The 230,599-nt window shown below is 41.5% G+C and overlaps 8 protein-coding genes, 1 long non-coding RNA gene and 1 other non-coding gene across 30 annotated transcripts in view; 4 read left to right on the top strand and 6 right to left on the bottom strand.

The window, feature by feature from the left end:
• Nucleotides 1–10,952: 10,952 nt before the first annotated feature.
• On the bottom strand, nucleotides 10,953–27,548 carry kpnb3 (karyopherin (importin) beta 3). The gene is made up of 26 exons (XM_076982485.1): nucleotides 27,386–27,548; nucleotides 23,462–23,542; nucleotides 22,752–22,944; nucleotides 22,485–22,587; nucleotides 22,241–22,337; nucleotides 21,527–21,631; nucleotides 21,207–21,329; nucleotides 20,278–20,398; nucleotides 18,366–18,453; nucleotides 17,995–18,101; nucleotides 17,743–17,867; nucleotides 17,464–17,553; nucleotides 16,730–16,903; nucleotides 16,406–16,624; nucleotides 15,864–15,947; nucleotides 15,255–15,387; nucleotides 15,051–15,172; nucleotides 14,591–14,687; nucleotides 14,264–14,436; nucleotides 13,829–13,940; nucleotides 13,662–13,717; nucleotides 13,424–13,546; nucleotides 12,626–12,845; nucleotides 12,105–12,333; nucleotides 11,867–12,008; nucleotides 10,953–11,735 (listed from the first exon to the last, which is right to left on the bottom strand). Exons 1-26 carry the CDS (start codon nucleotides 27,464–27,466, stop codon nucleotides 11,649–11,651), a joined length of 3,285 nt encoding a protein of 1,094 aa, XP_076838600.1. The 5' UTR covers nucleotides 27,467–27,548; the 3' UTR covers nucleotides 10,953–11,648.
• On the bottom strand, nucleotides 20,641–20,779 carry LOC143484698 (small nucleolar RNA SNORA84). Its single transcript, XR_013122694.1, has one exon. It is a non-coding gene; the product is annotated as a small nucleolar RNA SNORA84 (small nucleolar RNA).
• Nucleotides 27,549–34,296: 6,748 nt separating the features above from the next.
• On the top strand, nucleotides 34,297–44,080 carry brat1 (BRCA1-associated ATM activator 1). The gene is made up of 14 exons (XM_076982926.1): nucleotides 34,297–34,646; nucleotides 35,259–35,415; nucleotides 36,132–36,286; nucleotides 36,508–36,655; nucleotides 37,140–37,533; nucleotides 38,616–38,735; nucleotides 38,846–38,934; nucleotides 39,926–40,032; nucleotides 40,145–40,325; nucleotides 40,467–40,540; nucleotides 40,649–40,733; nucleotides 42,169–42,267; nucleotides 42,382–42,539; nucleotides 42,720–44,080. The coding sequence occupies exons 2-14, from the start codon at nucleotides 35,289–35,291 to the stop codon at nucleotides 43,461–43,463; spliced, it is 2,481 nt and encodes an 826-aa protein (XP_076839041.1). The 5' UTR covers nucleotides 34,297–34,646; nucleotides 35,259–35,288; the 3' UTR covers nucleotides 43,464–44,080.
• A 2,920-nt stretch (nucleotides 44,081–47,000) lies between these two features.
• Nucleotides 47,001–165,584, bottom strand: dmd (dystrophin). Of its 15 annotated transcripts, none has more exons than XM_076982634.1 (80): nucleotides 165,323–165,584; nucleotides 158,143–158,204; nucleotides 153,641–153,733; nucleotides 151,663–151,740; nucleotides 151,249–151,341; nucleotides 149,667–149,839; nucleotides 148,216–148,334; nucleotides 147,397–147,575; nucleotides 146,944–147,078; nucleotides 144,613–144,804; nucleotides 143,239–143,420; nucleotides 142,575–142,725; nucleotides 142,305–142,424; nucleotides 142,113–142,214; nucleotides 141,756–141,863; nucleotides 141,400–141,579; nucleotides 141,030–141,196; nucleotides 139,653–139,776; nucleotides 139,440–139,527; nucleotides 135,563–135,804; nucleotides 133,768–133,948; nucleotides 130,985–131,130; nucleotides 125,105–125,317; nucleotides 124,806–124,919; nucleotides 124,100–124,255; nucleotides 123,761–123,931; nucleotides 122,459–122,641; nucleotides 122,167–122,301; nucleotides 119,073–119,225; nucleotides 118,303–118,464; nucleotides 117,997–118,107; nucleotides 116,980–117,153; nucleotides 116,308–116,463; nucleotides 115,795–115,965; nucleotides 115,130–115,309; nucleotides 114,672–114,794; nucleotides 114,172–114,342; nucleotides 113,963–114,079; nucleotides 113,447–113,578; nucleotides 113,137–113,289; nucleotides 112,350–112,520; nucleotides 112,125–112,232; nucleotides 111,265–111,407; nucleotides 109,889–110,012; nucleotides 109,579–109,754; nucleotides 106,413–106,560; nucleotides 105,996–106,127; nucleotides 105,577–105,726; nucleotides 105,163–105,243; nucleotides 104,960–105,041; nucleotides 104,643–104,812; nucleotides 103,754–103,871; nucleotides 102,859–103,049; nucleotides 102,587–102,741; nucleotides 100,610–100,799; nucleotides 97,632–97,804; nucleotides 96,752–96,908; nucleotides 96,078–96,195; nucleotides 95,177–95,445; nucleotides 91,756–91,902; nucleotides 91,123–91,201; nucleotides 89,454–89,514; nucleotides 73,340–73,401; nucleotides 70,088–70,162; nucleotides 69,795–69,996; nucleotides 69,439–69,524; nucleotides 68,930–69,087; nucleotides 66,967–67,133; nucleotides 65,839–65,950; nucleotides 65,582–65,718; nucleotides 63,553–63,591; nucleotides 62,870–62,935; nucleotides 62,288–62,353; nucleotides 61,775–61,933; nucleotides 61,356–61,599; nucleotides 57,607–57,724; nucleotides 52,927–53,019; nucleotides 48,811–48,838; nucleotides 48,221–48,246; nucleotides 47,001–47,483 (listed from the first exon to the last, which is right to left on the bottom strand). In XM_076982634.1, the coding sequence occupies exons 1-78, from the start codon at nucleotides 165,405–165,407 to the stop codon at nucleotides 48,816–48,818; spliced, it is 10,725 nt and encodes a 3,574-aa protein (XP_076838749.1). In that variant the 5' UTR covers nucleotides 165,408–165,584; the 3' UTR covers nucleotides 47,001–47,483; nucleotides 48,221–48,246; nucleotides 48,811–48,815. The 15 variants fall into 15 exon arrangements, 11 of the variants coding, with proteins under 11 accessions (XP_076838749.1, XP_076838751.1, XP_076838750.1 ...); XM_076982636.1 differs by having other exon boundaries at nucleotides 48,221–48,243; XM_076982635.1 differs by lacking the exon at nucleotides 48,811–48,838.
• A 1,653-nt stretch (nucleotides 165,585–167,237) lies between these two features.
• On the bottom strand, nucleotides 167,238–185,642 carry knl1 (kinetochore scaffold 1). Of its 3 annotated transcripts, none has more exons than XM_076982646.1 (23): nucleotides 185,279–185,642; nucleotides 184,996–185,049; nucleotides 184,541–184,580; nucleotides 183,784–183,843; nucleotides 183,592–183,674; nucleotides 183,451–183,506; nucleotides 182,848–182,897; nucleotides 178,077–180,968; nucleotides 177,837–177,960; nucleotides 177,660–177,727; nucleotides 177,199–177,297; nucleotides 177,006–177,121; nucleotides 176,747–176,837; nucleotides 176,238–176,354; nucleotides 173,799–173,886; nucleotides 173,160–173,280; nucleotides 172,838–172,942; nucleotides 171,323–171,423; nucleotides 171,134–171,199; nucleotides 169,338–169,447; nucleotides 169,096–169,217; nucleotides 168,642–168,767; nucleotides 167,238–167,610 (listed from the first exon to the last, which is right to left on the bottom strand). In XM_076982646.1, the coding sequence occupies exons 2-23, from the start codon at nucleotides 185,022–185,024 to the stop codon at nucleotides 167,514–167,516; spliced, it is 4,761 nt and encodes a 1,586-aa protein (XP_076838761.1). In that variant the 5' UTR covers nucleotides 185,025–185,049; nucleotides 185,279–185,642; the 3' UTR covers nucleotides 167,238–167,513. The 3 variants fall into 3 exon arrangements, with proteins under 3 accessions (XP_076838761.1, XP_076838760.1, XP_076838762.1); XM_076982645.1 differs by having other exon boundaries at nucleotides 185,300–185,642; XM_076982647.1 differs by having other exon boundaries at nucleotides 183,592–183,671; nucleotides 185,300–185,642.
• A 119-nt stretch (nucleotides 185,643–185,761) lies between these two features.
• knstrn (kinetochore localized astrin (SPAG5) binding protein) lies at nucleotides 185,762–190,714 on the top strand. The gene is made up of 7 exons (XM_076982670.1): nucleotides 185,762–186,040; nucleotides 186,135–186,161; nucleotides 186,272–186,371; nucleotides 187,527–187,641; nucleotides 188,641–188,699; nucleotides 190,208–190,282; nucleotides 190,373–190,714. The coding sequence occupies exons 1-7, from the start codon at nucleotides 185,937–185,939 to the stop codon at nucleotides 190,502–190,504; spliced, it is 612 nt and encodes a 203-aa protein (XP_076838785.1). The 5' UTR covers nucleotides 185,762–185,936; the 3' UTR covers nucleotides 190,505–190,714.
• Nucleotides 190,715–191,471: 757 nt separating this feature from the next.
• Nucleotides 191,472–207,541, top strand: cfap221 (cilia and flagella associated protein 221). Of its 5 annotated transcripts, XM_076982650.1 has the most exons (24): nucleotides 191,506–191,586; nucleotides 191,931–192,105; nucleotides 192,237–192,337; nucleotides 192,575–192,661; nucleotides 192,786–192,881; nucleotides 193,163–193,263; nucleotides 195,069–195,172; nucleotides 195,571–195,730; nucleotides 196,582–196,693; nucleotides 196,808–196,937; nucleotides 197,433–197,541; nucleotides 197,630–197,717; nucleotides 197,889–197,978; nucleotides 198,074–198,169; nucleotides 198,357–198,450; nucleotides 198,535–198,632; nucleotides 199,821–199,901; nucleotides 200,485–200,592; nucleotides 200,709–200,867; nucleotides 201,072–201,230; nucleotides 201,431–201,531; nucleotides 202,110–202,205; nucleotides 203,308–203,418; nucleotides 203,620–207,541. In XM_076982650.1, the coding sequence occupies exons 2-24, from the start codon at nucleotides 191,967–191,969 to the stop codon at nucleotides 203,750–203,752; spliced, it is 2,553 nt and encodes an 850-aa protein (XP_076838765.1). In that variant the 5' UTR covers nucleotides 191,506–191,586; nucleotides 191,931–191,966; the 3' UTR covers nucleotides 203,753–207,541. The 5 variants fall into 5 exon arrangements, with proteins under 5 accessions (XP_076838767.1, XP_076838766.1, XP_076838764.1 ...); XM_076982652.1 differs by having other exon boundaries at nucleotides 191,472–192,093; XM_076982651.1 differs by having other exon boundaries at nucleotides 191,472–192,105; nucleotides 198,538–198,632.
• On the bottom strand, nucleotides 205,537–210,797 carry LOC143484117 (cyclic nucleotide-gated channel alpha-3). Its single transcript, XM_076982656.1, has 7 exons — nucleotides 210,458–210,797; nucleotides 209,721–209,867; nucleotides 208,822–208,890; nucleotides 208,573–208,713; nucleotides 208,373–208,474; nucleotides 207,020–207,126; nucleotides 205,537–206,924 (listed from the first exon to the last, which is right to left on the bottom strand). The coding sequence occupies exons 1-7, from the start codon at nucleotides 210,547–210,549 to the stop codon at nucleotides 205,537–205,539; spliced, it is 2,046 nt and encodes a 681-aa protein (XP_076838771.1). The 5' UTR covers nucleotides 210,550–210,797.
• Nucleotides 209,706–214,606, top strand: LOC143484130 (uncharacterized). The gene is made up of 4 exons (XR_013122553.1): nucleotides 209,706–209,926; nucleotides 210,503–210,595; nucleotides 213,473–213,529; nucleotides 213,896–214,606. It is a non-coding gene; the product is annotated as an uncharacterized LOC143484130 (long non-coding RNA).
• An 11,298-nt stretch (nucleotides 214,607–225,904) lies between these two features.
• The window catches only part of atp1b1b (ATPase Na+/K+ transporting subunit beta 1b), a 7,126-nt gene continuing 2,431 nt past the window's right edge, over nucleotides 225,905–230,599 (bottom strand). Inside the window, exons 3-6 of the mRNA XM_076982661.1 lie at nucleotides 228,918–229,073; nucleotides 228,232–228,416; nucleotides 227,639–227,722; nucleotides 225,905–227,456 (exon numbers count right to left, since the gene is read on the bottom strand). Coding sequence (XP_076838776.1) covers nucleotides 227,196–227,456; nucleotides 227,639–227,722; nucleotides 228,232–228,416; nucleotides 228,918–229,073 — 686 coding nt within the window. The 3' untranslated portion in view covers nucleotides 225,905–227,195. The remainder of the gene's footprint in view (nucleotides 227,457–227,638; nucleotides 227,723–228,231; nucleotides 228,417–228,917; nucleotides 229,074–230,599) is intronic.

The following is a 230,599-nucleotide window of genomic DNA, read 5'->3' as shown; positions in this document are numbered from 1 at the left end:
TTTAGTTTGCCCATGTGTACCAAGAGTGGCGGCTGGTGCTAAAAGTTTTGAGGGGGGCTCCAACCTGAAAAACCCCAACACATACAAAGGTACAAAAAGGCACGAGTTCAAAAGAACACGTCCATTGAACACGCTCATTTTTTCGTGAACGTTGAACTGAACGCAACACGTTTTTATATAACTTCAACGTGAATTAGTTCACATTTATGTGTCATGAACGGCAGACATCACTGTAAATGAACGTTGGAATTTGTTTTCCATTGAAAACTGGGTGACATTTGTTTTCTCTTTTGAAACGCAACGAGAGAAAGTTCCTCCATCCTGTAGGCCTATTCTCGCTGGTGCCGCTTAAATCATGTATCACCAGACAGAAATGGTTTTGACGTTGTATGCGCAATGCATTGTGGGCAACGTAGTGTCCGGCTGAGAATAGTCAACATACTGGCTAGTTAATTACATAAAGGAAGGGGGGGGCGAGCCCAAGACGAAAGTGAGAGAAAGCGCTACAATAAAAAAAAATTATTTTAATATCTTCAAATAATAATAAAATTAACTAAACTTTGAACTAGTTCAGAATTAAAATTGTGAACTTTGAACGTGAACTGTTCACTTTGAACATGTATGAACTGAACTTGAACTAGTTCAGAAAAGCAGTGAACTGGCACAACACTGTCCCAGCCATATATTCCAGAGAGATTGTGCCATGTTTGGTAATAGTGGAAGAATAAGTGAATTACATAAGCTTGTTGGCGTATTAATATATACTTAAAATATATGCTAGTTTGATTCGGATTTGCTACGGTAGCTAGCTTAGCTACCAAGCTAGAAAATATTTCATTTAATGGTAGTTTATTATCAAAACCCACAATGTCAATGTCTTCACGTGCTCTCAAGTTTCCTGCTGGAATATCAAGAGGTGGTATATATATTTGTAACTTATATACACTGAAATAACACATCCTAGACCTCAATGAATAAAATATTCCAGTTGAAAATCTTTTTTACATAGTGGAATGCATTGAAAAAAATATCAATGTAAATCAAAAGTTGGTCTGGATTTGGAATCATACTCAAAATCAAAAAGTAGAAAATCAACTGACAGGCTTATTTAACTTCAGTGGAAATTCCTCAAGACAAGTAAAAATAAGGGTCAGTCGTGTCTGTGGCCTCCACGTGCCTGTAAATGTGCATATTTTGTCAATTGTGATTTTTTTACACCGGAATCAAAATTTGTCCTCCGCTTTTAACCCATCTGTGCAGTTAATACACACACACCAGTGATTACTAGGGGGTTGTGGATCACACATGCTGAGCGGTGGGCAGCCCTAGCCCGGCGCCCGGGGAGCAGTTGGGGTTAGGTGTCTTGTTCAAGGGCACCTCAGTCATGGCCTCAGGTCTGGGAATCCAACCCACGACCCTCCGGTCACAAGACCAGTTCCCTACCACCACGCCATGACTGCCCCATGACTGTATGACCTCCCTACAACACCTGGGTATGCTCCTGATGAGGCAGCGGATGTTCTCCTGAGGAATCTCCTCCCAGACCTGGATAAAGCATCAGTCAACTAATGGACAGTATGTGGTGCAACATGGCATTGGTGGATGGAACGAGACATGATGTCCCAGGTGTGCTCGATTGGTTTCAGGTCTGGGGAACGGGTGGGCCAGTCCATAGCATCAATGCATCAATTCTTCATCATGCAGGAACTGCTGACACACTTCAGCCACATGAGGCCTAACATTGTCATGCATCAGAAGGAACCCAGCGACCACTGCACCAGCATATGGTCTCACAGTGGGTCTGAGGATCTCATCTCGGTACCTAATGGCAGTCAGGGTACCTCTGGCTAGCACATGGAGGTCTATGTGTCCCTCCAAAGAAATACCTCCCCACACCATTACTGACCCACTGCCAAACCGGTCATGCTGGAGGATGTTGCAGGCAGCAGAACGTTCTCCACAGTGTCTCGAGACTTTGTCACGTTTGTTACATGTGCTCAGTGTGAACCTGCTCTTATTCGTGAAGAGCACAGGGCACTGTGGGGAATTGTATTTTATTTGTATTTTATTTGCATTACCTTATTAAACAACAGATATATTATGGTGGGCATAGAGAAGCAAGGAGATAAAACTTGCAGCATAGGATGTAAAGAGATATGACAGGATGTCTAAAATAAGCAAAGGTGTGAAAATGGTCAGTGCAGAATGACGGGCAGGCAGTTATTTAGAGAAATAAGCAGACAGTTTTTCAGACATAGGGAGATTTCATTGCAGAGCACGAAGGATGTGGGCCATACTCAGGGCAACTGAAGAAGACATTAAAGCAGTCCGTTTTTCAGACCTACACGCAAAGCGACACAAATACCACAGATAGAAGTAATTTAGGCTTTTGCTGTGCACTTTCCAGAAATCTCTGTATTTTAACTTGCTTTAATAAAAGGTCAAAAGTTTGTTTGCATCAACGACCACGCTGCAGGGGAAGACTAGAGCACAACAGCGCCAATGTTCTCTGGCAAATGCCAATTGCCCTGACTGGTGTTGGGCTGTAAGCACAAGCCCTACTTGTGGACGTTGGGCCCTCATACCACCCTCATGGCGAATGTTTCTGACAGTTTGAGCAGGAACATGGATATTAGTGGCCTGCTGGAGGTCATTGTGCAGGGCTCTGGAACTGTACCTCATGTTCCTCCTTGCACAAAGGATGAGTTAGTGGTCCTGCTGCTGGGTTGTTGCCCTCCTACGGCCCCCTCCATGTCTGCTGGTGTAGTGTCCTGTCTCCTGGTATCTGCTCCATGTTCTGGACACTGTGCTGACAGACACAGCAAACCTTCTTGCCACAGCTCGCATTGATGTGCCATCCTGGATGAGCTGCACTACCTGAGCAACTTCTGTGGGTTGTAGACACTGCATCATTGCACCTCTATGGTGAGAGAACTGACAAAATATCAAAGTGATCAAAACATCAGCCAGAAAGTATGAGAACAGAAAAAAGGTATGTGTACCTGCAGAACCACTCCTTTATAGGGGGCGTCTTGCTAATTGCCTCTCATTTCTACCTGTTGTCCGTTTCATTTGCACAACAGCAGGTGAAACTGATTCACGATCAGTGTTGCTTCCCAACTGAACAGGTTGGTTTCACAGAAGTGTGCTTGACTTGGAGCCATACCTGTCAAGTTTTGTATTTAAAAATACGGGACATTTCCCGTATATGACGTCATCGCCTAATTTGCATAATCGGTTATTTGCATATAGCCGCAATCGAGGCTGTAGGAGAGACGAAAACATCTTTGGAGTGACAAAAAGTGAAGAAAAAACACCCCAAATGTGTTTTGAACTACAAATGAATAAAAAAATTTAAATTTTTCTAGTGGTATTTCTAGCTACAAATGGGGACATCTCCTGGACATATTTGTGCCTTTAGCCCACGTTTGTGCTTGGTATATTGTTCGTGCTGACGGACATCGTTCCTTCCCCCATGAGAGACACTAAAATCACAGCTACATATTTTACAGAATGAGTAGCTGTGCCCCTTCATGCTGCTCTTTAGGAAAGTAAACGAAAAGCATACGGTTAGCTTTTTAGGCAGGACTGCCTTCTCTCGTTAAATCCATCTCTGATTTGTTGTTCCAGGTTTGCTCCCACTGTCGACACTAAACCCGCGAGTTTTCAATGTTTATTTTTTTAAAGCATTCATGTGCCGCGCCAAACAGTATTCTGTCACTAGCCTCGCGAGTTCTCGCAAGGCTAGTGACAGAATTCTGTTTAGAGCGGCACATGAATGCTTTAAAAAAATAAACATTGAAAACTGAAAATACGGGAAAATAAAAATACGGGATGACGCTGGGACAGAGCAGTAAAATACGGGACTGTCCCGGCCAAAACAGGACACTTGACAGGTATGCTTGGAGCTGTTGTTTAAGTGTTCCCTTTGGGTCTGTGTCTTCAACCGAACGTCTGGTGAAGGGGTTTGTTTGTAAGAATAAAACTAAATTTTCCTTTGTTTGGAAGAAATGATGTGCCAACTTGAAATGTTAAACAACGAGTTAAATCTTTCTGGTCCTCTTGGTCAGAATGCTGAAATCATCGAGGATAATCCAATCACATAAGAGGAAAAATTAAATCCAGTATATTTATAAAAAAGGATACTGGTATACTGCATACTGTAAGGTGGTGGGTTAAAACCACAGTGAGGTTTTAAACGATGAGCGAACCCAGAAAAACAAAGAACCGAAACCTCCTCCGAAATAAAATACTGCTGTAAACAAAGTAAAAATAACCAAACTAAAGATAAACAAATGAACTAAAGACGCCAGGGGAAGTAGCTGGTTGTCTGACCGTAATGGTGAGTAACAAAAAACCCTTCCCAAAACAACCAAAAACCCAATAGAGAAAAACAGCAATGGCCAGAGAAAGGCGCAGGAGTGAGAACACTCGAGATAGGGGGGACGCAACGCCTTCAAACGGAGAAATAAAAAAATGGGAGACAATCGTGATGATGAGACACTAGAGGCAACACCTGTTTGAAGCAAATGTTATAAAGCCACTCCCGACACAGAGAGAAACTGGCTGTACGCTCTGGGCTACAAACACCTCAGCAGTGGCGCCCTCCAGTGGCGGCAGGTGGAACGATCACAGATACAAGTCCTGATCACCAGCCCTGACAGATACGAGTAGGTGTGTCTGGTGTCCAGAGAGCTGCCCCACAACCACCACATCTGAAGAGCAAATGTGAAGTTTCAGTTCAGTATTTCGAGGCTTTTAGTCTACATCATAACTGCAGCATGTGCGAACACAAAAGCGTGATTAATCTTCACTGTGGCAGACACTAACCACTCTGAACCAGCTGACAGCAAATATACTACCCACATCTGAAGATCAAGATAACCCTAATAGTGGGGTTTTGAATTCTGTATTTTGAGGCTTTCAATCAACATCATACCCACAGACCTGTAAGATGACATGTAAAGGTGAACATATGGGGCAGTTTCAACAAAACTGGCAGAGTTGTTACTAAAGCTTGGAATTCTGAAGCAAGAAAATTTGATAGAATTTGATAGTTTGGCTAGTAAATGGTCAGTTTGCTGTCGTTGCATAATGTTTGCTCTGTATAGACCCATGGAAATGATTATGATCCATTTTAATACATACATATACATACATATACATACATACATACATATGTGCCAAATAATAATGATAAAGCCTCCAAGATAAAGCTGAGTTAACATAACCCCTGAAATATAAACATAGTTACCTAAAGTTTTAAATCAACACTGTTCAAGCATATTAGTGGCCTCTGGTGGTCAAAAATATTTACAGCAGCCAAACCCCTAATTTATAAAAGCACATTAATATTAATCACTGTTGGAGTAGCAGCAGTTCTGACAGTGTTGTGAAGAAATGATTTTATCTAAACAGACCTATTATCTATTGGGTTAATAGATATCAATTTGATTTGTATATCTGTGTATAGATTCTCACTTCGTCAAGAATTCATTCTGGGGCAAAGCTACCAAGACCATATCAGCAGTAACAGAGGAACCCACCAGTCCATGTAAACATGGCCCACAACATTTCTATTGTTCCAGTGCAAGTATTTTCATTTTCAAAGTATTTTATAACAAATCCCCCCTTTGTTGATCTAGACAGACAATCTCTCCCTCAACCTGAAGCAGAAATGGTTGTGGGTAAATCACATATGGGGTAGATCATAATCTTGGACGCCCCATACCAGAACCCAAAGTACACAGCCTAGCAGCCCCCCACACACAGTAAACAGCATCACACCATCCTTTTATAACATTAACAGAGATTAGAGAAAAATTGAAATAACAATAACTCCATCACATGGGTATCATTCACATCAAACACTCACCTTACTCTGGGCACTGTTGTAACATCCAGTACTACAGCAGAGTCAAATACCTCAACTAATGTTCTCTCCTTCCTCCTTGTAAAATCATTCATGATTGAAATTTGGCTGCCTGGCACAATACAAGCTGAGTTGCGTTTAGCGCATGCTCAGCTCTCTCTCAACCATGTTGTTGCTAATCTCTGCTAAATTGCTAATTTCATTAGCCTCCCTGCTACTGGTAGCCCTCTCAAAAGTGTACTTATATTTTCAATATGTCCCTTTATTGTCCCTATAATAGTACTGCCTCGGACACCTTCGTTGTCCTGTTTTGTCAAGACGTGGGCGGATCTCATGGAACTGCTGCTTGCTTGATTCTTCCATCCTACCTGCTCCAGCCCAGAGACCAGCCCCACACTGCCATCTTCAAGAAGACCAGCCCCACACTGCCATCTTCAAGAAGACCAGCCCCACACTGCCATCTTCAAGAAGACCAGCCCCACACTGCCATCTTCAAGAAGACCAGCCCCACACTGCCATCTTCAAGAAGACCAGCCCCACACTGCCATCTTCAAGAAGACCAGCCCCACACTGCCATCTTCAAGAAGACCAGCCCCACACTGCCATCTTCAAGAAGACCAGCCCCACACTGCCATCTTCAAGAAGACCAGCCCCACACTGCCATCTTCAAGAAGACCAGCCCCACACTGCCATCTTCAAGAAGACCAGCCCCACACTGCCATCTTCAAGAAGACCAGCCCCACACTGCCATCTTCAAGAAGACCAGCCCCACACTGCCATCTTCAAGAAGACCAGCCCCACACTGCCATCTTCAAGAAGACCAGCCCCACACTGCCATCTTCAAGAAGACCAGCCCCACACTGCCATCTTCAAGAAGACCAGCCCCACACTGCCATCTTCAAGAAGACCAGCCCCACACTGCCATCTTCAAGAAGACCAGCCCCACACTGCCATCTTCAAGAAGACCAGCCCCACACTGCCATCTTCAAGAAGACCAGTCCCACACTGCCATCTTCAAGACCACATCAGTTTTCCAAATGTGCTCAGAGGAACCAAGAACAGAAGCGAGAAGAGGCTTTCGAGGTGAGGAAACACGGGCGTGGCCCCTGTAGAAGAATTTATTTCATCGCCTTGCCAACTGTGGCTCCAGCCAAATTTACTTCAGTTTAAAAGCCGTTATGACAGACATCTCTCTACAAAATGCATTTAACTTAATCAAATTCCATTTCATTTTGTTCCGGATTTCATATGAATCTTAGATTTCCCTCATTTAGGTTATGTTCAAAACATTGTTCACACTGTATAGTTTCCTCTGCTGACCTACGAGAGCAAGAACCATTAGAAGTTCCCCAATAACCACGATGGGTCTGATCAGCAAGAATGAGGAATCAGCAAACAGGAAGGGAAGAGCAAAGTCTAACGGACTGGCGCAAATTCAAAAACCTGCGTTTGTATGTAGGGGAAAAACAAAAGAGATGGCAGGTGACATCAGAAAGGTACATGACGATCACGTGATGACACCTGTTGAAATCTTCACAAGCACAACATTCGTTGGTGGGCAACTAGCACAGAACCTCACCTGGGCCCTTGATACCAGCTCCATAGCCAAGATTGTTCAGAAGTGACACTGCTTCCCAAGGCAGATCATGAAGAAAGCTCATGAATACCCCTTCACCATGTTCTAAGGAGGATCAATATAACGAGCATCACCTTAGCATTTGCATCACTGTCTGGTTTGGGAATTGGTCAGAGCGCTAGGAATAGTGAGGACAGCCAAAAAATATTTCTCTCCCTATATATATAAATATTGTTTGTCATTCCTTCCAACTGAAGGAAACTGTTGTGAAAGATGGCAGCATGATACATGATGAAATTAAGAGATATGTTGGATATCCATTTTGGAGACAGGTCTGCCCATCATTGCCAACACCACAACTGAAGCACATTCCACCTTGGGGGACAAACACCAGAAACAGCATGTGGTGAGGTGTTCGGGAGATTGGCACCTCACCTGCCAAAGGCCTGTGATGACGCTACACCACTCAGAAAGTGTGATCACACTAAGATCAGAAAAAGTCAGTAATCCCCTTGATTCATTCTACGGCAGTGGATGTGCTGATAAGCTTGCAGATGTCCTAAAGAACATCTTCAACATTGTAATAAACCACTGGAACATGGATGTCACTCTTCTGCAGAGTGGACTCTTGCTAGCAGTTTATACGTTGCAGTTGGAAGCAAACTTGTACGACATGCATTTACATCCATATTAATGACACTACAACATTCCCAGCACCATAATTTGAAAAGCCTGTTTGGTATGGCAGTCTGTGTAAGAAACATAATTAAGATTTCACTGGGGGAGGATCTTGATTCCAGCTTATGTGTAGGACGGCAGCTTTAGAGAAGCAATCTTGGTCATCTTGATGTTGGTAACTATGGTTCGTTTAAGTCCATGTAGGCCCTTATTAGGTGTGAAGCTTGAATGTTCAGTCAGTGACCTTCAATTACCATTTTTCACATTCCAGCCACCAATTAAAAAAAAGGCATTAGCAGAAGTCCTTATTCAGCATAAAACACCTTGCTTCCCATTATAAAGTCTTCAAAGTTTAGACAGCAGTTAAGAATCACATTGTTAGTAACATGCTGTACTGGAACAAAGAAAACAGTTCTTTTAAGATGTTAAACAGAGCACTGACTACATGTGGCATTTTAGTGGCCGAAGTCAACCATCACCAGAATATTCATTGCCTATAGTCAAGCCAATCTAGTAATCACAGGCAACGATTACATTTCCTTGAAAAAGGCAGTCGTTTCAGAGAGGTCCAAAACAAATGTGTCAGAGATGGTGTACAGTGTACCTGGGACCCTCGATATCTTCTGTCCAGTCAAGAAACTCCAGTAGCACCTTCATGTCCCGCTGCAGAAGGTAAGAACACGTATGCCTCCGGTTAACGAAAATGCATGTGGGGTAGAAGGTAGATATAGGTATGCTTTCCAAATATACACGGGACAGACATCGGCGTCTCCTCTTCAAAAGCAGAGGAAAAACTATAAATTCATTAAAGACGATAAAGCCACTCTTACAGGCCCCACAGTTGATGCGAACACTGATAGCTGACCGACGTCATGATGTTGAGCCACAGTTTCACTTGAGAAGCCATCACATCAGCATTGAGAGAGCCCAAAACCCGAGGGCATGGCGGTACGTCACCAGGATGAGACTTGGACTCTTCTCGGTTTAGAAAATGTGGAAATTAACATAATGCATTTGGTGACATAATGAAATTAACATAATGCATAGTGGTTTTGGAATGAGGTACAATGGAAGATGGACTACATGAACATGCAACAAACCTGCAACAACAGTCATGCAAGATCAATAAGGACCAAAATCTCACGAGGATTGTTCAACACCTGGTGGAATTCATGAAAGAATTGAGGCTATTCTCAGAGCATCTCTACACTGCCAGAGTTAAACTGGATTTATTTCCCCTTTTAGTACATACAGTATTTCATTGATTAATGAGCATTGTGAAGTCTGCATTTCAAAACACGTCTAATCTCACTTAACATTTTACCTATTAAACTACTCCATGTCTTACAACCTTCATATAATCATGCCAAACAAGAGTTGTCTCTGCTCTCTGTAATACAAAGCTGCTTTATTTGTAATAATCATGTTACATTTTCTGATGTCAAGTCAATTACTCTCAACCGGTTTTGCCGAGATGAAACTCGATTAACAGAGAAAATTGACAGCTTTCCTTCTGATGGTCAACTTTATTTGTTCAGCCAACGTGGTAATATCTCTTGGTCATCCCCAATGTTCGTCATCATCCTGTCTAGACTTTCCCATCATTCGTCCATGTATCCAATGTGTATAGCTGCAGCTATAATTACAGTTTAAAGTCAGCCATAGAACACTTTGGTGAAGTGTTAACATTAGGGCTGGACAATAATCATTTTTCAAAATCTGTTAGCACTTTCCAAATATCATGGTAGAGATTATTTTGAACAAGAAGCTATTTCACATTAGAAACCCCCAAAGACATGAATGACTGCAGGATTGCAATGGCCGTTTAAGGCCCAACTACAAGCAACAACTTAAATGAACCAATAAATCAACATTCATGATTGTGTTCACTCTTGTGCAGTGGTGAACACAATCATGGACAGCAGGACACCGAAATGTCCATCAAAACATGGAGCTGGTTTTAGATGAGAAAGAGCAGGACGGTCATTCACCTTATTAAGCACAAGCAAATGTCTACCAACAGTCATGATGCAAATTATGAGCAAAGAAAAGGAAAAAAAATATATATCACCACATTCTCAAACCTTCCACATCTATAAAAACCACCAGGTCAATTGCTTTCTAAGGAAGATCGTGTAAAACGTTCTAACAGTATACCAAACTAGGTTTCAATGAATGAGTCATAACATTTACATTTATGGCATTTGGCAGACGCCCTTATCCAGAGCGACTTACATTTTTATCTCATTTTTTATACAAGTGAGCAGTTGAGGGTTAAGGGCCTTGCTCAGGGGCACCTCAGTCATGGCCTCAGGTCTGGGAATCAAACCCACGACCCTCCGGTTACAAGATCAGTTCCCTAACCACTAGGCCATGACTGCCCTCATAACCATCAGATCCGCTGCAGATGACGGTGCATAAGTTTGTTACTTTATTATTAGGTTGTTTTGACTAGACAAAGGCCAAGTGCCTTAAAGCTATGATGTACTCTACCCAACAAACAGGAGCGAGGCAAAGCAACATTCTGTTGGGAGTGTGTTGTACGTCTGTCTGTTCTCCCCACCTCTTAAATTTAAACATTAGATAAGAGGTACTCAAAATCACAGTGCCGATAGCCCAGAACCTACTGTCGTTTCATCCTGCCTTTACCTTTAGAAGTGAGATGTGGCTGTCCAATTACATGTCATTTAATCTGCTACAAGGGATTACAAAACGTTGGAACGGAGATTGGAATACCACAACTTTAGATGAAAGCCTCCTGAAGATGATCACCGAATCAGGCGTGTTGGGTATGGCAATGCTAGAGCCGAAAAATCAGCACAGTCATACCTTACCTGTAATATTTTTATTTTTGTATCATGGAGTGAACAGCCAATGACAGGACACACCGTTAGCCATCATGAGGCCAACAGATTTCTTCGCCTCCCCCTCCCACCAATTCACTGATATTTATTTGAAAACTGAAAAACTAAATCTTTAAATGCACTAGAGACAAAACAAAATAAAAATAAAAATAAACCAACCACACCCACCACACACAAAAAAGCAATGTCAGTGGTGTTGTCTGTTGCCCAAACACTTTTCAGATCACGCGGGCTCAACAAGTTTTTGCAAGGTTTTGTTATTTTTTTTTTTGCCACCCCAGTGACGGGGGGCTTAAACAGGTCAGACCCAAATGATCGCCTCAGTTTGTGATTTTAAGACATCAAGACGTGACAATACAACTGAGGTAACCCCAAAAGAGGAGAAAGCATGGTTCCTGCACTGGAAATACCTCAACATCTAATATGACAATGGCTGTTTTGACCTCCCCACCATCACTCAGACGAGCAAACAAGGTCTCTTCTACAAACAGGGAAGTCTTATATGGGGGAGTTGAGTGGAAGACCCACTAGGCCCTACAATCAAGTCATGCTACAGTTCATCACACGGGGGTGTGGGGGTGGATTCTATAGAGGACGTTCAGATGAGTAGTCCTCTCACGATGGCCAAGTGGACATTTTCAGATGAACAGAGCGTCACTCATGCTGTATTGAGGAGATCCTGAATGGCCTTTTGGTGAGTTTCATTAAGGGTTGATACACACTGTGTCCATAGTCCTCCAGAAACCTGAGGGTTTGACATACAAACATTATTCAATCACACAATGGGATCGAGGCATCAATTACTGGTACCATATCTCGTTAACTCAAGATACAAGAGTTATAGTAACGAACGACGGATTGACTGAGGACACTAACTTGTACTTGACGGATGACGTTCGCCAGTCTCTTGCTGCAATCGTCTTCACATTTGATGGATTCGTTAGCAACACCCTCAGCAATGATGAGGAAAATCTTGGGAAGATTTGCATTGTCGGGTCCAAGCACAATAGGATTGTTGCTTTTGTGAGGAGATAAAACATTGACCAATTGATCAATGACGAAGCATAATGACCGTAACAATTGTCCAAATACAGAACCACAAAACAGGACTCACCTTTCAATAAGGTCACAAAGATAATTAAACGTGTGTACGGCCTCCTCCTTGTCTTCATTGAGTGGCAGCCAGGAAACCCAATGTGGAAGGATCTCGTTGACATTGACACATTCTGGTCGATACCTCATGACTTTGCCAACAGCCGAGATGCAGTTCTCCGTTGCGTTGACGTTCTCCTTGGCTTTAGACTCTGCAGCTTGGATCACTCCAATCAAGAGAGGAATGGCTTCTGAAAAACGGATAAGTGGATTTTATTACCAGACAAGCAAAGGACAAAAGGAAAGACAACTTACCCTAGGAGCTCTGAAAAGGCTTTTAGTCTAAATTAAATGAGTGAATTGCCTTGCGCTGAATCTAAAAGGAAAAGCCCAGTGTAGTCCAGTCAAAGGCTGGCAAATTAACAATTCCTACTAAAACAAAGCGTCACAAGGACTTGAAAGATTCGCTTTAGAAGCATGAGCAAAAAACGCCTTTAAAAACCACCTGGTTTGAAAGGACTAAAGCCACAAAAGGTGTTTCACCTGTGCAGAAGGGCCTATAGCTCTCTCCCCCAAACTGCGCCATGACTCCGATGCCGTAGGCGGCGGCTTGCCGGACCTCGGGGGCCGTGTCGCAGAGAGATTGCATCATGGGCCGCAAGAAGTACTCTGCGTACTTGAACGAAGACGGACTGCAGTGCTCGATCACATCGTCAAAGATGCACAGGCCCCACTGTCTGTCCGCCCAGGGTCTGTGTGGACACTAGGAGAAGGGAGGTAGTATGTATTAAATCACGTTTAGTACTGGAGTGGTGAACTCAAACGTAGTATTTTTGTGTGTCAGACTGGAATAAACAAGGTCTTCTAAAGTGGTGGTGGAGAATCAAAATCATTCTACCTAGCTAAAGTAGTGCCAATCCATTAAGAAAAGGCTCAAAATGGACTCATCCATTCATTTTGACATTCAGAAACTACACTACCAGAGTGTGATTGGACAGTTTGGGCCAATCACACCAAGTGCCACTGTGCAGCAAGAATGAAGCGAAAGATCACTAAAGCAACCAAGGACTTAATGAGGATGGCAGTGTTGGCTTCCAGCTGTCCATCTCCTGTGCCATGATTGCAAGGTTAAAGAAGAGTACTTTGATTGGACCTAAACAAATACATGTGCCCCCTGCCCCACTAAAAACCATAAACAGGTGATGTTCTACACCAAACACCCAAAGAATTTGGGCCAGAAACAATTCTTATGAAGGTCACTATAATTTAATAGATTCAAATGAATAAGTATTTACTGGCGAGATGAATTACTTCAAGAACACGAGTAAACCCCATACTTACTATAAGATTAACTATAAGTTGTAGCAGCTGCTCGAACCAAGGAAGAACGTTTTCCTTGTGGCTGCTGAAGACTGCATGCAAAATGTCCGACACCTTGGTAAGAATGTACACATCGTTCTCATCCTGGAAGAGACAGATTAGTTATTGCCAAGCGCAAATTAGCCAGCACCTTGGAAATGCATGGCGTACACTTACGCAAATTGGAACACTGTGTGAAAATCAGGAAAACCAAACTTGCCTCATCTTGTAACGTTTCTTCAACCTGCTCGTCGTAGTCCTCATCCTGCCTTTTAGCTGAGCAGAACACCCAAGAGAACCGATTAGTGAGGATGTGGGGGCGCAGACAACTGGCTTAGAGATGGTCAGATTGGCTTAGAGATGGTCTGATTGGCTAGTGGGCCGTACCTTGCCTGAGTTCCTGGTTCTTAAAGTGCTCCTCCAATTTACTCTTCAAGATGGCACCCAGCTCCTCAAAGTGTTCATTATTCAGACAGCCGTCTCCCATCAACTCAATACACTGAGCATACGGAGAAGGAAGATATCACACACACGGTAATGACACACTCCTGTGAGGAAGCCCTGCAGCATCAGGGACAGGAAACAAGTGTGCAAAATATGCAATGTGTGGAAAGTGCTTGATAGAAACGCATCAAACTCCACATTTTTCACGCAAGTGAAATCCAGCTACCAATGAATTCATCAATACACCACCATGGACGATGGCCGCATTTAAGCGAGAACCAAAATCATGCTCTGTGGAGCACGGTGTAAACAAAGAAAAACATCCTCCACGACGTAGGAGATATAGCGGCAGGACTGTGACTGCGACTGGAGCGGTACCTTGGCGAAAGAGTGCATGATCTCCGACAGCACGTCCGAGTCGGGCTCGGTGCCGATGGCTTTGATGAGCGCGTCACACATGAAGTGCCACATCTGCGTGAGGTACTCGGGTCCCCGCACACGCGCGCACTCCAGCAGCAGGGGCATGGACTCGGCAGCAGCTACTCGCACACGTGAGGGGCGGGGTTAAGGAACAAACACGCCTCCTAAAATTAATTAATTCTGTGATTGATCAGTTAATTGAGGTGGGGTGCAGGGCAGAGTCAAACACAGCCAGTGAGAGACGGCCATGTTCTGGGTAGGAGAGCTGGGGTGTGTAAAGGATATCATCATGGAAGTAAAACTTCAACAATGGGACCATTAGCTTCACTACTTGCTCCGTGTACTCCACAAAACCTTCCTTCAGCTCCTTAGCGTAACACACCTGAGATGACAAATTCAGCAGATTTACTAATGCTTCACAGAAAATCAAAAGGAATTGTTAGAACATTTCCTGCTCGTATAAAAATATTAATTTCACCAAATCCATGTGACTAACTTGGAGAATTTGAACAGGTGAGAATGTACAATGTGTGTGGTATACTTTTTAGCAGTATATCTGAACTTTTAATAAAATGTGTCCCATAATTCCATGCTAAGGACATTTATAGACTTGATCTGCACAGCTCAATTATCTATGAAAACAACGAAACATTGATCCCCACATTCATATTTAATCTAATTAAATTTAATTTAAAAAATACCTCATGGAGGTGGCGTGAAAGATATGGACCCAGTAGATACCCACCAGCATCTGACAAGCTGTAGCCTTCTCTTCTAATCCAGCAGTCTTGATTCCAAAGCTCTGCTGGTCTCCCAGATTGACAAACTCCCATCCGTCGTCTTCAGACATGTTCTCCATGTCCTGGGCTGAGGGTGAAGAGAACAGCCTGCTCAAACCCACCTGCATTCAGGCGTGAGGTGGCCGGGCGAAACTCAGAGTACGACTTACTGTCCAAGAGAGCCACCTCGGGCTTGATGGAAGCCGTCTTCATGAGGGGGCCCATAACCACGGGCAGATACTGCTGGAAGTCCTTCCCCAGGATTTTACACATGCGGGCCCACGCGGAGATCATGTAGGAAATCTGGAGATGGATCAACACTTATGACTGGTGGTGTAAAAAGGCACTGATGCCCCCGGCTTCATCCATCTGAAAGTACTGATTCAAATATCAGTTTTGGGGTTTTTGGTTAAATTCTAATCAATTTCAACTTTATATATTGCTTGTCCTCAGTGAAAAGCTTGGGGTCTTTAATGTAAATTTTACTTGTGTAAATTGTTCCTACGGTCACATTTTATGCACCAATATTAAACAATAAATATGAATAAAAAATAAATAAATGTAGAACTGCAAATGGTGATTAACTAACCGAGGTCAGGCATTTAAAAACCTTAATTATTTAATTCATTAACTCATAATAGCCTCACTAGCGGTCATGTTTATGTTCTGTAATGGCATTGCGAGCATTGTTGGGTCTTATGGCTATATTCAAAACTTCCACTCTGAATTCCGACCTCTGATTTTAGAGGAAGTTCTACCGAAGAGCTTGGACCACTGACCTGTGGATCATCGTCCTCCAGGTCATTGAAGTCCGTCTGCGTCTTCAGGAGTAACTGCATCACAGCTGAAGCATCAGGCATAAACTGTAACAGAAGAAAACGAGAATGGGAGACAGATGACGTAGAGCCAAAATTAAAAAAAGACATTACACACAATGACAAATTCTAGGATTTTTCTTCAGTCCTCTTTGAGACGTAGAACGAACTAGAAACATTGACCATTATTATTCATTCTACAGCAAACATTTAATCAGACCCCCTGTTTACTGGGTTGTTAAAATCTTGCCCCGACTGCATTATGTTCTTGTCTGCTCCTGCTTGTTCAGATCAATAACACTCTAGTCTTACTTCCTGGTTGGAGATCTAGAACAGACCTGTGCCTCCCTCTCTTATGTCCATATTTAGCAAATGTACTGCTAATTATAACAATATCAGACTGTGGCAGTGTTTCATGTGAAAACTGGCAGGTTGCCAACAAAATGTTTCAAGGTCAAAAGGGGTCAACTCCACCATTAAATAGCACAAGAGTACAAGACACTCACCTTCTCTTTGCCCACGGCCAGACCTATCAGACTGATGCACTCTATGGTCTTGCCCCTGAGCAAACGAAGCTCCTTCTGAACGGCGTTCTCCACGATGTGTTTAAGGGAGGGCATGAAGAGGTCGTAATATGGCACGAACTTCTCCTCCGCCGTGTCGGCCACGGACGCGATGGAGGTCACCACCTGCTCCAGGACCAGCTTGGTGCCTTTCTGGATCAGCTAGGGACAGCAGAACCAGCAAGTAGAACCAGCAACACCGGAGCGACACCGCAAACCGCATTCCCACCAAGACCTCGTTACAAAGGGCCCAGAGAAAGGACTGACCTCCTGGAGCTTGGCGACCATGATGACGTGAAGGTGCTGGACCAGGCTGTCCAGGTAGGGGATGAGGAGAGCTTTGGGGCAGTCCTCCGTGAAGTTGATCAGGGCCGCGGCCGCGTGGGCCTGGACTCGAGGGTTTGACTGGTCCTCCATGGTCTGCAGCAGTGTGGAGATGACCTGCAAGGGGAGCGCGTGACGATGCTCAGTACAGAGTTGACCCGAACGCACAGCTGTCGGCCGGCTAGTTGGGCCAGTCGTGAGCAATCTGAATACAATTAGATACCGGTTAATAGCATAGTTATGTGGAAACCAAACCTTAACGTGGTATAAAATTTTGTTTTGCAAAAGGTTACAAATACTCATTGGAGGATTTCAAGTTTTAACTTCTTACTACACTGTTGTGACTTCCACAGTTTCAAGCCTGGATCTATAAAGTTAATAACCCAGTATGGACACATCACATCTAATACAGACACATTAAGTGCCAGTACTGACACACCATTGATACCAGTGCATCCCCTGGTCTCAAATCACAGTAAGAGATCATTCTCAAAATGTGTTATAATTCACAAACAATTGTCAGCTGGTGCAATCCTTTTATCAGTCTATGCAACTGAATGTGTTTACATCTGAAATAAGCTTCCTAGACAAATCTCTAGGCTTGCATTGACAGTAATGCAAGTGTAATAGCATCTCAGGGTTAGTCTTTTCTTTGGAAGTGGAAGCCATGGTGGTACCTTGTCGTGGAATTTCTTCTGGAAGGTAGGAGCAAAATCTGTGGCCATTTGACCAATAGCGTTGCAAGCAGCATATCGAACTCTGGGATGCTGAAAAAGAGGAAGGGGGAGGAAGACGAGGACCAGAGACGATGAAGATGCGTTCCTTAACAGACGACACACCAGACTAAAGGTGTCCAGTCGGCCTGTTCACAGTAAAACCAGACATGACCGTTTTGTGCGATTACTAGTCTATACTGCAGGTGCCACAGGCTAGTGAAACATGTATGAAGGACTCACTGGATCCTGACAGAAGAGGAGAACAAAGCTGACAATCTCGTTCAAAATCGACATCATCTGCTGATGGCAGCCCTCACCAATGGCAGAGAGCGCCATTAGCCCGGCGTGTCTGTACCTCCAATCAGCTGTTGGGGGAGGGAGGGGTGGAAAGAACCAGCATCGTTATAGGACAAGCTCTTTTGAAGTTGGTCAAATTGAGCGATTTGTGATGCGGCGCTTTAAGGAGAGAACGAACGAGCTTTAAACACTCACAGTTCTGTAGCATCTGCATGATGTGTTGTTTGATCATGGGGAGCACCATCTTCCCTCCAAGGCCACACGCGATCCTGTCCAGGGCGCTTTCGCCGGCCACGGCGTTACTGTGGACACGAGCACATGTGGTCGGTGGCGGTCACTGGTAATGCAGAAGCTTTCAGGCTAATGGTTAGCTTCCTGTCACGTGACCCCCAGCACCATGACCCCCGGCTCCTCTGCTGTAGCAGCTTTACTCTACCAGGACGTTACATTTGCAGGGACGTTCATGCGTGAGCTTGCCGATCATCAAACGCACGGCACAGATTCCACCGTCAATCTGCAAAGCGCGCGCGGATGGAAAAGTGAGAGACGTTGACGAGCGGTCGTACCTGTCAAAGTCGTCATCTTCCAGCTCATCTGCCATCGCCCACTCTTCATCCTCTTCCAGGTCCACCATCATGGACAACATCTGGGGAACTAGACAGAGAGAGAAAATTATCAAAACAATTTTGCAGGGCTTGCTTTTTTTATGACTGGGTAAAAAAAAAAAAAAAAAAAAAAAAAAAAAAAAAAAACCTTCAGCATAAACAGATTCAGAAGCACAGCCTAATTCATGCTTAGCTTTAAGACTGGTCCCTTATTTGATGTCTTTATAGGGGAGGGTCTTACAGACCTCTTAGTCTTGCTTTAAGAGCCATGGTTGTGGAGAGGGAGGGAACAAATGACCTTGGGGCTCCGCCCACCTTAATGATTTGGCAAATGAGAAGACGAGCCACAGTGCTGTATGCAGTCTGGGCTCCAGAGATTCACACTGATGCTACACTCTGGCTCGCCTTCAGAAACATCTGGTTTCAAGCCTGTGGTGTTTTTTTTTTTTTTTTTGCAAATGTTATGTTGCTTATGTTTGGAGTTGTTTCTCGTTTTGACTTCCCCTTTTATTTCAGACAGATCCGTCTAGTTAGCTGGTGGAGAAACGTTCATGATCATATTTCAAAGGCGTGGCACGTCTGCTTTTGTGAGGACGGAGGTAAAAAAAAAAGGGAGGTTTGTTCAGTTTTGTCAAGTGAAGAAAGTACCGTCAGACCTATTCTGGGCCAATTTGGAAGAACTTCTGGGGTTGTGTGGTCTTTTTAAGATAAAAATTATGCTGCACACACAGTGGAACACAAGACCACAACTCAATTTGCTGTGTGATTCTGTAGCATAGAACTTGCTGTTAAGAACATGTTTATTATGGAAAAACAAATTTAAAATTTCAAATGGCAAAAATGAGGAAAAAAGTAATTAAAAAAGGTACAGTATTACAGTTGACTGGTTTTTGTTGACTGTCTGGGGTATATTGTCGTATACTATAATCACAAGAATACAGCCACATTCACCTAGAGCTGGGTGAAAAAAAATCTTATCACGATAACTTATCAGCCAATATCGATATATATCATGATATAAATAAAACCACCATTTTCTTTATACTTTAAGTGAGAAATGAACACCACAACTATAACAACTCTTGTGAATAACAATATGCAGGTTGAGCTGTTACACAGTGTAAAGGTTTTGATATCGTCTTCAGACTAGGGGTGTGTTTACAAAAAAAAATCGATTTTTCGATTCAAATCGATATTCATTTGAATGATTCGATATCGATTCATTAAACCAGAGACCGATCTTTAGAATTGGCAAATTTTCCCCGCATATGCGTACTGTTTTAACGTCTCGCGTTTTATATCGCGTGACGTGCTTTAATTCCACCTTGTTTAGGTGTATGAACCCTGCAACATAATGAGAAACTGTATAACAATAGTTGTTTATGGCAAAAAACCTACATAGTGCCTGCGTAAAAGCATTCGTCCAGAAAAACGTCCGTTGTGTTGTGGCTGGATTTGCAGCATTTCTGAATTTGTAGCGTTTCAGAAATGTAGTGCAAGTGTCCTTACTTTGATGAACTCACTTTGCGTATTTATTTATTAGCATGTGCGCTAAGCTACCGCCACTCCTAGACTCAGTGCTGTGCTTCAACTAACCCTGAAATGGCTGGAACTGTAGTTCATCCGCTTGATTGGTCTGGGTGGCCCTATTGTCATTGGCTATTCATGTTGTTGGTCAAAACTATGGCGGGAATTTCATATTATCGATTTCTATCGAATGCGTCTTCTATTTCTATCGACACATCTATATAATTATCGCTATATCTATATAATTATCGCTATTGTTCTATCGCCCAGGCCTACATTCACCGCATATTTTGTTCATACGCCAAGGTCCCATAAAATGGCGGCACCCTCAGAGCCCAGCCCTTACCGCTCTGAGCCACAGTGGCGGTGTGTTTCCTCAGCATGGCAGCAGCGGTTTCCGACAGTGTAACAATAACCTCCAGGGCCAACTGTCTCTGCATGTTGGTCAGGTTGGTGTCCCCACACAGCTAAAAACAACAAAAACCTGTTACATAGGAGTTTCAAACTGTTAATTACTTAATTACCTATTTAATCAGCATAAAAGGGAGGCTTCCGACACCTAAACACTTCCCAAAATGGTGGCATTTGATAAAGGAACAAGATTGTTGTTCTCCATAACATTCTTCTGTTTTACATACGTCGCTGCCACTTTATCGCTACAAGCTTGATGGAAGTACCAAAGGCCAGACGAACGCCATCAAAGCGTCGGAAATGTTTCTGCGACCGGGCTGTGAAAGCCGCAGGAAAAGAGGCGACTCTCAAGCATAACATCACAGAAGTCAATGTCTGCCCGTGAATTACAGCCTCGAGGAACAGCACGGGAGAGCTGCCTCAAGGAACCACCAGGCACCACGAACGAAAATTGTTGACGTTCTTGAGGCCGTATACTCCAGCGCTAGGAATCTAGCACTAGGACCCTGGAGCGGTTATTTTCTGCATGGTCCTAGCGCCAGATTCGGCAAAGTTCACATCGCGCCAGAACAACTGAACAACACACACTTATAATAATTTAATGCCTCCCCTCATAAAATTCCAGACATTTTAACACATTTTTAGGCCTTGAATATGGAAAACTAAATTTAAGACATTTTAAGACTTTTTAAGGACCCGCGGGTACCCTGGTTTGAATACAGCTTCAATACCCCCCCCCCCCATTACTGGCACACGCAACAGCAATTCAAGCATACGATTGCTGCAAAGTTAAGATTCAGAACCTGCATGTACATGGCTGTATGACGACACACGCGAGTGCAGTGTTTGTGGAGATGCTCAGACCTTGAGACAGAGTTGGAGCGTGGCCTCCAGGTTTGGTCTCAGGTATTTAGGGGCAGTGTCCGCAATTTCCACCAGAGACTTCAGCACAGAGTCGTCGCCTTGGTAACAGGACTCATTGACCGCCTGTATCAGGGTGAACAATTAAGAGAGAAGGGAACATTTAAATGGTATTTGGCCATCAGCCAAATATTACATATACTTAGATTAGTTCACACTTATTTTTATTAGATATACTTTCAATGCCCTTCACTTGTGTGTGTGTGCGCGCATGTACACTGAACCAAGGCGTGCCTTAGGCGGGCGTGTTGACACTTCCTCACCTGCAGTATGCCAGGCAGCAGGTCCGAGAAGTGTTTAAGGAGCGCCGTGTTGCTCTCGTTGGACAGAACGAAGGAGGCGGTGGCCCGTGCAGACAGCGTCTGAATCTGCAGGGGGTTTCAAACAGCTGCGTCATGGGAGGGACAGGAACCTCTCCCACTAAAACCGAGATGCCATATACATGTGCAGCTACACAGCTGCAGAATCATGAGCACGAACATAACTGACACTTCAGGATCCATTCTGCACACGCAAGCCGCTCGGTTATAAACTCGCATTCAAGTTAGCTGTGCTGTGGAAACCAACTCTACGGCACACAGCAGATATGACATGACTGCATTAACACTGGTGTTCTGCAGGGCTGGAGGTGCTAAATACAGGTGTGTTTGCAGCATGGGCTTCTCTGAACAAACGTGATCACTGACTGAAGGACGCTTTCCAGAGGAAGTCCTCACCAGGATTTTGTTCAGGCTTCCTGGATTGTGTTGATTGCACTAATTTTACCTGGATTGCTAATTAGAAAATCTAGCAAGCTTGAGCAAAATCCTGGTGAGGACTTTTAATCGTGGCACCTGGAATTGACAGCACTACTAAAAAGAAACTAACAAAACTCCACACTGAACTTATGAAGATGCACAGAGTCAGCGCCACAAGCACTATTCACTCATGGCAGAAGATCTGAACATCACAAACTTCTGAGGGACCATGAAACCGACCTGTGGGTTCTCCTGGTCCTGCATGCACTGAACCAACATGCGCTTGATGACGTCCATATAGTGCTGCTGCTGGTTACCGAAGATCCCAGGGAAATTCCTGCACGCACACAAACACAAGAGTCCGGTGAGCCCGAAAGAAGAGGGACCAGAAAAAGACCAGAGGTTTTCGGGTCGAGCACGTTTCAGAATGAAGTTCTGAAAATTTTGCTGGCGGCAAAGCGACGACTCCAGATGATCCGCTCACCAGAAAATATGTAGCGCAGCTTCCCGTAGGGCCACGTTCTGCGAGTTCACCGATTCAAACAGGAACTTGAGGATTTCTGGCCACTGGTTGTTTCCATCATCATCTTAATAAAGGCAATGAAAGAAAGAAATAAGAAAAGAATAGATACAGCTACTGAAATTTGAAAAGCACTTTTGTGGGCCAAAAAAGTTAAGATGCCATGCAGAGAAAGCCATGCGCTGAACGGTTCGACCCGTTGAAGAGGGGCGGGAGAGACGTCCCACTAACCGAGAAGGTTCCTTGCCAGCTCGGCGGCCACGTCGCAGACCTTCTTGCGGATGCTGGACGAGCCGTCCAGTTGGATGGCGGCGAGCAGCTCCGTCCTGATGGCGGTCTGAACGTCCGGCGTGAGGCCCGGGTAGACCTCTTCAAAAGACGAGGACAGCAACCGTCGCAGCAGGACGGCCGCCATCTGCCTGACCTGCGGGAAGCGAGGAAAGCAGGAAGTGTGTGTGAGTGAGTGAGCACCCGGCGTTGACCGCTTGAGTTACATAACTTAAGAGTATATACCAAGAGGTTTTTTTTTTTTGTTTAATAAATTCTCCAGATATCTAATCCAGCATTTTTGCTGCTGACATTTGACCCGATACTGAAGAATGGTGTCAGATTGGTGCCCGTAGTTGATTCCTGTAGTTTAGTAGTATTCTGGTTCAAGGGTATCTTGGATTCTGACCTACCTACTGTACTGTCTAGGATGTAGTGTGTGAGCAGATGGCAAATCACTTTGAAAGTCACTCTGAATAAGAGCGTCTGCTAAATGCAAAATGTGCCATCTCTACGTCTGAAGTGAATTAAGTGTCTCGGCATCACTAAAATCAACCAGTGAGCAATCACCCCTTTAAAGCGTGCACTGCCATCTGTGACTATGTTCACATCGTTTGGGCCCTGCACAAAACCAGGAAGCCTGTGGCTATAGGGGCCGAGCAGAGACCACATACCTCCTCCGCAGCGGATACATCGCGAATGGCCTGCAGCAGGAACGTGACCTTTGTAGCTCCAGGGATGGTGTCATACGTTTCCTATATACACGAGACAGAAAACAAACCCCCACAAGAGTGTTAAAAAGCGCAAGGCTTGTAAACAGAGGATGGCATTGAACACTTCTCATCACATGGCTTCATCAATATGCTAAGCAACAAGATGCTGCAAACAGCACAAAGACATCACACACAAATCCCGCCTGTTTTGAACTGTTTATTATTACAGTCGACTATGGTGGCCGGTTGTTTCCAAGAAACTAGCCTTTATTAATTACAAGTTTTCAAACATTGAGACAATACATAAGGAATATAGAGGTGACAATGTTTCATTAACACAATTACACATCTTTAAAGTCAATTTCCATCATACTTCGCCTGCTCACGTACAATGAACCAACTTATTCTTAAGCAGCCAAATCTGGAAGGAGTTTTCAATAACCAGCGAAAGAGACAACCTGTCCAAGTGGCCCTGAACAGCTCAGCGTGTTAAAAACGTGACAAAACCAGCTTCTTCACGTTTATCCCACGTGTAACTGCAGCTAGGAGACATGTGGCACGTTTTCTTCTCTAGGGACAACAGGGAAGCGGTGACGTGGTATTTCACATCAACTCATCGATGCATGTAGACAGTCTGCTCTTCACCCTGGACTTCATGCTTATTGCCAGGAGTTAGACCCTGTCTGCATCTCCAGCTGTAAACACTACAAACCCATCAAATAAGGACATTTTGAAAGCTCCTAGAATGTAAGAGTCACGCAACAATGTATGCTTCTTGAAAGTTATCCTTCACTGCATATTCATCAACCTTGATATAAATGTTCTGTTGCTGATACAAATCAGATGCCTGCACTTCGCAATGGCAGTTAACAGTAATGGCTTTAATGTTACAGTGGACTTTGGGCAAGACTACTCAAGTTTGTTTACAAATTTGACTTTCTAGTTATTTGGAGTTATGTTGACATTTGAGTTAAATAAGAGTTGTTTCTTTAGGAATACATGCACGCATGTGTGTACCTACAAACAAACTAAAAATAAAAAGTTCACTTTTCCATCTCTCATTCAGTACAGGGCTGTAGGTTCAGTGTAATACAACACTAGGACATCACTATGAACTTGACTTAGGGAGTAAACAAGCAAATGTCAACCAAATGCTGGTGACAGCAAAGTCTCAATCGTCTTTGCAACGCTATTAACCATCAATTATGCATCACGTTGGTGCATAAAGCTTTACAGATCAAACCTTGACTATCAGAACCAGATTTAAATTGGGCACTTCTGTCCTGAGCTATGGCCACAGTACAAGGAGCCATACTCCCTCTTGTGGTTGTACAGGACAAGCCAACCCACAACCCCACCAGGGGATGGAGCAGACCCACAACCCCACCAGGGGACGGAGCAGACCCACAACCCCACCAGGGGACGGAGCAGACCCACAACCCCACCAGGGGACGAATGTGAGCATCTCCCGGTCCCCTTTACATCTGCAGCTTGCTTCTTAAAATTAAAGGAAAGCGAAAAGCCAAAGGCAATTGGATATGGCTGAATAAAATGGAATGGAAAAACTGCAAGCGGAAATAGGGAGCTCAAAAAAAATAATTAAGTAAAGTCAATTTTATTTAAAGGGAACAAACAAAATGTAAAAATGGCAAACGTGATGAGGAATATAAAAATAAATAGAACAGCGAAAAGGTTATGTGAACCATGGTAATGAAACTCCTATAATGACATGACAACATGATTAGTGCTGGCACTTCAAAATAACTTGGCAAATATTCTTGCATAATTGTATGGAAGCTAACTAACCCCTGATATAGATTAGCTGCTAGCCATCTTAAAATTGGCCAACGATGGGTCTTATTCTTGATTCAAACTACTGTTGTTTGGCTACTCAGTCACAAGTTTATTAATCAAAAAACTTCACCTTCTCCAAATAAGCAAAAAGTTTTAACCCATGATACCCTGCGTCAGCCGACCTAGGATTTTAAACGACAAATGATTTTAAATGTGGTGTCAACCATGCATTATCTACAATAAAGGAAAATGCTGACCACTCAAACGTAAAAGCTCCCCCGAACGGGCTGGATGAGGGGCTGGTCCACATGAATAGGACTGCACGGTTGGAGTGGGGATACGTGCTTGAACAAAGGAACAGCCTGGCGGCATTGAGAAGAAAGTTTACATCCACCAGTAGAGGATCACACCTATCCGGATGTGATTAGAAATAAACCCACTCCTTAAGACTGCTAAGCCACGGATGTATTGATGGCGCTGCACTAAACGTAGCCAGGATTGCTTGCCAGTATCCTGGAGCCACAAGTTAACTTGTGTGCATGAGTAAACCATGATGGCCTGCTCACAAGTTGTGTGAACTCACCACCACCATGGCCTGCTCACAAGTTGTGTGAACTCACCACCACCATGGCCTGCTCACAAGTTGTGTGAACTCACCACCACCATGGCCTGCTCACAAGTTGTGTGAACTCACCACCATCATGGCCTGCTCACAAGTTGTGTGAACTCACCACCATCATGGCCTGCTCACAAGTTGTGTGAACTCACCACCATCATGGCCTGCTCACAAGTTGTGTGAACTCACCACCATCATGGCCTGCTCACAAGTTGTGTGAACTCACCACCATCATGGCCTGCTCACAAGTTGTGTGAACTCACCACCATCATGGCCTGCTCACAAGTTGTGTGAACTCACCACCATCATGGCCTGCTCACAAGTTGTGTGAACTCACCACCATCATGGCCTGCTCACAAGTTGTGTGAACTCACCACCATCATGGCCTGCTCACAAGTTGTGTGAACTCACCACCATCATGGCCTGCTCACAAGTTGTGTGAACTCACCACCATCATGGCCTGCTCACAAGTTGTGTGAACTCACCACCATCATGGCCTGCTCACAAGTTGTGTGAACTCACCACCATCATGGCCTGCTCACAAGTTGTGTGAACTCACCACCATCATGGCCTGCTCACAAGTTGTGTGAACTCACCACCATCATGGCCTGCTCACAAGTTGTGTGAACTCACCACCATCATGGCCTGCTCACAAGTTATGTGAACTCACCACCATCATGGCCTGCTCACAAGTTATGTGAACTCACCACCATCATGGCCTGCTCACAAGTTATGTGAACTCACCACCATCATGGCCTGCTCACAAGTTATGTGAACTCACCACCATCATGGCCTGCTCACAAGTTGGTTATCCAGCCAACTATCAAACCACGAGCTGTGTGATTTTGGCGAATCACGCCCCACGTCGCCTAGTTTACAACAACAGAAACTCGAGCTGGATTGAGAAGCTCCGTCAGGACTGAAACGTTATCCAGACAGATATTTAGCTTCATAAGCTAAGCAGCCAGCAACTTCGCCCCACGCCCGTGTACTGGCCCGCGTCCATGTAACTTTAGTCCGTCTGAACGCTAGAAGTCGCCGCCAACACGGCCGGCGCCACCGCGTGTGCGGCCCGGTGGGTCCACAACACGGCCCGGGCGGTTCGGGGCCTAAAACGCGGTGTTGTCACGAGACCTTTAGCTTAGCCCGCTAGCCTCACACAAACACCAGCACACGTCCACAAACACAATAAAAAACAAAAACCCGCGCAGCTAAAGTCGGGCCGGCGCGACCGGACCGACGCGTCTGTCCGCCGCGGCGCGACGAGCGAACCGAACCGGGCCGCCGCCCTCAGAACTCCGCGCGAGCCTAAGCGCGTGTAGCAAGAGCGGGGCTCGCGCCTTCACACGTGCGCCGGGCCGTTCCGCCCTGGTTGTCCGGCACGCGACCAAAAAAAAAAAACCGCGCGCGCGGGCCGTAAAAACCCCGCGCTCGAGAGGCCGCACGCGCCGCTCCGAGCGCGGGAAGACTCGTACCTCCGAGCGTTTCCGCACGTCGTTGTCGGGGTTCATGAGGTTCCCCAGTAACGCGTAGAACTGCTGCCGCTGCTCCGCCATTGCAGTAGGATCCAGAAAGAGAGCAGCGCGCGACGGAGGGAGGGGCGCGAGCTTGAAGCCGGTCGGCGCGAGGAAGCTCTTTACATTTGCTTAGGGGGAGGGGCGGGCGGGCGGGGGTGGGGCCGTGGAGGGGGAGGAGTACGGTACGAGGCCCCGCCCCCTTGAGGAAGTGGCGCGCGGGAGCCAGTACGGAGACACCGCAGGACCAATTACGGTCACGCAAAAAAAAAAAAGAGAAGAGCGTGAGGAGCGCGCGGGTGTGTTTTCTGAGTTTTTTTGTGGTGACCAAACTCTACAACGTTTTCTCGCAGATCCGTCATAGATTATAGATTAAGTGGTTTTCTAGTATGCATATCAGAAGTTTTTTTTAGTATAAATTAATGTCACCCAATCATTGACAAACTGACCCAAAATAAATATTCAGGCTCCATTTAACGCTTTGGACGCTTTGATAACCATAGTTTGTATGATTATTGATCTGTAACAAAATCTACTCGGTATTAAGTAAATAAGTTTTTGTTTCTTCTCTTTATTTAGTATCTTTTTTCTAAATGTACAAAGGAGTTGTTCTATGGTTGTAACAGTGGTGTTAATGTCCCAGATTCATGCAGAATGCAAGTCTGAACAAAGCGTCTTCACCGAAATGTACGCTGACTAACAGCAACTGACTTTGGTCATATCCTCTATCTGCTATTACAGCTAAATATTTCATTTCCACATTCATACACACCTTCTTCACGTTTCCTTTAATATGCAAAAAACATATTAAATGTTTTAATTTTATCATTTTGATAATAATATACGCCACAAAAGATTAAAATACAAATTTTATACTTAAAACTTAATAGTGTATCAGTTATGGGCAGAATCACCAGTGGAAGTCACTGGATCTGTACAAAGCAGCCCTGTTTGTAAGCACGAGTGATGGTGGCTGGAATAGTCCATGTAGCAGAAGGAGAATGGGTCAGTATATGAGGTGTGCTTCCTCTGTCAGAATCCCCAGCTGATGATGACCGTGGTCCTCCCAAGTGAGTGTTTCTGATGGCTTATCAGGTGGCAGGAATGCTGAAGGGCTTGAATATGCCACACTGGCAGCGCCAGGATTTAGCAGTGACTGTGAAGACCAGTGATGGGAGTCATGTGACGTCAGTGCCTAAGCTCATTGAATCCATGAGCAGGGAGTCTTAGCTGAGACTTATACAGTGATTTGCATAAATCTTTAAATACATATGGTTAGAAACCACAATAGCGTTGTGGCTGTGAGAAGTATTTAACTGATTAAGAATAATATTTACTAAGGCATGTTACTACCTATCCGTGTTTACTGCAGTCCCCAGACAGCATTTTAAGGTATTCCTACCTTCATGAACTTATATCTTGCGTATTTAGTTTCACAGATTTATTTCAAGGTGATGGAGTGGGGTAATAATTATATTGTATTATTTTACATATGTAGGGATGGATTACTGACTGGACTAGTTGGACCAGTTCCCAGGGGCCTTGGACTGCCGGGGCCACAGTGGCCCTCAGCCCACAACACATGGCTCAGCTAAAAGCTAGCAAAGTCATCGCAGCAATTATACCAATTAAATCTCTAGATTATGTACAAATCAATCAATCAATCAGTAAAAAATCCCCATATGTCCAAATAGCAGCCCTTCCCACAAGTAACTACACACACAAACACATATGCCCCTTGAATGGGACCTATGACGAATAAACTTCTTAAATTTTAAGCGCTAATGCATTTGGATAACTGGAATGTCTAGAAATCCACAAACTGCAAAATAAAACAATGCAGTGTGTGTGTGTGTGTGTGTGTGTGTGTGTGTGTGTGTGTGTGTGCTGAGGCTTCTGTCTCAGGGTCGGACTCTGGTCCAAACCAAAGGGCATCAATAGGGGTGTCCCTTTGGGATTTAAGCCCCAAATGTTGCATTGCCAGCCCGGAATGACATTTTTCAACTTTTATTAAAACAGGGCCCTTTAGCACTACAGTAAAGTTGTAGTGCTCCAACCCTATGAAGCACTGAGGGCTTCTTCCCGATTGATTATGCTGGTAAAAAATGAGAAAGATTGGAGTATTGAAAGCTCATGCCATAACCGACACCTGGAGGTTTGCAAAAATGACAGCAGGCAGAAGTTCAAAACAGTGCAAACTCCAGAATACTCCACCATTTCCATATCTCATAAAAAAGGATCAGTACTGACCAGTAATGATGTGTAGTCATTAACTTTTGCAGTAGTTTGTTTAAAATAATTATTCCCCTTTTTATTTGAAAATGTAATTCAAAGAAATGTTGCAAGCTACACTGGGAGGCAAAACGTTGACATATTCTGCAACTTTGAACCTTTCTTCACCATTTTCAGTTCTATATTTCGATTCCACATTTCCCAAATTTCCAATTTTGAAAGACATCTGGTGATTTTTCACTGTCGTATAGCTTGCAAGTTATGGGTCAGTGCTAAACCTCAGAAACAGGCACCCCCATTGGGTGTTTCCGTGATGTTTGAAGTGCCGGACACCATTAGTTACGAGGTGAAACCAATTCTGATACAAGGTTCATATCAGTGTTCTTTGCAGTCGTAATATGAGCTTCAATGCCACTTCAATGATTGGTTAATATCTTCATAGAGGGAACTCTTATTTGTCGTGCCCAGATCGATCAGAATTTGTTCTGGACATTCAAATAACTGGAAGACACTGGACAACAATGTAGACGCTGCACAACTGTAGATGCTGCCATCTAGTGTGTCTGTTGGGAACTGCACGCAAAATACGAAACGAGATCAACCGCATCCAGCACACAGTAGTGATCCCACACAGCAAACCCAATCGTCTTTCAATAATAACCACACTTCAGTATTCAGAAGTCCCCTAGCTGCATAGTTGGGGGGCCTTATAAGAAAAGGCTCTTCCCCCTGCTGTTACCTTATTAATTGTTGGAACTAATAAGAGGCCAGCACCCTGTGATCTTAGAGGACGTGGGGAAGCAAGCCCATGCAGTGCTTTATAGGTCAATAGAAGAAGTTTAAAATCGATAAGGAATTTAACTGCGAGCCAGTGCCGGCCTGATAGGACTGGTCTGATATGATCAAATTTTCTAGTTCTAGTCTGAACTCTGGCTGCGGCATTTTGAACTACTTGGAGTTTATTTAGATTCTTATTTGAACATCCTGACAGCAATGAGTTACATTACTCTAATCTGGAGCTAACAAAGGTGTGTACAATTTTTTTCTGCTGAGATAAAGCATTTCTTAGCTTGGCAATGTTACGCAGATGTAGAAATGCTATCCTAGTAGTACTATCTGTATTTGTCAAATGATAGGTCAGAGTCGAGTATGGGTCATCTTTAGCGATTATCTCCAATTTTGGTTGTGGGAGTGGATGAAAAGTTTCTTTTAATGCAAAATTGTGTTCAATATCAACCAAATCAGATGACAGACCAGTTGGATTACATATGAAAGTATTTCTATTCAGTCTAATATTCTCTATTTTATGATAAAACAATCAATAAAGACATTATTAGTTACATTTCTTAGAATCTGAGGTCCTGCTTGATTTTTTTGTACGTTTAGAAATAGTATTATAGAAATCTAGGATTGTGTTTATTATTCTCAATCAGAGAGGCTAAGTGTGCTGAGCGTGCTTTAGTGATGGCCCGTTTGTACTCAGTAAGTCTTCCAGGCACAGTGCATGGGCGTAATTTTGATTTCATAAGTGGGGGGGACACAACCGGGGGTGGCGAACGAAAATTGTTGGGGGGGGGGGGGTGTTACCGGAGCAGAGCGGTCGTTTTCTGCATGGTCTGCTAAATTCGTCGCTATTTAGATATTTGTTTTTTAACCGTTAAAAAGTGGGGGGACATGACTTCGTCGCTATTTAAATATTTGGTTTTAACTGTAAAAACTGGGGGGGGGGGGGACCAAAACCGGCTTTTGAAAAAGTGCAAAAAAGCCCCCCCCAAACTACGTCCGTGGCACAGTGCAACACTTCCAGTGTCCTTCAGTCTATCACTCGGGTCCAGACACGTGGTCCACAGCGCCGTGAGTCTGCATGAACTGAACCAGCAAGACGAGGTCTGAGAGAAGTGGCGATTCCAGGAGAACGTTCTTCAACGTCCGTCATGGCCACTCACCTCCGGACACGGACGAATTTCGTCCGTCCGTACCAAACGTAGCCTCCGTAGCGGGCCACACCTCTTTCCGGTTCCAACGTTGTTATGATTTTTTAAAAATACATCCTCTAGAGGGCAGTATAGTCAAATTTCCGGCACCGGCGCACCAGCAATCCCCTCCCAGCTGTTTTTGCATCGCTGTTTATCGCGATGACCTGGCACCGTAGCAGAATGTAGCCTCTAACCAACTCGCAAAGTTTCTCTTCTAACTCGAGCGTCATTTTTTAAAGTCCAGTACTCTTCTTCATTGATTTTCCCGAATTGGTGTACGTCCGATGCTTCTGACTCTCTACTGCCCCCTGATTTCCCGTTTATATTGCTCCGTTGCTACGGATTCGTAAGCGCTCTGGCAACGGACCCACTGACGGATGAAACGACCTCCGGAACCGGACGAAAGGGTCCGTATCCGTAATTACCGTAGGGTGTGAATGGGCCTGCACCATGGTGTAAATCCTTGTGTGACATGTTGATACTGTAGGGGGCAGCAGAGAGGACTGCGTGTCCGTTGTTGTCTTTGTGCAAAGTCCTCTTGTATCCTTTCTAGCGGCTTTTTTTCACTTATCTTGCTCGATCGAAAATCAGCCCTGTTGCAGCAGCTCCTGTAAATTACACTGTAACATCCCATTCAACAACTGAACTACCCCCACTGCCCCTTCATGTCAACCATTATTACCGTTGTTAACCCACAATCTCTCCCACTTTGGGAGTTGGGTATATCCAGTCCTGCACCAGAGGTTGTGGGAAGGTGAGTCTCCATCTATCCCCACTGTCTGGCAGGTCATGGCATCCTGCTACATGAGATGGTGTATTTACAGAGGCCCTTTTGCTACCATAAACCCTGCCAGCACTAACAGAACACATTTATGCCCCAAATCCTAAATGACAGTTGATGGGGTTGATGGGGTTGAGTTTCACTGCCATTACCTCATACAAAAAAAAAAAAAATTCAAAAAGGTATCACAACATAACAAATGCTTTCATGGCACAATCTGAGAGGCAGTGTTAAGGACACGAGAGTCAATGGTTTTTTCCTATTGAAGAAAAAAGTGGGATATGTCATAACATAAAAGAGCCATATGTGTCTAACAAATGGTCGATATCTTATATTTCCCACAGGAAAAAAAACAATAAAATATCTGGCAGCAGCTCAGGAGAAGCTCAATCTGCTGAAGCAAAAATTGCTAAACAATTACCCACCACGTGGCGACTGACCACATGTTTTCCAGAACATTCTCTCTGACTTATGATGCTTGTTTTAAATATGCTGTATGTTCAGTACATTTTGCTCTTCAAGTTTAACAAATGAGCCTCAATGAATGTTAAGACAGATAAGCATGCTGAATCAAAGGCTGTTCGGGTGTAATCAGTGTGATCAATGTGAAATCACAAACACTTAATAGCTACATATTTAAAACAATAAATATAGGTATACATACATATAAATTACAAAATGCGTTTCCTTGTGTATGTTATATGGGGTGTAATGTCTAGTCTGATAAAATAAGTTTAATGGTACAGTTGACACATTTATAATTATCCAGTAGCTTAATCTTGATGTGCACAATTGTTATATATGTGTAACATTTTGCAACTTTATTGCACACCACAAAAGAATGACGTGAAAATAGCTGGGAAAGGTTAAAACAACAGTCCTGTCCACTACATCAGTCCTGTCCACTACAACAGTCCTGTCCACTACAACAGTTCTGTCCGCTACAACAGTTCTGTCCGCTACAATGGCCCTGTCCACTACAACAGTCCTGTCCACTACAACAGTTCTGTCCACTACAATGGCCTTGTCCACTACATCAGTCCTGTCCACTACATCAGTTCTGTCCACTACAACAGTTCTGTCCACTCCATCAGTCCTGTCCACTACAACAGTTCTGTCCACTACAATGGCCCTGTCCACTACAACAGTCTTGTCCACTACAACAGTTTTGTCCACTACAATGGCCTTGTCCACTACATCAGTCCTGTCCACTACATCCGTTCTGTCCACTACAACAGTTCTGTCCACTACAACAGTTCTGTCCACTACAACAGTTCTGTCCACTACATCAGTCCTGTCCACTACAACAGTCCTGTCCACTACAACAGTTCTGTCCACTACATCAGTCCTGTCCACTACAACAGTTCTCTCCACTACAATAGTTCTGTCCACTACAATGGCCCTGTCCACTACAACAGTTCTGTCCACTACAACAGTCCTGTCCACTACAATGATCCTCTAGGAGCTGAAGGGGGGAGCCAGTAAGTATTAAACTGCACCAAAACGCAGATGTCAAGCCTTGTTCAATTACAATACCTTGTATCACAAAACAGCAGGTTATTGATCCTTAACTAACTTTTAGCTCAGGGGACAACACTGTGACATTGACACATTAGACAGGCTAAATAAACTGTAGGCCATGCATTTAAACAGTACAATAAGAAAGGATACATTCTCCCCACCTGGAGTTACAATTAAGCTATATTACAGATTTGCGAATCGCCTACCAAGCAGTCCTCTGTTGATTTACTTACCAGTTATTACAAAATACAGAAAGCAAAACTGTATTCGAAGTAACGGACGTCTGGTGTAAAGACAAACTCCCCGTTCATACCGTCGTGATGTCGCTAGGTGGCAGCATACACTTTAACAACCTTCAAGAACAACAGGAAGAAGAAGTGTGTTTGTGTTGATGGGAAAGGTGGTTAATTTGGCTCAACTTTTCTGTTGGAAAAAAATGTAATATAGAAAAAAGAAAAGAGAGAAGTAACCCCAAACACAATACCCAGGGGACGTCAATAAATCAGTGTTGCACATGCAGGAGAGAAGAACGCGGTTATTGTACTAGTTTGTTAAATCTCTTGGCGTTTTTGCTACCGTTAGCTAGCCAACTACACGCATGCTGGTCTAAAGGATTGAGACGTTTTTACTGCATATTGAATGAAAAATGAGTGTTGCTCACTGAAGCCTCTTTATCCTGAAGACACAGACGTGCAACTGTTGTTTTAATACGGTAGGTGTTTGCCGCCAAAGTTTATCCTTGAGCTTGTGCCCAAGACTCGGCATGGATGAGACCGGTTAATAATAAGTTATTGAATAACTTGAATATTGAATATGAGGCATGGGTCATTGTGTCATGTGTTTTATCTAGACCTACATTAAATCACGACGAGGTAGTTACCACGAATTAATGTATCCAAATATGGCCAGAAGATAGTTTTATGACTATACTGAGTAACCCTAGCACCAAGTAAGTCCAAATGTAAGGCGAAATGCGTTCCAGTAGCTATAGACCTTTGACGCACCCATTAGGTCTATAATTTAATACTGTTTTAGTTTATATATATATATTTTTTTAAGCACAACAAAATACAGACGATCCCTAAGCCTCGTTCTGGGACTGCATTCGTTTATTCACGTGCCCGCGAGCGCGTGGACGAGACAGAGCTCGTTAAAGTAGTTGTAGATCTTACAGAGCTTTCCAGTTTCTAGCTAGCGATACACACCCCAGTTTCATGAATAATAAACACATTGGATGTGTGATGGGGAACAAAATGACGTGTGTAAATAAAGCAGCACGCGGAAAGTTTCTACATTTTTGTTTTTTGTCCACGGTTCCCTGCAGAGCTGCGTTTGCTGGTACGGACTCAGTACCATGGACAGCGCATGCGTGTCGCTGCTGCCGTCCGTCTGTGAAGCCCTGGCGGACCCCAAACTCGTGCCGCCCGACGACACCTCGCTGGAGAAGCTTCTGGATTGGTTCAACCATCTTACGAGCCAAGGTGGGCGGTGCTGTAGTCAGTCCGCTATAGTACATCTACACATAATGATGATGAGATGGATCAGGAGTGGTGATGGAGGCACCTGAAAACAAAGCAGACAGGACATGTGACCTCCAGGACCTGAGTTTACACCCCCATCCCACCCCATGTATTATTAACCATTATAAAACTAGCAGTATATTTCAAAATGATGTTTGATAAGTAATATTTTATCATTTTATAATGATTTAAGTTGTTTAATGCTTTAGAATATTTATTATTCACTTTGACTTTTCTGTCAAAGTTTTAATTCAGTAAAATTGCTTTTATTTGGGCAGCTGAATTTTGCCATCGCTGGAATGCAAATAAAATATTCAGCTATATATGGGATAGCTACTGTATATATGGTATAGTACTATACTAATATAGTAATATCTACTGTATATATGGTATACTACTATACTAATATAGTAATAGCTACTGTATATATGGTATAGTACTATACTAATATAGTAATAGTTACTGTATATATGGTATACTACTAGACTAATATAGTAATAGCTACTGTATATATGGTATAGTACTATACTAATATAGTAATAGCTACTGTATATATGGTGTAGTACTGTACTAATATAGTAATAGCTACTGTATATATGGTATAGTACTATACTAATATAGTACAGCATCTTCTAAAATGAGCAGTGTTTGGACACGAGCGTTTCTTTCTCCTCCAGCTGACGGACAGTCTCTTCTCCAACATCAGCCATGTCTCCTGCGGTTCTTGTACAGCGTGATGGAGTCCGACGCGATGGACCCCACCATCTTCTCCTTCTCCCTGAAACTAGCCGGCCTTCTGGCTGCCGGAGAGCAAGACTTCTGTCTGCTGCAGGTGAGCCTGCTGAGAGCTCCGCCCACAAACACTGACACGGCTGTCGATGATTGGACGCTTGTGTGCGGCGGGGCTACACGGTCATGATTTGGTAATAGCAGCATTGACATGCTGTTAATCTTTTCGGTCACTCCTGGAACGTGTGCAGGTGGGAGCTTGGATATCATGTAATATTTTTGCGTAGCGGGTTTGGGGTCCGATGTCACTTTTCTGGTGCCCAGGAGGAAGACGTGCTGGTGCGCGTGTTTGTCCCCGACGGCTGGCACACGCCGGGCCTGTGGAGCGAGGCCTCGGTGCGGTGCGGCTGGATCCAGGGACTGCGGAGTATGATCCAGAACCCACAAGCTATGGACTTCTTCTGCAGGAATGGTAAACCTAAACTTCTCAGACCTTCATAAGACCTTCATAAGCCTCTGCCCTTGATATAGGCTCCCATTTGTGTGTTCGCTGCAGAAAGACGAGCAGAGAAGAAGAGTGTTATCATGCCACTAATGAACTGGGTTGAAGAATGAAACTGGTTGTTGGGATTTTTAAGATTGTACAATATATCGTATGCAGTAATATCAACTGAAAAATCTTTTATTGAGCTAGTTTAATTTTAGACAATCAGATCTCACAAAGAGCTCTGAAAATCTAAATGTCTGAGCTCTCTCGCCAGATACGTACATACTCCAAAAAAAACACACTGATGGTTAGATTAAAACCTGCAGTGTTTCTATTAACCTATTTTAAGATTTTAGTTGGCATTCTCTATATACTAGGATAATGGTTTTTAAAATGGGCTCTGTGGTATTGCCTGCATGTATGTGTTATTTCGTAACAGAAACAGCAACTTCCTGTCCTTTTCCCACAGGGATAATTACTCTGGTCCTCCAGCTACAAAACGATGAAAGCCTTTTCATTGCCTCTTTAACCAATCAGATTTTAGCAGACATTTTAAACTCCAGCATGTCTCCAGTGTTGAGCAGTGGCACTGACGGCACGGCAGAAGGCGGGTCACCTGTTCGCCCCGACTGGGCCTCGGTTACCACACAGGTAATGAGGCACATGTCCAGGTCACTAGCTTCAGAGGACCAGACCGTCATTCTCCCAGGTTTAAGGCTGCTGACCGTAGCTCTCACGCGGTGTAGCGACCCACTCAAGGGGACGCTGTGGAATCATGTCCAGGAACATTTGGAGACTCTAGCCAATGGGAAGCGTGACTCTTTAACCCAGCCAATCATGGCGGTCCTTCAGGCTGCTGCAAGGTGAGTGTCATGAGACTTGTTCGCTCAAATATGACATTACAAAGTACGACATTACATCCTTTTTTTGGGGGGGGGACACTGAACATTCTCATACTTGTCACCTTTTAAAGACAGTTACGTACAGGGATCAGTGATGAACTATTATGAAAAAAACTGTGTTAACATGGTTTCAGTATATTGGTAGTTAAATACAGATTAAAAGCTACTCAATAGTATTTGGACACGTGACTGTACCATTTCTTTTATCCCCCAATTGACTTGTGTTTATTTGTCTGCTTATTTACTGTTGGAATTGAGTCATCTTTGACACTAACCATTTTTCAGATAGAGCAAACCACGTAGCAAAACATTCATAATTCATGCTTGCTAGCCTTCCTCCGATTATTCACTCCGTCTTGCTTTACACTGTCTTTGTAACATTAATTATGGTTTGCCATGAACAAGCTTGACAGATTAATAACTTAAAAAAACCCAAGATTGAATATCTTGGCATGGAATACACAGGTTCAGCATTTTATGATTTATGATTATGTAAAAACAAAGTTCATAGAAATATAATCAGGTCTGCAATGAAAAGAAAAAATAACTAGAATCGTTTTTTTTCATTCGTAGCTGTATTTTTTCATCCTAGTTTTGGCCCAGACTTTACAGCTGTCCCTTACTTACCCTCCTCGACGGTTGAGAGGACTCACCATATGACCCCCTCACGCTCAGATAGATGATTGACACATGTCAGCTCTGTCCTCTCCATCTGAAACAGACAGCGTCACCATTCAGATGTTTAGAACTGAACTCAGAAGTTTCAGCTAGCTGCTGTTGTAGAAACTCTACAACCAGTTCAGTGGACAAACCTCTACAGTTGCATCATGCGGTCTATTAAATGAATATGTATATATGCAAGTAGTTTAAATAGTTTAGTTTAAAGAGATTTTTGTATGTTTATAGATTGTCTTTCTTTTCTGTAAAACAGTGAAGGCACATATTTTATAGCAGTTTTTATATCCAAGACATTTAATACACGAAAATGTGATTTTTAAATGTAATAATGTGCACACGGTTCTGGTGTGTCTTCTGTGTGACAGGACGCCCCTTCTCCTCCAGCCTGAACGTGGAGTGGAGGCTCTGATGAACGTCATGTTGTGTTCGAGAAACACTGATGATTCTGTGCGGTGTGCCGTCTCAGTCCTGCAGCTGGAGCACTGGTGAGGGAAGACAAGTCATGTTTCAATTACTTACCTTTCAAAACACATCCATAACTCTTACCAGCATTGATATCACCTCTCTCTCTCTATTCTCTCTCTCTCTTGTTTAGCCCAGAGGTTTTAAAGAACAGAGCGACAGATATAGTCCTCCTTCCTCTGCTCTACATCACCGGGACTCGACAGTGGCTTCCTGAAACTGGTGGGGAAACACCTTCTCCATTGATTACAATGGTGCCCCACATGGGGGTGTGTGAAGGTGCTGGTGTAGGTGTAGATGTTTATATATGGATTCATGATCATTATGCATGTAATCAGTTCGTACATTTAAACAGCCAATAATTCACTGACCTCTCTGACCGAAATAATTTAAGTGATTATAATCACTGTAAAAAAACTTTGTTATTCAGTCACTCAGGGTCAAGGGAACATGTGTTAATGAAGCTTCAGTGTTAATTAAGTCAACAGTAAAAGGCCACAGTGTGCTGTAGAAAGGCCAACATGGGCACCTCAGCTCATCACACTGAGTTTGCTGAGCATCACTGGAGATATCTGGGAAAAAATACAATCATGTATATTAGACAGCATTTCAGTATAAGGAACCTAAAAGGATGCTGATTAATTATTTCTGAGTATTTTAATTACATTAAAGAGGGAGAGAGAGTGCAGTGTACAAATACAACAAATTTGTTGACGCAGACAAACGCAGTCAAAGCCCGACAATGGAGAGCAAAACACAAGGGTTTAAATACTCCAACATTAACAGGGGTAACTGGCAACAGGTGAAACAGATTAACAAGGCAGGTAAACAAAGAGGTGTGGCATCACGACAACAAACAACAACAGCCACAATAACAGACACGCAATAACAGACACGCACAGCGGACCCTACCAATGAGCCTATACAGTGTGTGTGTGTGTCGTACCATTACAAATATTTGCTTCTACATGTTTGCTCTACAGCTTTATTTAAACAAAAAAATATAAAAGAATTTTGGCTGTCAATACATATCTAAATTGACATGATCTGTTTAATTTCCATCGTGTATGTTTTATGGTCTTATCACCTTGTATGCTTGTGACATGGTGAATCCTAATGAAAATATGGGCAGTGCCCCAGTGTACTCCAGTGTACTCCAGTGTAAACCAGTGTACTCCAGTGTAAACCAGCGTTTGTCCTCTCATGGTTGTAGATGAGACAAGTGGCCATCATTTACTCATGGACCAGCTGTCCCACAGAGCGTCCTGCGTGTCTTTGCTCTCTCAGAGTCTGTCCAGCATCGGGGAGCTAATTTGCAAGGTGCGCCGTCCACAGAGTCGTGTGTGTCTGATGATCAGAAGCATTTAGCTTAAAGTTAGTTTAGTTGGGGAGGGTCATCTGTTTAAAAAAATACTGGTTTGTCCTTCACAAGAACTCCCTGAGCAGTGCTTCCATTGGACCGGTCAGTTCTTCAGTGGTCTCACTCCTGAACATGTGCATTGGCCATCACCCCTCCACTGTCCTGCAAGTTGGGACCTTCCCTCACCTTATTGGCTGCTGCAAGGTTCAGAGGTGTGGCCTGGAGGTACTGGGGAGCCTCACTGTTTACAAAGGTAAAGATTCCACTGCTGGCTTTTCGTTGCCCTCTAAATAAATGATTAATTAGGGGCGAGACCAGAGTGGTACCAGGCGGGGTCAGGTCCACCCCTTGAATATGATTGGTTAAGTAAGTGTGCGTTATCTTCGTCTCTTAGAGAGCGTGGGTGTGATGGACGAGGCCTTCACCATTCTCCTGCGGTATCTGCAGAGTCCTGACTCACACGCCACGGTGTGTACACGCTCAGCTACGACGGCATTCTGCCGTTCTGTTTCAAACACAGCCGTCATGTTTATTGGTAGAGCTCCAATGGTGTGTTTTTTCCTGTCTGTTTCCAAGGTGTTGAAGAAAACACACCAGGCTGCCCTTAAATGGTTTAGCGCTTGCTCTCCTTCACCTGATGTATGGAGGATTGTCAGTAATGGTACGTACCTCCACGTTTAGTAGGACTGCACCACTGAGGAACCAGAGACAGCAGAGCACATGTGCACTCTTATGTCATTATGAGCAACGACGTTAAAAGAGAAACCAAACAAACCCGGCAGCCATCATCATCACCAGCAAACCCATGACCACAAGATGGAAGATACAAAATCAGGAACGAAACAAAAGTAGTTACGGAACATGAGCAGGAATGAAACAAACGTAGTTACGGAACAAACGTAGTTACGGAACAAACGTAGTTACGGAACAAACGTAGTTACGGAACAAAAGTAGTTACGAAACAAAAGTAGTTACGGAACATGAGCAGGAATGAAACAAACGTAGTTACGGAACAAACGTAGTTACGGAACAAACGTAGTTACGGAACAAACGTAGTTACGGAACAAAAGTAGTTACGAAACAAAAGTAGTTACGGAACACGAGCAGGAATCAAACAAAAGTAGTTGCGAAACAAAAGTAGTTATGGAACACAAGCAGGGATGAAACAAAAGTAGTTATGAAAAAAAAGCAGGACTGCACAGATAGCAGCTCACATGGCTTAATTCTTCAAACTTAATAAAGTGATACAGGTGAAGGTGATGAACACATGCTAGGCAGGGATAAAGATAACTGACATGCCTTTCAAAGACATGCTTTGCAAAGTCCTACAAAGTCTTGTATAAATATTAATCACATAAGTATGAATAATGAATGATAGTCATTATATATATGAAAGACACTCACAAAGAACTAAAGATTTTAAAATGTCTTCACTATCTTAAAAGGGGCCAGTCAATCAAATGACTGGTGAATCTTTTGGTCAAGTTCACTGAGAAAATGTTAATAAAAAAGTAGTTTTTGAACATGTATGTGCCAAACCCAGACTGACAGTCGGAGCTGGACTGCTAGGTAGACCCATTCTGGTACTTTATTCTTGAGACTTCAGTCTGTCCCCTTCTTGAGACTTCAGTCTGTCCCCTTCTTGAGACACAATGCCATAATTGTTCCATTTTTACCCAGCCTTTTCTTCCAAAATGGCTTATATTTAATGTGCAAAAAGGGTGTTAAGCAGAAGGGATATATGGGATTTGTAGTCTGCAGTTGCACGGAGACTTTGATACATGATGATGATGATGATGATGATAGGGGCCTTTGCAGTTGTCAGCTGCAATGCAGAGCATGTGGCTATACTATCTGTGGGAGACTTTGGTCTTTAAATCTTTTGGTAATTATATCTGGATTGCTTGTATCACTCACTGTGGACTCACTGAGAAGAAGCCTAATGTTCTCACTCAGAGGATCCAGGGCCTTTTGGCACGAGCATATATGTTGGCCTCTTTCTTTGTGTTTTTTAAAATTATTCAGTTTCAACAGCAGTGATTAGTGTTTCCATTTTGGTGTGTGTGTGTGTGTGTGTGTGTGTGTGTGTGTGTCAGACCTGTTTTCCGTGCTGAAGAAGCACGTATGCGATGGCCGGTGGGCAGTGAGGGATTCCACTCTAGAGTTCATCGCTCAGCTCACGGCTGCACTCAAAGGTGAGCGAGCGGATTCGTGCCCCCAGATCTGCAGCAGGGGCTTTATGCTCCAACGCCATAACGTTGCAGTCGAGAGCTGCCGCTTGTCCAATCACACGGCTACTCTCCTCTCAGGTTACCGCGAGTACGCTGAAGCTCTGCATGCTCATGGCATCATCTCCGTGCTCTTCACCGCGCTGTCGGACGTAGAGGCTTACGTCCAAGCAAGTGCAGTGTTTGCTCTGGGCGAGGCATTGACTACAGCCCACCTGCCCCTCTGTGCCAGTCTGCAGGTGACGCAATCTGGGTTTTACGATTTTGATTACCAAATCCTAAACTCGTACTGTAACTACGAAGTAACGGAACCGATTTCTGCATGTACACAACCCACTTTTGAGCATGCGTTTCACTCGTTTGCTGAGCAGACCTGGTTTTTCGTGATCTCATGATCTGTTTTCCCCAAACGTGTTTAGGAGGAGGTCGTCGCACGCCTGCTGACCGTCCTCGACCATGACGCAGAGAGCTTCCCTCGTCGTGCTGCTCTGAAGGTCTTCACTTCATGGCTGAAGATACCACAGTCCCTTTCTGTCCTGGACCAGTCTCTGAGCTCAGTCTTCTCATTGGGCGGCAACGACTGTGACTGGGAGGTGAAGGTTCACACACTGGAGTTAGCAGATGTGTTGTTGGAGAAATTGCTAAGTCGCTGTCCATATGCCGTCTGTGGCTACGACCCTTCGCAAAGGTGCGCGGAACAAACGCTGACCAAGCTGATGAACTTGGGACTGTTGGAGCTGCTGTTCAAATGCTTGTTTGACTGTGATAGACCTGTTGCTCAGAAAGCTTGTGCACAGTTGCTCAAGCTCAGGACGTTTTTGAGCGAGACGTCCGGCACCGACACCAATGATCTCGCCCTTGAAATACACAGGTGCAGTTGGGGTGAGGAAATAGTTCACAGGTACCGCGTCAAATACTCCGAACAGTCAGACTGTGTAAATAATAATGAAGCGTCTCAGGAGCAAGCAGACGTTGTGGAATGTGATCGTAGCTGTCCAAAAGAATTGGGTCTCTTCGAGATACTAGATCTATTAGATCTGGACGAAATGCAGCAGACTTTATCACTGAGCAGTGATCATGTGATCAATTCACCCCAATCTCTCATGGAAGACATCCTGTTTGTGGCGCAACAGAGTGAAGATAATGTTGTGGACTGCTATTGATAATGTGCCTTTGATGGCAGCAGGCTGCCTTCCAGTGGCAAGCTTGAGATCTTGAGGTGCTGAGGTCAGTATGCTGCCATCATGAAGCTCCATGAGCTCTGAGCTTCATAGGGAGCTTAATTCATTTACACGTACCTTTGTGGTCAGCTCCCTTTTTCTGTAAATATTTAGAATCAGACTAAATACCTATTTTAACTGATAAAACTGGGTGGGTATATTCACATTTCTAGCGAAGGGAAGTGTGTCTTGAGTTGGCAGTGCTACTGAAATGCTGTTTATATGTCCAGCATGTCAAACTGAACTGTAAAACCTGGACCATAGTTAAGTAAGCATATTAAATATTATAATTATTTGCATAAACTCGATTATTTGGCTTGTGTATCATAACCAGGCGCTTGTTTTCATTCAGATTTACTGGCATTTAACTCCACAAGTTAATTCTTCCTTCTTCCTCAACATCTAAGATCCTGTGTCTATGAATTAGAATTTTATCTAATCACTAAAATATTTAGTGCATCTATAAAAATAGTGTCCTTACCTTTAATACATACGGTGTATAAAATTCTACAGAATATTTATATTTTCAAAATAAAAGGATTTGATTGGTTTGATGGAATTCCCTTTACAGACATACAATAGTTAATGATCCTGATTAATCAATGGCCCCATACGCACAAATGCATGTCTAAATTATGCGTTTGATCTTTTGCCACGGGTGGGCTCGATTAAAACAAAAGTTTACTTGGGAGTATGTTTTATGCACTGTTTTGACAAGCCATACAACAGCACCTAGTGGCAGAATAAGAAAATGCATTTGAATTCACCACTGCAAATGGCAAATTGCAGGTTTTTATATGCTGTCATAAAGTATGATTGCACTCTTAATAAACTATGCTTGAACAGGCCAGTAGATTAGAAATGAACACCTCACAGTACAATAACCATGTCTGATATATTTTACCATTATGGTGTCATATGGAGCCTTAAGGAGTTGTTCATTTTGTACAACATTAAGCAACACAGTTCATCACTCATGTCCGTTAGCGACGTTTATTTCTTTTTAACGTTTCACTGCCCTTTAAATGCCGAATTTACTATATGGGCCAGCTGCTCTGATGCCCTGGTTTTATTTTCATTGGTTCCTTGGATCTGGTGTGTTCATTGTGCGTACCGTGTTATAGTAGTACATCAAAAACTGCTTTCCAGTGGAACATTTGTGTCTGCCGCTGTCCCGCTACGTTAGAAAAGAAGTGTGATGCTCTTTGTGACTCTATGTGATGCTTAATCAATGGCTCAACTAGTGAAGCTCCCATTATGCAGTTTCATGAGCAGTGCCAAGCTCTTCATTCAGATGGCTTCACACATGAATTCCTCAAGAAACATTTGGGTGACCTCACACTTCTGATGTCGACCATGCATAATACGTGAATTTTTAGAATGTTGATGGAAGCCTTGGTCTCTTAAACCTTAACAAAGGGAAGTGCCCTAAATGTCCTCCCACTTTCTACTTGAATTAAGGAAAAAGGCGTTTAAAATGTATGCTCTCTCGTGAGAGTGGGTGCTCGCTAAAATCTTTTCTTCTGACCAGACTTGTATAGTACACTTCAAGATTAATTTCAAGAGACTTTATAACCAGACTGCATAAAAAGGAATTTATTTAATTTCAGAACACTTTATAACAATCTTTATCACCTCTATTGGCCCAAATACTTTGACCAGGTTAATCATTCAGTTAGTATTGCTTGACACTGCTATTCTCACTTTTTTTTTTTAATGTTCTCTTCTAACCAGTCTTTGGATACATTTTCTAAGGGTGAATTGCCTCATTGCCTCATCAAACGACTTACCAAAATGTACGTCTTTATGTCAGAGCATCTTTATGTTCACTTTTTATCAATAAGCTTAAACACAGTGCTATCGTCATTTTCATAGTATTACGAACCAGTTCAGATTCAGAAACGCTTTCTCAATTCCAAATCCATTCCATACTTCCATGTCTATTACTGGACTTTGTCCACTAAACTCTGCCTCATCATCTCACCACCACCGTCCACTGAGGTTGTAGTTTGGACACACTTAAGATGGCCCCATGTCTGCCACCCCCCCTCCCCCCTCCCTCCCCTGTATAATTTCTTTCTACCATTTCTAAGCCTCAGGAATAAGAGTTCAGTTCTCTATAGGCTACTGTGTCAGACTTCTCTTGACCGTCAAGCAGATATGTGAAATGTTTGCGATGCCCAAGAACATTTTTTCTTGCACACTTTGACCTGCATGTAAAACATCTGACTTATGAACCCGGCCACCACATTGATTTATATATTATTATCATTATATTACCTTATTATACATTATTATATTGTAAATCCACTTCAAACAATTTCTGAACTGGCACTCACCTTTACACAGATTTTCTGAATGGTAAAATCACAGCCCACAGTAATTCCCATTAACATGCAGGTAAATATCAGTAGCACAATCGTGTTGGAAGAGGAAGGGGCCAGCTCCAAACTGTTGGGAGCATGGAATTGTTCAAAATGTCTTGGTATGCTGAAGCATTCAGAGCTCCTTTCACTGGAACAACCCCACACTATAGTCCCCCCTCCACCAAACTTTACACTTGGCACAATGCAGTCAGACAACTACCGTTCTCCTGGCAACCTCCATACCCAGACTCATCCATCAGATTACCAGATGTAGAAGCGTGAATTATCACTCCTGAGAACGTGTCTCCACTGCTCTAGAGTCCAGTGGCGTTGTGCTTTACACCACTGCATCTCATGCTTTGCATTGTACTTGGTGATGTATGGCTTGGATGCAGCTACTCGACCATGTAAACCCATTCCATGAAGCTCTCTGTGCACTGTTCTTGAATTAATCTGAAGGCCACATGAAGTTTAGATGTCTGTAGTGATCGACTCTGTAGAAAGTTGGCGACCTCTTCACACTATGCACTTCAGCATCCGCTGACCCCGCTCTGTCAGTTTACGTTGATGTCATTCCCAAACACTTCCAATTTCTTATAATTCAGTTGACTGTGGAATATTTAGGAGCGAGGAAATTTCACGACTGGATTTGTTGCACAGGTGGCATCCTATCACAGTTCCATGCAGAAATTCACTGAGCTCCTGAGAGTGACCCATTCTTTCAAATGTTTGTAAAAACAGTCTGCATGCCTAGGTGCTTAATTTTATACACCTGTGGCCATGGAAGTGATTCGAACACCTGATTCCAATAATTTGGATGGGTGAGCGAATACTTTTGGCAGTATAGTATATAATTTCATCAGCAAGTACAATCAATTTTATTTTAAATTATTTGATGTAAGCCATTTCCTAAAGCTCTTTTCTGCTACACTGTTTTGAAGGTTAAAGGTCAAGATTTTCAGTATACAAACAATACATTTCTGTATTAAAATGAACTGCTGCATTAGCAAACATCAGCATCAATATCCAGTTTTCATAGGGATGGTTTAAGATGAAACCATCAGATAGAAGTTTCAGATAGAAACAGACCCACACACATTCACACACTCAAACACACAGATGATAAACTTTTAATATGCATTTGTTATGTGTTACAAACAAAATTAGTTCATAAAGCACCCTTTATAATCAATCTGCCATTAGGATAAAACACTTTTAAAATGCGCTCAACACTGTACAAAGAAATGGCACGCAGTGGTACAGGGTATCACACGTTTTTTTCTTTTTTTTTTTTTTTTTTTTTTACAATTGCATAGAAGATTAAAAACTGCTTTTTTTTCTTAAAATAACAAAACAGTTCTAGACTTGATGTACGAAACTACTGAAATCTACATTTTGGAACCATGATCCTTCAGAAAAATAGATTTTATTGATTTGCCATTGTAAACATATCCTGTCCAGCTGTTTACACTACAAAAGCATGCAGTGAGAAGGCTCCTTTATGGTCGGGCCTCGTCCTGTGTCATCGTACTGACCAGTGACTCCATCGCATACCCAATGTTATCAACCATGTGGAAGAGACTTCCCATCTTCACTTCTGTAATAATAGTGAGAACAGAGTTGGGAGAATATGAGAAACACAGAAACTACCATAGACCTACGGTCATGTGTGTGGGTAACCACACCTACCATAGACCTACGTTCATGTGTGTGGGTAACCACACCTACCATAGACCTACGTTCATGTGTGTGGGCAACCACACCTACCATAGACCTACGACCATGTGTGTGGGCCACCACACCTACCATAGACCTACGTTAATGTGTGTGGGTAACCACACCTACCATAGACCTACATTCATGTGTGGGTAACCACACCTACCATAGACCTACGTTCATGTGTGTATATCTTAGCTGACATCATGTACATCAGCCATACTGTGTGTGTGTGTGTGTGTTTGTACCATTTTTGTTACTAATTAAAGCCAAGATAAAAGTCCCCTTAGCAAAAACTCACATGATCTATGCTCTTGTTCAAACAGAATTTTATATAAATACACACACAGAATTATATATATAACATATATATATATATATAAAATTCTATGTATATATATATATATATATATATATATATATATATATATATATATATATAATGTTACACTGGCATACAGATAGATACATTGTATTTATTTACATTCTAAATACAGATAACCTGCTAATAGTTATTGATAAACAAGTCCTTCATAAGCCGAGCAACAGCGAGAGAATGTAGGAAAGACCAACATGAGCAGAAGGTTGAGCGCAGGAGCATTAGTGGAGCATACTAACCTCTCATGGACTGAGCTGTCCAGCTCCTTGGACAAAGAGAAGGGAAAGAAAGAAAAAGGAAAGAGAAAACTTTACTGTACTTTACTTAAGTCTTGACCAGACCGCTTGGCCAACACAAAACCCTCAACATGCACTTTCCTTTGAAACAAAAAAAAAAAAAAAAGTTTGATAACATTTTCTGATTTTTATCTTTCTCATGTCCAGAATTATTCTATGAATGGTAAAACACAATCAATACAAAGTTGTCTGTAAGCAACCATTACAATCTTTAGAATTATAAATTATAAATCAAGGAATTCTGAATACATGCAAAATGATATCTAAAAAGATGGTGGGCATGGATGGTAAATTAAAAACAACTAGTGGTCTGATGGAAACTACAGGGTACTGATAAACCCAGGCCATGGGTGTCAATGGCAGTGACTGTGAACAGGGGCTTTAAATTTGCCATTCATGCATTCTGCGTAACACTCAACAAAACATAAAGTGACAGGTTGGTCAAATAAGTATTAGTATTTACAGATGCTGGGTTTCAGTTGTATTCAAGGAACCAAAAAAACTGATAGAAGAAAAAATATATAGCTGTTTACCCTTTCTAGTTTCCCCATGCAGATTGAACTGGGGGGAGAAAAAAGCAGTGAAAAATTGACAAAACATGATATTAATCCAGTTGTTTCTCACTTAACTTTGGAATTCAAACTTAACACTAAACCTAAAGGGGTTGTTTACCTACTTACACTAGAATTTGATATGCAGCATTTTCTTAATGACTTTCCAGTATATTTGAGTACGTTTGAGTAATTTCTCAAAGTCACCTGTATGAGATTAACATTTACATTTACAGATTAAATAGCTATGTGCTATATAGCATCAGTTATAATCTTAGCAGAAGGAGCAGGAATAAGTGTCTCAACCTCCATATTGTCCGTTTGTCTAGCAATAACCTTTAACCTCTTGTATGGTTCATCTTCCCATATTAAAGGCTCAGTTATTTAAAAAAAGGCACTAGAGGTAGATAAAAAAATATATTGTATGTTTTAGTAACATGTTTAAAGGTTAGAAACACCTTCCATGCGTTTAGTCATGGTGTTCAAAAATATGTGGATTGAATATGCAAATTATGACATGTAATCTGTAACAGTGTAATCCAAGTGCCTGTAAGTTTCCCCAAGATTCTCATCTGCGGTTGTCTGACAGTGCACTTCTATATGGTTATAAGCATTCGCATTGAAATGCTGCTCTAGCTCAAACTGCTTAAACAGTATAAAAGTTGCAGATAATGTGAATGCTGAATAATGAATCTGTATAGATATCTCTAGAACCTTCCACTCCACTCCCTTCACCAAGTTAGATTATCTGGATCTCTTTCTACATTTAAATCTAGCCTCACATATCTTCTTTTTTCTGTTGCCCACAATGCACCTCACCTAATCGGCTCCTTTCATTTCTGCAGCTCTCTCTCCGTGTTCAGTTTATTTCCTTTTTTCTTGTTTTTTTTATCCCAGTGTTCTTGGTATAAATATGAATTTGTATTCTTTGCTAAATGTTTTGCTGGTTGTGTTTATTTACTTTGGGGTTTATTTGTCAAACTTTATAATAATAATAATAATAATAATCTTTATTTGTATAGCACCTTTCATACATACATGCAACTCAAAGTGCTTTACAGTATAAATAAAAGAAACATAAAAAGGAGAAGACAAAAGGAAAATGTTAGAAGAAATTAAAGTAAAATAACATAAAATGTAAAAAAGTAAAGTAAGTAAAAAATAATCACATTTGAGTTATTGAAAATGACTATATAAATCTAATGTGTTATCACTGTTATTGCACATGGCCACAAAAGTATTTGCCCCGTCTGAATTCCTAAATTTGTGCACATTTCTCATATTATTTTTAGTCTGTTTTAATAATGGATTGTAGTGCTATATAGAAGTCCGGCAGGAAAATTGATACAGAAGTTTTTTTTTCATGTGTAATCTTCTGGGGTTTTCCCCTCGAGACTGAAGCATTAATCAGACTCAGTGATCACTAACCAGTGATTCTTAAAGTCTAGTAGTTAGGGAACCGGTCTTGTGACCGGAGGGTCGTGGGTTCAACTCCCAGGTCTGAGGCCATGACTGAGGTGCCCTTGAGCAAGGCACCTAACCCCAAATGCTCCCCGGGTGCCGTGCTAGGGCTGCCCACCGCTCTGGGCACGTGTGATCCACAGCCCCCTAGTAATCACTAGTGTGTGTTCTAACTGCACAGATGGGTAAAAATCATAATTGACAAATATGGCACATTTAGACCTCAGAAAAAAGGCTGTGAACGCCCATCAATCTGGAAAAGGTAAAATATACTGAGTTCATATAAGTGCATAAAATGATGGCTGACAAAAAGCTGTTTAACACAAGTACACGGACAGATGAATATATAGATCATCTTAACACAAGTACACGGACAGATGAATGTATAGATCATCTTTCTGACCAACCTTGGCTGCTGCTACGTCTGGAGAACACACTGCTTTTCATAGATAAGAGCCTCATGCCAACTGTCAAGTATGGTGTTGGTAGAGTGATGGTTTGGAGATGCTTTGTGCTTTGTAGCATCAGGTCCAGTATGCCTTGCTATCACAGAGGGAACTACAAATTCTGCTCTGTTTGAGAGAATTCTTCAAGAGAATTCAGGTCATCTGTCTGGACACCGAAGCACAGCCATGCAATAAGACAATGATTCAAAACACACAAGCAAGTCTGCCTCCCAATGGTTGCAAGAGAAGAGAAACTGATATGGATGTTGAATGTCTTTCCTTAATAATAAATACGTAAACATGTCTGTCACACTGTTGTTTTTGTTTGCTCAGGGCCCCTTTTATCCATCATTAGGTCCTGGTTTAAAATATAATGTCCTTCAGTGTTTGAAATATGCACAAATACAAAACTTCGGACAGGAATTCGGACTGGGGCAAACACTGACATTATTAGAAACACCTTCAGTGAGTCAGCAGCCCATTTCTGGCTATGCACAGCTTGTGCTGGTCATCTCCGAGCCTTGGTCAAGTGTCAGTTTAACAAAACAGGTGGCCCCTCTCCTCAGCCCAGCAGTAAAGCTAATGTGTAAAAAAACCCAGTAACACTGTGATACCTGGTAAACTTATATCAGCTCCACACTTACAGCTCAGCCACTGCCCTGTCAGGGGTCATGGAGCACAGTGTGGGAACAGGACGTGTTTAAGTGAGATCATTCTTTATTTTTATTTTAACCACAAGTCAGTCTATAAAATGAAAGTAAATACATAATTTCTTTTCTAAATTAATTACAAAAATAATGAATATTACTTAATAATTCATTTGTCTTGGCCTAACTGCTCAAACCTGATGGGGAATGTCTGTAAACAAACATTTTAAGCATTTCTACAGATGCTCAGTTTTGAGCACATTTTAGGTTTCAGGCCACTGCGGTATGTATGTGTGTGTGCTACAGATGTTTGTCTTGTTTGTCCCACTGAGGAGGTCTTGCAGATTACAGCAGGCTTTCCTACGGGATGCTGCCTCTGTAATGTTTTACTGTGTTAATGTTTTTAACTGCAATGGTTTAATGTTTGCTATTTTATGGTGAACTAGAATCTACTAATTATGTTATTTGAAAGAGAAAATCAGTAAATCTAGATGTGTTAAAGCAACAAGGTATTTAATTATACACCCAATTGTTTTGATTAAAATTCTAAGTAATTTTGGAAAATGTGCACATTGTTGTAATTTAAATGAACCATATGCACATGTTGAGAGAGAAAAAAAATCACACAAAGCTCAAACACATGTACACAGGCAAACATATTACACTACCATTAAAAAGTTTGGAATTACCATTATCATTTTACTCAAAACTCTATTTTTCATCAATGACTTACGCAGTGTAGAACTAAACTGTCCCGATACAACCTGGTGTAGGTGTAGTTTTCGTGGCTATGTCCATATGTGTATTCCCTTTGGTTTGGTTCTATGTGCGTGTTCATCCGTCTCACCTGGGGCCTGTCTCGTCATCACTTGTGTCTTGTTTAGTTTACCTGTATAATGTGCGTTTACAGTGTCCTGTGCTCGTATTTGTCAGAGTCTGCACCTTTGTGTGTTTCGTGTGCTTTATGCGCTGTCTACGATACCACAACTCATTAAACGTTCTAAGTATTCCATGATTCTCATCTCTGTATCCTGCCTGCCTTGCAGGTTACAAAAACAATGAAAATCAAAAGGTATTTTATATTTAGTTTCACTTAGTATTTCAAGTATATTTAAAAACCTAAACAGGAAACACATGTTATTTAATGGTAAATAATATAATGAAATTCTATGCAACAATTTTTCTAGAAGCCTCAAGATTTGATTACCACTTTCCGAATTCATAGTATTCAGGATATTCGTTTCACAATTATATCCAATGCTACAGAGCTCTGGAGTGAATGCAAAAAACTTTGAGAGGTTTATATATACAGAAATAAAATATTATAAATACAATTATTCCAGGTGTAATCTCTCTCGCTCTCTTTCTCTCTATTGCATTATCTCTTTATTATTATATTATATTATATTATATTATACTGTATTATATTATATGTATATCTGCAACAAATTGATTCCACAAATTCCTGCAGTGAACAATGATTCCAAACTTCTGAACAGTACAAAGAGAGAACGATTGTGTGAAAGAGAGGAATATCTTCTTACCTTGGCTGTGGGGAAAAGAATGATTCAACTGTTGAATCACTTCTTCTAGTCCAGTGTTTGCATCCTGGGAGGGGCTGGACAACTCATCATCACCTGACATGCACAGAACATCACAGGACATATTACCATTCAAAATGGCACTAACCCTTACACAGAAGTTTCTGTAACCCCTGTGTGCGTACAAATGTATATATGCTTTCCGATACCAAGCACAGGCGCCACTTTAATCTAGGACCTTGTTTCATTTCAGGTAATCTAAAATGCATTTTAATGGACCAGTTTTGCCAGACCACCAGAGAATCAGACAGGAGCTCCCTGGTTTATTGCTGAGAAAATCGTCTTGGTCATTACAGGTCCGCTAGCTTGCACGCTATTCTTCAATAAATGAAATTAACAATATAATAATTATTATTACTACAGGGTAGCCAACTCTCACGCAATGAGCGTGAGACACACGCATTTGACAGTCTTCACACGCTTACAGGCCTACATCCGATTTCTCACGCTGAAAAAAATCTAGTTTATTTATTTCTGATCTACATCTATGATTCAACGAGATACTTAATGTGTCCATTTTACACCCCCCCCCCCCCCCCCCAACAATATTTACACTCAATGCCACACCCGTGTCACTAAAATGTTTATCCAACAAAACTCCTCAGTAACATTTATTCTTGGATGGAACCAATGTTAACTAATAATAGAAGATGAATTGCATCATTTTAGGATGTAATTCATCTAAATAACTACTTACCTATAATATAAAAAGCGATAAATGTGAGAAGTCATCACTCTTTATATGCTAGAAGGCATTAATCACTAACGTCAACCTTATTGTGTGGGATATTAACTTGCATGGCTAGCTACTGTATGGATGTCCTTAAGCTCCCATAATCATCTTCTAACAAAGGGGTCAGTCAATCATTTTCATAAGTAGGTTATGTGAAACATCATTGTGTTAAACTTTTTAATATTATCATTAAATAAAAAAAGTATTCAGAAAAAAATAACATGACTGAGGAAACACTAATCCCCCCCCCCCAAAAAAAATGTTGCTTAAAGATCTTACTGACATCTTTACTCATTAATGGAGTTTCCCATTTTCCAAGTTTTTTCAACATAATCCTAGCTAGATATCTCAACCAAAGAGGTCTATTCACTTATTTGAAAATACCTGTTTTGTGTTTTGTTTGTAACACTAGTTCTGGCTTTCTGTGTAAATAAAGCAGCAAGCAAAGTACATGGCACAGCTTAATATTCTGGTTATATCTCAATATCATCTTTTGCCCAGGTCAGCATGTGTAGCACGTAGACGCTCTCCAAAAAGACAATTTAGGAAGTCTTCATCAAACATCAATGAAAGAAGACAGATTGAAACGGACAATAAAGAACACATTCTTCCATATAAGCACTTGGTTACTAGAGCAAAGAAAACCTATTGCACCTACATGCACCTATTGAGTGAATGACATCAGTATGAATGTTTATGAATTATTTTGGTGAACCCCAAAAGACATCAGTTTTTACATTTCTCATCAATAATGTACTGTATTTATGTAGAGATTTCTTGGACATTTCAAAGGATCAAGGAATCTGTCTTAAGAGCTTGTCGTCTTCTGTAAAGTCTTGGTTCTCTTGCTAGATTTAGTTGAAACATCAGATATAGCCCATAAAATGTCCAGAGACATTAAATTATGCTCAAGTAAATGTGCTGCTTGATTTAAAGTACTAGAGATGGGGAAAATACACTGGAAAATTTATCTGTACATAAGGCCAACCCGCAAATGTTGAATGGTAATGGAACCAAGTAATAACACATTCATAATACAAAATAAAGTTATGTCTATTAACTCCAATACATTATGATAATGGTATTCAGAATTGTTAGCCAATTGTTGACCTCAACATTAAAGGGCAAAGGAGAGGTTTATGAAGTGGGGGAGTAGATGATGGCTTTTAAGGTCTTAACTTTTAAGGTCTTAGCTTCTAAGGTTTTAGCTTTTAAGGTCTTAGCTTCTAAGTTCTTAGGTTTTAAGATTATACAACTATGCATGGTGAGTTATTCCATGCAATTTGGGCTTATGGTTTAATTCTCTAAATGTCATAATGGGATAATGACTTTTCATGAAGCCAGATGAACTGAGTCATCACTGGGCAGCTCAGGTTACCATGATCAACACTGCACATCACAGGTCTACATGATCAATGCTGCACAGGACAGGTCTACATGATTAACGCTGCACATCACAGGTCTACATGATCAATGCTGCACAGGACAGGTCTACATGATTAACGCTGCACAGCTCAGGTCTACATGATCAACGCTCCATAGGACAGGTCTATATGATCAACACTGCACAGCTAGTATGAATTCGAGACAGCAGGAAACACTCCTTTGGTGTTTGAGTGGTTTATATACTTGATTATAATCTTGAAAACGAACAGTATGAATGTTTACTGTTCTCAACATGAGTCCTGTGGTGTTTTCTGGCCTTTAAGGAGTTAAAAAGTAACTGTAAAACTGTAAATGGAGTTTTCAGCTTAATGAATTACTTGAATGAATTACCGCTTGTTATATATAGCCATCTTAGCCATCCTGGCCATCTGAATTAGCCATCCTGGAAAGGATGATGGTTATTATTTGGAGCAAATGTAATTTCTAAAAGACAGGGTATGAGTTTATGTACATGTTAAAATATAAATGCTGAATGGATGTGACGGTTCTTGAGTCTTGAATGCTTCTTGAATAGATAATGAGGTTTTTAAGTGTTCATTTATTACTTGATGTTTTCATTTTCTGGCTTTTTACCAGAAGTTTTATTTGTTTGCTGCCTCTTTGTTTTGAGGGACCTTATGATGAACACTCAATGTACATGCTACACATGATATTATGTTTAAGTGAACATTTTGATAGAAGATGCTAGCTGATTCCAACTCTTCTTCCTAAATTCTAAAATAAAAAATTCCAAATTCTAAAACTCCTCCATTAACTGCAATGAAATCTGCTATGGAGAATGAAATCTGGAGCACTGCAGAATGTTGGGTGCTGGACAGGTGTCAATCTTACACCAGGTGTCAATCTTACAACACACCACTGTCAAGGAATATTTCTGAAGAAATTTCCTTCTGTAAAATTCCTTTATATATATATATATATATATATATATATATATATATATATATATATATATATATATATATATATATATATATATAAATGTAGGTTTGGAATGAGGTGTCTTTCTTTAGGGTTGGACTTGTGACCTGTGGTTTTTATATCAGTGCCCAATTAAATGGATGGTATTTAAATTTTAATCAATCAATCTGAATTTTCAAAAATACATCATGATTTACATTTGGGTTCTGTGGGGGGAGGGGGGGCACACAGTAGGTAAGGTATTTTACTCAATCTGTAAAACTATGTGCCAAGGAGGTCAGAAAAAGAGGTTTCACGTATTTGCCTATGTCACCAGGCATCAAAAGGCAAATCTACAGTAAAATTATGCCCCGATGTTTATTAAAAACAAGTTTATCATGTTATGTAGCAGCCAAGAACCTCCTGTATTATGATATCATATGAGGTCATGTTGTTGACTGTAAGAGTTCATGTGTGTCTGATGTCAAGCACACACAAAGAGAAACGGAGGTAAAAGCAATCAAGCAATTTAAATTTCTAATGGTATTTAATGGTGCAATTATGAGTCTGATATCAAAGTTACCAGTATCAATGTCCACATCATCCCATTGTAACAAAAGGTTACAATCATACATTTAAACAGTATGTCAATGAATGGTACAATGGTAATGAAATTGCATGAAAGATTATAGCACCAAAATTGTAAAACAAGTGGCAAACATGTACCTGTCTGCATGCAGTATCGCATAAAACAACAAAAATACAATATTGCCGGGGTTTCTGCCAAAAAGGAGACATCACAAGATGTTCACATCATATCACACAACTTTTTGCAGGCTGCTTCCAAGCTGATTTTAGGAAGTCCTGTATTGTGTTTTCTAAGTGGACAATAATTGAACATTTACTGTAGATTTCACTTATATATGGAAAAAAAAGACAAATCAATTGCAGATCATCATAAAACATTCTTTTTGTGTCAAAATACTCAATAAACTTCCTTTTTGGCAGAAAAAATTATCTAAGCATTAATAATTCACAAAACTTTGCATGGAAATTCTTTCTTGAGACCAGCCTGGGTTGGCCATGTTAACAACAGCCATGTTATTAATTCAACAGCCATGTTATTAATTCAAACCTTTCCAAAAACAGTTGTATAAAAGGGCTTGAATCATTTAGCTTTTACTTGGCACTGATAGAGATATATTAAGAAAATATATTTCTATAATATATATATATATATATATATATATATATAAATAATTTATTTCAGATTCAAACTTGCTTTAAAATATAGAAAATAGAACTTACTTCACTATCAAAGAAGACATGCACTGAATACTGAATAGGGAAGTCCAAGATCTCCTGATCAAGTATAAATTATAAAGGTTTCTTACTATTTTCTTTATGATTTAATACTTAACATGCGTTAATGGTCTAAAACGTTGTGGAACTTGTGAAATTTGATTTTCGTTACTTCAGTTAAATCTTAATGAATAATCCCAGCATTACTTAAACGTTGTAGTTAAATGGTTAGTGAGATTTACCCATAGTGTCTGTGGTCTGGCTTGCAGCCACACGCAAAGAGGCCAGGCTGGTGTCAGATCTCTGGGAGGCAGTAGGAGAGGACAGGGCAGTGCCATTCACCTTGGACTCAGTCTGTGGCTAGGACATAGGTAAAAAGGAACCACACAAATTAGGCAAGGGGACATATGCTGTGTTTAGCATATGTTTAGCATGCTGTGTTTAGCATATGTTTAGCATGCGGTGTTTAGCATATTTAGGGACACACACACACACACACACACACACACACACACACACACACACACACACACACACTCATGTAAACACATGATTATAGTGAAAGTAAATAAAATGAATGAGAAAATATAGAAATTTGGAGTTAAGCAAGGGCTCTGATTACTGTTTTTATCGTGCCCTCATCATTTCACCTTGGGGAAATCCCTGATGTTTTATCAGCTTAAGTGAACTTGATTAGATCACAATAACCCTTTAGAAACGCATGAGAAGTTATAACTAGACCTTTGGAGCACAACCGACCCAGAAGGCACTGCAATCACACTGCAAATAAAAGCTGAAGGAGTGGTGAAGCAATATTTTACCACATATACCAATGTGCTTAGATCAATATGATTGTGCTATTTGTTTTTTTTTTTTTTTTGTCTTGTTGGATCATTACAAGTATACTAAGGAAAATGAACATGCAAATTTCCAACGAAATAGTTTTAGCGCGTCACACTTGGGTAAGTCATGAGGGAAAGTTGACAAGGGCATGTTGAAAACTAATGAAATGGGAATACGTTCGTGGTAATAAAAATGGTTTTATTACTGCGTGTATATCTACAACTGAGTATTTTATTGAGTGACATGTAAAGTCTAGACAGGATGACTTTTGCTTCCTCAAGAATGAAGCAGCCACATCCTGCTAAGATAACTATCTAAAACCTCATGTTACTTTGTAACAGTAATACCAGCCTTTGATAAATATACTCCTCAGAATTTATAAAAATAGTATCATAATAATCATAGTTCAATAATTACATCTAAAAATTTACTTCAGCACTACATCAATTACTGTAAAATAGCAATAAATGATAAAAGGAGCTGTAAGTCAAAAGTAATGTATGCACTGATAATCCTGATCATAAAGGTACATTAAAAGTCCAAAGAAACAGATCGGTTTTATTACGGCCATAGTTGGAAGTGATGTCTAATATCTCTCAAATTTAAGCCCTGAAAGCTTTATTCATAAAAGATCAGCATTTATAAAATACGTTTGAACCCGCAAGTACATGTACCATTACAAGTAGATTTTCTAGTCATCTGTTTAAAAGAAATAGCTTATTTTTCACTTGAAGCATATGAACAGAATAAATACAGCCATTCAAATCTCACAATCTCACGTATCAGAGTTTTCGCAGACAATTTTTTCCAAAAAGAGCCAAAATACTTGAAAGATACAAGCAACTAGCAAAATGCCACACTGGGGAGAGGAGATCCTTGGACCACTGGGGAGAGAAGAACCTTGGACCACTGGGGGGAGGAGAACCTTGGACCACTAGGGAGAGGAGAACCTTGGACCACTGGGGAGAGGAGAACCTTGGACCACTGGGGGGAGGAGAACCTTGGACCACTGGGGGGAGGAGAACCTTGGACCACTGGGGAGAGGAGAACCTTGGACCACTGGGGAGAGGAGAACCTTGGACCACTGCTACAGCACCATCATCAGGCCATGGGTTTACTTGGATGGCTGACCAAGGTGTTTGGGTTCTTCTGTTTCAGCTTATTGTGATTTAGCTTCAGGATCTAGTTGATCTGGTTCCAGTACAAGTAACAAACCCATTTCAAACATCTCAGATAGATAGTGGGTCAGATAGAGGTTTCTATATAAGTTACGAGTGATGAAATTGATTTGCAGTATCTGAGGATAATAGTTTGTGTGCATTATTGAATACTCTGAGTTCAGGCAGGTGCATGAACCCATTCGGGACTCAGAGTCAAAGGTGTTGTTGCTAAAGCGTTACATCAAGGTTCAAATCAATCAAAGTCAGGAGGAAGCCATGTGCATCACTGGAAAATGTAAAGGGAAATGAATCAGGAACTAATTATGAGGAAGCAGGCATCCACAAAGCCATAGAGATGTTATGAAACTGCAGGAACATGAACGTGTAGGAAGACAAGGCAACTGCTGCACATCCCAGGAACAGGAGTGAGCAGGAACAGGAGTGAGCAGGAACACTGCCCAAGCAGATGCTCTCAACACAAAATAATAGTTCACACAGTGAGTGACTAATGTGTGATGAAAAGCTCCAGATCCTGACACATATTGCCACAAAGCTCAAACATATCTTGGTAAAAACATCCACCATCTGTTTCACATACTCTATATATGGATGCGGTCTCCACCGTGCAGCTTCTGAGACACCCTTGTCCTTAGGAAGGACACACCAACCACAAGTCTGATACGTCTGACCACAAGTCTGACGTGTTGCTTTTGTCACTGATCACAAGAACACAACCTGAATGTTTGCTTTAGAAATGGTGAAGCATTCCTCCCGTTCAACAGTCCTCGGAGAACAACCACGACTTCTATCACCACATATTTAGTGGTACAAAGTGGAGCTGAACGAACAGAATGCTTCCTTATCTCAGGATTGACCGCCGATATGTGAATTTCTATTTGTTGTGTTGACCAAGAACTCTCTCGTGGCCTATTGTGGATTATTATATATGTTGGGGAAAGGTAATTTCATTCACATTCAAAATTGCTAAGCAAAGCAAAATATTTTATTAAATTCAATAAAAATTAAATGAAAGACAATACATGCATTTGGTTTTCTTTATGGGTTTGTTTATAAAGTTGGCAAATTTGAAAGTGAATTTAAAGTACTCAGTGTCTGTATTATTTTAAATAACTTACTCTCATGGGCAAAATTATGTGCATGTTGTGTTTTAAAGTAATATATTTACAAAGCTGAGAACTATAATTGCACTTTGTTTCTGCGCACAATGTCAGCCAGTGCCAAAACACAGAACATCGGCAACAAAGGGTTAAAGGGCATTCACTGGTCACCTGTTTTAGGCACCCAGTCTACCAACTACAGTTCTTGCTGACTCTTTCCAAATCAGCAAGTTTCTAGGGAACTGTAGAGGTTAGGGTTTTAGGGTTGTATTCAAACCTTGTAAAGTGCTTACATGCCAAGTCATGATATAGGTGTATTTGTTCATAAAAATGGCTTGACACAATGATTTTAAACCATATGTTTTTTCCAGTTTCTAAGTATGCTATTCTACCACAAAGTCCCACTTGTAATGTCATATACCCAAAATACTATTTTAAGTTTTAAATGACCAAAATAACAAAACAGTTTTTTCAAATGATTACTAAAATGTAAGTTGTTTTACTGGCTTATGACATGATGACCATAAACCTAAAAATCTAAAATCACTGTCAACATATTCAACCAATGTTTTCAAAGTAGTATAACTGGCATCATATCCAGCTCAACACGAATGCGTAGCTACCACACCAGAGCTTATGTTGCTCTGTTTCGGACCACAACTGAACTGATACTTAAGATAGTGGCCTGCCAATGTAGGCACAAGGTAGGTGTTTCTAATAAAAGGTACATATAGGCAAGACGTTGTACGTTACATAAACTACGTACATTGTACGTTGTACGTTTCGGTGTTGATAAATGCAAAATTACTTGAATTACATGTAGTAAGTAAGAAAAATAAGATGGGGATCCTGAAGCAGTACGCTACCCACCTGCTCCAGTAGCTGTCGGAGACGCTTAAGCTGAGACTCCAGCTGTTTGTTATGGTCTTCCAGAATCTGCATCCTGGCCTCCAGACGGCCCTTGTGCTGTCTCAACAGTTTAGCCTCGGCGATGAGCTCGGCGTCGCGGGGATTCTGGGGCGACACCGGGAGCATCTGCGGGGGGGAGGGGAGGGGCGAAAGGCCCTTGTGGTTGTGGGCCTTCTTGAGCCGATCATACTCGGCCTGCAGCTTCCTGAAACGCGGAGAAGGACAGAGACCTGGTTTATGTACCCGTGGGACTGTAAGCGTGGCTCAAAACATATCGGGAAAGAGAAAGGGGGGAGAAGTGGTGGTGGTGGTGAGGGGGGGGGCACTGAAGGTAGACAAAGAGGACACAGAACTTCTGGCATCATCTGAAGGTGTCCGACCTGTTCTCCTGCTCTAGATCGTTGAGAACTCTCTCAAGCTCTCCTTTCTCGTCGCTCTCCATGGTGATGAGGATCTGGGCGGGACTCTGGGGCTGGCTCAAGGGCGAGCCCTGGTTAAGGCTCTGGCAGTAGTGTTGGATCAGCAGGTGCTCATCATCCCTGCAACAATCAAAGCCACGGCAAGAATACAAACACTGAAACAACCTACAACGCACATATAAACTAAATCTAAATCTAAACGTTCATACCAGTTTTACATTCATAGTAGTACCAGGCAATACATGCTGATGATAGTTTAAATGGTAGAAATGAAACAGGCCATGAGACCATAGAATTAAGTAATTAACCAAGGTTGATACTTTCAAAGATCTACGGCCAGGTATTCAACGTATCCTAACTTGGTTTATTGAGAAATAAATACGTTAAAAATAAACGAATTCTTTATATTATTACACACATTCTTTATATGTCTCAGCATTAACAAATGAGAAGTAGTAAGACTGTTGATCTCACATGCTCTCATTAGGTGAGATATTCTCATTCCCATATGAGCCGTTCCGGTTTTCCATTTCAGCGAGCCTGTGAGAGGGAGAACACCGTTGGCTTTTGTCTCCATTAACAACTCAAACGCTCTCATACAATAAGACACAAATAAGCACATTTAAACAGTAAACACTGTGGAACTTTCTCTTTTACTGTACTGTGGAAAGCATTTTACATAAACCAGGTCTCTGAAATACAAGATTTATGCTTTCGCAAAAAGCACAGATGCCATTATCTAGAATTGCTACTAATAATATAAATGTATTCTGTACTACTCCCCATCCATTCGGTGACAGGGAAGCAACATTTTTGTAATTGTTATAATCACAACTTAATGACAACTTTCATTAGAAGAAAATATCCCAGCTTTAATAGTTGCCAGTGAACTACAAGAGTAAAAAGCAGCAAAAAACCAAAATCAGTAATCCAGGTAAAATGTTCAATTAATCATGATTAATCAATGATTTGAGTTCATATGGTCCAGCACTAGGCTATATGCAAATGGAGTAAAAAAAAAACATTCTTGGCTTGTTTCTAATCTGCCAATCTTACCTGCTGGCGTAATGTTCGATGCGGGAGTGTGTGTCATCGTGAGAAAGCTGCGGTGATGACGTGGGCCTGTCGATAACAGAACAGAGTGAAATGGGTCAGCCAATCAAAATGCTAACAAGCATTCCGTGAACCCTAAGAGGCATCTGGGTAGCAGGGGTCACATCCTGGGACTTATTATGAAGAGCTGCCTGTGTTTTGTCATTTACCGTTTAACACGTCATGTAACACCCGTGCAAACTCAAAAAAATTTCAAATAAATCTCATTTGTGATTATGATTTCAATTAATCATGGGTTGAAAACTGTGAAGCACCTTTTACAAAGAAAAAAGCCAACAATTTGAAAGGTTACTCTGATGAAACAGCCTGATGTAATCTGATGTAAAACCATGTAATAACCACACCCTTGAGTTATTAATATTTCGGCAGCATCCAGACCTATGATAGGACGTGAAAACTGCAGAGCCAGTTTAAACATGTCTACCCCTGTAGTCATTGTCCCAGTGTTGCAAAAATAGTCCTTGAGCTAGAAGCTTGCACCAAGAAGGAATAATCAACTCGGGTTTAATTATAACAGTCCTTCCATCACCCTTAAGCCAATCAAGCATCGTGCCTTCATGAATACAACACAGCAGGTAAACGACATAAATGTGATGGTGTGATGTGGAAGTAATAACTGAACTCACGGATGGTCAACAGGCCAGAAATTGATCAGTGTAACAGGCCTGCAAGAGAACAGAAAATCAATCAATCACTCTGGTGGTCAACAAGGGCTCCCTCCCTCCCTCCCTCCCTCCCTCACTCCCTCACTCACTCCCTCACTCACTCACTCACTCCCTCACTCACTCACTCACTCACTCACTCACTCACTCACTCACTCACTCACTCACTCACTCACTCACTCACTCACTCACTCACTCTCCATTACAAATATCAGCCTCACTAAAAAAAAATCAACATGAGATTGCTACATGGCAATATTCCCAAAGCATTCTAAACAAAACAATAATTCTTAGTTAGCCGTATAGTTTTTAATTTATTTGATATCTTATTGTGTATTGTGGCAACCAAAAGTCATATGAATGAAACCACTGTCATGTTGTCCTGCCCTCACAAACACACAAAATGAATGAAAGAAGCTTCGTAAAACTCATCACTGATTAATGTCATTAATGAACTGAGCTGGGCTTTGATATTAGCATGTCTTGTGTTTCATTTACATGTACAGTGGGGAAAATAAGTATTTAGTCAGTCACCAATTGTGCAAGTTCTCCCACTTAAAAAGATGAGAGAGGCCTGTAATTGACATCATAGGTAGACCTCAACTATGAGAGACAAAATGTGAAAAAAAATTGAGAAAATCATTTTGTCTGACTTTTAAAGAATTTATTTGCAAATAATGGTGGAAAATAAGTATTTGGTCACCTACAAACAAGCAAGATTTCTGGCTGTCACAGACCTGTAACTTCTTTTTTAAGAGGCTCCTCTTTCCCCCACTCATTACCTGTATTAATGGCACCAGTTTGAAGTCGTTAACAGTATAAAAGATACCTGCCCACAACCTCCAACAGTCACACTCCAAACTCCACTATGGTGAAGACGAAAGAGCTGTTGGAGGACACCAGAAACCGAATTGTAGGCTGGGAAGACTGAATCTGCAATAGGCAAGCAGCTTGGTGTGAAGAAATCTACTGTGGGAGCAATAATCAGAAAATGGAAGACCTACAAGACCACTACTAATCTCCCTCGATCTGGGGCTCCACAATCTCAGCCCGTGGGGTCAAAATGATCACAAGAACGGTGAGGAAAAATCCCAGAACCACAAGGGGGGATCTAGTGAATGACCTGCAGAAAGCTGGGACCAACGTTACAAAGGCTACCATCAGCAACACACTACGACGCCAGGGACTCAGATCTTGCAGTGCCAGACGTGTCCCCCTGCTTAAGCCAGGCACGTCTGAAGTTTGCTAGAGAGCATTTGGATGTTCCAGAAGAGTATTGGGAGAATGTCATATGGTCAGATGAAACCAAAGTAGAACTATTTGGTAAAAACACAACTCGTCGTGTTTGGAGGACAGTGAATGCTGAGTTGCATCCAAAGAACACCATACCAACTGTCAAGCATGGGGGTGGCAACATCATGCTTTGGGGCTGTTTCTCTGCAAAGGGACCAGGACGACTGGTCCGTGTACATGAAAGAATGAATGGGGCCATGTATTGTGAGATTTTGGGTGCAAACCTCCTTCCATCAGCAAGGGCAATGAAGATGAAACGTGAGGAGATCTGCATGGAGGAATGGGCCAACATACCAGCAACAGTGTGTGCCAACCTTGTGAAGACTTACAGAAAACGTTTGACCTCTGTCATTGCCAACAGAGGATATACAACAAAGTATTGAGATGAACTTTTGTTATTGACCAAATACATATTTTCCACCATTATTTGTAAATAAATTCTTTAAAAGTCAGACAAAATGATTTTCTCATTTTTTTTTCACATTTTGTCTTTCATAGTTGAGGTCTACCTATGATGTCAATTACAGGCCTCTCTCATCTTTTTAAGTGGGAGAACTTGCACAATTGGTGACTGACTAAATACTTATTTTCCCCACTGTATTAATATTTCCTTTAAAAGGACCAAATGCACAAGTAACATTGTGTGTGTAGCTGACGGCTACTGTGATCAGAGAGAAAAGCAGCTGGGGGTGTTTCTCACGTCTCCATGTTGTCTCCCTCCAGGATGGTCTGCACGGGGAGGTACCCCATGCGGGGGTGCTTGGCAAAATAGCGTTTCGTCCTGAATTTATTCTTCAGGACCTTGGCAAAATCTCTCACGTCTTCTCCAGATGTCGTCTAATAAGAAGAGGACACATTGACATGAATGCATCTGGTAAGCAGTCAGGCCACGTGGACGTTTCCAAAACGATGGCGCATGCACACATGTGGACAGGAGGTTGTCGGAAGGAAGCTTACCGGAGTGCAGTATTCCACCATGGGGTACTGCATCTTGTGACCCTTGGCAACTCTGCCTGAGAAGAAGCAGCTTTGGCAGATGTCGTAGTTAAAGTGCTTTAAGCTTCTGTACCTGCAGAAAAGGAGAGGTTTGCAGCCACAGGAGGAGATGTGTGAATCATCTGTGTAATACTGCACAGGAGAACTGCCAGAATGAAGGGTCAGTGAAAGAGCTACATGATAGAAACCTGCACAGTTCAGGATGAACAGGATGTTCCAGAGCGATAACAGCTCCAAGAGGTGACCAAGAATGAGTGGATATTCATTCATCCATTTAATATGTAAATGATGTGAATAATTAAAAATACTGCACAAATTTCCATGGGACTTTCACAACTGGCAGTATAACTTATGAGCTGAAGGTTTAGAGAACAAACTGGCCAAAAGAGGGCATGTCTTGAATTCTAGATCATCTAGATCAAGTATTACAGTATGTGCACCTGTCAGGCCAGCGCCGGTGAAGCCAGTGCTTAATATTAACGGATCACACCTGTAATCACAATCACACCTGTAAGGTGACATGCTAAAAAAAATCAGATTTCAGGGAGAAATCTTATTTAAGACACAGGTAGTAAAAACTAGTGCTCCTGTTTCCTGGAGACCCTGTGTGCTGCAATTTTATATTTATATAGAACACTGCAGCACAGTTTTATATATAACTGCACAGTGTTATATATAAAATCCTATAAATGATTTATATAAAACCATGTGCTAAATATAAAAATGCTTCAGAATATATATAGAGAGACAGAGAGAGGTTTTTTTTTAAATTACAGAGTTGTACCCAAGGTCTCGGAGAAACTTTTCAGATAGATGTTCATCACTTTGGTTTCACAGATAACGAAGGACCTCTGTCCAAAACCCCCTATTTCTCTGGAGGTACGAGGCGTGCGTGTGAAATCATGGAGAGATATGTTTTGTGTGTGTGAAATAATTCTCATAATTCCATTCCCGCACTGAAATTCACGTTTATCAAACTCAAGCCTGCACATTGCCTCTACGGGTCTGAACGAACTCACAACCCGACAACCTGAGGTTATCACGATGGCCGTAATGGCGCCAGGTCTCTGTCGTCTGCGGCGTGGTTACCTGAACCCGATGATGGGACACTCCTTGCAGATGTTGCATTTGGCCTGGTGCTTGGCCGTCTCGGCGGCCGCCACGCGGTGGAGGACAGGAAGCCAGACCATAGACTGGGGCTCCAGACGCATCCAGTCCAGGAAGACCGAGGCCTCCAGCTCTGGTTTGTTATTTGCCTTAAAACACGAACAAACACAACCGATGTAGAAATTAACAAAACGGGACGTTTCGTGATTCTGTTGCATCTTTGACTCTGGTGAGTCCTCGCCTCTGTCTCTGTCTGTGTCTTCCCTGTCTAATGCTTTTTCATAAATGTGCGTAAAACAGATTTCTCAGGTTGAAACCTTGACATGCGAGAGCACTTTATGGGGAAAAAAAAAACCACATGTGTTCTTGCCATCCACAGATTTTCTTTTGAAGTAAACTTTTATTGATGTAAGCCTCGTATCGCTACTGGTCAGCTTCGTCTGAATCGAACTGCTTGTCCCAGCCAAGCGCACTACTGATTCATCAGTACGCTGAAATGGCTCCAGAAAAAAAACCGAAGAACATCTCTGGGGTCCTGAGGCCAAGTTCAAGGGTCCCACTGGAAATATTCACTCACATTAATTGCAAGCTTCTTTTTTGCAAGGTAACAAAATATGTGCAAGGGTGCACAAAAAAGTTTTTTTTTGTGTGTTTTTCCCCCAACGTCTGACCACGTGGAGATGGAAGAGTCATCAGTTTGATTGGAAATGACACCTTTGTTAACTGAGGACACCCATTTTGTATTTAACACAACTCTGTAACAATATCCAGCTGGTTTCAAACCCAGGCTTCTTGCTGGACCAGCAAGCATCTGGAAAACACTGGCAGCAAACCATACTGACACCAAACCATGCTTAGTGAAAATGCAGAGGGCTGTGTGGTGGGAAACACCATACCACAGGAAGCCATGTGATGCCCTATGGGCTGTCGAAGCACTACTGCTTTGAAGTGACGTTCTGTGATTCAGAACTGAAGGCCTCAAATGGCTAAATGGGGAGAAGAGCTGACCAGTCTTGTCAAAGCCCATTTCTCACAGACACTGGAAACGCTCAACTCAATTAGCATGTTCAAGTCTCATTGTGGACCGAAAAATGTAATTCTCACAAAATGATTAGCACGGGCAGAATTAGTTCAATAAATATTACTGCTGTGAAATCGCAATTGCAAGTTGCATCATGTCAGAACTGACCAACAGTCACTGAACATGCTGCACTGTGTGAAAGTGTTATAGCCAAACTAAAGAAACAGATATAAAACCACATCACTACCAATATAAATGCATATAAACAAATGGATAAAATACTTTCTAACTTAACCATACTCTAATACACACAACACTTTTCTCTAATGTGAAACATCAAAAATTGGTGATAAGCAACAGAAGGAATCAGAACCCTTTGAAAATGCTGGAACACACTACAACATCAAGAAAAGGTTCTTTATAGATCGATAGTTGATTTTACAGGTTTTACTCCGTGGAAAGTTTTATACAACTTTAAATTAATCTGTTTTAGTTTCATGCAATAAAGCCAATACTGCACTACCCTATGGGTGGAGGGCGAGGCTTACGGACTTCTAATACTGCACTACCCTATGGGTAGAGGGCGGGGCTTATGGACTTCTAATACTGCACTACCCTATGGGTAGAGGGCGGGGCTTATGGACTTCCAATACTGCACTACCCTATGGGTGGAGGGAGGGGCTTACGGACTTCCAATACTGCACTACCCTATGGGTGGAGGGCGGGGCTTACGAACTTCCAATACTGCACCACCCTATGGGTGGAGGGCGAGGCTTATGGACTTCCAATACTGCACTACCCTATGGGTGGAGGGAGGGGCTTACGGACTTCCAATACTGCACTACCCTATGGGTGGAGGGCGGGGCTTACGAACTTCCAATACTGCACCACCCTATGGGTGGAGGGCGGGGCTTATGGACTTACGAACTGGAAGCAGCTGCGCACGCTGGGCTCGATGTTGCTGCCCCCGAACGACGCTACCTCGCCCAGCTGCCTGGGGATCTGGATGGAGTCGTGCAGCAGGAGACCCAGACGCCGCTGGTCGCAGAAACCCGTGGCACTGGCCACCTGCCTGAACAAGTCTGGCGGGAGAAAAGGGCGTGATAAACGTGGGCCGACCGCGGAGGGAACAGGCCAGAGCCACCCCCGTTTACGCAGGGGTGGAACAGGCCAAGGCCAAGCCCGTTTACGCAGGGGTGGAACAGGCCAGAGCCACCCCCGTTTACGCAGGGGTGGAACAGGCCAGAGCCACCCCCGTTTACGCAGGGGTGGAACAGGCCAAGGCCACCCCCGTTTATGCAGGAATGGAACAGGCCAAGTCCACCCCCGTTTACGCAGGGGTGGAACAGGCCAAGGGCATCCCCGCGGAAACGGGGGTGTTCCATCTCCATTCCCTGCAATCCAATCTGCTTGCTTCCGTTGTATTTACTTACATCTGTATTTATCCTCAAGGTGAGCTTTGCAGAGGGAGATTATTCCGGTTTTGAAAGATAAAATTCGGATCTTCCCAGTTCTGCCTCTGTGAAAACAAAATAACAAGGAATATGTTTATAAATGTTTAAAAGTGTAAACAAAAATACTAAATAATAAAAAAATCAGATCAGCAGGTTATCAGATACTAAGAGTGTGCGCGTTTAAGAACCTTTGTTAAAACGGTGGTCAAAGAGATCAAGACAGCGTGAAAAGCCCTGCACATAGTCCAGACTGAGGGCTACGATTCCTGAAATAACCTTGATGGTGTGAGGTACATGTATGTGTATATGTATGTATATAAGGAAACGTGACTCACGTGTCGTACACGTTCAGCAGCCAGTTGAGACACATGTCCACACACAGGGGCACGTTGACCAGGCCGCGGTGCTGCTGCTCCAGACGGTCGTACACGCTGGTCAGGCAGTTGATCACGTGCATGATGTCCAGGAACTGCTCGTTCTGCTTCAGGCCGTGCTGCTCGAACGCCTCGCAGGCCGCCGACATGCCCAGTAGATCCACTGCGAGACAACAGAAGCCCGGCAGGGTTCAGCGCCAACGCGGGCCCGCGACTCGACACGACACGGAGATTAACGCTAGATCTGAACTCACAGCACAGAGCTTTCTGCAGGCGCCGTAACTTCATCGCAGTTCTGTATGCTGAGAATCGGACATTGTTGAGATCCGCTATATAGAAAGAGACACGATTATTATTATAAAAATAAAAGTATAAATATGTATAAATTCTAATAGATAATGAGGAATAAAATGCAAGAGTTATGTGAAGTGCTGAAATAACACGATTCGTTAATTGTAGGCTAATTTAAAACTAACTGGAACTGATTAAGTTCCGCCTCCTGAATATGCCTATTAAAATATCACACAACCATTGGAGCCTGAACTGTGACAATCAGCAAGCACACATTTCATTGGTCAAGAGGATGTGATTAATCAGGGCCCGGGTGGGGCAATGGGGGCTGGTTTGTTATGTTGTTTTGGCTCTTGACTCTGTGCTATGACCACAGTAGAACGGAAATTAGGCAGTAACTGTGAGGTCAAAGGTCAGCTCCAGAACTGCACACACCACCATTGTAGTATGAAGTTAGATGACCATTTACCAGAGTACTTTATTCAGTGTTACTGGGTCAGCCTTTAATGATATCTATCTTGAGTGACTTAACTTTGACCAAAGAACAGATGAAAGCTCTTTTTAATATGAAATTAACAAATATTAAAAAATTTTTTTTTTAAATATTTTATAGATGTGTTATAGGTACGGCATAACCTGATATATTATGATGTGCACACATACAAAAAATAACTAGACATTACCTTTAAAAAACTACAACCCAAGACAACAAAAACTAACAAAAACTAACAAACTAACGTGACCCAACTGTGCAGGAAACCAGACAAGTAGCTATCATTAACTTTAATATCATTAACTATTAACTTCTTAAGAACTGAGTGATAAAGTGTTGCTCACGAAACTCAGCATACAGGCCTCACAGCCCCTGCTGTACTTATGAAGGCCCCTTCCATATTTCCCCAGCCGTGTGAAGGAAAGATGTGGTACGTTTGCTGGTCAACATTAAGGAGCAGAAGGCACTGGCACCGTTAAGCTGAGCAACAGCAACAGAGCGCTGCAGCGGCGCAGAAAAGCTGTTGAACAGGCAAAGTCGACGGCTCTGTTGCGTTTCTGTTCACTAGAGCGTTTAACGGGATCTTGGTGCAGTATGTCATGGGGCTTTCAGTCCTCCGGGGTTCCAGTCAACCTAAGAACACCGGCACATGAAGGCACCTCTCTAATATCTACATTTAAACCAGTGCTGACCTGAGGAGACAAGTGTCTTTGAGTCACAATCCTGGTTTGTGTTTAAGGATTCTACTTTTGGATGCACTTGCACTGATGAGAGCTTGTAGTCGGGAAATTTCAGGTTTTACAAAGAGTTTAACAAAGTTATTTAGTAAAACCTGACATGGTATTGGTGAGAATTAAAAAGTGCCTCTCTCAGGGCAGGTTAGCACAACCAGGCTGGTAAGTGAATAACTATAGAGCTGCTCTAGCAGGGAATTATTTGTGATGTTTAAGCAGACAAATCCTAGTGTTTAGGGTATGCTACTGCTAGTTTATACCGGTACCTGTTGTAAGACAACACATATATATTTCACAGTACAATGGTGTAAGGGTTATGCTGACTGGGAACTGAAGAAGACACGCGACAAGATGCTTCTCTGTCCTGGCTCCCAGATGGTGGAACGAACTTCCACTGGCTATCCGAACAGCGAACTCTCTCGCAGTTTTCAAACGCAGACTGAAGACCCGTCTCTTTGTAAAGCACTTATAAGCACTAATCTACTGAAGCATTGGTATAAATCGTAATTGCACTTTATCTCTAGGAACACTTGCTAATTATTGCACTAATACTGCATGTAGTCTTGTAGGTATTTCAGTCTTGCTAGGTATTGCTCTGTGTCTAATCTTATATTTTGTTGTCTTCTTTCTAGGTATCAGCACTGGCAACTGTTTATGGCAGTGCTTGAGCACGAGTAGTTTGGACTTAACCCTGTTTATACTAGATAGAGATGCATATTCTGACTAAACACTTAGCACTTTTGTAAGTCGCTCTGGATAAGAGCGTCTGTTAAATGCCGTAAAAGTAAATGAACTGAACCGGTGACCTTGGTATTGCTAGCACTGAGACCTACGTTATGTGCCAGGTAAGCCAAAGAAGAATGTCATAATGGCTGCACAGGTCAAACTGACATCTATTTTGGCATTTATTAAGAGGAGAAATTATGGGAGTTTATGTCCACCCCTGCTCTGGTATTATATGTAGTTTTGGCTAGCAGAGGCATATAGAAATTGTGGCTCGATATTGATCATAAACACCCTGTATGGCTGATCCTGACAGCAGATAACAGAATTTGTTACTTTTCACCACCACTGTATTTCACATTCCCAATATCACACTTCCTAGTTTTGTCTTAACTACAAATACAAATACAAACAGCATTCAATACTATAATTCACCATGTGGCCATAACACTCTACTGCTGTTGTAATGTACCTGCTACAGATGACAAAAACTATTTTAAAAAAAGGTTCATCAATGACCCACACGGAAGAAAACAAGTCCAACACATGACCACAAAGATCATGATGTAAATGGCTCCAGGTTAACCAAATCAACAGCGGACACACTGGTGGTCCACACAGCAGCGTAGCGCACACACGTCCTGCCTTATCGAAAACGAGCCAACGCGACATCACGTCTTCATTTTAACCAATCACAGCTTCTACAACGGACAAACGGTTAAACACGGAGACCAGCTGATTAACAAGAGGAACCAGACAAGCTCCTGCTTGATTGGACGGGTCAAACCTGCAGGCTCAAGGGCCCTTTGTGGCCTCTCTCATGTAGCATGCTAGCTAACATACACTGAGTGACCTCTGTAATTACCCACATAGCAGCATTAGCTCTGAGTGCAGACGCTGCTTTCACCTTTGTCACTCTAACTCCACCAATGTCTGGGAGCTCCGTTTTGTTCTTACCAATCCCCATAACTGACCCCACAGTTACCTGATTTATGTCAATAAACTGAGACACTGGTTACAGAAGTATATTGGATTTCATAAACGTAAGTATGGCTTTCTAAAGTACATTTGTAATGTGACATGGCGCACTAAGCTTTTTAAAACAATAATTCTAATTTAAGTTATTTCTCAATTATAATACTACTTTGGACTGACCACCTTGCTTTTGGCCAATTTATTTTAAAGGTATGTACATATATTAACAACACATATATCAATGCTAACTTCAGCATACTTGGAAAACAACTCTGATCAAGAGCGCCTACCTAAAGACTGGTAGAGTTCAGCCATCTTTGGATGATCCCAACATGTTGTCTGTGTCTGGTGGCTGTGGGAAAAATCAGAGGGTAGAAAAGGTGTTAGTCATCGTCACTTACAGCTCACATACCGCGAAATGGTACACCTGTAAAAACGGTTTTTGTAATGTCAGAGGGAAAACACCTTAGCATTAAGAAATATTATTGGTTTTCGACGCTCCACACCTAGTTTTATTTCGTCTCTAAATTGGCCACCCAGTGATGTACGTAATGGAACTTAAACTTGTTTAGAATTTTGAACAGATATACAGCTACCAAACCTGCACATTTACTTTGGAAGTATACCAAATGAGTACACTTGTACCAAAATGGAAATGAAAATGTAATACACAAAATGGCAATATAACCCTAAGTTTGAATTTAAATATTCTACTCATGCATGCATGTTTGAGCTCAAAATCAAATTTCAATATTTCCATTTACATTTGTGACTTCTACTGATAATTCATTTACACAGACATTTAGAAGCTTTATGAATATCTTTAAATGAAAATGCATTTCTCAATTTGAATTTTACATGTTTAATGTGATCATGCTACAACTGTCAAATTGATAATTGCAATGCTATTCACCTAATATGTATTTGTACTCTGTGACAATGAAATGTAATTTACAACCTCACCATCATGCAGGAAAAAATGCAATTCCAATTTCAAGTGGCTCTCCTCTTTGCAATAACATTACTACTGTGTGAAAATGCTTGTGATAATGCAAAACAAGCCAACTGCATTTCCATTTCCACAGTCTTACACCTCAGTCAGCCAATGGGATTCCTCAACTTTCTCCTTCAATCAGTCAATCAGGATGGGTCAGCAGTATGCTAATTAGAACAGGTGAAACTCATTAGAATCTGCAGAGTTGCACACGGTCATGGCAACTTCACGTTGACACTTGATTGGTGTGAAACGTCCAATGAGCACGTTGCAGAACTCTCCGCCTTAACAGATGCTGACATGAGCGTTGGATTGAGGTGCACTGTACGCATTCAATTATTTACGTTGTCCAGTCCACACTGTGTTTCTTCAACTGTGGTTACGCCAGATTAACTACGTGTCTAACGTCAATGTGTCTCAGCGAAAGGCAGCTAGCTTAACCACAGATTTAAAATCACGGTGTTGACAATGCAAACGCATTCGTGTATACAGCGTACCTCAATCTGTTCACCAGCATGTGACAAACAATAGTGCTCTGGCTCACTTTCTAATGCAATTGGCTTTAAATTACAAGCTGAAAAGTGTTTTCAGTGAATTTTGTATGGCAGGTCTCCCTCCCTCTTTAGGTTCAGGCACAGAGTTGTTTTGCCACGGCTCCCTGATTGGCAATAACAACGCTCGTGTCAGTGCCTTCATACCGACACGCTTCCATAGTTAACCATCGTGCCTGTCCATTTAACATAACTTTTGTAAAGCTGGAAAATTGTTGACTTTTTGACAGAACAATCATGCAAATTATAGCAAGAGAAATTCTGGCATATAATATTGTTTGGGATTCTGGATTCCAACATTATAGAAAAGCCTACATATAAGGACATTTTGATAGGGATAAGGACATTTTGCCATAGCGTGGTACTGTGGCAGATAAAGTCCTGGCAGCCTTTCCTCCATTGTAGACAGGCTGTGCAGAAACCCAGCACGAGCCTAAAAGATCATTATACTCACAAAAACAGTGGAAGAGGATCCAGGTGGTGGTGAATGTGTGAAAGCCGTGTCTGAGGTTTTAGACAGAAGGCCATGACAGAAGATTATCGCCATGGCCATGTTGCAAAAATGGAACGTGACATTGAGTTGCTGGCCCATGTGTAAAGGTGTGAGCTGTGCTGCTTCTGCAGCTGGTGATCAGAGGCAGGACCGAATCCCCGAAATAAAACCGACGACGTCTTCAACACAAGCCTGTCGATTTGAGAAGAGTGCTGCACATTTTCTACCACTGGCTGATTGCCTCATTAGCACTTTGTAATACTGCAGAGGTGAGCTTTTTATTTTCCCTCAGTCACTCAGGCTGCTGTCACAAAATAGACTTCCAACCTGTACCCGATGCCGAGAACGGACCATAAGAGGGATGAGCCTCCGACGGCCATTACACCTGTAAAAACGTCTAGTAGGTGACACATCATCTCAAATCTAGCAGATATGCGTTGGCCATTTGAGGAAATCAGTGTCGAAGTTGGTGAGGCAGATTCATCCTCGTCGTACCCCCTTCCCACAGTGGGAGTGCTGAAACACCTGCTTCAGTCAGCTTGGCCACACACCAGGAGGACCCAGAAAAGGAAAAGCAATGTAGGCATGACCTGACCAAAGAAAGGTCCCAAACTTCCTCACCTTCCTCACTAACTGAGAATCCATCTTCTTACTTCCAGTTAGCTTCTCTCCCCCAAACTTGCTCCTCATACCTCTAGAAGTCCTGCTTTCCTCCATCAGTGAGCAGTCCTCAGTGTCAGCAGGCCCTCCAGAAGACACATGGTGAGGAAGATGACAAGCCTGTCTAAATCTCGCAATCCAACCTAAAACACTACAGGGATCAACTAGCACCTTCCTTTAGAGACATTTGTTATCTCACCCCTACTCCCCACAGTGACTGCAAGCTGGTTGACCCTGCCGCTGTAGGCATGAAGGTCTTTGAATATCTTATTCTAGCCTACAAAAAATGCATCACAGATGCTTTGGATAGACTCAGTCCGGGCACCTTTGCAAGAGTTGGACTCTATGCTTTCTCAGCTGTGGACAGCTCAGCTTTCTACACCATTCCCAGAATTTCTCCACTTCAAACTCGCCCATCTGTTTGTGCAAGATCCCATCTGTCATTGGATCACAGATTTTGCGACAGGCATAATACAGCAGGTGTAGCTGAGAACACACATGAATCACACCCCCAGCCCCTTCGCACTAGTGCACCTCGAGGGTGTGTGGTCTCGCTCTCCTCTGTTGTTTTTATGATCCTTTTGTCTTTAAATAACTGCAATTCAAAGAACCGTCTGCAAAGATCCTAACCATGCAGATGACACCATGGTGGTCAGCCTCATAAACAGTGGTAACGAGTTTGCCCGTGGGAAGAACCTCAAGCAGATGGTGTCCCGGTACAGTTCCAGACACCTGATGCAGGTCCAAGCACATGTAGAGATAGTTGTAGACGAAGTGCACCATCTCGTTCCTCCTCAACATACCCATAACACAACCTCACTCAAGTTCCTAGACACCATTACGTCCAGGGGCCCGAGGTTAGTGGGGAACATTCTCCACATTGCTAAGAAAGCACAGCAAGGGACGTAGTTTTATGTTTTAAATGCAAATGAAACGGAACCTGCCGTGGGGTCTGGTGATCTAGTGATTCACTATAATCACCGAGCCACACCTCACCAGCTCCACATCTACTACATCACTGGGACGAGCCACAACTCCAGCACATGATCAAGACAGCAGAGAGGACGGTCAAATGTCATTTTAGGACATACACAACAGCAGAGATATGAAACGTACTGGCAAAATCATAGTCCTCATCCCCTGGCACCAGACACTGCCTCCACTCAGGGTCCGTTACATGTGCGTTCAACATTCGCCCTCAGGATTCTGAGCCCCGGGACCACCAAATGCTTTAAACCACAAAAGAATATCATAGCCATCATCGCCACACACATTTACTCATGTATAAACATCAATGCGTCAACACCAGAATCATCTCTGCAGTAGGACCAGGTAATAAAAGACAAAAATGATGTAAACAGATTGGATCAGACAACCAAAGGCAAAAATGCAAATAACTGACACCAGTAGCCAATAAGTCAGCTGTGGCAAACACGTAGTTTTCACACAATGTTTTTCAGCTTGCAAATACTGACTTCAGTAATTCCGTTTTCTCACCCCACAGCTATACATTTCAGCATTTCTCATTCTTTGCAAGAAAATGAGCGTCATATAAACCAACGACTGTCTCCACGAGATCTTATTTCTCAGCACTGTTTAAATCACAGTGTAATACGACCAGACCACACAGACACTTGCAGGTGCGATTTAGCAGATCGGGTTTACTGAGAACAAGAAAGCTCCAACACAAACATAACACAAGCTTGGGACAAAACCAATATAGAGCAAACAGTACTATACAGGTGAACCCCAAGAGGAAACTGGCACAGACAATGGAGAACACCAGATAGGCAAAACAAGGTAAAGGTACACTGTGGTCATCTGAAAAGACAATGTCTGAAATACAGGCAGGGTTAGGGGAATAAATAAGGTGTTCAAAAGAAAAGCGCTAAGCATGCTGTATATCCTAAATATAGGCAGTAGATGGAATGAGAACATAATGAAAAAGCTTAAATACACCGATTTATTAGGAATTACTACGATGCTGTGTGTTCCTGGTGCATTGTGGGAAGTTGAGTCCTGTGTGGTTAGGCCTACAGGGTCGCATGATACATAATCATTGGTGTTAGATCTCAGTTTGGCTTTATGCAGGTCCATCAAATCCATATGGCCAGTTTCAAGCACAAAATACGTTTAAAATGATTAGATGTGTGTCGCTTTCCCCATCACCCAGCCCACAGGTGTCAATCATCCCAGCTCCTCCCCCTCCCACATCTACTGTCTCACTGCTTCATACCCCCAGACATTCCTCCAAGATGTGTGTGTCGTGGGGTTCTGGAGATGAACCACTCCTGAAGGATCACTATGAAAGATACGTTTATTAAAGCTGGTGATCAGAAGAAAAAGAAAAGCTTTCTTGTGCACAGGACTGTCTCACTCACAGAGCATCTGAGAGGAAAGGAGTCACAAGGTCACACACACGCACACACACGTTATACCCCTCACACACACACACACACACACACACACACACGTTATACCCCTCACACACACACACACACACACACACACACACACACACACAAACTTTATACCCTCTCTCTCTCTCACACACACACACACACACACACGTTATACCCCTCACACACACACACACAAACTTTATACCCTCTCTCTCTCTCACACACACACACACACACACACACACTTAATATACCTCACACGCACACACACGTTATACCCCTCACACACACACACACACTTTATACCCCTCTCTCTCTCTCTCTCTCTCACACACACACACACACACAAACTTTATACCCATCTCTCTCTCTCTCACACACACACACACACACACACACTTAATATACCTCACACACACGTTATACCCCTCACACACACACACACACACACACACACACACACACACACACACACACACTTTATACCCTCTCTCTCTCTCACACACACACACACACACACACACTTAATATACCTCACACACACACACACGTTATACCCCTCACACACACACACACACACACACACACACACACACACACACACACACTTTATACCCCTCTCTCTCTCACACACACACACACACACACACACTTAATATACCTCACACACACACACACACACACACACACACTTTATACCCCTCACACACACACACACAGTTTATACCCCTCACACTCACACACACTTTATACCCCTCACACTCACACTTTATACCCCTCACACTCACACACACTCACACACTTTATACCCCTCACACACACACTTTATACCCCTCACACTCACACACACACACACACACACACACACACTTTATACCCCTCACACTCACACACACACACACACACACACACACACACACACGCACACGCACACTTTATACCCCTCCCTCACTGTCACACACACTTTATACCCTCCGTTGTTATGCCATGTGCCAAGTATGGCAAGCACAACTCTTGTCTGTTTACCTTGGGTATCTGTCCACTTAGGTCTGAGAGATACTAAACTAGACCTTATTATATAGAGACATTCAATCATCAGCTAGGACATCCCTCACTGAATAAACATTTCCATCACAGTGTCAAGCTCCTCCACCATCTGTAGCATCTCAAACAGTTTAGTTCTCCATCCCATCGTCAGCAGGAGCTCCACACGCCTCCATCCGCTGTAATGGAGGACGACGTCCCAGTTTGAGACAGGGCCCTACACCGACATCCTTTAGGCCCCTGCTGCTGTAGTGCTGGTGTCAGCACTGCATGTTTTCAACAGAAGCTCGGACCTCTCGCGCCTGTAACCTGTTCCAGCGAGAACACGTCTGTGAGATCATGGAAATCCATCCAACCTGCAGCGTCTAGTCTGTGGGCCACAGCGTCTGGTGTGAAGCGCACGGCTTTACCAAATCGGCTCTTCTCAATATTGGATCACTCACAAACAGGTCTCGTTAAATTGGTGGCTTTATTGCCGGGCCCTGGGCTTTTAAGCACTTCACTGAAACATGGCTAAATGAATGCGGAGCCACGACTACGCTGAGACGGCACCACCAACCTTTAGCTTTACAAACGTCTCTCACGCCAGCCAGAAAGACGGAGGCACGGCTCACGGCTGCTCGATTTAACGGCTCCTTTTCCGATCCAAGCGGTTATTATTATTCGGTCACTTTGCATCCTTTGAGCATTTGTGTACAGACCCGAAAGCAGTGGAGCTCTTCACATTTTATACTTGTTGGTGATTTTAAATGCATATTGACAATCCCTGGGACGTTTATGACAAGGCCTTCTGTGTCATACTGGACTCTTCTGGGTATGTGGCTGGCAGCACGCACCATCATGGTCACACTCCGATTTGGTAATCTCAGAAGGTTTTAACATAATCAGCTTCTGTTAAGGAAGTAGTTTTGTCAGATCACGTCTGTGTGTTCTCACTAATACTCAAGGTCAGATGCATTAGTTATATCTATAAAAAAGAGGTTTATAAATAACTACAGCATAGCTACAGCTTCATTAGCTAAATGTACACAGCACCATGCAAACCGTATGAGTGTGTTGCTGCTCTGGGAGTGTCGTGGATGAGACTGCTCCAGGTGAAGATAAAACCATCATGACCAGACAATGCAGCCTGGAGAAATGTTCACATTCACAAGAGAGAAAGCAGGAAAGCTGAACACAGGTGGAAAAAAACATCTGATTCACAGATCTTCAAAGATGGGGAGCGATTACGATACCACATGCAAAGCTAAGCCAGCTTCTCCGGCATTCTCAACAATAGCAAAATACTCTTTGCCATGGTTAATAAGTTCAAGAACACGAACGGCTCCTGAATTAGTATCAGCTAAATGTTGGAATGAGTTTGTATTCATTTTAGCACTAAAATTGCATGTCCACATTCACCCACATTAACCAAAGAGCATGCAGGCTGTTCATCACCACAGTTTAGCCTAACACACAATAGTTTAGTGCTGTTAACAATGACGTTCTGATCAACTCAGTGAGTTAGCCTAGCCCAAATCATCTACTTGCAGCCTTAGTTCCTTACCAACAAGCTTCTTAAAAAATGGGTTTCATTCAATTGGTCGATATACTTCAGATAGTAAACTTTTCTCTTATCAAGTATTTTCCTAACTCACTAAAACTGCAGTGAAGCTTTTTTAATAATAAAAAAAATGTACAGACCCATTTCAAATCTAAAATTCATTTAGGAAATCGTCTTCAAGCAACTTACTGTCTTTCTCTCCTTAAATAGCTGTCTGAACAAAGTTCAGTTAGGTTTTCAGCCTAATCAAAGTACAGGGACTGCTCTGATTAAAGTCGTTTATGAGATTTGTCTGAGTAGACTCTGTTACGGAACTTGTTCTACTACGGCTTGACCTCATTGCAACCTTTTTGATACAGATTCCCATACCATTCTTATACATAAACTTGAGAAGTGGGTTGGACTCTCTGGTTCAGTTCATATCTGAAAGGCAGCAATTACTTTGTCAAAATAGAAAAGAACTGTCTCTGAAAGAATGCTCATGATCTGTGGAGTGCCCCAGGGTTCGATTCTTCTGCCACTCTTTTTTAACTTACACATGCATCCTCTTGGCCTTCACAAGGATTTTGGTTAAGCAGATGACACAGCTATGCAAATGACATTCAGATTTACTTGGCCCTCTCCCCAAACATCTATGGTCCACTTGACTTCCTTCTAAGTGCAGTAAGAACACTACTAACTGGATGGGTCCTTTCTGCACTTGACTACAGATAAAACAGAGATTATTATGTTTGGCAACAGTAAAGAGAAGTACATATCTGCTGACATTTTTGGACTCAAAAGCCCTAAAATCTAAAAAGCAAGCTCAAAGTGTTGATGTGCTAATAGGCTCAGATCTCGGGTTTAGCATTCACATCAAATAAGTAACTGATGAAGAAGATCAGACGTTTACTGACCTCATTCATGCTTTTATCTATAGCAGGTTGACTACTGTAATGGCTTCCTGATGGGACTCCCGAAGAAAGATCATCAAACAGCTTCGAGTGATTCCAAATGCAGCTGCCAGAGTTTCCACCAGGAGGAAAAGGCGAGGACACACTAGTCCTATTCTTACACCATCCTTACACTGCCTACCAATACATTACAGCTGTCTTTACGGTATTATTGCTGGTCTTTAAATCGCTTAATGGTGTACGACTGTTTCTGATATGCTGCAGTGTTATGAGCTGGGGAGAACCATCAGATCATTAGGAACGATTCAGTTAGTCCAGCCCAAGGTAAAGACCAAGCATGGAGATGCAGTGTTTAGCTATTATGCTGTTTTTTTTTAAAGGAACCACTTGTCAGAGGACATTAGACAATCATCCATTATTTTCTGACCGGATGTTACTATAGGCATAATTGCTTAATAAACTCAATAATGTAATTAGTCGTTTATAATAAAAACTGCTGAGGTGTTATCACCACAGCAATTTTGAAAATTGCTATTAGATGTATTTTATTTATTATTTAAAAAATTCAGCTACTACGCTATTCATACACTAAAATGTCATTAGTGCGTTTGCACACAGTTGTATGAGCACTAGATTAAGTTTGAAGAGCCCCAACACTAGATAGTTTTAAATCTAAACTAAAATCCTTATCTGGCTAGATTTTGAGCTCTGGTGAAACACAATTCCCTCAAATCCTGTACAAACACTGTTCCCTCAGATCCTGTACAAAGACTGTTCCCTCAGATCCTGTACAAACACTGTTCACTCAAATCCTGTACAAACACTGTTCCCTCAGATCCTGTACAAACACTGTTCCCTCAGATCCTGTACAAACACTGTTCCCTCAAATCCTGTACAAACACTGTTCCCTCAGATCCTGTACAAACACTGTTCCCTCAAATCCTGTACAAACACTGTTCCCTCAGATCCTGTACAAACACTGTTCACTCAAATCCTGTACAAACACTGTTCACTCAAATCCTGTACAAACACTGTTCACTCAAATCTTGTACACTGTTCACTCAAATCCTGTACAAACACTGTTCACTCAAATCCTGTACACTGTTCACTCAAATCCTGTACAAACACTGTTCACTCAGATCCTGTAGCACTGGATATTTAAATATTTAAGCTACTGGTTTATTGTCTTTATATTCATATTTTCTCTACCCGTTATGTTTAATTTGATTTTATATACTGTCTAACTTTATATTAATAAAACTTCTCCATTTAGTTTTTTATATTTTCAATAAATTAACTTTAGTTTTCTATTTAAATCATTATTAGTTAGCTTTAATTTGTGAGTTTGTTCGTCCAACTTTTTTGCATTAACTTTGCATTAACTAGTTTATTGTATATGTTGTGAGACTCAGAAATGCACAATGAAGTGCACGCGCGCACACACACACACACACACACACACACACACACACACACACACACACACACACACACACACACACACACACACACACACACACACACACACACACACACACATCACAGAAGAACACAACGGTATAGCCCTTCTTTTGTGCCAAATGACTGAGGCAGCTTCAAGCACCTTTCTGTCCAGATCAGGAGATTTATAGGCCACCGTCAGGCCTCAGTTAGCATGTATTTAGCACGGTTTAGCATATTCTAAATGAGAAAAAAAGAAACTGTGCTTTGGCCCCAAGAATGCCAGCACAGTAGTTCTTCGTTAAGCATGGTCCATAACCCACCTAAATAATACCTCATCAATGGTGGTCATGTGTTTGAAGACTGACTATTGTTGAATATGATAGATTGGAGCAGGCAAACTACACATGGCCACAAAGCCATATTCACAAACATCTCTCTAACTGATATTGCGCCTGAAAAGCTGTCCGTGGTTATTTGCCATGAACACAAGCGTATCAACACACTCCAGGTTAAGAGAGGTCCTGCGAAGGGTAATAATTGTCTATTAGTTATTAAATGCTCTCAGGGGTGCGAGCCTGAGTCAGCAGCTAATGTTTTGCAGCGCTAATGTTTTCAAGCACTAATGTTTTCTCTAGCACATCCTGGCAGCTTTAGCTGTAATGTACTATAACTTCTGAAATTAACTTTTGAATACCAAATATCATGAAAATGTTAATTATTCAGGCAAGCCCTAAATAACAAACAATAACAAGTTGTTATTGTTATTAACAACAACAATAATCTATAACACCCTCTCTCACCTGCGCCCTCACATTTTGACCAGACATTTACTGATTTCTGAATGATGCTTTTTGAGTAATAGGCTAACACCGTTCGGTTTCCCCGGCGTGGATGAGCGCTGTATCCTTGGTGCTGGGCTAAGAGATGATTCGCCATCGCTAGCTTTCCTTGGCAAGCGGCCTGCGTTTTCTATAAAGAGACACGCTATCTTCAGCGGCAGGGAGGTCTGCGGGGACGATCTCCGGCTCCCTCGCACGCTCCTCCCGTTCCGAGCGGGCCGGCTGACGCAAAGACGCCGAAACACGTTTGTTGCACTAGTGCGCCCTTTGTGACTGCCGTTCTGGGCGATTTTGCACAAAAGAGCTTCCCGTGCTTTATGTCCACACTACTCCCGTTGGAAGTGGCCCCGTGTTGCCAGATCAAGGCCTTCTAAGTTCCCAGGGACATGTAGGGCACAATCTAAAATGGTAATGCAAAAACATTCTAATGTAATAACGTCTAAGTCATAATCAGTCACATAGCGGTAACTTATGAAGTTGGCTAAATCTAATTTTCACCACCTGCTTCTCTGTTCTTTTCCATCCACATGTTACTGTAGGCATAATTGCTTACTGAACTCGATAACAAATAGCATTAATTACTACTATAATTAGTGGTTAATGATGTTAGACTGCTGAGGTGAATGTCACATCACAGTTAGTTTTGAAACTGCCATTAGTTATTTAATTTGGTCGCTAAGCCACTTAAACAATAAAGTGGCGTCAGTATGTTCACACCCAGGTGCACGAGCACATGGTTCAGTTTGCATAGTTTTTTTTTTTTGGTTTGCATATAGTGCAAACCACACACTAGAACACAGTGAACAAATGCAAATAAATAAATAAATAAAATTTGATAAGACCTCATATCTAAAGACATGGTGTCTGTCGATAGTCACAGTTTTTAGTCGCGCAGTTTTGCAAAGACCGGGGATCTTGCAAGGCCAAAACTTGCCACAAAATTTCTTCTGAGATTATTTCCCATCATGCCTGTGCTATAAATCTGCAAGAAGAGGACCCGTCGGATAATGGAGCAGAAACAGAAGCAACCGCGTCTGCCCTTGTGTGTGTGCGCTGCCTTGTTCTGAAAGGAACACTCAGCGAGTAAAAGACACAAACTGTGGTTTCCAATTTCTCCCCTGGAGTCTCCTCCACGTCTCATCTCCACCTGCCAGAGATATACTGTACCCGCTCAGCTGCTTGACAAAGCTCACCTATCGATTGCTGACAATGTCACGTCACTGTCTGCATGACAGAAAACTAAAAAGTCCTGATTAATATTAAACAGGGCTGATTTTAGTGGAACGTGGAGATGAGATAAATACAGACTATCCTGCTATCCTGATCATACGATCTAGATTCTAGATGGTGGGAGTGCATCTCAACTCTAGCAAAACTCTCAAAGATTTTATTTAGACACTGCGCATTTGTCTGCAATAGTGAAACTGCTTGAACAGTCTTTTGGAGTAAGGCCAGCGTAAGAACGTTTTAACATGCATGCTAACGCTTTCTTGTGTATTTGCATTTCAACAATAGGACAGCAGTCAGCAAAGTCAAAAGATCCAACAACCATCCGTGCCAGCTCCAGGCATTTGGAACGCCTGTTTACGAGCTGTGAAATCGATGTTTTATACTAAGGAAAGACAACAAACCTAACAGAGGATGTAACTTGGTGGTAATCCATGTGTATAACCACTACATAGAATAATAACTGTACAATTAACCATAATTAAAACATTATTTTCCACAACTTGTTTATTGCTTCATGCTTATTACAGCCTCATCAAACAAGCCCACCTGACATTTTACATTTTAGTGCGCACTGCCGCCTATAACACAGATGTCCTGAGACACTCGTCAATTGCTCAGTCAGTCTGTAAACTTGACACTTCTGCCTCAATTGTCTCCACCGCTCACCGCGTGTTTCCTTCTGATTTCTAATTACGATTGTCCCTCTGAATGGACTGCTGAACGCTATAAAAAAAAAACCCATGCCGTCCATGCTAAACTGATGTGGGTTGTGCTAAGAACAAGCCACCCTGCCAACGAGATTAAGCTGTGAAACAACCTTGATGAAATCTTCTAGACACCCTCTTCTAGGAACCTTGCGAGTGCGTGGTGTGATTGTGACTGCAGTGTAAGCCCTGCATGGTGTGTGTCCTGTCCTGACACGCACCTCAAAAGGAGCTTTCAAAAGGAGCATCAACAAACACCACAGAGAGCTGTGCAGCCCGTAGACAGTCCACAGATCAGCCAATAACTCTGGCCTAGGTGCTCCAAAAGTCTGCTGTGCACCTTTGACTACTCACTTATGCCATTTTCAGCATAAAACAGAGAAATGTCAACAAAAATATCTACAAGGCCAAATCTCCAGTCTTTTAACCCCCAACAAAAGCAACACTTCAAACTATATATATAGGTTTATATACCATCCTAAGAGGAAAAACTAAGCGAGTAATTGAGATGGCTCTCTCTGTCCCCACTACAAGATCTGGGCTGAAACTGCCTGCACTCCCCAGACACAGTCGGCGTGTAGGACGAGGTAATAACGGCCTCACACCAGCTCTCCCAACCGATATCCCAACACCTGCACGTCTGGGACACCGCAAAGGGCGGAAGCAGTTTCATAACACAGACTTAAACCGAACAAAACCCAGACAGAAACCCCACCAGAACAACTGCGACTGCTGCTGCTGGCGATACCAGGACACGTTAGCTCGTTAGCACGTTAGCTCACATATTCCCCACGCATCTGAACCCCCACGTCCTCCAGTGCACACTGGTATAAACATATATCCGAGCTACTGGGGTATAACCTTAAATCAGACACAACACGGCTCGTTAAACTAAACGACACCCGTATTTTTAGTCTAAATCAGTCGGGATGAGTCTACTAAGGGGGGCACGGTCGGTGCTTTAAAGGAGAAGCGGATGGATGCGCGAAAAAACAAAACCACACAACACAGATCCGAACAGAAATACCGAAACACGGGAACGTATGCATGAAAATATCGATCCGTGTTCGGTCCAGCGGAGGAGAGGCACCTGCCGGCGGCGTAGCCGTGAAAGATCTCCTCTAGCTGCACCAGCTAACCTCCCACTAGCCCACCACCAACTCCACCGACGTCCTCTATTTTCCTGCAGGACAAACCCCGACCCACTTACGCTCTGCTCTGCTCCCGCATGGTTCCCGATGCACGGATACTATCCGACTAATGCTGATCCGAGGACCGGGGGTGGTGGTGGTGGTGGTGGCTGGGTCCGAGTCTCCGTGTCTCCTCTCCTCCGTGGGGAAAACGCATCCGATTTCCCTGCGATCTCCTCCGGAGTGCTGGTGAGACGAGGCGGAGCTCCCTCTCCCTCCCCCAGACCTCCTCACCCTGGACCTGCTGCTGCACACCCAGCAGAGCTCACACTGGGGGTGGAGCAGGTCTCCACAGCAGGTCCAGAGGGTCAGGACACGGAGCAGAAGAAGAGTAGGACAGGGGACATGACCCTGCACTCAGGGTTTCATGTTTTTTAATATAGCTTTTCTTTTTAAATGAATAGTTTGGCTGAAGAAATAACGGGAAGAGAGTTTGCACCACGGTTCGGTGGTGTTACGTGCTCCAGAAAGTTGGGCCACGGATGCTGAAACGACCACATTTTGAAATGTCAGGACGGAAAAGGGAGAGGAAGATCCCACGTTTCACGCTCGGCTACCGAGTTCAGTTACTCCACTGATCATGTACCACACACCATCACTGATGAATTACAACCCGCACATACAGCTCACCACGCTTTCTCCTGCTAATGAGTTCGTGCTGGTCTGTGCGTCTCTAAGTCGTATTCCCTCACAACCCCGAGTTACATTTCTGGCCTTTGCTTGTGACATTTATCTTCATAATGCATTTTACTTTTGCCACACCTCTTTGGAAATACCTTTTTCCAGTACGTTCCAGGACCAGCATATAGTGGCAGGCAGAAGTTTACGTTAAATATGTAATTTCTGTAATATTAGGCAAGATTATATTTATATTTCAATGCCTGACAGTTTCAAATAAATGGACAAAAAAAAAAGCAAAGGGGTCCATAGTGAATGCTTGGCCATCCTGGTCAGTACTTGGGACCGCCCCCTCTGGCAGGAAGCAGAACTTGTAAGAACTTTCTGTAGCCAGCTAAGTCTTGGTTCTTTCTGTAGCCAGCTAAGTCTTGGTTCTTGTTTGGGGGATTTTAGCCCCTTCATCCTTGAAAAACACACCTAGTTCTGTGATATTCTAGGGCTGTCTTGAGCTTTAACAAGCGAGTAAAGGTCTGGGAGTTTGGTAAAAGTTATGAGCACTCACATCTCTTGGGGTGCTCAGACGTTTGCATGCTGCTCCTACACTAATCAAACACTAATCTTAAATGTTGAAATTAATGTTTCATCTGTAAGTTTATGCCTCTTGGAGATCAGTTCCTCATTTATTCTCTTAACTATTCACAGTAATTGAAATTTTGACCAGGGGAGCCTAAAAGTTTATATACCACTGTATGTTACATTAGAATGGTAAACACAGCAGACAGAACAGAGTAGCTAGAGCACGTGAACATGAAACCTATTGGTGGATGGGTGCGGCGACGGCAGTGTTGCGGACGCTGTACCGGACCGTTGTGGTGAAGAGAGAGCTGAGCCAAAAGGCAAATTTACTGGTCAATGTTACAACTCTGAGCTATGGTCATGAGCTCTGGGTAGTGACCGAAAGAATGAGATGGCGAATACAAGTGGCTGAAATGAGTTTTCTCCGCAGGGTGTCCGGGCTCTCCCTTGGAGATAAGGGGAGGAGCTTAGAGATAAGGGGAGGAGCTTAGAGATAAGGTACGGAGCACGGTCACCCAGGAGAGGCTCTGAGTAGAGTCACTGCTCCTCCATGTAGAGAGGAGGCAGGTGAGGTGGTTTGGTCCAGATGCCACCTGGGTGCCTCCCTAGGGAGGAACTCTGGGCATGTCCAACTGGGAGGAGACCCTGGGAAGACCCAGGACACGCTGGAGAGATTATATATCTCGGCTGTTCTGGGAACACCTCTGTATCCCCCCAGAAGAGCTAGAAGAGGTGCTGGGGAGAAGGAAACCTGGGCCTCTTAGATTAGGCTACTGCCCCCACAACCCAGACCCGGATAAGTGGATGAGAATGGGTGGATGAATGGATAACACAAACTATTTATAGTATTTAGGTTCATGGGTCATGATGTTTTAACTGGCTGGTGGAGCCTTTAACTGCGTCAAACATGCCTAAAACACTTCACAATGCTAATATTGTGCAGGACACAAGAATGGCACAATGCAGTAAACAAAAATGGTTATGGGATGATAGCTTCTCTAACGAACTTTACAAAAAGTTAATAATTTAATGCATTAAGCAACAGGAAAAATCATAGTTTGCCTTAAGTTTGCAGATGCTTGTTAGAATCCCAAACCACTTAATTCCAAATGTAACAGAAATGAACTGTAAATGCACTGTTCAAAACCACCTATAATGCACACGGCATTAAAGTAGTCTGGTATAATATGTGATCAGTGGTGTGATTATCTTGGGAATACTCACTTTATATAGTAGGGGACATTGTTGGGTGAAACAGAGCGCTCAAAGGGACTTTGTACAGAGGCTGTAAAGAGAATAAAAAAACACTTTACTTTCTAATATCATTATATAACTCACTCCGACTGGCTTCTTGGGACACATTGTAATGTAAAACAATGTGTCTAGTTTTGGAGGACACATATTGTTTTCCAGCTGCCAACACACCTCATGGTAATCAGGTGCTCTGCAGGCTCTCACTGTCTTACCACATTTTCTTGTTTTTAATTCCTCTAATTACCGAGTCTATTGTGCATGACATCACATAAGGATGCGGTCTAAGGTATGACATCACATAAGGGAGTGGTCTAAGGCATGACATCACATAAGCAGTGTTGCGAATAACGCCGTTAAAAATAACGGCGTTAGGTAACGGCGTCATTTTGTCAGTAACGGAATAATATAATTAATTACTTTTCCTGTCGTTACAACGCCGTTGACGTTACTGGTCATTAAAAGCGGTGCGTTACTATATATTGATATACTAATCCGAGCGGACCGCTGCCCAGGCTAGTGAGGAGTAACAGATCCTGATAGGTCAGTTCTCCGTGTAACACCCGTTTAACTTAACAAGTCAGTAAGCGATTGGCTAAGGCAGCGTGATGATAGCCAATCAGAGCCAGTGTTTTTACACGCGCGCCGAAGCACGCGAGTGACATGACACAAACGACACAAACTGTTGTGAACAAACCAGTTCTCAGGTTGAGAGAATTTAATTTAATTTCATAGATGTAAATGCACTTTATATAGTGTAACTGTTTACTTTTGCTTTTTTTTTTTTTTTTTTTTACAAAGATTTGGGATTTTAAAGGATTTTATCCTGCACTGGTCTGTGGATGTGCAATAAATATCAAAAGTTAAACAACTTTCTGATCTACTCATTTCAACTGACTGTGAAAACTGTGAAAACATAATTAATTGGCATATAACCTTTTTTTAACTGTAACGCAAATAGTTACTTTCCCTGGTAACGAGTTACTTTTATTATAGAGTAATTCACTTACTAACTCAGTTACTTTTTTGAACAAGTAGTGAGTAACTATAACTAATTACTTTTTTAAAGTAACGTTCCCAACACTGCACATAAGGGAGTGGTCTAAGGTATGACATCACATAAGGATGTGGTCCAAGGCATGACATCACATAAGGGAGTGGTCCAAGGCATGACAACACATAAAGAAGTGGTCTAAGGCGCACCCAAACCATCTCTGTAACTGGTACAATACGCTGCCATCAAACGTGATAGTTGTATTGGTAGTCGGTGTGAAACACGTTTCAATTACTGCTGCTGCCTACACAATTCGTAAGGGACAGATGCTCTTTTAAGCAGGAAATAAACATGTTTATTATATGGAAACTGGGAAGGGTCTCATGTGTGGGGATTGCAATTCTCCTCTTGCACAGACATTCTGTGTTGGCCTTCACTATTACATCATTGCTGAATGAGCACCGCTGAAAGGACTATTTCCTTTGGAATTGGGACAATGCTTAAAATGGTGAATTTGCACATATTTATAGGTCAGAACCACTGGACCGAGAACCTGTGACGTAACTGGCAGCTTCAAATGCAGCACATTGTCTAAGGGTGATGAAGACTGTGTGTCATTCTAGTGCTTTAAAGTAGAAAGGCTTTCACCTTGGAGGAAATGCTGAGAATGCGGTCCTAAATCTCGGTGGGCCTCCGTAAGCTGAGTCAGATGTCCTTCAATGGAAACCTATGGAAAATACAAACCAACGAGTTACAGAGGTTTTTTTTTCTATAGACGTTCTAGACATGTTAAGAATGAAACAACAGTTGTAGACAACATCTCACCAAGACTGTGGCACGGAAAAACAAGAATGTAGAGTAGAAACAGAATAAAACAACAGCACATGTTTACAAAACCTATTTCAAATATGCTTCATATTTAAATGTACTTAATGTAAATATACTAAACGCATCTTTTGCAACATCTGTGCAATGTGATCACATGACCTTTACAAGTTTACTTTCCTTTGAAGTGAAACTACCTCCCAGAAGGCAGTACTGGGCAGAAGGCCAGGCATTTGTCCCTGTTCTTTTTTAAAAAATCATTAAGTCCTTAATGGTTCAACATGCTTACCTTGCTTTTCACATTTAGCCCGTTGTGATAAACTAGTGTTATGAACCAGCACAATACGTAATTTTTTCAATAACTTTTTTTCAATAACTGATTGGTAATATAAAGTTAGGAATGTGACGTCCACATGAATTATCCTCATTCCTTGAAGAATTGTGTGGAATTTATACCTGCAGAAGTCTCCACCGCATATTGAGATCATCGATTCTGTTCAGGTTGTCTGGTGAGAGTTGAACACCAGGGCTCCTAAATGTAGAGGCCAGTCTATTCACTTGATGCACATTATCCTGGATGGGAACTATTTCCTCCTGGAACGCCTGTAAAGTTAGAGAAAGCTCAGGTAAAGTTTATTACAGTAAGAGATAATCAAACAAGTGACACCCCCCCCCCCCCAGTGCACCCCAGTTTTTAGCTTTCTTTCTTTAGACTAAAATCAATATCACATTTATAGCATCACCTGTAAAAAAAAAACAAAAAAAAAAAACAAAATAAATGGTGGATGTCAGATGCAACCCCCTCAAAAACAGGATAATGGGTCTTTTTTACATTGTATTTGTTCACATGCACATAGCAGATTCAGCAAACACTAGTAACAGCAGAAAACTGTCAAACATGACCTAAAGGAATGTAAACAGGTTGACTGCTGCCTGTTTTTACATGAGAATGCTCTCATGAGCACTGTTCATTAGCATAACCACATTCCCTGTTGTAGGCCAGTTGCCCCGTTTGCACAGAGGTGCCATTCATGAAAATAGCTGGCATATGGGTTGCTCTCTGATGGCTCTGGTGGCTATTATACGTACCTTTTTTCTTCAGCAAGCATCACATACAGGGAAAGGAAGAGTCAGTTTCTTTGTTAGAGTGGCGCATAGCAGCAGAGTAGAGAGAGAGTTTTGCTTTGTTTCAAAACCAGCTGTCCTTTTGCTTCTTTGCCACTGATGACGGTGCGCTCTGCGCCTCTCAATCTGCCCCCGCACTCCCCTTCCTGCACCCCCTGCGCACCCCGAGTGTCACAACAGTAAAAAGTAACGCGAACGTCTGTGCTAGTTAGTGAGCAGGAAAGCACTACAATCAGACAGAGGGATTTCAAGGACAGGTAAAAAAAAAAAAACAATGAAAAGAATAAAGAGCAGAAGTGATAACCCGAGGTTCAAAAAAGTCTCAACTACTCACTCAAACGAATACACAGCGTAATCAGTGATGTTACACCATCAACAGAGGACGTTCCCCTGGGAAATGACTTGATTACTCCTGTCACAACTTCCCCCTGTAGCACCCCAGTTCCCATGGCGCCCACGGCGTGTGCCGTGTGTTTTGGTTTCATTTTCCTGTCAGCCGTGTCACCTGTGTGTTTCCTCCACCCTTGTCTTGTTAGGCCCTCATTAGATCACGCGCATTTATACCTCTTGTATTTTAGCTCCTGTCTGTGAAGTCTCTGTCACATTTCCTAGTTTTTCCTTGGTTCCTGGTGATCACAGATTCACATTAAAATGTTACTGACTACTGAGTCCCTAGTCGTGCACCGTAATGATGACTATGATCGACCTTAACGAAAACGCTTTCTCTTCCCTGCTTGCATCCTGCCTCCACTCATTTGTCACAGGAGGTGTTGCCTATGAAGTCTTCACGGGACCCTGTCTGATTGGCCTGCATCTCTTTTACTGGGGGCGACACTCCAGCAAAAGCAATCACCTCGCACCTGGAAAACTCACCCCCGCCTCCAGCCGGCAATTCCCCGGTGGATTTTGTTTTTACGAAAAAAAAAAAAAAAAAAAACTTCTACTCTTTGGTGCCAGCACGGCTTTGGCAGCGCACACAACAGAAACCAAAGCCCATCACTGGTTAAGGTGGCATGATAAGACAAGTCTGGTGGGGGAAAGAGACCGCAGGTGGGGGGGGGGGGGGGGGGGGGGGGGTGAGTTGGTGGAGACCTGGGAAGGTTTTTCTTGTACACCTTTCAACCTAGAACCAAAGGATCTACCATCACTCCGCTCTGGGGACCCACCCCTGTCTCCCACCCTCACTGCCCATTGTCAGGGCTGTTCATGTCTTGCTGGACACCCCCGAGACAGGTATGAAGACAATGTCTTTGGCTGTTGCTGGTTGATTGGAACGCACCATTTTAGATAATCATGTCAAGAGAAAGTGGTTTTGGCATATAATATATACATAATCTAGCAGGGCAAAAAGTATTAGTACACAGAAAACCTATTAACATTGTAAAAATACAGAAAACGTAACTGAAAAAAGAGCTTGGTCTCGTAAACATCATAATGCCTGATTCTGGTCATTACAGTGTTTGTCTTCGAACACTGTAATGAAGTCCATGTCTGTAAACTTTTGCTTTAAAACACCGCATGACTTCTCTTAAAAATATGAGTGGAATCCCCTTTGAACTGTATCATTATCCATAACCAGCATCAACTGGAGGAAAAGTGACTCACTGCCTTGAAAGATCTCAAATAATCACCTGGAGGAAAAAACTAAGTGAACACTGAGAAACACCTGATGTTTTCCCCAGTTCTGGAAAATTCTTGAGGCCAGGAATCCTGTTGTCATCAGTGTCTGCAGGTGACGGAACAACAAGCGTGGTTTGGCAAGGTACTGCTGAGGTGTTTCAACACGCACCAACACGCTGCTGATATCCAGGAGCACATGGCTCATGGTAATCTAAACCTTCAACAATAACCTCTCACCTGTGTCATGGAATATGCCAGTGTGCTGTCTAAACACACACCATTTCCCAAGCCACGCTGGAGGTCCAGAACAGGGGAAGGTTTTACCATGATACCAGGAATGTTCACATTAACTGACCTACCTTATATACTGTAAACACATTAATCCAATAACACATTAAACACAGCAATAATTTAGGATTACTAAATGTGTTTTCTTTAACTCAAATTACTGCAACACAAATGTATTATGTCCAAACGGAGAAACAAAGAATCACTATGGAAATCTAAACACAGCTGCAGCATTCATGATTAAAATGACGTGCAAGAGATATTATTGGGACATCAGTGAAGTCAAAGTTACCTGATATATTGCATGAACTACATGCAAGTACCCTATTAATCTGCCAAACTGTTAAATCTTAATTACAGCATACATCATTCAGAACATTAATTGTTCCACTAATTCATCCCTATATCAGACATGAAGCCTTCATTTTGCCTTGACATTTCATATTCATATATGTGAACAACCCATATCTGTCACCAGGATACAAAGCAAATATATATATATATATATATATATATATATATATATATATATATATATATATATATATATCTCACGTTTGTAAGACAGACCTGATGGCATGTCTGCCACTGGCTAAGGCTAGGAATAAAATCAGCCGGTGCGGAAGTGGAGCTCAGACAATGATCTACACCTGCTCAGTGAAGTATGGTGTTAAAGATTTGACCTGACTGGACTTACTGCAATCATTCAAGTACTAATTAAACCTGCATCCAATCAATTTACGTCCCCATGTAAAGCTAATCCAAACTGGATTGCAGAAGATCAGATTTTTATGACCGGTAAAAAGGGTTTAGCAGCCTGACGTGTGAATGTGGACCAGCTAACCTTAACTATGTTGATTTGGTTGCTCAGATCGTCGACTAGCAAGTCTCCAACTGGGTCCCAGGAGTCCTTCACCATCTCAGCCTGGCGAAGCTTGAAGTCCAACTGGTCCTCTGCTTCCTGAAGCTCCTCCAGTCTCTCCAAGGCCAGTTCCAGTTCTCGCTGCCAGTCCACTGCCGCTACTCCCAGCTCCGCCCACCTCGTGCTCACGTCCTCCGCCTCCTTGCGTAAAATCCGCCCCACATTTTGAATTCTCTCCTCTGAGCCGACATCTGTGTATTAAATAAAAAGTGCGTAATGCGCGAAAAGCGGGAAAAAATATGTTTACACGTAAGTATTTGAATAGTAATATAATACACTTCAGTTGCCGTCATCACAAACGTTGCGCCAGTGCCGACGGAGTTGTTCGGTAGTGTGCGAATGACCAAAGGCATTGCCAAGGCAACCCTGAATTTCATCAGGATTAAAAGGCCATGTTCTGGATTGCTGAAGTGAGCTGCATAATTTTTTAGCAAACCAAGGTTACATCACACTTAATGGACAGTGCGTGCAAGCCAGAAATGTGTTTGCAAAATACCATTCTTTTTCCATTCTGTTCAAGCACCTCATATTTTAGTGTATATTTTAATAAATAGCATTATTTTATTGTTTCTTGTTTGCCTGTACTCCCCCCCCCCCCCCCCCCCCAGATATCTGCTGTGTGTTTGTGATGGTTATAGATCTGTTTCATGCTGCGGTTTCTCCCAAGATCAATAAAGTTCTGTCTGTCTGTGTCTGTCTACCAGCCTGCCTGCCTGTCTGTCTGTCTGTCTGTCTGCCTGGATGTCTTAAAATAATACGGAACGGTATCATCACCCCTTCAGATCGGTTGAGCTTCTCAAAGGAGTAATAAACCATGATGTACCTCTTTGGGTAGGTCTTTGCTTCCCTTCTTCACTGGACATCTCCACCAGAAAACACCTTGCACTGTCCAGTGCTCCATTGATTGGTGGTTCTTTTGCACTCAGTTCTCTCCTGAAAACCTGTGACGAAATTGCTTGGATGTTGCTACTGGAATATTCACAACTATCAGCCCGTAATTCAGAAGTTTTAGTTTCCCTATACCTGTGTCTGGACCACATAAGAACGCAACACACTGCACACTGAAAAAGGTGGCTTAGATAAGCTTAATAATTCAAAGTTGAGTTCACTGTTCTTTCTTTTCACTACAGATGTGTTGAGTAATGAGTTTCTCCATGACACTGTGCTGCATTGACTATAATAAAAAAATTAACCTGTTACATAGGTATATGTGATACTAATGTGATACTAGTAATTAACGAAGCTGGATTCAAGTTGACCATCAACTGCGGCTTATTTTGCTTATTAACTGTGTGTATGGTAATATTTTCAGAGCTTCATCATTTCCAAGCTTTATAATCGGAACAGGCTGTTAGTACAACACACCCTCACACCCGAAACACATCCTTGTGGAGAATGATCAGTCCAGCGTGAAGAGATGTAAGAGGTATGAGATGGTTTTGTTTTTCAGAGAGCGCTTCCTCTTTCTAAGGTGGCGTGCGACTGTAGTGCATTAACCTTATGGGTGAGGAGCTGCTTGTGCACTGCTGGGACGTCGCCCCCCACCGGCTTCTCCTGCTCTAGCTCCTCCCTCCTCACCTGGAGCCAGGTGAGCAGCTCCTGTAAGGACATGTGATAGTGCTTCCACTGCTCCATGCCTGTGTCCAGGTGATGTCTGAGGAGATAAGGAGGACAGGCACAGGAACAATCTCCCATCTCCAAGATCTCATGATGGCGTGAGATGTTGCGTCTACCTGGACAGGTACGGGGTTGTGTTTGTGCGTTCGGGTTTGACGTCGGCGGCGAAAGAGCGAACGCGATAAAGACGGTTTTTGTAGCGGTGTCACGTGAGATTTATGCTTCTATAAACAATGACACTGCTGGGGGGTGTGTGTGTGTGTACGCGTGTGTGTGTGATTGTGATCATAGTTGACAGAGCACTTTTGTAACACAGTGTGTGAAAATGTTAATACATTTCTGCACAGTTCATACATTAATGAAATAGGGGTTAACTGAAGGAGATCTACCTACTAAGAAACAAAAACTTAAGATGTTTTATAGAATCAGACTGCCATGATAAATCATACAGTATGTTGTGGTTATTAAGTGTCTCCAAGTCATATATCAGTTATGCTGAACATTTACATTAAGTAGACACTGACATGATCGTGTTTGTTTTGGTGAGTTTTTGGACACGTTCTACTGACCACCTAAACGCCTCTCCTACCTGACGTCTATGACCTTGTTACACACGTTCTACTGACCACCTAAAGGCCTCTCCTACCTGACGTCTATGACCTTGTTACACACGTTCTACTGACCACCTAAAGGCCTCTCCTACCTGACGTCTATGACCTTGTTACACACGTTCTACTGACCACCTAAAGGCCTCTCCTACCTGACGTCTATGACCTTGTTACACAGGTCTTGCCAGCGCTGGCCCATGCTGTCCAGACGTTTCTGAAGCACGATGGCGTTGTCCGCTCCCTCCAAAGACGCCACTATGCGTCGTCCGTTTTCGTCTAGTGAATGGTAGGTATCTGTATGGGCATCAATCTCCATCTGGAGATCCTGCAGGAGACAGAGGATTTAACCATTTCACTGTCCGTCGTCAGCAAAGACGTGAAAACATTTAAACAAGTTCTGTTAGTTACAGGACAAAAGCTGCTTTCAAATACAGCCTTGACTCTTTTTCGTTCTTTAATGAAATCAACATGGCTACTAACACATCTAAGAAGCATCACATATTGTTATGCTTCTTTTGTAGACTACTGAATAATAACTTTAATTGAAAGTTTAATACCTCAATTGCATTCAAAGGCTAAATACCAATCACACACACAACAACATTTTATAATCACTTCTGGTTTTGACATATGGCCTTTATCCATCTGATTAAAACATGTTACTGTTTAACATGTGTGCTGTATGTTACATACTCCCATAAATTCAAGTTACACAAAGAGCTGCATCTTACAAGAAGGCATACGAGAAGAGCACGCTGAAGATCAGACCTTAAGGTGGTACGTCTTCCTGTGTAACATTTCCATAGAACGAGAGGCATCAGATGAAAACCACAGATCCGAGTGTGTAAGGCCCAGACTCTGTCTTCCCTCACCGTATGGATGTGTGTAAGACGGAGTACATGGAGAATTAACAGAGAGGGAAGAGCGACAGAGTCGAAGACAGCAAGCAGTGAGAGGATGTATTCAACTGCCATGTGTTCGCAGGCCTAAGACTCTGCTGAGGAGGGGGACACACAGGAGCTGTTGTTTATAGGGACTGTGGGCAGGGTTACTGAGGGAAGGGTCAGTGCTGGTTCGGGAGAGAACAGAAGCTTCTGTTCATATCCCACAAGTTTGCCTGCCTCTTCATGATTAACTGGCCCAATGTTCTGTTGCCAAATGCACATATCTGTCATACCAGTTAGAGCGTGGTGACCCAGACAAGAGATTCATCACTTTTCACCGCTAACTTAACTAAACAATAACAAAACAGCCTGTCAAACGGAAACTATACTGCAAGTTAATTTAAGTCATATAGATGGTACAATGTACAAAAACAGAGGTGACCACCAAGATTTCAGGTACAACACTCTTTGTTGTACATAAGAACGTTGATGGCTGCTGTATCCTAGACTCTCAACACTGAAGATACTGCCATGAGCCGACATCATCGCCAAGAAACAGCAACAGTGGAAGATACGGCAACAACAGACATTTCTTCCACTGATCACCTCTTAGCTGACAGCTACCTGCTCTACTTTCATGGGATCCTTCAGAGGAAACATGACTAATTCAAAGATGTCCAAACCAGACAAGTTTGACAATGACACCTCTACCTGTAAAGAATCTTTGTCACGATATTTGTTATATCTGGCTCCCAATCCCGCTAGCGCCCCGATAAATCCCTCCAAAGTAGTGTTCACCATGTCTCTGCTTAGTAGAGGTGCCAAAGAATATCAGAGTGCATTCTGGGAAAAAGCCAGGAGATGAAGGCAGTGGCTTAGAATAGGTTTACCGCCCGTAAATTAAAGCTCTTTTTGGAACATGTTTGATCTTCCTGAGAAATGTGGGGAGATGTGTGCTCAGATTTATAACTTCTCCCAAGGAACAGGTAAGTTGACTTGTGCCTGTACTGTGACTCTGGCCCTATGCATGCGGACTGTAGTGCAAACGTTAATCCCCTTCATGCCAAAGCATGCCTGGTCACAGGTCTCAGCAGACTTTAATCACAGACCTCCGGGAATCAGACACTAACTTCTGCATTCTGCTTCCATGCCTCCTCGCTGTGTACGAGATGGAAAGACGGAGGAAGCTTTGACCCATCATGCGTCTCACCATGTCAGCTTGCTCAACTAGAGCACACAAATCACCTCCCAGAATCCACCTATCCGAATGAGACAATTCACCACCCAGGTTTCACATATCCGAGTAAAACGACCGACACCTCAGGTTTGGAAGGTCTGTGTGGAGTTTGTGGCTAAGCGCGACGTGCTGGCACTGCTCAGTCTAATGGGAAGCATGAGAATCTGAATCCACTCACTTTGTTCAGATCTCTGTGGTTACAAGGGCCCAGCAGCACAACTGTTGTCCGAGCATGGCAAGAGTTTCTGGCATTCATGCCCAGAATTCACGCCCAGAGTTCACGTGGGATATCGACCTCTCCTCGGTATCCCTTAGTTCATCTGCCCTGACCGCTTACCACTTCAAACATTATGACATTATGTCTCCAGTTCTCATCATACAACATCTCCTCTGAGCGTTCACGTCTCTCGTCTGAGACCCACAGTACCCATGAACCCACGAACCCCTGGATTCCTCTCTTCTAACCTTCCTGGTGGCTATGTAAGAAAGAAGAGCCACCAGCCAGCAGCAGGTTAGAGTACAGGAACAACATGGGGCGCCTGGTTCATCCCAGCTGCAGCACTACATTGTGAATACATTGAGCTATCATCAGTTATTAGCACCAATGCTATAACAGGGCACCAAATCAATATGTTAGTGTGGTGTTTAGCAACACCAAAGAGCACACAGAGACAAAAAAGACAAACGCTAGTTAGCCACTAATGGCAATTGATTTTTATATCATGCGCAATTTAAATAACAAATCACATTATTTTCCTTATCTAACAGCCTTCTTGGGGATTCTTAGATCTGCATAGGAAATGACTTCACTGGAACTGTTAGCTTAGGTGAAACTCGGCTCATGCAAAGACAGACTGGAGCCAGTTCTGGGTTTGCTATCAAACCCACTATAGGGTTTCAAATAACTTGTCTCACTGTATGAAAATATATGGGCTCTCCACCTCATTGGTCGACTCCCAACGAGCACAGCGTTGGGCACACAGTGTTTGGGTGCCGACCGCACACGCACCTGCCACTGGTCCAACAAGCGCCTCACAGCTGCCGGGTCTTCCAGGAGGCGTTCTTTGTAGGTGGCGTCTTGCAAGACGTTGGCCGTCGTTTCGGCCTCGGTTAGCCAGCTAAGGAACTTCTCCAGGTCTATGTGGAAGTTCTGCACCTGCTGTCGGTCCCGCTCCAGGTCTGCCTCCCGGTCCCCTGCACTACACAGGACAACACATTCACAATCAGGGTGGAAACATCAACTCAACTCTGAGACTGGTGTCCACCTACACAGACAAGCTGAAACACAACATTCAACACAGATGCACAACACCAGAGTGGAACCCTTTAAGCTCCAATTCTACAAGTACTACAATTCTAGAATACTACAAGTTCCAATTCTACAAGTACTACAATTCTAGAATACTACAAGTTCCAATTCTACAAGTACTACAATTCTAGAATACTACAAGTTCCAATTCTACAAGTACTACAATTCTAGAATACTACAAGTTCCAATTCTACAAGTACTACAATTCTAGAATACTACAAGTTCCAATTCTACAAGTACTACAATTCTAGAATACTACAAGTTCCAATTTTACAAGTACTACAATTCTAGAATTCTACAAGTTCCAATTCTCTGAAGGGTCCCTTAGTTGACACATAACCGCTGCCATCACATCCCCTAGGCAGGCAGACGTAAAATCAAAGCCAGTGTTATGTTTCTTTTATGCCCCTTACACCTTTCAGGTTGTGAGGGTTAATCTCTCAGGGGTTGCCATAGCACCTGCACTGTGTACTCGTTCCTCAAGTCCCTCTCTTGTTGTGTGTTTTTTCTCCTCTGCTCTGTGCGTCGCGTTGGTTATACAGACAAGAATAAGCCCAGACAAAGAGCTCTTGAAACCAAGCGACTCCAGGAGCAGCGTGCTGGAATGCAGGCCAGGCGGAACGAGCAGACAAGGCCCGTGTCTGTCTGTCTGTCCGAGCAGGGGAGGCTGGAAGGTGGACGTTGCACATTTGGACAACTTCAGGGCTCGCTGACATCTTCTAACCTACACAAATCATTTACTGCAGATTTTGAAAGATCTGCAGTACATGGGTGCGGTAATGACAACGTGTCGTGTTTGGAAAGGCAGAGGTTTCTTGCGATCAGAGCCAGTGTCTCTTCTGTATTTTGATAGATCTCCTGGTTGATTGGTTGAAGTTTAGAAATAGTAAATAAAGGCAACCGGTCAGTTTGATCAATGCAATGTACTATTCTATACTATAAAGAACTGGGACTGCAATTAAATGCCAACAGATCCAAGCTGGAGAGGGTTCTTGCATTTCATCATACATTCCTTCCTCTTCATCAATAAATACATAAATCATAATGCATTGTATTCTTAAATGTCTGACTTATTACCATAATATTTGCAAATGTATCACCACTGTTAATATGTAAAATGTGAAACATGGTTCATCATCACCTACAAGTTTAGATTAATTAATTAAGTTCCATTTATCCAACCTGAATTTGGCCGTGTGGGAATATTTGAAATGGTGCAAAAAACATGACAAGAAATTGGTATACCACAGTGGCACATTAAAAATGTCTTTTCTGAGAATGTCTTTTGCACTGTACTGTATATGTAAAATATTACTAAGACGTTTACTGTATATGTAAGATTATATGTAAGAATATATAAAGAATGTTTATCCAAACTGACCAGCTGCACAGTAGACAACATGTGCTACGCATTTTCAAACAGCTCACAGTACATTTATGTCCAATTACGCCATCACTGGTATTAGCATTAGCTCACCGTCGCCACTTACTGGATGTATTGTGAACTACAGTAATGAGCATGTTAATTGTGACATGATCGAGTACCCCCAAACGAATAGCAGCCTAATCAAATCCACCAACAATAATTTGAAGTGTGCAAACTGGAAAATTGGCCTTGTTCATGAAAATTATTTTTCAAATATTTAGCGACAAACTCAATCAACTCAAAAAACTCACCGTTTCTTGATGTTGGCCCAGCCCAGGTTCATGCTCTCAGTCATCTGTTTGATCTTGCTTGTGTCATCATCGGCGTACAGGGTCAGCAGCTTGTTTGCCAGGTCGTTGGTCACGTCCATTTGAGCTTGCCACTGCTTTATATCTTTGGCAAGTTTCTGCAGTTTCCACAAACGATAAAAAAAGTGGTGTGATCGATCATTTTGCATTTACACTATTAGCTATTAACACAATAAAAGTGGTTTTCCTTTTCTAGTTTGAGCTTTATATCTGACCTTCAGATCATCAACACTGTGTGGGACTCCCTTCCGGCCTTCAAGCTTCTCATTGGCTTGCTTTATGAAAGGCTCCACCTTCTTCCTGGCTTCCAGCCAATCACTCGAATCTCGGTGCATGTTCTGAAGTTGAAGAACCCTGTCCATCAACTTGGTGTGTGATTCTTCCCAGTGTGCTTGTAATCTGTCAACTTAACAGAAGCAAACAAAAACCAATAACCAGAAACGTCATTATAATGCTCGAAAGACAAACAACAACAACAACAACAAAAAAAGTAGTCAATCCATATTGGATTTTGTGGGTCAGCATTAACATGTCATAAAATATCCTATTCTAACTTTTCTCACTGTGCAAATGTTTCCATGTGTTTCATGACTCTCCACTGAGAACAGCACTCACTGTGAACCTTAAGAGCCGTGTAGCAAACCACATGCAGACCTCTACAGCACTGCTTTTACTTTTTTAAAATAAGCAGGTCTTTTCCACTGATTTTATTATTTTAACTAAGCGGGTCTTTTCCACTGGTTTTATTATTTTAAATAAGCAAGTCTTTTCCACTGGTTTCCGAGTGGTTTTATCTGATCACATTGTCAGCTTACTCTTACCATTTTGCAGAATGTACTCGATGTGTTTTCGAGCGCTGAATGCTATTGCCATTCATCGTGGTCTTGCCCATTTGTCCCAATAGCTCCATGTGGTTTTTGGTTTTTTCTCTCGTCTAGTCTTTTGTTCAGCACCCCCCACCCCTTATTGTGCTCATCTGTGTCTTGTTTCCTCACCTTTTAGTCCATGTATTTAAACCTTTTGTTTCCATGTTTCAATTCAACTCGAGTTGAATTATTTGGACGTTAAATATACTAAAAAGGCACACGAAGTAAAGGTAAATAAACGTACTTTGGTCGGTAATGGTAGCACGTGTCTGAGGATTGTTGGTTTTGTTCTTGAGGTTCTGGGCTCCAGTTATCTGTTTGTTCAGTTGCGGACATCTCTGCTCCATGTCTTGCAACGTGGACTGCAAAATTGAAAAAAAAAACGTTACCTATTATAATATTTATAGACAATCTCTCTATCGCGGGTTCTAAAGGAATCTTTACGAAAAAAAAATGAGCATGTCATATAAAGATATTAAAACGATTTACAATGAATGATTCACTGTTATGGCATATATAATGTCCTATTAACTAGCTGCTCAATCTTCCTAAGCTCCATAGCATAAATGTTAGCATATGTTTATCCCTTTATTATTATAAAAAGCTTCTATCTTACCTCACATCATTAATCATTATAGATTAAAACGTTACCTAGTCTTAGCCTTACCTAACATTACCTAGTCTTAGTCTTACCTAACCTTACCTAGTCTTCTGTGCCTTTGTGTAAGAGGAACTACTCAGTGATAATTTCAGTTATCAGTTATCATGCTGGCAGGCAGTTTTAAACGGATCTGTTTCTCCATATGAATAAATGTATTCATAATGTTTAACTGTTTTACATAAATCAATAAATCATAAATACTACAGTTGCTTTAAGTCAAATTCAGTGCCAAATATGTATGGATTTTATTTGAGGTTTTCTTGTTAATCTTTAGTTTACACATTTGTATTTACTACCGGATTTATCTGTCACTGTACTGACCAGGTATAGAAGTGCATCATGATTCTATCTTCATCAAGATGAACAAATCATTACACATTAGGAAATACCGACAGAAGGTTTCCTTCCATAAATGCAGGATTTTCATGCATTAAAACATGTTATTCCACAAAAATGCATGTATTGTGCTAACCTTTAGCTTCCCTGTCATGTCACTGATTTCGTCTAAATCTCCAACGGTCACTCTCTGAGTCTGGACCATGTGGTCGAGGAGAGAGAGCCAGTCATTCAGCTCCGCCCAGGACCTCTTGAACTTCTCCAGTGCTGCGGCCTCCCCTGGGGCACTACCTGTCAGACCTTCAGCTGGGGAAGCAAACATTACATGTGAAATTCCACAATAATGATCATAATAATGCATGCATATAATTATATGCCCATGCATATTCATTAGTACATGCAAAACTTGAATATTATGCAAATTACTATTCCCTGTTATTTCGGAAGCCTTACTTGCAACTTTGCATCTGTCTTTCCATTCCTTAAGCAGTACTTGAATTGCTGTCCAGTCTGTTGCAAGACTATCAAACTGACCCTGGGCAATGATGGACAAAAGAAACATATTTTTAAATAAATGTTTTCACCATTTAATGCCCTTTTTAATATCTGAAAATATTTCTTGAATATTTGTTGAATGTTCATTTTTTGTGACAAACCTTTTCGGGCTGACACGGTGGCCTCTCTTTGGCTAAAACTATTTCCACTTCTGGTTTCTTCACTTGAATATCCTCTTCAATCTACAGGGAAATCCACAGCAAATGGTAATGCCTGCTGTGTGCAACATAACATGCTTATGGAAAGATTCTAATTAATATTTGCTTTAATGTAAGTGAATGTGCATTTGTCCTGCAGTAGAAAACACATATGGACCTTCCATTACCACCTGTCCCGATTGGACATTCAAGTTTTTATAATGTTTTTGCTATAAAGAATTAATAATTGTTTCAAGTCTCTAAGGCCACATTATGCAAAAGGAATGTGTATGTAAATGTATTTACATATATGGAGTTTATGGATCAAAATTCTAGTTATAGTGTAGTTTAGTTGATTTGGAAAACCAGAGAAAATACCTTATGGTCAATGGCCCCAGGTTGCTGTTCAAGATGAGTCTTAGTTGTAGAGGCCCAGCTGGAGAGTTTCAGCAGTTGGTCCTGGTATAGACTCAAATCTCTCAGGAGATCTTGAATCTGCCGCTGTTTCTCAGGAAGGTCAGAGGACACCTTCACAGTACAACCGAGTCAAACAGAAACATTAATGGCAGATCTGTAAAAACACATCACACTACTCATGGTAATCAGAATGAGTTTAAATAATAAAGCTGCTTGTTTTTTGACATGGATTTCATACCATTGCAAAAAAAGTTCTTACACCGACTTTTAACAAAACAATAGATGGAAAATTTTAATCTGGTTTATCCAGTTTTATCTGCTAATACTGGAGTGCTGTAGCACAGGGTAAATGTCTACAGGTGCAGGGACACTGGCCTTACCTTAGCCCATCGCATATTGATCACTTTTAAATTGTTCTCCACTGGTTTGAATTTATCAGCAGGGAGGGATGAACCTTTGGCATTAAGTTGTTGTAAACTTTGTTTTCTGCTTGGTAATTCTGCTACTTCAGCCTGATGATAGCACAGACACACACACACACGCGCACACGCACACACACACACACACACGCACACACACACACACACACGCGCACACACACACACACACGCACACACACGCACACACACACACACACACACACACACACACACACACACACACACAGACACGAACAGACAACATTCCAGGCATGTGAAAACTTTGTGCACTTTGAGAGTGTGCATGTGTGTGTGTGTGTGTGTGATCCCTGGGTACATAATGTTTATTAATAACTTTAAAACAGCAATATACTCTACCTGTACTCTTTCAAATGTTGTGCTGAGCTGCTTGCTATGGCCTGGACACACTGGAAGGGCGGCCACACCCTCTGCTTTATCCAAATAGGACTGAAAATCACCCACATCTTCATGAAGACCGGCGAGTGCAACCTTTGCCCCTGCAGATCTGACCGTTTACGTAGAGATCAGGACATACATGTAAATCACACATCCACATAAATCATTACACCCCAGCCCCTCCCTTAAAAAAGCTGTTCAACACAACACTAACTCTTACTTCACAGTTTAACAGTGATCTAAACAGTGATACTTTTAGGATTTAGGAGAGATTTACGATTCCAAATTAGAATAATCATTATCCATCAGTTCAAACTAAATTCTCACTTACCGTCTCTATTTTACTGAGCTGGTCTCACAAACCCAGATGTACCTTCTCTTTATTATACTGAGCTGGTCTCACACACTCAAACTTACCTTCTCTTTATTATACTGAGCTGGCCTCACACACTCAAACGTACCTTCTCAGTTATACTGAGCTGGTCTCACACACTCAAACGTACCTTCTCTTTATTATACTGAGCTGGTCTCACACACTCAAACTTACCTTCTCTTTATTATACTGAGCTGGCCTCACACACTCAAACGTACCTTCTCAGTTATACTGAGCTGGTCTCACACACTCAAACGTACCTTCTCTTTATTATACTGAGCTGGTCTCACATACCCACACTTACCTTCTCAGTTATACTGAGCTGGTCTCACACACTCAAACGTACCTTCTCTTTATTATACTGAGCTGGTCTCACACACTCAAACGTACCTTCTCTCTATTATACTGAGCTGATCTCATACACTCAAACGTACCTTCTCTTTATTATACTGAGCTGGTCTCACATACCCACACTTACCTTCTCTTTATTATACTGAGCTGGTCTCACATACCCACACTTACCTTCTCTCTATTATACTGAGCTGGTCTCATACACTCAAACTTACCTTCTTTCTATTATACTGAGCTGGTCTCACACACTCAAACGTACCTTCTCTTTATTATACTGAGCTGGTCTCACACACTCAAACGTACCTTCTCTTTATTATACTGAGCTGGTCTCACATACCCACACTTACCTTCTCTCTATTATACTGAGCTGATCTCATACACTCAAACTTACCTTCTCTCTATTATACTGAGCTGGCCTCACACACTCAAACGTACCTTCTCAGTTATACTGAGCTGGTCTCACACACTCAAACGTACCTTCTCTTTATTATACTGAGCTGGTCTCACACACTCAAACGTACCTTCTCTTTATTATACTGAGCTGGCCTCACACACTCAAACGTACCTTCTCAGTTATACTGAGCTGGTCTCACACACTCAAACTTACCTTCTCTTTATTATACTGAGCTGGTCTCACACACTCAAACGTACCTTCTCTCTATTATACTGAGCTGATCTCATACACTCAAACGTACCTTCTCTTTATTATACTGAGCTGGTCTCACATACCCACACTTACCTTCTCTTTATTATACTGAGCTGGTCTCACATACCCACACTTACCTTCTCTCTATTATACTGAGCTGGTCTCATACACTCAAACTTACCTTCTTTCTATTATACTGAGCTGGTCTCACACACTCAAACGTACCTTCTCTTTATTATACTGAGCTGGTCTCACACACTCAAACGTACCTTCTCTTTATTATACTGAGCTGGTCTCACATACCCACACTTACCTTCTCTCTATTATACTGAGCTGATCTCATACACTCAAACTTACCTTCTCTCTATTATACTGAGCTGGCCTCACACACTCAAACGTACCTTCTCAGTTATACTGAGCTGGTCTCACACACTCAAACGTACCTTCTCTTTATTATACTGAGCTGGTCTCACACACTCAAACGTACCTTCTCTTTATTATACTGAGCTGGCCTCACACACTCAAACGTACCTTCTCAGTTATACTGAGCTGGTCTCACACACTCAAACTTACCTTCTCTTTATTATACTGAGCTGGTCTCACACACTCAAACTTACCTTCTCTTTATTATACTGAGCTGGCCTCACACACTCAAACGTACCTTCTCAGTTATACTGAGCTGGTCTCACACACTCAAACGTACCTTCTCTTTATTATACTGAGCTGGTCTCACATACCCACACTTACCTTCTCAGTTATACTGAGCTGGTCTCACACACTCAAACGTACCTTCTCTTTATTATACTGAGCTGGTCTCACACACTCAAACGTACCTTCTCTCTATTATACTGAGCTGATCTCATACACTCAAACGTACCTTCTCTTTATTATACTGAGCTGGTCTCACATACCCACACTTACCTTCTCTTTATTATACTGAGCTGGTCTCACATACCCACACTTACCTTCTCTCTATTATACTGAGCTGGTCTCATACACTCAAACTTACCTTCTCTCTATTATACTGAGCTGGTCTCACACACTCAAACGTACCTTCTCTTTATTATACTGAGCTGGTCTCACACACTCAAACGTACCTTCTCTTTATTATACTGAGCTGGTCTCACATACCCACACTTACCTTCTCTCTATTATACTGAGCTGATCTCATACACTCAAACTTACCTTCTCTCTATTATACTGAGCTGATCTCACACACTCAAACTTACCTTCTCTCTATTATACTGAGCTGGTCTCATACACTCAAACGTACCTTCTCTCTATTATACTGAGCTGGTCTCACACACTCAAACGTACCTTCTCTCTATTATACTGAGCTGATCTCACACACTCAAACTTACCTTCTCTCTATTATACTGAGCTGATCTCACACACTCAAACTTACCTTCTCTCTATTATACTGAGCTGGTCTCATACACTCAAACGTACCTTCTCTCTATTATACTGAGCTGATCTCATACACTCAAACGTACCTTCTCTCTATTATACTGAGCTGATCTCACACACTCAAACTTACCTTCTCTCTATTATACTGAGCTGGTCTCATACACTCAAACGTACCTTCTCTCTATTATACTGAGCTGATCTCATACACTCAAACGTACCTTCTCTCTATTATACTGAGCTGATCTCACACACTCAAACTTACCTTCTCTCTATTATACTGAGCTGGTCTCATACACTCAAACGTACCTTCTCTCTATTATACTGAGCTGATCTCATACACTCAAACGTACCTTCTCTTTATTTCGGTGAGATGGTTGAGCACCTTGGCCCAGCGAGCATTGATGGAGCCAAGCTGCTGTTTAATCTGATCTCCATCCTCCTTCCTGCAGTGCAGGGCCAGGTCTTCCCCCAGAACATTAAGACCTTTCACTGCTGCCTCTTGCTTCTCCACACTCTCCTGGAGATCCTGTGTGTAACACATATCCGCATATGCCAAAATCGTATTGCTTGAGCCACAAATATGTTTCGTTTCATTCAACAGAATATACATGAAGGTCTAATGCGGTCAGTCATGAGTGAATTCTCGTATGTGGTAAGAACCTGGAGGTGTTTTCTGTTCAGGGTTGGGTCTTCCTCATACATGACTAAAGTTTTCTCTGCAGCCGTCAGCCAACTTTGAAGAGCCTTTAACTCCTCACTGTATTTTTTGCTTTTGTCAAAGTATCTGGAAACAGGGAAAATGTAAATGGCAAAACAAAACATAGCAGCTTAGCATGAACATAACAAAATTATTCAGTAATAATTACACATTCAGGTCGGACCAAGCATGAGTTTCTGTGGAAACCACACTTAAGGCAACAGTGAATCCACTATTGGTGGTGGGTAGATAACTAAAAATGTGACCTATTTGTTAAAATACCTTCAGTGTTTAGTCTTTGGTTTTAACTAAACTATAAGAATGTATTACACCTGATTATTATGGCCAATGGGGGTAGTAGTCATTAGCATATAAAGTCAACGCCCACAAACGATGTTTTCCTCTTAGTGTAGAAATGACCAGGTACACTATACAATGGCTGGATTACACTGCATAAAAGCGTATGACGTTGTGTAAAAGAGTGACTACCTGGGGCAGCTGTAGTGAATGGGCTACTGGGGCTAATCCCTCCCTGCCCTTCCACTAAAACGCATCGGCGTAATCCCTCTTATCTTTGCCATCCATGTAGTCTTATTTACTCTTAAGAAAGTGGATTATTTGGGACTTGTGTGGATTTAAGAATATCAGCATCATCCTAAAGGTCATAAGAGCTGTAGGTTCGCGTGGCTCATCTGCTAAGCGTGTTTTCACAGATGACATGGAGCGCAGTTTGATGACACATCCCGTGTTCAGCTCCGCCTTCCTGCCCTCCAGCCCCGCCTTCCTGCCCTCCAGCCCCGCCTTCCTGCCCTCTGCATTCACTACTGTTGGGCAGATGGGCTATAAATGTAATGTACTGAATATTTAAAATGTAGAAGCTTGAGAATACACAAGGAAGCCCAGTAAGACTCGTGTTAATAAATGTGGCCCCGAGAAGGAAACGGAAAAGTTGGCCAGTGGTTCCAGCAGGGACACCAGCACGGGCGACCATCAATCCCAGTTCAGAGGAGCTACTAGGAACAGCAAAAACATTGTGCTGCAGCCTCAAGGCCTTTTGGTGCCTTAGTGTGTGGAAAACCCGCAGGAAGGGTTGTATTACCCACATTATTATATGTATTATTATATGACATACAGTACCCACATGTACTGTATGTCATATTTATTACACTTTATTAATTAGTATAATTATACTAATATTAATTATTTATTTATAACTATATGTATAGCTTCTGTGGCCGTGAACACTTGTGTGGTTGTGAGGTTTTTTTTCCTGGCATCTGCGCACATCTTCTATGCAAGCACGATGTGGAGATATAGTGGAGCGTGCGCCCGTACTTACGCTAGCTTGTCCTGATAGAGCTTCTGCAGGCTGGCCCAGTTTGTGCTCAGGAGTTGCATCAGTAGATTCTCCGGAGGGATGAGTTTACTGTCCAAGGTCTTGGCAACTGGAGCCTCTAGCCTCTCCAGATTATGCTTCACTACCTAAATAACAGAAAACACAATTTATTCTACATTTAGTCATCTGTGTAGCACTTTGGTTCAGTGGGTTAACCAATTATGGTGTCAGTATTAGAGGGTAAGACTTTGGGCTATTGATTGGAAGGCTGTGGATTGAAATCCTGAAAACCCACAATTTGGAGATACAGTGACTTGGCAGTCCAGTTTATTATAATCAATTTACAGTGATTTACTGTTTAATGGAAATCCGTTGCTTGAAAGAACTGCACTGATACACAGATCTCCTTTGGTATTCAAACTTTCAAGTTTCATCTGTCATGTAATATTAGTTCATGTTTATGCCTGTTTAACATAATCATGATCATGGACAATATCAGGAGGTTTGACTCATCCTGTTCCTGGGTTGATTGTTGCAATATATATTTTCATTTTGTGAGGCCTTTAGTGAACAAGTGAAGTCACATAAGATTCAAATGACATCCAACTGTTTTGGTTTTAGTAGTTGCCACCGGCTGGATGGTACATCGTTTCAGATGCACACAGGATGTTCTTGACCTGGAAAACATGCAGCTCTTGACAGACATACAGTATCTGCCTCTATTTTGTCTACTCAACATCACGTATGCAACCCATGTTTTAATAATCAGAAGCCCCCCAAACGTTCACCTCCTCCATAAATGATCTAGTAAGAGAAGCAGCGTTCGTTCCTCACCTGGGATTACACAGACTTTAGACTCTCACCTTAAGGCACTTTTCCTGCTGCGGTCCATTTTCAGCGACGCCTGACCAGCAGGGGGAGCTCAGGAGAGCCTCGTTTTCCGCAACAGCGCGCAGAAGAGTTTGCAGTTCCTTCGCAGCGTACAATCAAACATCACAAATCACTGCCATTTCCAGCATTACTCTCATAACTCGCAGCCATCAGATAACCTACCAAAGTCACTAACTATTATTTCTGCTCAGACTTACACTCATGTGGTGCACTTGAGCAAACGTAACGTCCAGCTGCTGCCAGCGTTTGTTAACGGGGAGGAGGCGTGGCTCCACTAGCTTGCCCATCCCTGCTTCTGAGAGAACGTGACCAAGTTCTTGCAGCTCTCCAAGCTCCGGACGCTGCAGTTCAATCTTGGAGGCAACTTCCTACAAGACAAAAGACCTTACACTAACGAGGGTCTGCTTTAATTAAGTCATGTCTTAACGAATAGGAAAGTACCACCCTTAACACCAAAGCACGTTCAAAATTAATTTAATGAACTAGAATGTTAATTAAATAAGATATGTGCATATTTAGCTGTTGAGTATCACAATACTGAGACAATAATAAAAAGCATCTTTTTAAATGATTACGGGTTAACGTTATCTGTTCACTAAAAAACTAATCACTAAGGAATCCATTAATTTTCTTTTAGGAAATTCACAGGAAAAATCTATTCAATCTTGTATATTTTGTCAAAGTGCACATAAGTATGACGTGTGTACAAGTGAAACCTGAGCTAAGATCTAATCTGATTTACTGAAGTTGTATTAAAAAATCAAGTGTAAACCTGGAAACACTCCTAATCAATTAAAGCTACAATGGTACCCTGGAAATAAAATGTGATGTAAATGTACTTTGTTATAATCATTGCAGGCCATTCTGCCTTATGTAACAGATATATTTTAAGACTATTTTGTTCAGAGTGGTGGCAGTGCCATGCTCTGATCAAGTCTGTGTAATATCATGTTGGATCTGGTTTCCAGAGTCTGAGGTTCCCACCTTCACGCTGGACTCCTCGGCGGTGTCAGACAGCTCTGCCACCATCTTCTCGGTGCTGTCGAGCCATTGCATCATGTCGTCGGACCGCTTACGGAACTGGTACCACTGCGGGGCAAAAGCGAGTGCTGTCTTTCTCCTGAGGGCTCTCAGATTCTGTCAGGGCAAAGTCAAGGACAAGGAACACAACTAAAAAGTCTGGTTGGAAACATTTATGGAGGAGAATGTTTGGGAGGAAGGTCAGCCTTAACTTGTCTCAACTCGTAACTGGCTTAGGAGCCTCAGAAATAACATTTCAGATGGGGATATGTACCTTCAGAGTGTTGTATTTATCATGGAGAAGGTTGTGCTTTTCACGAACAGAACCTCTCGCCGGGTCGCTGGTTCTCTTAAGCAGATTTTCACCCTTCAAGAACAGCACCTTCAATGCCTCTTCATCAACAGCCTATAGGAGCATCACACATAGGAAACCATAAGGCATAAGGATGTCCACATATCTGAAGGCCCTGGGTTCCTTCTGGTGCTAAACTGTGTCCTCTCTGGGTGCGAGACCATTTTCACAATTTCCAGTTTTCCATCTTTCCTCGAATCACCACAAAACATCAAAGTGTGAAGAAACTAGGCTACACCGGATTGACCCTCCTCCTCTGTGTAATAGCTCTGCTAACTAAACACTACAAAAAGAAAAATTAATATGAAACAGTTCCTAGAACACGCTGTATGCAAAATGAACCGCATCTCTGTTTCCAGGGGTTTCTAGTGGGATTTGGCTATTCAGTTATCTCTATTACTGGGACAAAAGGAAATAAATAAATATATTGAGTCTTACCGTTTCCTCAAGAAAATCATCTTCTTTAACATGTTCACCCAATTTTATCTCTTCATCCAGCAGGTGTAGCCACATATTAGCTTCTCTGTAGTAATCCTCCAGCTCTTGAGAAGAGGCCTACACAGATACACCCAAGAGAGAAACAAAGCTAATAATGTCTGCTTCGCAGCGTTTATGTCCTCCCATTCCCTTGACTGAAGCAGCGTTACCTGGCCTTGTAAAATCCTTTTGGCAACCATCTCAAAGCGCTGAGTGAGCTGCAGAAGTTTGGGTTTCACTTGAGCCTTACAGTGTTCTCCACGGTTCTTAGCGAGGTCTTCACCCAGACTCTGCACCTCATCAACCTTGGGCCGCATCTCTGACAGCTCTGCCTGCAGACCCTGAGGGTTTTTTCGGTTTTCTTTTGGTCAGTGATGGATTTATCAACAATTCTATATTACTGATTTCTATATTCTGAATTCTAATTGTTCTATATTCTAAAATCCAGAATTAATATAATTTTATGCTAATGAGAAACCATCACATTTGTCACAAATGTCTGTATTCATGTAATTCTAACATGAATATGTAGAAGTATACTTTGACTGAACAAATGTAATCATTGATTTGGCCTTATCTTACTTGGCCTGTTCGACACATAAACGAGGTTACAGGAAACAGTAATCAGTGTAGTCCAAGCAGACAGAGTGTTTGGCTGTGAAATGCAAACCTTAATGACGTGCTCCACACAGCCTTGGCTCTCCATCTTGTCCATCTGGGCCTCTGCTCCATCCATCCAGGCGTGTATCTCCGCAATGTTCTGATTCAGAGTCTTCATCTGACTCTGGTAGTCCTGTATCAGAAAAGGGGAATGACGTGTTAAAACAAAAGTTAATCTTTCTCCTTAAAACCATGTGAAGCACCTGCCTCAGGGCTCCTCAGCCCAACGCAGGAAGTGGTGTGAAGGGAGAAACTTAAAGAATTACACGGGACCCAAAGTGTAGGATACATATGCTGTGAATGAGGAAACGGTAGGGGAATAAAGAAAGAATACTAATTAAAAATGGAGACCTGCGAAAGAAGCAGGGGAATGTGGAGAGAAGGGGTGGGGCTTGATCCCTTAAGGGGTGGGGCTTTATCTCATTAAGGGGCGGGGCTTGGTCCCTGAAGGCGTGCGTCTTTCCTCACCAGCAGCAGGTTCAGCCACTGCTCGCAGCGCGACGTCACGGCGATCCAGTTGCAGCTGAGCAGGCTGACCTTGTCGTCCACCGGACCTTCCTGGCCCCGGAGCAGGGCCTTCAGCGCCTCGGCCAGCTCACGCACCAGACGGAGCTGGGGCTCGTGACGCTCCGTGTCCTCCTGCGTCGCCTTTGGGGAGACGAGGGGCCGTTTACAGCAGGTACAACGGTTACAACAGCCTCAGTTGAACTGCAAGTCATGAGATTTCGCTGGTAACTTCGAGAGGCTAGGCGAGGGTGACGCTGTGTGTATTCATCCTGCTAGCGTGGATGAGCTGGAATCATTTGTTCAGCGGTTACTAAGCTCAGTTTATTTGAAACTTACATATACAGTACTGTATATAAAAAGATAATTAGAAGTAATATGAATATACACTAATATATGAATATAATATACACTAGTAATATGAATATACACCAATGATAATTAAAACTCAAACTTTCTTAAAAATCTGCATTTGACTGTAATTCAGATAACATTTGTGAGTTTGACGTTACCACATTTTGGCCCTGGACATAATTAATCTAATAACGATAATTAAAAGTCAACCGAAAGTAAAAGTCTGCATGTGTTTTTACGTTGAGTGTGGTGTGCCCCTGTGGGCGGGTCCTCACCTTGGCCCAGGTTAGCTCCGCCTCCAGGTCACTGGGCATGCCCTCTACTGATGAGCGTCGTGTCAGGGCGCCGTCGGTGGCTGCTAGCCACTCCGTTATGTTGTTCATTTCTTTACGAAACTTCCTCAACAACTTCAGACTCTTCTCCAGTTCTTGTTTTCCCTCCGTCACCTGGGTAACGGAAGAGAAGACAGAAAACGAGGGGAAGAGAGTGAACGAGAGGTTGGGTGAGTCACACATCAATAACAGGCGAGACAACCATTATTTTTAAATGATCTGTCAGATCAGTAATCTGACAAGACAGTTAAAAATGCCATCTGCAAATTCTTGTAGGTCTTTTATTATGTATTCTAGTAAAAATGCTACCTTGTATCTTGTATATTTCTTCACCCATATGTGAGGATATTAAACGTATAGCACCATGGTCGATTCATGTATGATGACCATTATGTACGACTTAATGGAAACAAATGTGTTTTTTAGGGGCCGTATTCCTGCAGTGGGGGATGGTACCTGTGCACCCAAATCATTGTACAGGAGCTTCAGGGTGGTCAGTCGTTGGTCCAGCTCCTTGGGCTGCTCTGTCTGCTCACGCTGCACTATCTGCCTTCCTGTCTTTATTACTGTCTCCACCTCCGATTTCACTTCACTGAGACTTTTATACAACTTCTGCAAAAGAGAAGAGAAACAGAAGAGATGTTCTCCCTCTCACGAAGCAGCCGTGGAAGCAGCCGATGTTCGGCTGAATCGAGGGACTGTAGGAATGTTTTGAAGTTAATAACCAAAGCGTGACTTTGTATGACCACTAGAGGTCCCTGTTATCCACGGATGTGGCAAGAAAACATGATGTATGTTCGTTCCAAAATGTTGACGTGTGCCTGAGAAAAAAACTGAGATGTCTTTCTAGCTAAAGATGCTAATTTAATGAGGGACTAATCAATAAGCCAAGAGGGGAATCTTGAACTAAAATGAAAACTGTCAAACTGGACGTCTACAGTGCTACTTCTACAGTTAAGTGCTTGTTAGCACAAATTATTTAACTCCCAAAGGACTTCAAAACTTGATTTAATCCGGGTTTTTAAAGGAAGGAAAACATGCAGTAGTGTGGCCCTCGAGCACCAGATTTCATCCATGTTATCTGAATGAATGAAGATGTAACATGAATATCCAAAACATATTACCCACCATGCACTGCTCCAGCTGAGACTGTACCACTTCCTGCTCCATGCTGCGGGTGCTCAGGACCCCCAGTTGACTCCTCACATCTTCCAACGCACGTTCACATTCCCTCAACCGCAGATCAAAGTTTGCCGGCTTTTGGAAAAGTCGAAACTTTGCTTTCACCTGCAACAGCTTGTCCTTAAACAAACAAAAAATACGTAAAATAAAAACATGTCTAAATGTTGCAACTCTGAGCACAATTTGTAGCTCTCCGATACTCAGAGCTGCAATCCCACCATCAATCAGCACACACTCGGTATGAAGCAATCTTCTCGTTACTCATTACAATCTTCTCGTTACTTGGACTCGTTACTCGTTACAATCTTCTCGTTACTTGGACTCGTTACTCGTTACAATCCTCTCGTTACTTGGACTCAGATGCATGAACCCAGGCCAACATCCCCACACCCCACCTACCCTCACCCACCCCACCTTCACCCACCTCACTCATTTTACCCACCTACCTCACTCAACCCCTCACACACCCCACCCCACCCACCCCCCATCCACCCTCAAACCACCTCACCCCCCACCACCTTACCCCCCTCCACTTCACTCACCCCCCCTTACCTCACTCACCCCCCTTACCTCACTCACCCCCCCACCTCACTCACCCCCCCTCACCTCACTCACCCCCCTCACCTCACTCACCCCCCCACCTCACTCATCTCACCTCACCTCACTCACCCCCCTACCTCACCTCACTCACCCCCCTACCTCACCTCACTCACCCCCCCACCTCACCTCACTCACCCCCCCTACCTCACCTCACTCACCCCCCCACCTCACCTCACTCACCCCCCCTACCTCACCTCACTCACCCCCCCTCACCCCCCCACCTCACTCACCCACCTCACCCCACTCACCCACCTCACCACACTCACCCACCTCACCACACTCACCCCCCCACCTCACCCCACCCCCCCACAGGTCAGGGTGTTCTGTGAGAGACTCTCAGGCTGTAAGTGCTGCTGCGCTCACATATGTGTTATCGATCTCTGCCACCACTTTCTCTGAGGCGTCTGCCTCACTGGCTTTTCTCTTCATGCTCTCCAGAGTCTCCTCATGACCACCCAGCTCCGTCTGGATCTTCTGTAAGCACAACACCATTATCAATACACAGATCTTTTGTTTTTTCTTCCCTGAAAGAAATTCAGCGAGGCTGAGTTGTTATAAATGAACCATAATGATGTGCAATTTAGGACACGGTATAACCAGAAGATTATATCAAGACTAAAGCACTAATGAAACCGAACACTGTGTCAATGCACAGACGAATATGCAAACCTGGGCTTCCTGGGGTATCTGAGCTGCATCTATACCATCTGCAAGATATGCGGTCAAATGACGATCGGTCGCATTTAGCGAATCTTGGATGAGGCGCAGAGCTTTGTCATTCTCCTGAGCCCACTGCAAGCTCTTCTCCAGCTGCTGCCGTCTGTTTAACGCCTGCGATTAACCATAAAATGACAGGTGGTGAGAGTCAGTGAGAAGGTGGTGAGAGTCAGTGAGAAGGTGGTGAGAGTCAGTGAGAAGGTGGTGAGAGACAGTGAGAAGGTAGTGAGAGCGCGCGAGAAGGTAGTGAGAGCGCGCGAGAAGGTAGTGAGAGCGTGCAAGAAGGTGGTGAGAAACAGTCAGAAGGTGGTGAGAGAGCGCGAGAAGGTGGTGAGAGACAGTGAGAAGGTAGTGAGAGCGCGCGAGAAGGTAGTGAGAGCGTGCAAGAAGGTGGTGAGAAACAGTCAGAAGGTGGTGAGAAACAGTCAGAAGGTGGTGAGAAACAGTCAGAAGGTGGTGAGAGACAGTGAGAAGGTGGTGAGAGAGCGCGAGAAGGTGGTGAGAGAGCGCGAGAAGGTTGTGAGAGACAGTCAGAAGGTGGTGAGAGAGCGCGAGAAGGTGGTGAGAGAGCGTGAGAAGGTGGTGAGAGACAGTGAGAAGGTGGTGAGAGTGCGCGAGAAGGTGGTGAGAGCGCGCGAGAAGACAGTGAGAAACCTGGGTTCACAGTTCATGTGTCAGTCTGAAATAATCAGTGGGTTTTGTAAAGCATACGTGTGTCTTACCCTCTGCATGAGTTCATCCCAGCGGACATTGTAGTCGTCCACCTTTTTGTGAATGAGCTCGTGGAGGACCCTGCCGTCCATGAGGGTCTGGGCCAGCTCTCGTATTTGGTTACGATTGTACTCGGGATGTTCATTTATCATCATGTCTATGGTCTAGGAGAAACAAACATGGAATAACAGAAACCATGGCAAAAACAGCCGGAGCAGACATGAAGCACCGTTGCTTTGAGCATCACCTTCAAATATGAGCTGAGATAGAAAAAACAAAAACAAAAACATGTAAGAAGTGTGAATACAAAGAAGCTTTTTCGAAAGCAGAGAACTTCTTGAAACTCATTCTCCAGCTTACAGTTCATGACCTTTGCTGCCAATTCCAGCACCTCGCACAAGCGTGACCCTCCGCTTCACCTAGTCCTTCACCTGCTCTGTTCGGCATGCCGGCAGCAAGAATTCACGATCCAAGCGGAGCTGCTTGTTCCCACTCGCTGGAAGCAGCCTTCTGTTCTCAGCGTCTCGACCCCCAAAGTTCCTGCCACGCTGAGCTTGTGTGATGTTCTTCTGAAAAACTTTTACCAGGCAGGTCACAAGAGCGCTCGTGTATATTGAAATTTAGCCGCACACCCCTTCAGCCAGCTTGTATTTGAGCAGTCTTGACAGACGGCACTTTGGACGACGTGGTTCTACTGCTCGTTTGTCACTTATGCCTCTCTGCCTCCTCCCTGGGGGGCAGGTAGCTGCCAAGGTGGGTGTCTGATGAAGACCTTGGTTGACCTCCATCACCGAGGTTCATCGGCGCCTTCAGCTCGCGACTGACTGCTGAGCTAGAGGAGCTTCAGCTGCCTCCTTCGTGAAATGAACCAGGCGATAGACGAACAGGCGGCGGGGGGAGCGATGCTGTAAAGGGGGGGGAGTGCGGATGGATTGCTTGTGATTTACGGCGTCGATGTGCCTCAGACAGGAGGCAAAAGGCCCGCCGTGCTCACTCGGCTTTAATTCAATTCATTCTCCCAATGAAAGGTTGGTAAAGTTGGGCATTACAACCTTCTTCTCTTCTCTACTGCTCCCCAGTTCCAGATTTCGCTCGACGGCAGCACTCTTCGGGGGGGGGACGTTTTCTGCTTCTGTACCCCTAGCAGTTCTACACCCCCTTCTGGCATTATTCTGGGCAAAGCTGAATAATTCAATAGGAAGTTTCTTACACGCAGTCCCGTGGCTTCTCATTCCCCTTCGGTTGCCTTAATAAAACTGTGCCAAAGGAGTGTAGGAATTTTGAATTTAATAGTCGTGGAATATGCTGAGAATGCTAAATAACGTCTAAGACAACAACAACAACAACATAAACTGACCTTATATGGCACAGCCTTACCAGACACATCTGCAGTACTACACTATAAAACATCTGTGAACTCTTTTTGAATTTCCTGAACTTCAGCATTGATGGTCTCTAGGATGTCAGAAGAAAATCTAAATCCTCGACCTGATTTATGAATAGTGAATAGAAATGTACATTATTAATGAAAATGTCTCATTTAACAAACCACATGCAAGACAACTTTACTGAAGATTGGCTCAAACAACTGACGTTCCTAGTGGGAAGAGGATGTGAGCCTCTGGAAGACATTGGAGCTATTGGGAGACATCTGAGCCATTGGGAGACATTGGAGCCAGGCATTCCAGTTAATCCAAGTGTGGATTAACTTGTCCTGCCATACAAAAGACATTTTTAGCAGCCTCCATTTCACAATGCTGTTCTGTTGCAGCATGTGCAATATGGTACAATGTGACCCAATGGACCGAGACTGTGGTGGACCTTGGAAGACATATTCTGGGGTCACGATGGGGTTATGAAGGACTTTTTTAGAGACTCTCCCTTTGTCCAAAGACACAGATGCTCCCACCATTACTGAACCAACGATGTGGGACATGAAGGTGGTTTAAGGGTTGGAGGCCAGTAAACTTCACGCTGCATGAAAAATATAACAGCAAAATGTCTGTCTGTAGTTCAAACCTCAACCCTTGGGGCCTCCACTGGAAAACAACAGTCCACAACACAGGAGTGAAATCACCAGCAGGGTGAAGCAAACTAATTCTACACTTCAGACTGAAAATCCTGATCCACGCACACTGAAATGCTGCGGTTTAAACTCAAGCTATTGAAAAAGAAAACATCCTAAAAGCCTCCTAAAATTATACAATAGGGATAAACACCCCCACCCGCCCGTTTTTTGACCAGTTGCTTCTGTCATCACCAGAAATTAGGACACCTGCTCTGGCGTGCGGTGAGGAGTGCAAATGTTGTGTGGATTTGAACTATGCCGTGGGAGTGTTCCTCAAACATCATCTGTTCAGTTTAGAGCATTACAATCCACATTAATTGTTTACACTTCATCATTTTACACTGCATTACACTGCATACATTTTGAAAGATGGTAGAGGAAGGATGCAGACCTTACTGTACCTGTACATTTAACTATACTAGTTTACTGCACTGTAAACTTACTGTACCTGTACATTTGACTACACTAGATTACTGCACTGTAAACTTACTGTACCTGTACATTTGACTATACTAGTTTACTGCACTGTAAACTTACTGTACCTGTACATTTAACTATACTAGTTTACTGCACTGTAAACTTACTGTACCTGTACATTTGACTATACTAGATTACTGCACTGTAAACTTACTGTACCTGTACATTTGACTATACTAGTTTACTGCACTGTAAACTTACTGTACCTGTACATTTAACTATACTAGTTTACTGCACTGTAAACTTACTGTACCTGTACATTTAACTATACTAGTCTACTGCACTGTAAACTTACTGTACCTGTACATTTAACTATACAAGTTTACTGCACTGTAAACTTACTGTACCTGTACATTTAACTATACGAGATTACTGCACTGTAAACTTACTGTAACTGTATATTAACTATACTAGTTTACTGCACTGTAACCTTACTGTAACTATACATTTAACTACACTAGATGACTGTACTGTAACCTTACTGTACCTGTAACTTCCACATCTTGAATGTTGACTGGAAAATATTATTTTTAAATGGTTCCAAGGATCTATGTACTTACAGCCAAAGCTGTGGCAATATCTTCAGTCCGCCCTTGAAAATTCTCCGTCTCATCAAGTTTCTTCTCCAGCAGATCCATCCAAATGTTTTCCTGTTCCAAGTAGGACAGCAATTCGCACCAGCAGGCCCAGACCTCCTGCAAGACGCAGAGCGTTCTGTTATGATGGATAAATGCATCACAAACGCATCTGCAGTGAGGATATTTATATTCCAATTATCATATTCTGTGGACAAACTTGAGCTTTCCCTGGAACTGCAAACCAGACAGTAGGAGAGTCCTCAGTCCTACTTACATCTAATGTCTTGTACTTCCCATCGAGCCGGCTGCACAGACGTTGGTAGTTGGAAGTCAAAACATCCAGTTCTGCCTTTAGGGCATCATGAGCTACTGGTGGGGCCTTGGAGATGAAGCTGGTGACTTTGTCCTTCAGCAGGTTTACCTTTATCTCCTTCTGATGGACTTCTTCTTGAGCTCTCTGAGCATATGACAAGATGGTGCACATGTTCAGGGGGTCCGAATTCTCGTTAGCATATGAATTTCAAACTTTCTCAGCAAAAAAAAAAAGTGTAGGAAAGGTACACATTGCTGGTATTACAGTGAAGGAAAGACAGTCGCTTTTAACACACTGTTCATTTCAGCACTGTTCAGTAAAAGATGACATTGCTTTACTGCATATTGAGAGAAATGCAGAAGTTGGCTGCTAACCATAAAACATGTCAGCAGAGGTCTGAAAAGTCCTTTCCATATAAACGTGTAGAAAAAGGCCTCTGTACATTTTTTAAAAATAAGAATGCTTCCAAAAATCCAGGAAGAACACGAGGTTCATACTGGAATAACAACCATGAGCACCATTCAACTACATCACCCACGTGATGCTCAATTCAACACCATTACTAGTTATACTAGACCCATATTACCCAAATATTTGACTAAGTCTTCCAGTTATGATTCAGACTGGTGCATGTAAAGATATGACTAATAATGCAGTCTAAGCCCCAATACCAGTACTCCTGTGAAGGGATTTACACTGACTTCTGAATGAGCCGACTGACAAACCTGGACATAATCTCAAAGTGCCAATGCAAATATTAGCTTCTGATACACAGCCTTCACATTTCCACAATACCCATTTAAAAGAATTAGTTGAACAGCATAATCATTATAATAGTATTATAATGTATTATAAAGTATTATAATAGTAAACACAGTATTATGCAGTCAGCACTGCTAACCACCATATCTCTGGTGTTTCTAAAAACATGTCGCATTTTGGAATGTGTGCATGTTATAAACAAAATCACTCACAGATAGAGCTTCAGTCACACACACACACACACACACACACACACACACACACACACACACACACACACACACACACACACACACACACACACACAGTAACTGGGAAGATCTTATCGTTCTCCTGCATTACACAAAGTGAAAATTAGTCTGCTCCACACAAAGTGTCTCTAGCTTAATGGTTCTAAATCCCATTAGAACTAAACCTATGACTTGCTAAAGTAGGCAAGTAAGGAAATAAATAAGAAACACAGAGAAACATCAACAAAGGCGGGTGCTAAAAGGCCCAAACCTTCAGCTCATCCAGCGCTCTGTGCAGTTCCTCGGGTGTTTTATACTGGAAGTCTCTCTCCAAGTATTCTTCCTCCGCCTGCGTTATCCACTCCTGCATCTCCTGCATCTCCTTCTTCAAGCTCACCGTCATATCTAGTCCACCTTTCAGGGCAGATTTTTTTGCATAGGCCTAAGGAAGTAAAGCACAGACACAGTGTAGTGAAATCGAGCAAATGGATTTTGCTCAGTGAGGATGGACAGGTGGACAGGTGGACCGTGCGCTATCTTTGCGGTTGTGTTTTTGGATGTCTTTTCGTGTCCTAATGTTCTCTGAGCCTTTACAAAGGAAGCTAATTACCTGTTTGCAAATGAGTTCCCACTGTGCATTGAGCTCATCGAGAATTGTCTGGATTTTGATGGCAAACTGTGGCTCTGCCTCCCTCTTCAAGGCCTGTCCCACCTCGTTGATGCCACTGAGACTTGGTTGGACGGTGTGGATGTCATTCACCAAGGCCTAGCAAATCAAAGAACAACATTTGAAAAAAATAAATATATTCACTGAAAACCAGGTCACCAGTGCGATGGCCCATTTTCGTGTACACTTTTGTGCTTCGTGTCCACGACTTGCTGCTAGGACTTACAACATTTTTCACTAATCAAGTCATAGTCCGAGTTGACCGTTTTTATTTTGCTTTAAAAACGTAGCTTACTTGACAAGAAAAAAGATAAAAATAGAGCATTGTTAATAGTGCTAATAGTGTTATCTTTACTCCAGACATGTTTATCTAATTCCATTGTAATAAAAGAAAACACACACATCTATGTACTATTTAAATTAAGCCAAGAGTTGTCTCTGAGTGAGGAACATGAGTGTTGAGTCTGTTGTTTAATGTTGCGTCTACTTTTTGAGACCCCTTGCATTAATCTATCCTGTTTTCAACACAATGGCATAAGCCCAGGCTAGTACAGACCATTCTAGAACAGTAGTAAAATCTAATCTAGGATTAGCAGCAGGTATTAGCCCAGTAGCTACCCGTGTGATCAACGCGTAAAGACGACGGTACCGTGCATTGTTCCAGCTGTTTCTCCAGCGCCTCCGAGTCCCCTAAAGCCGGCCACTCCTCGTTCAAGAAAACGTCCACCTCTGCCATCCACTTCTGCAGGGTCTTTGTGTCGTTCTAAAGTCACACACATTCCCTTCTGTTACACAAAAGGCTTTCAAATGTTTCCCACATGCATACATACGTAGATACATTCATGAATGTATATGTTTAAAATTCACATTTCCTCAGACACGGTCTACTGTGCAACGCAGACTCTGCCTACACACTTCAGCACATCAAAGCCCGCACTGCTGCGTTACCTGAAACTGCTGTAGCTTGGACATGCGCTCCTGAAGTTTCTGGACGTTGTCCTCCAGCTGTTCGCGGACACGCCTCCAGCGCGTCGTCACGTTGTCCACCTCGATGCGGTACTTCTGACAGATCTCAGGTGGGGCTTTCTTGAACACCTGTTCGGCCATCTTGGTAAGGTCATCCACTTCACTCTGGTGCTCTTGCTGTGCTGCTTGGATTGCCTGCAACAAGACAAATGTATGTAGATGAACACATGTAGATGAACAGATGGATAATACACTGGATCATATTATTAAGTAAATCTTTTAACACACCAAATCTGGTGATGACTGCATACAGAAGCTAAAGAAACAAATCCAGAGTCAAACATGGCCTGCTGTGCTAAATGGTTACATAATCTCATGGGGTGGGTAAATCAGCAAGGCAAAAACAACCTCTTTGAAAACAGTAATCAATAAGAGAGGAAACCTCTGTTTGGTGTAAACTGACTATCACTTGTTCAGGACTTGGTCAGGTTGACTGAGACACAAGCACTCTGAGGTCCAGAGGTAGGTCACCTTGTTTAAACACAACTGATGCAGGACCACCTTGGGGACTGTTGCAGTTGCTTTATTCATAACATCTCACACACACACACACACACACACACACACACACACACACACACACACACACACACACACAATACTGTTCTGCAGAGGATGCCTTTAAAAATAAATGTATTAACAGTTTACTGTGCAGGTGTGCAAAAATGCTGCAAAGAAAGAATGCATTCCAACACAGAGGTGTTAATACATGTGTTAGCACTTTGAATTGCCAGTGTGTATAAAAGGTGCTATATAAATAAACTTGCCTTGCCTTGCCTAATAGAGGTGTTAATAGTAGTGTTAATGAAGTGTTAATAGCAGTGTTAATGAAGTGTTAATAGAGGTGTTAATGGAGTATTCAAAGTAGTGTTAATTGTAGTGTTAATAAAGTGTTAAAAAGCAGTGTGAATGAAGTGTTAATAGAGGTGTTAATGGAGTGTTAAAAGTAGTGTTAATAGAGGTGTTAATAGTGGTGCCAATAGTGGTGCCAATAGAGGTGTTAATAGAGGTGTTAATAGAGGTGTTAATAGAGGTGTTAATAGAGGTGTTAACAGTGTTTACTTTAATAGATAATAGTTTATTTTTGTCAATTTTCAAAAAGCAAAGTGAATGACCAAAAATGAAATTTGTGACACTACCCTTTCAGAACAGCCTCAAAACTGCATCTGTTTTTCTAGGTACACTTGAACAGGATTGTGTAGGATGACAGTAAGGTGTAGGATTAACCAATTACACCCAACAGGAGATAATGTCATTATTTAGGTTCATGTTTAGCTGTGTAGGAGGCTCTGCTACCAAGGTGAGGCTGCCGAAGACATTTTCATGGCACAAGATGCACACCATGGCAAAACTGAGCATAGCAACAAGACACAAGGTAGTTATGTAGCTTTGGAAAGGTCTCTCACAGGCAAAGATTTCAAAGCAGACTGGGGTTTTGAGATGGGCTGTACAAACTCTTTTGAAGAAATACAAAGAAACAGGCAACACTGAGGAGCAGAGATGCAGTGGCCAGTCAAGGAAACTTAGTGCAGCAGATGAAAGACACATCACGCTTACTTCCTTTAAACATCAAAAGGTGTCCTGCAGTGCCATGAGCTCAGAACGGGCAGAACCACGTGGGACCCTGGTACACCATTCTACTGTCCAGAGGAGTCTGGACAGACGTGGTCTTCATGGAAGAACTGAGGCCATAAAGCCATAACTCAAGATATTTGCATGCAGTACCTGGGAGCGCCAATGTATTCTACAGCAAGATAATGACCCCAAATATACCGCCAATGTCATCGAGAACTATTTTTAGTGTAAAGAAGAACAAGGTGTCCTGGAAGTCATTAAAAGGCCCTCACAGAGCCCTGATCTCAACACCATCATGTCTGTCTGCGATTACATGAAAAGACAAAGATTTGAACAAGCCTGCATCCACACAATCATCTGTATTTAGTTTAGTAGATGTCTGGAATGAACCTTCTGCTATGTTCCTTCAAAAACTGTGCAGGTGTTCCTAGAAGAACTGATACTGTTTTGAAGTCAGAGTGGTCACATCAAATATCGACTGACTTATCTCTTTTGATCATTCACTTTGAATTTAGTTTGACACATCTACCAACACATCAACAAACACCTCTAGAACACCTCTGTTAACACCTCTGTTAACACTTCTGTTAACACCTCTATTAACACCTCTATCAACACCTCTATCAACACCTCTATCAACACCTATATCAACACCTATATCAACACCTATATAACATTTCTATAAACACTTCTAGTAACACTTCTAGTAACACTTCTAGTAACACTTCTAGTAACACCTCTAGTAACACATCTAGTAACACATCTAGTAACACCTATATTAACACCTATATCAACACCTATATCAACACCTATATCAACACCTATATCAACACCTATATCAACACCTATATCAACACTTCTATAACACTTCTATAACACTTCTATAACACTTCTATAACACCTCTAGTAACACCTACATTAACTCCTATATCAACACCTATATCAACACCTATATCAACACCTATATCAACACTTCTAGTAACACTTCTAGTAACACCTCTAGTAACACTTCTAGTAACACCTCTAGTAACACCTCTAGTAACACCTATATTAACACCTATATTAACACCTCTATAGCACTTCTAGTAACACCTCTAGTAACACCTCTATTTTTGGAAAGCATTCTTACTTAGCAGCACTTTCCACACCTGCACATTACAGTGTATTAATACATGCAGACATCTCCATCTATCTCATGGGCTTTGGGAGGTCTTGGTACGTTCATCTCAGTGCAGTATCACACTCTATTGCGTGTATATTTAGACTGATTCTAAATTCACCTTCTATCAACCTTCTGCATCTTGGTGCTTTTTAATCATGGGTTTGCCTACAATTACTGTGTTTGTCCTAGTTTTTTTTTTTTTTTGTTTTTTCATCTTTTTATTTATTTTTATCCTTTCTACCAGTTAACGTCTTCTGGATGAACCCTATTAAAGTCACTCAGCGCATGTGTCCCAGAATCCCTGCCTCTTGACTTTGCCAACTAACGATGCAGTGAATGTGTCTGGTTTGTAATGGAGGAAAACGGCCCGCAGCCTGACCTGTAAATGAATGTGGTGTCAGCCTTCACAATGTAGCCCAGCTACTGCCCTGTTGATTAGAAAGCTACAACAGCTCTGGGTCATGCAACTGCCCCGTCTGTCAACATCTTCATCTCCTGTTTTTATTACCCCCCCTGCCCTGAATCTCACCTTTCTCTCTCAGGTTAAATCTAATTCCCCTCGGTGAATACAAACTCTAGCGTAATTTATGCTGGGTTTAATTCCTTCAGCGTGACCTCTATATTAAGTGTCTCGAGAGAAGTTCTCCTCTGTCGAATAATGTGATAGTAGCTGTTATGCATTCCATCATGACAGCTTGACGGACATGGTCTCTCCATTGCTGTCAGTCTGTGAAGACAGGAAGTAACCCAGAATGACAGGACTGGCAAAGAGGATCCTCTCACGCTTGACATCTTCAGTGATGACTTTCAGCACCAGATCTTCCACTGCCTGTTCGTTCAGTCCCCAAGCTCAGCCCACCCCTGCTGCTATAAGCTAATGCGCAGTGGCTAATAGAGAATCCTTTGCTCTAGCATTCTCTCTGCCTTCTCTAGCTACCCCATCCCCCGTGAAGCCACACCCCAGCCCGTGAAGCCACACACCAGCCCCTATGACTCTCAACCTCAGCTCCTGTGAAGCCCCACCCCAGCCCCTGTGAAGCCACACCCCAGCCCTTGTGAAACCACACCCAAGCCCCTGTGAAGCCACACCCCAGACCCTGTAAAGCCACACCCCAGACCCTGTGAAGCCACACCCCAGACCCTGTGAAGCCACACCCCAGCCCCTGTGAAGCCACACCCCAGCCCCTGTGAAGCCACACCCCAGCCCCTGTGAAGCCACACCCCAGACCCTGTAAAGCCACACCCCAGCCCCTGTAAAGCCACACCCCAGCCCCTGTAAAGCCACACCCCAGCTCCTGTGAAGCCCCACCCCAGCCCCTGTGAAGCCACACCCCAGACCCTGTGAAGCCACACCCCAGCCCCTGTGAAGCCACACCCCAGCCCCTGTGAAGCCACACCCCAGACCCTGTAAAGCCACACCCCAGCCCCTGTAAAGCCACACCCCAGCCCCTGTAAAGCCACACCCCAGCTCCTGTGAAGCCCCACCCCAGCCCCTGTGAAGCCACACCCCAGCCCTTGTGAAACCACACCCAAGCCCCTGTGAAGCCACACCCCAGACCCTGTAAAGCCACACCCCAGACCCTGTAAAGCCACACCCCAGACCCTGTAAAGCCACACCCCTGACCCTGTAAAGCCACACCCCAGCCCCTGTGAAGCCACACCCCAGCCCCTGTGAAGCCACACCCCAGCCCCTGTGAAGCCACACCCCAGACCCTGTGAAGCCACACCCCAGACCCTGTGAAGCCACACCCCAGCCCCTGTGAAGCCACACCCCAGACCCTGTAAAGCCACACCCCAGCCCCTGTAAAGCCGAACCCCAGCCCCTGTAAAGCCACACCCCAGCCCCTGTGAAGCCACATCCCAGCCCCTGTGAAGCCACACCCCAGCTCGTGAAGCCACACCCCAGACCCTGTGAAGCCACACCCCAGCTCTTGAAGCCACACCCCAGACCCTGTAAAGCCACACCCCAGACCCTGTGAAGCCTCACCCCAGACCCTGTGAAGCCACACCCCAGACCCTGTGAAGCCACACCCCAGACCCTGTGAAGCCACACCCCAGACCCTGTAAAGCCACACCCCAGACCCTGTGAAGCCACACCCCAGACCCTGTAAAGCCACACTTCAGACCCTGTGAAGCCACACCCCAGACCCTGTAAAGCCACACTTCAGACCCTGTAAAGCCACACTTCAGACTCTGTGAAGCCACACCCCAGACCCTGTGAAGCCACACCTAGTGCAGATGCACCACTTTGTAGATGTATTTACTCCTTCATCTAAAATCCACTGATCTCCCTTTCTACAAATAAACGATGACATGTGCCATGGAAGTAAGATACAAGAACCAGAGGTGTATAATCCAGGTTCAGAAAGTAAAAGTCCTCACCAGGATTTTGCTTAAGCTTGCTAGATTTTCTAATCCAATCCAGGTAAAATGAGTGGAATCAGCACAATCCAGGAAACCTGAGCAAAATCCTGGTGAGGACTTTTACTTTCTGAACCTGGATTATACACATACCGATCCTGTAGTAATAACACTCAGAAAGATCAAATTCACACAACCACTCATTTTTACTCTTGGACTCCAGACATCAGGGTGGTCTAGTCTAGCTGGAACTGGGAGCGGTGCAGACTGGGAGAAGGTTCACTGGTTCTACACAAAGATGTTGCCGACAACCCATAGGAACAGACCAATCTATTGTGCAACCCAAAAGAGAACCAGAAATATGTCCAAAATGGCAAAATCTATTGCTTCTGTGCAAGGAAGGAAAAGTTATTCATGTGAGTTAACTTTGGAAAATCTCTATAAACTCTGAGACCAAATAGCACCTGTAGCATTGATTTGGTTCCTTGTAGAAATTAAGCAAGCAACACATTAATGGTTTTAATGGGTTAATTAGAATTAATGTGACAGTGCTTAAAGAACAACAGATACTATTATGAAATGTCTGCATTAATTTGACTTGTTACATGATGGATGTACATGACACTGTGTCAGATGTCAAATGACAAAAAAAAAAAGCAAAATGAAATCATGCCAGAAAATGAGCTGAGAAGCAGAAACCATACCATGATGTCAGCAAGCCTCTGCTCCATGACAGGGAACTCCGTGACGGCCGTGGAGGGAGTGGCTAGTCTGGCCTCCCACTGTTGTAGCCACGCCAACAGGGTCGCCATGGCATCCTTGTAGTGGGCGGGAGGAAGACTGGACTGCACTACAGAAAGAGAACAGAACAGATCCACAGTCTCTTAAGACCAGATCCGCAGTCTCTTAAGAACAGATCCACAGTCTCTTAAGAACAGATCCACAGTCTCTTAAGAACAGATCCAGTCTCTTAAGAACAGATCCACAGTCTCTTAAGAGCAGATCCACAGTCTCTTAAGAACAGATCCACAGTCTCTTAAGACCAGATCCACAGTCTCTTAAGAGCAGATCCACAGTCTCTTAAGAACAGATCCACAGTCTCTTAAGAACAGATCTACAGTCTCTTAAGAGCAGATCTACAGTCTCTTAAGAACAGATCTACAGTCTCTTAAGAGCAGATCCACAGTCTCTTAAGAACAGATCCAGTCTCTTAAGAGCAGATCCACAGTCTCTTAAGAGCAGATCCACAGTCTCTTAAGAACAGATCCAGTCTCTTAAGAGCAGATCCACAGTCTCTTAAGAACAGATCCAGTCTCTTAAGAGCAGATCCACAGTCTCTTAAGAGCAGATCCACAGACCAGATCCACAGTCTCTTAAGATCAGATCAACAGACCAGATCCACAATCTCTTAAGAACAGATCAAGAGTTTTTTAAATGCTATTTTTCTACTTTGTCAGTTCATAATAAAATACTTTACTCTTAGGCAAGACACTATCATTTCCTAAGATAATATTACAATATTACAAAGACAATACAACAATTTAATACAAGACAATACATTAATACAAAGACAATATTACTACTTAATACACTCATTTAGTTTCAGGGTATTAAAAAGCTTTAACAAACAATTGCATGAAACATTTATAAAATATAAAATATAAATCTAAAATCAAATAAATATAATAGTAAAGAATTACCAGCAGCTGTATACATGGTTTATATGATCTAATATTTTGATAACTGGAACAGTTAAGGCCAAATATAGAATAACCATTTCATACACTTCTCAGTGGGTAAACGCTTAGCTGAGAGAGCGATTTTCAAAATTAGATTCTGAAAAAGCATCTGGGTTCATCATGTGATTCCAGAAGATACATTTCCTGCCCTGTTTCTTTGACTGTTTTTGTCTGCCTCTGCTGAGACCAACACTGAGTTACAACTGTTAATCACAGCAGCCAGTGATTGTTCTGCTATTCAAATTAAGCTATTCTCTCTCCCGCATATTCAAACCGTTCTCCCCGAGACATCTGTTCTATTACCCCGTCTAGAACCGATAGGCCTGCTGGTCTAGATAGGCAGACTGCATGGTTTAGCTGATCAAATTACATGTCTGGCAGAAAAAAAAAAACCCAAAAAGCAGAAATAATTAGACTGTTGTCATGGGTGATATTAACCACGGCAACGGATGACAATGGAAGGAATTCTGCTGCCCTGAGAGATGGATGACAACAGCCGTAATATTTGAACAACCCCAAATCTTCAGAGCCATAACTGGATTCTCGGGCCACTTAGTGAGCATTTGCAGGAGCCTCAGCAAGCCCTCAAAACAAATATGGGATGAGCAGACAGAGCTGCTAAGGTGCGTTTCCTGGCACACTGCTTGAGCTAATGATCCATGTTTCTGCGTTTCTGCATAAACCCCGATTCTGTCTCCCCTGTTATGGCAGTGCTCATGACCCTGACCTCCAAATACAAGAGAATACAGCACAATCAGAGGACACAGAGAGCAGGCTACAGCTAGTCAAAATGTTATGTTTACTCTTACAAATGATTAACTATGCACCAAATAAGCAATAAAACCCCCCACTGTATACTTAGATACTTGCACACTATACTAAGGTACTATGGTATTGAGGTGCGCTTTTTAAATTATCCTTACTTTAACTTCAGCTTTGCTGTTTTCAATAACTATTCCTGTACAGGACTTAGTAAACACAGTAAATGTCAGAAGCTGACAGAGGTCTCTGATGGTCACCCAGCATCTTAGGGAAAGAGGCCACATAGCATCTTAGGGACAGAGGCCACTTAGCATCTTGGGGACAGAGGCCACATAGTATCTTAGGGACAGAGGCCACGTAGCATCTTAGGGACAGCAGAATCACTCAAGCAGTAGTTAAAATCAGGTACTTTCTGGAGACCGTCCCACCTATTTCACTCATTTAATGTGAATAGGGCACTTTTGCATAATCGAGACTGAACCATTCACGTAACTGAACTGTAACATTTGTTTCTTCTGACACTAAGTGGGGTGTTGTGCTTATAAATGCTTCCAATTTGTTGCATTTGGCAGAGATTCCTACCCCGAGCAACGTGGGTATATATCAGTATGACAGTATGTGTTCTTTCAAGGAATCAAACCCATGACCTTCTTGTTGTCAGCACCTTTTCTACATGGGATACCAGGTGTGCTACAGGATCGTTGGAGTAGCTGTTCTAAAAAAGCTGTCCTACTTTTCTACCGCTGGTCAAACGACTAGCAAAGGAAATTGCAGTCTTGGGTGCGAGTGTTGAGAGACAACAAAGCTACTGTTGTTGTTGGAACACGCTCATACACCTACCGACAGTTTGCCAACAAACGTAGCTCCCCCTGTCTGAAACTTCAAAAGTGTGAAACGTGAAAATGTAACACGTTTCATCCGAACTGGGTTTTTCTCTTGGCGGCTCCTTCGGCAGTTCCACAACAGAACATCAAAACATCCCTCACCTAATACGAGCTGCTTCTCTCTAGCCTTTAGGTCTTCTAGGACTTTCTGGTAGTGTTCCTGGAAGGCTGATATATCAGCGTCAAAGAGAACTGGCGTCTCCTCTTTCTCCCTCAGCTCCCCGAGCTGCTGTTGGAGCTGCTGCACTTGGGGCTGGACTGCAGAAAGGCGAGCGATTTCGTCCTAGAAACAGAGCACATGTCTGGATTTGTGAAGGTCTTTGTAACGCAAACGCTGGTGCCACAGTCCTGGTGGTGCGACCCATGAATACTTCATCTCAGCACATTTTATGGATTTTCAAAATTTCATCGTCTTTTGTTGTCCACTAGTAAAATATGCAAGACATATTTTCATTATGAGCACCAATTAGGTTGTAAACTCAAACCAATACAGAGATAATCTTAACTTTAAGAATTCAATTAATGCATTCCACTTAACAGACTTCAACACTGATGAATGAGAAGTGACAATCATCGTCGGTGGTATTTGAAGGCAATATGAATGGTTTGAATTCTCATCTTATGACATGAACCTTAAAATATGGCCACAGTTCTGAATTAAAGATCCTTCAGGCAATCCAAGTTCTACATGAAATATTAAACAGCCAGTAATTAAAGAGAAATTGTACTACATTTCAACCAAGGACTCTTTTGTACTTAATCTTAACAAACAGAGAGAACAGATCACTGTTTGTTGCTTAATGATGTCAGTCTACTCACAGTAGACTTAAAATTCCCATACTATATACTATATTCCCATACTATATACTGTATTCTCATACTATATACCAGGGGTGGCCAACCCGTCATAGACCAAGAGCCACTTTTCTTACTGTGTTACGGCAAAGAGCCATATCGTACATGGGTACGTGAGGGTGGGTGGTGGTGAGTGTAAATTATTAGCTGTGAAGACAGTCAAATGCGTGTTTTCCACTACGCCGCTTTTAAAAGTATTAGCGGCTCGCTAGGCTTGTAAACTAACCGCGCACCACGGAAATGTAGCAGTGTGTCGCCCCGTTTGTGCAGGTGAGCCCGCGGACCGGCTGGGGAGCCGCATGAAACAAGGCAAAGAGCCGCATGCGGCTCGCGAGCCGCGGGTTGGCCAGCCCTGCTATATACTGTATTCCTGTATTATACTGTGAACTGGTTTTTAAGTTTTTTTCATGTCCAAATAATGTCAACACCGAATGCTAGAGAAATGAGTATTGATTAGCAACAACAAAATTTCATGTATTCAACTTCCTATACATAGTTTATATATACATATATATATATATATATATATACATAGTTTGTTATATATATATATATATATATATATATATATATATATATATATATATATATATATATATATAAAATATAATATTAAATATAACAATAATAAGTTATATTATTGTAAGTACCAATTTCTGCATATCTTACTTCACTTAAGGCATGCAAGGAGCTCTTTTAGGGCTCTGAAAGGTGTTTGTCACTCGGCCACTTCCAGGGGGGCCTCTGCTCCTGCACCCTACACCACTCCCTACTAACCACCCCAAATGACACCCCCATACTGTGGAGCAGTATCAGGCACAGTTAAAGCACTAATCCCACAAAGCTCTCATTTGTACACAGCGTTTTATTCTGGACGCAACAGCACTTTGAGCACATGCAGTGGGTAAAGAGCATTACCTGGAAAGACACAGCAATAGACAGACTTTGTCCTGCATATGGACACAGAACAAACAGACAATGAAAGACACACGTAAAGAGAGGAACAAGACCCCCATGCGCACAGGCAGGCATCAGCGGTTACCCTGCAGCGCTCCAGCTGAACCCGCAGAGGCTCGGCCTCGCACGCCGGGGGCTGCTGCACCTTCAGCCAGTTCTCCGAATTGGCCACAACCTGCTCCAGTTCCTGGAAGAGATTGTAGAAAGCCAGGACTTTGGTCTGGTAGGCCAGCCACGCCAGCCTCTCGGCCAGGAGGGCGCAGAAGTCCACCCAGCGGGCCCGTAATTGCTGCGCAGCTTGCTGAATGTCGTCGGAATTCTGCCCATCTGTGGAAGAAAAACAGTAAAAAAAATTACATTATTGAATTTGGGATTAGTGGTAGTCATAGACACCGTCGCAGCATTCGTCATTACATCGTCGAGCTTTGCGATGAATGTGTCGGCAAAAGTAGACAAGCTAATGTCAACACAAAATATATGAAAATTCCTATAAGCCTTAAAACTGCAGGGTTAATCTTTACTTATTGACTGAGTAAAGAGTCTCACTATGAGTGTAATGGCCATCCTTCCTCGCATCAAATATGTTTTGGTCAAAGACATGGCTAATAGTCATTCAGAGAAAAACTACACATTTGTGGTACTTAAAGGTTTCATTATATAATTTTATGTTTTAGTTACATTATTCATGCAAATATGTGGTTCTGGGAACTAAAAAGGGCACATTTAATTGGATTTGCTATAAATTTTATACTGGTGAATTCACTGATCGATGCTCGATTTAAATAAGACTGGTTTCTTTAGAACATGAGCACAGCTTCTCTTTAAAAAGACTAACGTGGAAAGGGCACCGATTCAGTTGCACCTCACATTTGTATTCCCTTTAAGAATCACTTCCTTGTACGTTCATGAAACTGAAAAGAAATCAGAGCTGAAACTGAAAGGAAGAGGTTCATGAAAGGCCGTGTTTGTCAAGCCTGTTGGCATTAAACAGAGGAAGAAAGCTACCAGCACTGTGCCTTAATATCTGCTTATTTTAATATACTTTAAATGGTACTATTTCTATTAACTGTTTCCTAAAAAGACATTTTTTTTCCATAATTTATTTCACATATCATAATTGAATAAATGACATTATTAATATGAACATTTGAACTAAAATAATTATTTGAATATGAAAATATTCGAATGTGAATATGAAAATATTCAATAAAGCGGTCTAATACTGCACAAATATTTTTAGAGTACACTTTTAAAAACATGTGGGGACAAAAGCAGCCTTTTGAGGACGTGGTGGGGACACGCCGCTGCTGCGGAGCTTCTATCGGGATGGATATGAAGACAGCAGTTCTGGCGGTGATCTGTGAGACACAGCAGCATGGCTCCATGCACACGCAGAGCTCAGCTCCACTCGTCCTGACGGCCAGCACGGCTGGTGTGTACTACTGCTAAAGTCATTAGGATCTGGACAGCTGAGGCTGAAAAGTGGAGCAGACACCTGCCACGATCCTGCGATTCAGATGCGGGCCTCGCTGAAGCGCACAGAACTCCCACGGCATGGCCAAGCAGCCGTAGCCCATAAATCAATATAAAAGAAACCCCCCATTAATCATGGCTCAGGAGGACGCCATGACAGACAGATGAGGCCAATAAAACCACATCAGCTACCCAATGGACAAATTCCTGCACTGGCAGCCGATCCGCCAGGATGTGGACTAGCAAACCAGACGATTGTCAAATATCTGAAGGTTCTGTCTAAATGTGCCTAGAAAATGCACAAAGGAGACAAAAATTAAGAAACAATTATTTTGTCAGTGCACAAGTGGTGTAGGTGACATTTCACAGGAGCAAGTGTTCAGGCATTGTGGGATGACCAGGAATAAACGAGGAGTCCTAAAGGACTTAACACATGTAGTGTTTCTTACTTTGTTGGTCAACATCTTTGTTTGTCAACAAAGGTCATTGGTTGTGAGATTTTCACATCACACAACAGCATGTTCTCTATGGTAGCAAGTGTTTTTTTCCCCTAATTCTGGGCAAATGTTCAGTATGCTTCTAAAAATATGATCCAAGATGTCACTGTGCAAGCAGCAGGTTGTTGTAGCAGCTCCGTCACGCTCGTGTTTATTCATGTTTATTTGTGTTTATTTGATTATTGTCACGGCTGTGCTACACTTTCATATCCTGTAAAGATACTCATTAGATTTACTGATGTTTTTTTATTAGCTTGATTTCTTTCTACACATTTCATCCTTGTATATCTGCACTTGGTGCCAAACAACACTGGCTGAAATGTTGGAGCGTGATTGGAATCAGCACTCCTATTTATTTCTTCTATTCATTTGTTGTCTCTGTGAATCGCCAAAATCTAACTTGGGTAATGTTTTTTTCTATCATAAATGTGTTCATTTGAGCATCTCAGCAATTTAGTACTGACAAACTGTTTATCTGCTGAAGTCAAAGATATGAGTACAATTTTAAGAAAAAAGTCATCCCCTATATCAATGAAATGCATCCTAGGTTTAAAACATTTGACAAAATATACCTTAAATAAAAACATAACTGGTAAAGATAAAGATGCACTGTAGTCTTCCAAACTGAGATCTGAGGTTTGATGTATCTCATATAAAGATGTCCAACAGTACTTGACCTGTCTTTGTGATACCTTGAACCCTGCTGTGAAGTCTGGAGACTCGTAATAAAAAAAATGAAATTACAGCTGAAAGACTGAGATAGCAAGGCATTGCACATCTCAGTCTACATCAGATACAGGAATGGCAGGAAAGAAAGTGTTAGCTGTGTAGCTTCAGACACAGTTATAGGGAAATGAAGTGTTAGTGGTGTAGCTTCAGACACAGTTAAAGGGAAATGAAGTGTTAGCCGTGTAGTTTCAGACACAGTTAAAGGGAAATGAAGTGTTAGCCGTGTAGTTTCAGACACAGTTAAAGGGAAATGAAGTGTTAGCCGTGTAGTTTCAGACACAGTTAAAGGAAAATGAAGTGTTAGCCGTGTAGCTTCAGACACAGTTAAAGGGAAATGACGTGTTAGCGGTATATCTTCAGACACAGTTAAAGGGACTCTATAATGTAGCCTGTGAGGAAGGTTCAGAAGATTTCCAACTGTAACCTTCAACAAGCAAGTGATGGAAATGAAAAAGGTTATAAAGGAAGAAAAGGAGAGAAAGAGGCTATACACTGAAAAGCATCTCCAAATCTCAGACGAAGATTCTGTCACCGAGTTAAAGTGGTCAAGATGTGAAATAAATATTCATTTATTTCCATAAATATTCCACAGGGTTTTACGTTCTTCCCCATAATTGTTTAGCAGCCTAACAGTTAACCAGCTGAAATATTAATGAATTGTTTTTTTAAAGGTGGATTAGCTGCAGTAGAATAGAATATAGTGGTTTGGGGAATTTTTGTTAATGGCCTAAATAAACAAGCGGACGATGGAGACCAGTTAAAGAAGTCGTTTGTTTTGTTGAATTAAAACTCTAATGGTCAATAGTACCTATTAAGGGAAAACTCAAGTGTTATATTTCAGACTGCAAACAGATCCAAGGGAAAAGGGCTAAAAAGAAAGCAACCATTATCTGATTTGACCATTAAAACACGTTTCTGATCAGTTTTCTATGGACCATTTGAGCACAAAGGAAACAAAATGTCTGGATGTGTCATTTACAAGGTCAATTAGCTAAATTATGAATACTAAAAATAAAAGGTCTTCACAACAGCTTTAATTTACAGAAATATGTTTTCCTTTGTAAAAACAGCAATACATCACAAATAAGATTTTTTAAAATTAAAAAAGCAAGACACATATGAACCAGTTTCCAGTGAGTCCTCATGGCTTTCCCCACAAAGACACACTGCCATAGAAGAGGGGAGGGGAAGAGAGGAGAGGAGAAGAGAGGAGAGGAGAGGGAAGGAGCAGAGAGGAGTGTAGAGGAGTGGTGAATGCATTACCACTGGTGAGCTGGTCTACTAGCGCCTGCGCCGAGCGTGTGGCCTCCTGCAGCTTCCTGAGCTTCTCCGGCTTCTCTCTGTCGATCGCCTGCAGGGCAGTTGAACGAGTCTCAGTTTGGTGCAACACAAGTTCACGTCTTTCTTTGGGACGATGCGACCACTCCAATGTTTTCATTTGCCGCCTGTAATTATGGTCGCGCTCACTGGTCTTACCAGGACTTTCTCGTAGAGGTCTGCCACGCTGCCTTCTTTGCGCGATACGGAGAACTCCGGACTCTGTAGGATGGCCTCTGAACGTGTCATGAAACTGTGAATCTCAGTGAAGTCCACATCAAACCTTTAAGAAACAAGAAGTGAGTGAGTGAAACACTTCTTCTTACTCTCTATTCCACCTGCGTATCTTCACCTCCACCTGAGTCATTCTCTGGTAAAACTCTTCACACACCACTAAACACTCTTCAAATGCTACAAATTCCTGTATAAACTAAAATCAGTAACGCCGTTTCCTAAACGCTGTCCGTGCCTCTTAAGTGATTCATTATCCCTTCAGATACAGGTGCAAAACGTTATGGAACCAATTAAAATAATAAATTTATACACTAATAATTCATTATAAATTGGCCCGATCATCACAATGACAGATAAGCAATCTTAAATTGATAACACACAAACATTCACAGCTCAGGTTGGGAAAAGTATGTAAAAGTAACTGGTAGAACCCCACATAGTGGTATTCATCTCAAATACTTCCTGTGTCTGCTGACCATACTCAATGGTTAAAAAACATTCAAACATTCTTCCTTATGCAGTAATTTCAACGCACCGGTATTTCTGGGATTGCTTGAGTGAACACTAGATGTTTCACTGGATGTTTAAGGTGCAGTAATACCATGGGATTTTGTCTTGGGCATTAATTGTAAGAATAAAAAAGGGATTTTTAATCAACTCCTTGGTTTTAATTTAAATAGTCTAGTGCCCAATTCCAAATGTAAATTGCTTTGAGCATAGTGTTGGAAGAGTACAGATAGATGACTTTATGAGCACTCTAAATTGAAAAGAGTTTCAGAAGTGATGTCTTTGCCTAATATGTTCATGTTTAATGCAGTTCCGGCAAACATTCATTAATTCTTCTTCCAAACGGCTTAATCCAAGTTACGTGGTCAGAGCTCATCCTGACAGCACAAGGAACCAGCCTCAGACAGGGCACCAATCTATCACAGCCGGCCAACGTGATCCTTATAAAAATATAATGGCTAAAAATAGGAATCTGTTCCTGTTTTGATTTGTTGACACAGCAGGAAGTAAATGTGCTGATGGCTACACCTTCAGGCAACTTAAGCAGCAGTCTGGGCAAATACGAGGGGAAAAAGTATTTATTTTTAGCTTCAGTTTAAAAAAATCAAATCAAACTGCACTTATGTGTGCATAACACTGATGTTTCAGGTTCCCTTTCACAGTACAGAACAAAGACACACGATCATGTTGTTGATTGTGATTTTCAATGACTATCAAATTCCACGTGGCTACATTACATTAAGTACGCTATCTTCATGCAGACCTGGAGACCAAAAGAGTGATAGAGCAGCTCACCTTTTCCGAAGCTCTGAGTCAACAACAGTCTGGCGTTTCTTCTGAGGTGGAGGGGTCGTCAGGGCTTCTTTAGCGTGCTTCACAACCTTCTTCTGATGTGTGGTGACTTTGGTTTCCACGGTCGTATGTACAACCTCCGACTGCGACGTAGTAACGGTGGAGGAAAACTACACAGCACAAAATGGCAAAGGTTAGCCCTATATGTAGACGCAGAAACACCACGAAGCCAGACCTGAAGCAGAGACGGGAGTTGGGGAACTGTGTTTGGAGGCTGCACAGAATGCAGAGGGCCACTGGGTGAGCTGTGGTTGAAACAACGAGAAGGGACTCACACACGCTCAAAGACGAGGAACAGGACGAGGAACCTCACCTTGGTGCTGGCCAGTTGGAGCGACTGCACCAGTTTGTCCCACCGCTGAGCGAAATTCTCCAACTTTGCTTCCAGTCTCCCAGACGCTTCTTTGTTCTTGATGTTGGACAGCAGATCTTGAACAAGAGAGCAGAGCTTGTCCATCGTCTGCCTTTTTAGTTCAAGCTCTGCTTTCAGAATCTGTAAAACGGATAATGGATGTTCAGATCTGGCACTAATTTTGCCATCTATCAATTGGTTCAAATTTTAATCTATTCAGACAAGTCACTTTAAGAAAGGTTTCATGATCCAATCAGACATCATCCAATTAGACATGATATATATAATATAATCCTATTCTGTGTTTGATCACTTACAGCAAGCTTTCTGAGGTTGGCAGCCACTTCACTGTGATCAGTGGTACCACTGCTTTGGATGGATAGAACTAATTGCTCCTTCTGTGTTAGCCAGGAATCAAACAGGTGCTGAAAAAAATAGCCAATTATACGAGATCCTCAATACGAATATAATGACCATATTCCCTCATACGTTTTATGAGGGTCATAAGATTTTAAATGTAAAAAAAAATTACATTATTTCATCCTCTGGGGGAGTTGTTAACATGCTCTCCGCAACATGGGAGCTGATCTCATTTACAACCACCAACCAGTGTAAAATAAATGGTCTGTGCTACGTGTGTAATTTAATGCCAAGGCCTTGGTTCTCCTCCGTACCTGTTCTTCAGTGAAATGTTGCCAGGTCATCAGGATTTGCTGAAGGAGAAGCCAGCGTTCTTCCGTCCACTTGCAGATGGCTGCCCAACGCTCCCCGAGGTTCTACGTGAGGAACATGAAGGAGACAACAGGGGCGTTACGCACGACGTGTATTCAGCGTGGCGCATCACACCTGGAATATCAACCGCTTGCCTGTAGTTTCTCCTCCAGGGCTGCGGTGGCGCTGTCGCCGCTGCTCTCGTCCACGACCACCACCATGTGGGTCAGGGAGTTCACACGTACCTGCTCCATCTCAAGATCCTCCTGCAACAGCTTTAAAGACAGCATATTATCACCAGTTTCACCGTTTGTTCAAGTTTCTTACTGAAACGCGGACGCGGGCTGCTCGGGTCTTTTACAGTCAGTGTCAGGCCCCAAACTGTCGTGTTCCCAAATGAGTTCGGCCCAACAACAACAACATACTTTATGCTCCTCAATCAAGCGTTTCACGTCCTCTAGTTCAGGGCCTAGGGGCTGGGCTCCCATTCGTTTGATCCGAGCTTCAGTAACGTCCAGCCAGGTGCTGAGCTGCGTCAGCTGCTGATTCTGGAGGTCCATTAAAACTTCATGAAGCCTGAAGTCGGTGAAGGGAAAGTTCAGTTAATGCTTCTGCAACATAGTTTCCAGTCATGGAGATGGCACAACTCAAAATATGCGCAACTCAAAGATCACATTATACCTCAGTAATATTGGAAATTGGGTTAAAATGTTGTTCAGATGAATATAGTATGTATACTTTCCAACTCGCTAGATAAACCTTAACCATGAGCATCCTTTCTGACAGTGGGTGTTAATGGCATGGGAAATGTGACTAAACTTACATCATATTTAAGTTATCATACGACAACTGTCCATATGTTTTCATTAGTTTGTGTGAGTTATTGACGTTGGATTGTATTTTAGCAGTTCTGTATTTATTAGCAACTAGAAAAGTCCAAAAGTACAGATAACAATACGATGGAGAAAATGATCAGACTTTCTTTCCTCATCATCATTCACCACATTTGTTCTTCAAACTTTCAGAAATTGAGCTTAGAAACAACCTGATCCCAAACATAATATCAGACTGACTTGGATGACTGTGTACCTGCTTTGTCGTTCCATGCTGGCCACTCGTAGATGTTCCCACCGAGAGTTCAACAGATTCATCTGCTCCCTAATTTCACTCTCCTCCTCCTCGGTCAGGTGACCTTCAGCCAATAGGATGCTGCCCGCCTTCAGCACTCTACCCACACTGCCTTGGTGAGAGGTCAACTCAACCATGTAGCCCTGAGGGTGTCACACACATTCAAAACACATATTACATACATACATTCAGGAAAGGAAGCTTTAACCTCAAAGTTCTCTAAATACTATTTGTAAGCACCAGTGGTGCTTTAAACATAGATTTATCTTGTTTAATATACAGATATCCAGCATTACAAGAACTGTCTTACATCCTAGTATATGACGGGTAGTTTTCCTCTACTATACACAAATTATCTAGACACTACATAAATCTAAGCGTACAGAGGACATCCTTACGTCACCAACCTAGGACTTTTCTATTATCACCTACAAGTCATCACCTCCTCAAATACTTCTAACTTCTTGACTCACATTTTAAAAGGTTAAAATTAGTGGTGGGCCGTTAACTGCGTTAACGCCCACCACTAGTTAAAATAAAGGTTTTTGAAATTTTGCACATTGCACATTTCTCAGACTTTTCCTACATGTTCCACTTTTAACACCTGTTTTAATACCTGTACCATTTAATCTTACATATGTCCATTCTTCATTATTATATTGCTGAAATTTACTTAATTGAGAATTGACTTTTCACCTTTTTTCGAATTTCATGTTTTGATTGACTCCCACTGTCTGTCTGGTGCTTCTCAGAGGGTATCTCAAAGCACTTTTAGAGATTTTTACTCTCTTACACTTTAAGGAATTTATATTTTCCCATTATGTGCCTGGAGCCATTGTTCATTGTAAAATGAATATACAAATAAAGGAACTGAAGTGAATTTGAAATATTATTGGTATACAAATTGATCATTTGCATTAAAAACAGCAGACTTGTCTACACCTGGATACAGGACTGACAAAGCACACACAAGATGCTGCGTATAAATTACTGCATTTCACCTACGTATACTTAACCACACAATTGCTGTCAAAAACACGCCAGCATGCATTATGCCCTCTGTCCAACAGGGGTCAGTAGAAGGCCCACTGGCATAATCTATCCTTGAAACTGGCACGCGCAAGACCTTGCCGTCATGACAGAAATAGAACAGACAATATAGTTCTGTTATGTAACAAGTACATGCAATAAAACTTTGCATGCAAAATAAATAAATAAGCCCTGCGCATTATCTCCTGAGGAATTTCAGTATGTGGTGAAGGTCAAGTGTTTTATCCTTAAACCCCAATATCATTCTGTCACATCGGGAGAGCTCTTACACACGTTACGAATTACCTCATGAGTGTGAAATTGCTCCTTCACTTCTTCCACAAAGGAGGAGATGGCCGGCTGAGCCCGCAGGCCGTCTTCGGCAGACAGGAGCCAGGTCAACACCTCCTCCAGGGCCCTCTGGTAGCTCTCGAGCTGGTTGGAGCCATAGGGGAGGGGACTCAGGGAGGGCCACATATCTTCAGGCCGTTCTGGAGCCTGTGGGAAGAACAGGCAGAGGGGTTTACCCATGAAGGACCATCTTAATTAGCGCAAAATTTCTTTATTGGGCTGTTTTTCATAGTCTTTAACAGTGCTGGTGTTTTGCTGCTTTCCATTAAGAAGAATTTAGAGTATTTTTTGTTTGTTTTGTTTTTTTTTTTGTTTTTTTTGCAGTAGTCTTTCTTTCAGAGGTTTTAGCGTGACGTTGTATGAGCAAATAATGGTAGAGATACAATCAGGGTGGGGACAAACTGGATTTGGAGTTTGGAATGTGAAGGCTGGGTTCAGGGACGGATTCATTTGATGAAATATAAACACGTCTACAGTCAGGCTGTTGACATACAGTCTAGTGCAACAGATGAAAGTAGCACTCCAAGACCAACAGTAAACAGTCCAAAACTGTAAACTGGACAGATTCCTTAATCTGAAATGCAAAGATCAATCCCTCTTGGTGGTCTAAATTCTAGGAGGAACTAAAATACTTAAATGTAAAGTTTATAGAAGTGTGTTGTAAATTTACATCTATAGATTTGCTCATCCAGAGTCGCTTACATGTTTATCAGTCTATGTATCAGTGTACTCACAACCTTGGCCTTAGCAGCAACGCACTTGTTCTACTCTACTAGCTGAGACGGAGACGAGTGGAGCTCAAAATTGGTTTTAGGTGTTTGAGTTCAAAAACTTCAAAAAGTCAGTTGATAAATCAAGGGAGGGGGGTGGTGGGGGGGGGGTTTAGGAAGGAAGAAACTGCATTGAAGCAGGATGTGAGGGGGGCTCGTTAGGCGGAGATGTTCTCTGAAGATAAGTAGCTGTGTGAATCTCCAGTCCCCAAGCTCCTAAGAGTAAAAGGTTCATAAATAGTTTGGAAGCAAATACATTTTAAGCTGAGGAGGTTGGAAGAGAAAAGAACCTCTTACATCAAATCCAGAAATAATTCCTAAATCTTATATCGAAGACAGCAAGTCCAACATTTTTAAGCTGTACTATGAATGATTGCATACCTATAATTATACACCCACACGTAGAAAGGGTAACAGGATTATAATATATATTTTTTAGAAACATTTCTCACACATCTTAGAAACAAGTAGTCTCATTATCAGGCTTTGCTAAAAAGTGTAGAGTCTGACAGAATTCATACCAAACACTAGGCATGGGTGGGCTTTCTGTGGGTGAACCCTTAACACTAACTCTAACCCTACCCCTCGATTGTTAGAGGTGAATTTTGTTCATTTCTTTTTTTGTTGTTCATTCCTTTTGTGATTGACTCCAATATTCAATCCAATATTAACTGTATAAATTGACCAATAAATATATAATAAACAATAAACAAAAATATATGAACATTTATTTTTGTGTTTTGTATTTGTAATTTGTATTATATTTTTTGTAAAAGACTCCAATATTTCTGCACTTTCATTGATTTTGAGTATATATATACTACATAACCTATATATGAAGTTCTTTTTCAAATAAGCCTTGGATTGAAATAAAAATAAGTGCTGCCTGCTGAAACAGGCCGCGGATGGAAGGAGTGGGGCGCTGAAGACAAACATCTGTGACTGTCTAATGACCAGTTGGAGCATCTGATGGAGTGGACTGGAGTTCATGTGAGATGTGGTGGGCCACACGGGGACAATATCAACATCTCTGCAGCAGCTGCCATGACCACATGACTCTGAGACAGCCGGGATTGGCCGGGAATGATGTGCTGTATGCTGGGTGTTTGCATAGGTAGAAAACCAGGCCTGGCACAGCCGGCGAGTTTGACATTATACATCCTGACCATAGCCTGGAATAAATGACCAAGGTCAGTGTGTACACTGCTACATGCTGTGTACCTGCCCGGACTACTGTTGCCATGAACACCGGCACCGCCTCGAATTCATCGGTCCGTGTGATTGGACAGCAAGTTTTTTGCCCCTCTCCCCTCATTGGTTTAACCACAGCAATTCTTTCGGTCACGGATTGCATAAAAGTGTTGTGTTAAATTATTAATGCTTCTTAGAAGAGATCATTGTAATAGGAATGTTAAGTATTCACGTTACCAAGCATGAAAAAAAAAAGACCTCGCATGCAACGCACAATAAAACTCGCCTTGAGGCAGACACACACGGGACTTCATAAGAGACAAACCTGCGTGATGGGGACCTTGCGTTTGTGTTCGGGAGACCTGACATACGCGGCCTGGGTGAAGGCGTAGCTTCTGTAGCGTGGCTTACTGGAGGGGGAGGGGCTGTGCACCTCTCTCTGAGACACATTGACAGTGATCTGAGAACAAGGAGGGGGAAATCAAAGGAGACCCAACAAAAGTGCCGTAATCGGAGAAGAGAGGAAGGGAAGAGAAAGACACGCAGAGCAGCGGCGTGCAGCGTTGATTTGGGGGGGGGCGACTATTAAATCAGAGAGCGAGAGGGTGATAACGAGAAAGTCGCCACGTTTTGTACTCAGACGAGCGCGTCAGCTGACAGACTGTACTCACAGACCTACCGAGGAGAGCTTCTCTAATTTTAGCACTGCTGACTCAAAAGCTCTGGAGAAGAAAACTTGTGATCGGCACGGTGGCCGACGTGACGTGGGGGAGCCGACCTGGTGGGAGAAGTGCTGCTGTGTTCGAAGGTGGACGGTCTCCTCCTTAGTGGCCAGAGATCGAGGGAGAGTCTCCACCTCCTGGATGGCCTCGATGCTCAAACCATGGGGTAGGACTTGAAACAGGGAAGTGATGTACATCATTATGGACTTCTTATCTGGGTGAGCCGTCGCCACGTCTGTGGGGGTGGGGGTGGGGGGGGGGGGGGGGGGGGGCGTGAGGAACAGACAAAGCTGAAGGCTCCAGAAGATGTCAAGATGCATAAGTTACAAATTCTCCGAACCAATCCGGAGCGTTTTTCTTACCAGCCTAAACCATTGTGGTTCTACATGAAATTACTGTATGACAAGAAGTACATGGCAAGCTTAGAATCGTATTTTCTTAGGGATTATTCTGAGATTCAGTCCTTCATGTGTCAAAATGGAAGATATATCAGGTGGCCTTTAAAACTGGGTTTAGGTTGGCTGTAGTGACAGTGTGGGGAACTGAAGCTGTCTTCCAGATTCACTTCAACATGCCTCAATGAGCACAGAATCGAATTATTTTGCAATAATGATCCCTGTCATCCCAGTAATAATAATCCTAGCAATAATCATCCCCGTCTCCTAAACCATACTGCAATGAAAACCCGGCAGGGAACTGGAAGTGAAGACCAAAAATATTGAGGAATATAGAAAATTAACTAATTATACAAATTAAATGTGGCTTTTAATACAGTTAGATTATATAATTGTTTTATTAGTGGATTATAACTAACCTTTTCTTTTGAAACTAACTGGAAATGTAGAATATAATGTTGGTGTGAGAATAGATCATACCCTCAGGGTCGAGTAGCCGATCAATGCCCAAATGTCTTTCAGCAACAGAGAATGCATGATCCAACCTGTCAATGGGCTTATCCATCTGTTCCACCACAGCCCAATCAAACAGCTCCGGCCTTAAGAAAAAAAATTATTTATTAAAACAATAATATTAAACAATAATAAATAAATAATATTAACAATAATCACACCCATATTTTGTTACATAAAAAGATAATAATATATTTATATATAGTGCTGCTTGAAAGTAAAATTTATGAACCGCCCAACCATCCAAACATGGTCACAGTTTTCTCAAAATAAAAAATGAAAAAAACTTCTTATTAAATCAACATCCAAATGTCAATTAGAACTAAAATCTGTCAAGTATATGAACTTGTTTTAGTTAGTAGTTTGTGGCACCTCCTTTTGCAGCAATTACTTCAACCAAACATCTTCTGTAACTACAAACGAGTGTCTCACATCTTTTTTGGGAGGTGTGCTTTTTGCCATCTTCAGATCTTGCCACAGCATTTATATGGAATTCTTCTCTATATATGCAGAGTTGGCTTTTCTCCAATGGTGGCACCTCTGATTGTGGCCAAATATTTCAATTTTGAACTCATCTGTCCAGAGAATAGATGTCCAGAACATCTCAGGTTTGTCCAAATGCTCTCTGAAAAGTTTAAATGGGCAGCGTTGTTCTTTCTTGAGATCAGAAGCTTCCTTCTAGCAACTCTTCCATTAATGCCATGTCGTATTGATTTTTCTCCTGATTGTAGACGCATGTACATTTATCCCAGATGCTGACAGAGAGGTCTGCAGCTCTCTGGAGGTGATCTGTGGCCTTTACATGAACTATTATTTTTCTGGTGCTTCTTGGTGTACGTTTTGATGGCCATCCACTTCTGGGCATAGTTGATGCTGCCCAGGTGATGATGATTTGTAATTGATTTGTCTTACAGTGGATGGATGGAGCTGGAATCTTTTAGAGATGGCCTTGTAGCATTCCCCAGACTGATGGACTGTCACCACCATCTTCCTGATGTCCTCAGACGTCTCCTGTCCTCTCAGCAGTGTTGGTCTGGGTGCTTTACACCTTAGCACGACAGCGGTTTGGTTGGTTTCCTCTCCCTTTTAATCAGTGTGGCTCCAAGAATCTCATTTGATTGGTCTGCTTAATTGATTACTTAAGCACTCACATGAGTCCTTTACCTAATTACAGCTGCGGTTCATTTACTTTTGCACATGCTCTGATTCCATGTTTCATGTAGTCGGTTGGTAACGCAACAAATTTCCCTCAAAACAAGTAAATTGATGAATATAAACCTGACATAAAAAAAAAAAAACGGAAAAATCCAAACTACTCAATGAATTCACAAACACTTTAACATTGCTTCACTACTACACATCACATACTCCATGACCACATGTGCACATACGCTAAAATCACCAGCGTGTGCACTAACCTGTGACGATGCAACAGAGCATTGAAGGCCAAGCCATCTCCCCAGCTACTAGTGAAGTTCACAACATTGACCGGTGGGTAGTTCTTAGTGGACTGTCTGACCCAGCTCAACAGGATCTTCTCACTGTTGGTTTGCTTTAGGTCTGCCATCACATCCTTCATCACATCCTTCACCTTAATTGGGAGAAAAATAAATGGCATGAAAGACAACCAACAATAGAAATAACATTTCTGATCCCTTATTTCAGTAATTAAATATACGTTTGGTTTACATTTTCACACATGCACCACAACATGTAGAATTGGACAGAAAGGAAAAGTAAGATGACTAATTAACATTATACTATTAACTCCAAGTTATTTTTAAATAAACGTACATTTAAAAGTGGATAAAGTATTAGATGTATTCTTCAGAAAGCAAAAATGAAATGCCTGCTTGTTATTACTGGTCCTGCAGCACACAATCCACAACAAAATGGCCCAAAAAAATCACTGTAAATCCTTGGACACATTCATTGTATTTGAAGGCAGCAACTGACTGTTCAAACAGTGCCGACTGCTGAGATTTTGCACCCTCTTGCTAGGGTTCTGCAATTTTTGCAGAGCAACCAAGACACACAGAAGCCTCCTCTGCCACAGGTAAAGCATATGCCTAATTTGCACATTCCTAATTTGCATATGCCTACATTTGAGAAGGCAATAATATGGTAATTGTGCTGTCACATACATGACAATCAGTCATAAGTGCACAGGCATATTCAGTTCATAGTCTCTAGTTCTGGTACAATTAAAATATGCAGATTCAAGCATGCACTTCCACTCAGTTAACAGGGCAGTTTTAACACGGCTCAAGAAAACTTCAGGTGTGGTCTGTCTCATTTCGAAGGGATAATAGAGATAAAATAAAGTTTTGTAACTGTGGAAAAAGTTAACAGCAATGGAACTGGTGGTGTCTGGAGGCAGTAAAGAGTGAAACAGAGTTGTTATTATTATTAACCGCACACACACACACTGCACCTTTCTCAGTACCCAAGGATGTTTTACAATCAGCGCACTGCACACAGTACTTCTGTATCCAGTCAGCACACTGGTGAGAAGTTGCTTTATTAAGAGTGGAAAGTGTGCACTTTGAATAGTGTAATTGCAGATGCTTTGAGCTTATTTCTCCCAAATTGTTAAAGAAGAACACAAACACAAAAGCGAAGCGGGGGGGAAAAGCAGGGATTTTGTTAATGGTGCGAGTAAAAGCATCTTCATCCTTGTTTTTCCCTGGCTGGCCTCCTGGAGGGCTTTTACCAGCACACGCCTATAGATCGCTATGATTGAAAGTGAAAAGAAGTAGAGAGATAGGCGTTCCATTAAGAGTCCTGGAGCTCTTAAGTGGGCATCCATTACTTGTGTCTCACCAGGGTATAAATATGTGATGATACACCGGAGTCCCTTACTCATGTTCCGATATTGCGAAGATCGACTTACAAATGGAAACGGATCGTTTTTTAATGCCTACACGTAATGTATTCCCCTCTGTGGAATCCCTCCGTGTGGTACACATCAGAGATCATTGATGTAATGTGCTCGCTTACCTGCCAGTGGAGAATTATGCTCCAGATGAGACCCAACGTCAGTTTATGATTCCCATCCACAATATCGGCTCCTCCGATGTTCACCAACTCAACCTGCCACACGGGCGCAGAATGCAAAACAACGTTAAAACCCTTCCGCCTAGCTGTGATTATTCAAAGATCACAGACAAAGCTAAAATACAAATTCATCCTTTCTCCAATTAAGTGCACTGTCTGAGTGTAGGAAACAATGTTGTCAGTGTTGTCAGCCGGAGAGTCAGTAGGTAGGCAAGTCCAAAAGAGTAGAATTCCTTCAAACGTGCGGCCTCGCTGTTGTTTGGCTAAAACGCTCCAGTTTACAACCGTTTCGTGGAATTTCATCATGAAGTTGTCTGGGAGAGCCCATGAACCTCACAACCGTATGGCATGACTCACGTTGTTCTTCTGAAGGACCTGGAGTGCTCTGTTAACATTATTGAGTGAGTGCACTCTGGTGAAACCACGTTCCTTCACCTGCGGGTTCAGAGAATATTAATATGTAACATGTCATTCATATATGTATTGAGTATCTCTATGCATGCGTATACATATATAATGTACAATTCATATGTGCGTTGAGTTTCTGCATGCTTCAGAAGCATGCAGGCAACATCCCTTTTTATAGTGATTTTACTCTCTGCCTGACTTGACTAAGTCTGTCTTTTTGAAAGTTTCCAGTGAATCTTTACTTACAGTATACAGGGGAAGTGAGTCCAACCTTGTGTAATACGACTTAAATGTCAAATAATTACAAGATGGCATCAGCATACAGTAATTTCATTGCTTCTATGTTGGATACTATGTTGAATACTATGAATGTAAGATACCTTTTAAAAAAAATATTAACAATATAGAAAAAACTGGCTTCACAGTGAGACTCCAGTGCAACATAAGTCAGTACACCTTCATCAATGAGATTCAGATCTTTTCATTTGCCTTTTCATTTCACAGCTGTGCTGCACAAACTTCTGGTGAGTTCTGCCGTCCTTCAGAAACTAGGCCAGCTTCTTTTTACTGGAAGGGTCGTTTTGTTTTACGTTTTTTTTTTCAAATACCCCAATGTTGCAGTCTGGTCAGGTGACTTACTTGTCGAGGTCATATTTCCACATTTTTATTCCGATTTTTGGATTGTGATGCCGGAATGTTCCTCTTTTGCCAAGCTCCTGGATCTTGTCAGACAGTATATTAGCACATCCTTAGGTGTTCATGGTCCCATCGCTGCGCTGCCTCTGCCCTCCTGTTGCCCCGTATCACTACACTCACCCTCCCTTGACTGGCTGTTAGATCCCTGCGTAGTGCTGGCCAGAATCATGCCAAACACTCTGGACCCCATCTGAGCCTGACAAATTCATCTTGGAGTCATGTGACCAAAACATACGTTCCCGTTATTTATCAGGTTTCTTTTCATGCTGATTAGCACAGTGAATTCTCGCAGTCTTGTGCTGAAGGGTGAGTGAGGTATTCATTTTTTTTTCTTTTCTTGGATGCCGTCCACAGGCGTTGACTTTATGCGATGTCCTTCACACTGTCAGAGCTGTCATGGAAACCCAGATTTCCATTGATAACCCCTGTGGCAAGTCTGAAGCATTTGCCCATCTGTTTTTCAGAGCTAGACAGAGCCAGCGCACTGCCCATGGTGTTATTTTAGGAGGACGGCCACTGGTTTGTGGTGCTATGCCTTGCAATTTCCCATAATTACTGCTGCAACTGTTATGTGATTGAGTTTTAGTCAATGACTAAGCTCCATGTGTCCTTTTACCTCTTTGTGAAATTTCACAATCAGATTGTCAGTTTGTTTCCCATGTGGAGAAACACAAATGGCACAAATATGAAGACACAGTCTATAAGACCAAAACTGAATAGAATAGGTGCTGGTGTTCACAGGTCATTTTAGAACCATGTCTATGCAATTAGGTTAATCGGAAACAGCTGCACTGAATTTTGTTTTCTAACTTGTGTCTCAGTGATCACAGGTGTATTCACTTTTGTTGCACTCAGTTTCAACTTACAACAAGTTTCATCAAGAATTTGCTTTCAATTATTCATAAGGAAAAAAAATATTTTTATAAAACAAAAATAAGGAACTAGTCAAATCAAGGTCCAGTCAGAATTTGACACAAATATCAATATAAACAGAATATGAACAAATGGATAAATGAGGGTAAACACTGTGTGTGATGTTAAAACCCATTAGATGTAGAGTCCCATTAGATTTGTTCTCCTCACCTGGTACTGCTGCTTGTATAGTATAGTATAGTATAGTATAGTATAGTATAGTATAGCGCTTTGTATCATTAGCATTCATAACATTACATTCATAATATTACAAGGTGTGTTATATAATCACTCTATTACATCTCTCAGAGATACTTACCAGTTCATGACCTGCTAGATTCTCCAAAAGCTCCAGAAGACGGCGGCCATCACGCAGGTCTGTGAAGAGGTCATCGATAGGGGGTCTTCCTGCCTGGAATTTGAAGACAGCATAATATAAGAAGATTGGGGCACAATATCATCATGTTTTGTCTCATATTGTTTCACTGCAACACACAAAAGCCAGATAAAATTATGTTTTATGTTAAAATTATGTTTTATATGGAGCAGCAAAATCCATACTGAACCAATTCTGATTTCGTTTAAAAATGCCTGATACTGGTCCTGCTGTAATTACTGATTGCTTTTCCAGACATGATTATTAAGAAAGTTTTATAGGAGATGGGCTTTATAAGCATGGGCTTCCTTAGTGGGAAAAGGACTGTTCATGCATATCGAAAAAGATATTTCGATAAACAATTGCTTCATTATGGTTGGTGTGGTTTAACACCCTGCCAGATGCAAAGCTAGGAGGCCTAGTGTAAAATCTCTTTGAAAACCCGAGAGAAGGAGAGAGAGAGAGAGAGAGAGAGAGAGAGAGAGAGAGAGAGAGAGAGAGAGAGAGAGAAGGTATCTGATAGTAATAACTATAGAGAGCATAAGCTTGATAGCCTGCTATTATTGTAAAGACTTTAGGTACACTGTTGTAAAGCATTGTATGTTTATCATACTAAACAAAATGTTAACATCTAAGAGTTTTTGAAAGAAAAAAAAACACTGAACAAAAATATAACTGCTCAAAACCCTAGCAAGCTGTCATCAGTCTAAGGTAAGAACGGTGTGGGCGCAGTCCTAATGTTCCAATAACCATGCATGATTGACGGCTGCTGTCACAGGCTTGAAGCTCACTGTGGAACGTGTTCAGAGCTTATGTTTTGTTTTCTATCAGGATGAAAATGAAACTATAGGTTTAGCTGTAAGTGTCTAGCTCCGTGGGTAGCCTACCATGTAATACCATCAGGGTTTCCAGAGCAGAATATGTTACTCCCAAGACAATCACACATGGAGTAGACAATGCTAATCAACGTGTAGCGACATTACAATCAGCCTTTCACTTGGACAGTGCAGCTGTGTGTATGGCCGTAATGGAACCACTCCGAGGAGCTCAGTTATATTGTTCATTTGGCTCTAATTTGGCCCTGTGTCTGTAGATAGCTTGTCGTTTTCTCTGGAACAGTGTTCTTATGACACACTTGGCACATGTACACTTTGGGCCAAGAAGAATCTCTCTCTTATTTTTGAGATTTTTGGATTTACAGACTATCTGTAAATCAGGGCCTGTGATAGGAAATAATGGTGAGACAATATAAAACCATGCCTACAAACTGTGGAGTAAAGATATATAACATCATTAAAATATATATATAGTCATATATACGTGCGTGTGTGTGTGTGTGTGTGGGTGGGTGTGTGTGTGTATATGCATCTCCAGACCTTCCTAAGGTGGAGTACATTCAACATGCCCCTGCACAGCAAAACCTGCTACAAACTTCAAAGTCAGAATCCTGGAGGTTTTCAATGGATATCATAACCAAAAGCCTGAACATGTTTAAAGGAATTATTTTAATGTTTTTTGGAGTTTTATAGTTATATTTAGAGTTGTATTTACTGTATATATTGATATTTTTATTTTTTGTATATTTAGAGTTACATTTAGAGTTATAAATAATAAGTACATCATGTTTGAGAGATAAGATTAAAAACCATTTAAAGGTTTTCTACCATGGAGGAGACACATGATGAATCAAAGGGGCATATATAAACCGCAGGGTAGTTAAATGAACGTATATTTAGGTTGGCTGGAGAGAGATGATGTTACATTAATGGACCCATTCATGAATTACAGATATATTACAGGCTAAATGTTGACTAGAAGAAACCGTGGGCGCTGGTGTAATGGGGCCCCCTGCCCTCATGGTAATTATACCAATGTGTAACATATGACTCAAAAGACAAAACCATTGTTCAAATGTCACAAAACTCCATCATCTATGACAACAAAATCAGAGACAAAGTGCTAAAGTGTTAAAAGGGCTATTATTATCATTGGTAGTAGTATTATTAGAATAGAAATGTTGAAATGCACACTCAACATTTCACTTTGTAAACACCTGCATTAAAAATGAAGACAGCACCAGCAACACTGATGTTCAGTTATTTTCAGTGCTTGTTCCTGAAGCAGAGCCTTACTGGAACTGAGAGCTTGGCACTAAATGTTGGCACACAAAGATGGCGCATCCAAAACTTTTCTCTATTTACCCCTATAAGGAAAAAACGATGTCAGTATTTTCTTGAGTGACCTCTCCCCGGGTCTGTGCTAAACTCGGCGCGAGGCGTGTTGGTCGGGCCCGAGCGTCAGCTGGAAGGAGCGGCACGTGGGGGGAGAAGTTTGCCAGCCCTGCTCCCACAACGCTGGCGTCAGAGCCAGTGATCCACAGCCAAGGGGTGAAGGGACGGGCGGCGAGAGCCGTTTGACGGTGGCACAGAGGGTCAGGAGAGAAGGAGTCGATGACAGGAGGACTCTGCACCACGCCAACGGCACATATTCATCTCCCAAAATAGAGCACGGGTTGAACTTTTACGAGGCTACAGCGAGCGGCAGGCATCCATCCCATCAGACTGGGGCGACGGTGATGCAGCCGTGGTTATTATTAGAAGGAAAACGCACTAAAGGCACTGCTTGATGTCCGACTGTGTCCAGTGGCATTGAAGAGCAGCTCTCCAGCAGCGCCTGGGTCTATGCGGCTCAGTGTCACCTTCTCCCAAGCAGCCGTCTGTGAGAATGGGGCTGTTGACTGTGTTCCTGCTCACAGCTGGTGATGCAAGATGAGAGGGCGGAAGGTCACCACAACGAACCAACAGTGGACATGACAGCAGGGGTCATGACCCTATGGGACAACGGAGTCCACGCCAAAATCAAAAGGACAAGCTGCTGCATAATCCACCATGGCTCAGCTGCGTGCGTTCGTTCGTTCTGGGCGGCCGCTGCACACCGAGAAGGGAGCGATCACCTGACTGCAGTTCCCACCGATGTCAGGAACGGTGGAGAAGCCGTGCTGGAGAAGAGGCAGCCGAGGGTTAAGACGCGTGGCCGTCTTCACGTGCACGGGCCCCCTGCTAATCGGTAAAAAGAGCCGAACAGTGCGCTCCGTCAGACGGCTCCAGGTAGCGGAACAGGTAAACCGGGCTGCTAGAGACGTGGTGAGAGAGCCGTGGCAGTAGGGCTGAGAAGGTCTTGAGAACAGAGAACACAAGAGGGTGTGGGAGACGCTCAAAGCTCATTTGGCTGCGTTAGCAACTAAATAGGATGCTCGCACGTGGCCGGCCCAATCACATCGGAGAGACCACGGCAAGTTCGTCGAAAGAGTCGCAAGCAAAAGCGGCACAAAGCCGGTGAGACCGCAAGGACACCACACTCGGCAAACCTGCTACTTCCTGTTAATAGCTGCATGGATTTCGAGAGTCCATGAGGTTCTCGACAGCAGTGCAGACATCACCGTGAGAGCTACGGACTATGCGGTGGCCTGAGGCACAACACCTAATACCAGTTCAATGGAGAATAGCACAACAGACTTTTTTTTTTTTAGCAACACCTACAGATCAGGATGGAAACCTCCCACTGACTCACTAGAGACCACCACAATGAAGCAGAGAAAAACATATGTTTCTCCACGAGAGCAGCCGCAAACAGGCACGACCGACACTACAACCTGCCAAACGGACAACGCCCAAGCAACGAACCAACTGAGAATCAGCGTCAGTGACTCTGCCTGCACTGAACATCATTACGTTTCCAGTATTAGCAGACGGTCTTACCCAGAGCCCCCTCAAATGGTTTTTTTTTTCCCAGTATAAAATCACATGTGCTACCTGGGAACTGAACCGGAGATATTGGTTAGGTCAAAGGTCAAACATCCATACTGTTAAAAGGCAGCTAACTAGCCACTAGCCTTTAGTGCAGCTGGTTCTTTTGTTGTTGTTGTTAGCTGCTGTTGGTTGTTAGCTGCCGTTGGTTGTTAGCTGATGGGGTCAGCTAACCCGTACACGGGTGACACCACGAGCTCTTATTGCTCTTGCTGTCTTTCTTTGGCTATATTTGTATGGACTTGTTCACTTTGCTGGTCTACCTTCTAATTTATCTGTCCTTGTGGTTATTCTTATGTATATGTCCTTGTAGTTACCTTTCCTCTGTATGTGCCAATAAATAAATGAAAAGAGCCTTGTTTTTAAAAAATATCCAAATTTTTGGGTCATAATATAATCATCATAATATAATCATCCTTACACTCCTTAGGGTAAATCAGTAACTTTCAACACCTAATTAAAATATGCAAATAATCATATTTAGTGATCAACATTTTAAAAATTGTATCATTCCACATCTGTAGTTATAATTTATATGTATGCCCGGAGGTATTTTAAAACACAATTAGTAGCAATGCATTTGCATGTCAGAACAAATCATTAATACATGAGCACAGGTATGAAAAAACAACACCTTACCTTAGCAAACTGTGAGTTTATCCATTTTGTGAAGGTTTTCTTTTGTATGTCCTCCCTCTCATCTGAAAATGAATAAGAATTCCATTAAATCCTAAAATCCAGGTAAAGAAACAAAGGTAATAAATGCAGGATCTGACATATATGTATATGTACATATATATGTATATAAATATATATGTATAGTGTGCAATTGTAATGTACTGTAGTAAACGATGCTCTTTGCTTGCAGCCCTGCCCGAAACATCCTATTTGTTTGGACACCTTGTGTACTTCACTTAAATTTTCACTACTGCTCTCTCTCTCCTTTGCTTCCTCACTCCCCCCTCCCCCCCTCCCTCTCTCCCTCACCCTCTCTCTCCTTCTCGCTCTTGCACTCTCTCTCTCTCGTTCATTCAGAGTTCAGACGAGATCATTTCACGAGTTATTCTGGAAAGTCACCTTCATTATGCTGTCACCTGTTTTGATGCTTTGACAAACTTCCTTTAACATTCATGTGCCGTCCTGGTACATTTGACCCTGAGACTGGCCAGTCTGCTAAGAACTGGATGAAGTCGGCATTGTTTAAACACTTTTAATTAAACTGATTTTGAGGCCAGTTTTGTGAAGGGTGACAAAGAACATTTGACTAAAGTAGCACGCAAATCTGTCCCTAAATATATATATATATATATATATATATATATATATATATATATATATATATATATATATATATATATATATATATATATATATATATGTGTGTGTGTGTGTGTGTGTGTGTGTGTGTGTGTGTGTGTATGAACATCTGCCAAAAAAACTGCAGATGTGCAGTTGGCCATGGAGTCTAGTGTGAGTGGGAGCTGATGGGAGCAGGCGGAGACGTTTCAGAAGCTTTATGGGAGTGGTGAGGAACAGAATGAGACTCGGTGGGAGGGGCTTGAGAATCAGTCCTGCAGACACCGCTACAGCCCTTCAAAGCCCTCGACGCCCCTTTCACATCAACTATTCCAGCATTCCTGGTTATGCTGACTTAATTTTTCTCTTTATCATTTCTCTAGATTTTCTGTTTTAGAGCAAACATGTATGCCACATTTAAACCTCTTCTGTAATTCACTGAGACATTCAAAAAGCCTGTGGTAAGATCCCCGGTTAAAGGTCATTTTCTTTTTAGAAAAGTGAAAACAGTTTTACTCCTTTTAGTGCCGCTAGGAACCATTGTCAGCAGACACAGCATCTGACAGAGCAAATGCTGGATAAAAAACATTACTGATGCCCGAGGTTGACAGTTAGATATTACTAAAAGAATCACCCCAATCCAGTAAACTCTTACCTCACTCCAATTCCACAGATTACTTACTAAATTGTGGCCTGTTAAGTGTTAGTGAAAACAGTGGGGGTTTTGAATGATCTTCTGATATATGTCCCTCAACTGAGAGAGCAATTCTTATTTCTGTGTTTCTTACTTCTGTGTTTCTGTGAGCTGTGTGGTGGTCATTGGTAGTTACTGAGATTCCCAAGGCAATGCCAAGAAGCAGACAAAATGGCTAATTCAACCATCTGCTGACTGCTGCTTAGAGACTCTGGTTTCCGCAAATTAAACAAAATTACAGTAAGCCTCAAAAATTGTAACCGCCTAATTAACAAACTAGACCACCCCTTTTGCTTTGCCAGCACTGATCTGAAACTAGGACAATTATATACAAGATCTCTCAGATCAAAAGCAGTAATAATAAATTTAATTATTACCGATCAAGGTTTTAATCTCACAGAAACCCTCAAAGGATTAAACCTCAGAAGCATTTAGCTTTAATGAGGTCACATTACCATGCATGGGACAGCCACGGGGAATGCATAGCCACTCATCATATTGGCATTATTCAGACTCTAACAGAAATCTAACAAACTATCAGGAAAGTTTCTGCTGAGAAGAAGCTTTTTGTAACCCAATAAAGACAAATTTCTCCAATCTAAAACTTTTAAGTTTAATACATGCTTTCCTTTGGACAAATGTAGCCTCATATTTTAGGGGCTATTTATCTTGAAAACAAAAAGTATTCTTCAGTCCTCTCTACTGTGAACTGCTCTTACTAATATCACTAACCATTTCATGTTTCTCAACAGCATGCCAAACAATAGACTTGAACGATTTTGACATATTGTATAGATTTTTTTTTTACTGGCTTTGCCACTTCTAGGATTCTCTGATGGAGAAACAAAAGCAGCCTGGACTCCAGAAAATCCTGAATCTAGAACCAGGTCTAGATATTTTTCTCTGTGTATTGGGCATGAACTAATGATGCAAGGGCACATGACTGAGGAGGCACTTGTGGTCTCATAACATCCGTATCTATGACACTGGCACCTCCCATACAGTTTAGCCAGTAGACGTGTACATACCATAATAACACTGCTGACATTGTGCATTTGAATTTCATTAATAATTATTTCATTTCAAATCCACTCTGCTGGGCTGCAGAAACAAAAGAGTTAACACTATGTTGAACTAAGATTACTTTTTTATGTCAGTTATCTTTGTTTTGTAATCATATTTCATATGAATCTTGAATAGAATATACCTCAAAAGAACAGTACTTTATCCATCTAAAGGGGAAAAAAACTCTTAAAAGGTTAGCTACATGTCAACCATGCACAATATCTAGCAGACCATGACTACAGAATAAATTACAAAGCAAGACCCCATATACATAATATAAAATTATGACAAATTATGTATTACGCATTGATATATTGCCCAATGTCGGTGCATGAATACAAAAGCAGTAAATCACGTTACAAAGGTTGAAAGAAAACAAATTGAACTATTCACAGTTAGAAGGACACAAAGTGAAAAGATGCTGTTTTGGAACTCCCAAAACACACATATCTTAAAAACCACAAAAAGGTTTCAAGTTAAAACATGCTGATAGCACGAATCTGTCAACTACTTTATATTCATTACTTGGGAACAAGTGGCTGTAATGTCAGAGAAAAACAGCCACCTGTTGCTATGCAAAAACTTTGTTATCTGCCAGCCAACAGCATATGACCATGTACATAAAACACTCCAGTACTCCTGTTACTAATACACACATGCTGTCAGCCTGGTGATTATAGCACTACATCCATTGTACATGACAACAGGCGTGCTACAGTGTGAATGCATGACAACAGGCGTGCTACAGTGTGTGACTGCATGACATGAATATGTGTGTGTAAGGTTAGTGCCCATATGTATTGTTCAAAGCACCATTGTTTAAGTCTGATATTTTGGCACGTTTTGTTTTATTTTTAGTGTAACTTAGACTGTTTAATAATCACTTATTTCTGGAGACCATGGTGAAAAAATACTGTTTGAAACTTTTCAGCAAAGGTTTAACAAAAGACTGTTTATATAGAACTAGTCTATACACCAGTGCTTTGTGTGACAAGTACAAGATCACCTGAAGAACTGCCCACTGTTTACTGCTAATTTTGTGTCTCTTAACTCCGTGCAATAGTTGCATCATGACACACATGTTTCAAAAGACCCACGGAACCGTTTTTTCATGCAGAAAAGCAGAAAGTAACATCTTGAGTTTTGTGGTGCCCCAGATGGCATTGGGGATAGTCGTGGGTTCCATTTCAGTGATCACAGTTTATTACGAAAACTCACAGGATCTAGGCCACGAAAAGTCATCCCAAATTTCTTTAAACTAGAGTAATATCAGTTACAGCGGTTTAAAACCCTTAAATATTATCATCATTATCCCAGACAGACGAGAGAAGGCACGTTTACCATTGATCAGACGTGAGTTCGAGCAGGTAGCAGGTGGCAGGTGGTGTGTCTCTACGCCACAGTCTACCGTGTCTCCCTGGATTATATCCGCCCTTGTGCAAATAGGATGATAAGGTAACTAGGTTGAGCCCAGCTGACGGACAAAGACAGTGGTGGGCTCCGACATCTCAGACCAGAAGAGATATACTTCATCTGCACAGCTAGCGAGCCAGTGGAAGACACGTTATGATAGCAGGGGGGGCAGAAGCGGTCGTTTCACTGCCCTAAAACATGGCAATGAGTTGGGTGCGCGTTTATGAGCTGCGTGTAGACACAGTCAACAAATCTGTCCCCAAACTTTGTTTACAATAAACAACCACAAACAACCACTCGGAGGACGTGATAAACATGTGTTCACTGATGGTTTCAGAGAGGGGATAAATATTTGTGTGAGCAGTTAAAGCCCGTTTGCATCAGAAGACACTGCAGCTCTGGTGTTTTAATTCCCACATACACACACACACACACACACACACACACACACACACACACACACACACACGGGTGGATAATCTACAGTTAAACCTCGTACAATTACACAATCTCACGACAACGTGCCCAAATACAGCCGTCAACTCGTTTGACACGCAGCACAGTAAAGCGGACAGGGTGAAACGGGAGCACACAGTCTCGTTTTCTGGGGGAATTTTATTTGACTCTTATCTTCAGAGGTTCGTGAAATAACCAGTAATCCCCGGTACTTATCAGTCATTCTCCGCTCTAGTCTCACAACCACGTCGTTTAACACGCCGTCTCCGCGCACTTACCTGTGCCGAAGCAGGGCAGGTTGGTCGGTATCACTCTCGGTGTGTACTCGCCGTCGTACACACTCTCTCCATGCTCATACCCTCCCTGTCTACTCCACGGAGAGGCTGACACTTTATACCCCGCTCACTCCTCCACTCGGGGGGCAGATATTGGCGGAGGTTCGCCCTGGCGGGCGCGGGTTACACCGCTGACTGAACGTCAACTGTCCTCATGAGAGGACTGTGTCTCAGCCTGTGAGAGGACAGATGGCCTGCGGGCTATAGTTAGAATAAACCGAAAGAGATGGACGGAAATAGAAGAATATAAAGGAATTTGGAACAAATACCACAAATATACGCGTACATATATCTATAGCGCGATTGTGTTTCGGGTGCAGTTACGATGCCTATTAGCAGCCTAACCAAATGAAGACTTCACGCATTTATCTGTAACTCTTTGTCTCTGTGCTATAATATATGAGTTTTGCCTCAAAAACCTCTTATTAGCACATTATTCTTTTCTTAACAACCAAATTATATTATCAATGCACCTTGTCAGTTATAAGAAAAAAAAAAACGATTTATTCCCTCCAAAAGCAGAGAACCAAATTTAATTTGTCAATGTAATATTCTAATATTATATTTTAAACCACACGTTAAGCAACAATAAGTTATTAAAATAGTTTGAAGCTTGTGACAATCTATTGTACTCGCGTTTCTCTATAGTTTCTGTCGGTTTACCCATCACGAGTGATAATGATCATCATTACTTTAATTATATGTGAATAGTAAGTGAAGAAATATGTTCTCCCTATCTCGAGGTTCTTCATGATCACAGATCTCTCTTTTGTCAAATGGTCCATGATGCATTTACAGGGAAGTTTCTTTGGTTGCATTAACCATGTGCAGCGCCTTCTACTTTATGACAAGTGATAAAACCGCCTGGTGCCAAACTCAGTTACACTGCTTCGTAAGAACAGCTGCTAATCCTCAAACCCAAAGAATCAACAGTGTACTCGAGATCTGCCACGTTTATCACTATAAAATACAAATCAAAAACAAAAAGGACACAAATATCATCACTTAACACTAATCACAGGCCACTCCTTCATTTATTGAACTTGTACGGACTGATGGAATTGTGTGAGTTTTGGCCTTGTGAGTATTTGCACAACACTGCCATACAGTGGATGTCCCGTTTACCTGCATTTTAAGCTATTTAAAATAGGTCTATATGAGCATAGATACAATCTAGTATAATTAATGCAGGCTTTAATATTTATATAGTGTTAGAATGAAGGTAACAATTAATAAATCTGTTACCTAATAATTAACTATTGTAATCAGAATTGTGCTCTACTGTAGTGTTATTTCATATATTATTACATGTAGTATAGATAGATCATAGATCATAGTGCTCTAGAATATAGATTAAGATCAGTGTGCTATGCTTCACTGAAAATGATCAAATTCATTAAATATTCAGAATGTAAGACCACAAAATATGAACAAATATCAAGACCCATGTAGCACCACCATAAGATAACTTACATTCCAGTGAATGTAAATTCATTCTCAAATACATTTTTCATACTGTCAAACATCCATTTTGTAAACATCCTCTTTCCCAAGAGAAAGAAAACTTCAATAACATGTACAAATACAATGCATACTGTGACATTTAACCTTATTATATAAGAAGCAAATGATTTCTTTGCCATTATGGCAGTGATTAAGATGCTTAATATATTATATATTAGTTTAAACTGCATAATTTCTACCTGTACATAATTAAAAACTGAGGATGTATTCTGGTTGTAGACTATAAATAAATATATATATAGAATTGTGCTTAAGAGGGAAAGGTATACACCCCTGGCATGGGTAATAAAAAACAAACTTACATGGAATAGAGGGTAGAGTTGCAATTTTCCAGATTTAAAATGTCAAAACATACCTGACAAATAGTCTAAAGTACCAGTTTACTCAGCGGGGTACACCAACACTAGAGATCAACAACTCGCCTTATTCCAAAGACCCCAATTACATGGGATTAAAATGTATTAAAAACCTTTATAACATTAAAATCAGTATGACTACCATTTTAATTTACTTGGTTTGAATGAGTCTAGAATGCTAAGCAACAATAATAGTATAACTCATCTAAACAAGGGCTCCTGACATCTTACACCAGTCAGCTGCAGCTATTTAGAGCTCTTTAAGACCGTATTTCATCTGCAGCATAAATATACCGGTAACCAACTCACTCTTCAATCTGGATTTAGAATTGGTGTTATGGTTACAGGACGAATGATTACGTGAGAATGGAAAATATAACCAAAATCCTCAACAAACAAGTATGTGAAAACACTCCAGATATCCAGCAGACTAAAGACAAATGAAAACCCCACCAAGAGCCTATTTTTAAGAAGCATACTAGCACCACTTGTAAATTTTTACATTTTCACAAAATTATTTCACCCAACAGGCTATTATTTGAAAATACCCAACACCCAATAACCTGTTTGAATCATACTAAAATGTATCTGAACAGAGGAAAAAAAATGATTTTATTAAGATTTTAAAGTAAAGTAAAAGTCTTTCCTTGGTTATGGCACTGTCAATATGTTTTTCTTACCTGATCTGGTCTTAATGATTTCTCCAAATTCATCCTCAAAAGTTTCTACGTCCCACTGGTCGTCAGCACACTCCGCTCCTGCCATGTCAGAAACCACCAGAAAGGGCTGTACTCCTACAAATTTGACCAAAGCAGCACTGGCAGTGAGATCTATAACTCCAATTTTCTAGCGGACTTCGCCTTTAGACGGAGAACATACGGATGTGAATGATATTTGCTCGAGGAAAGTCTGTGAACTGTTATGATACACGGGAAACAACCTGTCAAGGGGCCCAGAAAAGGAGAAACAGGTGGCAGGTTCTACTCATCTTAAAATAGAGCTTATAGACTAGACGGACTGCCTGACCAGATAGCGCCCCGCTTGAAGGAGTGGTCAGAAAATGATATAAACTCATTTCTCCATATACAGACGTTTCAAATATATTAGAATAGCTGCTGGTCCCTTGTGCCCTTCAAATAATATTGAAGACCAGTGAATACTTTAATCTTTAAAGGTGCTTTCACCAATTATTTTGGAATTATCTAGCTTTTTGCATTTGTATTTTGTCACCCTACAATCTATTGTATTTAGGAGTTTCTCTGCCATACTTCAACAGATTTAGTCCGAAACTGCACTCCAACAGGCTTGAAGGGGAATAGACCTACTTTAAATGTTCTACCCACACTGCTATACCAGTACTGTAACTGCTGTACACTAATTATTATTATTTATTCCAAGAATAGAACAGTAGTTTCTATTCTGTGTAGTCAGAAAGCAATATCAGCAATATTGGACTCATAAGGTACTCAGTTTTTTAAAAAATTAGGAGATTTTTATTTAATTTTTCACTAGTTCCTCAAAGTATGCTGAATCTACAACCCCTGGCAAATAGTATGGAATTACCAGTCTGGGATGAGCACTCATTCAGACATTTTATTCTGTAGAACAAACTCAGATAAAAAATATGATACAATAATAACCCCAACTGCTCCCCGGGCTAGGGCTGCCCCCTAGTAATCACTAGTGTGTGTGTGTTCTAATTGCACAGATGCGGAGGACAAATTTTGATTGCAGTGAAAAATCACAATTGAAAAAATATGGCACATTTCATATTCTGTAAACCACAACTGCACCCATCAAACCTCAAAGATCAGTGGTTTAACCAAAGCACAGACCTGCACTTCATAAGGACAAAACTCAATTATCTTACACTTGATCAGAATCCCTTTATTTGCCAATTGTCCTCATTAGACAGGAATTTAACTTGGCCAAATTGTGCACGAACATATAATGAATATATCTACAGATGTGCACACTAAAAAAAGTTAATAAACAAGCATAATATGAATTTGAACAACTCCAGCTTACTCCCTGCACTGTTGCTTTCCAGAGTGAAAGGGTGGATTCGCACGGTAATCTAATCACCATCTGTTTTTATGTAGTTCTAAGTTATTTTCAGCACACCATGCAACCAGACAGTTTACTCCTGTAGGCAGTCATCTCATCATTGTTGCTAATGAGCCCTACCAGGGTTGTCTCATCATCAAATTTCATCATCATGATAATAGGACTGAAGGAACAGCACCCTTGGAGTACACGAGGTAGAGGAGGACAGTGAGCATCCAACCATGTAGAGTTGCAGTGCTGATGGATCGGGCCGCTGACAGCTAAGGTCCCAGGCACATAAGCCGACATTCAGATAGGAATCTACTGGCAGATAAAGGAGTTCTCCCCAAGTCGTACAATTACTCTGGCAAAGGAACCCAAAGTGTCTAGATGGCTGAGGACAGTGTAGACTTGGGGTGACATCTGCTGAGTTTGCTCTATGAATCAGCTGTACTGGAACAAGGTAATGGTCAGTTAGACCCAGTCATTTTATTGATGATTAATGTTAAAGCTACCATAAGCTTCCTTTAATCCCTTCGAGTCACCAACACATACCTAGAGGTTATACTGCACAGTGATAGCACTGTAGGTGTCCGCTTGAAATCCTGCTGATATACAAATTCTAGGGTTGCTTGCCAAAGCTCATTACATCAACATGATTGGCAATGAGAAAACCGTTGATGCAAATTCTAAAGAATGTAATTTTTATTTGACAACACTGATAGAGTAATGCAAAGACAGACAAACATAAACAAGTAAAACAAACATGACAGAAATCTATTGCTCAAATCTTACGAACTAATATATATACACAAACCAGTTAGCTTATACAAGAAGTCCAGCGTGAATCCTCTTGATAACTTTTGTTAGATAATGTTTGCCTGGGGTGATGGAGGATATGATGGCCTCAATCTGGTCTACCCTGTAAAAAAGAGGAACAAAACAGGGAAAAACAAAATGTACACCGGACTTGAAACATCATCTACAATTACTACCACTTTTATACTACCGATGAAATAAATTAAACTCACTGGATAAGACTCGGTGACATATGGAACGTGTAAAGATAACTCAAACCTGGATGTCTTGTAATAAACAATTTAATTCAGACAAGACAACTATTATTTGGAGCTTTTAGATATAAGCAGACTACGAGCACATAGTCTTGATGGCTTTTCAGCTGGTGTGGAGGTGGAAAAGTTACTCAAAATAAGGTCAGTCTGTCAGTAGAAGGACGAGCCCAAACTCCATCTAACCATGGTGTATGACTAGAAGATACGGGATGTTGTTGTTCGTGTTTTGTTTCACTAGTTAGTAAATAATTGTTAATATAATCCCCCACCCCCCATTAACAGTGCTTAAACCATTTATGAATAAAGCTATAGCACTGTATATTTGCTAAGTAAATATAAATATCTGCTAAACAGTACTGTGTTGGTTTTGAATGAATGAATGAATGATCGATTTTAATGTGATGATCACATCTGTGATCTGGTAGACCATAATCTTGGACAACCTCCATGATCTCAGCAACTACAAACTGTGTTTTCCTGTTTTAAAGTTCAGAAAGGTCTTTAAAAGCTGACCACCTTCATGATTTGATGCATTGTGTGTTCAGATATCTACAACAGAGCGTTACTGTACTCTGCTGTAAGTGATCTCTTTGTGATCTGTTTTAGCCTTGCTTCTTTAACGTTATTTACAAACATCTGAGGCGTGTGATCAATTCATTATACTGCACTGTCCTTTCTTTCATCTATATTTTAACCATATTCAACCTGAAATACAGTTCAAGTTCACACTCAAGTGCTTAAAATTAATAATGTGATATCTATTATTTTTTTAAATTGTGAAATTCAGACATATTCATTCTCCACATTTTCAAAATGTCAAATTCAGTTTTAATTTTACAGCATATTGTGACAGAAGTTTTAATTACAAATTGTCCCAAACCTTGTGTTGCCAATATGATTCTGGAATCGTCCCACTTGAAGAGATCCGAATGGATAGTCTGATGAAACAGCCAGACTCAGCTCAAACTTGACAAACGCCTTCACACTGGAGAACGTGAACTCAATTCTGCGGAGGGAACATGGTTTAGGTTATTATTCCACATATAACACCAAAGCTCCAGATTTTATATAAAGGTCAATGAAGTCACACAAAATTTTTTGTTTTTATTGTATAACTCGTACGTTCAGCACCCTGTATTCGACATTGACTATGAAGGTAACAATGATAATAATGTTAGTCAACACCACCATGTTTTTTTCCCTCTGCTCAACCATTAATACATCATTGGCTATTACAAATTTGCTTTCTGCTGAGTGAATAAATTGCATATAAAAATAAAACACAAGCCCTTTAGTACTCTGGAAATCATCAAGTGTTGAAGTTCTGGACTTACAGTGCGTCCACACAGTCAATATGGAGGACTCCGAGCCTCAGGCCTCCCCACTTCTTCAGACGATGGATCTCCTCCCCCAGGAGTCGAAGTCGACTCACCACCAAGCTGACGTCATGGAGCAGCTGTTGAGAGACGCCCACAAACACATCAAGGAACAATATCTGGTTTTAAAGAGCAGTACAATTACATGTGGTTCAAATATACTTTGGTGAGCAGTCTCTCCGCACACCTGCGTTCATTACCATTGGTATGTGACGAGTTGTTGGGTACTTCAGCGTCCAGTTAGTCTGGGCTTGGATGTGTGAGGCGAGCAATTTATTAATCATGACTGCATGGGTCTCTGACCTTTCATCTACAAAAGTAAAAGAGTTATACAAAGAATGAATCAGTAGAAGTTCAAACAGATGATGGGAAAGAAAACAAGAACACGGAGAAAGGATCCGTTGATCACATTAATAATAATAATAATAATAATGATAATAAAGTTGAACACGAGGTGAAACATTACACATTAGTGGGAATGTGATGGCTTGTTTTTTATTTGGAAAAGTAGCATTTGTTTTCCTCAGATTTCCATTTTAGACGAACCACAAAAGAGTGGCGAGTTCCCTGAATGGAGCTTCTAAATAACCGTCCTTACTGTTATTGGCTCCAAACAGCAAAAAGAACAGTGACTGCACACTGTTGGTTTCACTTTTACTGTCTATCTTTAGAAGGACAAGCCATAAACCAACACAGACCGTCAATTAGGATTAGATTCTTCAGTCATTTTTTTTGGGCATATCAATGTAATCTAATAAAACCAAGATGGATACTTGATAATGACAATTAAATAAATAACATCAATCCAACTAAATGAGAACTGCAGGAGAATGTGAATAACCCATAAGAATGCATGATGCTCTTTGAGCTTGGTGCTGTGCCTGAGTGAATAATTAGTAGCTGAAGAAGGAATTCCAGACTGAACTAAACAACACGGTAAGAGCTCTCAAGGTTCAGGATGGCAAAAGGCTCTGTGTAGACACTATGCTTAAGGGAATTACTTTCTAAATTAATTTAACAGTTTTGTCACCATACGTCTGTACGTCTAAAAGAGAAGGCTGGATTAAAAAAGGTCCATTAATCACGGACCACATATTCCCAAATATACCCACTGCTGCAGGTCCTCTTTTCTTCAAGAAGTATATGAAAAGACCCTGCAGTGGCAGGTACAGGTCAGACCCTGCAGTGGCAGGTACAGGTGAGGCCCTACAGTGGCAGGTACAGGTGAGACCCTACAGTGGCAGGTACAGGTGAGGCCTTGCAGTGGCAGGTACGGGTGAGACCCTGCAGTGGCAGGTACAGGTGAGGCCCTACAGTGGCAGGTACAGGTGAGACCCTACAGTGGCAGGTACAGGTGAGGCCCTACAGTGGCAGGTACAGGTGAGGCCCTACAGTGGCAGGTACAGGTGAGACCCTACAGTGGCAGGTACAGGTCAGACCCTGCAGTGGCAGGTACAGGTGAGGCCCTACAGTGGCAGGTACAGGTGAGGCCCTGCAGTGGCAGGTACGGGTGAGACCCTGCAGTGGCAGGTACGGGTGAGACCCTGCAGTGGCAGGTACGGGTGAGACCCTGCAGTGGCAGGTACGGGTGAGACCCTGCAGTGGCAGGTACGGGTGAGACCCTGCAGTGGCAGGTACGGGTGAGACCCTGCAGTGGCAGGTACGGGTGAGACCCTGCAGTGGCAGGTACGGGTGAGACCCTGCAGTGGCAGGTACGAGTGAGGCCCTACAGTGGCAGGTACGGGTGAGGCCCTACAGTGGCAGGTACGGGTGAGACCCTACAGTGGCAGGTACGGGTGAGACCCTACAGTGGCAGGTACGGGTGAGACCCTGCAGTGGCAGGTACAGGTCAGACCCTACAGTGTCAGGTACAGGTCAGACCCTACAGTGGTAGCCACATTTTTCACTGAAACATAAGCATTGTAGAATATAGTGTAGTGCAGCTAATTATAGGTTAGAAGAAAAATGAATCTAATTTATTTGTACCAAACCTCACCATTCAGTAGGAATCTGAATAATATATCCACATCTTGCTCCTTATCTTCATGCAACCATTCATTTCCTTAAAGAAAGACAAACTACCAATGTTAGTTATTAATGAATTCAGAATAACAAACACAAAAGAGCAAACATCAAAAGGACGTTCCTCGGTGAAGAACTAATGGATGCCTGTTTAAAGACTTACCACTGGCCCCTTTCAGTTTCACTTCCAGGTGCACAGTGTCATGAAGAAAGGTAAACACAACTCCATTTTCATCACTCGCACTGTATCTCCATTCATTCAGACTGGAAAAAAGCATTGTAAAGCTCTTTAGTGATACAGTGAAATATTCATCCTCAATCTCTATGTGGGTGGAAGAAATTGGATTCTTAGAATTACATTAAAACAACTTTTACAAAAATAAATTAATAAATGTATTGTTTGTCTTGCTCACAATATCTTTTAAAAGGGTCCCAGAACAGATCACACCCCTAAACTGACACTCATGTAAAGGAACAGGAGCTTCATGTGATGATGCACTGAACCACATTTAACTTACACAGCCAGCCAACCACAGCTGCCCCTAATCTAATGGCTGGCCGCTAATTTCACAAATTACAGGATGAACAGGTGAAAGAGGGTCAAGATCTTAATGACGGTGACGTGGAGGCACGTAATCTTTTCACTAGAGGAAGATCTGAGAGCATGTCACCCATCAGGCCAACCTTCCAGTGCAAAATGATGACGAATGTCAAGTTGGGTCGACAAAATGTCACATGAAACCCACTCTGACCAATCAGACAGGAATCACAATCAGAACGTGGACCAAATCCAAATTAAAAATGTCTGTTTTCTTGTTCACACTGCTACCAAAATTACATACCTGTGTTAATATGGGTAAAAAAAAGGGCCACTTATACCTGCAAAATAAATACAGCTAAAATGACTTCACATGTCCTGGGTTGATCAGATACCAAACTAATTGTGGGGGGGGGGGGGGGGGGGGGGGGAGGAATATGTAGATGTAGTGTAGCTGTGAGCAGCTCTGAATGTGATTCGAGGTATGCTGGAGTGGAGTCCATGTCTTCAAACTGCATTCTCCTCCAGAACGGAGCTGTGTCAGTCCTTTATATAGTACCGTATACAGTTACCCAAATACCAATGTGTCATGTGCAGTCTGCATCTATTGAAGTGTTCTCCCTTACACCATAACTGTTTAATCCTCACAAAGGAAAAAAACAAATAATGAAAAAAAATTCTGCAGTGCCCAGCATCAGGATAAGTGAATTCATGGATTTGCAGCTAAAGCAGGAAAAAAAAAAACACTGATGAAAATCTGATTTCTATCGACTCAAGTTTGGAATGGTGTAAATGGAGTGTGGATAAATCTTTCTGGGCGTTATCTGGATATGAGGTAAATGAAAAGGAAAATGCAAAAAGCCTCAAACATACTTCCACACAGAGACCAATGTTCCAACACTTTTTAAAAATTATAATTTAAAAGGCATAACTGAATATGCCTTTAAACTTAATTGTTATACTTAGATGCCAGTGTATTACTACTATTTTGGTATTAGCAAATATCTTGACAACACCAGTCATCTCTACCTCCAGGAAGACATTATGACACACAACAGCGGTCTTTAGAAGACTTACATCATGTGATTGTTATATTAGCTTTGTGACAGAGTTCAAGAGTTACAGGAAAATGCAATATACCTGTTCAGAGTTGAGATACGACTTTCAAGGTCTCTGGTTTCATCCTGCAGTTTCTTCTGTGTGTGTACCAGAGATACTCTCTGGCATTCTAGCTCACCAATTTGTCTGGAATGCAAAATAAATGTAAAAAAACAAACAAACAAAAAACACACCCTCCCCCTACTAATCTTACTTAAACTTATTTTTAAATTCCACTTGTGGTGTGCTAAATCTAGTCTCTCATGAACTGTACAGCATACATGCGTTAAGACACAGATGCAAGATCTAATCTTATCTAAGACTAATATGTTAAGTAATAATTTTTAAATCAAGAAAGACATACTTCTCTGTTTCAGCAACTACTGAATTAAGAGCTTCAAGGTTTTCTTGTTTTTCTTTCAAAGGTTCAGTTCCCATAATGGAATGTTGGTCTCTCATGATCATGCCATCCACTGCTGCCAATTCTGGTTTAAAATAATATTTGTAGTATTATTATAATTGCAGACGTAAAATAAGTAGTAGGCTTGTTTGTATTATTACATGAACAGGAAAAGATGAGCACATTTTGAAAATAGTGGAATTAAATGCTAATCAATGTATACCAAACAGGGGTGGGATTCCCGAAACGTTCGTAGCGCTAAGTATTTCGTAACCTCGTATGAAACATATGAGGTTAAGAAGTACTTAGCGCTAAGAACGTTTTGGGAAACTCACCCCAGAAAGTTTTTAGTTAAAACTGCATAAATCACAAAATGAAACAATTCACTAGTTATAGAGCAAGTTACATGGTAATATTGGGTTTCTAAAACCAAATCTGATAATAGTACAGATGTTAAATGTGTAAAATTCAGATAAATTCCAGTTTCCAATATCCGCCTCACTCAGCTGGCTACATACTTTGCAGCTCTAGTTCTAAGATGATTTGGTTTGTGGCTATTGTGATCAGCATTGCAAACTGACTTGAAATAAATGTTTTCCATACCAGACTCCAAGTCACTGGCACATCCGTCCAAATCTTTGAACATCTCGTTCACCTCGTTGATTTTGGCCATCAGCTTCAGTTTCGCCTCCTGATGTACAACATATTCATAATCAGGAGCAGTTCATTAAAAATGTCCCCCTCATTTTCTCCCAACTTTCTTCATTGAGCAAACACACACCCACCAACTACCTAAACTGCCCAAGGAATGACAACCACCAATCATGGAAGGTGCGGCCAGAGCCAATCTTTGCATAGAGGCGTGGCTAGGCAACTGCCTTGGGCCTCATCCCACTGTAGGGACCCCCTGATTAGCTGACTTATTTCTTAATGTTATTATTTCTTAATTAATGTTGATGGGCCCCCTAGCTAAATTCGCCTTGAGCCCCCAAATTGCTAAGTCTGCCACTGGGTGTGGCAAACATCTGCTTCCTCTGACACACAAGAAGCCAAGCGCAGCATCTCTTAAATGTGTTGACCACACTCCCAACACAGGGCAGCTGGACACACTTAGTTTTAGAGGGAAAGAGGGAACTGCCCTCGCCAGCAAGTGCAAACAGAGATGCTGACTGGGTCAGGGGACAGAGTAATGCCGTCCCTCCGACCCAGAGATGGGGCAGGACAGCAGAAGGATGGGACACCTCGTGTTATGGCACTCAGGAATCCCCAGGTATTCAACTGTGTTATTCTTTCAACTAGAAACCAACTGAAGAATTTTCATGTAAGTAATCATACCTAGTATGTCCCACCCAAAGAGGTGCAGTGTCTTTGTCCTAAGTTCCTAGGCTTAAGAGTAAAAATATAAATAGACTGCATACACTGATGGTCCACCAGCCACTCTGGTCGGCAATCAAAATATAAACTCATTTTGTTTACTTTAAAACTAATGAAACTATTAGCTGCTTTCTTTTTGTGTTGATGCAAGTACACTAGTCCACTTTATTCTAGATTAATTTATTCTTCAGCAGAATCTAATGCTATTTAGTTGAATGTTGATCTACAGCACAAGCAAATCTTTGACTGTGCACATTATTACAGCAGATAGTGTGTGGACTTCATAACACCAAAAATCTATTGATATACAAACAGTTATATGAAAGCATATATTATGCCAGTAGAGCTCAGGAGGTGCAACAAAACGTCTGATTACAACTAGCTTATGTATCCAGATTGGCTGGAACAGACTGTGAACCATCTAGTTCATTATGTATTGGTATCCTCTCAAATACACCATAAGACCCACTGCATGGCGTTGGTTATGGAACTTCTAGTGCTGGGCGGTATGACCAAAATTCTATATCACGGTATTTTTCGAAATTTTATTGATGTGTTAACTGCATTGATTGTGAAAATAATTACTGCAGTAGAGTGGTTAAGAGTACCCTATTGCACTGTTAGAAAAATGTCTCCACCTAAGTATTACATGTAATACAGATTTGCATGGCCCCACATGATCAGTTTTCAAATGGTAGCACTAAAGTTGTGAAAGAATCATATAGCATGACAGTTGCAGTAAAAATGTAAAACGTTTTATTTAAAAAAAATTTTCAGACAATATCAAAACTGTAAGTTTATACAACTTATTTGAACCAGCTACACATAATATTATTAATTGCACACCAGTTAGTTAATAACAGATAAGAGGTATTTAGACATAAAGTAGCCAGGGCTGTTTGTCAATGGTTGTATTGTACTGTAAAGTGCCAAATAACAATATTTAAACAAATAAATAACAGTGGTCGATTACTGGGGAGACGGTACCATCTCTTTTAAAGCAAATTATTTCTAATCATTTCAACCATGTGTGTATTTGTATAAATATACACTAAATAAATAGTGTAGGCTATATTTGTATAAATATACACTAAATAAATAGTGTAGGCTATATTTGTATAAATATACACTAAATGGGAGATATGTCGTAACCACGAAAATCGTAACACGGGGACCGCCTATATGATATTTATGTTGATTGTATCAGAGCAATGTCTTCGGCACGACCAAACAAGTTGAAAACATAAACTAACCAAAACAAACTGGACTTAGGGCAGGAGGGAGGTAATTTTTCTACATAACGTCTGAAAATCAGAAGGCGGGATGACCCGCAAGTCAATCAAATGACACCGCCGTCATCCACCGAGCGCTGATGAGCGCCAGTGAGAGGATCATATTTCGGCCTCAAAACAGATAGCACATGCGCGCGTGTGTGCGGGCGGTTTATTATTATGATTTGATGGATTTCCCCCCCCCCCAAAAAATTCTAATGACGGAAATCCGTCATGGTGACGGAGAACTTTAACCCATGATCTAGGCTCCAAATGTCTAGAATTCAAAGTATTTTGTGCACTTTGGTTATCCTATTTATCTTCAGATGACAATTAGAAAATAGCTATGACGGAAGCACACAGGATGCTTGATGTATATAAAAACTTTTGCTCTTACCTGTGTTGTTTTCAAAAGCTCGAAGTACAAGTCTTTCTTCATTGCGTGCGAAAGTGCCTTGCTTCGCTTTCGGAAGTAGACCTTTTGTTCCTTCAATCTGGCACCAAATTTTTGCATCTTTGGGATATGCAACAGTAAGAACTTAGGTTAAAACTTAAAAAGTTCACTCTAAAAAGCTTTGCTCTAAAATTTTCTAAAACATCGTATTCCACAGTGATGTATATTCTAGCATGGGTCCCAGGCATTTGGCAGCAAAACTAAAATTTTTAGATTTCCCTGCATAATCATCTCAAAGTTTGTACCAAAATTTGTCCATAGAATAATAAGGTTGAGCAAACCATATATTTACACTGGTATTTTGAGAATCAGATTGCTTGCTAGTCTTTTTTTTTTTTTTTTGCAGCTTACAATGACCATAAAATTATCCAGGAGGCACTGTATAACCAGACAAAATAATGATCAAATGCATTTTATATTATTATTCTTGTTTCAAAAACAGATTGCATCACCTCTGATTTTGAGAGGCCACACACATCTTGCAGAAGCGCTCCATTGATGCTTCTCAGCGGTTTGTCCTGCATGGCCATCTGCGTTTTCAGCCTAAATACATAAAGTTTAAATCATATACTTTTAATTACTTCAAATTCATATGTTTGAACTTTCAGTCAAAAGCTTGAAGATTAATGGGGGCAAAAACTATTCTTATATGAATAGAAAACATTACAAACATTACTTAATAATGAATTGCTTTTAACATTATGTTCATACCCTTCAGCCATGTCTGTGAGTTTTTGGCAGTCTGTCTCGTAGACTCGCTGCTTTGGGCGGTGTATGTATTTTTCCCTGAGCAAGTCCACCATTGTGTGGGTTTGGGCAGCTCTAAACTGAAGCAGACTGAAGTGAGTATCCTCATATAAAATATACAATATAAAATACACTTGAAAAAATAGGGACAACTTACATTATCAGGTACAGAGCTGGGTCTTGATTTGTGGATTACAAAGTTGGCACCAAAGTAGCTTAAGAACTCATTGACCGTGATGCTTCCATCTTCAAGTTTCTGCCATTTAAGAAAAAGAAATGAACAACCTTATATGCAAGAATACTGATGTCATCAGCCCCTTTTCGGTAGGTAATGTCACATCTCTAGTATTTGGCTATGGATTGGTAGGAAAACTAGCATGAGGTTTAACAGAATCCATCAAAAATGTTCTCATTTAACATTTTATTTAAAAGTCAAAGCCAAAGTTTACAGATTGTCTTGTGGTGACAACATGAGCTAGGAGGTTTTACTATAGCTTAAACAAAGTAAAAGAGTTGTCTGAAATACTTCGTTTTAGATATTTCTGTCTAATTACAAAAACACAAAGTAGGCAACAGATTCCAGCACACAAACACATTGGAAAATGTATGTTCAGATACCTTGTTGAAATCAAATTCATGATCCAGTGGTCCGTCGATCTGGGAATCAAGCTGAGAGTTCCTAAGAGCTTCCCAACAAATTAATATTGAACGTTTAGACATGTGCACAACAGCTTGACAAAAAAAATAAAAAATACCAGCTTGCTATCAGAACCTAAAACTAAATTTTAAACTTACTTGATTCTGAGATTCCTTCATATTTGATGCTGGTGGAATTGCCGCTGGAGCAAGTTTCATCTACCAACTTTGTTATGAGGCTTGGTGCATTCTGAACACCCAGAGCTGTAGAATCACTGTGGCCCTGTACACAGCCAACAAGGCATTATTTAAGACTAGCAATCAAACATTAAAAACATTTACCACAGAACGAAACAAAAACAGGCAAAAAGACAAGCCCAATAAAGCACACGGTCTTACCATTTCATCACTGACTTCTTTTCTTGTTGTGGCATCCATACATCCTACCTCAGAAGGCATTTTCTCAGACTGAATTATATTTACATCCAATGCACAGTCTTGAACAGAATTATTATCCAAATGTACCGCTGTGGAAGCCTCTTGTTGATCGTCTTTTTTGGTGCTCAGATCACTGGCAAAGGTGTCTGAAAAATCATCTTCAGGAAACACAGTATTATTAATGTTGTCGGTGATATGGCTATAACTTTGCATACCGACAACCAAATGTGTCTCCTGGGGAAGGCTCTGAATGTCATTTGTGTCTTTGGGTTCTGAGTAATTTGGGCTTGGTATCTTGATCCTTGCAGGAAGTTTTGGCATGATGCCACCAAGGGACAGCCTTGCTGTAAGAACATTGTTGAGTTTGAAAGGAGTGTTGGCCTTGTTATGAGCAGAGCTGACATCGTTCTTTGAATTAGGCATTTCCTTAGGAGGCTCTGTGTAACCATCTCTGTCAGAGTGTTCATCACCTAAACATCTCTCAAAGACAATGGTGGCTATAGGAGCAGTGGCACTTCCTGTCACCAATGCCTCTGGTTCATTTATACGCTGTGCAATCTTCCCAAGTTCCACCTGAAGGTCAGCTAGGCTCCTGCGTCTTCGCTGAAGAGAAACATCACACTCTTTCTTCACAGCATCCACTTCAGATTCATCTTCAAATCCAGTTTTGACAGCCGTCTCAGTCGTGTTGTTTCCTGGCAAAGCACAGTCCCGGTCCCACAATGCCCTGTGGTCAGTGACGTCAGAAAAAGTCCCTACATTTTCTTTAGTCATTTCTCCCTGATTAAATGTAACACTACACTGCTCTTCTAAGGGCATTGTAAAGGCCTTGGTTAGCTCCATATCACAGCGTCCCTCGTAGCTCTCAACATTTTTTGCTGTCAAATTAAGTGACTGGCTTCCCATTACAGTGCTGAGATGTGAGGTGTCACAACTTTTGTAGTCTGTGTCAGCTAAATAACACATTCCCTCTTTCTGTTTGGCTACAGGATTGTCAGCATCCACAACTATTGCTGCAGCTGCAGACCTGCGATCTGTGTTTAGGGTAGGAAGTACTTTTCTCGGCTTGTCACAAGCTATTTGAGACAATTCCATTCGATCTGCATCCAATAGCGTAGAGCTAGAAGATGACACAAAGGATGGATCTTGTGCCTTGTTTGAAGCACTTGCTAGCGATGTACTCTTTGCGTCGATGGCAACTGTCTGGCATCCTGTTAGTTCCATATCTGTTGCAGGCATGAAAGAGGACCTGCCCACTTCCACGCAATCAGGCAGGCCGTGGTCTAGAACTTTCCGTGCTGTAGCTTCTACACGTCTCCCAGTTCTTCTTGTCTCAGATGATGAAAATCTAGTAAGTGACATATGCCCAGTGAGTTCATTGGTCATATCCATAGTTTTATCGTCAGTCGCAGTGAGAGTTGCTGATGTAAGTGATGCACTTCTCCTCGTTTTGCTGAATGGTTGGTAATCCGCACAGTGTTTGGTCTCAAAAACAGCAGTCCGACACTCTGTCATTTCCATATCATCAAGCATGTGAGCAACTGAAAGATTGCTCTGAACATGACCAGCCTTTCTGACTTCTGAAGACACTGAATGCGGGAGCATGAAGCTTGTACGTTTTCTTGACTTTTTTTCACTCGCTGCCAAAACACTTTGTGAGTTTATGGCAAGGTTATTGCATGCAGTCAGTTCCATGTCATCATGACTATGAGACATAGCCAATGTTGTAGTATTGGCTTGACATGTCAGCTCCATGAATTCACTCTGATTAGCAGTATCTGTTGCGGGATCTTTCGTGGCATTGTTGCTCCCCCTAGGTTTAGTGTCTACAAGGCCACCTATTACTTCAGCATCATCATTCGTGGAAAACGTTGCAACAGGTGAAACATTCCTCGGCCTGAAAAAAGACTCTTCGCACTTCATCTCAAGCACAGCAGTCTGAGTTTGTGTTATGTCCATATCATCAAAATTATCTACTGCGGCAACTGAAATATTACTCTGAAGGCAGTCAACTCTGCTTTGACCAGACATCTGTCCTTTTCTAGAGGAATTAAAGGGAGAGATCCTGTTGACCTGGGGGAAAATGAACACCACTTTGTCTCGGGATTCTTGATTCTCTTGCTCTTGAATATATTCATCAAAAACTTCAGTCATTATCATTCCACTGGTGTCATCGGAGACTAAATCGGCTCCATTTTGAGTATTGAGATTAGTAGTTTGAGTCTGAGTCAACTCCATGTCATCTGAATCATTTGAAAACAACGGTGTCACTGAGCCCATGCGTCTACCATGATTTCCAGATAATGAATATGGAGCATGCTGAGCAGTCTCTCGCCTGTCAATTACAGCAGTGTGACTCTTGGTCATGTCCATGTGGTTTTCCTCAAGAAATGTGAATGAAGAATGTTTAGACTCAAGTCCTTTAGATTGTGAATTTACTGGACAAAGTACTTGCTTGTTAAAAACAGATGGCAAGACATTCTCCTTATCCATTTCAGCTTCACTTGGATGATCAAATCCAAACAAATCCTGACCTTTTTTCTTCAATGGCTTAGTCACATTTTGTGCACTTTGTTTTGATATACTAGCAAGAAAATCACTGAAATCAGAATGAATTGCATCTTTTCCCATGGCTGCAGAGGTCTTACAAGGTATATCAGTGTGACCCTTAAGGTCATGATGCTCTGTGACATTTCCTCCAATATTGAAGCAAAATTGTGGGTTAATTCCCTCTTCCTTGTTAATTGTAATTGTGTGACTATGAGTCATATCCATGTATCCGGTGTCATCTCCAAGTAACATGGTTCTGTCCACACAGTCATCTAGCAAAACAGGATCTGGGAAGAACTTTTCCTGTTGGAGAGAGAGAGGGAGAAAGAGAAAGATACATTAGTGTCATAAATCACCTTACATGTTCTACCAAGCTTAGGTGAACTAAAGCACCACATCATTCTAGAAAGTTGAGCATACAGATACTGAGGTAATGTGGTCAAACGGTCAATATAAATAAAGTGGCTCATAAGTCATCATATGCCTGGTATCCCAGTTCACATGTACTTTGCACGTGTGCATACTAAATGTGTAATATGTACGTTGCAATTGGGCTTTATTTAATTATTTTTAAATTAACAAACTATTTGGCTAATATCTGTTACCCATCACCCAATACACTTTTCAAATGTGAAAAAGTGAACTTCTCCTTTCAGCTGTATGTTGGTCTTAAAATCTTAGTAAGCTTGCATACACAAGTGTTCCTCATAATGACTTTGTGGAGGAGGCTTTCGAGGATATGAAAGCATGTATCACACAAATGTATTCATATGTATATGCTTGAACAATAGCTGGAAGTATTATAGCAAGCTAAATCGACCCAGAGAAAGTGAACACAAAGTGACCAAACACCTACATACTATTGGCCAAATCAATGCTGCCTCTAAAGACTGTAGCACAGTTCCATGGCCCAGTCCATGACGAAACAGCAGATTCAACAGCAGTTAGGGAACTGCCATGGTTTATTCTTTTATCACATAATTTTACTTTTGTTTGTTATTCTTCTAATTATTTTTATAGTTATGCCATTTTATTACATTATTTTATTATGTTTATTGTCTTCTCTTTATTCTGTAAATCACTGAGTTGCATGTATGTATGAAAGGTGCTATACAAATAAAGATTACTACCATTATTATTATAATAACAACATGATTCACACATGGTCCCCATTTTATTTATTGCTGTTATTTCTGGTTTGTTTAAGTTTTTTTATTACTACCTCAAAATCTGTAATTCAGGTTGTTGCATCATTTGTAGCATAATTTGCATGACTCGATGTTTTGAGGGAAATGTTTGGATCTATTCTTCACCAAGATTCACACTGTTTCCCTCCGATTGGTTATGTGCCTTAACTGGACAGCACAGTTGGTCTATATTCACATTATAATTCACACTGTTCAATTCCCATTATTTGCTCAGATCAATTTGCACTTCTTGATGATTCACATCTATACTAGAAAACGACCTATATCTGTCTGTAATGTGAACACATCTATCCTCCCCTTGCAAATATATCAAATACAAAAAACATCACGCAAGACAACTCAAGTATTAAATTTGCCAAAGCAGACATGTTAGTAGCTCATGCATGCATTTCATTTTGCTCTGGAACACGGCAAACAACTGTACATGATCAGACTGCATAAAACATCTTAAGTTTCAATAGAAGTAATCCAGTTTGTTTAAGAAGATTGTGTTCTGATGTTTGATGTAGCTATGTAGAAAGTGCACCCTTGATGGAATGGATTACAACAGGCATTATATTTTTCACATAGTCTACATTTGAGATATACTTAGCAGTCTAATTTTACTCCAGAGGAAAATTAGGATTTTTAGCTCAGTACATCTAAAGCTACTTTAAACTCCTTGCATGTCATCTGTCTCAACCTCACATTCTAGTCCACCCCGAATGCCAGTCAGAACACAATCTGTTCTAATGATGTCCCCCTAACCAACTTTGTGGTGTTTGACAGTTAAGACTATGTCAGACCCCCTGTCTAAACTAGCTAGGTTAACGACAAACATATCTACTTGGTTAAAGGAAAATCCACCCATTAGGCTAAAATTTTATGGAAAAACCTCAGATGTTTTATGCATCCAGGCACTGGTCCTTAATCCCTGTGCCTCAGGTCAGATATATGTGAAAATAGGTTAGATAAGTTAAGCAGTTGTTTCTTACCCTTTTTATCACTGACAGATGCAATGGTGTGTCTACGACAGCATCTACTCCTGAAATTACAGTGGAATTAAGGAATTTAATCAGGAGACAAAATATTCCAAGAACATGAATGCAAGTTATTCTTCCTCAAATGTTCTCATAAATAGAATCCAGTGAAATTATAACTACCACGCTTTCTTTACGCATAAATTTGTAGAAAACTCTCTACTTAAAGCTAGGATTGGACTCGATCTAATCATTTATGTCCCATGCAGACTAAGTAAGCTTTACCACTGCTATTATGACAATTACGCAGTTGCAGAAGCTAATCACAATTCAAAGAACTCTTTGATCATGAATTAAACTCTATATTCTTTGAACATATAATGTGTCATGCTCCACAGCAACCAATCTAGTGTCTTGTGATCAAAGACTATAATTATCTTCTGGCAGTTCTCAGAAACTTTGTTTCAAAATCTCACCAGCAACATAATGCATATCTAAAAACAATAGGTTTTAGCCTAGAATTATACACAACTCACACACCAAATGCAAATAAAATACGGTAAATTTAGACAAGACACACACCCCTTCATTAAAATATGTAAGTGCATATGAACTTACCAACAACACTTGAGTTGAGGATGGGGACCAATACAGGAGATTCAGTCTTGGTGTCTCTGTATTTTGAAGAAGAATAGAGTCATACGCTTATTGTGCCATTTATTCCAAAGATTTCATGAACTGGCATGTGAGTCAACTTACTTGGAGAAAACATGAATGTTATTTGTGGTGGCAAAACTGACTCTTCGTGAGTTCCGCCGTTTTTCAGTTTGTCTATTTTCCTGCTGTGAGGAGAGGGTAAACAGTCAACAAAAACAAACAAATAAATACATGCACATACATATAGAAAATGTGTGATGCACCATTGGCCTAGCAAAGTCACGGCATATTCACCTGATTTTCATCCTGATCGACTCCACACACTTTCATAGATGTTCGAGGAGCTTTTAGAATCTGCAGCAAGCAAAATCAAGATCAATAATCAAGATGTTACAAAGCTGTTTTTGAAACACACACACACACACACACACACACACACACACACACACACACACACACACACACACACCTTTAATTATAGGAATATTGCACCTTTGATAACTATCCTCTGTGGCTTCATGGAGTAGCAGTAAACGTTCATGCTACCATCAATCATTGCCATTAATATTGTTGTTATTATTATTACAGCGGTCAATGCATTCACCTGTAAATCTAATTTAATATTACAAGCCTTGCAGGAAAAACATTTTACTCTCCAATTTTTTTTAGAACATGTTAATATCTCTGACGGCTTTACAGTTGGTCATTTAATGTGAAAATGTTCAATCTTTTCCCTGAGATGGCTGATCTTTAAGTAATCCTTGTTTTCCAGTCTGGCTTGCTGCACAGGCTTGCCTGAATAGCTCATACTTAGTTTGCTCATTATTTCTAACCCTGCAAGTGTTGTTTCTCTGCAATGATTAAATGTGCATTACATATTGCTTACATAGCCTTGTGTAGTTACATTTAGCTTTTATTTAGATGTCTTTCTGCAAAACCTGCTGTAAAAAGGCTTGGTTCCAATAATGTTTAATTTTGTTATGACTAGTAGTATGATTATCTTAAATGATAGAAATAGTGTAATCAAGAAACATACTAGCTAAATACATACCGATGAAATTCTCCTTTTAGACAATCCATCTGGGTCATGCCTACCATCAGGAATAACATCAAGTGTTTTTAGTTACAGGTACGACGCCATTTTGCACAAAATGCCATTTTTGGACAATAACGCAATGATGAATGCTGCACCTACCAGCTTATTCGAGCATTTCGTTCATTGCCATCGTAAAGAATAAACTTACATTTAAGAAAAATCTCACACCTACAACAACTTGCTGTAGGTCACTATTAGAGTAAGACATTCATTCATTCCTTTACTGTATTGTACATGTTCTTGTCCCTTAATATATGTTAATAAAAATGAATGAAATTAACAACAATAAGTTAATATTTTCCATGAAGTACTCATAACGGCACAAATATAGTTTCTAGGTTTTCTCCAATCAAAACATTTAAACGCTGCTCGGCTGGTAGGTAAATAACCGAGAAGCAGACACTACTTACCCAAGTTTCAGTGTGTCGTTTTGCTCCATCCCAGACTTCAGAAGGTGTAGCTCGCTAGGAAATACAAAATAATTCATTCAATTCGTAGCCGTAGTTGGCTAACTAACTAAAGTTATTAAATATGTACAGTTCTTCTCTACTGCAGTTAGATTTAGTTATGAGACTTTTATTTTGTTAACCCGTCTGCCTTGAACGAATCCTGCTCGCTAATAAAATCGTTAGGCTATTTTACCAGCTCAACTGTCAGATAGATAGCTAGTTAACGCTAGATTTGCTAACTCACACTTTGAGGTTTGTACATTACCTAAAAAAAAGATTTTTGTGTCTTAAGTGTCGTGATGTGAGACCGGAATATTCCGCCCCCGTCGCCCGTTAATATTTCAACGTTCCCCCTTTTTCCTGGACGTTCAAATTAAACCGCCTTCCGTTTCACTTCTGCGCATGCGTAGCAGTGGTCGCGCATATCGAGTTGTGCCCGCCAGCGCGACTACGTCACCAACAAGGCTGCGTAATCTTCTGTGTTGAATTTCTCAGTACAAAATCACGGTCCAATAAATGTACAATAGTTAATTAATATTATTACAGACCGTGTATTGATGCAATTTAGAAAAGCGGAGACGTTTGAGGAACTGGACATACACACAATGTCGTATTTGACGCTACGCGCATGCGTACCGAATCTGGTTTTTTTTTTTTTTTTTTTTTTTTTTTGCGGGGGACGTCATGACGCTGGACGTCTCCCGTCCGCGAATCGGCGAAGGCGAAACTGTTGACGGAAGTGACGCGCGAAATTTGAACGCGCACGCGAGGCGCTCGAGCCTAGACATTAGATAACCTGGCATACGTTGCTAGCTAAGTCGTCGCTAGCCGTCTGAGCTAACTGCGCGCTCAGTGTGGGTCTCGGCGCAACCGGCTCGTTAATTCCCCACTTCGCCGCCACTATGAAGAGAGTAGACCGAGCTCACATTAAGGACACCGCGATCCCACAACTAACCGTTGTGCCGAGAAAAGCGAGCGTAAAGGGCGAGAGTGAGGGCACGTCGAGGTGCGGCGGTACTCACCTTCTCCGTTAACGTCTGTTATTATTACACCCACGACTGAGGCCTTACAAATAACACCGTGTTGTTGTTTATTTGCAGGAAAAACCCCACAAGAGGTCTGAAAGGGTAAGAGCGCCAGACAGTCGGTGATAAATCAGCACTAATATAACCTAGACGTGGGAGACACATCTATAATCTCTTCATTATTGGGGTGGTTTTGTTTATTTCTCTTTCAGACCCTCGATAAAATATGGTCAACCACACGATCTAAGAGAACAGAATCGACTTCTGGTGACGGCAAATGAAGATTTGCAAAAACAAGTTTCAGAAATTAAGGTTTGAGACTGTTAAGTTGCATGTGCAAATTAGTATTGTGCTCTCTTGTCTAGTCTAAATAGTATTACAAGTACATATTTTATGTTTATGTATGTCAGAATACTACATGGGGTGAGAATAATAGGTAGATTCACTGTCAGATTAGTGGTACCCAAACGATTCCAACAAACACTTCACTGGGTAATCACAGTTAGATACAGCAGGGTTATTGGCCCTCCTGCCTGTCAATCATGTCTCTGTTTTGCTTTCCATGTGCCTCGTTCTGTCTGTCACGCCTCCTTGTTTAGAGCTCCTGTTTTGTAGGTCAATTATATGTTGTGGAGATACTGTGACCACTTAAAGTACACTTGTTTTGTATTTCTCTCTGTTGGTTTCTGTATGCATGTTGGTTAATCTTTATATGTATCGGGTGTAGTCTTGTTTTATGTCTAGTCTTTTTGGCCTTACCTGCATTATCTGTCCATTTAGTTCCCTGTGCAGGTACCCGAGTTATTGTGTGTTTGTTTAGGCTGGGTGTTTTATTTCGGTGCTTTGTCTCCTAATTCTGTTTGGCATGCTTCACCGTCATCCTGGCCTTTATGTTGGCACGGTTAGGCTTGAGAAGGCTAACGGTGTTTTGTGTGTCATTAAACCCTGCTCTCTCCTGCACTTGTGTCCTCATCCTAGCTCTTCGCCGTTACAGCGCTGTGCTGACTATCACCTCTTTCTTCTTAGCTGATGTTGGTCAATTTAGTTACTTGTGCTACTAAAGATTGCATAGATTCAATGTGCAATTTGTGTTAGTTAAATAGTCTTGAATATTTTATTTCCCTACATTGTCTAACGGAGTTGCTATTGCTACATGGCTAGTTTTCTCATGGCAAGTGTTTTATATTTCTATAATGTGCAGCTCATGTGAAATGACTGAGCAAGAAAAGTCATTCAGGAATGTAAATAATGTGCATTCCTGTGTTCATTTATGTATATGTATACATCAGACTAGTTATTTTGAGTTGTGTTGTATTGAAATAGCAACCACATATACATTTTAAAGTCATTTAGGCTAATGTTTTATTTAAAACCGAAGGTATTTTTAAAATCTCACATCATTAATGTGGTATTAGATGTTTTTTTTGTGCGAATATGTGCATAGAACCTTTTGTTATGTTTGTGTAGGAATATGTGGCTGATCTAGAACAACAGTGCCATGATCTTCAGGATGAAAGCAATGAAATTAAGAAGCAGCTGCGGGATTGTCATGTCCTTCTTATAGCAGAAAAGCTTGACCCAGGTGACCTTTCCACTGATATTTTAATGAATAGCAAAGAGCATTTTTACACATTGTGACAAAGTACAAACTATAAGTGAACGTTGTGGAGAAGGTGGCCAGTGATTACTGAAGAAAAAGTGAGTCAAAGCACATCTAGAGATTGCCAGAAAGTATCAGTGACTCACAGTAAAATCACAGAAACTTTTTGTGGGGATTTTGGACAGGAGATACAAAAATTGAGCTCTTTGACCAAAATACAAAACTAACTGCTGCCAGTTACATCGAACATCATCTATGAATTGGGAGCATAATATGGTGGGGCTGCTATGTTTCAGCAGGAACAGGACGTCTGATTAAATTTGAAGCTGATTGTTGATGATTGGTGGAGTAAAATATAGGGAATTCCTCAATACAACAAGGAAAATCTTATGAGAAACTTCTCCTTTTAGCAGGACGCTGATTCTGACACAGGAGTGGCTTAATGACAGTGTTCATGTGTCCCATTAAAGTTTAAAGTACAGATGTAATCCAACTGAGAATCTGTGAAAGTGTTTAAAAATTGTGATGCACAAGCATCATCTCAACCTTAACAAATCTGCTCTGTGTAAAGCTAACAGAAGATAACCCCACTATATGTAAAGTTATTGGAACAAAAGCTGGTCCTAATTATCTTGAATATGTTGCTGTCATTTGTAATCTAGACAAATCTGATTAGTTCTAAGGGTTGGAAACTTTTAAATGCACTGTATGTAACTTATCTCAGTGTTCAACACAGGGTGGACCTGGTAAGCTGTTTTGCTCTGATGTATTTTTTTCTGAAATATTTAGTTACACAGAATGAGTTACACAGAGTGTGCTGGCTATTTCTCTCTCCCACAATATGGAAAAAAATAAGATGGCGTAAAGAAAACGTCCACAGTGGAGAAGTTGTATTTTTCCAAGAAGCATGGTCTTAATGAATTTGGTCTTAATGAATTTAATTAACTATTTAAATGCACTTAAGCCCATTTTTGTCTCTAGTTTCAGGAGAAAGAATTGGGGAAACAGAACAAAATGAAGATCAACGAAAAGAACTCATGGTAATATTTTCATTTTAAATAAGTTATTATTGTTAATTTTAGTCATTTATACATCAACATACAGCATCAACATATTCAGCAGTTTTAAAAATGAAGCTTTTAAAAATGTTTTCATTTAAACCTTGATGGGTGGCTTGAATGTTTAAGGATTTCACTGGCGTAAACTAATAATCGCAGGATAATTAATTGCACTGGATTTTAAGAGGCTGCAGAGTCACAGTTTTCAGCATTCTCATTACTGGTGTCCCACAGGTGTCAGTTTTCGGGTCACCTGTGTTCTTGCATACTCGCTTACTGAACTCAGTGATCAGTTTGCATGGCTTCTCTTCCAACTGCTATGTAGACCACACACAGATGTACTTCAGTTTGCCTCGTTACACCTCTAAATATAGTATAGAGGGAGAGTGCTAAACATTCTGAATGCCACCCAACACCCCTTTTATTTTTGTACAACTTCAGGAAAAGGAACTAACAACAGTTTGAGGGCTTTAGTAGTTTCAAGGAAAAAAGTTTATTGGATGAAAAAACATCAGAGATTTTTAAAATCAATAAATCTTCAATAAAAATGTTAATGCATTCAATTTTTCTTTCTTTTTTCAAATAATTAAAAAATATATTTTTATGGAATGTCCAGGACAACAGGACATTGTAATTTTAATTATTATTTTACATAGAATTATGTATACTTTTATAATTATTTATTATTAATATTAATTTTTTCATCCAATTACATTTTTTGTCTGATGCCATCTTTAATGACTGTCCCTCTACTGGCAGACTTATCATGTGTAGGGCATCAAGTAATTTGAAGTAAAGTATCTGTCAAAGAACAGGTGGGATCCTTTTGAAGCACTGCATTTCCTCCAATTGCAAACATTACATCTCTACATGTTTTTGCCTCTGTAAACATCAAGTTCCAAAAGCAAGCCATTTGTCTACCCTGACAAACTCACTCACTGGACATTTATTGCTAAAGATTGTTAATCTGTAAACACCTTCCCTGGTCTCGGCAGATTAACACATCCATGCTAATCTTGATTCAGGAGAGGTCTCACCTTCCACAGAGCATCATTCATTTTGTCTTCATCTGAAACACCAAGATCATTTGTGACTTTTAGTGGGTTCCTAATCTCTCTTTTTATAGACTCTGCAGTGATGGAGATACTTGTCTTTGCCTCCTAGTACGTTCTCGTTTCTGAGGTGCCCAAAGCAAGCCCAAGAAATAAAACACTCCAGCTTTTAGTTCCTCAGGAGTTGGTTTATAGAAGGAGATAGATATTCAAAAACCTTTTGAGTTTTAAATTATTATTATTAACCTTACAAGGTTAATATAAAACTATAGAATCTAGTGGCCGAGTGTTTATGTGCCAATTTGAACACACTTCTTTTTGATGCTCCCAAAGAGGTGTTACCTGTGTGGCTAGTTGAACACAATGTGACTGCATAAGTCAGGAGCATTTGAGGGGGGAAAGTTGAGATACAATTTTGATTGTCTATACCTTAAACAGACTGTTTCCCAAAATCTGATGACCGAGCTGAAGCTCTTTGATGAAGCTGCAAGGGAACACAAGACACATTTAACAGTAAGTCTGGGTACCGTGATGCTGTTTTTTAATGCTGTTTGTTTAAAGTAGCTTTACTGTTCTGACTCGTTTACTCATGTCTGGATTTAGGAGCTGCAGAACACAATGAGGACCCTTAAAGAAGCGAGAGAGACTGCTCGACTGGATAGGGAGTCATTTTGCTTGGATGCAGCGGAGATGGAGAAAGCCCTGGAAGAGGCAGAGAGACTTCTGATGGAGTAACAAACAGGCAGCTGTTGTAGATTAACTGCTGTTTTATTTACTAACCAAGTGATTGCTTTGTTATATATTCAATAAAGAATTTAGGTTTAAGATGTTTTTGCTTTTTTATATGGATGAAATACTGGATGTTTGCATGGTTGCTATTGTTTGGATGGTTGCAGATTATTTATTTGTTTAAATGTATGCTGTCAGTTTTGTAATAAAAATCTAGTGACCATTTAGTCTTCTGCTGAAGTTGCATGGTACAGCTTCTCATGGCATGAAACACCTCACACCTGATAGACAATATCTGCACCACAGTGACTATTTTCTGATCCTCCCACTAGGCAAAGAGTTTTAAAATAGATTCTATTTACTTTAAATGTATTCAGAAGGAACAAATATAGTAACCGAGTAGGTATTGCAGTGTGTTTGAACCACTGCTAATCTCAAAGACCAAGTGCCTGTGTAGCACATTCAGAATATCTTATGTACTTCACAATGCATTAGTTTTACATCAGCATTTGCGAAGAGTTTGTGTTTGGATGGCAGTTATCTGTAATGATTTTCCCCAAACAACAAAATACATACATATATGTTGTTTCAAATCCTTCAAGTATTCACATGCTGAAACACCACACGAATGGCACTTGATTTGCAATCTTCTCAAAATGATTTTAATTATTACAAGCCAATTGTGGGAAAAGTAGACTCCTGTTAATCCTTGTTTTGCTTAATTGCTCGTTCCAGTTTCTAATGTGATCGTTTTGCATTCAGAAACTGATTATATCCGAGAATGACTGCGCGGAAGCGCAAATATTCCTGCAAGAGAATATAATTTGTGGGAGCGTAAAAATAGCGTAAAAGGGTTGGCGTTGGCTTGCTTACACGGTTCAGCTGTTTTCGGTCTTTTATTCTGAAAACGTGCAGAAGCAGTGACCCCCACCACAGACACACACACACACTCACATACACACATACACGCACACCCACGGTCGCTATAGTGATGGAGATGTTGATATGGCTCCTGCGGCCATGCAGCTAGCTAGCTACTCCATTTAGGTTAACCTGTTTTAGTAGCCATGTCACTTCAGTCTGTTTCGGTAATATGAAAGAAAAATAACGTATACTCCGATTGTTTTAGTGCTATAAGCAGTTTATTTCAAATAAACGAACTGAAACGTTGTGGTAGTTTATATAGGCCAGCTAAAGGTGCTCAACAACACTAGCTAACTAGGCTAGCTGCTCTCCTCAGAGGGACGATGCTGTGGGGAAAGTTATTTTATCATTTAAAAAATTGTACCCCGTTATTCTTTGTGGATATACATTTGCACGGCAACCGTAAACAAAATAGTTGTTGAAGTTGCGTGGTAAAAGAGTATCTGACCAACAAATATATATATATATATATATATTCTGCAGCCTGTTTTTATGCTTTCACAACCAGCTAGTTAAATTGAGCTAATCACAGAAGGCATCAAGAATGGAAGTCGTGCTCCAAGCACCCAAAACTTTCTCGGGCAATGTCAAGAAAAAGAGAGTTCTTCTTAGCCAGCTGGTGGAGGAGACAAGGACGACTGCCAGTGTGTCTCATCACCTTCTTGAAACTAGTATGACAAGAAGTACAGATCACTCCTACAGTTCTCTTAAAACCCTTTAGTTGTAACTTAGTTGGTCATATATTCTTACACAGAGGGCACTGGACTGCACGGCATCTTTAGTTGTAATTAATTTTGCAAAATCTTTCCTCTAGGTGTTCACAACAAGGTTAAGGTCAACAATGTTGTTGAAGCCGAGCCCTCAGAACTGCACTTTAGTGGGTTTGAAGTTGGGAAGGTTTACAAAAAATCTGTGGTATGTGAAATGCTTGCGGAGACATTTGATATGAAACACACACATACTGTACATCGAACTTGTACATCGAAAACCTTACCACTCATAATACTAAAGTATAATAATGACATAAAAAGTACAAACTATGCACCTGTATTTAAAATTCACTTTTATTTTCAGTTAATTACATACATTAAATTGTGTTTAAGAAATGTTAAAGTATTGATTGGTGAAATTACTTTTTTGTGACTTTGACAGAAACTCATAAATATTTCTTCTGAAGTCCTCAGTGTTCATATTCTTCCCACTCAAACCAAGTACTTTTCAACTGAGTACACAAAAAAGGTAATTATGCAAATGTAAATACATGCTATTGCTACTGTTTAGTGACATAGAATGACTTGTTTATGAAGTGTAGCTATATTTCTGCTGAAAATGTTTGTGAAAGTGTTGATGTGCTTATATGCAGAATCGACTAGTTCCAGGTCTCTCCTACACTATTAATGTACACTTCAGTCCCGACGAGTGGCGATACTTTTTTGACAGCATTCGTGTTCACTGCAAGGTCAGAGCATGTTTTGTTCCGCTGATGTTCTCAGGTTTGCAAAACATATAATACGGTGTATGTTTTAGACAGACTGTTGCTGTGTCTGATCTCAGGTTATTTAAACATATATGTATATGTATGTTTTAGACAGACTGTTGCTGTGTCTGATCTCAGGTTATTTAAACATATATGTATATGTATGTTTTAGACAGACTGTTGCTGTGTCTGATCTCAGGTTATTTAAACATATATGTATATGTATGTTTTAGACAGACTGTTGCTGTGTCTGATCTCTTCAGGGAGAGGCGAACTTGCTGGTCCCTGTCCATGCGTATCCTGTCATGGATAATCTTCACATCCCGTCTCACATCAGACTTCCTGCCGTGCCTCTGGGACACAGGTACCCGTGCTCTCCTTTAATCGCTGATAGTTGTTTACATTGGTTTGTCTTCTGAGACAAATCTGGTGATTACAATCTTTTGTAAGATTGTTTTACAATGAAAAAAATCACTGACAAAATATCTGAGATTAGATTCTTAGATGTATGTAACTGTGTGTAATGAATGACATTCTGTCAATACCTCACATACACACACACACACACACACACACACACACACACACACACACACACACACACACACACACACACACACACACACACACACACACACACACACACACACACACACACACACACACACACACACACACACACCAACAAAACCAAGATAATATTGCATAGATTCTGTTGTTTTAAGCACTGTGCCTAAAATGAAACACTAGACAACACAAAATGAGTTCCTAAACGTAAACCTTCATGAACAAATTCAGTCAGGTTTAAAAATAGCTCATTTTATGAAACTATTGTTGAAGCTACTCAATACCACATTATGTGAGACGAGATTTTTCGGCCTATGATACTATGATACTTATGCTAAAAAAGTGTAGTGATATAATTTGCCATGATAATAATAGCACCTCTGCACTGAACTTGAGTTTTTTTAATCATACATTGATAATATACATTAAAACTGTCTTTGTTAAGCCTCAGGCACACTACCTTACTTTGACTACACAGCAAATTTGGAAGTGTTAATTCAACTCCTAGGGTGTTAAATTCAACACTTTCAAAGTGTCTATATTGGTCCACACGGGACTGAGTTAAAATAACACTTTTGAAAGTGTTAACTGTGATAGTGTTAAAACAACACTCAATAGTTGAAATTTAACAGAGATCAGTGTTGAATTTATCTAACACTAGAGTGTAGTGTCAAATGTTAACACCATCTACGGTGTTAATTCAACAACGATTAAGGTTCAAAATATAATGGAAAGTGTTAAATATAGCTCAACATAGAAAACTGAAATTTTAAATACTTCTAGTAGTCAATAATCCCCAAATTCACTTCCAGGAACAAGAACACTTGAAAGAAAACCACACAAGTTGCAGTTTGAATTCACCTATATATCAAACAAGCACACCAACTAAAACAGCACTGGCTTTGCAATAGCTACAACAGAAGTCACGACGTCAGCTCCAGACTCCATGAAACTGCTTGTGCTGTAGACCAGCGTTTCTCAACCAGGGTGCCGTCTGTCTTCTTCAGGGGTGCCGTCAAAATATTCCTATGTGGAAAAAAAACTATAGTGTTAAAACTTGAAGTTTTTATACGCTTTAAAACATAAAAAAATTTGGTGGGCGTGTGCTACGTAGTATACGTAGGAATTCTGGGAGAAACTCTGTCAGGTGTTGATTTTAAACTCAACACCATACAGAGTTTCACAAATTTAACTCCCCGGAATAACACCAACTCTTTTGGGAAAAAACACTCATATCGTTGATCTAGAGTAAACAAGTGTTGAATTAACACTGTATTTTTAACAGGCAACAACGACACTGGAAATTTAACACTTCTGAATTTGCTGTGTAGGCCCTATCTTACCCTGTAAGATAATGAAGTCCTCATCTGTTACAGTATAGTAACATAAAGAGTTGGTGAAGTTGCCACGTTTGTGTGCTTTCTACCACAAGAACGTTTGTCAGATACAAGACATTAGGAACTGTAAGATTAATAATATTTCTAATTAGTGTGTGTGTGTTTCATTTGGCACATTTCTAAAATATTCAAGTTCTTTTAATATTATGTTTCTAATCTGTATTATTTAAACCACATGTAATGCTTGTGTTCCTGTGTTTTAAAGCACGAGTCATGTGATTCCTTTGAGCTGCAAGTGTCCAATAGACTTTGAGTTCCAGGTGTACTGCTTGAAGCCTCATGAGGCCTTCACTGTACACCCTTTATCAGGTGATGACTTTTGAACTTTAAGGTCAGAAAATAAAACAGCGTGCACCTAGAATTTGTTTTGTTTTATGGTTGTTTGTGGATGGAATGAATGTTAGTGGCTGCTAGTCAACTGAATCTCTGAACCTTTGAGGCCATTCAACCAGAAGAAGACTTATTGCCATTATCATTATATCTTCATTTATCTATAAATTATTTATAAGTGCATATTATAACTTCATGAGCCTAGAATCATCCAATGTGTGATAAGTGGAGTTTATGATTCATTACCAATATAAAATAAAAACTAGTGGATATTGTGACTCCAGGAACACACTGATAAACTGAAGGTTAATGACAGGAGATCTGTGGCCACAATATGGGCTGTATTCATCTTCATTTTGTGGTAATTGTGTTATTAGGAATCATCCCAGCCAACGGAAAGACACATTTTACAGTGACATTCACGCCACACCAGTATGGGACTGCTGATATCACCCTGCAACTGGTCATCTCCCAGTTCAACTCCAGACCTATCATCTGTACTCTGAGTGCATCCTGCTCCCCTTATCTGACTCTAAAGTACTGGGCTTTCTCATTCATAGTAATACTCTTGCTAGAATTGTAGGCCTTTACCATAGAGCATGAGGTTCTGTATGAATGTACATTCAGTGGCCACTTTATTGGGAACACCAACATTGCGCTTAAAGTCAGTATCTAGTTTAATGATGGAATCTCCTATCTTATAGGTGTTTTAGTCCTGACCAGTGGTAATCAGGATTATGGGCAGTTGACTAACTCCCCATGACAACCCATGATTTACAGACTTTCAGGTTTCTTTCTAATCCCCACCATCATAGGGAGTTTTTCCTCGCCACTGTCGCCTCTGGCTTGCTCATTAGGGATCTGGACCCATACGATTGTAAAGCTGCTTTGTGACAACATGTGTTGTAAAAAGCGCTATATAAATAAATTTCACTTGACTTGACTTGATTTTCACAGCCATGAAAATCATGTCATGGACCATGAACTTAGCCTTTTCTCATGTAACAGACGATTTGTCCTAAAATACCCTGAAAGGTAAAATTAAGCAGGTTATCCATCAGTTAATGGTTCAGACAAGTGTGCCCAGAAGTCATCTGAAGTTTACAATTCACGTAGCAATCAAACATCCAACATTGTTTGGTTATTGTGCCCTGGGAGCCAGGCCCAGTTTAAGTTTACATAGTTAGTAATCTGAGTTAGCATGTAGGTTAGCTTTAATCAAGATGTCAAAGGCTAACACTGCTTCAGAGAACAGAGTGATTGAGTTTAGACAAAATATTCTGCAGGCTGACAGTGAACCATGATTTGTAAAAGTTGTATATGTTACAGTTTAATTACTAGACTTACAATAGCATGTTATTACTCCTTTAATACTCTCTTCATATTAGCCAACAGGACAGTAATGTGAGTGACCAAATGTTTGCTGATATCACAAAAACAGAAGTGCCCCCAATCCTACCTGCTACCCCCAAACATAAATCAACCCCGACCATAATGAAGGTACCCAAATGACCCCTGAAACACCATCATCACTACAGTGGAGTGTTACTACAGTTCATTTCCATCTACCACAAGAGAAAGGATGTTCACAATCGTTTTACGCACTTTCAACAGCACAGCAAGAAGAAGGTCCAGGCTGAATCACAGCCTCAGGACTCAGCTGTGGATGTTTCCACACCTGCTGGACTTGTAAAGATGCTTATACAACACCCAGGCAAAATTAACTACAAGGACCTCCGAGAGTGTGAGTTAGAGCCAACCCTCTCAGATTTACGAGGCAGTACCACTACGTAGAACTGAGATATTTCCTTCTGAGCACATTATATTTGACATGTGTTATGTATTCATCTTATTAACTAAAGTATTTAGTGCTACTCAGTATACATTTTTATCAGTGTTCAATCATGCCTAATCTTCAGTTCTTTCCTATTGCCAGGGTAATATCAAGCAATTAGAGCACAGCATAGCAATGATAGCAGCTATTATATTTAAATAGTGTATGGCATTTTTGTGTATTTTTCAGTGAGTAAATGCATTCACTAAATTCACTTCATATTCAAGGGAATACGCTCAAAATGCTTTGGATGTGCTGATGTACTAAAGCATTGTTTCACATGCTTCATACAATGGACTTCATCATTTTTATTTCGAAATGCGTGGTACAAATGGGCCTGCAGATGAAACAAACATCAAAAATAACATATTTAACATTAATACCTTTAATTTCTTCTTCTAAAAGCCATGTCCATCAACAAGGACGCACATCAGACAAGACAGATGAGAGAAGCTGCGTTTGAAGATCACGTTCTAGCAAACGTCCAAAAGGAGAGAGCCAATCACCTCCAGTGGTACGGCCTGCCAGACGTCCACACATCCACCTGTGTGTACAGACATTTACGATCAGTCCCAAAGAGCTTTGACTTCATTCTCCTGTAGGCAGGTGCATCTTGGTGAAAGTGTGTGGTCGACAGAACAGAAAATGAACGTCTTGAGGGAGCAGGAGTTTGCTGCGGCCGAGAATATGGTAGGACCGTTCAAGGTCCTTATGGACAGGGGTTCTTAGTGTAGCCATAGCTCCCCCTACTGGCCACACGAACGTGTCGGAAGTCAATAACACTACTTGTTTCTTGCAAATGTTTATGCTTTATAAGTATTTAAAAATGAACTTTAGGCCTGTCTTAACCTTGTGTTCCAGATGAAAAACGACCCGGGTGGCGGAGAGGTGGATTTTACCAGAGTTTTCTCAACACTCTCCTCACAGCGAGTATTGCGGAACGTGGGACAGGTAGCTGCATTATTACGGGACCCACTTCACCTTTGCCCTCTTAGACCTGATAGCTTACGGATTCTAAGCATCTAAGCAATGATGCTGTGTTGCAGGTTCCTGATGGCTCTCCTGTATTCCACGTCTATGACAGCAGCAGTCTGGAGATCAGGCAGAGACTGCTTAGAGTCTTCCAGCAAGCTGCTCGCAAGGTAATGAAACGTCTGACTGTTAAGACCAGCAGTTACACGTATGTAGGCCTAGTTAAAGCACCGCTATCTAGAAACGTCTTGTAACTTGACCTTCGGATAGCGTGGGAAGTGTAAATATTGTGCTTCTGTTGCTTCAGTTGCGACTATGAATAAAAAATAAGATGTGAGTATACTTTGTGCTGTTCAGGTGATTCTGCGCTGCCGTATGAATAACAGACTACTGTCACTGCGAGATCTGGCTTCTAAGTTGAAGAGGCACGACCGAGAGCATGAAGACACGGGTGGGACAAAAGGTTTACCCCTCCACACCTTAATTCAGCTAGCCACGTTCACCCCTAAGATACGAGGTCAATCTGTTCATATAGAAGCAGATACAAGGCCCCAGCTTGCGAAGATATCTTCGGAAAAGCTCCAACCCTTCCAGATGCCCGTCTTCACTCAAGTGGACCGCCTCGATGATCTTGTGAGTTCCTCTGCTGAAACAACATCTGATCGGTGTGCGCCCTTCGGAGGCTGCCCATGTCTTCTGCAGTGGGTAAATCGCTCCCAGGTCATGGTATGGTGGCCCACTCATAGGTCAACCTTAAATGAGCAAATAAGCACCCACAAAAGTGAATCGGTCACTTGCACCTCCCTCAGATTGTGATGCTTTGCTGGCTGTTTGCTTGCTGCAGCATCTTATTTAGTGGATGGATGACTAAGGTAGTCTTAAAGATTAGTCAAGATTTTCTGCCAGTGGAAAATGGAAGTTATTGCAAACAGATAAAATGTAATGCAATCTGTGGTCCTTATGGGTACCATGGTACATAGATCATTAGTACCTAATCTGGTGATGATGAAGTTTACATTAGTGCTTCAATTATTCAATCATTGCTGTTCATTGTGTAAAATGTGTCTCAGCCAGCATCTAAACTTCAGTGTTTAACCAGTTTGAAGCCCAGATTCTGTTATAAATTGTTCTCAGCAGTGCTGGGAGGACATGTTAGGATTTTAGGACACTTATCTGTTCTTTTGAGTCAGTGTGTATGGGAGTGGAAATGGAAAAAGAAAAAAAGGGCAACATTGCAAATGACAGACACTCAGGCCGATTCACCAGAGGCAGAGAGAGATCATGCAAGATCATAGTCAAACAGACGGGTCACTAGCCCAGAGGGTGGAAACACATCCGACATGACAGGACACAGAAATCATGAGATGACAAACCAAGAGATACAATACCAGTGATGTGAGTAAGATGACTGACCACAACAGGGGAAAGACACATACGTAATCCCAATGACACAACCAGAAAAACAGACAGAGAGGATGCTGGGTATGCCAGCAAGTCATGGCAGAGAGAGTTTGAAGGCTTTTAACAGACGGAGTGTATTGGAAACAGGTGTAAGTCGTTAATAGTCCAGGGAGGCAGCGTGTGGGAGTTGACGTATCTGGGCGGAGTATCTGATGTGCTGGAGAACCTGTGTGTCAGGAGCAGGGAGTGTGACACAATCAGACTTCACTGTTTGTCAGATTATCCCTGTAACAGGTGCAAGAATACATAGTCTGCATTAGTTAAATCATGAAATTAGTATAATTAGTTGAAATAAGGTTTAATGCTTAAATATTTACTATTCCTTGATAATATGACGGATTTCTTCTTATGTTTGTTTAGGCTGTGAATGGACTTGGATGTGTTCCTGTGAGGCAGATTAAGTTGGATTTGACCCCTAACATTCCTTTATTTAATCTAAAGGTACAGTAAGTACTCTAATCTCTTTCTTCTTTTATTCCTCCTAATTTGAAGGTTCTTCTTATGTGTGCTTTTCAGCATGTCCATAACATTCATTTTGACTCTTATTTTGTAAAAATAGAGGATTTAGAGCAAAATAAAAAAGGAAGCGATCTTGCCAGTGCACAAACACAAAACCCGTGACATAATCCAGATTAAGGATACAATAACCAGCAGCCAACTAGTTCAAAGACAAGACATACATATATAGACAGACAAACGACCCTCGGGTATCCTAATGGGCCACGCCCACCTGAGGGACCAACACAACGCATCATCAACAACAAGCCATGTAATACTGCCGCTGCAGACAGAGGAGGCCGGCAGGGGGCCTCCGTACCGTGACGAAGACCCTTAATGGTCTGCTTACTAAATCATACCTTCACAACACAATACCAACCATCAACACACACCGTCTGAACCTTTTACATGGAATATGCACTGATAATTATCAATCATAATAATCTCAAATAAAGATGGGCTGCGGTACTATTTCAGTTTTCAGACACAGCTGTCCTGTTGAGCTCTGGTCCTGCTGTTCCTGTAGGTTCCCCAGCATTTCAGGCTAAAGGGCTACCGAGAACTGTCGCCCTACGAAGCCGGAGCCTCTTTTGTCCGCACTGAACTGGCCAGGACGTTACGCACCGGCGCCCAGGTGACACATCGACTTTCAATCACGTTTTTACTTACACCCGTCGTACGTGGTATATTCCCCCCATGTCCCATCGCGCTGTCCGTGTGCGAGCTTGTCCTGTGCGCGGGTCTTTGCAGGATGAGCTGTTGCCCGCGGGGACATGTCCCGCTGTCCCGGGCGAAGACGAGGAGCCGCGGGAGGAGCGGGACGTTGAACGGGACCTCAGATCTTCCCTGTGCTTCAGCGCCCCAACAGACATGCTCAGGCCGCCGAAGGCCCACCCTCTCCGGATATTCGTAGAGTCCCGCTTTTAAACTTTTTACAGCCTTCGTTTAATCGTGCACAATCGTGCACACTCATACACACCACTGAAGTCACAATTAACACTTTCTTTTGGTATCAACATTAGTAGGCAACTACGTCTCGATGTGACGTTGTGCCTTAATTCAGCCTTTTATAAAGGTTTCCTGACGATGCATTTGATCTTATATTCATGTTAGAACCCTGCTCCCGGCGTGCATGTCTTCAAACCCACCCCGTTATACCTAGAGAGTGATGTGGACTTCCACCTTTGTCCATTACCAAGATACGCTGTCTCCCAGGGCAGCGTTGTGGGAGTCTACACTCCAATTACACAGAAGAAGTTTCTAGACAGAAAGGTATGTTCCTGTGAAGGAATACTCAGCATTAATATGTAGTCAGTTTGACCTTTAAATATAAATATCTGTTTGAGCTTTATCTATGGTTTTAAGATTACAACAAGTATCCCAACTACATCTTTTTTTGTAAGAAGAATGTAAGCATGTAACCAGTTCAAAGCTTAGTCGTTCGATTTAACAATTTGAAACATTTTCTGCAGGACGTTATAAAAGGGATCATGACATGGAAGAAGTTTCCCTCATTGGCAATGACAACTTTCCCCTCTACTTCGACTAGAACCAACAACTGGGTCCCACGCCTGTAAAAACACACACACACACACACACACACACACACACACACACACACACACACACACACACACACACACACACACACACACACACACACACACACACACACAAATACACTGGTCTCATGGTCATGGGCATCAGTGAGATGTCTTGCACTCTGTTACATGCTGCAATATATTCTTGAACCATAACATGGTTAAACTGTGGCTATAAAGGGACATTGTCAGCAGTAATGCTCAGACAGACTGTGATTTTTAAAATCTTGTTGATGGCAGCTCGAGCCAGTGTGAGCTCACCAGCAAGGTGTTTTCGCCTACAGAGCTGCCATCAACAAGATTTTTTGCCATTGAAAGCATCTCTTTTTGTTTTTCACACCACTCTGTGTGAATCTAGTTTGTGAATATCCCAAATCAACATTTTCCTAAATACGGTCTGTCTGGAATCATCAAGGATATCACGGTCAAAGTCCCTCTGATCACAATTTTTTTCCGGTGATTCGTGTAACCATGAACAAGAAAGTGTACTGGAACTCCTAACAGAGCAGCTGGTGCGTGTTGTGCTGGTCGTTGTTTTTATTTCATGCAGGTCTGACCCCTTCAACATTTCTCTGCTGCCTCTGCAAGCCCCACCAGGCCTGCAAGATCTTCCCGACAGCATGAGAGAAGACATCACATCTGACACGTAAGCCATCGCCATCACACTTCATCCCCAAATGGCCTTATTATCATAGGACCTTAGAAGTCATCACCGATCTTTCTTGGGAGAAATTTTGTAAAAAAGACAATAATAGAGAAGTTCTGTGCTGCGATTCACTTAAATGTATATCCAAGATATAATATCTTGTGGTTTGTACTTTTTTGTAAATGTGGGTGTATATAAAAAGCAAACATTACCAGTCAAAAGTTGAACGCACTCTTGGTGTTCTGTTACGCATCTTCATGAAGCAGCACCTATGATGCTTCTCCATCAGTCCTGAAGACCTTCTCAAACATGCAGAGCACTCGGAGAGCTAAAGTTCTGAATTACAACTATTTGCTGAGGGTTACTAATTCACATTTAATAAATAGTAGCTATTTAGGCTACTAATTTTGCTTGGAGCATTTTGAATCTTTCTTTTGACTGTGTTTTGACTGTATATACTATGTTTACTATGGGCTCTTGTGTGTTTATATTTTTAAAATCTGAATACCTTGTAATTTAACAGTCTGGTACATTTCCTGTAAGAACACTGAAAGAAACACAAACCAAAGAAATGGTTGTAGATGACTTTTGAAGAAAAAACATTTGTCATTCTCTGACTGACCGAGCACGTTCCATTGCAGAAACATGTATGTGTGACGGGTCTTGGCACATCTGTGCAGTTGCTAGCTCACTATCTAGTTCACTAGCTGTTAATGGTGCTCACACAGTGGTTACAAGTCATGACAGCAGCAAACAGCTCAGCTCAGATTAGCTTGGAGGATAACAGGCCTCTCAAACCTGAGGAATTTTTCTCTGACATAAAAAACAGAGCACTCAAATTCTGTGCATGTGTCAGAGTTTTCCAAGGGCTTCAGCTGACACATGAGTTAAAAGTGATGCGTAATAGATGGCAGCCTGGCTTGCCTAGCTATTTTGGGTTTTTTTATGGTGTTATAAGGGTCTGTCTGCAGCTCTTCCTAGGGGAACAACTGTTGAATGTTCCAGAGAACACACACTATATCGTGTGCAGTTCTTTTTCACAGATGAATTTCCCATAGGCAATTATTTGAAAACAAAAGCATTAAAAATGTTTTCCCAACAGGGTGGAAGGTTCAGAGAATAGTCTGACTCCTGAAATGGTTCAAGCAGAGTTTCCACCTCCTGAAAATGGATCTTCCAAACCATTAAAAGACGACAGCACAAAAGACGACAGGTTATCAACCCTAGCATTTCAAATATACCTGCTGTTTTGTAGCTACGTACCATACAAAAGAAAAATTATGATTAGTGGCCAAACTTGTAACGTACAGTGTATTGTATAAATGTAATGTTAAAATAGTAAGCTTTTTACAGTGCTTCAAGTATATACTTTTTGTTTGAAGTAAACCTTGTGGGTTTTCTTTTTGTTCCTTAGAGAAAAGCGCAAACTTCTACTGCAATCAACTTTAAAATCACAAACCAACAAACTTGGACCCAAAGTGTTGGCCAGAATGAAATACCTGAAATCTTTGGAAGAGAGCATCCTATCTGCACATGACTGCAAATAGCTATTTTATCTCAGGAAGAAAATGTTTTTGTGGTGGAGGAAATTATAGTTGGCCTTTGATGTGCTGAAATAAAGATGTCCTCTTGGGGAACTGCAAACTGCAGCCCAAGACAAACGTAAATATTTCCCAAAAGGTTCCCCCTTATGAGCGTGCGAGGCATAACATTCTAAAAGCATTTGCCATATTCTACATTTCATCCACAGTTTAAAAGGTTGGAGGAATTTTGATATTCAATGATATTCAGGGTGTCTGTAGTAGGAAAAAAATGTTAAGCACGAAACTTGGTGGATAATCAGAATAGTAACATACAAGCATGGCATTAATATAGAATGTAAACAAATATATTTTGGACCAGTTTTTTATTTGCAGGTGCAGTGCTGAATATTTGTGTTCAGACCAAAGAATCCCATTATTAAATTCTGTATTATGAAGACAACGTTCCATGTTAATATTTTGGAAAAACAATTCCGAACTTTGGCATTTATTTGCCATTTCTTCTACTAAGCAGCGAAGACAAAATCATCTGCCGTTCAACTGCCATTTATAAGCCACCACCAGGTGGAGCTATAGATCTCTCACCTGAAATGTAATTCATGGGATCATTAATCTGTGCTACCATTCTTGGTTCCATGATGTCTAGTTCTGTTATTGCTAATGCAGCATCACTGTGGACGGGCAGGGAATACAATACGTTTTACACCACACGTAGGTGGAAAATTCCTGACTGAGAAGGCCGTGTCCTCCAATTTTGAGCTTTGGCATTGATAGTCATGCCTGTGTAGATTCAGCACAAAAGAGACATATCTACTGGAAACATCAACTGTCACTTCCCAACTGCCACATCTGGACATCACAGAATTGAATGGCAGGATTTCTTATGGTGAGCCAAGTCCATGATTTCAGCTTTTTTTCCCATTCAGTCCCCCGGGGGGCTGTGGATCCCGGTTGAGAGTACGTGGTGCGCAATTGGCTGCCGCTTCTTGCTGGAGTGTGATTGGTTGTACCTGTGTTAAAACTGTAAAGCGACCTTGGGTATATAGAAAGGCGCTATATAAGTTGAAGATTCATTCATTCATTCATTCATACTGTAAGACCAGGAAATTATTCTTATCATTTAGGGATAACTTCGATTACACCAGCCAGATTGTTTTAGGTCTGCTCCTCTTAATCCATGGTGTACAAACTCAAATAGCACAACGTTCCATGTGAATATTTTGGAAAAACAATTCCAAACTTTGGCATTTATTTGCCATTTCATCTACTATGCAGCGAAGACACAAAATCATCTGCTGTTCAACTGCCATTTATAAGCTTGGAAAAATCATTGTTTTAATGAGACATTCATGAGACATGCACACTGTGCCAACACTGTACCAACAAAACATGGAGGTTCACGAAACTCCAAAGGTAATTGCTCCTTGGAGACCATCTCAAAGAGCGTCTCATTAACAGCAAGTTGAAGCAGGTCATGTAGGCAGTTCAGCAGATTCTTCATTGTGTATATGAAGAGACGTTTTGGTGACTCACATCTCCAAACGAGAGATGTTTGGAGATATGTTCTGTAAGGACTTATTAGGTGTATAGTCTAGTTTAAAAGGCCTTAGTAAAGTGAGTTTTTTGGACTTTTTTGTAAAAAATAAAAATAAAATTTCTTCAATAGTTGTATTTTTTGTATTTTTGTATTGCCTAAGGTAAACCACACAGTAAGAGAAGACTGTGGCTGGAACTCATGTATTCATAGGCTCACACACTAATGTCGTGATCTAACATAATACTCCACGTAACTATTGGCTCTTCTTCTCCTCCACATCCCCAGACAGATCCTCCACCATGAGGGGTTTCACTCTGGCCTCCATGTTCCTGATCCTCTGCTTGATGTTGCATTTTTTGGCGGCCCAGTGTGCTGTCAGGCGAGTGAATTTGGCCTGCATGACCTCCAGATTACTCTCCAGCATGCTCACCTTGCCCTCCATGTCTTTGGCGTCCGCTTCCGTGGCCGCTGCCTCGTCAATCAAGCCGTCCTTCATCAGAATGGCTTTCCCCTTCTCCTCGAGTACATTCTTGGCATCGGGATACTCGGTCAGGGCTTCCATGAGGTCATCTTTTGACAGAGCGAAGAGGTCTGAGTAGCCCAAGCTACGGATGTTGGCTGTTCGGCGGTTTCCGGCTTTGCTACCTTTGATGCCCAGGATGCTGATCTCACCAAAGTAGGCCCCATCACTCAGTACCACAAACTGGGTCACGCCATCGTCTGCTACCACAGCCAGTCTGCCTTCCTTGATGATATACATTTCGCGACCAATGTCCCCCTTTTTGCAGATATAGTCTCCAGGGCTGAAGACTTGTGCTTGGAGCTTAAGCACGAGTTCAATGAGCAGTCCAGCCTCGCAGTCCTGAAAGATGCGCACCTTCTTCAGGGTTTCTAAATGCACATTGATGGCAATTTCAGCCTTTAGCTTATCAGGAAGGTACCTAAGCACTTCCTTTTCGTCACAGGTCTTCTCCTCCCTCCAAAGATAGTCAAACCACTTGACAACACGTGCCTCTAGGTCCTTGCTAACCCTACGGAACTGCAGGTACTGCTTAATGGAGTCAATCTTGGCTTGGAACTCTACACGCGAAGCATTCATGTTGGAGATCATGGCACCGACATTGCCAACAATAGTGGCAAATATAAGCACACCAATGAGGAAGTCGGTAACAACAAAGAAGTACTCAATGTCTCTAACAGGGGGTGGAGTCTCTCCAATGGTAGTTAGAGTGAGTGTGGACCAGTATAAACAGTAGATATACTTTCTGGTCAGACGACCATACTCAGGATCACTGATGTTGGGGTAGACCCAGGTGTCTGAACCAAAACCAAGTGTTTTGGAGACAGCAAAAAAGATGCAGGCATTCCAGTGAATGATGACAAAGATATAAAGTACAAGGTTGCAGATCCGAAAGATGTTTGGGAAGTTGATCCTTGTTTCAGTTCGGTCAAAGAACTCAAAGAGACGAGACATTTTGAAAAGGCGATTGAATCTCAGTTCAGGGCTGTTGAAGCCCACTTTAAGCATCATCAAATCTGTTGGTATCATGGCTATCAGGTCGAGTTTGAACTGTGGTGTTTTTTTGTAATGTTCCCAGAGCTTTTTAGGATCTTTGACCAGCAGGCCTTGTTCCAGAAAACCTAGTCAAAAGATTTAGCATGAATATTTGTACTAATACGTAAGTGGATCCGCCTATACTGAAAAGTAGGTGACTGCATATGCAAATGAGTTCTACCTGTTCTAGATCTCACAAATGTGTCAGTGCAGTAGATGACATCTGATGTATAATCCAGTACTATCCACAGTGTGGTGTAAATATGCTGCAGTTCATTGAAACAAGATCTAAAACAGAAAGATTAAACATTTCTTAGTACACTTAAAAAACACAAACATAAAATCCATTTAAAACTGATCCATACATATGAATCTTTAGATAAAGTTTTAAAACAAGCAAATTAACCATCAGAAATCTGTTATGCAATGGGTGAATTTCAAAAATACATTCCAAATAAAAACACTATTTGGCAAACATTTTCAAATAGATTGCTTCATTTTTCATTAATTTTGTCTTGTACAAAATTCATTTATTTCAGGGTGACAGTCCAAGGATTATTTAAGTTATGAAGACTTGGACTAGAGTTTGTGGTTCAAAGGTGGACTTGATTTTACATCAAAACCATAACACAACGCTACGTGTAATACATTATCACAGATTTTTTTTTTATCACAATGAGCTAAAAATTTGTTGTACATAATATCATCCCCAAAAAAGTAAGACATGTCTGTATGTATGACTGTATGACCTTAAAGTGATTCACAAGCACAAAAGCACAAATACTTTCTGGATTAAACTAATTTTCTCTGAGGTACTGGCTAAGTGTACCACTCTATACCAATCAGAGTCAAGACATTATATTCGCCTACTTCTGTAACATGATTGAAATCATAAATTACTCTGGATAAGAGCATCTGCCAAACGGAGATGTAATACAAATGTAAGGGGCTTTAATGTCTCAGGGGCTTCAGCAATATGGAAAGATCTCAATGTTTAATAACTTCTCCAACTATGTGTACTGGAGAGCATTTAAAGGAAGTGCTTACTACAGACTGTAAATCCCTTCTGAATGTTCTAAGTCTGGCCTATGTTTGGCCAAATAACATCAATACCATTGAGCAGTGATCTTATCAAAGCCCTAATCGAAATTGCATTTAGCTTCTGTGGTGAGAAAACAGACATATTGTTTTCTACACTTTTTGACAAAAGACACTTAATTTGAGCAAATATTCAGCAAGTTAGTGTGCAAACAGTTATAGGTATAAATACAGAAACTAAATGGCAGAGATTCAGTTATCTTCATACTGTTATTGCTCATTGTGGCTAAAGGGGCTTCCATCTCATACTGAGGTCATGGGTTTATTTTCCTGCTGAACACTCTGTTCTTAAATTATATGTAAAGCAGCATACATGTAGGTTTTTGATATACAATTAGCATTAATTGCTTTGTATGCAAGACATGGTTCCCAGTTGTGCCATATTTTTGTGGGTTGTATTACTGTAAAGGTGGTGCTTGATGCATGAGTGCTTCACCTTGTCACAAGCATCATCAGATTGTAGAAAGCAGGCAGTGCTACAATGCAAAGCCAGTAGTAGTGCAAGTCCGATGCAGGATCCACAATCCAATCAGCTTTTCTGAAAGAGAAAATTAGCATATTGCATTTACATTTTTCTGACTGGCTGGCAGGATTTGATTGGTCGGCGGTCCACACTCATTCAGCTCGGCTACTCACGATGGCGCCTTCTTCTTCACCTCCTTCTCACCCTTTTCGTCCTTTTTCTCTTCCTTGTTTTCATCTTTCTCCTCCTTTCCGTGCTCATCTTTTTTCACATCCTCCTTGTCATCTTTATTTGTCTTTGTGCTATTTGTTTTACTTTATCGAGTTGGGCAAAATGATGACAACAAGTCCATGGTGAGCTTTTCAATAAACGAATACACAACATTTCCAATTCCAAAAAAGAAAAGCATTTTCTTTACTTACTTGTCAGTGTTGTTGCAATTGTTTAGATTTAGTGTAGCAAGAGGGCGGTGGCTGGCATCACTATGATAACTGTAAAGCAAATGTGACCAGAAAAAGCATTGCTGAGTTAAAACATCACAATGCTGTGAAAAAATTGCATATAAGCATGTGTAAAGGTTCTCATAAGGGCTGTCTCAGCTGATATATAAATGGATCCTTCTACCTGCCGCAGAATTTTTAATGTTTACAAAGTATATTGGAACATTTTTTTTCAGTGAGAGCATCAGCCACCCATTCTGTGATTTGTGTGAGAAAAACTCAGCTCTCTCAGCCACTATACTGAAAAGCCAGTCTTAGAGAAACTGGCACTGCACTGAAGAAGCAGTTGAAGAATGAATCTCTGACCGTAGCCCAGACTAGGTGCTACCCATAGGCAGAGTACCTATAGGCAGAGAAAAGTACATATGTGCATTGTATTTTTTTAAAGTCTAAAATGTAATACTTGTAGGTCTCCACTATATACTCCATTTGGATACCCTGGTTATCAGTGCGAGGCAGTGCTCTGAGGCTACTTAGACAACAGCGTTTCTGGAAATTTGCAGTCATCTTTAATTATGTATTCCTTTTATGTAGCTGTATGCCAAATTATAGAACTTATATAACTAAAAAAGCTGTGTAAAAGCATGTTTTGTTTACAGTTTCTCTACAGCTATTTATCTTTGAAAACATAATGTTAATAGCCTTAATTACATTTCATTTTAGACTTCTAGCCATCATTAGTATGAATGTAATCCCTGGACGATCTCTAAAAGCACAGAGTTGGGTTACAATTGAACTTTTTCTGCCTGTATCCAGTGACATTTCCTGTAAACAGACAGATATAAATATTTCCCATAAGCCAACGAGACCTGCTGACTCACCCGTTTCTGCAGGGCCCATCCTGGCTGTGCCTCGTGCCCCGGCTTCTTCCAGCCAATAGCCGCACGTCCTCGCCACACCCCGTGGCCAATCGGGCGCCTTTGCTGTCTGATGCCCGGCCTCCAAGTGCCAATGCAAATTGGGTTATTCTGAGACACACGCACAACTTATTGGAAGGACTTACAACTTATGACTTACGAATTGTCTGGTCAGTTGCTACACCTGCAGGTATCGCCTACAATAGCTACAAGCAGACAGGGCTTTTTGGTCAGTTTTACCCTCTCAGAAATTAAACTGATGGTTAGACAATTGTGTCAAATTTTCAGCTGCCCTCCGAACAAAAGAAGGCATGAATGTTTAAATTTTTCTAATGGACTGGTCATGTGTGGATATTTTGTGTTTATAAATGCATGTTTACTGATTTATTCTATATTTGGAGAAGAAATGAATATTATTGAAGAGTTGGTAAACTTGTCATAGAACTAAAACAACAGAACAACAGAGGAATCCCTCACTAATTTAATTATTGCATACTAAAACGTATCAAGATTTTGACAAAATTATACATTAATAAATAATACACTTACCCATAGATTAGGTAATGGTTCTATGCTTTACTTTCACTTACAGTAAAAGCACGTAAAGAAATTACATTTGTGAATATTCACAATATTCATAAGTGATTTTATTCAGACATGCAAAAAATAGTCTGTGTGTGTATATGTGTGTGTGATCTGACCTGCTTTGCCTCTCGGACCCCTCAGTGTGTGTCTCTGACGTACAGGACGTCCTGCAGCTGATGTACACCTGCCCCTGGAACGTTCTGGCCATGCCTGGTCAACAACGACACCGTTTTAAGATGGCTGTGGATGACACAGTAAGTGATTAACTAAATAAAATTTATAAGGCACATTTAAAAACTCGGAATGACCAAAGTGCTGAAATTAAGTGTTTAAATAAACAGCAACAACAAAATATGGCATGTGAACAGAAAAGGACAGGCAACGTGAAGAGTAGGGATGTGTTCTAGTCACCCATTTATAGTCATTACGAGTCACTCTTGTTGCCGAGCAGATGTCTCTTCCGTGGTCTCGGTACAGTGAGAATAAAAAGCACTGCCCTCTTGAATGTCAAACAAGAACTCAGAACCTATAGGGGTGGAACTCTGAGACCTAGGGGTGGATCTCTGAGACCTAGGGGTGGATCTCTGAGACCTAGGGGTGGATCTCTGAGACCTATGTGCCAGCAGTTACTGACTGACAGATGCAGTCAGCCACGACTCTACTGCAATTTTATCTGAATTTAATCAAGTCTTAGATGTTAAAAGGATACATTCACTGTATTCTAAGAAAGCTGGCTGTTCCAGTAAAGACAGGTTGCACTCTAATGCTGACAGTCTGTTGCTGGCTCTTTAGCACTCTTTCATGGGTCTTTTTATGGGTTTCATGGGGCTCCTTCACGGGTCTACGAACTTATAGCATAATAAAACCAGAAACCTAAAACTGTCTACTACCATACATCCAAATCAGTCCTTTCTTACAAAAGTTTTGGAAACTACAGACATGACACTGCTCTCTCACTGACAAGACTGCTCTCTGGCTGATATAGATATAACAAAGCAGAAAATTTACCCCTCATCTCAAACATGTAGCAGTCAGCACGCAGAAAAACCAGCACAGCACACTTCTAGAGAGAAGCTGCACTTCTTTGCCCAATTGCTGATCTGTGCCAGGCTTCATATTTTACTAAAACTTAAAATTAACCCTGTTTGACTCCAAAAAATATGTCTTCATATGTATATTCAAAATATGGCAAATGTGGCAGGGAGTTCAGCACCTCACCAACTATAAGTCCAGCAACATCACAATGGCTGTAGACAACCCAGCACTGGCGGAAGAGTTAAACCACTTCTTTGCACGTTTTGATGTGGTGAGACCAGTAACAGCAGCAGCCCTGCCATCCAACTGCAACAGCCACAACCTGGTGTTAGAGGAGCATGAGGTGAGGTGCACACTGAAAGCAGTAAACCCCAGGAAAGCTGCCGGACCTGACGGAGTGCCTGCGAGGGTCCTCAAAGAGTGTGCTGATCAGTTAGCTGGGATTTTTACAAAACTTTTTAATGCCTCTCTTTCTCAGTCCTCGATCCCACAATGTCTGAAGGCAGCCACAATCATACCTCTGCCAAAAAAGACCAGCATCAGCAGCCTTAATGACTACCGACCTGTAGCTCTGACTTCAACAGTCATGAAGTGTTTCGAGAAGCTGGTAAAACATCACATCGTGTCATGTCTCCCACCCAATCTGGACCCACTTCAGTTTGCGTACAGGGCAAACCGGTCTACGGAGGATGCTATAATAACAGCACTTCACACGACCATCTCTCACCTAGAACTGCATGGACGCTATGCTAGGCTTCTCTTCGTGGATTTTAGTTCAGCGTTTAATACCATTATCCCGGACAAACTGACTCCCAAACTAATGGACATGGGTATCTCAACCAACATCTGCAACTGGATTACAGACTTTCTCTCAGACCGGACACAGAAGGTCAGAGTTGGATCACATCTTTCCTCAGCCCTCACACTTAACACTGGGACACCACAGGGGTGTGTACTTAGTCCACTACTCTACACTCTGTACACTTACGACTGTGTCAGTAAACACCAGAACAATGTCACAATCAAGTTCGCGGATGACACCACTTTAGTCGGGCTTATCTCAAATGGCGATGAATCGGCATATAGGGAGGATGTCCATAGGCTTGTGGAGTGGAGCGCAGACAACAACTTAGTCGTTAACACCTCAAAGACCAAAGAACTGATTGTGGACTACAGGAAGATAAAATCTGACCTGAGACCAATCTGGATCAATGGGGAGTGTGTGGAAAGGGTAGCCAGCTTTAAGTTTTTGGGGGTGCATTTGGACGCAGACCTCCAATGGAGCACAAACACCTCAGCGGTAGTGAAAAAGGCCCAACAGCGCCTCCACTTTCTGAGGATCCTCAGGAGGCTCAACCTGAGGAAAGAACTGCTGATGGCTTTCTATCGCTGCTCCGTGGAGAGTGTGTTAACATACTGTATCTCTGTGTGGTTCGCCAGCTGTAACACTAAACACAAGAAGGCCATACAGAGGGTCATCAACACCGCCCAGAAAATCATTGGTTACCCTCTTACATCACTTAAGGAGCTCTACAACACCCGTTGTCGCAGAAAGGCCCATAAAATAATAAAAGACAGAACACACCCAGGGTATCACATATTCAAACTGCTGCCATCAGGCAGACGGTTCAGGCAACTCAAAGCAAGGACAAATAGGCTAAGGGACAGTTTTTACAACAGGGCTATCGCTCTGTTAAACTCTTAAATTATTTATTCGGGCACTGTGCAATATATAGATTCAATTTCAATTTAAGATGATAACTTTAATGGGAAATGTGCAACTTAATTCACAAGTGCAATAACATGCTGCTTCTTCTGTTTTGTTTGTTTTTTGGTTCCGACTATTCTATTTTGGTTCTTAAATCCATTTTATTATATTAGTGATAACATTTTATTATTTTAGTGTATATAGCATATTGTACCATTGTATTTAATATGTACCATGATGGAGGCTGGATCCTATTTTCGTTGAACAAGTGTACATGTACATTGTGCAATGACATTAAAGTATTCGTATTCGTATTCGTATATTCACTTTATTCTAATAAGCTCAGGAACACATTTTCACTTAGGACATCTATTTCTTATTTCCTCAGGGAATAAAGCCATGTTTACCAAGACATACAGAGCTTGGGTGCCAAGTCATTTATCAGGTGAACACTTCCCACATGTGGGATAAGCAATAACATTACTAAATGTCACATAAGAGATACAGATATTGAATGTGAATAAAAAAGTCTATTGCAAAACAAGGCATGCAGTGTTAGCCTTAGCATGTAGCAGTGCAATTATGTTTACAATTTAGGTTTACAGTTCACCCCAATCATTTGAAGAATGACTTAAAATAAATCGGATTGATTGCATACCATTTACCATTTCTCAGCTATAGAACTCCTTCAGTTACTTACAGTTAAAATAAATGATTGCTGAATGCTGTAATACTATTCTTGTAGCTTTGTGAAAACCCAGAAACAATGCTTAACATTTGCTCCATTGACATTTGATGTGTGATTAAACAGATTGGCAGAGTTCAAAGCCAAGACCAGATGTAGCACCAAACGGTGTAGTAGTGGACTTGCATCTACCCACCAAACCTCTAATCCACAAACCAGAAGATGAAGGAGGAGGTTGAAGGCAGGTTCCTGATGATCGTGGTGCTTTTTTTTCAATGTGGAATTATGTGACAAAAAAGTATAAGCCACAATGCGCTCTGAGGGCTGTATTGTAACTTGTCGGTTGCCATGTTTGAGTGTGTGAAATGCATCTCAACACATTTGCCTGGATTCAGATCCAGTGATCACGATCCCATTGTCTAATCTATGATGCCAGTGGGTTGTTGGAATAACAAAGCAGCCAAAGAAGGAGATCATCGCAGATCACTGGTCCAGAAATGACAGATACCTGGAGATACCTGGGAGATACCTGGGAGATACTGGTGCGGCCATTTTGAGGTTCAGGCCTAAAACCATGTGCATTTGTTGCAAGGTAGATATTGTGCTAGATCTCTTTCTTTGACACATGTGACTAATCCCAGTAAAGCTTTCGATTGCTCTGTTAAACCACACCAGGCACGTTTAACAGTCATTCAAGTTAGCTAGTTAGCAGGCTCTGTGCTCAGACTGCTCTTGGCAAAATCATCATTGCTGGCAGAGTCATCATCACAACACTATGATTGGACACTGGACATAGCCAAAAAATAAAATGAATTAAATCTCACTCACAAGCACACTGTTCAGTACAAACACGTATCCAAAGACACAGTCTGCTGTTGTTACAATTGTATTTTATGACAAAATATTAATTAAACAACAAAACTATAAAAATGCATCCATAGGCCTTCTTTATATGTCTCTACTTAATCAAATCTCCATTGATGGAGTACTGGTATTTGGCATTTATTTATTAGCCGTCACACAGCAGAGGACATGAACAATTTCGCGTGTACAGGGTCATTCCCGCGGGACCATTTCAAGGTGATCTTTGCGTTACTCTGGTAAACCCAGCTCAAATCCAACCATGGTTTCTCCCAGATAGGTTGGTTCTGGGGTCAGTTCCCTAACAGGCCAGCTTCTATGAAACACAAAGACCTTAATAGATGTGCTCTTTTCAAATAGTTTTTTATTATTATTTTGCATTAAAACATTTACTAGTGCACTATAAAAAATCATTAGGAAACTGAGCACATGACCAAAGTGAAAAGAGTGATTATTTGACCATCCTTTTGTTGTCTGGGGTTCATGTTCCGCTGTTTTATATAGTTCATAATCGGAAGCTGAAAAGATGAATGTATAGAGCTGTATTCTCTCAACACATGGGGCATTGTGGGAACTCTTCAAAGAGCTACTCTGTTCTACTGCACTGTATGCTTCTCTGTATCGTGGTCCAAAGGGTAGAAGGTTTAGCAGGGTCAATGAGTGTTACCAGTATACTGAATAGGGGGACAGAGGACTCTGAGAACACTGGGCCCAGCCAACATTTCTTTCTGCATCCAATACACAAATACGAAAGGCATCACTTACTTAACATGACTTAAACCTGAACATGTAGGCATTTTGGTATAAGCGTGACAAAATCAATACAAACTTTGTTGTTCACTGAGATTTGTGTTAGGATCCGTTTAGTAAGGTTTTTTGAACGACAACTACTGTGGCCACGGTGGGTTTTAAACACAAGGCCAGTGATAATAATCACAGATGCAAAGACCGCCTGAAACTGACCAGATTCAACTCACCACCCTAGGTCGGTCCTAGCAGTCCTACATCCTGAAGTTTCATCGTAATTCCGTTTTGTCAGTACATACAATAACAGAAAGTCGAGCGCCTTAATTCACAGGTTTTCCCATTCCGTTACCTTTCTAACGAGCTGCCATGTTCATGTGAAAGCCGTTTTCAGAAGGCTGTAAGCAGGAGTAGCTGACAGCTGTAAGGTGAGATGATCCGCCCACCTTGGATTAAATAGCCCAGGTACAGAGAGAGTCTCTCAGGCACCATCCTCCAGGGAATAAGTCCTTATAACCCCAACGCAGAACTAAATGTCCAGTCAACCGCAAGATCCAAGGCTAATGCGGATGATATAAAACACCACCGTGCATGCAGGTAGATCTTTCCCAAACTAAAGCTTCCAGTGGGCAGCAATTTGGCTATTGATTACCGTATCTTTGCTGTATATTACTACAGATTACTTCAGTCTATAGCCTATTTTATATGTGCATGTTTTTATTCACGAGTGAGGTTGCGATTCACACAAGTTAAACAGCGAGTACAGAAGTAATAATACGTAATGTAGCTACACCAGGGAATGGGCGACGGAACCCGAAAGAAATTCAGTTTTCTTTCCCTCTTGCGCTTATCATGGAGGTTAGAAACACAGTAGATATCAGTCCCGACATGGGAGCTGTGAGCTGGTGTCTATCGTTCACTGTGGTTTTCTTCAAATTATTCGTATCTGTATGTTTTCTGTATGTTACTCACTGTTGTGGTCAGTGATTTCTAAACTCTGTGACCTAGGACCACTTTTCTAGAAACCCTTAACCAGCTCCGGGATGCAGTGACTCCTGAGGTCCAGTAATCCCCCACGTTTGTACAGGTTGTTGTACGGAAGTCGGATCTTGCTTTAATCCCTCTTAATCTCTTCCCTGGATCCAGGTGCCAGATGCCTGCTAGGTAAATCTTAGATTGTTCAAGCATTGGACTTAATTAAATCAGACAGCCTAAAATAACTTTTGCACAGTAGCTACTGTAAGTAAATGCTAAACATTATATGATAACTTTATAACTTTCCCCAATTTCTCAAATATTACCCATGATATGTATCAATTCTTTTTTTAAATTTTAGGCCATTATAAATCAAAACCAGGATGTCACATGACATTACAAATAAAAATCATAATGTGACATAACATTTCAAATTAAAAACATGATGTCACATGACATTACAAATTAAAAACATATGCTTGCCCCATGCAAACACTCACTGAACACTTTCATATGAGTATCTGCAGCCATTTTAATCTATTACGTATAGGATATCCAGCAAGTAAATTAGAGCTTCAAACTACTGTTCAGTTGAGCTACCTGAATTTGATTAGATTTAATTGTGTATTATCCTAGATCCTTAGGGTAGAGAGAGAGAGAGAGAGAGAGAGAGAGAGAGAGATCTCTTTCCGTGTGCTGCTTACTCCTATCTTTTGTGTTGGTTTATGATCTGATCTGTATCTTGGAAAAGCATTCTAAAATTTATGTAAATTGAGATTAACCTAGCTAAGTCAGAACTACCTCCGCTTCTGTATGTTTGCTATCATTACAGGTAAAACAATAAAGCAGGAAGAGACTAGTGACACTGTCACAGGGGAAGTCAACATAACATTAACCAAATTAGGGAAGAATTAAGTTATAAAATATGAGAAAATCAACGTAAAGTAAAACAAGAATTATGAATAAACATTGTGGAATTTTTAATATTCACAGTAATATATTGTGTAAAGAAATAATCCTAGTGTTATATAATTATAAAATGAGATAATAATTAATATGCATTTTCAAGAAACCATATCTTCAAGTTAGCTCTGAGCATCAGGTGATGGCATGAGAAAGCATTTAGTAATAGTAAAAATAATATAAGTTTACTAAATGTAATCAGGCCTGTGAGTGAACGGTGTCCTTGTTGAGGTCATGTTCTGTGAGGCTGTGCCAACATACCAGTAGGACATTTTTGTAATTACTTGCGCAGCTTCTGGCAAGGATAGCTGCCTTGGGACAGGCTTGTTAATATGTCAGCAGTGCTGTTCACACCAGTGGGTGTTTATAACTGCTTATGTCCCTTGACTCTTTAAATTGGCTCCCACCTTTGGCCCCTCTGAGATCCCGTATTACTGTGCAGCAGCCTGGTTCCCAGATGTGATGCAGCATCACGGACCTTGTAACAGAAATATTGCTCAGAACTTTATTTAATATTTGAAATGTTTGACACCATGATAGATATAGCAACTTGTTTGGAGCAAATTCTGTTTACTTACTTTTACATTACATTTACATTTATGGCATTTAGCAGACGCTCTTATCCAGAGCGACTTACAAAGTGCTTTGCTTCTGATCACAGAATACATCCTAGGTATTAGTATGGACAGGCTAGAATTCAAGACACCATTGAGTCAGACTACTACTAAACTATAGGAGCTAATGTCATTACCTAGTGTTTTGCAAGTTAGACGTTTGCCAAGAAGCATAAATAACCATAGACAGACATACAATTTAAGAACAACGGCAAGTGGTATGAGCTGAGTTAGTGCTCTGGTAAGAACTCAACAAACAGGTGAGTCTTCAGTCTACACATGAAGATAGCAATAGACTCTGCAGTCCTAGCAGCTAATGGAAGATCGTTCCACCATCTTGGAGCCAGGACGGAAAATAGTCTGGAGCTTTGTCTTCCATGAGACTTTAAACAAGGAGTTTCGAGTCGAGCCAAGCTTGAGGTTCTGAGTGTTCGCTGTACAGTACTTATGTACTAATATTTGGTCTCATTGGATCCTGTGTTTAGAAGATCCCTGGTGTTGATACCCATAATCATAACTTCTGTGGTCGGACGGGAACGCGATCTGAATGAGGGCTGATGGGACGTCTGCTGTAGCACGCGATGCTACCTGGCTCCTGTTCCCAGAGGGGCCGCAGTGCTCCTGTACAGCCTCCAATTAACATTTGCATTTGGTTTGCCTTGTCTATCGTTTTGGCTATACGCCCTGTGGAACAAGAAACCAATGCCAACCTCTCTGTATTGAGGACAGAGTTGGCTGGTGTGTCCCGATTCTCTGCAGGTGTAACAGACATATCTGTTCAGTATCTGCTAAAGGTTGGTTCCTCACATTCTTCTCCTTAGATGGGCAGGCAGCTATGACAGCCAGCTATGACAGGCAACCATTCCTTGGACACCTTCATGCTATGAACATCTGAATAGTGATTGAGGAGGATGAGTCTTCAGCACATTATTGAACAATCTAACTCTCTGTGTAAACAGATGTCTACTCACCTCTGAACTTCTCTGAGAAGGAGTTTGAGCAGTTTACTGGGATTGTTTTTCTATGGATCCCCAGCAATTCACTTCACTTGAATTGAATGACAGCAGTCTGAACTGCAGCCCCTCAAACCCAGGCAGAGATCCACTTTTCACGTTCATGCCCTTGACCCAGTCTGCTCTTAACAGCATGACCAACGTTCTAATGGATGAACATCTCAGTGTGGATGAGCAAATTCCCTTACATGGGAAAGAGTCACCTCCAACTCTCAGCCTTGCAGTCTCCTGTGACTCCTATGGCCTCTCTGTCAGCCTCTGGAAGCCAGTACCCCGTGTGTCTAAGATGCAGTAGTAAAGATTCCCTAGTTGGATTACTGAGATTAAGAGGCTTCAAGGAACAAACAAACATCCTCCTTCTTGCCATCACCAACACACACATTATTAATACGCTCCCATTTACAATTCTAGGAACAATCATGCTTTAATTTTTGGTCGTTGGAATTTTACTTAAACTACTTAAACTGGTGTTGTTCTTCTATAGGCACTCTGAAAAGTCAATAGCTCCTTTGCCAACTGAGCTAAATAAATTAGCCAGTATCTTTTTCATATGTTGAGTGTTGATAAGTCTCTTGGCATTCTCAAGCCTTTAAGAATTTCCACTAGTAAAAAAAAAAAAAATACATTTTTATAAGTAGTGAAATGTGCCATTTTTGTTTGTCAATTGTGATTTTTCACCGCAATTGAAATTTGTCCTCCGCATTTACCCATCTGTGCAGTTAGAACACACACACACACACACACACACACACTAGTGATTACTGGGCTGTGGTGCACACATGCCCAGAGCGGTGGGCAGCCCTAGCCCAGCGCCCGGGGAGCAGTTGGGGTTAGGTGCCTTGCTCAAGGGTACCTCAGTCATGGCCTCAGGTCTGGGAATCAAACCCACCACGCTCCAGTCACAAGACCAGTTCCATACCACAGGACCATGACTGCCCCAGTAAGTAAAGATACATTTTTATAATATTTTTAATTTTATTTAATTTTAATACAGAAACTATAACATTTCTAGATATATTTTTTTACTAGCAAAAAATACATTTTTGATATACAGAACTAAATATGCACTAGTTTTTTACATGTAAGAAATACATTTTAGTAGCAAAATTATAGTCAGAGTAATAATTTGAGATATTTGAAATACAAGAGCAATGGATCATTCCAGAATTGAAAAACTGACCCTTTATTAATTTATTTCCTTTAAATAAAATTTTCTGTAATGTATTTAACAACATGTAATGGACCGTCAAATAAATTGATTTGTCCAGCTCAGGGATCAAAGTTACAGTTTTTATTTGATGTTTAAATTGTTGTGTGCTGTGCAACCCTGTAACAAATACTGAGGAACCCAAGAAAAGTAGATTTTTAAAAATTGTCACTTTAATATTAAATACACATGTGATTTCCAATAAAACTTGAAATATATTAATTTAACTACTGAACTCAATTTTTAAATCCTCACACCTTTCATTTGACTAATTTCAGTATTTATTTTCAAATATGTGGTCAAATATAAATACATTATGCATATAATCATTCAAACTATTAAAAGGACAGTTGCCTAAACCCTATTGTGAGCTAGAAAATAGATTATTTTGGTAATAAATTATGTGGTAAAAGGGTTGAATTGAGCATAACAGTCTTGCACAGAGAAGCAGGATTGAATGGATACATTGTACACTATGGCAGCAATGTGCCAATACTCTGAATATCAGGAGTATTGATTAATAATGTGTTAAATAGCTTTTTAATGGAGCAGCAACAGGAAGAGTAGGAACGCTAAAAGCTAAACATTAGCAAGACCACATACTGTATCTGATTAATTATTCATAAGAATTATAATATTATTATTAGAATAGTTGTATTAGACCATTAACTTGCATACTATAACAGTCATGAAGCTGAAGTTATAATGTGCATATTTTATTTTAATGTCTGGCCAGACATGGCCCCATACTTATCTTGTGATGGACATTTGGCATGAGATAACATTTTTCCGGAGTCTGAAAATCCTCAAAGGCCAGCAAAAGGTGGCAGAGTGTCAGAGTGACCACCTGGTGGCGCTACACTGTGGATGGCACGTGTGGAAGGACAGGTGGCCTCTCCTTTGCTGCGTCTTCCAAAGCTCGATCTTGCATGTTAAGCAATTTCACATGCCTGGAAATGGAAATGGCAAAGATCTACTGCTTCTGTACGGAGCAAGTGAACAGACTGAACGGTTGTTCACTGACACGTGGCACACATCTGAAGACATGAGGGTGGCTGGCACGAGCCATGATTGGTTGCCAAAATGGAGAATGTACTTTTGCCAAGGTAAACATGTTACTTGGTAAGCCTCATTTCTTGCAGTAACTTTGCTTTAGCGGAGAGCTAAAAGAATAAAAGGTTTAGTGTACAAAGTCTCTTGAGAAGTAAGGCATATACATTCAGGAAAAACCTGAAGCTTTAGAAAATTGGGTACTTTAGTTTTAAAATTTCTAAATTTCTAAACCATCACTCAATAGAGATGTTATGTACTGTATGACCTGAGCTATGAAGGTGGCTAACCAGTAGAAAAGTCAAAGCTTTAAGGATCAGCGAATTTTCTACTTCGTTCTCCAATATAAAGGTGCTTGCACATAAAGTGGTCAGTAATAGATCATTTTACTTGACACTGATCATAGCACCTATAGCTTTAGCTAAAATAATTGGCATGTAATCAAATGATTGCCATGTCTGTTCTATTGTCACGTCCATAAGATATGAAGCGAGGATCTGTAAGCAGACAAATCCTGTCAGGATCATCTAGTAGTTTTGATATGTTCAAATATAGCTATAGTCACTTTGAATACATGCAGTTTATCATCCTGTATTTAAGAATGCACCAACTACTAATTTATGCTATTTTCAGTGGATACAATATTATGTTCTTGGTTGAAGGTCAGGCTATTTATAGTATAGATGTATGTTAAGCTTTCAGTACAAAACTATATACATCAAAGGGTGTTAATGCCCTCTACTGTGTATGGGTGGTAATTATTTCCATCTCTCTAAAAGCTGCTTGTGTGTGTGTGTGTGTGTGTGTGTGTGTGTGTGTGTGTGTGTGTGTGTGTGTGTGTGTGTGTGTGTGTGTAGTTGTGTAGTTCTGTGTATGCCAAATAAGACGTTCACTTCATCAAGTAATTTCTGGTCACCTTCACTGTCAGTAATGGTGACTGGGGCTCAGATCTTCTTGGGTCAGAAAGAGTCTTTCTCCTCTCGCTCAGTATTACTGATACAGTTCTGTAACGCTCAGCACAGGTTTAGGTTTACAACAAACGTCATCAAACGCTTGCTGAGTCACACTTCTACAGAGAACAGGGTTTGGTGCACACATATTCATTTATACTGCATCTGCAGATTCAGGGAATGGATGAAACATTAAAGAAATTATGGAAGATATTTAAATTACATTATTGACATTAGCTGTATTATGGTGTTGGCATTACTTTGACATTTGACCTTAATGACATTAGCCTGATATAAGCTTTTTGTTAAAATAATAATGATGGAGGATGAAGATGTATAAAAAGACTTAACATACAAATACATGGGAAGAGCAGAGGTGATGAGTTTAGAGGTCATGGGTTTAGAGGTCATGGGAGGAGGGTTTCATTTAGAGCAGTGACCCAATCGTTGTTATATGTTTATATATAGACTACAGAAGACGTAAAAAATAGCATACGCAGCATGAGTGCACAGTCAGAATTAGTGCATACTCAGCAGGATTGATGCTCTTACAGTATATGGCTTTATTTATAGCCTGTTCCACATTTGTTGAACACTGGGGCACACAAACACTTGGTCACACATATACAACCTGCCTTCAGCATACGTATGATGGAGTTCAGGATGGGATATTAGTGACATTCTGTTAACCCCACTGATTTCCATACACATTTTGTTCAAAATTTCACCAATGTCACAACTAATAAATACATATAAAAGTTGACATTTTGACAGGCTGAAGACCAATTTTCCAGTTCATACATGTGGGAGTATGAGAAACATCTTACTGGATAGAGTCTTACTAAGATTCTATGAGGTGGAGGTGGAGCAGTCTGATGTGTTCACTGATGAGGGCCAGGAACCACAGGAACCACATGAACCACAGGAACCACATGAACCACATGAACTACAGGAACCACATGAACCACATGAACCACAGGAACCACATGAACCACAGGAACCACAGGAACCACATGAACCATAGGCCTCACTGAAGAAACATGGGATGTTGGTGTACAGGGTGAAGGGAAGTACAGAAAAACCAACTGGTCTCAGCTTGTTGGTTTGGGGCTGATGTGCAGATCCGAGTCTCATGTGCAAATGAATTTGGATCATTGGTCTTTTGGCAATTCATAATAATTCAGTACATTTGGAAAGAGTGAAAGTGAAAGTGGGATGAAAGAGAAGTTGGAAGGTCTGTTAGAAAGTTCACCAACAGATGAGACTATGGCTTTGTTTGAAAGAGCCTACTACATACTGTATACTGCATACTGCACTCAGTACATACTGGGTACTGCATACTGATTTGGGTCTCAATCAATACGCCAGTAGTATGTGCTAGGCTATTTTCAACCAGAATTCCAGAATTTAGAGAGCTTTCAGTGTTTGCATGGGCAGCTGCCTTGGTAACTTGGTACACAGTACACAGCCGAGGGGAAGCTGATACAACTAGATGTTGACGAAGCCCATTAAATACTGCACCTACTTGATGGTCATGAGGTTGGGATCTCCAGCACCTCAGTGACGCCGTGGTCCTTCGTGCAGAACTGCTCCCGTTTGAAGATAAGCCCCAGGGACGCTTGTGAGCACTTCCACCACATGAACATTCGTGCTCTTACAGGGCTGAAAAGGTGAACGTCAACAGTATTGCCAGAACTTCCTGGTGGAACCTCAGTGAGAACCCCGGTGAAGGGCTGAGAAACAACACACGCCACATGTTTTTGGGAAGCCATTTCAACATGGTTACTCTGTAAAGAAACTGGATGAACCCTTTGGGAATTTTGTGTAGTGCTGAAATCTTTTACAATTACAGAGTGAATTATTTTTGTTCCAAGATTGTTGAAATCAAGTGGCTGTTTAAAGATCTGCAGTTGAGAAAATGCTCCCCTGTACAGTTATGTAAATTCACTCCAGTTCCACGCACTAACAAATATCACTACCTAACATGACTATACCAGGTTTGAGGTTCAGCAGAGCAACAGCTCAACAACAGTGGAAACACGTGCACTGTTACCATGGCTGCAATGTCTGTGGAACCAATCACTGTTGAACAATTCAGTGTTTCAGAACATAGTTTTTGCTGCTGGAATGACACATCTGCACATATTATGGAAAAGATACCTTGTTAGATTGAGTCAGCTCAGCTGTTATTGACTACAGGTTGATTCTGAGATTTTGTGTCAGCTTATGTAATGTGATAGTCTGTTTTTTCAGCATACCTAAAGTCCTGTATCCTTGCCACTGCAGAGCCTAAATATGGAGACAGGGATATAAACTCTAATAACATGAGATTACATGACATTACATGATACGCATAAATATTATTTTGGATATTAAACAGGGGACTAACAACAATATGAAAAGATGTTGAAAGTACTAACACTTTCCCCAGGTTTGAACTGATGATCTATGAGTGTAAGAATTTCAACAGTGTAAAGTGTAACAGTGTAAATAAGTGTTATGTAAAATGTAAAGTTGGGTTAACATTCATCCAGCCATCATGTGAAGAACAGGAGAAAATATGCAAATCTTTCACCTCAGGTAAGTTTACAGTTGGAGTTTTGACAGCTATGAATTTTACATTATTTTGGGGTGTGCAAGACGGCAACTTTGAGCACCTTAGTTATGAGCCCTTTAATATATATTTACACTAAAATGCAAAGTGTTTAAAAGGACGTAAAGCTCTGATTAGATTCATAGATTCACGTATCATCCAGTGGGATCTCATAAGGGGTTCCCAGTAGAGCCAGCCTTAGGCTTTATCCTGTTTTCAAGAGATGACGAGCTTGAATCCCAATACAGCAAGGAGAGCACAGTTCCAATTTTGATAGCCTAGTTCCCGTTTCCCTGTTTATCCAAGTCGTGCTGCAGACCCGGGCAGTGAGCACTCTCCTCCAAATGCCCTCAGCTATTGTGGGAACAACTTTACATTCATCACAGGGTCCTGACGCTAACATTTCCGTACTGTATCTTAATATGGGTTTTTTGCTGCACATAGACGGTTAGTATTATTTACTCTTAAATATCGCCTTTCTCATACCCCAAGGACACTTTGCAAAGCAACACACCGGTGAGAAGTGGCAGCCATTCACACACACAGCATGTTCTCAAGCAGAAGCCATGGCTCTCTGGGGGATACGGCATCGGAGAGAGAGAGATGGAGAGGAGGAGGAAGGGTTACACCCTGGACGGAGCGCTTGGGCTCTTCAGAGTGGCTGTGCAGACATACTGGCACTCACACCAGTTCATACTAGAGGTTTAGAGGCACCGACTGACCCAACTGCAATGTTTTAGGACTTTGGGAGGAGACCCATATAGACACATGGAGAACAGAGAAAGTCCACCAGATAGGGTCACATACTAAACCCCAGTACTGAGAAGCAAACGTACTAACCAGCGAGCTGTCCACATGTTAGCTGCCCAGTTATTCTCCTGATATTCCATGTGATCAAATGACAAGACGTTCTTCTTTTTGCAATCTTTCTGTGTCTTTCTTTCTGTGCAAGTCCTAAAAAAAAGCCCTTTCACTAAGGAACAAACCAAACATGCTGAAGGAAAAGTATTCCAGTGTGGAAGTTCTCACATCCACTATGTCCATGTGTGTATGTAAGCACTGATCGCTACTTCTGTGGAGTCATATACCACCATATGAATATGAACAGTAAACCAACTCTCTTCTGTTCTCAGATGGCAACATAAACACAGAATACCTTTATGTTGTTTCTTTAATATTTTTAAATTTTATTCTTATTTTAGGCAATTGTCCCAGGACTTGTTTCCCAAAAGCAGATCTCCTTAACCTCTGGAGTGTTTACAGTGATAGCTGCTCCATCATCTAAGAATGATCTTTATGCTGTGTTTTTGGGAAACCAAGCTAAGACTAGTTTCAGCATGTGCGTTAAAGGGACTTGTGTAACTTGCCAGATGTCTGATGGTAGACATTAACTGCTCAGATCTACAAAACATTCTACAGAACGGGGCATTGGAATGCTTTTGATAATTCTAATATCTTCATAAAGGTTTTGTCATTATTGCACACAATATTTTCCTGCAATAATAATAATAATAATGTGCAGTTATAAAGCTGTATCTCCTCATTTATAGTTAACCATTCTTTTGTTAGACACCGCACCATGTGATGTCTTCAATAAAAGCAAAGGCAAGAAACAAACAACCATACAACCAAAACAACAAACAAACAAACCAACATTAAAATAAACATAAGACATTTAGTACCAGTACTTCAAACTCAGGGAAGACAAGATTAAGATTAAAGGCAATATCTACATACTTTCAAAGACAAAAATTCAAAAACAAGCGTTATTCTTTTCCATTGACATAATTCAAAATAATAAAAATAAACAAATGCAGAAATGTTACAATTCCTTAAAAAAAGTAAAGTTAACATCTCAACATAACCCCCCCCATAACAAATAATACACGTCTTTATTAACAGTGAGTAGTAATACATACATAAATGCACTGCTGACAACTAAAGCCAGATCACATCTGTTTTGGCTTAGAACAACCTACATATACCACTACCATGCAGTGTTAAAATGGAAGAGGACGACAAGGCGGATACAGTAATAGAGGGACGAAACAGAGCTGACTACATTTGTAGTGGAATTGTTCATTTGCAGTAAAAGAATACGCCCCTTAAATAATGGACTTTTCTTTCTTTTTTAGCATAGTCTATGCTATGGCTAGTCCTCCAGGCAGTACATTCTAAGTGTATACAGAAGCAGAGAAGCTTGCGTTAGAGCACACATATAACATTAGGCACAGATAACCCTAGTTTTTGAAACCATTTGATTTTCTATCCAAGGTCACTTTCTGACATGAGACACTTGAATACTGACAAATGAATACATATTTTTCAGCGAGAGACCAACGGTGGAGGACCCAACGGCGAAGTCGTGTCCAGTGCAGTGTATCTCAAGTCAGAAAATGGTCCTTAGTTTGTCTTATAACTGTGAGCGAGGAACAATAGTGTCCTTGTGGCGGTGGTCAATACTTGTTGATCTTCATTTTAACCTCAAAACGTCCTTGGTAGCGGTCCTTTTCGCTGTATCCAATGTTCTCCCCATACGCTTTGCATTCGATGCGAATCTCAGAGTTCACGGTTATGTTAAAAAACTGGATGGCCACCAGAGGCTGTAGGTAGTGCTCATGCAGAAGCTTACCGTAGTACGGGTAATACTGGAGAGGGAAGCCTCCCCCAAACCCAAAATATCTCACCTCTCCCAGTTTACCAGCATCTTCCTCTTTCTACAAACGTTTGAGAAATAAGAGCACTGGGTGAGACCGTTTAGCCAATTACGATAAGCTTTATGATATTCGTCTGGATGAAAACTGAGCTTTGTGTTGTTAGTATGTATGAATGCTTTCTTTGTGGGTTGATGGTGATGTGTGATTCGCCAGTGCATCAGGTTCAAAGGCATCATATTTACCTTATTAGTGCAGTAGAGAGGAATCATATTGGGTTGGACCTTGTGCTGGGCTTCATCTGGAACACTGTCATTGGACTGTAATGGCTGGAAAACATGTATGGATGCAGGTATAGAAAAACAGGTACAGCAATGAATCCAGCACTTATAAACCAATGGGCCATAGATGCAGTATATAAAATGTGTGGTAATGTGTGGTAAATGTATCTGTGTTTTTAATAGTTTTAGGCCATAACAGATACCTGGTCTGCAAGTCATTCACATTTAGCACGTGAAAGATATTAGTTCTCGAATAAGTGTTTTTTTTCCATAAAGGACATTGTGTGTCCTTGCTGTAATGTATAATCAAGGCAGCCAATGCATCTAATTGACTCATTTAACGTCTCTGTAGACGTGCTTCAGTGAGTAGTGTGCATTAGGCAATGCATTCAAACTGAATTAAGTTATGAATTGAAGGAGATTTAAACATCAGTTCTACCGAGTCCTGTATCTGCCAGAATATATAAATGATCTTATGAAATACAAACATTTACAAAGACATTCCAAACGCTCTCGTACAAATTGCACGGGAACATTCAGTAACATTTCAGACCTACCTTTGGTAGGAAATTCAGGATCCTGTTGAGTTTGACGATCAGGCACGGTTTCCCGTCGGGGAAGCCAAACTCCTGGTCCTCGATGCCCGAGCAGGGGCCGAGCCATGACCGTGAGAATCGACAGGCCTTTCTAATGCCTATCTCAGACTCCAGGGCTCCCCTGTCCTTATAGACATCGGGTTGCTCTGAGAACATGTGGATGCAAAGGCTCAAGTCAACAACATGACAAACAAGCCATGACCAAAAATAAATACATAAGTAAAACACTATTCAGGCACTTTGTCCTCGCTGTGACAAGGCACTACCAGCTAAAATCGCCTTTCATTTAGATCTATGGATCTAGATCAATTTCAGTCTGTGTTCACTATATGGTCAAAAAAGATTACAAAAATGAAGCATTAAACTATATCAGACCACAAGCCCATTTCTTAATCCACTACGTGGCAGCTTCAGGTGGTTGTGAATCTGGATGTCAATGGTAATAATAGGTTGCTGTGAATCGGAAACACGTTTACACCTCAACAGTTTGCAGTGCCTGAAGTACTGATTAAAATCAAACACAGACAAATGCCTCCTACAGGTAGTCTACAGGTTTTTCATAGATGGTCTACAGCATGCAACTATATAGATTAGAAATAGTGAATAAAGCAATTAAAACAGTTAAACATCTATAGCAAGTTCCACACCTCCACAGTCATCAAATAAAGACTGGTCACGTTGGTCTTCATCGTTGTACTTTTTCAGGAAATTTCTCATGCTCTCTGTGAAGGTGTTGTATGTCCCCGCATCATTAACGGTGTAGGTTAACTCCGTTTTATCTAGACGAGGGTGATGGGTGAGTCCTACACACCAGTAATGCAAAACAGGTAAAAACATCAGAAATGATCAGAAACATTCTGATGGACAGACAGACACAGAAACAGACACACTGTGACTAAGTGTGTTAGAACTTCAGATTCAAGAAAAAAAAAACCAAAACAGGTAAACACAAGGCACGTATGATGCTGTATAAAAGTTGACACTATGCAATGCTTCATGTAGGTGGGTCTTTCGATTTTGGTTTAAAACGTGATTGCAATATTAGCACGAATTTTACAGCAGACCACATCCTTCCCCTGGAACTCAAAGGGAGGACTTTGTGTGTCTGTACAGAGCCTGAATGGATTAAATACGGGCAACATTGAAGATTGCAGTGATCATTCAGGTACATCCTTCATTAAACAAACTACATCAAATCTCTGTAGCCACCAAACATGAGGCATTGCACCAACACCCTGTACACTGTTGGATCAAAAGACCAAAACCTCTGTTCCACATCAGTTACTGACGGGCTAAACTTCGACTAAACTTTACCATACTTATGACCAGTATGGTATCTACCCACCCTGCAGTGACTCGGAGTCACAATAGTGCAGCAACTCTGAAGCAAGCAAAACGTATTAGCACAAAAGCATTAAATTACAACACAACTAAGAAAAGACATGATATAAAGTAAGTAATAAAACACGTAAATATTGCCAAAAAAAAAAAAAAGATTGGTTTTTCTTAAGTGTTAACAACCACTGCAACTTATCCTCGGGACATGTCCCCACCATGCTCCCACCATTTTCTAAAAAGTTGTATTTTGTCCTCACCACTTTCACTACTCTGAAAATGTTAGTGTTTCCTCTATCAATAATAAGTCAATAAAATTAAACATAAGAATTAGAACATGCTTGTGCTTATATGTTGCCTTGCCAAGATAAACACGGCACAACCGACAGTTGTGAAACCAAAAACATGACTTTTACTCAAAATAAACAGAAAACAATTGCACAACAAATACATGTTATACCATAGTGCCAATAGTTTTGTTTAACGCTGGACAGAAGCAGCAATAAGACCTATTGTGAAGCTCTTCCTTTTCAGTCTAATTGCTGATTTCTTTTCAGTGGACGCATGTTTTGAAATGTGCTGGGGACAAAGAGTGTTGCTGCATTCAATTCAACCGCTTATCAAATTCACATTGCCTTAAAGAATCCAAACTCTCAGGCACACACATCCATGGTGACAACACATTAGCATTAATAGGCAACTCAATATTCAAAAAAATTACTCAATACTCTAAAGCGACAACACATTAATATTGAGCTACCCCACAGTAGCACAATAGCTACAATAGCATTAGCCAAAATAAACGAAGTCACGAACAAACAAACAAACAAAAAATGCTGCACTTGAGGTCACTCACAGCAGAACTACCTGACGCTAATGCGGCTAATAGGATGATGTCACGTGATGTGATGTCACAAAGGATGAAACTATCTCCACAAACGAAGTGACGGAACCCCCGTAATGGAACAAACCGTGTCCCCCCCCCCCCCCCCGT

This window comes from Brachyhypopomus gauderio, chromosome 20, assembly GCF_052324685.1.
Source record: "Brachyhypopomus gauderio isolate BG-103 chromosome 20, BGAUD_0.2, whole genome shotgun sequence".
Taxonomy (NCBI): domain Eukaryota; kingdom Metazoa; phylum Chordata; class Actinopteri; order Gymnotiformes; family Hypopomidae; genus Brachyhypopomus; species Brachyhypopomus gauderio.
Note: the sequence above shows the minus strand (reverse complement) of the source record. Positions and strands in the feature narration are given on the sequence as shown.

Excerpts from the sequence above, each read along its gene's own strand:
- dmd (XM_076982631.1), bottom strand. The coding sequence starts at position 165,407 with ATGGCAGGAGCGGAGTGTGCTGACGACCAGTGGGACGTAGAAACTTTT. Across the intron at positions 119,226-122,166 it reads ATATTGCCACAGCTTTGGCT|ACCATAGACATGATGATAAA; the intron begins GTAAGTACATAG and ends TGTTTCTCCTAG. Across the intron at positions 95,446-96,077 it reads GCAAAGACCTACCCAAAGAG|ATGTCGGCTCAGAGGAGAGA; the intron begins GTACATCATGGT and ends TTTAATACACAG.
- knl1 (XM_076982646.1), bottom strand. The coding sequence starts at position 185,024 with ATGGAGCAAAACGACACACTGAAACTTGG. Across the intron at positions 182,898-183,450 it reads CCTCAACTCAAGTGTTGTTG|GAGTAGATGCTGTCGTAGAC; the intron begins GTAAGTTCATAT and ends CTGTAATTTCAG. Across the intron at positions 168,768-169,095 it reads ATTGACTGTGTGGACGCACT|AATTGAGTTCACGTTCTCCA; the intron begins GTAAGTCCAGAA and ends TTCCCTCCGCAG.
- LOC143484117 (XM_076982656.1), bottom strand. The coding sequence starts at position 210,549 with ATGGCCAGAACGTTCCAGGGGCAGGTGTACATCAGCTGCAGGACGTCC. Across the intron at positions 208,475-208,572 it reads GTGAAGAAGAAGGCGCCATC|AAAAGCTGATTGGATTGTGG; the intron begins GTGAGTAGCCGA and ends TTTCTCTTTCAG. Across the intron at positions 206,925-207,019 it reads ATTTGTGAGATCTAGAACAG|GTTTTCTGGAACAAGGCCTG; the intron begins GTAGAACTCATT and ends TCTTTTGACTAG.
- knstrn (XM_076982670.1), top strand. The coding sequence starts at position 185,937 with ATGAAGAGAGTAGACCGAGCTCACATTAAGGACACCGCGATCCCACAA. Across the intron at positions 186,041-186,134 it reads GAGAGTGAGGGCACGTCGAG|GAAAAACCCCACAAGAGGTC; the intron begins GTGCGGCGGTAC and ends GTTTATTTGCAG. Across the intron at positions 186,372-187,526 it reads AACAAGTTTCAGAAATTAAG|GAATATGTGGCTGATCTAGA; the intron begins GTTTGAGACTGT and ends ATGTTTGTGTAG.
- brat1 (XM_076982926.1), top strand. The coding sequence starts at position 35,289 with ATGGACAGCGCATGCGTGTCGCTGCTGCCGTCCGTCTGTGAAGCCCTG. Across the intron at positions 35,416-36,131 it reads CAACCATCTTACGAGCCAAG|CTGACGGACAGTCTCTTCTC; the intron begins GTGGGCGGTGCT and ends TTTCTCCTCCAG. Across the intron at positions 38,736-38,845 it reads GTCCTGCAGCTGGAGCACTG|CCCAGAGGTTTTAAAGAACA; the intron begins GTGAGGGAAGAC and ends TCTCTTGTTTAG.
- cfap221 (XM_076982649.1), top strand. The coding sequence starts at position 191,967 with ATGGAAGTCGTGCTCCAAGCACCCAAAACTTTCTCGGGCAATGTCAAG. Across the intron at positions 192,662-192,785 it reads CAACTGAGTACACAAAAAAG|AATCGACTAGTTCCAGGTCT; the intron begins GTAATTATGCAA and ends GCTTATATGCAG. Across the intron at positions 198,170-198,356 it reads TCCAGCAAGCTGCTCGCAAG|GTGATTCTGCGCTGCCGTAT; the intron begins GTAATGAAACGT and ends TGTGCTGTTCAG.
- kpnb3 (XM_076982485.1), bottom strand. The coding sequence starts at position 27,466 with ATGGCGGAGCAGCGGCAGCAGTTCTACGCGTTACTGGGGAACCTCATG. Across the intron at positions 23,543-27,385 it reads ACGTGCGGAAACGCTCGGAG|GAAACGTATGACACCATCCC; the intron begins GTACGAGTCTTC and ends TCGTGTATATAG. Across the intron at positions 13,547-13,661 it reads AAGAAACGTTACAAGATGAG|GATGAGAACGATGTGTACAT; the intron begins GCAAGTTTGGTT and ends TGTCTCTTCCAG.